The 288,358-nt window shown below is 42.4% G+C and overlaps 3 protein-coding genes and 1 pseudogene across 10 annotated transcripts; 2 read left to right on the top strand and 2 right to left on the bottom strand.

Annotated features, from left to right (window-relative positions):
* The first annotated feature begins 14,459 nt into the window (after window positions 1-14,459).
* C11H5orf63 (chromosome 11 C5orf63 homolog) lies at window positions 14,460-31,079 on the top strand. Its single transcript, XM_012735506.3, has 5 exons — window positions 14,460-14,519; window positions 15,970-16,070; window positions 26,364-26,484; window positions 30,019-30,075; window positions 30,742-31,079. The coding sequence occupies exons 3-5, from the start codon at window positions 26,371-26,373 to the stop codon at window positions 30,916-30,918; spliced, it is 348 nt and encodes a 115-aa protein (XP_012590960.1). The 5' UTR covers window positions 14,460-14,519; window positions 15,970-16,070; window positions 26,364-26,370; the 3' UTR covers window positions 30,919-31,079.
* Window positions 31,080-55,116: 24,037 nt separating this feature from the next.
* MARCHF3 (membrane associated ring-CH-type finger 3) lies at window positions 55,117-196,009 on the top strand. 8 transcript variants are annotated; one of them, XM_076008335.1, is made up of 7 exons: window positions 55,117-55,375; window positions 110,964-111,052; window positions 113,116-113,191; window positions 162,997-163,240; window positions 165,953-166,157; window positions 188,791-189,000; window positions 195,081-196,009. In XM_076008335.1, exons 4-7 carry the CDS (start codon window positions 163,053-163,055, stop codon window positions 195,237-195,239), a joined length of 762 nt encoding a protein of 253 aa, XP_075864450.1. In that variant the 5' UTR covers window positions 55,117-55,375; window positions 110,964-111,052; window positions 113,116-113,191; window positions 162,997-163,052; the 3' UTR covers window positions 195,240-196,009. The 8 variants fall into 8 exon arrangements, with proteins under 8 accessions (XP_075864450.1, XP_075864452.1, XP_075864453.1 ...); XM_076008334.1 differs by lacking the exon at window positions 55,117-55,375 and adding an exon at window positions 102,925-103,738; XM_076008337.1 differs by lacking the exon at window positions 110,964-111,052.
* LOC105854881 (small ribosomal subunit protein uS5 pseudogene) lies at window positions 67,152-75,290 on the bottom strand (annotated as a pseudogene).
* Window positions 196,010-224,464: 28,455 nt separating the features above from the next.
* On the bottom strand, window positions 224,465-287,166 carry LMNB1 (lamin B1). Its single transcript, XM_012735500.3, has 11 exons — window positions 286,530-287,166; window positions 261,962-262,118; window positions 261,176-261,301; window positions 258,303-258,473; window positions 255,896-256,021; window positions 249,312-249,532; window positions 247,948-248,173; window positions 245,242-245,346; window positions 241,610-241,729; window positions 227,900-228,007; window positions 224,465-225,267 (listed from the first exon to the last, which is right to left on the bottom strand). Exons 1-11 carry the CDS (start codon window positions 286,886-286,888, stop codon window positions 225,226-225,228), a joined length of 1,761 nt encoding a protein of 586 aa, XP_012590954.1. The 5' UTR covers window positions 286,889-287,166; the 3' UTR covers window positions 224,465-225,225.
* Window positions 287,167-288,358: the final 1,192 nt, after the last annotated feature.

The following is a 288,358-nucleotide window of genomic DNA, read 5'->3' as shown; positions in this document are numbered from 1 at the left end:
TTGCTAACAAAGATTCTCTAGATTCTACCCAGAGCTGCCAAGTGAGACTCCTTGGGCGAGGCCTACTGCTCAGCCGGCTCCAGCCTGACAACCTGACGGCGTCTAACCTCCGGACGGGGTGGCCCCTTTCCAGTGGCCTTGACAGGCAGCTTAAACGTCTTCTTAAACGTTTCCGGCGAAGAAGAGCTTATTACCTGCCAGTGTAGTCCATCTTGGTTTCGGACTCTTATAATTGTCAGCAAACATGTTCTTCTTCCTCCCTGTAATTTTACCCCCTGGTGTAAGTATTTTGCTCCCTGGTGTCGCACAGAATATGATTCATCACCATCACCTTGCGTGTTTTCCCTTTCTCCTCCCTAGACCCTTAAATCAATCCCCATTTGACTTGGTTTCTAGAATGTTTTTTCCATCCTGATTCCCTTCCCCTGGCTGATCTCCTAGTTGGAAATGTCACTCTATAAGCCTCGTGTCATCGGCCACGTCAGAGCTCTGTGGGGTGCGGCCTCCTCTGCTCGCTCTGCCAAAGAGATTGATCATGGCCGCGAGGGCTGCCTGAGCTCTCCCCCGGGGGCTTCGAGTGCATGCAGCACACACATTGTGAATGGCAGCAATCCGTCATCACTGAGGGATTTTCAAACTCTTCAAGACATTCCCTTTGTGTCTACAGGTATGTAATATACTGCTTCACAGTGAAACTGCTGAAGATAAGCTATTCTCTATTTTGTGTCTCTATCTCAGCCTTATTTCTTATGATAAAACATGTGGCATTAGGACAAACACTGGTACCGTGTAAGCCCAGCTCTGCTGTGTGACTTTAAGCAGGACACTTACTCTTCTGCGAGTCTCAGCTCTCAACCAATCGAATGAGAGTTTCAGTGCCTGCCCTCCTCACCGCAGGATGTTTAGGGAGAATTCAATGAGTTACAAATTGTGAAAGTCTTTTACAATGACTTTTAAAAATACAACATTTATGTTACTACTATTATTACTACAATGCAACCTGTAGACACTTAATAAATATTAATTGGAAATGGAAGAGATAGATAAATAGTAGAAGACTGAATAATGACAAGAAGGGAAGATCAGAGTAAAGACAAGACATAACATCAATTCAAGCTCTTGGCGCCTTAAGTCAGTGTCTGTCGCCGATGGCAACACAGAAAGAACCACAATGCTTCAAGTCCAGTGTAGTGTTTAAAGAATGCAAGGCTTGGTTTCTGGCGAGGGATCATCTCACCACAATTTCTACAGTCCATGCAGTTAATGAGGCATCTGATAGCACCTGTTCAGCATTTACCCAGGAAGAAATGTAATGGGTAAGAGGCAGGAGCCAAGAGAGAGGCAAGTCTCACATTCATCAATGCACATTGCTAGTTTTCCAGGGATAGCAAAATATTTAACTAACTGCTGGGCAGCAAATCCCATTTGACTGTTTAAGTAAGAGGTAATGATTAATATCAAGCTAAAAGTATGTGCTTTCTACATTTTATTATATAAAATACACTAATGGCATATGTATAAAATAAAATTGCATTTTCAACAAGTTTTTCATTCTCCTGGGAACTAAGCATCACAGGATATTTGCTCCTATGCATTTAGTCATCCATCCATTTGTTCAAACGAACATCTCCTAGGTGAACATTATGTGCCAGGCTTTGTCCCAGGATGCAGCGGGACTAAAAGATGAATAACTGTGTTATTCATTCTAGGTATGGGACACACACACACACACACACACACATACACACAGATTGAGCTAAATGCACTATGATGGGATAGAACACAGGCAGATGACTCAGGGTGCAGTGGGCTTACAGGTGATCTTTGAGCAGGAAATCAGTAAGAACTCAGTGGGAGATCACAGAAACCACTCTAGCAAGTTCAGGTGGAAAGGGATTTAACACAGGGAATTGGGCACTAACAAAATCGTTGAAAGGTCAGGAGGAGCAGTTTTTGCTAAACCTGGACAAATGAGTCCTAGAATAATACTACAGCCCTAGAACAATACTACAGAGCTGGACTCCCAGGGGACTGCCTTCTCTGTCATCTTCAAGAAGCTTGGGAATTATGAGGCTGTCAATGCAACCACTGGCTCCAAGAACACACCTCATTTGAAACTCTCCAAGGATCTCAACTGTTGATTCCAGTGAGATGTTACTGGGTGGGAGGAAAAGAGCTCACAGACCACCACTGCTCCTGACATTTAACTCAGTTCTGAATTTAAATTTTGTGTGAATGAATCTGGTTTGCAGAGCCCTAAATCATATCTGGAACCCTAGCTGCACAGGAGTCTTTTTTCAACCTTTGCAGTGCAGGAACACCAGGAGGAGGGTTTGAATAGCTGTGAGGGAGCCCACTTAGCTCACCTAGCTCAGCAGAAAATGTAAAGATAAAGAGATATTAGGGCAGAGAAGCAGGGAGGGCTGAAGGTGAGAGGAACAGCATGTGTCTGAACATAGCCAACACTGGAAGGACCTACACCCTGATGAGCTGTGAACACAGCCAAGGACAGCATTGTAAATGTCAAAATCATTTTGTCCATTATTGTTAACTGGCACAGTAATGCTAAAGCCAAATGCACATGAGTGTTGTGGCAGAGTAAATACAAACTCAGAGTTAAGAGACAGCAAAGCAGCAATGCTGTTCCCGCTCTGCTACTGACAATGTCCCCTGGAAGGTCACTTAACATCTCTGGCTTCATCTTTCCCATCTGTAAGATAGGGAGAGTTTCCATGATCCTCTGCTAACAGGAATTAATAAGAAATAGAAACATCGAAACTCTTATCATCTTGATGTGAGTAGTTGTACACATACTAGTTAGATATCCTATTTAACAGAGAAAAGGGAGATCCTCACGGTGTTTGCAGAGATTCACCTTATGACCAGTAAATTGTTTTCTAATAATACCGTGTTGGAATTTTGTTAGGATAATGTTAGAATAGTGGCCATTCAAATGCTCATTGATATGAAATAAAAATGACTAATTGTGGAATTCAGCTCTCCTTGGAAATGCAGACTCTCCCAGCTTTCCCGTCATGGCATGTTGCAGAAATCTGTGCCTGTGCAGCACATGCTGACTGGCGAGGTAAATACGTTAGACAGCCAGAGCTTTGCATTGTTTGCTGGGCCTTGTGCTCAGCCAAGGTGAGTGCTTGGCAAGCGGAGTCATCTTCCATTTCACAGTTTTCATGAATATGCAATTCATCTAGTCACAGTAGATGTACTTCATGCAGTTTGGAAAGCCACTTGTCATTTCCTCGCTCTCATGGCCTTCTCTGCCCCTGCTAGAGACAGAGAGATTCAGCAGCTGTTGAAGGTCAAGCTACCACTGAGTTCCCGCGTTATAGCACACAGATGGTGGAGACCATGTGGCATATAAGTCACCTGCAGGAGCACAGGTGACATTAGGTGGTGAACTAACTTGAACACCTCTCCCTCTCTTTTTCTCTACACCATGAGGAAAGAGGAGTCCAAGCAAGTTATGAACAATAATATACAACCAGGTAAGCTCTTAAAACAGTTAACAGGCAGAGAAAATACAGCACATGAAGTAACTCTTCCATTTGGTTAGATTTTCTCCTTCATCGCCTGCACATATGTGAGAGTCAGTGATGATCAGAAAGAATAGTGCCAAACCCAGAAACCACCAAAAAACCCAGAATAAGACCCTGGTGGCAAAGAAACTGAGTAGGTGTCTTCAAAGTGACCACTGAGCTCATGTTAGTGGAAGAGAAAGTAATCCTGGGTTTGGGGATTTCCCCAGATGAATGGAGCTAGAAACATGTCTCCACTTGTCACGTGCCCCCTCTTCTCCACCACTGTGGCATCAACAAGCACACGTGTTGTAGAGCTTCCACTGAAAAGGGGGCTGTCGCCATCCTGGGGACAATGGGAGACATTTTGCAGGGTGTCACATCTTACACTGCAAGAAAATGACTTTACAAGCCCTTATTAGCCCTTTCAGCCATCTCACAACTGGCAATTTCCTACTCACGAACACACACACACATATACACACGCCTGGGAAGAAAGAGAGAAAAATTTCATAGAGATGCTCTATGCCTTAGCCAATTAACCATTACAAAATAAGAAATATGATCATACCATAATTGAATTTTCACCCACAGTATAAGAGGATAATGCCAAAGTTTCCTTGTACTTATGATGAGTTTCTTCTTATATTAAATTTCTTTTATTCCACGAACTTATGCCCATTACTCCTGTCTTGTCTCTTTGACTAATGAGAATAACTGACCCCCACTTTCTTTCTAACATTCATATCTGCCAAAGTATTGTTATCCTTCAGTCTTTCTGCTTTTTCCCAGAAAGTAGCTACCACTCTTGATTTTATAAAGAACCTTTTTAAATTTATAACCATTTTAAGAGATTTCTTCTGAATCTTGGCAAACATGACTTGATACTATTTTAAAAATGAAATGTTTAAAACTTAAGAATGCTTTATGCCTATGAGGCAGTGAGCACCAATGGGTAGCTGAGTGGCTGGTTCAAGTTGAGATTTCTTTCCCTCCTGTGTTTTAATCTTCTTAATGTGTGATAGCCATATCTTCTTAATGTGTGATAGCCATCGAGGGTTTACACAGAGCTGTGAAAAGATGGTCTTGTGTTTGGGCTGTGGTCAAAATGAGGTGCCATAGGAGACTGGCACCTTTCACATTGGTGGAATAACTGTTTTTAAAGGGTTGTTGTGAGGACGAGTAAGGGCAGAGCAGGAATTATGGAAAAGCACAACGTGCAGAACTGGAGAGCCTGGCACAGGGCATAGGCCTCAGGGCAAAGGGAATTTCAGAGGCCGTTTCTAACATCCTCGGGGAGTCGAGACACGAGTGTCTTCTCCATGAAGGACCCTTCCCTCAGCTTGCGGGAGTCATGCAGCCAGGACGTGGTTCAAGGGAGAGACCAGCTGGTTCTCGAAAGGCTGAAGGAGGTTGATTATGAGGTTCACCAAGAGGACTCATCTTTCCTCAGCAGCCAGAGAACACAAATTTCCAGCACATAATGCAGGGGAGCAGATGGGCTAGCCAATTCCTTGAGGGGTGAAGTAGAGCATGATACAGTCATTCCCACCAACAATCCATGCAGGGCTCCCAAAGTGGGAGAAGACCCTAGAGCAGGCGTCCTCAAACTACGGCCCTGGGGCCACATGTGGGTGTTTTTGCCCGTTTGTTTTTTTACTTCAAAATAAAATATGTGCAGTGTGCATAGGAATTTGTTCATAGTTTTTTTAAACTATAGTCCAGCCTTCCAACGGTCTGAGGGACAGTGAACTGGCCCCCTGTTTAAAAAGTCTGAGGACCCCTGCCCTAGAGGCTTCTTGCCTAAATATCCAAACATGGCCTCATCTTGTGTTCACAGTTTCAAGATAATTGCTCTGCTTTTTGTTTTATTTTGCCTAGGCAGCCTCAGTGCTCATGAAGCACCTACAATGAGGGTGAAAGTTTCTACATATGCATGATGTGTTAGCCACAAATAATCCCTTTGCCAACTGCAAATTTTCTCATTTTCCTTGAGCTGCTTACAGAAAAAACAAAACAAAACAAAACACCCTGCTTTATTAATTATTCTAATCATTTGCCAGTTACTTAGGTTATAAAGAAGGTTTTAAGTGCTTTAAAACCGCATTTGTGTTAAATACCAATGCAAATGAGGCACAGAAATGGAGGGCAAGGATTGTGGTTCATGGAGGTGGTAGCCCACTTCAGGATATTTTGCTCTGAGGACGTTAAACTATTATTAAGATTGTCTTCCCTTCCAAGCCTCAAGGAAGGATTTAATTTTGTACAACTCTCAGACTTGATGACAAACAGCAATATCGCCGAACGCAAACATCTGGACTGACTACAGGAAATCATTTCCTTTGTTTTGAAAGTCAGGAGCCAACCTGAGTGAATGGCGTGGAAGAGCTTCAGCACCTCAGCCACCAACCAGAAATAAAATGTAAAGTTTTATTGAAGTAAGGAAGGAAACTGCTAAGATATGAAAACTGAACTTCAGACAACATTTTCCCACCATCAAAGTCATAGTCTATTTGGAATTTTTATATTTAAAAAATGGTAGGGCAAGAGATATAGCTATATCTCTTTTTGAGTTTTTTAAAAAAGTAACTCCTAAACACCTTAAAACCCAGTACTGTACCCTAAAAAGGCAGACAGCACCAAGTGAAGAGACAGATTTTTTCATAATTATATTTGAAACCCTGGTCCTAGCCCAACAAAATGGAGACAAGGTGGAAACTCCCATGCTAAAGATGATGGAATCCAGCATTTCTCCGAATATCTGAGAGCCAGGTAAGGGAGGTTTGCAGTCACAGAATTACTTTTCTTTCTCCAGCTTTCCAGTCTCTATTGAATTGTTTTCTGGAGGTTTCCTATGATTAAACCCTTTATATCAGTGACCTTCATGTACGACCCAAGTCCTTCTTAGTGATACCACTTGTCACTTGCCCCCTCTTCTCCACCACTGTGGCATCAACAAGTACACGTATTGTAGAGCTTCCACTGAAAAGGCGGCGCCTCCATCCTGGGGACAATGGGAGACACGTTGCAGGCTGTCACATCTTACACTGCAAGAAAATGACTTTACAAGCCCTTATTAGCCCTTTCAGCCATCCCACAACCGGCAATTTCCTACTGGCTATGGCCACCCCAGCCTCTTAACCTCCCACATTTTTTCTGATCCTTCTTGCCTCTCTCCTTTCACACCTGTTATGGGTTGATATATTCAAGTCCTAAACCCAAGTACCTGTGAATGTGACCTTATTTAGAAACAGGGTCTTTGCAGATGTAAGCAAGTTAAGATGAAGTTATTCCAGTGGACCTCAATCCAATATGACTGGCATCTTTATAAGAAAAGATGACACACAGAGACACGCAGGGCAATGCCATATGATGACAGAGGAGGAGTTGGCGCGATGCAGCTGCAAACCAAGGATTGCCACCAGCAGACGCCAGGAAGAGGCCAGGAAGAGGCCAGGAAAGATTCCATCTACAGCCTCATGGGGGGCGGCCTGGGCCTGCTGACACCTTGGTTTCAGACTTCTAGCCTCCAAATCTGAGAGATTAAATTTCTGTTATTTTAAGCCATTCAGTTTGTGGTAGTTTGCTTCAACAGGCCTAGAAAACCTATACAACACTCCCCTTCCCTCTCTCTCACTCCCTCTTTTTCTCAGCAGAGATCTCTTTTATTATCTTGACTCCTACCCTCAGATCCTCACCTTTGACCCACAAGCTGCTGATGAATGCATTTTCCTGAATAAGGACAGTTCCCTCTGCAAAAGAAATTCTGGTGCCAGAGGTTAAGAAAATATTTTCCCCCACGACCTACAGTGTATTTGGATTAGAAAAGCGAACAATCCAAGTGCCCAAATTAGATTTGGTGGTCTAATTTCTACAAACTGCCAGTTGCTCTTGATCAAATCAGCAGGCCCTCGCGTCCCAGGCACCGCAGCTTGGGGGTGGGGGGGGGTGGGGATGAGGATGCAGCGCTGGGCTGGGCGCAGCCTGAACCGCGCGCAGAAGGGGCCTCTAGCTCCCTCTGCCTCGGCCTGGGCTGCTCGTCTGCTCCGGCCACGCCGGCTTCTTTCATTTTCAATACACCCTCCCTCCACCCACCATGGCCCCTGCAGCTCGTGCTGCCTGGAACACTTTCTCCAGACACCTGTCCCAGCCCCTCTCTGAGATGACTCTAATCAGCTTCTTGATGGGGAAAAAAAACCCACCCCAGGTCCCCATGGCTGAACTCACTGCTGATTGGATACTTTTTGAATCCCACTGCTGATTGGATATGTAAAGCTTGTTGCTGATTGGATATATAAAGCTTGCTGCTGATTGGATACTTTTTTAATCCCACCGCTGATTGGATAACTCCTCATGCTCATAGTGGATCAGGTGTGTGTAACCCCAAGAAGTGTATACAACTGGAGGAGAACAAGGAAGCGGCCTATGAGTTTGGTGGCATGCCCCTCCTCTGAGCCCTCTGCGGAATAAAGGCTGATTCCTGATCTGTGTGCTGCTCGGTTCTTTCCTCTGTCGGAACATTGTGATCCAGGTCAACAGTGCATCCTCTGAGGGGCCCAGGGCTGCGGCACTCTCCCCCATCACATACCTTTATGGTACTGGCTGTTTTTCCTTAGTAACGTTTATTAGCTTTTAATTACAATAGAAGCGCTCTCAATTGAGCACCTCAGGGAATTATCCGATGTTTTCCAATCCCTCTGTAAAACGTATGGATGGACTGCCCAGCATGAGGAGCAGTGTGGCTCCTGCCAGGCCGCCTCCGCGCTCCTCCCACCAGCCCAGCCTGCGCTGGTTGAGAGTGCATTGTTTTTGTTCCCAAACCTGTTTATGGCAGTTGTACTTGATTACTATAATTATATAGTTTAATTAAATATCACATAAACTGATTAAATATGAGCATAAAAAGAGTTACTGTTTCTATGAAAGCTAAGTTAAATGCTTTGGAAAGACCTGAAAAAGGGCTGGGCGTGGTGGCTCATGCCTGTAATCCCAGCACTCTGGGAAGCCGAGGCGGGCAGATTGCTTGAGGTCAGGAGTTTGAAACCAGCCTGAGCGAGACCCTGTCTCTATTAAAAATAGAAAGAAATTAGGGGGGGTCTGAAAAAAAAAATAGAAAGAAATTAATTGACCAACTTAAAAAAAAAAAAAAATATATATATATATACAAAAAATTAGCAGGGCATGGTGGCTCATGCCTGTAGTCCCAGCTACTTGGGAGGCTGAGGCAGGAGGATCACTTGAGCCCAGGAGATTGAGGTTTCTGTGAGCTAGGCTGACGCCAGGGCACTCACTCTAGCCTGGGAAACAGAGTGAGACTCTGTCTAAAAATAAAAGACCTGAAAAAGCCGGGGGAAAATACTTGCTCCTAAATTAGTTGTAGGCAAGACAAGTGTAAAAGATTGAGGGGAAAAATAATAAAAAGCTAAGTGAATTCAAATTATTTAACAAGTGTCAAGTTCTTCCTCCACTTTAAAGTATCTGCAACTGGAAATTGTAGATGATATGTATATCATATATCATTTTGAGTGGGCTTTATGCAGGAAAGAATAAAGCTTCAATTACAGGACCAATCCGCAAAGAAAACATCTTGGTTCCATCAAATTTGGCAAATGGATGTTCATTTATGTGTTTTAAGTAAAAAATAAAATGTTTAAATATATATGTATATGATTTCCCACTTTAACTGTATTTTCTAATTAACTAGCTATCCGTCTTACTGTCATTTATTATTGTGATCATTTGATTAACGTTAATCTCCTCCACTTGACTGAGAATTCTATCACAAGGGGCACGTGTGTCTGGTTCAACACAAGTTCTAGTGCTTAGCTCTGGCACATAGTAGGTACTCAGTAAGTATTATTCTGAATAATTAAATAAAGATAATTTCCCTTTATTTTGTGCCATGCAGATGTAGCAGATGACATAGTAAAATATTAAGCATATTACTGAACAGTAAGAGTTAACTTCAAGTTTGTGGAAGACCGTTCGGTATGTTGGGGTACATTTGAGGACAGCAGTATCTTTTCTTGCCGATTGATAGGCTGGCTGCTCTGTTTTCTCTGAACAGGGCTCCCTGGATGGGTGTGAATCTGAACCAGGAATCATAGAAGGTGCTTTTTACTCTCCTCTCTTTATGCTGTGAGAAATCTACCCAGCATAGATCTTGGTTTAAGGCTATAAGATCCAGCCTTGGTGAGCATAACAGATGTGTTTAATCCATAAAAATGAAAAACTTTTCTCATTTCAACTCCATTTTCTGCCTTTCCAGGTAAAACAAAACTTTCCCTGAGGAAATGATGTAAATGCACTCAAACATTCTTAAAAGAGCCTACATAGCACAAAATATTGCTATGAACTGAACCATGTTTCTCTTTGTTTACATTTAAAGAGAAGCATGAATGAAATAGTGGAAAAAATAGAGACAGAAGTTAGGAAATGCTTTCCAATCCCTATATCATTGGGATCTCCCTCCAGAAACTTCAATTGCCTTGTCTGTAAAATGGGTTTGGTAAAAATATACACCCTATATTCCAGAATTATTGTGGAGAATCAAACGAAATAAACTCTCTAAAAACTCTTGAAATATTACAAAGGGCAATACAAATGTGTACTGTTTTGTTACTACAAGTTTCTCTATACCATATTTTCTCACAGCTTCAGATCCTGCCCTTCTTCTTTGTGCCGGGCAGGCTGCACACAATTCATTTCCTTTATCACAAGCACAAGCAATCTTCTGTTATTACAGGTGAAAAGAGGTTGGAAGCTACTGATTTTGGAGTAGAAAACAATGGTCTTGCTCCAGCTAACCTTCTGGGAAAATCCACAGGATACTCAACTCTCTTCTTGCCCCACAATCTTTTCAAGACAGCTAAAGAGGGAGACACAGTCAAGGTTCCTGTGAAAACTGTAATTTCATTGCCAGAATGGGTTTAAACTTTAACAGCTTTGGTATCCATTTGTAAAATGTCATTTCTGTTGGTTCCATCCTAGTAGCTCAAACAATAGAAAAATCACACTTTCTCCTCCCTCAATAAAATGTAAAAGTCTATAGTTTCTCTATAATATATGTGCAGTCAAGCTATACTAATTTATTCTACAATTACTTTTATTTTTTAGCATTTTTATTTGGCTCTAGACTGCATAATTAATTAGACTGCATAATTAATGGTGTTTACATAGAAAGGTTGTTTATGTAAATGGCCTAAGTGGATTACTGAGCAAGCCTTAAAACAAATAAACATTTTTCTCCTTTTAAAATTTTCTTCACTCTCCTCTGAATGTTTGGCACAAGAGCAGAGTTTTTAAAATGTCCCAGGGGATATAGAAATCAAGCTTCTCGTCCATTCCTCCCCTGGGGAGAGGGGTTTATGATTCTGTTTCCTGTAATGCTTGGCCTGGGGGAGTCAACAGTGACCCCACTGACCCAACACATCCCAGACTCAGAAGCCCATCTTTTCTTTGGGAGGTTGCCACTATTTTTCTCCATGCCCTTAAATATAACACAATATCTGGACTTTACAGATCATTTCCTGCAGGGCTTGCAGTACTTGGGATGAGAGACTCATCAGATAAACAAATATGTGCGCTATAAAGACCAGAAAAACACAAGGAAAGAAAACCTACCGGTTTTCTGAACACCTCTGCCATAACAATTACAACACCCAGTTGTGGCAATCACTGGGATCGTCCCTCCAAGTCAAAGTTCAGACGGAATGTTCTATGAGTGGCAGCACAGAGCCAGGTTACTGTAAAAGAGAGCTGGTGTGACAGTCACTACCTGCCAAGACATACATTGTTTTTCTAAGGCATTCTGAAGGGAGCGCATTGACATCAAAGGTTGTCTCTACTGCTGCTCTCCTAGGGGCAAAGCCAAGGGGGCAGGAGTGAAGATGCCTGGTTCCACACCCACATACCCAGCCCTTCAGAAGCCTTAGGAGGGAAGCTGGGCTCCAGGTTGTCTCTGGAAGAACAGGTATCGTGTTTCCCCATAAAATAAGCCCTAGCAGGATTTCTAAACATCACGTGTGCAAGCCCTACCCCGAAAATAAGACCTAGTGATGGGCGTGGCTACGCAGTGTGTCTGCAGAACCCATGCATTTCGTCTGGGACCAGTAAAGAAGACGAGCAGCCCTTCTCATCTGTCCCATGAGAGCTCTATTGCTCGACATGTGAGATTGGGGCCAGTGGTTCCAAGGAAATAGAGGCACAAGAAATTCAGGATGGAATTTGGGGTTTGGAGAGTTATGATGATGTTCCAGAAGAAGACAACTATATTTGAATGAATGTAGATTGTTGTACCGTACTTAAAAAAAAACAACACATCCCCTGAAAATAAACCCTAGGGTTGTCTTCTTGAGGAAAAATAAATATAAGACCCTGTCTTATTTTCGGGGAAATACAGTACTACCCTCAAGAGTTATCGCAGGAGTTGCAAACCAGACTGTACCAACAGGCTTACTCTAGAGCAGGCTTGAGCCTCAGAGCTGACCACTGAAGAGCTCAACCTAGGTGAGTTCTGAACTAACATTCCAGAATGGAGAGATCCCTGTACCAGTCCTATCAGATTCCCAGGGCAAGCCTAGAACTACAGTCCAGACATAGACTAGAAGAAGCAGGTCAAACGCCTGTGACAAGAATGTTTTGAATGAACAAGATTGCACAAAATCCAGCGCTACTTAAGACCTTGATATTCTCTAAACATTCTTACTTTCACATCACTTGAAATATATTAACATGTGTGCACATCCCACATTTAATAATCTTGCTATAAAAGGATTTTTATAGTTTTGCTTTTGAAAGTATTTGGCTAAAGTAATTAATTTAAAATATGCTATGATTTCTTGACACTCATCACTTATTTTCAGAAACTCAGTGGTGTCTCATCTAAAAACTGTTTTCCAACGTAATGAGGTTATGAATATGAAATCCATCCATTAATGAAGCTGACACAGTGTTTGATTTTGTGACCATTTAATAAATGTTTATTAATTTTGCTTTAGTTGTCCTTTTTTATTTTGTAGGCAATCATTTTCTCTGGTCAGACTCCAGATATTTTCCCAAGCAAATGTCTTATGCCCAGCACTGTGAGTTCTGCACCTCAATGCTAAACTGGTCCTCCGGCTCATGGACCACAGTGCGTCCTCAGGGGTTCTCAGACATTTCACAGCACTCTGCCCTCAACCAAAACAATAATATGGAGGTGCCAAGTCTTCTTACCAATTAAACTCAAATAATGAAAATCTGTGAATTTTTCACTCCTTAGAGAAGTTTACCCATAGCCAATGCTACAAGCCTTCATTGCTGGCCTTCGTGAATCCATTCTTCTCCTTCAGTGGATGAAATCAGGTCTCATAAATCCAATTTATTTTATGAAGCTTCATTTTCCAATGAGAAATGAGATTTGAAAGCTGGAGTTACATTTCTAGAAAACTTTTCTATCACTCCATAAAATGTAAGTTATGTATATTCCATCAAGGTATTTATAACTAGACCCAAGATTACTACTTTAAAGATATTCTATCAGCAACTAATAAAGTGCACTTTATCAATTGACTGTCTTTTTTTCTTCAGAAAGATTAAGTATTAAGAGTGTATCAACTCAAAAATAACTATAGCTAGTCTGTTGATAGTTATGAAATCCCCTTTTAGCTATCAGCAAATGCTGACGTGTTAAAGTAAGAATTTTCGAATTCTACTTTCTAAATGTGTCCTCTAATAATATCACATATTCACTATGGTTTGTTTAAGGGATTTATTCCTGACCTTGGTTTGCTTTCTATCTTTTTTTAAATCAGAGTACACATTGGCTGTATAGTGGTAAGCACCTGAATACTAGTATCAGACAGCAGGAGATGGAATTCCAACTCTGTCATTTTCTAGCTGTGAAAACTGGAGCAAGTTATTAAGCCTCCATTTCTTCATCTGCAAAAATGGTACTAATAATACTTAATAAGATTGTCCTCAGGATTAAACAGACTAATGAATGTAAAGCTTTTGGTGAGCAATCAATAAACGTTAGCTTTGAGTATTACTAGTTATTATACATCATTTACTCACTATTTACAGCACCACCATTCAAGTCACCACACCTGGAACCTGGACTACTTAGGAGTTTCCTGAGTCTACCCAAAACCCTACTCAGCGCCTTCCAAAAACGGAGGGATCCTTTCAGAATGGAAAAGCAATCAGTTCAACCCCCTTCCCACATACAAACAGTAAAACAAATGCGTCCAGTTACTCTTAGCACAAACCTGAAAAGCCGTGCGTGGCCTGTATCCTGCTAACCATCCCAGCCCGTTTCCACCTCTCTCCCCCACTGCCTCCATGCCACAGCCACACGGGGCGGTTTGGGGCGGTTTCCGTGCGTGGGTCCACTGTGCTCCCTCCAGCCCGCCCTCCCTCAGCCTGGAGGGTTCTGTCCCTGTCCGACGCCCTTCACATTCCAGTCCAAACTAGATCACACTCTTATCTTTTCACGGGGCCATATTCCTTCCCTTCAAAGTACTTAGCTGAAGAAATGCACGCTCTATTCAATAAAGGATAATTTCCTAATGTCTGCCTTTCCTACATGATTTTAAGTTTGGGGAGGGGAGGGCTGCCAGTGTCGCTCACCGTGTTCCCCGTAGTGTGGTAGTTCAGCCAGGACCCAGAGGACAGTAAATGCTACTACATTAACACATGAATACACTCGAAGGGTTAAAACGGCCTGCACTGCACCGCCTCAAAAAGTCGGCTCCCTTGCCTGAGGCTCGTTATTAAATGGCTCCCACAAGCCAGGGTCACTTTTCCGTGGCCTTTTTTTGGGGGGGCGGTTTACAGTTTGGTCTTGTTTTCTGTGTCACGCTCCTCACGCGCGGCCACCAAGGAGCGCGGCGGCGGGACCGGACCTGAGCTAAACGCAGGGCGGGCGGGCCGCGCGCGGGGCGGAAGTGCCGGCGGAAGTGCAGCACGGGGCGGAAGCGGCTGTGTCGGCGGCCCGGGGCTCAGGTGGGTGCGGGTGGCCCCGCGCCGAGGGTGGGCGCTCGTGGCTCCCGGGCCTGGAGCCGGCGCGCGGCCGGGCGAGGGAGGCCCGCGAGCCTTCCGCTGTGCCGCACGCTGCCAATGTCGATTGTCGTTGGAGGGAATTTAATTAAACCAGGAGCGATAAATCCATGAACCGCTGGGAGGGAGATTATAGATGCGCGCGCGTGTGTGTCTGTGAGAGAGAGCGAGAGAGAGAGCGCTCTGGGAAGCAAATAAATGACGGGCGGGAAAAGGAATCTTTTGTAAGAAAAAGCAGAAAACATCTCAACTTCATGCTTCTTCCAGGGATTCACAGATTCCCTGTCCCGGGTTTAATTAAATTCTATGAAGTGGTAATATAATCACACTTGGCAGCCCGCTGAGATGACTGCCTTTTACAATAAATACTTTTGAGCAGCCATGTTGACCTTTAATTGGGGTGAAAAGGTTGAAAGGTTCATCAGGAGACACTCTGAGTGCCAGGGCTCCCTGGACCAGCAGTCTGAACCTCCTCTCCGCTTTTGGGGGCAAAAGCAGCCCTCTGAATACTGAACAATGAAAGAATAAATCAGATACTGTACAATTCTCCACAAATACTTAGCCCTGTCAGTCACTCGTGACAAATATGGCTCATACAATTTTTTAATAAGTCAAAGAGTAGAAAAGTCCCCAGTAAATTGTCACTAACATGAATAGGCATGTGTCTTTCTAAGGCTGTTGGAGTGTTTCACCTGGGCGATCTTTATTCTTGCTTCTTAATAGATAGTGTTTATATAATAGTTTATATTTTAATGCCCTTTAAAAAAAAAAACCACACAGTATGGCCTAGCTTGACCCCAAGATTCTCAGCTCCTCAAGGACAGGGAAGGATCGTTATATCACAGTTCTGTGTGAAATGGCATAGCCTAGTAACCTGGGTCCTGCTCTGCTGAGGAGTTGCCTGGAACCAGAAAGGCCCTGCTGTAAAAATTGAGATTGGTGGGGCTGGTGCTTTAGACAGACAGCATCCCCTTGCTTGCTGTGGTCAGCAGTAGCCATCTGCTGAGGAAGGATCAATATTTTTTTTTTGTCTCCTTTACCATAGGAATATGTAGCCATGTGGTTTTATTTAGATGGACTGTTGGCAGTAATAGAAATGAGGATTTTCCAACTTGAGAGTTTATTGGCCTGTGTTTCTATTTTGTTCCAGATGCCTAGCTTGAAAGTACCCAGAGGCACTGTGGAGAGATGCCTTCAAAATAAGTTATATTTTTTATTATTAAAGTTTTCTTATTTCATAACTGGCACATACTCTAGCTGGCTGATGTGTTCAGTTACTCTAATGCTATGACTTGGTGTTTCAAACATAGCAGAATCTTGAGGTGATCTGGTACAAGTAGTGAGTTATTTTATGTTCCTTATTTTAAATCTAATTTTTGCCACTACTTTATTCAAGGAGTGTACATCAGAGGAAGCCAAAAGCAGCTGGAATACTTCCTGAATGTGTTTTCAGTCTTGTTTGCAATTACATTGAAGGGGAGAAACCATCTGGATCAGGTACGTGTAGCTACATGGATAGGGAGTAGGTGAACTTTCTCCATCTTTCTCCTAGTATCACATAGCAAGTTCTAGGGACAATATCATTTGGAGAAGAATTTACAAAATGAAAAGTTTTGGCCAAGTTTAGCATAGGTATGATTCTAGATCCATAACTCCGCATCCCAGTACAGCCACAGGGAATAGGAAGCATGAAAACATTGCTTTTTTTCCCAGTCCTTACCAATGTTAAAGTTTCTAGAGATGGAAGCAAACCTCAGAGTATTTACTATTTTTAGAAGTATCCATCTCCAAGCATTTCAGACCATTTCACCAGAAAGTAATATCTGTAACAGCCATTTTACTATTATAGCCTTCATCACTGTGGTATTGTGTTCTTTGTGTATCAGTCTTTCTCGTACCCAAGGTGTGAGTTCCTTAAGGGCAGGGACAATATCTTAATCACTTTTATATTTCCAGTACCTGGCACAGCACCTGGCATATTGCAGATGCTCAGTACATGCTATCGAAATGAAAAGACAGTACCCCTAAAGGGAGGCTAGATCTATAAGGAGTGTGAAAACATCACTGGGAATGCAACAAGCTAGGCAATAGAATATAAAACAAACCTAAAGGAGGTTACTAGATGCAGTTAGAAGTAATGCTTTAATAAATAGCATGGAGCAGGGAGGGATATATTTGAGAATCTGTTCGTTGGTCACCAAACTGCCTTCCAAGGAGATCTGACCTGGTCAGTTGTAAGGCCTTTGTTGTGTTGAGTGGATTATTCAAGCTGAAAGGCTCCCCTAGCCCTGTCTCCGCATTCCCTCCAGGGCTGCAGAGCTTAACTCTTCACCCAAACACCTGCACAACAGATATTTGAAGAGTATCCAATTGAAGGTATACCAAATTGTAGCTTACTTAGGGCACCAATATCTTGGTTTGGTCCTACCTTAAGGATAGAGGACCTATATATATGGTTGCTATTGTAAGTCTAAGTAGGTTGCTCAAATAATATTGAAGGAAATCCATACTTGTCTTTTCTGCTTTACTAACAACATTCCAAAGGAGTTAAAAGTTGAAAGCTTTTTGTGTTGTAATAGGATGATCATGTGTTACATGCTGCTTCCTTCTGTTGCCAATGGGATTGCTGCAGAAACCGGAATGTTACAACTGGAAACAAATGAATTTCCTCTCATTGTTCTTGTACTCTTTCACATTAATCATAAAATAGTGGGGAAATGATTTTTGGTTTAGTCAGGAGGGAAGGACATGACCTTGAATTATTTGATTTTTTTTTAACTCTTTACTTCTTAAAACACATAGTCCTTCTAGTCAGCCAAGAGAAAGGATACTATTATTTAATGGAAATTCAGTCAGCTAAGGCACTTAGGACACAAGCCTGGAAAAAGATCTAAATTGAGCTATTTCTCCAGATTCAAAAATGAAATTAATGTGAATCTTCTTAGATTTAGAGAACAGAACCTCATTTTTATGGTAAAAGAATTCTGCCATCTGAAGCTGAGACTTTCCTCATTCTCTGCATTCTTAATTAAGCCATATACAAAATGTGGTCTGTTATTTGGTATACCCTGAGGATTAATATATAAAGCTTTTTGAGATTTTTTTAGAAGAAAGGGGGATGAACTTGGAGACCCCTTCTACTTCTGAAATTCTGTGTTGGTCCCATTATATGTAAAAATATGTTATTCTTCAAAGAAAAAATATAGAGAATGGAACAAAAAAACACAGTATGAAAGACTTAGGTTAAACATTAGTTTGCTATCCATAAAGCAGGCGGAATCTCCAGAGTCACTTTCCAGTTCCAAAATAGCAAATATTCTATCAGTGATAGCTGTTAAAAATAAACAGAATAGGACTTAGAAGATGATAGAATGTCACATGACTGAGGATTGCCAGGGCCTGACCTTAAGAGTGGATGGTTCTCAACATTCAGATTGAACTCTACTTCTACAGGCCCGAAGTCCTATATCACAAGTACAGAGAAATGCTCGATTTAGCAACTCACATGTCCATAGCCATTTGCTAGAAAATGGGTAGAAATGAATGAAAACATCTTCCAAGTCTTTTGTGGTCATGAGGATAACTTTATCTCTTTGGCAGTATGAATTGGAAATGGGTGGGATATTAGTGACAAATGGAAGATATTGCCTGGTGGATAGTTTTTGAATTACAAATAGTTGTTTTTGGAAATAGGATTGTATCCTTTTTAAATGGCAAGGAAACTGGCATTACTTGCTGGATACAATAAGACTAATATGTTTTAATGAAATCGCCCTCTTTCTGGGTCAGCATTAAGTATCAGAGATAGCCACAAAGGAAATGGGTCATGCTGGTTAAGAAGGACAATGTGGAAAGGAATCTGCATAATTCCTTATGCACTTTGTTCCCATCCCTTGAACTAGAATGATTTTGCCCTCATCTTAATGCTATCTTTATGGAATGAAGGAATTTTCAAATTGATTTTTAAACTCTATTAAGTCCTCAAGTATGATATAACCCAACCATATTATTCAGGTTTTCTTGGCTTTCAGGAGCAGCTTTGCAGCCATTATGTCATAATTGGACCCAGCGTTGTTGCACACTCTGAATTCAGAATATGCTGTTCTGGCTTCAGGCCAGTTGCTGAGTCAGTGTCTTTGGGATTGAGGATAGAGGTGAGGTGCAGTGTGTGCAAACCCCATTGTGTTCACAGGGATTAGTCCAGAATCCCCTGTGGACTTCCGGGTACTAGAGGGAGTGTTTCATCAGAGTATGATACTGTTCTTGATTAGTGTCATCATTTTATTTTTCTCAGCTGAATTTTTTTCTGGAAACCCTTTACTGACATTGTCGTGTACACCAACCCCATTACCTAGTAGACTCCTCTGAAGCAGTGATCTGGAAAGTGTTATTGCTAAGGTCCAAAGATTCTAAAATAAACTCCTACTTATAGTGAAGATTCCTCTCCCCTTCCACTTCACATTTGTCTTTGCCAAGGCAAAGGTGGTAGGTGTGGAAGAGAATACCAAGAGGAAGAGGCTCTGTAATAAAAAATAATTGTTAAAATGTGTCTAATAGTAAAAAAGAAAATGCATTATTCTTCCTTTTAGGGGGAGCTTCTCCACCTCCAAGGCTTAGATAGTTGCAGGATGAGTGCCTGGCCACTCTAGTGTCACCTCCCCCATTGCCCAACTCTGTCCTTTCTGACATCAAGGCTTCTCAGGTATGATTGAAGAGTGAGAGGAGAGAGTTTGCAATGAGCATGTGCCTTTACAGTTCTATCTGGGTATATAGGTGAATTTGGGTCCTCTGTAAAGGGCTGAGAATTTTAGTTTCCTACAAGGAAAAACTACTTCAGATTCTTTGTTCAAGGCCTCATGCAGTTACAGGCTATTCCCATGGTTTGGGAACTCCTAATGTCTAATTCATTGGCAAGTCCTGTTGGCTCCGTTTCCACTCTAGTCTAGGCCACTGTGCTTTCTCACCTAGACTCCTGCAGTAGCCTCCTAACTGGGTCTCTGCTTCCACTCTTGCCCCCCAATAACCCATTCTTCATCTGGCAGTTAAAGTGATCATTTGAAAGTATATATGAGATCACATCACTTCCCTCCTCTAAATATTAGAATAAAAATTGTACTTAGAATAAAATCTCAATTCGTTAAGATAGCCCACAAGACCTATATGACCTGACCCCTACTCACCATTTGGGAGCCCCATTTCCTGCTTGTTTCCCCCCTTCCCCTGTGTTCTATGCTTAAGCCATACTATCCTTTCTGTTTCTTCCAGTAAGTCACATTTGTCCTCACCTTATGGCTTTTGCATTTACTCATTTCCTTTCCTTGAAATGCTCCTTTCAGATATTTGCACCTTTCATCCTTTACTTTCAGCTCAAACGATCCTTGCTCAGAGAATACCTTACAGAACCTGCCTTAGTTACCATCACATCACCGTGTTTTACTCTGTCCCTGTACATATCACTGTCTGATATAGTCTGACATTAAGGAGTATCTTCACTAGAATATGGGCCTCATGAGAGCAACATTCATCACATTTATCACCGAGCACCTATAGTAGCGTCTGACACTTGGAAAACGTTACATAATTGTTGAATGAATGAATGACTCTCATCCCAGACCTAGATTATCTTAACTGACCTCTAACTCTTTTCCACCTCCATTCTTCTTTTTTTTCTGCAGTCCATTCTGCATGTTCACACCAGATTAATCTAAAATGTTGATTTTATCACATCACTCATTCAAAACTCTTCATTGGTTCTCAAGACATTCACAACAAATTAGACATTGCATAACCATTATTAACAGTCCAGAAGTTGGGCAATATATGTAACCTTAATGTTTGTACCCCATAATATTCTGAAAAAAAAAAGTCCAGAAGTCCTCCACAGTGTCGTCCTCATCTGCTTCCAAACTTACTTTCCACTGTTCAACAGAAGTCTCTTTGCCCCATTTAGAGTTTCCCCCATGAAATAGCTATGATATTCCTACCTCATTCCCTTTGTGTCTAACCCCACATTTGAAATGCTTTCCCTTTTTTCTACATATCCAAATCCTAAATGATTCAAGATACTTGTTTCTCTTGTAAAACCATCTCCAGTCTTGGCCCATAGTACTTTGCTTTCCCTGTCTCTTAAAACATTTGAATTATATGACCCTGTTGTAATATCTCCTGTATGTCTAATTTCCCTGTATGTATACATGTCTTGCCTTCTGACCAGGTTTTTTAGTTCTTCGTGGGTTAGGATCATCTCTTATTTGTTTTTAATCCTTCTTTCCCTCCCTACTGTGGAACAAATGAGTGAATGACATCTTTGGTTCACTAATCACTATGAAGCCTGACATAATTTTTATTGTTTCAGTTAAGAATTCAACATCCTCCTCCTGAATCCCCTGAAATACATTTGTTATTCTTGTTACTTGTATCTAGCAAGTGGAGTTGATTATTCCATGTGAGAGCTTTATTTGAAGAGGACAAATGGCTAAATACCAAGCAGGATGAAGACAAATTTTAATGTCTTAATTTTACTGAAAACTAGAAGATGTTAAGGGAGCATGCATCTAGTTGTGGTGGATATGTAAATATGATATAATTATAATCTTATTGGATACACAAGGTCCACATTTCAAGCACTGTTTGACAGAGCAGTGTGTTGAATGCAATTTAATGTAGCACCCATTGAGTCCAAACTGTGGAATAGAGACATCTAGATACTTGGAAATTCTATGGTCATATTAATAGTTTTAAGGGAAATAAAAAGGGCTTTTTGTCTGTAGGCACTCATGTGATCATCAGTCCTTTCTGGAGACTGATTCCCTGCTGGCTTCTCTGGTCCCCCGTGTGGTGAACCTGTTGGCATTGAAATCTGGAAGTAAAAGCTGTGTGGAGGGAACGTGGAATAGGGAGCTGCTTCTTGCTCCCTGGGACTGGGGTGTGATGCAGGCATGTTCATGGTTTACTGTGTTGTGCAGTCCAGACTGCGCAGTCAGGATGAACTGAGCATGACACCATGTACAGCTGGGCCCACACGTGGGTGGTTAGCTCAGAGTATTTGTAGTCTGAGTTGGCTCCACCTCCTTAGCAGTTCCCTGAGGCCAGGTAACCTGACTGCTGGGGCTGAGGCTCTAGAAAAGCACCTGAGATCCCACCCATGCCAGTGAGTCAGGGCCCCACTCTGGGTTGGGCCTACCCCCTACTCCCTGTTCTGATCTGTAGCCTCATTCTACCCCAGCTTAGCCCCTTGGAATTGACAGTTTTCAATTTTCAGTTTCAGTTTTGTCTCTACTCAGTGCCTCTCCTTGTCACTCTTCGCTCCTCAAGGGCCAATTTCTCTCTTGCCCGTGCATCCAAGAACCCAGGTTAGGCTCCCATTTGTTTGGAAGGGCAGGAGGTTTGGACACAGCTGATTCCAAAAGCACAGAGGAGCACTGGGGAGGTGTCAGTTTTCCCTCTCCCTGGCTTAAGCCCAGTGACCCAGATGAGTCCCCTAAAAGCAACCCCACCTTATTAAATAAACTGTTGGTAATCTAAAATAATGGGTTTTGTTCCCAAAAGAGGTGTAGAGTGTGTCTCTGTTTCTGGTCATTTGGGTAAAAATAGAAACGTTATACTTAGTTGGCAATGAATGTGAAATGGAGTACTTAACTTCTCGTGTTGGGCACGTGACTAAACGGAAGACTTGAGCCTTTCTTTATGGGATACAGGTTCAGTGAGAGCTATGTAATAGTGATTGGTTAATTTCAGCTGGGCATTAAATTGACATTACACTTTTGTGAAGAAGCTCCAACATATCTGTTAATAACCAAGGTGGTACCTGGGCTAATATAGACTTTTTGATTTTGCACATGAATTAACACTGTAGTTTGCTGTGGGAGGATCATATGAGCTTGGAAATTTGGTGTGCCAAAGGATTCTTTGTATGAATAAAAATTCTGGTCAGTGAAGGTCAGTTTCTCTACTCAAGCGAGGACAATGCTGTTTCCCTGCTAATCAGACACACACAGCGTTTGAAAAATCCAGGAGCCCCACGTAGGTGATGTGCAGCCATAGCCTGGGCAGCTCCTCATGCAATAAATGAATAATCTTTAATAAAGACTAAGTCGACCCGGTTTCTTTCTGAACTGTAATCAGTTGCCTTAATGACATATCCTTCAGTGCTTCACAGGGAAAATGCTATAAAGTTAAGTTATCTACCTTATCTTGTTTCAAAGAGGGCTAAATTGGTCCAATCAGGCCTCCCCCCATGTTGTATTTGATTCTGCCATAAAGACCACTGGAGTCAGCCTCAGTTTTGTTGAAAGGCCAGCATTTCCTTTCTCTTTCTGGGTGATCCGTGCCTCTCAGGGGCACTGGACTTGAAACAGCAGGAGTCACCATCTTTATTGTTAGGCTGCAGAATTTGTTTTAAGCACATTCTAAATCTAGTCTTATGCCTTTTGGGTTTTTTTTAGTCTGTGACAAAGGTGACCCAATTGTGCTTCTTTGATATTATGAACACAGCTCTTTTTGCTCATATCACAGAGGCATATAACAAAATACAAAGGACAAAATTGTGTCTGTATGTGTAGTAAGGACACGTATTTCATGACTAAATTCAATGACATAATGTCATAATCAAAAACGTGTTGTCTTCTCACAGTCATGAGCTAACAGGCAGAGACCACCTTTCAGGATTTTTTTTATAGTGCTGAGATACTGTTCAAAAATAATAGAACTAATGAAAATGTCACATTGACAGAGTAGCCCATATTAAGATTTTACTTCAAGAAGGCATGATTTGGTGAATGTGACATTGACAGCAATGGTGTTAGGGTTTACAGAGTTAGTAAAATGTTCTAAGAAGAAGGTTATAGAGTTCCCATTGAAGTGTATCATTTTTCATTTTACTTTTTCTTTTCTAGAATTAAGTGACTCCAGGAAGTAAGGAATGTTAGCCTAATATTACCTGCCTAGAAGAGGTATAGGGAGCTTTTCTTTGTATCAGACCCTAATATAATTTTGTAATACTATGCTTTCAAAGAAATATGTTAATTTAACAATATGGTAAGATGCATGTTCCTTAGGGTATTTGAAAAATATGTAGGTAGTAAAATTGTATAATACATATGTATTTCTCAGTAAACAAATGTGCCATGTTTAAGTGATTAAAAATGTGTAAAAAAGTAGAAATGGAGAATAAAAGTGGAAAAGAGAACTAGTTATAAAGAGAATAGTTGTAGCATCACTGAAGACTTTACTTAGCTCTCTGGTTGAACAAATATTCCAGCAAATCTGGAATGAATAGCAACTCTGTTTACTATGACAGGTTTTATTTGTCTTGGGTGCAACCAAGACCACATGCTGTGTTTTGTCATGTTAGAAATTCTGAAGCAGATTTCCATTGTGAATGTGAATTCTTTTTAAAGCCTTAACACCTCAGTCTAAGCTCAGCTAGGCAAAAGCAATAAGTTTTCCTTTTCTTGCCAGCTAGCCATCAATAAATCTTAAATCCCTCTACCAAAAGCATGTAGCTGCAGTTCACTGTCTTGGTTGTAGTCTTAGGTCACTGCCATAGATGGCCTGATTCTTCTCATTTCCAGGGGATATTTTTCTGCCTTTAATAAAGCTTTTTTTTTTAAATTTTCTTTCTCCTCCATATATAGTACAACTTCTTTAACTCCACATCCTAGGAGGATGTATCACTGTCTGCATAGAGCCTTCCTATATCCAATTATGCAGAAATCTCTCCCTAGCATAAACATGGCTCTCTTCCTACCCCTCAATTTATACCCTATGTAGACAAAGCTGTGTTTAGAAGCCGTGTCTCCAACCACATTTACTTATTGGAGTTGTTGATTCTGCTGAATTTACAGAGAATGTATGTACCAGAGCTTAACATTTAGTTGAGAGTAGCACAGATTATTGTGAAATTGTTTAGATCCACTTTACATCTTGGAATAACTCTGGATAGCAGATCTTTGCAAAATTCCCATAACATTCCTTTTTTATGCATTATCAGGATGGTTTAGATAGCATGGAAATACAGATAGAAGTAGAAGAGTAAGGGCTTAAGAATGAAGGAAAGATCATTGTTTTCAGGGATCAGTATCCAATTTTCTTGTCCTGTGGTATTTATTCTAGTTTGATATGGGTTAGTGGTTTTCTTTAAAGTTATATCATTCTGTTTGAAATGAGTTTAAGGCTAATCTTACACTGAGGAGCCTGGTCGCCAGTGAAGGTTAGCACTTGATTAATACAGTCGTGCTCTGTGGAGGAGAGGAGGGTGAGATTCGAGGTGGTGGGGAAGGGAATAGAACCAGCTGCAGTGCTCCAGCCCAAAACCTGTGGACACCCTAAGGAGCACTAACCTTTAGTTATAATGAGATAAGCCCGAATAATGACGCTTGTCCACACTGAGCGTCTGATAAGAGTTAGTGGCAAGATTAAAGAAGGTGAGAAAGGCTCACTTCCGTACTTTTAATATTCAAACAAATAGTTGAGCACCTATTGTCTGCCAGGTTAATTGTACGTGATTGGAGATATAGGTGTAAACAAATACCTGTTCTTATAGAACTTATATTGTAATAGATGGAACATAAATAATTTTAGGTAGTAAAGGGCAAAAGAAAACTATAGCAAGGTATAAGGACAGAGAAAGATGGGCTGGCCAACATTGGTAAGGTATTCACCAAGGCCTCTCCAAGGAGGTGATATAAGGCCCAGGCCAAATGAGGGAAGTTACTTAAGAGTTTTTCATAAAGAGGGAAAACAAGTACAAAGATTCTGAGGAAGTAATGATCCTTGGGTATTCAAGGAACAAAAAGAGAAACTTTGCAATTACAACTTGCAAAGATAAGGGAGGGGAAAATGATAGGTGAAGTTGGAGAGCTAGAGTAAACAAACAATGATCCTAGGAATGAGTTCATCTTGGGAATATTGATAAATGACAAATCTAACAGTGCATGTGTTTTAAAAGTGAAATTATAATATTTATAGTTTTAAGAACAAAGCTAAGGGACTCAGTAGAATAACTAGGAATAACTAGAGTGTCTTCTTACGTTGAGCAAAGTAGCAAGATGAGGGAGCTCAAAGCCTAGTGTTTGGCATGCTGCTATTACCAAGCTGTTCTTACTGGAATATCTCCAGTAGAAACACTACATTTGTGTGTGAGGTTTTTGAAAGTTTTAACCATCTCCTTTTAAAATACTTCTTAAGGAGTTGAGTAGATATTGTTTTCCTGACAGGTTAACTCAGCCTGATTCTCCCCCTGTAGTTCCTCTAAGTACAGCTTTGTGTTTCCCCATCTCTTGTAATGGGAGAAGCATCTCATAAGAGATAGCTTGAACCTTCAGCAAGGGACTGTGCTGCTTACTTATTGTTTTCTTCACTGTGGCAGTGGCTAGGTGTTGTTGAATGCTTGCCGATAAGATAAGCTGTCCTTGTGACTAAAAAACGTCTCAGGAAACCTCCATATTTTAAGGGATCATTGGGATGCTGATAAAATCTGCAGGTGAAATTTAATTTTGTATTCAAATTAACAAATGCATATAGTTTACTTATAGAAACCAAATTATTAGGCATACAACTAATCCATAAATATGGATTTTTCCCCTTCTAACTTCTATTTTGTTTGGAATACAATGAATATTGAGGCATCATAGAGACTTGCCAGACTTCTGCATCTCTCTGACACTCCTGGACTCAAAGAAACAATTCTAAAGCCTTCAAATTCCATCATAAGCATGCAAATTACTGTTCATATTGTAAGGAGCAAAGCCTAGGGCACATAAGTTTGTTGGTTTATTTTTCTTTTGACAGAATTAAGATGCTCTGGTTTCAAGGAAATAGTATACAACTTGCCAAATGCTCCTTTGGACTCTTCTGGAGAAATGTATCTGCCTCTAAGACAACTCTGCCTGTGCTGACCTTATTCACAAAGGTACAGAGTGAAACAGTAAAATTATTACTTTTAAAATATAAAGTATTAAAATTGGGGGGTAAAGAAAGTTGCATGTGTAAGAAAAGGAGACAAAGTTGAAAGGAAAGACAATGGAGTAAACCTTATTCAAACCTGCTCCTTAATTTTTCTATCAGCAGAACAGTAGTAACTCTGTTTCCTACCAAGACACTTCATTATCTCATAATTATCAGAGAATAAATTAATGTATTTAATGGTTATCTGACCCCTACACTGAAAAAAAAATGGACAGTAGGTTATAACATGATGTTTACAAATGTATCATTTATATAAATACAGTCAGTTCTCAGTATTTGTGATAATTATGTTCTATAAAGTCACCTGAACACTGAATTAGCACTGAATTAGCAAATACTGAACCATTGCTTCTAGGAGAAATACAGGGTTAGCTTCCTTTGAGAAGGTTTCAGAAGGTTTCGGCTTCCTTTGAAAAGGTCACAGTGTTTTCATCAGCCAATCAAATTTATAACCTTGTTTTACATATGTTTCTGTTTAAAGATGCTTTCTTTAATATATACTATTGATTCATTAACATTAAACTCATAGCCAATGGCACCTATAGCTCACGTGTGAATGAAGCTGATCTAACACACGTATTTTCTTTCCAGCCTCCTTGTGCTTATGAATACAAGACAGCACTTCAGTACTGTTCTTGGGAGCTATTTTAAACAGTGAAAGCCCTAATAAAAAGCACAAAAATGCAAAAAAACACGGCACTACACAGACCATGTAAAGGATATTAACTTATGTTTATAGTATGAAAGCTGAAACAAGAAGGCAGAGCATCACCTTGTTCAACCTCAGCTTGGAATGATCACTTGTGGTGACTCAAATTTTTCATTACTGTGTGTGTGCACGTGTCTGTGAATGACTGCAAAAGCACATTGAGTATTGATTTGGGGGTTGCAAATAAATTTTAGCAGGTAGACAAATTCACAAATGTGGAATCCATGAATAATGAGGATTGGATTGTGCTTATTTTCTTATCTTTAACACTAGTTTTATGATATAATCTAGTTTAACTTTTTTCAGAGCTTTTTTTGCCCTGAAATTTATAATACAAACATTACTGATTTCTTTTTGCTGATTAATATAACTTTGTATGATTTATAATCAAAAAATAAATAAATTACAGGGTAATAGAAGTAACTTTTATGAATACTACTGTAATTCAAAGACAAAAGGTCTCTTTTTAATAGATTTTTCAGAGATTTCAGGTATTTTAGCAATTGCTGCAGTCAATTGCTAAATATCTGACAGTTACCTAATAACAAAGTTTAATTCGCTTTTAAAAATAAACTTGTTGAGAATATTTAATCTAAACCATTTTTCATATCCATTAAGCATATATTACACTATTGGAAATTATGAAACCAAAAATGTTATATCATCTGAAAGTCTAGGATGGGAAATGCATGTGAGAATTGGCCACAAAGATCAAATAATCCCTTAAGGCTAGTGTTGCTCACTCGGCCTAGCAGTTCTACACTGTATTGCATTTTGCGCAGTGGCTGAGATAGCCAAAAACACTTGTTAAAAAAACAGAAACAAAAAACACCAACCTTCCATTCAGCTTAATATTTGTACTGAGCGCTTGCATCTGCACCATTAGGCACATAATAAGATATTATTATCACTCCCACCTTCAGGAGTTCACAATCCAGTAAAAGAAATATTTACAAGTATAATGTCAGTACTCTATCTGTTATAAAGAATAGAAAGTACTTCCCAGAGTGACTTAAAGAAAAAAGGGATTTGGGGGTTGGTGTGGTTTCAGGAATAGCTTAATTTAGGAACTAAGCATGTTACCCATCTCTTCAGCTTCACATCCTCTGAGTTAAATCAGTCCTCATTTTGGCTCTTTTCATGGGTAACTGGAGCAGTCCCAATCCCCAGATCTCATATCTCAGACATCTCTACAGAACCTTCAACAAACGTCTCCTGGCTGTCCAATGGCTCTAACTGGCCTATTCCTGAGCCAGTTGTAGCCAAGAGGGATAAGATGTGATAATTACCTGAACCTAAGTAAGGAGTTCCACCCTTGTTGCTCAGGGATGGAATATGCCACGTGCAGAGAGAGTTCCTGTGAAGCAAAATCACAGCACTCTTGCTACAAGAAAGGGGATTGGGTGGTGGACAGCCCAACCAACAAACCTACTACAATTTAAGGACAGAGTAAATAACAGGTGCCATGGAAAATCCTAGAGAAGGGTGTTTGAATGATCCAGACCACTGGGCCTTACCCTTTTTTGGTTTCTTATTCTTTTTAAAATTATATAAACATATCAAATTTGCATATATAATTTGCAAGTTTAAACCCCAAGTTTAAAAAAACAAAAACAAAAAACCTGATCTAGGCTCTTCTAAAGTTTTTAATATAAAAGCAAATTTTTGGTACATTTGATACTTCTGCAATTTAAAATGTTCTTGTTTTGCTTTTGCTTTTATGATTCTATACTGACTTTTTGAAACTTTCTCAAAAAATTTCAGCATGATTACCTTAAAACATTACAAATTATCCACAATCTGTTTATCGCTAATGCTATTGATAACGTGATGACCCTAAATCTCCATCTCAAGGAAATTAGGGCCAGAAAGACTCTTCTGGATTCTTTTTCAAAATAAGCATGAGTTATGCTGGAGGAAGCTTCTTTTTTATATAATAGCTCATCTCTTCTGTCATATTAAAAAGCAGGTTTCATATAAGCATCTGTAATGTTGACTCTATTTTGAGCTCATGCAAGAGAACCTCCAACAAGTCCCTGTTCATGGAGTCAAGGGCTGAGAAGCCTTAAAAATCTGCCAATGATCCATAGTATTCTCAATAGACTTCTCTACTAGATGATTTAAGAGTGCAAACAATAATGGACACTAAAACTTGCCTGCTCCTCAGTGAAAATTTCATCCTGGAAACCTGTTGCTGACACTTGTAATAAGAAAACAGGCAAAACATTAGGAATATAATTAATCATCATCTGAAGTGAATAAAGATTTTTTTCCCTTTTTAGAGATGGAGCAATTACTATCTAACTTTATCCTAATAGATTTATTCCTGTGGACTGATTAGAAAAGATAGACTCACTAGGCTCAGTGCTTCCCAGTCTGAACAAACTTTGAACCATTCTGTTAGTGTCAGCCAGGTCAATTATATGAGACCACAAAGGTACTCCTGACCTAGGAACAACAAAGCCCTTAGATAGATAGACCAGTGCAAAATAGTAAGAATAGAAATTTATTTTTGTACACATTGATTGATTGATGAAGAAAAATCAAAACGAAACAACCAAAAAAATGCAGAGAGCCTCTGTACCATGAAATACTAGTTATTTATAAGATTCTATGATAGTATTTTGCTTCGTAAATAAAACTGTAATTAACCTGGTAAAAAGATGTCCTTTAATATAAGTATAATCTGCTTCTTGTGGTTTGGATTTTTTTGTTAGGCCAAATACCATTCTTTGGATTTAATGGCTTGATTTTTTTTTCTTCCTGTAGGATCCATGCCCCCTTTGTGAGGAAGCCAAGGAAGTACTCAAACCTTACAAAAACAGGGTAATATGATACAGTGTAGCTTTTATGTATACAGAATGCATATTCTATGTGGTATAAAGTATCTGCCTGGATCTTTTCTTTAGGAAAAGAGATTAAATGATTTTTCATTTAAATTTTCTTTCTATTCTTCAGAGAGAGAGTTTAGTGCTGATTTCCATAAAACTCATTACCCCTAAGTGCTTTTCTCTGAGCAGTACTGGTTTTCTTACTCTGACTCTTAATATGAGTCAGAGTTAACTAGCAGGTGCAGTATCCGTGCTTTCTTTAAACTTTATCCCTGTTCCTTTTATTTTACTTTGTAATTTCCATGGAAATGTTTTCATGTAGCAAACCATCACACCTCTCCCATTCTTACAGCACTTCTGTCCTGATTCTCAGGCAGCTTCCCAATTGGGGCATGTTTTATTTCACTGGGATCTGAGTAGTGTCCTGATGCTGAATGTTACAGGTATAACAGAAAAGAAGCAAGATCTGGAGGTGGGGAATATAATTAAAGCAATCAGGTTTGGGAAATCAGGGGCATTAGATCACTGTGGACCTAAAACAAACAAACGACAAAAACCTTTCAGCATTAGGAATGGTCTGGGGACCAATTAGTTCATCGCTGCAGTTGTTGCATTGCTCCATGCTCTCTAAATACAGAGCTTTAGTCTGTCTGTGTTTCAGTTTATTTTACAGGAGGTGGACATCACACTTCCAGAAAACTCTGCTTGGTATGAAAGGTATAAATTTGACATTCCTGTCTTTCATTTGAATGGCCAGTTTCTGATGATGCATCGAGTAAACACCTCAAAACTTGAAAAACAGCTCCTGAAACTTGAGCAGCAAAGTGCTGGAGGCTGACTAATACCCTCATGATTTTTAATCTCTCTTTCCATAAAGCATCTTTCTGAAGAAATGTCTGTGGCCTCACACTCCTTTTGTCACTTTCACAGAGCCCTAAGGATGTTCTGAACTCAGTGGTGCAAAATAAATGTTGAAGTTCCTCTTCTGATTGATGGAAGTACCAATACAGGAACTGTTTACTTATTGACATTTTATAAGATAAGAAGAGTGTATTGGCAGGGAGGGAGATGATGGAGGGAGGAAGAAATCCATTTGTCTTACCTATTCCTGTGGTATTAATGTATAAGCACTTCACATTCACTGGACAGTGCTGTGTATAGGAAGAAGGCTCTGCATTCCTACTGCTGCCCTGGAGTACTGAACCTTTTAATGAAAGAATAAATGCTCTTCCACTCAGTAGATAAAATGAAATGTGAATTGTTAATAACTGTTCACAGTCAATAAAGGGATGTTTTAGCAAATACATCTGCACAAAGCCTATTTCAGTGGGATTTAATAATACCTATTTAAAATTAGAGTTCATTTTTGTTGGGTAGAAGAGAATAATTATCCTAGGCAAAGACGCTTCATTTGAGAAAGACAAAAGAAAGACTTACACTCCCAGAAGGTATATAGGAATCTCAGTCTGCTTTACACATAGTCAGTGAATTGATTTGTAATATTTGAGGATTGTCTTTAATAGTTATTCAGTTATCATCAATTGAGTTAATCCAACTTATTATAAGACAAATAGTTTTATCAGGTTTTAACATCTTGGAAAAAATTCCCGCTTCTAAACATAACTGGACAGATATGTCATCTAAAGACAAAAATGCTCTTCATTCCATGTAAAGTATTAGAAATATAGTTTTTCCCTTTTTTATATTTAGTCAGTTTCAGCCAATATAGGAATGGATTCACTGAAAAACAAAACTGCTTTTCCTCTTAAAATCACATTCCTGCAATTCTATCTATAATGAAATTCTTTTATGAACTATTTGAATGAATTTGGATATTATAAGTCATTAGATTTTAATTTGATCAGTATGATTCAGTCTTAGAAATTATAGAATATTAGAGCTAGCTGACCTTAGATGTTGTCTAGTCACACCCCATTTTATATATGAGGAGGAATCTGAAACCAGAGAGTATCAGGGACTTAACCCAGGGTCACAGCCAGTCAGCTGGTAGTCCAGGTGTTGCCTCCCAGCCCAAATCTCCAGTACTCCTGGACCCATTTCTGGGGACTCAGTAACCTGTGTTATCTCACATATAGCCTCCCAGCCATTCTGGATCCAACACAAATTTGGAAACAACTTAAAAAGCCTTCCAAGTCTGGCACAGTAGCATGTGCGTATAGTCCCAGCTACTTAGAAGGCTGAGGCAGGATGAGTGTTTAAGCACAAGAGTGCAAGTCCAGCCTTGGCAACATAGCAAGACTCTGTCTCTTGAGGAAAAAAAAAGTATAAAGTATAAAATAACATTATAAAAAAATCTCAACAATTGAATAGCAGTGTTTATAATTTATAAATTTCTGAAACACATCTTATTTGATATTATAGATAGTAATATTTATTGAACCCTGAGATAGAATTCTAAGATGACCCAAATGACCCTCACTTTTATATAATTCCCTCCCCTTTGAGTGTGGGTGGGAATATCACTGCTGTGATTATGTTACATTATATGGCAAAAGGGAGATTATCCTGGGTTGGCCTGACCTAAGGTGAACCCTTTAAAAGCGAAGAGTTCTCTCTGGCTGGTTGCAAAGGGGAAAGTAGAGACAAGCTCTAGCTGCCCTGCAAGAAAGCAAACATCATTCTGTGAATTGCCTAGTGGGACCACATGGCAAGAAACTATGATTAGCCTTTAGGAACTGAGTAGTTCTTGGCCAAGAGCTAGCAGGAAAATGGAGACATCAGTCCTACAGCTTCAAGGAAATGAATCCTGCCAGTAATCAGTGAGCTTAGAAGAGGACCCTGAGCCCCAGATGAGAACTACATCCCTGGCCAACATCTTGATTTCAGCTCAGCGAGACTCTGATCCAAGAATTCAGCCACACCATGCCTAGACTTCTGATTTACAGAAACTGAAAGGCAATAAATGTATATTTTAAACTGCTAAATGTATGGTAACTTGTTACACACAGCAGTAGAGAATGAATACAAGTCCTTATAACACTGGAGTGGTAGGTGTGGGAGTACAAAAATGAATAAGACGCAGTCCTTGTCTTTGAGACTCTATGTTTCTTGGGGAGCAGGGAGAGCACGTGAGTAAAGCACAGCATAGTACATTGCGGGCTGGGACTGAGGCATGTGTAAAATGATGCAGCAGGTGAGGAAAGCAGTAGGAAGGCTTAACAGAAAATTAGACTTAGGCTAGGCCTTGATGGTTAAATAGAGGCAATGGAGGGGGTTGGGAGTGAGGAGGGTATTGCTTCCTGAGGGAGGGGTATACATAAAATGTGAGGCTATGGACGGGAACAGCATATTCAGAAAATGGCAGGTGGCTTTGCATGGCTAGAGTGAAGGAGAAGAGACTGAAGGAGACAAGACTGCCAAGACAGACTGGGCTCCTCCTTGTGAAGGCTTTAGCTAATGTGCTTTTGCCCCAGCTTCAGCAGCCTCCCTAGCTCCCCGCCTTCATCCAGAGTCAGTCCTCCTGGCTCCAGATTCTCTGGGGATATCCAGCCTCCCTACCCTAGCCTGTTGCGGTCTTTCTTCCAGTCCTTAAGCACGCTGAGTGCAATAGTCTCTTCTAGTAGTCCTGCAGGACACTTACACCCTTGGTTGCTATAACCTGGGTGTGCCATAGACTAGATCCTCCACTTGTGTGTCTGGGTGTCCTGTTCTCCTTCCTGCCATCCCCAGGCAGGGAAAGACTTGTGTGCTCCCTAGGTCCTAGGGTTGCTGATCCTTTTCCTGGGCTACCAGTTGGAAAAGTTCCAAGAGTTTCTTTCAGTGTCTGCTTGGCTAAGAGGGAGAGAATCCTTTGGTTCCCTTCAAAAAGCAGAGCTGGACGGAAAGCCTGGAAGTTTGTTCTTTGGAGCACATTTTTCCTGAGTATAATCACGTGATTGTAGTGTACAGGATGTACAGAGACTAGAGGTGAAATAATACTTCATCCAAACAACAAATTTCTGACATTAGAATTTCAAACAAACAAAAATCCCATATACTTATAGGATGTTCAAACTAAAGTCTTGGCTAAGGCACTAAGAAACAATAGGTGCTACATTTCAAAGAAATACTAGATCACATTGAAGAGTATTGTAACACGAAGAGAGAAGATATTTGGAGGATTTTTTTTTTTTTAAAGGAGGACGTGTTCTCACTTAATTCCTACCAAAGTGAAAGATTGGGAGTCATCTTATATCAAGAGAGAGGGCCAGGCTGGGCGCAGTAGCTCATGACTGTAATCCTAGCACTCTGAGAGGCCAAGGTGGGAGAGTCGCTTGAGGTCAGTAATTCAAGACCAGCCTGAGCAAGAGCGAGACCCCTTCTCTACAAAAAAGAATAGAAAAAGATGGAGACTCCTCTAGTCCTAGCTACTCAGGAGGTGGAGGCAGGAAGATTGCTTGAGCCTAGGAGTTTGAGGTTTCAGTGAGCTATGAGGATGCCACTGTACTCTAGCTGGGCAACAGAGCTAGACTCTGTCTCAAAGAGAGAGAGAGAGAGCCATAAGTGGGACTCATCAGAAAGCAAATGAATATCCCATTGGAAAGTGAATGAATGTCCTTGTGTAGGAATAACAGTGGTTTAACTCTCCTGGGAAACTGGGAAATCAGGCAAGTAAGGGGTTAGCAAGCAGCTTTGGCTGCAGAGTGAAGACTGCTGCTGTTGTTCCAAGTGTGTCCAGGGGAAGAGAGAGAGAGAGAGAGTGCATGTGGAATCTGGTCCTCATGGACCAGATTCATGAACCAAACATGAGAGTGGGTGATGTGAGGGCACCTTTAGTGCAGACAGGCCTCGGAAGAGGAGAAGCAGAGGGGAACATTGGGTTCCTAGGGCTGAGGGGGCTGCTCCAGTGGAGAGCACATTTGCCCAAATGAAAGGAACTGTGGGCCGAGACATCACTAGGAATAGGTGCAACTTCTCGGAACCCACAACAGCCCCTGCAAAATGTGGCCTGCTTTAAATGTTCACTAGGTCCAGAAAGCAGGAGGAAGCCAGCTTACAACTCCACCATTGAAATAAGAACATTCCCATCCCTCCCCACTTCTCTTGCCTTCTCCCATCCCAGTTGGTTAGAAGGATCAGAAGCTGCCAAGAGCAAGGAGAGAAAGACAATCCCCTACCGTGGCTTTCTACCTGCACATGACTTCACAGTAGGGAAAAGGGTAAGACTTAACTTTAAACCAAGTTCTAAGTTTTGATTGTGAAATGGGATTGAATGCACTAAACACAATTTAAAATGACCATGTGACTTTGTATTGCCCAAGAATGCCCAAAAGAACCCTGACACTGCCTGTTTTTTAATCATAAACAGAACAAGAAATTCTTCTACCAGATATATTTTATAGGGATAGTGGGAGATATAAATAAAATGATTTCTAAATGTATCCCATACCAGAGTATTGATTATATATGCCTAATGTTTACCTATACAAATTCAATAAATGTACTTATCAATTCTTAATTAAGAGAGGAACATGGTCATGTGACTAAGAATCCTGGAGCTCTTCAGGAATCTCCTTGGTCCCACCAGCTGACAAAGAAAAAGGCACACCTCTAGAAACATGGAGTCCCTTAGTGAAAGGTGCTTTGTCCCACTATTGAAAAGTGTCAGAAAATGTATATCCTTTATTAGTCATTTTTATGTGATATTTGTAGCACCAGTTTTTGAGTATGTTTATGGGGATCAGTTTGTTCTTATATAAAGACTAATTTTGATATAAGCTCATCATCTACCTCCAAAGGAAGTGATACAACCTTTTTTTCTTAAGCTAATGCTTTAAGAAGGTAGTGGAATAAACATTGAGTTTGGGACTTCATATTGCTGCTCTTAGAGTAGTGACAGTGCCTTTCTCGTCCCCATGTGTCGTAACATTATAAGGGCTTACTGGAACATATAACTTTTTAGTCAATTTATTGTAGGAAACAAGGATACCCTCAGAGTAGGGTTTTTAAAATGAAAATGCAGCAATCTCATGGGCATTTGACAAGAGGAATCACAATATGGACAGGCTTCAGGAAATGCAGTGAAACTGAGACAGGACCCTTCTCACAGTGCCCCGGCTGCTTCCTTTCCCTGTCTTGCCTAGTTCACCAGCTCCCCTGCTTACACACAGGATCTGCTTCCCCATAACTGCAGCTTGCTCATGCCTGTCATTCCTGCTGAACTTTCTGTTCAGTAATACAGTGGTCTGAGCCTCTTAGCTTCTCTATTCTGAAATCCTACAAGAGGAATTTTACTTAGCTTGTATTTTACAACCAGCCACCCAAGTGGTAAGTTGGCTGACTGAATCTATAGAAGGAGCCATCTATGGGACAGAGCCCACCTCTGGTCCAACCAACTATGAGGCCAAGATCATGTGGTGTTCAAATCAGTCACTGCCTGCTCGGCAGAGACTGGAGACTTGAGATGCACATGTGAGGGCAAGCAAGGGTCAGTAACTGGCACACATCCAAAGAGTTTAAGAGTATGTCATTCTAATATATTCAAGAGAAGTCAAGAGGGAACAGTTTAGTAAGTTCATTTATATCCTGCTCCACAGGAGTAATGAAGACATGAACCAAGGCAATAGGAGTTAGAATGAGGTATCAGGAGATATTTAGGAGTGAGGTTGACAGGACCTCATGACTGACTGGAGTGGGGAGTAGAGAGAAAGCATGGAGTCTGGGTTGACTCTGACTCTTCTTGCTTCGGCTATTGGGTAAATCCTGGTACTTACTACTCCCTGAAACAGAGTATAAGAGAAGAGGAAAGTTAGATTTTGATTGTACTTGGTGGATGGGAAAGGTGAGACATGGTAAATTTGTCATGCTTGTAGGAATCCAGGTAAAGATAAAAGTTGGAAGTATAAAACAAAGGTCCAGGCTTGAGATGCCCATTTGAGAGCCCACTGAGTATGGCTGGAACTGTGAGCACACTGCATATGAAGAGAAAAGTAGGCTATTACCAAACTCTGGAGGATACCAATCTTGACCCTTCCTTCCCATGATAGGAGTTGTCAGTGAAGGAAAATGAGAGCAAAGTGATAGAACTAGGAATGGGAGAAGCTTATCCAATGTATATTGTATGATGCCTTCATGATTTGATAGTGCCAGGCATTATTCTAAGTCCAAGGATAGAGCAACAGACAAGATAGCCATGCATGGTTCCTACTCTCAGAGGCTTGCATTCTGGAGGGAGAAGACAGACAATAAACTTATCATATCAATGGAAAATATTCATATGTTGAAAGCCAGGGGAGGAGCTTTACTCAGAGTAATTGACAATATCAAATATCAAGAAAGCTAGGATGAGAACTGAAAAGAAGACATCAGATTTGAAAATTAGAAAATCAGTGCTGCTACCATAGCCTAGAACTGAGGGTCCTCCCTTTAAAAGCTCTGTATTTCTGCTTATGTACAAGAATTTGGACTTTGAGATGATAGTCTGCCATTTTCCTCCTTTGCCAGCAAAGCAATAAACTTCTCTTTCCTTCTCAAAAAAAAAAAAAATAAATAATAATAATAATAAAGAAGAAAGAAAGAAAAGAAAGCAAGCAAGAAAACAAACGCTGCTGTAGGTGGAATAGCCCCCAGAGATATCTAGGTCCTACTTCCTGGAACCTGTGAATGTTACAAATTCTCCTCTGGAGTCCCCAGTAGGAGCAAGCCCTACTGACACCTTGACTTTAGCCAGTGAAACCAATTTCTGACTTCTGACCTACAGAACTGTAAGAGAATAAATTTGTGTGGTTTTAAGCCACCAAGTTTGTGGTAATTTGTTAAACAGCAATAGAAAATTAATCCAAATGTTGACTTGATTTTATTGAGAGCAATTTTGGTGTGGAGAGGGAAGTAGAGGTAAACTGAAAGAAAATTGCAATAGGACGATGACTGAAAAGTTCAGAAAGACAGCAGAATATCATATTTTAGAAAGTTTTCATTTGTATCTCATTTGACCCTCTAAGGAAAAGCATCTGGTGAAGAGCTGAAGAAATGATATAGTTGATTCGCTCAGTACCCAAAAATGGCAGGCAGTGTTGGGCCAGTACCAGAACAAGGCAACCCCAACCTTTTGCCTATCTTATGGCTATATTACAGGCAGCAGAATTCAGAGGCCTCAAGAGTGACCCTGACACTGCGGGGTAAGCCATAGCAACCCATTCTCATCCACAAACACACACACCAGACCAGGACTCTTGTTCATCACAGAGACAGGATACTTTGATACTGTGACGCCAAATCCTGCACCTGGCACAGATTTCTCCATTGACACAGAAGTCCATGCTGACCATGGAGGTGGAGCCAACAGAGAATGGCCTCATTTGGTCAGTCTTCAGTTTAGGCACTTAGGTTTTGCTTTTTACCTCCCCTCTTGGGGTCAAAGAAGATGGCTACCAAAACTAAACTTCTGAATTCTAAAGCTTAGAAGGGTATAAATCTTCAGGGAAAGGGGAAGATATTAAAACCATACAAAAGATGGAGAGGAGGAGCACATAGGAGTAGTGCCAGCCAGTAGACAGGAGCAATAAGAAGAATCTAGCCACATGGGCTCATGCTGAGAGTTAAGGGCATCACTTCCTTATGCTGAAATGTTATATTTTAACTGTTCCTGATGGAAAACTTTCCACCATTAGAAAAGTTAGGCCAAATATTAATTGGAACTTTTCTTAATTATTTGAGAACACCAAGAAGAGATGATACAAGTTCAAGGCAAGTTGAGCCCATGGTGTCATGGTGCTCTTCACAATGCACCATGACCTGACTCCCCTCGGAGACCCTGATGGGCTCGCTGCTGCACTGCATTGTGCAGAAGCCCTCAGTGACAATCCTGGGTCCTTGCGAAAAGGTCAACCCAGGCGTGCCCTGGCCACTAAGGCAAGAGAGGGAAACAAACTTTAGAAAATGCTTCCCTCAAAATCATGAAACTCGGTTAACTGTCAAATGGGAAAGTCCCTTATTTGGAATGACTTATTCCTAGACCAGGGAAGTGAGGTGTTGCTGCATGTTCCTTGTTATGAATTTAATGTTAGAAAATGGGTGTTGATTCACAATCTGGGTAATAAAGAGGTGTTAGAAATTGGGAAAGAACTGCCAGAGAAGTTATGTTGTAGTATTTAACTCCACCTCACCCTGTGTTTTCTTTGTAAAGTCATTCAAAGTAAGGCCATTTTCACTCTTTGAATGTCAGAGGAGATTAAGATATTCAAAAACCACAGATTGTGAGATTTAGTCCCATTGTGAATACTGACTTCTGACTTCTAGTACTAGCCCTTTTTTCTACATGACATACCTTGTCTTGCAAACTAGGGAGATTCCTGAATTTGGCAAGGATCCTGCTCTGTGAAGCATTTTCAAGTTAAGGTTTTTAGCAATGTCACATTTCCCTAAGCTAATAATAAAGGAAAGGTTGAAAGGGCAAAGGATACCACTAACAGCACAAAACAACCTATTAGCTGCCAGGCGCAGGCCAACACATTCACAGTGGTCACAGCCTTTGAGCTAGAAAAATAATCTTTTAAATCTCTTTATCATACCAAATAACTTTAATAGAAAAAATTTAGGTATTTCCCTCCTTTTGTTCTACTCATTTAAAGTGGTGTTTTCCGTTTGTATATATGTGACTACATGGAAAATACAATATTGCGTTTCTTGATACCTTTATAACCTGTACACAAAGTGAGACCCCAAAGAATGCCTTCAGAAGAAATAAAGGACACTGTTGTCATTCTAACTAAATTGTCCAGAGAAGCAAAGAAGAGTGGAATAGATGATTACAAGTACTTAGGAAGAAACATCACTTTGCCAGTCATGCAGAGCCTGTAATTATGTGCAATTCCCTACTTAGATTTTTTAGTTATGTTGAATATTGAAAAAAACTAAATGATGAGAAGGAGAAAAGAAAAAGGGGGAGGCTGGGCACTGTGGCTCATGCCTGTAATCCAAGCATTTTGGGAGGCCAAGGCAGGAGGATTGCTTGAGCCCAGGACATTGAGGTTGCTGTGAGCTGGGCTGAGGCCAGGACACTCTAGCCTGGGTGACAGACTGAGACTCTGTCTTAAAAAAAGAAAAGAAAAAGAGGGGAATTTAAACATTTAACAGAAGACATTCATTTAAATGGAGACATTGGCTCACCATAGAGGGGCATTTAAAGATTTGATAGTTTCCCTGCCTTGCTATTGTCAAATCATTTTTTTTAAACCATGTGTTTGGGATCTTTATAAATCTTCATTATTATTTTGAAGTCAAGAATGGTTCCTTCTACTCACAAAACATGACCACTTTTCATTGATTTTTTTTAATGCCCTGACTGGTTTTGTATATCTGGAAAAGATAAATCTTCAAAACTTGGAAATAAATCTTCTTTTTCCTCCCTGCCGAATCCATAACATGACCCTTTTTTGTCACTGACAGCACCATCAGATAAGTGGATGTGCCTTGCTTGGTTAGAAGGGTGCTGTAATTTTCAGCAGGAACAAGAATGTGGTTACAGACCCAGGCTAAGACATGTTCAGGACATGTTGCAAATTCTTTTTGGTTCTGTTCCAGAGGTGTCCTCTTAAGTCCCAGTTTGATGACAGAAATGCTCACTCAGGGCTGATGTCCCCTTTAAATCAAGGGTCCTACAGAGAGGAGAAAGGAGGTCTTCAAGCCTTGGGCTGTAGCAGGAGACACAAAGATGACAAACTAAATAAATGCAGGGACTTGGCCTCTTCAGATGCTTAGGGTCTGCCTCCGTCCCTCAAATGGAGATGAGTTTACACCAGAATCGGTGCTTAGAACTGGGGACGGACAGGCAATTCTGAAGATGAGGAAAACCTCTCAGAACTTCTCAGAAACATCAGAAAATGAAGTCTGGGATTCTACAACAGCACCAGGACTTTTTGTTGTTGTTCCCTTTCATCATTCATTTATAACTAAAATGTGAAACAAGTGAAAGGGAATAACAACTATAATACCTAAGTTGTATAGTATTTTCTATTTTCCTCACCTTTTATTTTTAAAAATATATTTTTATTTTATTCTTTCAACAATCCTATGATATAATAGGGCTGGTATTATTATCCTTTTTTTTGAGATTGAGAACAGTGAGGCCCAGAAAGAAGAAATGACCTTTATAAGGTCATGTAGTAAGTCAAAGATAAAGAAAGATAGCCCAAGGAATAATGAATACCCAGTTCTGCTCTTGATTAATCCAGAACATCTCCCTTCCTGGCGTTCAGCATCCCTTTCCTCCTCCCTTTGGTGGTTCTCCTTTGAACATGATCCCTCACCAACTGTGGATGGAGCTAAATCCACTTTCAGAGTTGCAGAGAATAGCTGTGCAGAGATCCCCCGAGGGACCATTTCCATCGGTTACCTGCAAAGCCGCTGTGATGGAGATCCCTTAGAGGCCGCCGCTGGGATTCTTCCCGCCCAAGACTGCTGTAATTAGCTCTGCTAACAACGGTGACCTGTGACTGAACCTGGCTTGTCTTAGTCATTGTTCACTGACAGGCACAGATAAGAGCAGTCTCGATGAGTGGTGTTCTACATGGTAGAACTGATTGGTAAACTCCCGTAAGGCACTTGTCAGGGACACTGTTCTCGAACTCTGCTAGCAGCAGGCAGTGTCACTGCACACCTTCCAAAGCCCACAAAGGAGGCTTGAACAGATCCCTGCCGGGTGTACTGCCATGCAGAGGGAGAGACTGTTTCTATTTTGACCTTGCCCAGGATTTGGCTGCCCGCCTTCTAGTGGAAAACACAGGTGTGGCCTTGCATGATAAACAAAAGGCATTCTTTGTCTTCCAGGTCCTTGAGACTCCACGGTTTCAGATCTTCCTCGTAAGAACATTTGTAAGTGAAAGTTATGATGTGTGATACAGTCAGCCTGTTTTTCAGAGCCTGTACTCCAATTAGAAACAAAACAAAACACTGCTTATGAACACCTGCTAGTGAGGACTGAGCCAAGAGGCAGTGTGGGAGTCGGATAGGAGGTGTTGCCCTGGCAGTAAATCCAAGTTGCTCACACCAAAGAAAGTGTTTCTAGGGAAGCTATCTAAGCAAGAGGTAAATACTCAGTCATTTGGAACAGGCTATAAATGACTGCTTCATCTCCAACAAAGAGAGGTCAGATTGGAAAGAGCTCACAGAATGGTAAAATGGCATTTTTCTCTTCAATCCACTTTTGATTCACAATACACATTACTTTGTTGAGAAATTTAAGAGTGTAATTAAACCCTTGTTAACAAGGTGATAAAGAACTACGATTTGGTTGCTAGGTGTTATTTCAACAATCGTTTTTACATTCTGATTCAAAATAACTTAAAAAAGGACTCAAGCCCTTAGGTGGTCTTAGCATGCTGAACAAATGTTGTGCCTCCTCACTATTTATTCCCCAGTGCCCCCAAGTTTAATGATTCTACTTAATGATTCTTCTCAAGTCTGTCTCCTTGTTTCAGTCCTCACTGCTGTTGCTGTAGTTGAAGGCTTCATCCTCTCTTGAATACTTGTTGCAGTAGCTTTGCCTCCTAAATGGCCTCCCTTGCTCACTGCCCTCACACACCATCTTCCATCCACCTCATTTCATCATCACTTCCAGTTCTCCTTCCAGATCACAAGTCTGTACCAACCACTCATAGACTCATCATTGCTCTCCACTGCCTACAAAAATGAAAACCAAACCACAGAATTTTGTGTGGCAGTAAAAGCCCTGCATGTACTCCCATCTACTGTACTCGCATGCATCCTAAACTCCATGTATTCCAGATAACTTGCCCTTGCATGAAAGCACTACCACTTGACTGTAACTTTGAGTATAGCTTCCCTCCCTCCACCTACCACATCTTACAAAAATCACCCTTTTTGATTCAATGCAAATGCCATTTCCTCCAGGAAATTTCCCACCACTTTCTACTAATCCAAATTAATTAATCAGTACTTTCCCCAAGTTTGTATAGCTCTATCTATCTACTCTATTGAGAGATATAATGTGTATTACAACTCATGCATTTAAAGTGTACAATTTAATAGTTTTTTTTTTTTTTTTTTTTTTTTTGAGACAGAGTCTCGCTTTGTTGCCCAGGCTAGAGTGAGTGCCGTGGCGTCCTAGCTCACAGCAACCTCAAACTCCTGGGCTCGAGTGATCCTTCTGCCTCAGCCTCCCGGGTAGCTGGGACTACAGGCATGCGCCACCATGCCCGGCTAATTTTTTATATATATATCAGTTGGCCAATTAATTTCTTTCTATTTATAGTAGAGACGGGGTCTCGCTCTTGCTCAGGCTGGTTTTGAACTCCTGACCTTGAGCAATCCGCCCGCCTCGGCCTCCCAAGAGCTAGGATTACAGGCGTGAGCCACAGCGCCCGGCCTTAATAGTTTTTAATACAGTCAACAGAGTTGTGCAGCTGTCCCCACAATCAATTTTAGATCACTTTCATCACTCCAGCAGGAAACCCTGTGCCCACTAGCAGTCACTCCCCATTTTCCCCATTCTTCCGTTTCCTCAACCCTAGGCAACCATTACCTATTTTCTCTCTATATAGATTTGCCTATTCGGGACATTTCATATCAATGAAATTACACAATATGTGGTTTTTTTGTTATTGGCTCCTTTCACTTAACATAATATCTTCAAGGTCCATCCATGTTATAGCATGTATCAATACTTCATTTCATTTCACTATTGAATATAGTTCATTGTATGGTTATATCACATTTTATTTACCCATTTATCAGCTGATGGACATTTGGGTTGTTTCTACTTTTTAGCCATTATGAATAATGTCTTATACCACACTTCGATTATACTTTTTGATTTAATATGTGTGACTTAGTAGTGTAGGATTTTGTTTGTTTGGTTGGTTGGTTTTGCCTATGTCTGTTTTTATCACTTGATTATAAACTCCATATGGGCAAAGATCATTATTTTCACTCTGAAATCTCCACATAGCAAGTATTCTATAAATGTTTAACAGATTGATGAATGGGCAGATATTTTAGGCCCTTACTATGTTGATTTTGAAGAAATACAAGGAATCAGAATAAAAACATTGGAGTAGACCCAGTAATAACCCAAGAGTGCACCAATAAATTTGCCCAATAAATTATAACTTTCAAAGACTGGTGGTTCTTAAGTAAACCTTAATCTCTGCACTATTTCCTGGAATTTCACACATGGTTAGGTTACTACAGTTGATTATTTCATGAGGCAGTTCCTTGCTGATAATAGCTGTGAACTCGGTGGACAGAGGCTTAGAAGACAGCAGACTTTCTCTCCTAAATGGAGAATGTTACTGTTCTTGGCTTGACTGAAGTTATTATTCTAGCCTAGAGTAGTGGTTCTCAACATTGGTTGAGCATTAGACTCCCCCGTAGAGCTTTTTCAAGGTACGAATTATCTAGATCCCACACCCAGATTATGATTCTGGTAGGTTGAGTAGAGTAGAGTATGTGAGCCCAGGTGCTCACATATTCTAAATACTCTAGAGATGTTTCTGATGCATAGCCAGGTTTGAGAATGACTATTTCAAAAGTTCCCCTGAGGTTAAGAAAAAAAAGAATTAATCTTACACAGCATGTATGAACTCTTTACTCCTGGAGAGTATTTTACTCATCCTGGGATCATGCCCATTAATACTACCTAACATTTATTAGGTACTTTTTATTTGGAAAGAGCTTTGCAGTCATCTTTTATTAGCTAGGCTTGCATGCTGGGTGACCTTGTACAAATCACATAATCCCTTTGTGTCTTAAATTTCCTCATATGTAAACTGTAGGCAGTAATACTGACCCACCCTCAAGGGGTATTGTGGAGACTAATGGGGAACTGTAAAGTACTCAGCAAACATAAAAATGTTACATGCATGCTTATTAGACAGGTATGAAGTCCTAGTCACCGCCTTTTAAAATGAAACAATTACCAAAATAAAACACTTCAACAGGCCTTCCTGCAACCTTCATCATCTTTTGTAAGACCCTTTCCTCACATCGGACTACTGTACAGCAATTCCCCTTACCACTAAGACTAGTAAGCAGGCACAGTCTGTAGTCACAAAGGGAGACAAGGCCAATGATGGCAGCAAATAAGCCCTAAAATAAACAGCCCTAAAATATAGTTTGCTACCTTCTCTCATTTATCATTTATAATGTAATTATACACTCTTCTGAAAAATATTTTTAGAAAACATTTGTGCACGTTCACATAAGTCTTTAAGCTGACGCTACTTACCCACTGTTGATATTAAGCCTACAGTTGTTTTCTAGTTTACTGATGGGTCTTACATAGCTACATTGAGCCTCCTCTCATCTTCCCCATGTGATTGAAAGAATATGTGGTCAAAATGAGACCTGGAGACCTATTTCAAGTTGAGTGTGGGTGAGAATGAGAGGCCGGGGGAAGAATCTCTAACCTGGGAACCAGGGGCAAGTCTTGTAAGGATGTTGACCCACAACTAAGGGCTCATTTGTACTAGGTTTTCACCTTCCTGGAAAAGGGAGGCAGAAAACAAATACAGTTTTTATTTTTTCCTGTTTTTCTTTGAAAGGGTCACATAATTTAAAGGGCCATCTTCATTTTAGAGATTCAAGTTCCTTTACAATTGGTTACAATGATTTCTGACTCTAAATGAGAATTAGAGTCCTGACAACCACCATAGCTAATGTGAGCCAGGAACCCTAAGCAAACATGACCTTTCTGGGGTGACTTGACCTTGTTCTTTCCTTCTGGGGCTCCTGAGGGATTGGATTGTAATCCCAAGGGCAGTTGTTATCTTTGGTTCAATCCAGAACCTGCTAACAATTAAGTTCTACTTGACAAATAGTCTTTGAGTACTAACATCGGTGGATAATACTGTGGCACTTGCTGTGGAGGGAGTGCCAAGAGTTCGTTTCTTGAGATGCTTAAAGTGTTGCTGTAACTCAGTGACCTTGGGTCCTTGAGTCAGGACAAGACCAACAACATCCCCACAGAGACTCTCAGGGTTTGGTTGGCTGACAAGCCAGTTTCCTAAAGACTCCTAGATTGGCCGTCAGCAGCTAGCAAATTGAAATGCGATTTAACTTCTTACACATTTTTTTTTTTTTTTTTTTTTGAGACAGAGTCTTACTTTGTTGCCCAGGCTAGAGTGAGTGCCGTGGCGTCAGCCTGGCTCACAGCAACCTCAAACTCTTGGGCTCAAGGGATCCTGCTGCCTCAGCCTCCTGAGTAGCTGGGACTACAGGCATGTGCCACCATCCCCGGCTAATTTTTTGTATATATATTTTTAGTTGGTCAATTAATTTATTTCTATTTTTGGTAGAGATGGGGTCTCGCTCAGGCTGGTTTCGAACTCCTGACCTTGAGCAATCCGCCCGCCTCGGCCTCCCAAAGTGCTAGGATTACAGGCGTGAGCCACCACGCCCGGCCTCACACATTTTTTTTACCTGGAATACCCATTAGACCTTGATCAGAATTCAGAAGCTTCTGTGAAAAGAGCATCATTGGTTGGGGAAATTATTTATTAAGCATTGTTTTAAAAATAAGGTTAATTTCAATATGTTTCTACAGCAATAATCTTTGAGGATCTCAGCATTTTTGCTGAACATTTTAGGGGCAGAAAGCCACACAGGCTTCATTTTCATAGTTAATGCTAATACATGCTTGCAATGGGATTCGCTTAAGTATCCTGAAGACTTTCTTCCATCAATATGGGAAGTCCCCAGAAGTGTGCATTGTGAGTTTTTCCTCAGTAAAGAGATACAAATGGTTACAATAAGTTACATGATTTCTTCTGAGTTTTTTAAAGTCTTGTTCTCCCAACGAGATGGGTGTCCCTCGGTCTTGCAGAACTAGAAGCTGAGGCATCATGAATCAGTTTTCTTACTTTCCCCAGTGAAACAGAGGCCTGTGTCCCGTTCCATTGCTCTTCTTGAAACCAAAGGAAAAGGACATGGTGTTTTTAAAACAGGGTAGAAATCAGGTACAATTTTCTGGACTAGTACTTGTTTTCCATATCTTTCAAGTGGGAGCCTTAAAATCTCAGATTAAATTTAATCATCCTTACATGCTAACTTTGCATTCTCTCTTTCAACTTCCTAAAAAACAAAATAAAAACATGCAAATAAACAAACATGGAGAAACAGCCTTTTACTCATGAATCTCCATGATTTAGGTTATAAAGGACAGTCTGGGCAAAGACAAACAAGGCGCTGGGCAAAGTCAAACAAGTGTTGAAAGACAATGAGAATGTAGTATATTGGATTTGGGATTTTAAAATGCCTCATTTTGGTGATTTCCTCTTTGTCTTCATACAGAAGGTCAACATTTATGGTAGAATCTAGAGAGAGACTTTTCTCAATGATTATGGACAGGAATTTTCCAAAAATTCTTCCACACAACCAGATAATGAGAAGCACCCTATTTAACAGATGTTAAAATTTTCAGTTTTAATTTTTATGTCACCTAAGTACACACTCACCTCCTTAGAGCATCTCTTTATTTCTTTATAGAAAGATTTAAATAAGCAATCTGGGGTGGGTGTAGTGGCTCACGCCTGTAATCCTAGCACTCTGGGAGGCTGAGGCAGGCAGATCGCTCAAGGTCAGGAGTTCGAAACCAGCCTGAGCAAGAGCGAGACCCCATCTCTACTAAAAATGGAAAGAATAATTGGTCAATTAAAAATATATAAAAAATTAGCCAGGCATGGTGGCGCATGCCTGTAGTCCCAGCTACTTCTGCCCTACTGAGGCAGAAGGATCGCTTGAGCGTAGGAATTTGAGGTTGCTATGAGCGAGGCTGATGCCATGGCACTCTAGCCTGGGCAACAAAGTGAGACTCTGTCTCAAAAAAACAAAAAATCTGTTTCCTTTCTAAATATTTTTGGATTAACTATAGTACTTCTCTCACTTATATTTTAGTCTTGATGATTAAATAGTAAAAATGCTAATTAGTAGCCTATATCTGGAGAGTAAAGGTATTTCTTGATGGGCAAAGTGTTAAACGGAGCTGGAAACCTCACAGAGCACTAAGATAAATGGGTTAGGTTGCAGAGCGAAGGGGCACAGACTAGAGACTGAATTGACCAACTCCAGAGAGAGATTCTGGCTTAGTATAAAGACTGAGCTGAGATGAGAATGTATTACAGATAGCCCCAAGACTAATGTTATCAAAATGCAGATATTTGTTATAATTATAGGACACAGCAAATAAGAAAAAACATCCTTTATTTCTCTTTTTAACCTGCAGCTGACTTTAGACATAAAATAACCTACATGTTGAAGGATTAATTTTATTTCTCTCCTTTGTACTTACTATTTCAGGAATGACATGGAGCAAAGGTAAGGGGCATACTATTATATTAGATGGGTATCCTGAGTGCACTCGTTCTTCCCATCTGTCTCGATGTGGAGACAGATGCTTCTGAATCCCTCATCTGTCACTTATTAGCCACATGACCATGGGCAAGTCTCAACTTCTAAGTGCATCAGTTGTTTTCATCCACTAAAGAAGGAATAATAATATGTATGGCATTAGAATGATATGAAGGTTGGTACAGCACATTTTAGAATAAGATAGTCAGAGAAGAGTCCAGCCCCCATTGCCCATGGGCTAAAATCCATATATTTCAGCTGGGCATTCAGCATCCTGGAAAACCTGCTCTTTTCCCCTCCCCAGTCCTTTCCCCACAACTGCCCTGCTATAATCATACATTCCCCAATACATCTTGAATTTGCCCATCTTCATGTCTCTGTGTTAGTCCTACCAGCCTTAGCATCTATTTGTCAAAATGCTACCCATCCCTCAAGGGTCTTGAATCCCACCCTCTCCAGGACTCTTAGGGAACCTTTACCTTCTCCTCTAAACCCTGGTCCTTGCTGTTAAGAGTGCTCCTGGAGGCATAATCCGAGAACCACTTATCACCCCTAGCAGACTGCAAGCATCTGCAAGGTAGAAGCCATGTAGATAGTACCCATCTCTGTACGTCACCACCACACAGACCTTGGTGCCTTGCCAAGGGTAGGTGCTGAATAGATGCATGATTGAATGAATGAATGATTTCTCACCCGGCCCCTGTTGTACTCTTGGACAAAATACTCCCTGTTTCAGTCTCAGTTGCCTCAGCTGTGAACAGAGGATAACAGCACAGATGTACTCCCCAGGTGTGCTGTGAAGAATAAACCAATGACTGAAAAGCAATTTGAAAATGTAAAATGAAAATGCTATATATAAATGTTACATAATCAAAATCATTTCCCTTGTATTATGTTTTATTTGGCTTTATATCTTCAAATCCTTTGTGGGTTTCAGAATTTCACAGATGCAATACCATCCACATTAGCACCTAGATTCTCTTGGGTAATAAATGCTTTTGTGTATTATAGCTCACGGCTACTTTTCTCTGGCATACTTACATGTGAATCTGTCATAATTTGGGATATTCATAATAACTAATGATACAATTCATTCCTAAAGGATAATCCATTTTTTCACTCTTTGGCTGGCCAGTTATTGTTCCTGTACTGCTGCCTCAAGGGAACTAACCCCCTAATCAGTCCAAAATCCAGATGATGAGCACACTGTTTAGAAGCCCAAATCTTCTGGGAGTGAAACCTGGAAAGTGATTTGAGGTTTTCAAGCACCACTTGTTTTCTATAACCCTCTTGGTCCCAAACTGTGTACCCCTCTCTTGTTTTATTATACTATATGTGCTACCAAGTCCTCACTGCAACCTGGCTTCCTAGGTCCCAGGAAAGGTGTGGATTAGGTGTGTTAGTCCTTTCCACATGAAAGCAAGACAATGCTATTTTAACATGACATTTTCTTTCTAAACATATTCAAGAAAAGAGTTGCCTATAGAAAAATAAGTTTTCATGGAATATCTCCATTTCCTATCAAAGGAAGCTTTTGACTTTTAGTGCATAGCAGGGTAATATTCCTAGATTAGTCCTCCGACTTAGAGACTCTAAGGAAAGATGGCAGCAACATCACTGATTTGTTTTGAGGATCAAGTGAGTCATTATATGTAAAAGGGTTGATATAGTACATGGCACACAGTAAGCACTCAATAAATATTAGAGGTTATTATCAGTAGAGGGCCTATTATAAACCCGACCCCATGCTAGGCTCTCATTTGAGCTTTATAATAAGCTAATGAAAAAAACCTAATCACTTCCACTCCAACCCCATTTGGCTCAGAAAAGCTAAGCAACTTATCCAAAGTCTCACAGTCAGGAGGAGAGAGAAAATTCAAGCTCCTCCACCTGTAGGGTTTCCAAAGCTCATACTCTTCATACGCTGAGAAGTCCCTCCTGTTTTTATTTTGGAGTCATGTTGGGAGTCTGTGATGGTTAATTTTATGTCTCAACTTGACTGTGCAGTGAGGTGCTCAGGTTAAATATTATTTTGGGTGTGTGTGAGGGTGTTTCTGGATGAGATTACCATTTGAATTGGTGGATTCAGTAGATTGCCCTCCCCAATGTGGGCGAGCTTTATCCAATCCACTAAGGGAATAGAGCAAAAAAGGCAGAGGAACAATGAATTCACCCTCTTTTGCTTTCTGCCTGCCTGCTTGAGCTGGGACATCAGTCCTCTGCCCTTGGACTGGGATTTACACCATCAGCTCCCCTGATTCTCAGGCCTTCGGACTAGGACTGGAATCACACCACCACCTTTCCTGAGTCTCCAGTCTGTAGACAGCAGATCATTGGATTTCTGAGACTTCATAATCAAGTAAGTCAATTCCTCATAATAAATATCTTCCTCATGATAAATAGGTCATACATATGACAATGATCATATATATATGACATATATATACATATATATGTACTCTGTTGCTCTGGAGAATCCTAAATCAGAGTCCATTTTTTCCCCTTGAGCACATGATCCTCCCTTTTTAAATGGCTAATTCCTCAGGATCATTCATTTTGTTATGAAGCTTTAAAACTAAGTCATTTTTTAAAATCTCTTCTGGTGCACTCCTGCCCAATTTGTCTAGTTCTACATCAGGCCATTATTTTCCCAGATCGTTAGAGTCTTCCATCAGGTTTGTCCTCAGTGGCATCAATTTTTAAGAAGTTCAATGTAATTTTTCTTTTGGGGAATATATGATGAAATCCCCTCCATTTCTGTTATCACATTTGAACTTAGTTGGCATTTGAACTTAGCAATATCACTCTCATATGGGGCAGTTGCTTTGTCATTCAAATGTAATGATAGCATTGTTTTGTGTGTGGTGTCATACTGACTGCAGACATTGTGGCAGAAAAAAATCTGTTACAGAAATATCTCCAAGCTGTGGTGTACAAACCAACATCATATTTTAGTTTGCTAAAAACACCTACATGATATTTTATAGTCTATACAGTATTAGTATTTCAATGTGCCTTTGCATTAGTTGTCTCTCTCATCTCTGTGAAATTGGTCAGAAGCATCCCTGCCATTTCGCAGATGGGAAAATAAGATGAGGGAGGCTAGTGACTTGCCCAAGGTCTCACAAAGAATGTATTCACAGAGTTGGTGTTAGAATCTGCAGCTTCTCTGACTGTATTTTTTTTGCTAAGATCTTTAGCTTAACCTCTTCAAATTGTGAACAATTTTCAAAGTAAATATATGTTGAGAGAGGTGGTAAGAAACAAAGACAGGGAAAAATACTATCCACTTAAGTAATATTTTCCTCCACTCTAGATGTGCACTACAACTCTTCCTATTTTGGTGACTCATTCCCATTATAGCTTCGAAAATATTTGGTAATCAAAGAAAAGGATGCTGAGGGCCCTTTCTTCTCATTTCCATTTATAAAATGAAAGGACAATAATCCAATGGGATTAAAATAAATGGAATTTGCACGTGTACAGAGGAATTATTTTCAGACCACACTATTTCCCTATCTCAACATCATTTTCTCCTTTTTGGCAGTCAGTTCTACTATAAGTGCAATGCATTTGCAGTGCTTTGTAACCATTGTTACAATGTCTCCCTTAGGCAGCTAAACACAGTGGGCCAATTCTGCCACTGCTGTTTTATAGCCAAGTAAGTAAGCGTAAACAAAGGTTAAGTGACTGCCAGAAGCACTTATCATGTATTAGAACCCATGGCTCCTACCAGTCACATCCTACTGAAATTTAGAAGGTTCTAAAATATTATCTTAGTGTCAGAGAGGAGTAACAGCACCTGAAGACAAATTTTCTTACCATCCACAAAAGGACTAGCTCTGCTTTCATGGTCCCACCTGAAACTTCTCATTCCCTATCCATTCCACAAATTTCCTCATCTCTTGGAGTGAAAGAAATTTCCTTTTGTGAAACAGGTTGGAACTAAATGAATGACTTCCACGTCCAGATTTTCATTGTTTTCTGTTTGTTTCACACAGATAGTGTAGGCACTGGTTCTTGGACTAGTAACAGATCTCATTTTCCCTTGTAGAATATGACAGTGGCCCAAACTCAAGAGATCATTAGGGGAACTGACAACCCAAGGAATATAAGTCTTGTGTCCAAGTGATAAGCTCTTGCTGAAAACTAGTTACCACAAAAGATGGCATAGAAATATGCATGTAGTTTGAATGTGTGTCTTTTCCATGTCATCTATTCTACAAGGGAAAATGAGACCTGTTACTTGTCCAAGAACCCGCAGATGATTATGTTTGCATGAAACAAACAGAAAACTTTAGAAATCAGGCCATGAAAGTCACCTGTTTAGTTCTAACTTGTTTTATCACAGGAAATTCTTTTATTTCCTTTTTTCATCATCTAATGTAAATGCTACTGTAAGTACAGTCACTAGCCAGTGTTTGGCTCCTATTATCAAGTTGATTTTTAAAATAATCAATTAGCATCTGTGGAAAACCTTCACAGGGTGTTAATATGATAAGCTCTGTTGGCAAACTTTTTCTCTAGTTATATCTTGAAGTATGGGGGGAAAATCCAAGGAAATATATTTCTTTTGTGAGAATTTCCTGATAATTCTAATCAAAGATGATGTTTCATGGCAACCTTCAAGGAAGAGGTTTGCAGAGGTTCATGAAAGCAAACAGAAGAGCACAATTTTTAAAACAGATCAAAGTGGAGTTCTGCTAGAACCAGGATGAGAGATTAGAGTCTTCTCTCTCCTTGGCCTTCTCTCCTACTTTCTGGTACCTCCAGCCCTGTCCCCACCCCATCTCTACCCCCATCTAGACCTGGGTAGACTTGGTATATATTCCATTCATGTGGTCTACATCTAATTCTTTGTGGTTCAAGGCCATTCTCCTAGGCCACTCAGCGGCATGCTAAGTAACCTCTGGAATTGAACTGGATGTTCTTCCTTACCTACACCAGTTCTTTGGCTCACTAGAAGAGTTTAATTACATGCAATTTTTGCATTGCTGACCAATTTTTCAGGGCCTGCTAAGGACTATCCAGGCCTTAGTCTTTTTGACCTTCTGACAGCCTACCTGTGGACCTTTCTCCATTGAGAAAGGGAGCCAAAGAGTGCTGAAACTCAATCCAGCCTAGAGCTCACCTAAGAGCTGCAGCCTTCCCTGCCAGAGGAACCATTTCACTCCTTTTCAGTCACAGGCCCTTTGCCTTCCTTCTCTCCAGTAACCTCATCAGAACCTTCTCATGAGAGGTCAGCTATGATGCAGGACCCTGTGAGGGTCAGATGGCTACTGAAATAACACCTGCAGCTCCCTCTCCTTTGAATAGTTACCCATAATGAAAAATTAAAACCTTTAGGACGTCTGAGATCTAAATGAGACAATAGTCTGAAGTAGGCTTGGTCTGGAACCAAGGGGTGAGTATCAGGGCACCAAGTAGCTTGACCCTTTTCCTGTCACATACTCCTTCATTCCTACTAATATGGGTTGGGTGCCCACCTACAGCAGGTGCAGTTCCAGGCACAAAGAGGCCCCTATGCACTTGGAGTTAGGCCCTCGACTTAGCCCTAGGCCTTGCTTACATTCTAGGCCACAGCCTGGAAAGCAAGAATACCCAATCCTCTGCTTTTGATTCTATATTCACAGCTCCCTATGTGTGTATGTGTGCCGGGGTAAGGGCTTAAAAATCGGCTGAAGAGACCATCCCTTGATAAGATGAGCAGTAGCTGACAAGATGACCAGAAGGGCAGGGTCCATGAGGCCATATTCCAGGGCTGTTCAGCCGCAGATGACCCCGAGAGCTCCTGCCGCCTCCTACAGAGATCTCCGAGCTCACTTTATGTCTTCATCTCAGCCAGGGACTTCGGAAAGGTACAGGGGCAGAAGCGTATAGTGGGACAGATGTGGCTCGCTCTGTGGCTTCCTGGCCAGGAAGATGTGATTATGGCCCCTCTGGAATCCTGGTGGACCCAGAAGACAGCAGCAGAAGCCACATCTGCAGAAGCCACCCTGCAGAGCAGCCCGTCCAGAGGGAAGGTCTCCAAGGTCCCCCGCCGCTGAGGGCCGAGCCTCGCGTTGGCCCCTGGCTCTGCGCAAGCGCCCGCGACGCCCCGGGTCGGGAAGAGGACACGGAGGCCCCTGTAAGGGTCCCCGCTGCCAGTGGTGTGGAGGGCAGGGGCGGGCAGGGACGTGCCCTGAACTTCGGGAGGTTGTGGAGCTGGAGTTTTGTTTCGGAGATCCCGGGCCTCGCCTCCCAGCAGCGGCTGGGTGAGCCGGCCTGGAACTCACCCTTGTGGGCCCTAAGCTTCCTCCGACGGCAGGAGCTCCTCGGGGAACCTCCAAGTGCCGCGCCTCCTGCGGGCGCCACGTACCCGCGCCGTCGACCGGGTCTCGGCCCGCGCTGCGGCTGCTTCGTACTCCACAGCGCGCCGACGTGCGGCGGCTCCGGGAGCTCCCGGCCTCTCCCAGTCAGGGGCCTTCGGGCCGCCGCTTCCCTCCGGAGGAGGAGGGTCCTGCTGCAGAGGCCCCCCAGAGCCCACGGGCAGCTACCCTACTCTGCGGCCGCCAACTTCGCCGCCGCCGGCGCGTCTCCCGGCCAGCCTTCGGCCGCAGGCGATTGGCTAGGCACCGCCCACGGCCGCTCGGGGCCCCTGTGCCACCACGATTGGCTGTCGGCTCCGCCAGTTACGGGTTGATGGACGCCCCGCCCCGCGGGGCCGGCCCGGAGCCGACTCCGCCCCCCGTTGCCGACCCCGCCCCCTCCGGAGCCTGGGCGGCTCAGCCCCGCGTTCCGCCTCATTCGCTTAGCAGGTCGGCGACTTGTCAGCGCGCTCCGGGTGCCTGCTGAGCCGGGCGGCCGCCGGGCTTGCTGCGCTGCCCCCGAGGTGCCCACTGGAGCCCATGAGCCTGGGTCCGCTGGAGCGTGAGCGGCTGCCGACCGGGGGCAAGTTGGGACTCCGGACCCGCAGCAGGGGCGGCGGTTTGCGAGCGGACTCGGCGAGGAGGGTGAGTGGCCGCGCGCACGGCTAGCGGCTCCTCTCCGCGCGGTGCGGCGGCCGGCGAGCCGGGTGCCCGCCGCGTCGGGTGCTCGTCTGCCGGTTGGTCCGAGCGAGCCGCTGTGGGAGGTCGAGGCCGGGCGGGATTCACTCCGTGCCAACATCCCGCTCCCGAACTTCTTGTTTCAGAGAATCCCGACTCGGCCGGGACGCGGCTCTGCGCACGCCCAACTTGGCGAGGTGGACGTCGCTGGGTGGCCGGGGGCGCGTCCCTGCCCCTCTGCGGAGGCCGCGCCGCGCCTGGGGCTGCCTCCGCGCCGGCGGCGTGCGGACGCTCCTGCGGAGGGCCGGCGGGGCGGCGCGCCGGGGCGGCGGGACTCGCAGGCTGAGCGGGCGCTCCGCGTTCGGGCGGGTCTTCGGCGTCCGGAGAGCCGAGCCACCCGCGGGGCGCCGTGGCCGGGCGTCAGCGCTTTGCGGGCGTTAAAGGGATTACAGCACTGCCGGACATTGAACTTTGTGAAGTGATTAGTTTTTATTGGCACTTGAATCCGTGTCCCTCCTGAGGTGCGTCCGAAGGACTTCGTTAGGACCGGGAGGGAGGCTGGGCGCGCGGGTGCCCGGAGCCCCGGAGGAGCCCAGCTGAAACTGAAGGGACTCGCCAGCGGGTCGTCGTGTTGTCTGAACACCTGTGTGTTTAAGTGACGGAGTTGTGACGGGAACTGACAACAGGATTCAAGGTTAAACCTGACACTTCGTTTGTGACTCCGTCTGGGTTAGGTTTGTTTGTTTTTGTTTTCCTCCTCTTAATGGTAAGGGGATAAAATCAACATGTTTCTCTGAGAGCAGTTACATACATGTAGTTTATGTTATATGTGGACTAAATAGAATTCAATAGGATATTTTCTTTTAGTTCTTATTTGACATGAATGAGAGCTTATTGAGGGTACTGGATAGAGACTTGGATACAGAACTTAGGAATATTTAGATCTTTGAAAATATATAAAAACATTGAGATGTGTAGATGCACATATACACACGTACACGTATATGTGTGTGTATCTATATATTAATATAAAACCGATAGGTGAATGAAATAGAAATACATGAAGGGGAAACTCAGCCTTGAACTTCCCCTGGGTCACAGACACAGACTCCTTGAGCTGTAGGGTGTCCGGTGAGTGAATGTGTAAGCATGTCTGCATCTGCCTGGTCTGTCTGGGTCAGTGTATGTCCATGAACTTTACAAGCGTTCAGTTCAGTACCACTCCGTGTAGATTCCTCGTTCCTCTTTTACAGCCCAACAGCCGCCAGTTGGCCCATCTGTTAAAACATAACATGTACACTTCAATCAGAGCACTGGGGTGGAGCGTGGGTAGGGGTAACCCTTAGCAGAAACAACATGCTACAAACAAAGCCTGACTATCCAGTTCTATTTCCATTCAATATTTGGCCTACACTTGCAATTTTGGTGAGAAAGAGAGAGGGAGTGTTTGTCTCTAGAAATGGCAAACTGTATTTTGTGAAATAATTATAGCATGGTTTGGGGAAGGCGAGTTTATAGGAGAAAAAAAATCCCTCTAGAAAAGAAATATGGTGCTTGTCACATCACCATGCAACACTGGTTTATAGCTTTGCAGGAGCATGTATATCAGTAAGTGTTTTTTTTCTTTTGCTTGTTAAGAGAATGCATTAAAACTGAATTGTTTTGGACCCCCTTCCCCCAAAAAACCTCACCTTAATAGAAGTAAACAGAGCTTTATTGCGAAGGCTAGAGTTAAGACTTAGTAATTCTAATGAAATATGCTTTTAGGAATTTATAACTTGCACATAAATTCATATTCAGCCTAATCACCAGTTGCAGTGGTTCACAATTTATAGTTTAAAAATAATAAAAAGGCTTTATCACAAAAATTCTGATGACTAAAAGGGCATGGGAGGAGTATAACAGCTTAATAAGTTCCTGCAGCCAAGTGACTGATACTTTAAAAAAACTGTAAATTCCTATAATAGCATAATTACTTTCGGTGACAAAATAAAGGCAGCATTTTTGAGAAGCATAGTTGATGTTTTTCCCAATAATTTTATGCTCATAATTACATTTTAATAATGGTGTTCATTATATGTAGGCAGAATAAACTGGAATGGTTTTTAAAAACTCATCACAAGAAATATTGTTTTCAATTTTGTGGTGTATAAACATTTTTGGGAAAATATGCAAATCCTTAATATATGAGTGCCTTTAAATTTCTGATGGACTATAAAGGCATAACAATTCTCCCACCTAGATATGATTCATCCAGATCAATTGGGTTGTTCCTTGGAAATTCAGTTCTTCGGCTGGACTAGTCCCAGGGATTTGATTTAGCCATCTGGGGTAGATCTTAGGAATCTGCATTTTAAATAAGTACTCTCCAAGTGATTTAGATACCAAGGATCCCCTCAGAATATTTTCAGAAACACTGGAATGATGTTTGTGATATAAAATGACAATTATAGTCTGTGAGTTGATTTAATGAATAATTATTGAGAAACTTCCAGGTGGCATTTACTAGGTATGTGAAATTTATAGGTAATGCATTAACTCTCTGTCTTCAACAATGGACCCCTTATGTCCTGTGTTTGAAAGTGTTATGGAATCCTCAGCTATTCCTGTTCTAGGTTGTTCCCAGTTCTAAGGAAGTCTGTCTGGGGAAGCAAGGTAATTTAAGATGCCCTCCCCAGTCTTAACCCCTCCCTGCCCACTTTGAGTTCACTGGGTTCCTGTGATGCTCTGCAGTGACTCTGCCGGTCCTTATTTATGTTGTTAGGCATTTCTTCTTGGAGGGTAGAATCCTCATCTTTCTAAGGCACCTTTGTCTCTTTAAAAACCATTCTAGAACCAAAGTGCACACCTCAGCTGGGCTAGACTTATACGAGGTCAAGGATCTCCTTGGAAAACTGTGGCTGTTCTGTTTGTTGGTCAGGGCCACCCAGAGGCCCAGGAATTCTTATTTTCTGAAAATCACGTTAGAAGTATCTTGATCTGTCTAATTAATTGTGTAAGTAGATTTTCTCATTTTTATAGAGAGATATGTTGAGAATTGTTTGCTGCCTCTTCTTTCGTTGAAATCACTGTGAATTTTGACTGATTATTGCCATTAGTGTTTTATTTATCATTTGATACTGACATTTGGATTCTGTTCTCCCATTTCAGACTGGCATAATTCTCTATAAATAAGGTTTGAAAGAGAAAGGATTTATCAGAAGTTGCCCTTTTCCTCTTTCTAATATTGAAGTACCTAAAAAACCAAATGATTTCTTTTCGAGGTCAGAAGTGCCCAAAATATGTACTTCCCTGATGGCAAAAGAATGTGGATAGAGCCAGGGCACTGAACTTGGATTGTTCCGGACCACTGGATCATCACTGGGACTTTTATGGAGCAATTTCTGTTTAAAGATGCACTTGGCAGGCATGTTGATAGGTCACTTATCTTAACAATCCTTTGAGGACAATGATTTTTTCCCACTTTGTTACAGATGAGCAAACAGCAACCACAAAAGGATGATATTTAGATCCTGTCTTTCATTTTCAAAGATGATACCAGTAAATGAGAAGTTGGCCTTGCATTTTAAATTGTTTTTATTTAGCACTGTGGTGCTGTAATAGGGTTATGCTTAGTCATTCATAGCATCTACAGGTTTTTTGGTTGTTTTTTTTTTACCATTTTCTTCAGATTTTTTTATATTAAATATAACCTTGTAACAGTTCTCTTTAGAAAGTTAACCACTTTGTATGCTAACTGATTCAATGTCCCTGACCTTAACTACCCAGCCTTGACCCAGAGAGGCAAATAATTTGCTAAAGGTAACAGAGCACAACAGCAGCAAAGCCTGGAAGTGGAATTCTTCAGACCTGTATTTTAGCCCTGTGCTGGTTTGTCTATTGTCATGTTAAGATGCTAAAAATGTTTTTACTCTGGCAAAATGGAGTTGTTTATATTTCATGTGCCCAGCTTCTGCATGATTGGATGGACTTCGAAAAATTGGAAAGCCCAATAACGTATACCACAGCTCCTGATCATACAATGGGACTGATTTGCCCAGTTAAAAACCTACAGTAGAATGCTGTTTTGCTTGGAACTAGGCCATAGGTCATTGCAAGCTTCTATGCAACAATTCTTAATTTTTTTTTTTAGCTATGGCAAACTCTGGCAACTTTCAGTTGACAAATTCCGTTCAAATTTCTGATGCATCTTTCCTTACCCTTATTCCCATGGCGAAATCCGCTTGTAAAAAATTCACTTTTTAAGTCAGTCTTCCCTCCTATTTTTACTATTTTTACTATTTCTCCTTCGAAATGCCTCCTCCAAGCTCCTACTTTCATTTTAGTTTTTGGGTCTAGTAATATCCACTAATATAGAACAGTCATTGAGCTATAGAAGTTTTACACTAGTTTCAGCTTTATGGATTTAACAATAGCAATAGTAAGAAAAAACAAAAAGGTGATGGATAATATTGAAGTCATGTTGATATGTGTAAGATATTAGGCATTCCCAGCTTATAGTGTCAGTGGGAAATTTAAAATCCAGATGAACGAAGTGACAGATGCACTCATCTGTGGCTTCCAGATATACTCCTGATACAGCTGAGAAATAGGCTGCAACAGCATCCTGCCCTACAGAAGGAAAACAATGAGAAAAGAACTGGGCAAAAAGTGAAGGGTCAGGGTAGGGGTCAGATGGGGAGTGCGGTGGGAAAGAAATACCCCCAGTAAAATGCCAGACAGAGTGGTAAGGAATTTATAGAGGTTCTGTGGTTTGGGGTTTCTTGGGGGCATTGATTCTGTTTTATATTGTCTTCACAACTCGCTTGCCCTGCTTGCTTTAAATAATTTATTATAGCAGCAGGCCTTCCCCTGGTTAGTTTCTTTTTTTATAACTTTTTCCTTCTCATCTCTAGGTCTAATCGGAGGCATGTATAATAGTGTGGCTGCCCTGGAGTACTTAGGAAAATCCATGATCAATATCACTACATTATAAACCCATGGCTATTCTATTTTGCAGTGTTGTCTTCCATGTTATATTAACTCAGTGTTATGTTTTAAATAATATTTTATTAATCTTTGCACAGTGAGACTTCTGGGCTTATTCTTCTTGGCTGGAACTATCTTTTGAGTAATCCATCATCAGACCACCATTGATCTAATGATGTATTTATTGCTCACTATTGCAGCACTGGCAAGAAACCCAGTATGGTTCTAAAAATTTGATTAAAAAGAAATCAAGTTTTTGTAAGGCGTAGCCATCCAATTATGTTAGGAGCTGCCAAATATATTTTATACTAAAATATACACACATATTTCAAGTGAGAAAAATGTGTTCTTTTTGAAAGCTTTTAAAACTTTTGTTATGAAATAATAGAATAAGAAGATGCCTCATAGTTAGAAAAGTTATGAATGTACTCTCCCACCCCAGTCAAAGGTAAAATATAGTATTTTTTTATATTATACCCCTGAGCCCTAAAATAGGTAGACTTCTCTTTTTAATAGACAATAATAAAAACAGTGGTGATAAGAACTAGTTCCTAGTCCTTAAATGATCTTCCAGGTAATCATTACAGATTAAAATGAGCTGATATTAATTAACAAATACTAACTGAGGACCTATCACAGGTAGTACCTCTTCTCTGCTTAGCTAACTCAAAATTCAGTTCAAGTATTAGCACCTTTGTGAAGCTTTTCCATGCCCCCTTTGGCCTGATGTCTTCTTCAGGCAGAACCCGTATCTCTTCTGTTCTCCCCTTAGACGGGGAGCCCCTTGAGGGCAGGGACCACATTTTTCACCTTACAGCGTCTCAATAAAGGTCATTCAAGAAATAGTTGCCAGGTGCAGTAGAGGCTAAAAAGAATAACGAGTGAACATTTACAAGGCCTTAAAGGAGTATGTGGCATAGAAATAGTCACCAGCGGTTTGAATGGTACCAATGACTGAATCCTAGTGACGGATTTTTGGCTTCAGCACCAGTCTCAGCACTTCATAGAACTATTGTCCATTCCTGCCCCATCCATCTTCAAAGTCTGTCCGTTTCATTCTTGCCTGGCCTCCTCCTCTCACTACCTTGCTGTGTGTATTCTTCGCGGATGTCCCCAATTCTCACCCTGGTCTAGGCCATCTCCCCAGGTTTCTCTTTTGTTTCCATACCCCTTGTTATACATTGAAAAGGCAGCTGACTCATAGGTCCCACTTTGAGACTTAAGATAGCCTCACTGTCTTGTCATTCGAAGTCAAAGGTGCCTTGGTTCCTTTTGTCATCCAGTGCAGGCAGACTACGAGCTGGCTTTGGCTGTGGGAGGTTTGGAGGCCTTTGAGAGCAAGACTGTGCTGGCCAGGAGGCTGCTGACATGGAAACTTGACATTTGTTGAGGGAAGCTTTTTTTTTTTAAGTAATTCCAACAGATTTTTATTTTGGAGACTAAATTTTGTAATTGTTTTCATTTACAAATCCCCTTTTCTTCAGGAAGTGCCCTCTGTATAATCATGTTTGTCACATAGTCTGGCTTAACACTAGTCCTGGGAGCGGGTTACTGAGGTCGGGTACAGATCATGCATCCAGGCGGAGTTTATGGGTCAGCTGAATGAAACATAGCTGCTCAAAGTACAATCAGGAGGATAGCCTTTCTCTGTGAGCTCTCCTGGGGTTTTAAGTGATTGCAAGAGATCAAGACCCTGATCTTCTGTGTCATCTGGGAGATTGAGCCTCCTTTAACAAAGATGCTTTCTTAGAGAATTGTGTGATTATGTCTAAAGGGTATTTAGATGTTCAAGGCCACACAGAAGATGAGCAACCTGAGATTAGGTCATGGACCCAAACACTGGTTTCTTTTGAATCTTATGCATCAGGAGCACCTGTCGCTGCAGATCCCAGGGCTGCGCTCTCCCCTTTGGATCTGGTGGTCTGAGAGGACTCAGGTGCAGTCCCAGGGGAGGGTGTAAAGGCAAACATCTATGGAACAAATTGCCTCATCTCTTTCCCTGTAATGAGTAGACATTCTCCCTGTGGTGTTTTGCTTTGACATCTTCTCAAGCCTGCTTTTCAGTGTCCTAAATACCAAATCTTCCTCTGACACTTTGCATACATGTCCTGTAAACTGAAGTTCTCAGTCAGAAAGTTTTTATCCCTTAACCGTTTAAGTTTCCCTAATTTCAATTATCTCCTTAATTCAGCCTCCACTTTCCAATGATGTTTTCCTTTCTTTGACATTCTCTTTCCCTTCTCAGGAAAGAGCTCTACTTTATAAAAGCTCTAGTATCATCAGTGTCACCATTAATTAATCTTTTCCCTGTGAGAGTAACTGAATTTTTGACTATTCTCAAAGGACTTCCTTAAAGCATTGCAGTGTGTTTTTCTGGTGGAGCATTGCATGCTCTGACAGTCTTACACAGTACAGAATTAGTCCCATAAAACCTCAGTTTCACCAAGCTTACCCATACTTGCCAGTGTCACCCCCTTACCTGCCTAATCGCTTTTACCACTCCTGCTCACTTTTCTATCATTAAGGAACAAGATCCCAAGGTTCTACTAGCAACCAATGTGTTAATTACAACTGAGGAGATGAAGCTTTCTACAAACCCCAAAACAGGTATACACAGTATAGGGAGTAGAAGGGCAGGCCTACCCTGATTTCTTTAAAATCAGGATATGTAGACTGAGTGTCTTTTGTTGACAAATTCTTAGTTTGTTGTTCTGCCTAGCCACAGCATGATTCTTTTTTGAGGCTGGGTTATTGCCTTGTAGCTAATGTCAACAGTTGTCACCTTTATTTTTCCTTTTAGGATTATTTTCCCTTTAGGATTATTATTAGTTTCATTTTTGTCTTCTTCATTTATTTTAGTAAACTTTTATTTTTGGTGTTTCAGGATTTTTTTCCTGATCTACCTAATTAAGTTACACTGTTTCTAACCTCTGCATATATTTTTCTACCACTTTCCTGCCCCTGGCAACATCTCACAGTTAGATACCATCCTCACATTGAATGAATTCCATTTTTGCTGCAGATTAGTAATGAAGACATTAGGTGGAATCCTGATAGTGACCCTTTCAAGAGCTAAGGTAACATTTACTATTCTGTTTTAATTATGGTCTCTTAGCACATTTTCACCAGTTATAATGTTCACCCCATTTTCCAAGTAATATTTCTCAAATGCTATATGAAGTTATGAAATCTGTGTGCATTACATTTTCTGCTCTCCATTATGTGCTAAATTTATAATTCTATAATTTTCTTATAGGAAAAATGCTTATTAGGCTGGAATGGTTAATTTGGTTTCGGGCCATACTGCTTTGTGCTTATTGTGAACTGTTAGACATTTATGAAATCTTTTATTTGACTTGATTCCTGATCTCCACCATGAGCTCCCTAAGCTATAATCCTGCTTAACCTCTTCGTCGCATAGTCAGTTATCATCTATGATTTTTTTGTAAAATGGATATTTTATTTTACTGGCCCCTAATATTTTTACTTTTAAAAAACTCTACCTAGCTGACAAAAGTAGCCAGTGTTATTTGTTGGTGTCTTAGTCCATTCAGGCTACTGTAACAAAATACCTTAAACTGGGTAACTTATAAACAACAAAATTTTATTGCTCACAGTTCTAAGGGCTGGGAAGTTCAAGATCAAGGCACTGGCAGATTCGGTGTCTGGTGAGGGCCTTATTCCTCACAGGTAGTACCTTTTCCCTGTAACCTCACATGGCAGAAGGGGCTAGCTAGCTCTCTGAGATCTCTTTTATAAGGGTGCTAATCCCAATCATGAAAGCGGATACTTCATGACCTAATCAGGTCTCAAAGTCCCCACCTTCTAATACTGTCACATTGAGGATTAGGTTTCCATGTATGAATTTTAGAGAGAGAGAAACATTTAGACCACAGCAGATGCTCAAGCTTTTTTCCTCCTTCCTTTTCAGGTAATTCTGCCTACTAACTGGAAATCCCAGAATTGCACCTTAAATGTTTCTCTGCCTTAGTCCTCTTGTCCCAGTGGAATGTGAAGCTGTTTTTGCTTCCTTAACATCTGGCCTGTGCTAGGATCTGTGATAGTTCTATGTGATCTCTGTTGAAACTCTTACAAGTCCTAAGTGATCACTATTGTAACTCTTTTAATTGGATACAGGCTGAGTTGGAAGCCTTATCAAACAAAAGACCAGTGAAAAGTGTGTTTCATTTAGGTCTTGGGAGAAGAGCAGATATCCCATACAGGTGAGGGTGAAAGTCAAAGTTTGGGTAAGGAAAGTCAAAATTGGTAAGGAAAGCGACAGATCATTTATACTGGCTCCCCATGCCAAAATGCTATCTTCTTATTGTAACTTCTACAGTGTTTCCTTGTGTGATTTTTCTGGGTGACTATGCCAGTGTTGTAAATTAAAATGTTATCCAAGTGAATTCTTGGAGTTCACTAAGTTAGAGTCAGAATCCTAGTTCTAGTCTTAGACCTTCTTAGAGACGAATGATGTTTCCAAATGGATATGTCTATGTGGAGGTAATGCAGTACACTTGCTAGGAGATCTTCTGTGTACAGGAAAGAAAGACTCCAGCTCAAATTGACATAAACAGTAAGGAAGTATATTATCTCACATGAGAAGTAGGGCAAGTAGCAGGAGTGGTTGATTCAGTGGCACAATGACATCATCAAGAATGCAGGTTCCTCTTATCTCACTGTCTCTGCTGTCCCCAGGGACAGGTCCTCCCTAAGACTGGTTCTTTTCTTATTTGCAAGATGGCTGTAGCAGTTTAGATGTCACTTGCAGACATGACAATTTCTAGAGCACAGAAAATTGATCCCTTCCCCCCCATTCCAAGGTCTCCTATCAAAGAATATGAAAACATTACTAACAAGATCCCATAGGATGACGTCTCATCTCGTTGATGAGGTAGAAGTGGTTGCCATGCCTGTCTCTCAATCATTTCCTAGCAAGGGGTCAACATTGTTGCCTGAGGGAGAAAGGAGGTGAACTTGAATAAAATTAGGGTTTATTAGCAAGAAAGAAGTATATGTGTATATGTTGGGGGAATAGAGTGGGCAGTAGATGTTGGCAGGAAACTGTAAACGTCTACTACGTTTTATGACTTGGAAAATAACTATGACATTCCTCTCATGACTGTGTGTTGGTGGTAGGTGCTACTGACCTGCCACACATTTCTGGACACAAAATGGCAAGGCCTAGGTAGGCAGGAAGAGAAAAGCCACAATATAGACTAATTGAGGACTCATTGAGCTGAGATCAATAATTACTCTGATTAGAACCACAATAAACCCTAATGAATTTGGATGTACTACTAATTTATGTCTGTTTGTACTCAATAAATGTATGATCTTTACTGAATAAAAAACATTAAAATAATTTGCTTATTTCTCAATAATTCTATATTTCCAGTGTATTATTTTGTAGTATAGGCCTATTTGAATGTAAATTTTTTATTAACTTTACATATCATAGCATTAACAATACAGATAATTACTGATGATTTTAACTGGCCATTATTTCTTGAGTACCTATTTATAAATTAGGACTTTTACATCTGAGAGGAGAAAGTAATTTGCTTAGGTCACATATCTAACTACTAAGTGGCTAAGCTAGGATTGGACTCAAGTTCAACCTTTTCCCCAAGGTTTCCATTTGCCTAGGAGACAGTCCCGAGACTACCATGGCCTTTGGGGCCTTAGGTGATCGGGCCCTGTCAATCTCTCGGACCTCATTACTTACTCCCCTGCTCTTGCTTAGTTTCCCAAACATACTGGCTTCCTTGTTTTTAGTCTAATAAGCCAGTCTCATTCCCACCTCTGAGCCTTTACATATGCTGTTCCCTATGCTTGGATCACACATCCAGGGTTCATATGGTGACATCCTCTCCATTCAGGCCTTTGAATGTCTCCTCTTCACAGGTACCTCCCAGTACTATCTCTTCTCATCTCTTTAGGAACCCCCAACACATACACCAATATTCTATTTCTGCTCAGTTTTTATTTCTTTTATGGCACTTGCCATAATCTTATATCGTTTGCTCGTTTGTCTATGTGTTTTTGTCTGTCTCTCCCAATAAAATATAAATGCCATGAAGGCAGAGACCATAGCTGTATTTGTAAAGTGAATGAACCAACATGTGAGTAAGTTAATGAGGGAATGGATTTTTAGAAGCTTTGGGCTCTAATAATCCAGTCAGTCTTTATCTCCTACACTAGGAATGAAGTAGGATGCCAGTTGTCATTTGAGCTGAATACATTTGTCTTTGATGTTTTTCGTATAACATTTGAAAACTAATAACACTTACTTTTTATGTTGTTTGAGGGTGAAAAAGGATATGGATATCAAAGTTCTTTGATACAGTAGTATTACCTAAGAGTTTCAAGAGAGCTTAGTACAGGTGGTCCTGACAACAATGGTTTGACTTACAATTTTTGGATTTTGTGGTGATACCATGCAACCATCTGACTTTCACTTTCAGTACAGTATTCAATAAATTACATGAGATAGTCAATCCTGTTATAATATTGGCTTTGTGTTAGATCATTTTGCTCAACAGTAGGTAAATGTAAGTGTTCTGAGCATGTTTAAGTAGGCTAGACTAAGCTGTGACATTCATTAGGTTAGGTGTGTTAAATGCATTTTGACGTATAATATTTTCAATTTATGATGGGTTTATTGGGATATAACCCTAAACCCCTTATTAGTCAAGGAGCATTTGTACAAGAAGCAACTTTGGGTAATACTCATAACTTTAGTTTGTTTTTTTATTTTTTAACAGGCTTAATTTCACTTTATTTTTCTCATATAAAAATGCTGTGTTGTAGCCACAGCTGGAGCCTGGGTCCTCTGCACGGAGACTCTGGAGCAGGTCTTGACAAGATGGTCGGTGAATTCCTGGTGGGGAGACTTGGAGAATACTGTCTCTTTCCAGAGGTCAGAAGTCAGATAGCTATAGGTCTTGGAGATGGCATCAAAGGTGGCCTTTGCAAAGTTGCCCAGGGTGGCAGTGCAGCCCCTGGCTGAAGTGTAGCAGCCATCAATACCAGCCATCAGCAGCAGCTTCTTGGACACAGGGCCGAGACGATGCCAGTTCCTCTAGGGGCAGGGGTGAGACCTACCAGCACACAGCCGCAGCGGCCTGTCACCTTGCAAGGGACAGTGTGGGGCTTGCCGATCTTGTTTCCCCAGTAGCCTCTCCGCACGGGGACGATGGAGAGTCTGGCCAGGACGATGGCCCCGGGATGGCAGCGGCTACCTCCTTGGAGCACTTAACACCTAGACTGACGTGGCCATTGTAGTCCCCGATGGCAACAAATGCCCTGAACCTGGTCTGCTGGCCGGCGCGGGTCTGCTTTTGCACTGGCATGATCTTCAAAACCTCATCTTTGAGGGATGCCCCAGGAGAAAATCAATGATCTCAGACTCCTTGATGGGCAAGGAGAAGAGATAGATGCCCTCCAGGGATTTGATCTTCACGTCCTTAACCAGGTGGCCAGCTTGGTGATGGGCATCCACTCCTTGTCCTCAGCCTTGCCTCCTCGAGCTCCACAGCCTCGGCCCGACCGCGGGCGTGACCCCCGCCCCTTACTGTGTTGCCTGGGCTAGAGTGCCATAGAGTTGGAGGTAGCTCAGAGCTACCTCCAACTCCTGGGCTCAGGTGATCCTCCTGCCTCAGCCTCCCAAGTAGCTGGGACTACAGGCATGTGCCACCATGCCCGGATAATTTTATCTATATATTTTTAGTTGTCCAGCTAATTTCTTTCTATTTTTAGTAGAAAATAGAAACAGGGTCTTGCTCTTGCTCAGGCTGGTCTCCATCACCTGAGCTCAAACCATCCTACCGCCTCGGCCTCCCAGAGAGCTAGGATTACAGGCATGAGCCACTGCCTGGCCAACTTTAGTTTTTTAAAAAAATTGATTGCAGTTTTAAGAACACTGACACTTTTACTTAGACATAAACGCTTAAAAAATTGAAGGTACTTTTGCCTATTTCTCCTTCCTATTAAAAACAGAAAAAAAAATGAGGTACTTAGACTTTTGTAAACTGAGAGAATCATAATTTCTTGATCATTTGCAATGGCAAACCCACTTAAACAAAATAAAAAAATTTTTTTGCATACAATACACATAATTTTTCATTGGAATTTAGAACAGTGGCCCCCCCCTTATCCGCTGGGCATATATTCCAAGATCCCCAGTGGAAGCCTGAAACTATAGATACCATGTTTCCCCGAAAATAAGACAGGGTCTTATATTTATTTTTCCTCAAGAAGACACCCTAGGGCTTATTTTCAGAGGATGTGTTATTCTCCCCTCAAAGCCTCAGCTTGCAGCATGCACAGGATGGCCGGGACCTGACAGGGGGAGCCGACCTTGATGGTGGGGCTGCCCTCACCTTTCTGGTCACCTCTGGAATAGTAGCTATCACGATGGGGCAGATGAGAAGGGCTGCTCGGCTTCTTTCCCACTCTGGGACGAAATGCATGGGTTGTGCAGACAAGCTGCGTAGCCACGCCCATCACTAGGTCTTATTTTCGGGGTAGGGCTTCTATGGCGCAAATGCTTAGAAATCCTGCTAGGGCTTACTTTGTGGGTAGGTCTTATTTTCAGGGAAACATGGTAGTACCAAACCTGATATATACTATGTTTTTTCCTATGCATACATACCCATGATAAAGTTTAATTGATAAATAAGCCACATAAGAGATTAACAACTATAATAAAATAGAACAATTATAACAATATATCAGCATCACTAATCTTGTGCTTTGGGGTTATTATTAAGTAAAATAAGGGTTCCTGAACACAAGCACTGTGATACCATGACAGTTGAAGCCCAAGAGGGCTTCTAAGTGACTAACAGGCAGACGGTGTGGACAGCATGGATATGCTGGACACAGGATGAGTCATGTCCTAAGCAGAATGGAGTGGGACAGCACAAGATTTCATCACGCTACTCAGAACGGCTCAAAGTTTAAAACTTATGAATTGTTTATTTTTGGAATTCTCCATTTCATATATTTTTGGACCATGGTTGGCCAAGGTTGGCCATGGGTAACTAAAACTACAGAAAGTGAAACCATGGATTAGGGGAGACTACTGTATCTACTAAAGTGATTTGTTCTTAGAACTGTGTTCTTAATTATTCTGTGGTAATTATGAAGGTGCAAATTGAAAAGTAGCTGTATGTCACATACTAATTTGGAAAGGATTGACAGAAATGAGGCAGAGTGCTTTCCTCCAAAGTCCTTTTCTCTGGCTTTCAGCTCAGGACTTCTCCACTGAAGGATATGGTTTTGTGCTTTTTCCTTTCCCTGTCATTCTGTGGGTTCTTGTGTCATTTAACTACATTGTGAGGCATTATTTTCTGAGGCTTGCAAGTGTGACTTTACCACTGAACTAAATAAATCATCATTTAACTTTGACGAGAATTTCACATTCCCCTTCTCCTTGCTCTTCTTCTCTCCACCTTTCCCCAGGTGACCTCGAAAGCTGTGATTCTCAGCACACAGCATCCGTCTAAGCCCACTTGACATTGTGTGATGGCTTTCTGCTGTTCCCACTCTCAGAAAAACCGGTTAGAGTAGCTTATTATGAAATACACTTCTGAGCTAAACTCCCATATCATTTTCCAAAAACAAACCTAAATTTAATGATGAGTAAAATATATCTATATTTGAGAGTTGTTTATTTTTAATTGACATATAATAATTGTACATATTTACAGGGTACATAGTAGTATTTTAGTACATACAGTGTATAGTTTTCAGATCAGTGTAGTCAGCATATCTATCAAATCAAACATTTATCATTTTTTGTGTTGGAAATATTCAATATCCTTTTTCTGGCTATTTGAAACTATACAATATATTATTCTTAACTATAGTCATCCCACAGTGTTATAAAACACTAGAACTTGTTACTCCTATCTAGCTGTAATTTTGTATCCTTTAACAAATCTCTCCCTATCCTCCCCTTCCCCCTATCCTCCCCTTCCCCCTACCTTTCCAGCCTCTAGTAACCTTTGTTCAGCTTTTTACTTCTGTGAGATCAACTTTTTTTTTTTTTGCTTTCAATATGAGTGAAAACATGCAGTGTTGAACTTTCTGTTCCTGGCTTATTTTATTTAACATAATGTTCTTCAGTTCCATCCATACTGCCATGAATGACAGGATTTCATTCTTTTTGTGGCTGAATATGTACCACATTTTCTTCATGCATTCATCCACTGATAGGCACTTAGGCTGATTCCATATCTTGGCTCTTGTGAATACAGCTGCAGTAAACATGGGGGAGTGTGCAGATATCTCTTCAATATATTGATTCCTTTTCCTTTGAATAAATGCCCAGTAGTGGGATTGCTGGATCATATGGCAATTCTATTTGTAGTTTTTTGAGGAACCTACATATTCTTCTCTATAGTGGCTGTATGGTTCATATTCCAATCAAAAATGTGTAAGATTTCCCTTTTTTCTACATCCTCACCAGCATTTATTACTTTTTATCTTTGAGTTAATAGCCATCCTAACTAGGGTGAGATGATATCTCATTGTGATTTTGATTTGCATTTCCCTGATGATTCGTGATTTTGAGCACTTTTTCATATATTTGTTGGTCATTTATTTATATGTCTTCTTTTGAGAAACATCTGTTCAGATCATTTGCCCATTTTTAAATCAGTTTGGGTGGGTTTTTTTGTTTGTTTGTTTGTTTGTTTTGGCTGTTGAGTTGTTTGAGTTCCTTGTATATTCTGGATATTAATCCCCTGTTGCATGAATAGTTTGCAAATATTTCCTCCCATTCTGTCAGTTTTCTGTTTACTCTGTTGATTGTTTCCTTTGCTGTGCGGAAGCTTTTTAGTTTGATATAATTCCATTTGTTTATTTTTGTTTTAATTGCCTGTGCTTTTGAGGTCTTATTCATAAAATCTTTTCCCAGACCAGTGTCATGAAGCATTTCCCCCGTGTTTTCTTCTAGTAGTTTTATCATTTTGGGTCTTACATTTAGGTCTTTAATCCATTTTTGAGTTGATTTTTGCATAGGGTGAGAGGTGGGGGTCTAGTTCCATTTTCTACATATAGATATCCAATTTTCCCAGCACAATTTATTGAAGAAATTGTCCTTCCCCTCAATGAATGTTCTTATTGCCTTTGTCAAAACTAAGTTAGCAGTAGATACATGGATTATTTCTGGGTTCTCTATTCTGTTCCATTGGTCTATGTGTGAGAGTAATTTTTAATCTAACAGACTGTTTTTATGTTTATACATCATAGACAGATCAGAAAAAAATGAAGGGAAAAGAAAGGGAAAGGATGTTCTGATGTTTGCACTGTACTTTCTTCCTGTGTTACCTGGTAGGAATCCCTTTCTTCCTCACTTTATCCTCCCTTTATAACCTGGGCAGATCTGGGTGTACACTTGTGAGCGCTGACGAGTATCCAGATGAAAATGAGATCAATAATTAAAGGACTCGATCAGTGTATCATTATTATTTAAGTTCAACAGGTGCCTGGTCTGTGTAAACTCTTGAGATCCTGCCTTTGCCAGGGTAGTTTTTTTATATACAGTGGGTTGGCCCTTTTATGGCTCAACAGAAGCTTTCCTTTTCCTTCTTTTTTTTTTTTTTTTTTTTTTTTTTTTTTTTGGTTTTCTAAGCTGTGTGGGTGAAAAACAGCACAAGGTTATAGAAAATGTATAGCAAAAGCAGTAGTAATGAGAAAGAATCCATAATGGATACACACACATTGCTGGAATATTTCTCAAATACTCTGGGGGGGCGGTGAGGCTTCTTTGGCAGAGGCAAAGCGAAACATGTACTTTTCCATGTGTGAACACTGTGATTTGAAAGGTAATTTATGATTCGCAAAAGCAGCTGCTTTCGAGCTGGTGTAACCAAAGAGTTTTGGAAGTTCACTTAAATAGGTGTATTGGAGACTCCTGACACCTGTTTTGGAGATTTGGTTGAGTGTTGGTAATTTACCTATTCACAAGTAATATACAATGAGTTATTCTTCATGCCAGTGTTGGATCCTTTGTTCATTTCTTTAGGGTTTGTGGATTCAAGCTAACAAGAAAAAATTTGAAATTTTGAACAGTCATTTGCTATGTTCCATATATACATACATAAATTTACAATGATGGCTTTCTCCTTAATTTTGAAAGTGACAGTTTTCCTTTACCTAGTAAACCAACTTTGCTTAGTTACTGTCAGACATATTTTGTCATGTTGGAAGGCTTTCTTGCTAGATATCTGTAATCTTGTGCATTGTTTCTTTCATTTTTGCCCATAGTTTTACCTAACAAACCATGGCTGTGTGTTTTTTGTACATTTCTGTCCCATTTCTGAGGATTACTTTTTGTCTGCTTTATTTTTTTTTATCATTATCAGTAAGTTATTTTCACTTCTCTAAGAATTTCCAACTGAATGACGCTGGAAGTATTGTTTTCTATCACTTTCAACAAAGGCCATTTGTTGAAACAAGATAAGTAACTAGGACATGATTCTTTCACTTTTTGCTAGTTAATTTCCAGTTTATTAGATACTGACATAATGTAGCATTTCACATGTTGCTTTGAAAAAAAGATGAAAGCTTTGTTTTTAATGGTTCATAACCATTATTATGTTTCTAAATGACAGAGCAAAAAACGATTACCACAAAACAAGGTTAAAATGGATATCTTGAACTGTAATCATTTGAAATGTTTCATGGCTACATTTTGTGCTAAATATAAAAATAATTGTGTTTCCCATGTGTGAGCATCAAAAGCCCCAGTTGGAAAATCACTTGGTATAGCAAGTAGGTCACTATTGATGGCAGAACATGAGACAGGAAATGTCGCAGCTAAGATCAGAGGCCTGTGCAATATGCCTCGCCATGCTTGCTGCATTGGTTGTCCAAAGAAGTTGAAGGACTCAACAGGGTTTAACTAACTTTAGCACAATTTGAGAGTATTATCCAGGATAGCCTTTTAATCTGTCATTTCCATTTGTTTCTAGATAATGCACTCCCCCAGTTAGGCAAAATAATTGAGCTGCTTGGGTTTGCACATTGGCAGACCTCTGAATGCCAGTTAAAATGGCAGCTTTACATTCTAAAAGTATACATGGGAAGCAGTAGTCAACTGGTACATCCATAGATTTAGCTGGTGTTTGAAATTATTAACAAAGAATAACCAACCAGTTAAAAATGAATTCTCGGCCGGGCGCGGTGGCTCACGCCTGTAATCCTAGCACTTTGGGAGGCCGAGGCGGGCGGATCGCTCAAGGTCAGGAGTTCGAAACCAGCCTGAGCGAGACCCCGTCTCTACCAAAAATAGAAAGAAATTAATTGACCAACTAAAAATATATATACAAAAAATTAGCCGGGCATGGTGGCGCATGCCTGTAGTCCCAGCTACTTGGGAGGCTGAGGCAGTAGGATCGCTGAGCCCAGGAGATTGAGGTTGCTGTGAGCCAGGCTGACGCCACGGCACTCACTCTAGCCTGGGCAACAAAGTGAGACTCTGTCTCAAAAAAAAAAAAAATGAATTCTCTTAAAATCTCATTTGTCTTCGTATTTGAAGATGTGGTAGTATTGAGGTGGGGGGAAAGTGCACTTTTAGAGAATCCAATTACCTTTTCCTTTATTTTGGGGGGCAACATTAGGAAGATTTATTATTTATATGTAGGAATTTTCACCACAGAAGATACCTAAATTTTACAAACACCTTCTATTGCATATTAATAATTTTTAAGCAAGAAGCTAGGAAAAAAAGCAGTACTCTCTTGCCTCTGCCCCAGTGAGAGATAATACCTCATTTTTGGGGCCTAGGCCAAGATAGAGCCTTGGATTCTGAGCATAGCCATCCCCTCATGCTGGATTAAGCAGCTGAACACATGCCCAGAGAGCCTGAGGTTATTTGGATGAGTAGATAGAGGCATGCCGAGATGATTGAATTTGGATCTGTCATTAGAGCCTTGTTCATTCACTTCTAGCACCAAGTCCTTCACAGAAGTGCCTTGACTGTGGATTCAGTGTAACTGAGTGGGTGGTTTCGTTGCTGAAATCTCAGAGGCCTTCCTAGGCTCACATTTTCAAAGGTCATTAATGCAGAGCAAAACACTCAACTTTGCATTAGGATTATTTCATGCAGGTTATAACTTTTAAGAGGGGAGGTGTGTGGTATGAAGGCTTAGTTGAAGAATTTATTTTTTAAAATTTATTATTTTTTACTGTGGTAAATTTTATGTTGCCTAAAATTTACCATCTTAACCATTTTTAAGTGTACAGTTCAGTGGTATTAAATACATTCATAATGTACAACCATCACCACCATCCATCTCCATAACTGTTTTCATCTTATAAAACTGAAACTCTGTATCCAGTAAACAAGAACTCCCCATCTCCCCTGCCCGCAAGCCCCTGGCAACTGCCATTCTCCTTTCTGTCTCTATGATTTTGACTTCTCTACCTCACATGAGTGGAATCATACAGTGTTTGCTTTTGTGGCTGACTTATTTCACTTAGCATTATGTCCTCAAGGTTCATCCTTGTTTCATATTTCAGAATTCCCTTCCTTTTTAAGGCCGAATAATACTTCTTAATGGAAAAAATATTTGGACAGTGTTTTTAGTCTTAAAACCAAAGCTAGTCGGAAACTAGCTTCTCCTAGTCGATCCAGCGTGCTGGGAAAGGCCAGGCGCGCAGCTCTCACAGACGCCCTCCAGAATGAAGATTCTGGCTGGGGCTGGCAGTAAGAGGCCTGCTGGCTTCCGATTGGAGAAAGCATGAGGGTATGACAGATGACGTGACAGTGGGGCCTGGGCGCCCCATTGTGTGCCCGGTTCTCAGCCATCAAGAAGCGAGCCGGCTGTGAGCTGTAGAGTTCCCTCATCTTCTGGGCCTCAGCCAGGGACCGTGTTTTGACGGAGGTTGGTGGAAACATCCTGGAGAACTCCTACGGATGTGTGAGATGCACTTTTGCTTTGAAATGAGAGTTTAGATTTTGGTTCCCCTTTCTAGTTCCATGAATGTATGAATAACTGACAAATATTTAAATCTTTGTGGGCCTTGTGGAACCCCTTGCCACCTATGAAATTGGTTACCTAATTTTAGTGACTGCTATGAGATTTCTCTTTGAAGTCCATGTAAATGACCGGATGGTCACGCCTTCCACTCTGCTTTGACCCAGTTGGAGCCTGGAGCCCTGGTCCAGGCCCTGTCTCTGACTGGAGGTAGATGTAGAAAGTCCCCAGGAGTCTCCAGGTTCCTTTCTGGGCCATATGTTCCTCTTCTGAGAAAGGAACAGAAACCTGGATCGTTTCTATGGACTCGTTCTGATGTTAGCGCCATAGTGATTCTATTCATCTTTCAAGGTCGTGTGTTTATTTTTCCTTTGTGTATGTAGAAAGATGTAAAATTGGTATCTGGTTGGTAACTTTTGTTGTAAGAGCAATACTCACCAGGACACTAGCTGGCTGTTCAAGTTGCAATTTTGGCTATTTATTTTACCTGTGTTATATGGAAGAGGTACATGTGTCTGATCACAAATTCTAAGTAAAAGTAAGCAGTAGGTTTCATACTTTAATGCAAAAAGAAGCAAGGTTTGGGGGCGGGGAGCAGAGTGCTGGTTGGTTGGGGTTGGTAGGATGTGGAGAGTCTAGTTTCACTGGCAAATAAAGAGGAGGAATCCAGTATGCAAACATGTAACAGGAACCCAGTCAGGATTCACAGGATTAACCCTGTCCCTTCGTGGGGGAGATACAACACCAGTGCTTATAAACCTGTGTGAAAAGAAGCAGCACAAATAAAATGTCATTGTTAAGAGCCGTCTTTTCACTTTCTAAAAGGCCTAATGGAAAGGGTATTATAACTTCAAATGAGATACAAATAACCCTTTATTATCTTTAGTTTCTCTGATGGTTGATAGATAATATTGGTGGAATGTCTAAAATACAGAAAACAAGCTAGGTTGGGTTACTTTTCTTGTTTTTCTTTTTGCTTACAAAACTTTTTTCTAAAGAAAGAAATACTGAATGGCATCTATGTTCCGTACTCCTCCCTTACCTCATTCACAGAGAGCTTATTATCAACTTAATTTCTTCAGGTACATTATCCTTAGCTTTTGGGAAGGACTCTACGGTTATGAGAATAGTTAATCCCTGAAAGGAATTTGAGGCTTTGGAATCTCAGAGAGTTCTCTAATAACAGGAGAGAAGCTAGTTTTCATGGAGGAAATTTGGACAGATTCTGAAGATTGTCTTTTGGTCCTGTCTTCCTTAATTTTAAAACCTACCTATGTTAGTGTAAGTTAGTACCTTAAGAGATTTTGCTTATGGGTAACCAGGTTCTGCTGCTATAGAAATGATGTCTCCTAAATGTTTATGACTGTCCTTTCAGACTCTTAAAATAGGCCTCGGTCAGTGGACAGGTTGTCTGGCTGCTGTCTGGCGTGTGACTGGGTCTCCACTGCATAGTAGTCCACACTAGACTTCCTGAGCTCCTGCTCCCAGGGGTGGCATGTGTAGACAACTATGTTCAAAGCAAATAATCCAGGTGATAAAGACTCTAAATTTAGAAAACTTTTACTTTCCACATAACAGAATATAGTTTGTTTCTTCTTCCCACACAAAACAGAGCTGTCCAGAAGAACAACTATGAAAATACATGACCCCATCACATCCCTCCCACTTGCAGCTGTTAAGGCTTCCAAATGCAGTTTGCGTGTGCTGAATAATTTTGCTTTGGGACTTCCTGATGTTACCCAGTCTTCCTTCCAACTCTGACTGGATTTAGCCAGACTCTTTCTAAGTGACCACAGGAGAAAACTCAACCCAGTAGCTTCCTTTGATTCCTCACTTGGTGGACTTTTGGCTGGAGGGTTTCTCTTGAGCCACTAGGAAGGAGACATGAGTTTGGGGATTCTCCAAGAATTCTTTGAGCAGTCAAACAACGAGCCAGTGTCCTTCTTGCATAGCATCCATTAATTTTTCATTTTTAAATTGGAAGTATCACTAGGGATTACTTAGACCAGGATTTCCAGAGTTGGGTTTGCAAGATAAACCATTGGGGGTATGGGAAGAAACTGCTAGAACTTCAATTCATTTTTTACATTAAAAAAAATAAGAAAATTTAACTTTTACTACTAAATAATACATGAATTGGCATTTGTACCCTCCCTTTTTCCTTTAGTTCAGAAGGCAGTGTGCTAAGATATACGAGGCATTCTGAAGGAGGAATGGGTTTCTCTCAAAATGCAGGGCTCGATAAGTGGTTCCCTCACTTGTCTGCAGCACGTTGCTCTGTATTCATGTGTTCAGTTACATTAATTTGAAGAATATTAATTAGTTTCAATTATACTAGCCCTCAACAAAAAGCAAGCCAAGTAGCTTAATCTCTTGTATTTTCCTAGATAGAGCTGGAACCCATTCTATTAAGTGAAGTATCCCAAGAATGGAAAAATAAGCACCACATGTACTCACCAGCAAATTGGTATTAACTGATCAGCACCTCAGTGGACATATAGGAATAACATTTATCAGGTGTTGGGCAGGTGGGAGGGGGGAGGAGGGGATGGGTATATACATACATAATAAGTGTGATGCGCATAGTCTGGGGGATGGACACGCATGAAGCTTTGACTCAAGGGGGAAGGGGGAGTAAGGGCAGTATACACATAACCTTAACATTTGTACCCCCATAATATGCTGAAAAAAATAAATAAATAAAAATTAAATTAAATTAAAAAGCTGACAAAAATAGAAATAAAAACAAAAAAGTATGATTGAAGATATCACTGTGCAAGCAAGCACAAACAGAATGAAAATGGGGGCTGACCTTTTATTCTAAAATAAGCTCTTTGTTAGTCAAGTTACATGTTAAACACAGTAACAGTCCAATCAGAACTTAAAAGTTAGCCCTAATCTCAAAATTATCAGGATGACTAATTGAAATACAGATTTATATCTATTGTTATTAAGAATAAACATATTGAAATGAAGTGTATACTTGGCTTTGAGAAATTTCCTAACTATAATATGAAGGCACCATGATTAGAGGAATATGGAAAATAACTTCTAAACTTTTTCATCAGGTTTAAATTCACCTAATAAGTTTATAAAATCTTACCAAACTAAATATGTGTTTTGGAACTAATTTTGAAGATTTTTATTTGTATGCAAAAGTTTAAAAGCCACATATCTTTAGGAAACACTTGTTCTTCCTAATACAGGACAAGATATGATAATATGTTGGAGACAATATCTAAAAATGAATTTCTTTGTCAGAACATGCTGTTGAAGGAAATTGTAAAAATTGTAGCCAAAATCTTGAAGAAACAAGTACTGTATTAGAACAAATCATGGAGGCAAAAGGCTTGGTTTACATTTGGACGATGTTAAATCTAACCTATCATGCTTGTTAGTTTCTGTTTCACTGTTGAATTATATTAATAGCTTCTTTTTTGGGGAGCCAACACTATAGGAGGTTTTCTCACAATCTTCATGAAAATGTTTTATGGAAAAAAAAACTGAGTCGTTTCTTCTTAAGAAGCAGCTGTTTTGTAGAGAAAGATTCCAGGGTAAAGTTACAAAAGATAAATTCATCCTAGTACAGCCAAGATGCTCACACCAGAGGTACACAAAATGCTGCAGGATGTTACTAATGTAGTTAATTTTATAAAAATACAAAAACAAAAACCTTTAACGTGCTATGTGGTAGAAGCCATACAATGCTATGTATTAAATTGAGGAGGACGCATGAAAATCTTTTCTCCCTCACAGAGGTTTGCTGGTTATCTTGTTGAAATATACTTAGAGTTGTCAAACTTGCAGATGTCACATTCATTTTTATTTTTATAAAAGGGAAAGTGTTCTATGTTCTATTAACCATTTCTGTGATAATAAGCAACTTCAGTAATATGCTACCTAGCAGTCATTAAAAAAAAAAAAAAAAAAAACTAAACATAATGAATTTATCTAAGATAAAGGTATCATTTTAAGAATAGGAAAATAACCAAACTATTTGAGAGAAGATTTTGAAAAACCGAGGTTGGAAATGTTTACATTGTGTGTGATTTTATTGCTTAAAACTATGGCAGACATTAAAACCAAGCTATATGTAAAATACATTGCGCTTAGAACTAGACCTCCAAATTAATATACCATAAATAATTAAAGCTACATTTTCAAACAGAATGAAGCACATTGAGTCACATTGTTCTGGATAAAAATAGTGATTATTTAGTAAGACAAAAAGGATTTGTATCATTAGATGTATTTAAAGGAAATAAATATCTTATTGTTTATTATACATTTACTCCATGCTTTTGTAATTTTGATGTTTGTTTTATGAGTACCTAATAGAGTACATTTATGTACCTCTAGTACGTGAACATAATATGCTTATGCTTAGAAGATTTTTAGTGCTGGGTTCATGATCTAATAGTTTTGGAGATTACTGCCCAAGGCTAAATGGGACAGGGAACAGTTGTATACCCCTTTGATATAATAAGAGATATGCACTGTCTTCTCAGAAAAATGACACACACACTCTGCCAAATACAATTTTGCCCAGAATTTCCGGGCAATTACATATCCATTGATGGCTGTTGTCAGGAACTCCAGTTAAACCCCTGGATGAGGACACAGATGCCATCAGAAGTTGTGCGACTTATCCAGGGTCACACGGTGACACAATCTGATCTTTCAATTAAGACTTCATGAGTGGCCGGGCATGGTGGCTCATGCCTGTAGTCCTAGCACTCTGAGAGGCCAAGGTGAGAGGATCACTTGAGGTCAGGAGTTCCAGACTAGCCTGAGAAAGGGTGAGACCCCGTCTCTACTAAAAATAGAAAAAAATAGCTGGCCGTAGTGGCACACACCTGAGTCCCAGCTCCTCGGGAGGCTGAGGCAGGAGGATCACTTGAGCCCAGGAGTTTGAGGTTGCTGTGAGCTAGGCTGATACCACAGGACTCCAGCCCAGGCAACAGAGGGAGACTCTGTCTCAAAAAATTAAATAAAAAAAATTAATAGGCCAGACACTCATACCTGTAATCCTAGCACTCTGGGAGGCCTAGTGGGAGGATTGATTGACCTCAGGAGTTCGAAACCAGCCTGAGCAAGAGCGAGACCCTGTCTCTACTAAAAATAGAAGGAAATTAATTGGCCAACTAAAAATATATAGAAAAAATTAGCTGGGCATGGTGGCACATGCCTGTAACCCAGTTACTGGGGAAGCTGAGGCAGGAGGATCGCTTGAGCCCAGGAGTGTGAGGTTGTTGTGAGCTAGGCTGATGCCACGGTACTCTAGCCCGGGCAACAGAGTGAGACTCTGTCTCGAGGAAGGAAGGAAGGAAGGGAGGGAGGGAGAGAGGGAGGGAGGGAGGGAGGGAAAGACAGACTTCATGAGCATCATGTATGTCATTCCAGGCTTTGGTCTGGTTACTAAGGATGCATACATGGGGATAGAACTCTTTTTGGTCTCCCAGGGAGTGTGTAAGTCCACTGGGGACCGCTGTGTTCAACAATCACAATATGACTTGTGTTTAGGAGAAACTTTTTTTACTTGCCCAGCATCAGCTGACACCGCCTGTGTGAGGGCATCATGCCACACTCTGTGGGTAGCACAGCGATGGCTAAGGCAGCCCCTGTAGAGATTGGGTCTCAGTTACTTGCTTCCGTGTCCAGCGCTTTTTCTGATACACCTTTTATATAGCTGAACCTCGTGGTGCTCGTCATTGGGGTTTGGCAGCTCAGTGAAGGAATGTGAGGCAGCGGACATCCTCCTTCCTGTGTCTGACCAACTCAGGCTCTCTGTTTGGGTTTGTGTGCATTAACACATACTTCTTTGCCTGTGGGATAAAGAACTGAACTCTTAGATAAATTGGCAAATGGAAGAAAACAGGGAGTAATAAAGGAGGTATGGAATTTTATAAGCTTCATGATTTCTTTCCCCACAGGCCTGAATCTGTATAATGAGATGGTAGAACAAATTCTCGCAGAGTCTGAATTTATTCCTATGAAAAAAGAAATGGTAGGAATAAGTAAATTAAAACTTATTTTCCTGCCTTGGTCAGTAATTGGTAATATTCCTGAAGGTGAACTCCATATCACCTTCAGGAGTGTGTGGAGTTTTTCCTACAAATATTGGACTCCATGTAAGGGCTAAAAATAAGCAGAGCAGCACAGGGACATGGGCAAGCATTATTGATCTGTGTCAGGCCCATTTCCACTTTAATGTTTGCAAAAGACACAGCCCAGTTTTGCAATCTACTTATGGAGAGCGGATCATTAATTGCTATACATAGATGATAAAAATAAGGTGAATTGTCAAGTAAATTTGGGTTTACATTAGGAAATAGGACTAGAATTGATCTGTTTTGGAACTAGCGAAAGGGCTCATGCATGATGTTCCTGTAGAACGAAGGAAAGAGCCACAGACCTGCATGCCTGCAGCTGCCTTGCCCAAGCTGCCCCGGTCTCCCACCCTGTTGCACACCCTGTCCCCCGGGTGGGCTGGCCCTCACTGGCTGTCCTCAGCCTGCCCCAGCCACCCCGCTGCCCTGGGAAAAAGGGTTAAAATAAACAGGGTGCCTCTCAGAACCCTTCATCCTTCTAGTGAGTTCTGGTTCCCCATTGGTGTTTACCATTTTTGTGTGCAAATGTGTGTCCATTACATTTGTGCACACCTATGTACAAATGTCATGTTTTTGTGGGATCCTCTTTTGACAGTTAATTCTCCATTTGTTTTTCTGTACATTTTTATAACTTTTTCTGTGCATTCCTGTGCTGCTAGAGTTGTTTATGCCTCTGATACTCCCAAACAATTATTTTCTGTAGTTTCCCACCCTACTCACCAACCTTCTCCCCCTAGGCCGACCGGCCGCCCTCCCTCTCCCCCCTCCCCCCCCTCCCTCCCTCCCTCCCTCCCTCCCTGGGCACCTGCTAGGTTCTGGGGCTAAGGAGATAAGACAGAATCTCTGTCCCCCAGTTACTCAGTCCATTGGGACTCATGGCTGTTGCTCTGCTCTCTTCTCTCTACCCTGTTATCGATTGCTCCCTCCAGGCAGTCTCCTGCCAGTGTGCTCCGTTGTAGTAACAGCTTGGCGCAGGGCCAGTAGAAATTAATTCCGTCCTAACTCTTCAGTAATGTTTGCTTTGTGAAAGGAACTGTCTTTGTAGAAAGGGACTCACACACCCTGAAAAATAGTTTGAAAAGGGGGTTGGATTCTGTGTATGTTAAAAATGTCAGAGGGACACTATTGGGCCCGGCCACCTTCTGAATGCTCTGCAATGATGTTGTTTCACCCGAGGACAAAGTTGTCCAGGCTCTGGCTCACTGACAGTTCTTCCTCTGATGTGATCTTCGTGCCAGTGCAGCACTGGAATGCTAAAATAACTAACCATTTTTAAATCAAGACAGAAAACAAACCAGCCCTGACTAACCGTAGTAGTTGTTTACACCAGTTTGGGGCTGGTGAAATTGCTTTCCATATCTGTGCCCATCCTTCTTTTTAGATCTTTTATATGTTTAAGTTTCTCTGCCTATCCAAGTACAACAGACATCATTTTTTTTCAGTGAAAGAGCCACCAACAGTAGTGGCAGGCAGGTACATCTTTCACAGTCACAAAACTATGCTGATTGCGTAGAAGCCAGACTTAAAACAGGTGTTGAGAAATGAACTTGAAAACTAACAAACATTTAAAATATAACCCTCCTCTCTGTTGCCCAGCCTGCTGATAACCACCGGCCAAATGGTATCAGGGCTGACATAATGTGAGGTCTTTCCCCTTCAAGGCTTTGCTGTTTGGCTGGAATTCTTAACTGGTTTCATCACTTGTGATAGGGTCAACGTCTTCCTGGCGGTTGGATGTCGTTGGTTTCCCGGCTTCATTTTCTAAATCCTTTTGTGCCATGTCATTCTTCACTAAGTCTATTCAACCTATCCTTAGTCTTATCCTGTTTCTCATCCCATATCCTCTGGAATGTGTCACTATGTGTAGTGTCCATTCTGTAGTGTTCTAAATGGCAAGCATCCAAATGATTACAGCTGTCTTCCTTGAGTCTTATATAAAGTAATCCATTCTTGCCTTTTCAGAGTGTAGTGATGCTGTGATATCACTGGCACCACCAAATTCAAATTATTCTTCATCCTCCCAGCATGTTATTTCACTGCCCAGCACTCAAGGACTCATTTGCTGAGGCCAAATTCACTATGATTTACTTGCATCCTATGGGCACCCTGGTCAGTGGCTGCTGTGTGGAGAATCAATTGTACAGGGACAAAGTGGAAGCCAGGCAGTCAGTGAAGAGGTCACCACAATAATTCGGGTGAGCTCTGATGATGGCTTAGGTAATGTGATAGCAGTAGGGTTGGAGAGAAGTATATGATTTCAAGGTGGCAGAAAAACAGGAATTGATCATACATTGGATGTGTGGGGTGGAGAATGGAAAAGAAACAAATGTGACGCACGAATTTTTGGCGTAAGCAACTGGATGCACATTGGTGCCCTGGGGGAAAAGCAGGTTTTAGAGGTGGAATCGAGAATTATGTATTGGCCATGGTAAGTTGTAGCATTTTATAGGCAACAGTAGAGTTCAGTTTTAGATCAGAATTTGAGTCAGAAGCCTTAGACTAATATATCTGAACAAAAGAAGAATCTTTCTGACCCATTATTGTAAGACTGCAACAGTAAGACTGAGTTACCAAATTCCTGCCTTCCTTGTTAAACATCACTGAAAAGCCTGTTCTACCAGTAACATGTTTATAAAGGGAAACTCAAGAATCACAAATCATCACCTCATTTGCTCAGAGGTGATTACAGATTCCTTTGTTCTGCCCTGTTTGTGATGGAGAGCTGGGTGGGGAATCAGGTGATCTCTGCTAGCGTCACTGAGTCTGCGGAGCAGAGGGGTTTCAGTAGCATCTGTTTCTCCTTGGCCCCACCTGTTACTCCTGCCAGTGGGTGGCTTGGTGCTGTTTGGTTTATCTGGAGGTGTGAGAGGTCATCTCAGGACTCTTAGCTCTGTTGCCATCTAACCCAGTGACTATGTCACTTAGCCACTCGGGCCCATGGAACTCTCCAGTATAAATCTGATCTGTCATGTTACTTTGGGCCTTAAAATTCTGTTTCTTCCAGCATCGAGAGGTAGAGTATGAAAACAGGTGTTTAAGAAAAAGAAACAAAGGCCTAGGAAACATGTTTCCAAAAGATTCTTACTGAGGCTACAGAGAGAGGGTGGTTGATGAGGGGAGGTGTGCTTAAGGAAAGGGGAATAGAGGTAGCAAAAACAAGGTTAGTTAAATGGTGGTAAGGATCTCTTTCAATTCACTGGTGAGACTTTGACTTAAGGTCATTAATATTAAAATATATGCAAAAGCCCTTTGAAAACTGTAACGTTTAGAATGACTCTAAAGTATTATTATTATTTTGCTCTGTTTCCATAATATGGCTTTGATGTGGTAGCTGATTTCTATGGTGTGGTACATTAGTAATGGGTAATTGCTCTGAGGATGAAGACAGTACCTTATTTATTGTACCTTCAGCACTAACAGTCTTAATGATAGTAGGTGTTTAGTATGTTTGTTGAACATACGAGCTATGTCCTGTGTTTGATTTGCAGAGAAGTGGACCATCTGGAAGCAAATAGCATGTTTTGAAAATAACATCTCTCTTTGAGGGGGAGTTTTGCCCCCATGGAGGCAGGTGCCAGAGTACCAGGGACCAAGTCAGCCAGGAGATATCACTGCAAGGTGCCTGGGTGGGCTGGTGAAACTGTAGGGAGGTAAGGTAAACTTGCACCTAGGAGAAGAGCAGTGAGGGTCAAGTCTCAAAGTCAGGCAGAGAGTATCCTGGGAGCACAAGAGTGTAGTCTGGAGCTTGGGGCACAGGATGCAAAGGAAGCCATCCAGGACTTTGCCCTGTAAATACTCTGCATCCCCAAGGGGCGGGCTGCCCAGGAAGTTGTGCTGGGGCTGGCTGGCTCTAATAGATGCATTGAAAGCTAGTCTGGGCATAATTGCCATACAAATGGGCATTGTATAAGAAAAAAAAAAGTCTGCCTTCTGGAAAAAGGAAGAAAATGGACACATTTTCTGCATCATCTACATTAGATAAAAACTTCTTATGCGGGCTAGCAATTTTTTATGTGTTTGTCCTGACTGAGGCCTATAGCTCACAGACCTGCCAGTATTATAGGATCAATATGAAGATGCCTGTTGTTTTGCTGACTTACGTATTACCGAGGGTTGTTCGGGAGGCAGACCTGAAAAGTGGTTACGTGTAAAGTGCAGTGTGCTGGCTCTCCTCGGGAGGGCTTGCTGAGTGGGTGAGCACTCAGCAAGCCCTGGGCGCCGCTTTGAAGTTTGGCACGCATGCTTTCCTCCTGATGTCTTGTGGCACGTGGTCATGTTTCTTCCAGTTTTGGTCACAGTTTTTTGCTTCACTCCATCACTTTGGGGGCCTCTTTAGGTAACATCGACAAATATTTTGGAGTTTTATCTTTTAACCACACATCTTTGTAGCATCTCTGTTTGTTGTAGCGTGGTCTGGGGTTGACAGGCAAGAGTGGTTTGTTTACAAGATGCTTTCCTCAGGTTGATGGCCACGGAAACATCTGTGAGCTGTCCTCCTCCTGACACGGATCCTCAGGCCTTGGTGAAGCGCCCCCTTTCACCCCATTCTTGACCTTCCCCCTGCCCCACCTCCCTGCCCGTTCTTCCCAGCATGATAAAGTACGTTTGTGGCCATCTCCACCTGGTGGCTTCTGTGTGTGGCCTCAGCTGTGGAATGCTGAATGTTTGCATAGCCTTTGTTGACAGCCAAGTCCAGGAACAAGCATGTTGGTGAGAGGCCAAATGCCCATCTCGTGGAGCTTCTCTGGTTTCACTCCTGATCCAAGCCGAGCACATTCTCCAAGTTGAAGAAAGCCAAGGAGTGGTTTGAAAAGTGACCAGGAACTCTGTGTTTTATTCTTAGCTACTAGAGCAGAATCCTAGTCCACCGTAAGTCAGCACTTTCTGTTTTCTGATCAGCAGAAGTGCCTTGTGCAACTCACTGGCTGCCACATGGGCCACTTGGTACCTCCCCAGTGCCCCTTCCCCTTGCCTGTGGCGTTTTCTCATTTACTTAGTGACTTACACAAAATAAAATAAAAAATCCACTAAGACCCAGGATTTCCCATGTTATGAGGTATATTACTTCCTGCCATCGAAGAGATTGTTTTATGATGCCAGCCAGGAGAGATTTAAGAGTAGGGCAGTATTCTTTTTTTCCTCTTAATACTTCCTCAGTTGTTCTTAGACTGCCTGTAGCCTCCAATGGGTTTGTGTAATAAAAGCGCTTCAATATTTTCTTTCTAATGATAAACAGTAAGCAGATTTATTATGATCATTTTCCAAAACAATTGGCTGTGCTTCTTTGCCATATTGAATTATAGCACAAGTGGTTAATTCCCTAAGAGTGGTAGCAGGCAAGCCTAGTAACCAGAGGTGCCAAAGGGACAGAGAGAATTATTTTCATCTAATGTAACTTCGAGGGGGGGGGATAGAGATTTGTAAAAAGGGATAATCTTATCAAAAAATGAAATATCTAGTCATCTTGAGTAAACCGGAATTTAGAAAAATAAGCTGAATAGATTGTTCTATTGTTTCTATTAGAAGCAGAATCTACAGGGGAGACTGCCCTGAGCTCCCTGGCCCTCCCACTCTGGGGTCCCGGTGCTGGTGAGAGATGGCAAGCCCACTGATTAGGGGGGAGACCTCCCTGGGAAGGGGTCCAGTGTCCCTCGGGCACCATCTGCTATCCCTTCCATCGTGGGTCTTCACCACATTCCCTTCCCTTCCTTCCTCATCAGGTGAAGGGCTTACCATATTTTTTCTTCTCCTCTTGTTCTTTTGCCCTTTCTCTGTTTCTTCTGCTTCACCAACTCACACCCTAATCTTCACCTCCACCAAGAAGTCTGTCTTGCCCGGCTTTCCCCCGTGTTCACATCATGTCTGTTACCTCTCTCTTTGCCTTAACTCATCACTGGACTCCATAATGAGCTGCTCAAGCATTGGAAAATAACATACCCAATAACCGCTTATTAAATTAAGCCATCTGATAGTTGGCAAGTTTAACTTCTAAAGCCTATTGGCCCTTTTACAACAGTAGCTGTTGGTCCTCATCTCAAATTGCAGTCAGCCCCGGGAAGTCCCATGAGGATTCTTTTTTACTTAACGTGATGATGATCATCATCATATGCATAAGTAGTTCAAAATTAACAATTACGGAAGGTTATAAATTGCAAAGTAAATTTTTCTCTTTCTCCTCCTCTCACTTTTTACTCCCCAGATAGAACCAATGCTAGTTTCTATGTGTCCTTCTAGAAGTTTGTATGCATCTGCAAACATAAATGGGACCCTATTATATATACTCTTCTGTACCCTAATTTTTAATAATTTAAATACTTTATCCTAGAGGTCTTTCTCTGTCTTCACACTTATTTTTTTTCTTCCTGGCTCTGTCATATCCCATCGCATAAATAATCAGTTATTCATTAAGCAGTTCCCTGAACATTTAGATGATTTCTGGTTTCCTTGCTAGCAACGGTAACACTGCAGTGAAGATTCTCCTATACTCAGTATCGGTAGTTTTTGCTAATACCACCCCCGGAGAGGACCAACGACCCTGGACCCACACCCCATTGGAGAGATGGGGCGCTCCAGCCCCATGGAAGCCCCCGCCAGTGTGCTCTCTTCTCCCTCTCCTTTTTTTTCTCTCACACTCAAGTCTTCATAACCCTATGCTTGACCACAAGCAATATGCTTAAACCAAGGTCCCTGCTGAAATGCCATAACGGACGGCAAGGCAGGTGGCTTCAGTCTGTCAAGCTGCAGCAAGTGTGAGTGAACCACTGGCCTGTTTGCATTGGGATCCCTTGCCCATTGCCCATCAAAATTTTTTCTTTCAAAGCTGCTTAGTGATTCCAAACTGCCAGATCCACTGACTGGTCTGTTCTCCATGCATCCCGACCATGCAACAACATTCACAGCCATTTGTTATCCCCTGCCCACTGCCTCTCTTTCCCCTGCAACTTAGGGTGCTTTGGGACTCATGCGGAAATGGAAATGCCCGAGGTGTGAAGACATTGAAATTCTGAAAACTTTAAAAAATACCCATGGCTTTCAGGCTCCAGGATGTCAACTGATGATAACTGATTTAAACAAATCTGCACTCCAAAGTGTGCAAAGCAGTCCCTAAGTCTGGAATGTCTGGAGTCTCACATCTTATTCCTCTTTCAAGGACCCAGCTTAAATTCCACCTTCCTAGAGTGTTCCAGTTTCCTCTCCCTCTTGGCCGCCGTAGCAGTGTATCTCTGCCTCTGTTTATGAGATATCACACGCTGCCTTCCATTGGAGGTGTCTGACTAGCTCTAGGAGATGCTGAAGGGCTGGGTTTGAGTTTCCCATTCTAGCTGCCCTCAGCATTTGTTTCCGTGCAGTGGATTCACAGTGAATGTCCAGCCAGTTTGTTCATTGGGAGAAGGACAGGGGAAAATAAAGCCTCGTTTTAGGTCACAGCCATTCAAAATGGAGACAGTTTGTCGTGGTCATGGCATCCAATGGAAAATTAAATAAAAATCTTTGAGTGTCCAGGATATGGATATTTTTTTGCCAAAAATAATTTCAAACAAGTAATGTATGAGAATAGAAGTCCCTTTTCTCTATGTTATGTGCGCTTAGACTAATAAAGATTAATTTGTTTTATCATAGAAACACAAACACAGGGCAGGCTTGAATTCCCAGTCTTACATAATTTCTTGACTCCAGTGATTGTGAAAGCAGTGGCACCAGGCAGTTAGAACTCCGGGCAAAGCAAGATGGGAACATGTGCAGCAACCTGTAAAATAAACAGCACCTTAGTGTCAGAATGTCAGACGCTCTCATGAAGAAGAGGCTTAAAAACAGCCAGTTGCATGCGGGCCCATTGGCCCCATTGATTTACGTATCAGTGCTTTATTTAAACTGTGTCCGAGAGTAACAGGGTGTCTGACTGTGCAGTTTGACCAGACTTAGCTTGGGAGGCCTCCAGATCTTGACGTAGGTTAATCAATCAATCAGTTGTTTTGAAGTATGCCTTTCTTACATTGAGATTTCAGGGGAAATTAAAGCAGCTTTCCAGATAAGCTCAGAAAATTTACCGAGCCCACATAGTGATTTCCCAGGCCCTCCTGGCAGTCACCGGTGCTGGGGTGTTGATGGCATCTGACGATGTTGCCTACTGGGGACCTGAAGATGGGCACATCTTTAAGGGGGTGATACTTCTACGCTGTATTCAATTCTCAATTGCCCAATAATTGATTTCTTTTAGCCTCTCACCTGAATGTTTTCAGATTCTGACCACTGGAGATACTTTGCTTGTAAGGGTTCTTATCGTCTGGATTTTGTATGATTGAAATAGGGGTTATGGACTTGGCCTCTGCACGTGGCCTTGAAACTTAGGCCTTGATTCACAAGGTATGTGTCTGTGTGCTGTCTGGCAATTGCTGCAGTCAGTATCATTTATACTAAACAGAGAAATCAGTGCAAAGACCATTTGGGTGGGAGACCTCGTCTTCCTACGGCTTGTTGTGGGACATGGTGATCTGCTTAGAATCAGGTGGGTGTCAAAAACTAAAAGAAAAATAATCAGTGGCTCGCAGACCTCTGATTTCCTTGTGTAACCTTCTGAGCTCTGTGGTAACCATATCAGCACCCTGACCTGGAACTCCAGCCAGTAACCTCCAGGAACTGGTAACGCATAGTACATGAATAGGAATTATCTGAATGATCCTGACTAAGGAAAACATTCTGCCACGGGCACAAAAGTCAATGGGCTTTTTGTATTTTACACACAATTCCACTTTAACAAAATAGTCTCCTAGGGGTGCTCTGGAAGGGGCTTGCGGCATTGTTGGAGAGCTGCCTGTGTTTCAGGCTGATCGGACGTTCTTCTCATGAATGATAGTTTGGGCAGGATGGTAAAGACCAATAAATATGATATCCTGTGGTATTGAGAGGAAGAAGTTTGTTTTATTTGCAGCTACAGATTTGGACTGCAGGTGGGCTTTTTAGAGCTGAGCTGTCAGAATGTGAGAGCAAAGAGAAGCTGGGGTGAAAACAATCGCAGGTTTTGATTGTACCGAATACCCTGGGGCAACTGTTCACTTGGCATTAACTAAGCCCACAAGATGCCTTTCCCTTATATCGTCTAGTAAATTGTTTTCCCAGAACTGCTAGTGTTTGCAGCCCAAGTGAATTGTCCAACTTTGTCTATTCCACGTGACCTGAAGAAGATCCAATTGGCAGACCCTATAGATCAATTCAGAAAGGCAGCAAGTAAATGGAAATATCTTTGAGGACTCTTATTTGCCAGGCATATATGGTCAGTTCACAAAACGAGACATTTTATTAGGCCAAGGCATACACTTGCCAAGGAAAAGCATACAGTGATAGTGGATGTAGGGAGAAGAATGCGCAGCAATGGAGAAGCTGTCGTGCCACTAGATTTCATTCTTAATAAAGGCAGGTTGGTATTATTGTAGAGTACAACTGAGGATCGGAACATGATATAATAGGAAGCTGTTCATAGTTATCATTGATATGCCTTAAGTATTGTGATTAACACATACATATTGGTAAAACATTCCTTTCGTCTACATGTGTTACAGTTTGTGGTTTGCTAGATCATGGTAGTGCTGAACACTCAACAAATCTCATTCCCTAGGCAAGGGAAGGTGTGGAAGTGAATCTGTGCCCCAACTTGTGAAGTTATGGTCCAATTTTGCACCTAGTGTTACAATGCACGGGCACTCATACACTGACAAGATCTCCGGCATCTGGGGGAGAAGGAAGAGAAACAATGTTTTTGGTAAATTTTCTTCTTTAAAAAAACTTCCTTTGCTTTCTGACAGAGAGGTCAGTGTAGAAATTTCCAAATTGTCTTACTGCTTGAGTCTCTAAATCTGCATGTGAAATTGTTCCCCTTTAGTCCTATTATTATGGACTTTTTCTTCTGAGAAGTGTGTTGGTGGCGTCAGTGCAAGTTATCTATATTTGAAAATCTCCTCTTTCATCCCTGAGAGAATATTTTTGAAGAAGCTTTTTTCTGTTTTTAACTTTTTGTGAAAGTTATACATGCATAGGTTAAGAAATAAAATAGCACGGAAGTACTTGTAATGAAAAGCCAAGGTCCTCTTCCCAGAACAACAGTCTCTCAGGTTATAGCTGCTCAGGTGGTTGCCTGCTTGATGCAGTAATAATGATGATGAAGATAATAGTAAGCTTACACCGTTGCCTTTTTGCCATTTGTTCATTACCCTTCGCCCTTCCTAAATTGATAGTTAATATTTTAATTTTTGTACTGATAATCTTTATACCTTAAAATAATAGTTATAAACCTCAATTTCTTGTCCCATCAGTCTATGTAGTATATCTTGATTCTCCCAGAGTAAACATGAAATCTGGCCCTCCTAGTTCTTTCTAGTTTTTTTCTTAACTTTTCAATTTGAACTAATTTTAGACTGAGAGACAAGTTATAAAAATAATACAGAGTGTCTGTATATCCCTCTCCTAGTTTCCCATCATGTTAATGCCTTTACCTAGAGTATAATTTCCAGGCAGTGTTTACATTTCTTTATAGATAAAGGGTCCTCTGATATTTTGCCCACAAGGACAATTATGAGTTTCTAGCACAGGGCCTGGACCTAAGCAGGGCAAGGGAGGAGAGTGAGGTGCTCTCACAGGCCCGGTGTACCCTAGGTAGACTTAACTCCACCTCTCGTCTCTGCCTGTTTTGAAGTCACTCGCAGTCCCTGCTGCAGCTGCCCGGGGAGCCTGGGGCTTAACTGGCACATGGCCAGGCAGCTCACCCCCCCTAGCAACCCCTCACTTTCCCAAAGTTTTCTCCTGCGCATCCTAGGCTCTTACATTCTCACTCTGTACCAGTCAGTGTTCTCCACAGAGGGGAAGAGAAGGGAGAGAGAGACAAAGAGACATTTGTTTTAAGGAATTGGCCCACCAATTGTGAGAGCTGGGAAGTCCAAAATCCACAGGGAAGGCAGACACGCCAGAAATCCAGGTAAGAGTTGATGTCACAGTCTTGAGTTCCCAAATCCATAGCAAAGGCCAGAAGGCTGGAAACTCAAGTAGGATTTCTATGTGTTTTTTTTTTTGTTTTTTTTTTTTTTGAGACAGAGTCTTGCTCTGTTGCCCAGACTAGAGTGAATGCCATAGTGTCAGCCTAGCTCACAGCAACCTCAAACTCCTGTGCTCAAGCAATCCTCCTGCCTCAGCCTCCCAATTAGCTGGGACTACAGGCATGCGCCACCATGCCCAGCTAATTTTTTCTATGTATATTAGTTGGCCAATTAATTTCTTTCTATTTATAGTAGAGATGGGGTCTCACTCTTGCTCAGGCTGGTTTTGAACTCCTGACCTCGAGCAATCCGCCCGCCTCGGCCTCCCAGAGTGCTAGGATTACAGGCGTGAGCCACCGTGCCCGGCCAGGATTTCTATGTTAAAGTATTTTTTATTTGATCAGAACACAACGTATGAGATCTACCCTCTTAGCAAATGTTTATGAACACCATATCTATTGTTGACTGTAGGTACAAGGAGGTAGAGCAGATCTCTAGGGCATATTCATCTTGTTTGACTGAAACTTTTTGCCCATTGATTAGTAACTCCCCGTCTTCTGTTACAGTCTTGAGGCAGAATTCTACCTTTTTCAGGAAACCTCAGTTTTTGCTCCTAGGGACCTTCAACTGATTGGATGAGGCCCACTCAACATTATGAAGGGTAATCTAATTGACTTAAAGTCAGCTAATTATAAATATTAATCACATCCACAAATACCTTCACAGCACCATTTAGACTAGTGTTTAACCAAACAATTGGCATCATAGCTTAACCTAGTTGACACATAAAACTCATCACCATAAACTATTTTATTTGCAATCCTCTTCCTGACCTCCAGAAATTTGTTGAATTGTTTCTTCTTTCCTTGATGTTCCTTTCCCATTTGGTTCACTTCTATGTCTTTCACCTTTTAGTGTCATTTTCTTACAGTCCAGGGAGACAAATGTTTGTACTCATTTCACATCTTCTACTAGAAGCCAAAGTTCATTTGTTAAAGAGAACCCAGTTGCTCATGCATTTGCCTCTCCTAAATATTGGCAAGCCAACAGAGGCCAGCAGTTATTTTGAGATTTAAAAAGAAAAAAAAAAAACCATTGCATGATTCAGCTCAAATTTATTTGCTTTACTCTAGATGGATTCACCAGTGTTGAATCTTAGGTATCAATTGCATTGTGCTTATTTAAAATTTTTTACACATTTTATTTACTTTGACCTATCTAAAGGAAATGTTTATTGTTCTATTTGTTTGTATGTGAACCCATTCAATTTGAAATATTTAAAAAAATATATAAATCTTATAAAATATATAAATCTTATAAAAATATATAGATAAATCTTAATGAGTTTAATTTTTAAAACAATAAACAAAGATCTTTGAAGGGTTTATTCATATTACCTAGAGCAATGCTTTGTCCATATTCCACATGCAAAAAAATACTTAGGTTTGGAAAAATTCTATAGCTTCGTATAATGGCCTAATTTAATATGATACTTTAGAGATTTTGAATGCTTTAATTTCTGGTATTTCATTCACTGCTCATATTTGCTATTACTTGTGAGGTAGGGAGGTAGCAAGCATTTTTAGTTTCACAGGGAAGACACTTGGGCTCTGAAACATTTAATAATTTGCCTGAGGTCATATTCCTCACAGTGTCAAGCCTGCTCCAGACTACAGGTCTTTTGACTCCTAATTCTGTGCTCTTTATTTTGCATATGTTACACCATGCTGTACATATCCTGAGGGATCTTGACAATGAGGATATTCCAAAAATCCTAGTATGGTTAGATATGCTTGCAACCGACTCACACACAGGGCATGTTCTGCGAATGATTTAAACTATCTTTTTCTTTTGTATGAAGGTAAGTTTCCTTGGATGATCAACCCACCCCACTGTGTTTCTTGATGGTTCTGTACCTTGGGACCAAATTGAGTCATGCATAAAAAAGACTTCCAATGTCAGGCTCTTTCCTAGCAAAAATGTGTTTAAGAATGAAAACCCATAATTCACCAATAGCACACGGAGCTGTTACCCTCTCCCTCCCAGACATCCCAAGAAGCATCTTTTCTAAAATTAGGTTGTGGTTTAATTAAATGGCTAGATGAAAAGTAACAATGCCTTTGTTTAAAAAAAAATCAGTATGTACAAGCTCATTTCCACAAATACATATACATTTTTCTTTTTTTGTAGAAATACCATGTGCCTTAATTTAGTATGAAATGTATATTATAAAAGCCAAAAGTAGTCCCCCAAAGCAAGGTCCCCCTATCCAGGACCATTCACTATTGTTCTGAATTAACTTTCTCCCATAAACATCTGAGGGAAAATAGGGGGACAGTTTTCTCGCCAAACACCCCGCACCTTTAGCTTCTCAATTTTTCTTTATTTTTTTTTCCAGGGCTACCGCTAAGGTGTCCCTCTGAGCCCCTCAGCCCCCACCTTTCCACTGGAGTCAGGCACACATGTCAGCTTCAGTGCCTAACTAATCTTTGCTGCAAATGTGTATCATTCAGACCAGTTTTGGGCCAGGCCTCATGTTATCCCACTTAGTTTGCCAGAGGTTTAAAGCATTAAACAATACTCCAAGCATTTCCTATTGTCACTCCTCTTCTTTCAGTGCATAGGAGCATCCTTGGGTCTGGGGCTCATAACCTTGAGTCTGTGGCTTGGCTTTCGGGGGATGTGTGAATCCCCAGAAGTGAAAGGTGGAGTTGTATGAGCATCAGTGCATTTTCTTGGGGAGCAGCTCTGTAGTTTTCCTCCGATCCTAGAAGGGACCCCATGACTCAAGAATGTCTCAGAAACACGGCTGGCTGTCAGGGGCCCTACCCTGGGAGCCCACACTCTCCCCTGCTCCTGCTGTTTTTACTGGAGGCCTGGGCTGGGCCCTGATGACTGGCAGGCCCCCATGGCCCTGGGCCTGCCCTGCGGGCTGTGGCCCCCACACCTCCCCTGTGTGCTGCCTCGGCTGGCCTGCCTGCCTGGCTCTCCGTACCCCTTTCCCCGTGCCTGTCCCGGCACAGCGGTCCTGTCCTGTTTATTTCCCATGTACCTGTACTCTGGTGTGCTTTATCCTAGAGTTTCTTTTCTGAATATAGATTGTCACCAGAGTCTTCCTCAGCTCTGTGCCCCTCGTCAGTCCGCCTGACCCATCCCAGAGCCACCGTCCTCCTTCAGGGTGGCACATTGCCTTCTCAGCGAATGGCACAACTGAGAAGGTCAGCAGCATCTGCATGCCCTGAGAAATCCTGACTTTGTCTTCCCTCCCAACTCCCTAAAATCGCCAGATCCCACATTAGCACCGTGTGCCCCGTCTGTCCTGTCTAGTTGGCTGCAGGTTTTACTGTGCTGTCTCTGTCTTCATCACTCCTCTCTTTCCCAGTCATAATGACGGTGGTTTCTGTGTTTTCCAGTTAATTTCTCAATGTTGGAATTGGGGGGAAAATAGCCAATACTGGTATCAATTTACCAGACTTCAAACTATACTACAAGGCTATAGTCATTAAAACAGCATGGTACTGGCACAAGAACAGGGACATTGACCAGTGGAATAGAACAGAGAACCCAGATATAAATCCATCCTCATATAGCCATGTAATCTTCTACAAAGCAGACAAAAAATACACTGGGGAAAAGAATCCTTATTCAACAAATGGTGCTGGGAAAACTGGATAGCCAAATGTAGAAGACTGAAACAAGACCCACATCTTTCACCTCTTACAAAAAATCAACTCACTCTGGGTAACAGACTTGAACCTTAGGTGTGAAACTATTAGAATTCTAGGGGAAAATGTTGGAAATACTCTTCTAGACATTGGCCTAGGCAAAGAATTTAAGAAGAAGACCCCAAAGGCAATCACAACAGCAACAAAAATAAACAAATGGAACCTGATCAAATCAAAAAGCTTCTGCACAGCCAAAGAAACTGTCAAGAGAGCAAACAGACAACCCACAGAATGGGAGAAAATTTTTGCAAGCTACACATCTGATAAAGGGCTGATAATTAGAATCTATTTAGAACTCAGAAAAGTCAGCAAAAAAAATCAAACAACCCTATCAAAAAATGGGCAAAGGAGATGAACAGAAACTTCTCAAAAGAAGACAGAAGAATGGCTAACAAACATATGAAAAAATGTTCAACATCTCTAATCATCAGGGAAATGCAAATCAAAACCACAATGAAATATCACTTAACTCCAATGAGAATGGCCTTCATCAAAAAGTCCCCAAACAACAAATGCTGGCATGGATGCGGAGAGAGAGGAACGCTCCTACACTGCTGGTGGGTCTGCAAACTAGTTCAACCTCTATGGAAAGCAATATGGAGATACCTCAAAGTGATACAAGTAGATCTACCATTTGATCCAGCAATCCACAACGGGGCATCTACCCAAAAGATCAAAAGTCACTTTATGAAAAAGGCACCTGCACTCGAATGTTTATAGCAGCACAATTCACAATTGCAAAGCTGTGGAAACAACCCCAGTGCCCACCAATTCATGAGTGCGGGAGCCCGGCCTGCAGTGCTTAGGGCACTGCCCTGGGGCAGGCCTGATCCAGGGTGCTGTGCTAATGCTCGATCCTGTGCCGAGGAAGTGCCCGGCCCATGGCCTCCTGGACTCGCAGGAAAACCTGGTCCTGGACGGATGGCAGATCCCTGTCCCCACACAGGGCCGGGCGCCATGGCACTGCCCATCCCTGGCCCGCCTCTTGTCTTCCCTCCCAAGCTGACTTTTTGGAGAGACCATGTGTCCCCTCATTAACTGTGAAATAAACAACATTCTTGTGAAGCCAAAGCCCACGCCGTGTGGGGTCTCCCATGTGGGGTCTTCGGGGGCTGCTGGGCGGCATCCGTGCCCCCAGCTGTGTGTCCCCACATGGTTCTGGATCCAGTGCTCCCTCAGTGGGAGTGGAAAGGGAGCAGGAGCCCATGGCCGGCTCCATGTGCCACACCTGCTCCTGCGTTTTCAGAAACAAACACAGCAGGAAGTGTTGGGGCCTGGCTGAGCACCTGTGTCAGGATTGGCTGGAAGGTCCTGGTATGTTCAGCCAGCTGAACCATTTGCCTATCATCAGAGCAATCACCCTAACGTGCACCTTGGTTGTCACCCAGCCCTGTTAGCAGTGTGACAAAGACCATTCAGAGCAAGGTGTATGTATCACACTCCACCCCCATCTCTGACTGCCTTTCCTGTGCCAAGCACTGTGCTGTACACTTCACATCTGGTGTAACTGATACGCAGAGCACTTCTGGGAGGGTGTGTTTATCCTGTGTTACAGATGAGAGAATCTAGAGTAGAGAGCTGACATGCCCCGGGTAGCACAGCCAGCCTCTGGTAGAGCAGAAAACCTTGCAACCCAGGTTTTCCAGTGCAGAAGTCCTTGCTTGACCTACCGTACCTTACTATTGTGACAGTCCAGCTGATCCCAGAACTGCACATTAGAATCATCTGGGAGACTCTGAAAATAATGGAGTCAGAACTACTTGGCAGGTGGGGTCCGGGCCACCCAGGAAAGAGTCGCAAAGCAGGTCAGCTTCGTCTCCAGCACCGATGGGACAGCCTGCCTCCCGGTCGGTCATCCTGGGGCCCTATGTGGGTCCAAGCAGACCCACCCCTGTCCTGCATGCCTTCCCTACCCCTGCCCTCAAGATAGAGCCATTCGCTGCCGCCTGTCCAGTTCGAGGATTAGCCATGGCCTAGGGAAGATGGGAGCAGGGAGAGACTGCTGTGGGAAGAGGCTAGCGAGTGTCACCATAGATGTGGCAGGTGGCAAGCCCACAGGTAGAGAAGCTGGGGAGGCAGAAGAGAGAGAACTGCTCTAGCATAGTGATGCATGAATTAGATTTGCATGAAGTAAAGATGCAGATGTTTGGACGGTAAAACCAAGTCTCATGATCTTTGGGTGGTCTTCCTAACACATTGAAGCTGGGTATTGAAAAGTCTGGGGTCACCTGAAACTTAGGCACAATCTATCAAGTTAACTTAAAAGGAAAAGAAGGTGTTAACAAAAGTAGAAAGTACTGTTTAGAAACAGCTTTAGATATTTCCCAAAAAAACTGGGCATACTCCAATATAGGGATTCTAAATACCATAGTAGTCCTGTAATGTATTCTCCTTATAAAATTAAAAAGAATATTCCTGGCAGCCTGTGAAGAACTAAATTTCATTCCAAACATAATATCTAATATTGTCCACACTTCATTACTCTGTTACTGTTGGCTTAGGTATCTGATGTGGTATTTTCTTTTGTTGTTGTTTAAAGAAAAGAGGTTGGACAATTCTCAATTTCCCTCAATGGTGGGAGGGAAGTTTTGTGCGTGCCCAAGCATAAATCTCCAAACTAAAAATGTACAAAACACCTTTAGTTACTGTGTTTAGTATTTCCCAAAGCCTTGCAGAGTACATTAATATCCAGCATCCATTTCTCAAATATATTTAAAGAAAATAAGGCTCGAGGAGGCTTTGTCTAGATTCAGTCCTTAGATGTGGAGTGGGAATGAATTCTTAAACATCTCATCTTGCTAAGTTATGCTTTTGCATGACTTCCTCCATCAAAATCTCAGAGGCTTGCAGTGGCTGAAGGCTCAAGATGCTCGTGTGCTGGTATAGTTGGTGCCTGAATGGATAAAGGTTTGGTCAGTATTTTGCATAGCCTTGGCAAAAGGGGAAGTAGTGTCTCCCTCTTAGGAGAAGTTTCATTCTTCTGAGAAGCGTTTCTTCCTCCCTGGTCAGTGACTATCTAGAGATGCTGTGGAAGCAGTGCTTGTTCCTTGCTGGAGGCTGATAGCACCCCTCAGCAGCACATGCAATGGAAGAAGGCACGTGGCGGTTGTGGATTTTCCTGCAAATTCAGCAGAGTGCTGCACACTAACAGTCAGCTTGAAGAAGGCTGACGTTGTGTGTCAGTGCTCACCAAGTGGATTCTTTGTGCAGCAGAAAGCTTAACTGGTGGCTTAAGGGAGGAAGCCACACACAACTTAATCCCTCGTTCTTGACTTTCAGTTTGGTGCCGTGGACAGCATATGTGAAATCCACAGAGAGTTGAAAAACAATTTTAGCCTCTTTTTCAACCATTTACCTCACCAAACCTTTCCCAAAGATGCTAACAATTAGAAAAACTGAAAATACTAATTTCACCTCTCCTCCATACCCTTAATCTGCAGCATTGGGCAGAAGATGGTTTTGGATGTTCCCCAGATGAAACCAAAGTTTGCAAAGTGGTGGCTCACAGGCCCACTCAGCCATAGATGTTGTGTTTTATTAATATTTGGCCTGAACTGGGTTTTTAAGAATATTTGATTAAGTTGTCAACATATAAAACTCAGAAGATTCTATATAAAAATCTGTGTTCCTGGGTTCTCTTAAAATTCTAAAGCTCTAGTCCCTCTGGGCCCACATTCTGCAGTGGTGATGATGTGGTGAGACTGTAGCCCCCCGCCTGGCCGCCCCGGTTCCCACCCGGCCCTCGCGTCACTGCCGTGACCTACTAGTCCCTGTAGGCATTTGAGTTTGGGACTTCCAACAAGGGAAGGAGCACAGAAGAGGAAAGATTTTGCTTTCCTTATAGATGTCCGTGGTATCAAGTCCCTGTCACTGTGAAATTTGATCTACTGATAAACAGGACTATCATACACAAGAGTCCTAGAATGTGAGACGTGAAATGAGCTCAATTTAATATGCAGGGTGTGGCGCAGCGGCTCATGACTGTAATCCTAGCACTCTGGGAGGCTGAGGCAGGTGGATTGCTTGAGGTCAGGAGTTCGAAACCAGCCTGAGCAAGAGCGAGACCCCGTCTCTACTATAAATAGAAAGAAATTAATTGGCCAATATATATATAAAAAATTAGCCAGGCATGGTGGTGCATGTCTGTAGTCCCAGCTACTCGGGAGGCTGAGGCAGAAGGATTGCTTAAGCCCAGGAGTTTGAGGTTGCTGTGAGCTAGGCTGATGCCACAGCACTCACTCTGGCCTGGGCAACAAAGCGAGACTCTGTCTCAAAAAAAAAAAAAAAAATTTAGTATGCAGGATTTCACTTTCATTTCTAGTAAGGAATAAAGATGATTTCAAACAAAGTTAGAAAAGTATAAGGAAAAGCACACTTACATGCAAGACAAGTAAGCTGAGTTTCTGATGCAGCCCCCTCCTCCCACGCTGCTACCTGGTTTCTTTACCTTTAGTAACCATCACCTGTCATCTCAGCATTCATTCATTTAACAGAATTTATAGAGAATGGGTGACATCAAGGGTTTAGTCTTCTAAACGTGGATCTGTACTTAGGACTTCATTTTCCTCACCTATAAAATCAGGATTGTAATAATAAACACCTCAGTGTCTGGCATACTCTGAATACTCAGCTGTTGTGAGCTTTTTATTATTTATTAAGTACCAACTGTTTGCCAAGCTTTGTGCTCAGCCTTGAAAATGAAAAAACACAAAAACATGTTGTCTGTGTCCTAAAGAGCTTCAGTCTTTGAGGAAGAAAATTCTGGGCTAGCAAGTGGAGTTAGTAACCAAAAGAAAAGCTCTTCAAAATGGCTGTTCTGTTGAAACATGAACAGGGCTGACAAGGCCACAGCCTATTCCAGCATCGTATTAAATTAAAGGAAGTTTCACATACAACACCTGCCTTTAGAAATATGCAGGTGTATGCATATCTAAATATGATGGAGGAACAAAAGTTTTCGGTAAGATTTCTCTTAGAGGAGTTTCTATCAGGTTTCTCAATCAGAGGTTCTTGGCATCTGAGGATTATCCCGTTGATACTTCAATGCGAACCCTCTTTCTAGAAAGTTGTATGCGCACAGTAGCTTGCAAATTCTAGGAATTTGGGAGCCCCAGAAACCAGTCCATGGGGCCTGCTCACAGGCCTGGTCCCGCAGGACGCGGAAGCAGCGGTTCCGGAAGAGGAGGCCAGTTAGTTACAAAGAGAGCTGCACGCACAGGGCAGTTCTGTGTGAGGACAAGGGGCTGAGTTGCACAGAGGTCAAGTGGGCAGTGAGGGGAAGATTTAAGGAAGAAAACCTTTTTTTCTTTTCTCAGATAAAGCACATATTCCTATAGCAACCAATGTAAGCTAGACTTCACATATTTGTCACGTGTTTAATTGTGGCCACTCTGACACATGTTAAGTTCTCAAATTATCTTCTCTCCTATGATCCTTTCACCGTTTGTCTAAATCTCTGTCATCTGGGTATGAACAGGAACCTCAGTATGCATGAAGCCAGACAGACCACTGCTTTTGCATAGGGTTGGTTTGGCTATTGCTCTTTGCTCCATACTCTGGTGTTTTCCTAAATTTTAACCCTGCAGTTCCCACTGTTCACGGAACTGATTCCACATGGGACCTGATTCTCGGTGACCCCCACGGGACCAGTCAATCTGGGCAGCCTCTGGCCTTGACCTCTCTGACCTTTAGGTCAGATGCAGCACTTCATCACATTTCCTCCACGACAAATCCAACTGCAAAAGTATTGGGAAATAAGGTGGATTTTACTCAGGGTTCAGGGGGCAGAATGAAAAGAAAACTCACCACACGCAGCAGCAAGATCACAAAATTCCCATTATACAACAGTGTCAACTGCAAAAGCCCTTCTCATGGAAGCCTAGCCCCTCATCTCTCCTGCTTTATCCCCAGCCCCGGTGCTCATGCTCTCGCTCTCGAATTCAGAGGCCGTAACTCCCTCATTTCTGTTATTTAACACTGCCTGGAATTAGAGAAAACCTCTATGCTGAGGGAAGATGATTTTGTTTATACCCTGCAACAAGCAATAAGCTCTCCTTAGTATTCACACTATTTGTGGTAGGTTGGGAGGAGATTTAAATAACAAATAGATCCACTCCCAACCTCAGATGTCTTTGTTCTTCACTTAATGCATTGAAGGCATCCTTGATGTTAGGACATGTAAATTCATCTCTCATTTCAGAACAGCTGCACGATGTCCTCTTGTGTATGTGCAACGTGGTGTGTTACCTTATTTTATTTCCTCTTCTTTTTTCTATTATGAGCAATGCTGTAATCAAACGTATATGTTAGGCCGGGCGTGGTGTCTCACACCTGTAATCCTAGCACTCTGGGAGGCCGAGGCGGGAGGATCCCTTGAGTTCAGGAGTTCGAGACCAGCCTGAGCAAGAGCGAGACCCTGCCTCCACTAAAAATAGGAAGAAATTAGCCAGACAACTAAAAATATATAGAAAAAAATTGTCCGGGCATGGTGGTGTCTGTAATCCCAGCTCCTCGTGAGGCTGAGGCAGGGGGATCGCTGGAGTCCAGGAGTTTGAGGTTGCTGTGAGCTAGGCTGATGCCACAGCACTCTAGTCAGAGCAACAGAGTGAGACTCTGTCTCAAAAAAAAAAAAAAAATATATATATATATATATATATGTATGTTAGTATGACTGTAGGATAAATTTCTGAAATTGGTATTTCTGTGTTATGAATATGTGCCTTGTAACATTTAGTAGATATTGCTCTCCAAAAATTTATCTTCCAACCAACTGTGTAAAAAAGACTCAGTTTTCCATAAATTACCTTGTTTTATATGTTTGTTTATTCATTTTCCACCTTGATTCAGGAATGGCTTAAGGTGGCTGGCAAGAAAATATAAATTAGAGGTAGATGAGGGGAGTGGAAAACAAAGGTAAGGATATAAAATGGATCAGTGATTAAGATTATTATGAAAATTCATTAAAATTGACTCTATGCCCTAGGCAACCTTCACGTTTGGCACTAAGATTTCCAGTAGCCAAAGCAAAGGGACACTGATCAATTGCAGAACCCATTACTGAAAACAAAGCCATGCTTTGGGGGCCTTGTAAAAAGGACATAATACAGTGTGACCTCAGCAAAGTGACCTCATGTGATCCCCACAGCACCCCTCTATCTGCCTTTTTGCCTTGGACCCAAAACTTGTCGCCCAAGAGCAGAGGTCTGCTTCAGTCACGTGCATGCTGATTAAGTGGGATGGAAAGCAGTCTGGCCAAGACTGATAAACCAACTCCCTGCCCCACAGGGCATTCAGAGCAGGCACCATCTCTCAAGCACAGACCTTCCGGTCTCCTCCATGTTTCTAGGAATTGCCTTAAGAGGATGGGACGAGAAGAGGACGGGTAGACGTACACCAGGTCGGGGAAGCACTCCTTCCTGTAGGGGCACTTCCAGGCTGGCGCACGGGCTGCCTGCCAGGCGAGCAGGCGCAGGGCCCCGTGGGTGTGCTCTTCCTGCTGCTGCAGGTCAAGGTAAGGGTTTCCGGAGCCAGAGCTGAGCCAGGGCCGCATGTGCAACTACAGATGCCAAAGAGTGGGCTCCTGAAGGAGACGAGGGCCTTTCAGCTCCTCATCCCTCAAGGGGAGATAAGCGGAAACTGAGCTAATAAGCTGTCCAGGTGTGAGGTGGCAAGGCTCAGGTGGGGGTGTGAGGAGGCCTAGACAGGAGGAAATAGAAAGGGGCTGTGTGCCCAGGTAGAGAGAGTCAGATGGCTCTGCAAGGAAGCCAGGGTGGTGCAGAGCAGAGGCCGTGGACCTGGTCTCAGAGAGCTTGACTTAGACCTGGATTTGAAACCAGAGCAAGCTAACAAGAAAAGAGGGCGACTCCCAGGGTCAGGGCCAGCAAGATGCAGAACAAAATTGAGGCATGTAAGATTTTGTCTCCAAACTCCACTGAGCTGTGGATAACTTTACCCTCACTGTTCTTCACACGATAGTATGAAGAATGGTCTTTCGTGAAACTTAGGGGGCACACAGCAGGAGGTGAACGGCTGGCCAGTGAGCCGAGTGTCATCTGTATATGCAGCCGCCCCCATCACTCACATCACCGCCTGAGCTCCGCCTCTCCCTACCCCACCCCGTATGTGGAAAAATTGTCTTCCATGAAACTGGTCCCTGGTGCCAAAAAGGTTGGAGACTGCTGCTATAGAGGACATGACATCAAGAAAGTATCATGGGCCAGGCGCGGTGGCTCACGCCTGTAATCCTAGTACTCTGGGAGGCCAGGCGGGAGGATTGCTCAAGGTCAGGAGTTCGAAACCAGCCTGAGCAAGAATGAGACCCCATCTCTACTAAAAATAGAAAGAAGTTCATTGGCCAACTAAAAATATATGGAAAAAATTAGCCGGGCGTGGTGGCACGTGCCTGTAGTCCCAGCTGCTGGGGAGGCTGAGGCAGGAGGATTGCTTGAGCCCAGGAGTGTGAAGTTGCTGTGAGCTAGGCTGACGCCACGGCACTCACTCTAGCCTGGGCAACAGAGTGAGACTCTGTCTCAAAAAAAATAAAGAATGTATCATGATGAGGGGGCAGAAAATGAACAAAAAAGGAGTTAACATGTGCTTCAGCCCCATGAATATAGAAGGATAAATATCCCCCCTTGTCATTCCCTGGGTGATAGAAGAAAGTTACCCCAAGGAGGATAAAAAGACAGTGCAAACCTTATTAAGGAGCTTTTTTTTTAAATCGTCACCCTGGGGAGCCACAAAAGAGAGGGAGAAGAGAACAGTAGGCAGCTACAAATGTAGTACTAGAAACCAAAGGAGGCACTGGGACAGGCCTACTGGGGGACATGGTGTGACGTGGGGAGAAAAACAAGCATGTTTTCTAGTTAGAGAAGATTGATCTATTTGAAGGGCTCTAACATGTCCTTCAGGTGCATCCACGTGAAGGTCAGAGTTTTAAATCATGTTGAGTTTTAGCCAGGCAGGGTGTCCGGGGTGTCAGCTGCCCCACACAGGCCCCGATCCCCGCGTGGAAGTGCGCCGGCCTCACGTCAGGGCGCAGCCGGCGCGGGAGAGCAGCTCCGCCTCCACGCCCTGCGTCAAGAGCCTTCCAGCACAGGAGGAGCTTTCCGGGCACCTGGCTTCTTATTGCATCGGCAGAATGTGGCAGATGAGGAAATACGACCCCAGCTTAGGCTGCTATTTTATCAGATTATTATACAAGTTAAAAAATAATTTGATAGATAGAACAGAGGATTTTGACTGTTCTCACCACAAAGAAATGGTCGACATTTGAGGTGATAGATTTGACATGATCATTTTTATACAATGTATACATATATCAAAACATCCCATCTGTACCCTGTAAGTACAATTATAGGGTCAAGACTATATAGGGACAGGACTTGGTCAAGACTCCCTGAAATCTGTTTTAAAATGAGTTCATCAGACGAACAGTGCCAGAACGGCCCTACTTTTGATCAATGTAATGACTTTTATTTCAAAACCTCCAGTTGAGGTTCTTAATCATTTCCTTGGTAACAGAGAGTTTTAAACAAAATGCAAAGGCAAGAGTATCATTGAAAGATTATTTTTTCTCTTTCTACCTCTGATTACCCAGAGAACAACAAGGCAAAATATGCAGGAGGAGAGCAGAGGGCTCTTTTGGTCCAAAAAACAGAATTCAGTAGTAGAACATACTGAGGAGCCTTCTCCCATCTATGGTGGTTTTCTCCAGGATTTTTCTGCCTCAGTTAGGTGTAGCCTTGAGAAGGGAAGGTGGGAGCCAGTGGCCGGGACCATCACCTGCAACAATCAGACCCTCTTGGGGCAGGGAGGAGTTCCCATCCATCTTTTCTTCATTCTGAGCTTCTCACCTTGAAAAATAGCTTTTGCTTAGTATTATGGATACATTGTATATATATTCCTCTAAGAAATCCTTCAGCTCCAAATTATATTTAGTTTTAAAATAATGTCCTTTTCTGCCATCGCCTTAGGCAATTTCTATAGTGATGAACTACAAAAATGTATATCATGTATATTCTGACTAATACAGATAACTTACTGTTCTATAATGACACAGAAGCAGTAATTGACATACAAACAGCACTACTGAACTAGGTGGCATCATTACAATGTGTTTTAGGCACAAGGTATGACATGAGAGTTGAGTATCATTCCTCTAAACTCTTTCTGCCACCTCTGCGCTCCTGCGATTGTCTGCTTTAGCTTCCAGCTTGGCAAGGAGCTCAGATGCCACGTGAATCAAGAGCAGTGTGGCCTCGGGGATGCCAGGTTTGCAGGTGCATCCCCTGAGGCTGGAAGCCATACTTGTGGTTCGATGCACCTGGCAGGAGCCTGAGAGAGGCAGAATTTCGCAGGTTGTGCCTGGACCTCTACAAACCTCAGGCTGCTGCAGAACTTGTTCACTGGGTTAGTGTGACCCAGCACACAGACGTGTGGACACAGGGAAGTCACAACTCCCATGGCAGCCTGAAGGAACTATGCAGGTCAGGTTGTAAAACAGCACCCAGAATTATTTAGAAGTGTGTTTGGAATTCATGGGGAGGTTGGTTTTGTTTTAAACTCTGCTCATTGCACTAGTAGAAAACAAAGACTGTTGATTACACTTTATTCTTCCTAACATCAGTGCTTCTCAAGGGAGATATTTGCCATATGATTCTGCAGAGAGATGTTGGTAATACGCAATTAGGTCCTGTAACCAGGTATATGGCAAAAATAACTACATAAAGAGTGTGGGAAGAAATATTAAAAATTATAACTAAAAGTAAAATGTGAGAATATGAGACTATGAGCAAAGCTATCATTTGTATTCAAGGCAAAAAGAGAGAAATTTAAAAATGACATGATATTATGTGATATAGAGAAATTGGTACATAATTTTTGATGGGCAGTGGGAGAAATGCAGTATATAAATTATGCAGAAACTAATTTTTTTTCCATCACTAGAGGATATTTGGAATTGGTATCAAAACTCTCTCCAGGCTAGGCTCAGTGGCTCCCATTTGTAGTCCCAGCTACTTGGGAAGCTGAGGTAGGAGGATCTTGAGCCCAGGAATTCAAGGCTGCAGTGAGCTATGATCATGCCACTGCACTCCAGCCTGGGCCACAGAGTGAGACCCTGTCCCTGGAAAACAAAGAAAAACAAATCTCTTAGGCCGGGCGCGGTGGCTCACGCCTGTAATCCTAGCACTTTGGGAGGCCGAGACGGGCGGATTGCTCAAGGTCAGGAGTTCGAAACCAGCCTGAGCGAGACCCCGTCTCTACCAAAAATAGAAAGAAATTAATTGGTCAACTAAAAATATATATATACAAAAAATTAGCCGGGCATGGTGGCGCATGCCTGTAGTCCCAGCTACTTGGGAGGCTGAGGCAGTAGGATTGCTGAGCCCAGGAGTGTGAGGTTGCTGTGAGCCAGGCTGACGCCACGGCACTCACTCTAGCCTGAGCAACAAAGTGAGACTCTGTCTCAAAAAAAAAACAAAAAAAAAACCAAATCTCTTCAGTATGCAGTTTTTTTTTACATCCTGTCTTAACATCTAGGTTCTAGACTTACTTCTTCCAAGATCCAAATACTTTTTTTTTTTTTCCATTCAAACAAAAGTCCAGTGAAAATAAATTTGTGCATACAGTTGTTAAACCCCCTCTTTCTCCCTCCACTTAGCTTTTGACAGCAGCTGCAGAAAATGAAACCTGCTGGGGAAGGAAGTGGATGGTGAGGCAGTCCCTGGTGGGAGGAATATGCTGATAGAGGAATGTGGCCCTCAATTAATGACTGCCATGAACACCTTTCATGTTGAACGGCACACCTGAGGCCTAGGTGAGACAAGCAGGAAGAGAAGAGAAAGATCATATCTTGTTAATTGACCTAATCTCATCTCCTCCCCCATAACTACACGGGACTTGTAACACACACAGAATTCCCTTAATTTCATCAGACTGCCTTGCCCAGAAATGAAGCACAGTAGTGATTGTGAATAGTGATTATGAAAGAAGAGATACTTTGCCCCTATCTCTTGCCATTATTTCCTCTATGAACTTACTTAGAGAAAGCTGACATGAAACTCACTTCTTGGTTTTTTGGGAGTGATTTTTGTGGGGTGTTTTTGTTGTTGATGGTGGTTTTTTTAGTTCTCTAATCTTAAGCAGTCAAACCCTTGGTTCGAAACAGAGTGCATATCCCACCCGTTGTATTCCTAGCTTTGCATTCTACATGTTGGACTCTGTGAAAGCAGCAACAGTAATGGTGGTACTGGTGTGGATAATGAAAGCTTTTGGTCTTGGAAAAGAAAAAAATGAAAAGAACTGTTTAGAATTGCATAGACAGGGAGTCTTGCAGTTTTCTCTCATATTTCTAGGTGATAGACAAATTGTTAGTTATCACATGTATAATTTATTAGTAATTGCTCTAATTTGCCTCCTAAGTTTCTAAGTTGCCAGTTCACTGAGATCAACTATTTTGTACCCATAAAATAAGAATCATATGGTAATTTAATGAAGTAGCTAGGCAGTCAGGCTGATTTCTGTGCAAATGCAGTTATTACCATTGCAATTTAGAAAAGTGGGGGAGGACTAACAGTGTCAAACTTCTCAGAAGCCTAGTGATTAGTATCACTCACTGGGATTAGAATGCTACACGCACATTTCCCTCTTGTGGACACACGGATACTGAGATAACTGACTTTCCTTTGGGTCATGTTCCAGTCTATTTAAAAGAAAATGCTTCCTTCCTCCTCGGAGCATTGTGAGGGCTGGCCGAGTGATGGTTGCAGACTCCCTCTCATGGGTGGTGTGGGCCGTGGGTGACTGGAGTCTGCCTGCGAAGTCGTAGAACAAAGTCAAAGATACAGGAAACCTGCTGCAAGGATGCTGGAGACAGGTTTGGCATAGAACTTTTGTCTTTCCTTGTTAAAGCAAATGTTCTACTACTCTGTAGACATAATTAGCTGACTTCAGTATGGCTGTAAAAACATAAGTGCAAAAATGTCTTCTTGTGGCCAGCCTGTTAGATTTCTCTCTGTTCTTGAATCTCCTCAACTTACTGACAGAAACAAATTTTCTACTTAATCTCCTTTACTGAATAGCCAAACAAGGTGAGGTCTCATTCTGCCTCCTGTGACATCAGCAAAACTGTGAACTCCCTTCTGCTTGCTGAGCTGTTTTTTGCTGATTTAAATGAGGCAGGAACATAGCTTACCATTTGGTTTTCAGGTTTAAACCTGGAAATGGCAGAAAGTAGGAAAATGAAGTTTTTAGCTGACCTTTGAGAAAATTGCAAGTAGAGATGACAGAGTAAATGTGCATTGTTCTGGACATTTTTGCCCAACTTAGCTGGCAACCATCCTGGGCCTGATAAAATTCCTTTGCAGTTCATCAGAATCTAACTTTGGCTCAATCTGTCAAAGTCACAACCACATCTCTCAAGAGTACCATTTGGCCACAGGTCAAATACATTATCACAAACACAGTGGAAGTTCCTGAATAGCACTCCTCACCCCTACCTGATGTCCACATGCATTGACCAAGATCAAATAGCAAAAAATATCAGAAAAACAAAGTAATTTAGGTAATCTCTGGTAATTTTATTGAAATCAAGATACTTTCCAAAAGTGAACAGATGTTTAGAAAAAGGCCATGACCCCAGAACCTGAAATGAGACTGTCAATGGTTAGAAATTTTAACTAAATTTGGAAAGTATACTTAGCGCCTTTTGACTTCCTCACTATATTGTCATCATAGTCATCACCAAGATCAGTCTCCTGGATTAACACTTACTTGATCAATGTTGGGCAAACACCAGAGCAGGATGGTCAGCCCGTTTATCTAAAGTAGTGCTGTGGTCTCAGGGCCGCTAGCATCATCTGGAAGCCTACTAGAAATACACATTTATCTCAATTTTAAAAAGACAGGCAGTGGGGTGGAGTTGTCCTGTGGGGTCATGGTTTACCAACCCCAGTACAAAAAAGAGAAAGGGCAGATAGATGAAAAAGATTGATAAAATGTTGAATATTCTTGAAGCTGGATGACGTGTATGTAGTGGTACCCTACACTATTTCCTCTACTTTAGTGTATGTGCAAACAAACACAAGCATATTTCTATAACTAAAACATCATGTATGATGTAAACTGAATTAGATATTTGAATCAACAAGGAGAAGGTGTGAGCATCTGTTAACAAGTTTCCAGTTGATTATTTTGAAACTATTCAATTGCTGGTTTGAAAATCAGTAGTTGGAGACCACTGCTGTATCTATAGTTCTGTTAACTTGATTATCTTAGCAGATTAGAAGAGAGGAAAGGAACTCCTATAGGGAGACAAATAGGCAATAACAACAACAACAAAAAAGGCTGCTGTGACAGCACCAGGGAGAAACAGAAAAGAATGAGATACAAATACAAGAACTTAAAAAGCTCAGTATTTGAGTCTACTTAGCCTGGAAGCAAACAGCTTCCACGTACCATCATACATTTTGAAATCATCACTGTATTACAGAACAGCACAACTTTTGATATTCATAATGATGACATAGAGGTATTCAGAGAGGATTAAATTATGTTCAGTAAATGTTATTTAAAGGTATATGGAAGTAAATACTTATGTTAAAAAATAGCATTTTAAGACTGCTCCATTCTTGAAAACTCAGAGATCTAGGAAATCTGATTAGCCAGATAAGATGGTTAAAAATCCTTAATAACTTTATAATAAGGTCTTCTAATTTTTCCACTTGACATTTTAGAACAAAAATCTACCTTGCAACTGAGGAAAAATAACAGGATATAAGCATGCTTTCTGAAATAAGCATTGGATACAGGAAACATTTGGGAGGTAAAAACTGAGATATATGATATTTTTGATAATGCATACTCTCTTCTAAACCTATAATCTTTTTGGAAATCAGTTTTATTGACATATAATTTACATATAATAAAATATTTTAAGCCCATAAGTTGAATGCTTTTGACAAATGTATACACCAGTGAACCACCATCCCAATCAATATAGAGAACATTTCCACCTCCCCGGAATTCTGTGCCCCTTTGCACACTGCCCCAGGAAACCACTGATGTGATTTCCTCACTGTCGATTAGTTTTGCCTCTAGAATTTCATATAGATAGACTCATGCTGTGTACATTCTTGTGTCCAGCTCTTTATATCTATGTGATGCATCTCTGTTGTTGCATGTTGTTAGTAGTTCATTCCATTTTATTACCGAGTGGTATTTATTATATGATTATACCACAGATAATTTACCTATTCTGTTGTTCCTGTTTGTTTGAATAAAAATGCACAAGTCTTTTTAGGGACATATGTTTTAATTTCTCTTTGGTAAATACTCAGTGCTGGGTCATATGTTCAATATATGTTTAACTTTTTAAGAAGCCCCCAAACTCTTTTCCCAATTAGTTTCACGATTTTATACTCCTACTAGCAGTGCACAAGAGTAAGCCCTGTAACTTTGATTTACAAATTAGTAGAGAGACAATGCGTCTCTCTCTCAGTGGTTTTCACCCCCACTGGCTGTCTATTTTGTCTGCTGCTTTAGGATGTTGCCATGTCTTTATGTAAAACTTCATATGGTCCTAAACCCTGTTTAAGCTTCAACCAACATTAATATTAATATACCATTAATATCACAACTAAAGTTTTAAGCACAATATATTTTATCCAAATACTGATAGCTAAAAACTGTCTCTAAAACAGCATTTATTTATGTTCCTTTCTAATAAGTAGGCAATAAATATATGATTGAGTCCATGACGATTCAATATCTTGACAGTTTTTGTGGTTTACCCTTTTGAATGTCAACTTTCTGTGGAAGTCAGTGCCTCTGTTCGTGAAAGAGGAACAGTACAGGGTAGTGATCAAGAGCTCTAGCTGAAAGAGGTGATCAGACCGGTGTGAGAACCTTGGCTTCTTTCCGTGGGCCCATTCTTTAACTTGGTTTCCTTGGAGGCCTTGGTTTCCTCACCTATAATCTGAGTAGAGGTAACAATTATCCATATCTCATATGGTTATCATGAAGACAGTGATCTCACTTATGTAAAGCCTTTGGCAATGTTTCTGGTCCATATTTATTGCTCAAGAAATAGAATCTTTTAAAAAGATAGATTCCAATACAGTTGAAGAAAGAAGTCATCATAAGAAACATGGGGTTGTGTTCTAGGATATAAATTCTCTTTTTTCGTTGACCAGAAGCACGTTCCTACGCTCCTTTGATGGAAGTCAGGAAGGCTTCCATTCCATCAGCTTCTGTCAGTAACAAGCCCCATCTTCCTCGAGCTTATTCCCTCCTCTCCCTGCTGGGCTATTAGGAGAGAGAGGACTGTGATCCTTCTTTCACCAGGATCCAGTCTTGCTCACTTGCTCAGAAGCCCCAACCCAACACTGGCTCACCATGTTACCCTCTGCCTCTGCTGTTTCAGCTCATCTCACACTGAAACATCCCGCTTCTTTCCAGAACTTGGCTTTGACCTCCCACTTCTCAGAAGACTTACAGGACTTCTGGGCTGAAGGATTAAGATGCATCTGCTATGGGGACTGCAGTCTAGACTATAGAATCTCTCCTACCTCTTTCCCTTGAGATACAACCATAGTAGAAAAATTGGACCGGACTTGTGTCTTAAAATTTCAGAAAATCATTTTGAAGTTTAATTTTCCAAAGATATATACCATAAGGAAAGGAAATTTCCCAGTCTTAGGTTTTCCATTTAAAGACCATTTTGCAAATGTTTCTCTTTGCACCTGCACTTAGAGCTTTTATGGAGTAGCCTGTATTGCATCTTGCCTAATGAGTAAATCTGGAGAAACTGAAGTCTATGGCGGCAGTGAATGAATCATAACAATAAATAAATCAATTAAGAAATGCAATATGTTTATGTATATCCAGCAGATAGAACAACCCGGGAAACTCAGGCTGAACCAGCCTTACGACATCAGACTACTCATTTGGACACCTCATTGAGGTAAATGTTGTTATCCTCACCTTTATATGTTATGCTCTTTGATCTTTGAATTTAATTCCACCTTCAGGCCAAGGATAGGTGATAGCAGAGAAGAAGAGGGGAGGAATGCAGAGGTTATGGTCTGGCAATATTGCGGTAAAGTCAAGCTAACAACCTTACTTCAAGATCTTTCTGAATTTGTCAGATACCCTATAGAGTATATCCACTGAGGGATAGATAGGCGGTCACCTCTGACCACTTGAACCAAGCAAGTTCACTCATTCCCGTTGCCAGAATTGATGAAGGTGTGAGACAGTCACATTTTTTATTAATACTGAAAATAGGGCCCTAAGAAGGAATGTTTATAACTCCTTCAGCCTCTAATGCTACCCTTTGGTCAGCTCTGTGTTACATGGAGAAGGAAGAAAGGATGGTAGGATTATCCCAATGAGCGTCAAGACTTCAACATTAAACCCCTGACATTGTGACATCCTAGTCTTTTTTGTTTTTCTGACAGAAGAGTATACACCAACTGAAGAAGAATCAAAATTCACTACTTGCTCTTTTTTAACTGCTCAAAAACTAACCAGATTTTTTTCTTGACTTACCAATTTTAAAACTAAACTTAAATTTTCACCAGCGTCCATTTCTAAAAATGCTTACTTTGTGTCTTAGATCAAATTAATCTTGTCCTAGCTCAAACTAATAAATAATTCTCTGTGACAAATATCTTTTATACCCTGTAGAAAGATGTAGGTGCTTGGTTTTTACATTTTTAAAATTTTATCTTTACATGTAACATTTCTTTTTTTAATAGTTAGCAGTAACTTTTTAAGGATTTTTTTCTCCTTCAGAACTTTGACAGTATATTTAAGATTGGTCAAATCTTCATTTTGGTTTATATGAATATTACAATTAATGCTATCTGGGTTTATCCTAAAAAAAATAGCACATATGCATATTTACTTTTTTAAAAAGAGAATTGCATTATTTTAAGTTCCTTTTTTATAACTCATCAACAATATTTTTGTAAGAAATCATAAAAATTATCTTCCAAGTAGACAGCCATCATGCTCTGCTCACATTTTATTTTATTTTATTTTATTTTATTTTATTTTATTTTATTTTATTTATTTATTTATTTTTTGAGACAGAGTCTCACTTTGTTGCCCAGGCTAGAGTGAGTGTCATGGCATCAGCCTAGCTCACAGCAACCTCAAACTCCTGGGCTCAAGCAATCCTGCTGCCTCAGCCTCCCGAGTGGCTGGGACTACAGGCATGCGCCACCATGCCTGGCTAATTTTTTCTCTATATGTTAGTTGACCAATTAATTTCTTTCTATTTATGGTAGAGACGGGGTCTTGCTCTTGCTCAGGCTGGTTTCGAACTCCTGACCTTGACCAATCCGTCTGCCTCAGCCTCCCAGAGTGCTAGGTTTACAGGCGCGAGCCACCACACCCTGCCTCTGCTCACTTTTTAAATAAGCAAAATAAAGAGGGTTAGAAAATAATAGGAAAAATCTGAGTGTCTGCTATGTGCCACATACTGGGTTAAACATTACATACATTATCTGAGTAATGAATTCAACATACTATAAACAATGATAGCTGTTATTATTATCTTAATTTTATATATTTAAGGAAACTAAAGCTTTAAAGAACATCAATTTGCCCACAATTACATTGACAGAAAGAAAATCGTTTGTTATTAAAAAAATAATAAAATGGACTCAGTAACAATGTACAGAATCACAAGTGCATATTAGTTTTATTATTGTTGCTATTATTGAAAGCATATGTTATTACACACACGCGCGTGCACGCACACATGCGCACACACGCATGCACATATACAGGTTGAGTATCCCTTGTCTGAAACACTGAGACCGGAAGTGTTTCCAATTTCAGAATTTTTCAGATTTTGGAATATTTGCATATACATAATCATATATCTTGGGGATGGGACCTAAGTCTAAATACAGAATTCATTTATATGTTTCATATATATCTTATATAATGTGAAGTTAATTTTATACAATATTTTTAATAATTTTGTGCATGAAACAAAGTTAGTATACATTGGACTGTCAGAGAGCAAAAGTGTCAAGTGTGGAATTTTCCACTTGTGGCATCATGTTGCTGCTCAAAAGTTCCAGATTTTGGAGCGTTTCTTATTTCATATTTTCATATTAGGGAGTTCAACCTATATGTATGTGTGTGTGTATACCGAGAGATATATATGCATAAACACACACATAAGGCTATTGTTACATAACCTGAGACTGGAAGGGAACAACCACGAAACATCTACTACACTCATTTTCCAAATGAAGAAAGTAAGAACCATGGAAGTGAAATGACTAGCTCACAGGGAACAGCTAGTCAAATGAATTTCAGAATATATAAATATATATATATAATCATGTGCCTCCATGAGGCACATGAGTTCTGTGAATGTTGGCTAAAACTTACTTCCCTGAGTTCTCTCATTGCAAAACTATCATGTTAATGTCGTAGATCCATACCTGTTTCTTCACATGAGTGCTGCCTCTCTAACTCTGTAGGTCAAAGAAATGTATTGCATATTTATGTTGTTTTGCAGATACCTGTTTATTTACACTGTGAATAGGTAACCATGGTAGTAGCTTCACCCTTGTTACTCTCCAGCCCGTCCATTTAATTGTGTAGTGGTATCACTGGGGTTGTGAAACAACTAGTAATATTCTTCTTTGTGTTTATATTTAGCAGTGACTGTTAATGGTGTGATTATAGGATGTAAACAAGTCCCACCCAGCCTGAGCTGAAATGACTCAGTGATTGCCTGGGGACAGGTTACCCAATGCATATTGTACCCTGAAATGAAAATATCCAGCATAAACAACTTTATTATGACTATAAATTTGGCTTCCTACTACGACCACTTTAAACCAAATTGTATATGTTTGATGAGGCATAATTTCTTATTAGATCCACAGAATACCAGGGCAGATTACATCATGATGGAATTATAATTTGAATTTTAATCAAGTTTTGTTGGTTCCCAAATGCTGGCTTATGAAATAAAGCCAATACTGTAGTTATACAAATGAATAGGGGACAACACAGGACAAAAAAGGGAACAAATTGTATTGCTTACCATAAATATTTTTATAACAGTAAGGATAACTGTTGGCATTTTTCTTGCCCTTTCCATGAACCCTCTTTCATAAGCCTTACATTGGTCGCTTCTGAAAGACAGGTGTCCGACTGCGAGTTCCAGCATCTCTGCCTAGGGATTTAACACACAGAATTCTGCCCCGTAATAATTCTTGAAATCTTATTTTGACAATGTCTATTCAGACCCTGCATAACCTCTGTGTAGATCAATGTTCCTCGTTTCTGACAAAGAGAATATGTTGAAACCTTTGCAACAGAATATTATTACTGAAGAGGGGAGGGAATTTAGTGTGAAGGACTTTGATTGTGCTTGCTATATTTCTCTTTTCTTCATCTAGCAAATATGGGATTCAGACATTTGAAATAAATGTTTACAACAAAAGATACCATTGAATATATGAAGTCATAGCTGGAATTGCCTCTGACACATCATCTTATGATCTGTACTAAGCATACCATCAGCTATATGAGAATAATATAAATAATAGAAACACTGGGTTACCTGAATAACCCTAGCCTTAATCCTAGCCACTTTTAATTAATTCTGGTGAGTTAGCTTCTAACCAGAGTATTTATTGTCTGGTCTTTTTTTCTAAATCACAATGACATATTTGAGTATATGAACAATCAGAGTTTAATAAGGGTGAAGGAGGCAGGTGCAATAAGCCAACAGAAACAAGATGATACATAATTTTGAATATTAAAACTATGGGATTTACCATACTGCCAGACAGTTCTCTCTTTTTAATGCATGGAAAATAGCAAAATATCATTGCTGTAAATGGCTTAGGGGTCTGATAATATATTGTTTTTCTAAAATATTTAAGTCATCAAAACAGTAACAGAAGGTCAGTGTCTAGTGTTGCTTTATAGCTGGAGGCAGATCAAGAAGATCTTAGATTTATATTTCAAAACATTTTCATAAGGGAAAATATTAATAAATATTAATAAAATTTTTTAAAAAAAGTATTAGAGTTTGCATAAAATAGGCCAGAATAAGATTTATACTCTCCCTCTCTAAGGGTATTGAATATCATTTCAATTTGCAAATATTGATACAACTGTCATTATTTTCACATTGCAACAATTTTGAGTTTTCTACACTTGAAACATTGTCCCAGGGGGCATTGTGACTATTAAACTAATCTTTATTCATGATTTATGCAGCCTGAACTCAAGTCTCTGGAACAAAATTAATAAATCATGTGTCAATGGAGAGAATGTAAACAATTTGATAAACAATTTCTAGGTGGATGGCACCACTTATACCAACTTTTAGTTTATAGAAATTTTCTACATAAGATATAAAAACTCATAGGACCTGCTGGAAAGTAGAAATTCACTTTCTTGTTGGATTTACTTCAAAGCGGGCTGAAACCAGGCCAGGCCAAACCATTGTATGGTCAACACAGTCTTGAATGGATAATTAGCAAGGAATATCATTTACAAAGTACTTGACTTGTTAGCACACCAAAACTCTAACTCAGCCCCTCCTGCTACAGTTTATATCCATTTGTTCCTGCTGTTTTCTCAGAGGAGCTCTTAGAGCATAACGGAATACCCTCTGTGGAACTATAACTAAGTAATAACCTAGGAGACAAAGGTACACTGGTAATTAGTTCAGGAAGTGATTCTGTCTGGAATACCAAGCAGCGGCTAGCAGTCTGTTGTTAGTCGCTGAATTGTTTTCTGTGGAGGTATGATAATCACAGCTTTAGGAACATGTAGGAATGATCACTTAAGGTGTGATGATTTTCATGTAGGCTATGATCACTTAAGGTGTGATGATTTTCTAAATAAACTCTTTTTAGGACAGTTGTATTACAGAAACAATTGCAAAGATAGTACAAGGAGTTTCCATATACCTCACACCTATCTTCCCCCATGAACATCGTATGTTGTATTTGTTAGAACTAACGAACAAATATTGATCATTGATACATTATTATTAAAGTCTATGCTTTATTCATATTTTCTTAGTTTTCACCTAATATTTTTTTTGTTGTTGTTCCAGGATCCCATCTATGACCCTATACACTTAGCTTTCACTGCCTGCTTAGGTTCCTCATGGCTGTGACAGTTTCTCAGCCTTTCCTTGGTTTTGATGACCTAAACAGTTTTGAGAAATAACTGTTCAGGTACTTTGTAGAATGTCTCTGAATTAGGATTTGTCTGATGTTTTTCTCATAAATAGACTAGGATTATGGATTTCGGGGAGAAAGACCACAGAAGTAAAGTGCTCTTTTCATCACATCATATCAAGGAAACATACTATCAACACAACTTATTACTGACATTGATCTTGGTTACTGGCTGAGGTAGTGTTTGTCTGGTTTCTTCATTGTAAAGTCGTTCTTGTTCCCCCTTTCCATACTGTAGTCTTTGGAAGGAAGTCACTATGCCCAGCCCATACTTAAGCAATGGGGAGTTGCTCTACCTCCTTGAAGTCAGAGTGTCCACATAAATTATTTGAATTTCTTCTACACAAGAGATTTGTCTCTTCTCCCCTGCTTCTTTATTTATTTGTACAATCATTTATTTGAATCAGTGTGGATTAATGGATATTTATTTTACAGTTGGGGCTATATTGTAATATTACTTCATTTATTTTGTTACTCAGATTGTTCTACCATTGCCCTTGGAGCTCATTCACTTGGATCCTATGTCCCCTTTGACAGAGCTCCATCATTGTGAGGTTGGGTTGTTTTTTTTTTTTAAATGATTATTTGATTTTAAGTTAACTGTACATTGCACATAAAAATTAGTCAAATGGTAGATGTCAACTTTTTCCCTCTGTGTGTCAGGAATCAATCAATTTCAGATGACCAACGTAGTATTTTAAAAAGCGAGTCACCTTTATTAACTAGAAGATTATTTAGTACCCATGATCTATCTTTTGCTGTATCATACTTCTCTGTCTTGAGACCCATTTTTGGATTCAAAGAGTAATTTTTTAAAGGCAGTGAAAAACAGATCAGAACTAGGGACATGCAATACAACATGAAAAATTAGATAATGAAAAACAAAAAGTACAGAATATAAAAGCAGTGGACTTTTAGAAATATAAAAAAAAACCCATTGAAAAAGGCTTATAAGGCCGGGCGCAGTGGCTCACGCCTGTAATCCTAGCTCTTGGGAGGCTGAGGCGGGCGGATTGCTCAAGGTCAGGAGTTCAAAACCAGCCTGAGCAAGAGCGAGACCCCGTCTCTACTATAAATAGAAAGAAATTAATTGGCCAACTGATATATATATAAAAAATTAGCTGGGCATGGTGGCGCATGCCTGTAGTCCCAGCTACTTGGGAGGCTGAGGCAGGAGGATCACTCGAGCCCAGGAGTTTGAGGTTGCTGTGAGCTAGGCTGACGCCACGGCACTCACTCTAGCCTGGACAACAAAGTGAGACTCTGTCTCAAAAAAAAAAAAAAAAAAGGCTTATAATTCAAGAAAAAGTAAATACACTACATCATATGTGAAACTAAGATACATCTTAATATAATCAAGAGTGTCTTGGCCAGTGAAACAACTTAGAGCATACTCAGTGGTAAACTGGAGACACCTCATTAAAGTCAGGAAGAAGACAAAGATACTCACTTGTCATCATGATCATTCAGTATTATCCTGGAAGCTGCAGCCCACCTAAGAAACAGAAATCAGAGGAAAGGAGGAGAAAGATAACCATGACTTGTATGTTATATTCGGTTTTTTTTCCACTTAAAAACAAATTATTATAGCTCACACATAATTTTGTGGGTCAGGAATTCAGACAGGGCTCAGCAGGAAGGGCTTCCCAAATATCTGGGTCTCCCCTGGGAGACCAGCTGCTGAAAGCCCGGGGCACCGAGCCCCTCCTCCCAGCGTCTCCTCCCAGCGTCTCCCCCAGCCCCTCCACCCAGCCCCTCCCCCAGCCCCTCCCCCCAGCATCTCCCCCAGCCCCTCCTCCCAGCGTCTCCTCCCAGCCCCTCCCAGCCCCTCCACCCAGCCCCTACACCCAGCCCCTCCCCCAGCCCCTCCCCCCAGCGTCTCCTCCCAGCCCCTTCCCCAGCCCCTCCCCCAGCCCCTCCCAGCCCCTCCCCCCAGCGTCTCCTCCCAGCCCCTTCCCCAGCCCCTCCCCCCAGCCCCTCCTCCAGCCCCTCCTCCCAGCGTCTCCTCCCAGCCCCTTCCCCAGCCCCTCCCCCAACCCCTCCCAGCCCCTCCCCCCAGCGTCTCCTCCCAGCCCCTTCCCCAGCCCCTCCCCCAGCCCCTCCCAGCCCCTCCCCCCAGCGTCTCCTCCCAGCCCCTTCCCCAGCCCCTCCCCCCAGCATCTCCCCCAGCCCCTCCTCCCAGCGTCTCCTCCCAGCCCCTCCCAGCCCCTCCACCCAGCCCCTACACCCAGCCCCTCCCCCAGCCCCTCCCCCCAGCGTCTCCTCCCAGCCCCTTCCCCAGCCCCTCCCCCAGCCCCTCCCAGCCCCTCCCCCCAGCGTCTCCTCCCAGCCCCTTCCCCAGCCCCTCCCCCCAGCCCCTCCTCCAGCCCCTCCTCCCAGCGTCTCCTCCCAGCCCCTCCCCCAGCCCCTCCTCCCAGCGTCTCCTCCCAGCCCCGCCCAGCCCCTCCCCCAGCCCCTCCCAGCCCCTCCCCCCAGCGTCTCCTCCCAGCCCCTTCCCCAGCCCCTCCCCCAACCCCTCCCAGCCCCTCCCTCCAGCGTCTCCTCCCAGCCCCTTCCCCAGCCCCTCCCCCAGCCCCTCCCAGCCCCTCCCCCCAGCGTCTCCTCCCAGCCCCTCCCCCCAGCCCCTCCTCCAGCCCCTCCTCCCAGCGTCTCCTCCCAGCCCCTTCCCCAGCCCCTCCCCCCAGCATCTCCCCAGCCCCTCCTCCCAGCGTCTCCTCCCAGCCCCGCCCAGCCCCTCCTCCCAGCCCCTCCACCCAGCCCCTCCCCCAGCCCCGCCACCCAACTAGAAGATTATTTAGTACCCATGATCTATCTTCTGCTGTATCATACTTCTCTGTCTTGAGACCCATTTTTGGATTCAAAGAGTAATTTTTTAAAAGCAGTGAAAAACAGATCAGAACTAGGGACATGCAATACAACATGAAAAATTAGATAATGAAAAACAAAAAGTACAGAATATAAAAGCCAGCTCCTCCACCCAGCCCCTCCCCCAGCCCCTCCCCCAGCCCCTCCTCCAGGCTGGTTTGGGCTTCCTCGCGTCATGGCAGCTTAGAAGCGCTGGGACTTCTTAAACGAAGGCACGGAGCCCAGAAGGGCCTGCGGCGGCCAGCGGGCCGAGGCCAGCCGGCGTCTTTACCCGCCGCTCCCCGGAGCGAGCGACCGGGCTGGGACAGCAGCCGGCGCCAGCGGACGTGTCTGTGTCTTGTATTTCTCTTTACCTAAAACCTGAAAGAATCAATAAACAGGGACTTACTAAATAAAACTTTGGTACAAAATAAAAATCTATATACAAAATAAACTAAAATCAGTAGCTTCGCTGTGGTGGGCAATGAATAGTTACAAAATATAATGGAAAAGATCCCATTTATAAGAGTATACAGTATTCATTATGAAATTGTTTCAGAATTGGGAAAAAGTATATAATATTTAGTAGTAAATCTATATTTAGTATATCTATTAATACTGTGTTCGTAGATGGAAAGACTAAATTTTTTCAAGATGGTGTTCTGTTTTTTTTTTTTTTTTTTTTTTTTTTTGAGACAGAGTCTCGCTTTGTTGCCCAGGCTAGAGTGAGTGCCGTGGCGTCAGCCTAGCTCACAGCAACCTCAAACTCCTGGGCTCAAGCGATCCTGCTGCCTCAGCCTCCCAGGTAGCTGGGACTACAGGCATGTGCCACCATGCCCGGCTAATTTTTTCTATATGTATTAGTTGGCCAATTAATTTCTTTCTATTTATAGTAGAGATGGGGTTTCCCTCTAGCTCAGGCTGGTTTCGAACTCCTGACCTTGAGCAGAGCAATCCACCCGCCTCAGCCTCCCAGAGTGCTAGGATTACAGGCGTGAGCCACCGCGCCCAGCCATCAAGATGGTGTTCTTTATTCTCCTTCATGTTAAATACATTTTAAATAAAATAATAGCTTTAGAATGGTAAAGCAAAAAAACTTCAGGAAGAATAGTCCATCAGAAATCATCAGTAAAATCTAGGGGGCAATAATATGGGAGTCTTCCTCTACCAGTTATTAAAATGGATTATAAAACTATAGTAATTTTAAAATGTGATGTTTTATAAGAATATACAGATTACTGAAGCAGAACCTAGGAACAGATGATAGTATGTGTAAGAATTTACTACAGATAAAAGTGACATGTCGATGAAGTTATTAATAAGATTGTTCCAATAGATAAACTATTTGGAGAAAATGAAAGTTAGCTTTTAATATCACACAATATACCAAAATAAATTATAGATGGATTGAAGGGTTTATAAAATCATAAAAGTCATAGAAAATCTAAGATTAGTATTTCTCTGCACTTAGAAGTACAGGAATAATGAAAGAGACTGCAGAGAAAATGATTTATAGGTTTAACTTCTAAAACCTGTGTGTCAAATAGACTGTAAACAAAATTAGAGGACAAATTACAGGATGTTTTTAAAGTTAAACATAAATGACAAATGGTTACTATCTTTCATGTATACACAGAATTCTTAAACATCACTGATAACAAGGCAAAAAAAATAAAACAATAGAAAACTAGGGAAAATACATGAATAAACAAATCAAAAAGACAAATACTATGGCCAAGAAACGTGATAAAGTTTTAAAGAAATATTTATTATTCAATATATATTTATTTAAATGTTTGTATCAAGAAACTCTAATTAAGAAATACCATTCTTATCCAGATGTGGTGTCATGTGCCTGTAGTCCCAGCTTCTTGGGAGACTGGGGGGATAGGGGAGGGTTGGAAGGGATTGCTTGAGCCCAGGACTTTGAGGCTGCAGTGAGCTATGATCCTGCCACTGTACTCCAGCCTGGGTGACAGAGCAAGACCTTGTCTCAAAAAAATTTTTAATTTAATTTAAAAATAAAATAAACCTTTCTTAAACTGCCAATTTGAAGAGATGTTTTAAATGATAAAACCCAGTCTTGGGAAAGATTTGGTGAAATGTGCAGTCTCATTCAGCTGCTAGTGAAAGTGAAAATTTAATAGAAAATGGAAACTTTTAACAAATGGGGCATTAGTGGAAAGAGGATTGGAATGCAGGTGAAGATCCTAGTTCACGTTTTCTAATTGTCTTGCTGTGTAAACCTGAGTGGGACGTATAAGATCTATGCATCTTCATTTTTTCATCTGTAAACAGAGAGACTTGGTTTAAAAATATAGTCAGTATAAGAGAAGATAAGAGAAGTTCTAAGATTGAAGGAAAGGTGGTTAATTTGGGAACCAGAAGAAAATTGTTTAAAAAATGCTTCAGACTAAAATCTGAGATCTATTCATTGTAGCAGTGTAGAAACCCCAGAAACAATCTCCAAAACATGTGAGAACTTAGCATAGGGTAGACAAGGCATTAAAAGTAAGTGAGAGAAGAAAGGATTATTTAATAAATGATTTAGCTCTCATTATAAAACAGAAAGGTAATTCCTCATCCATACAGATGGATAATTTTAGATGCATTAAGGGCTTGAATATGAAAAATAAAACTTTAAAATTATTAGAAGGAAATACAGGAGAATATCTTTATGACTATGAAGAAGAGATTATTTCTCAGTACACAAAAAGGACAGTTCATAAAGGAAAAGATTACATTAAGAAGTAAAACTCTTTTATGCAAAAGCCTCTATAAATAAAGATAAGAGGCAAAACCAGGAGTGGAAAAATATATTTTCAATACATAAAACATAAAATGTGTTGGTTTCCAGACTATGTAGTTGGAGAATCCTTACAAATCAGTATGAAAAAGACAAATAGCTAACAACAAAAATGGGTAGCAAAGGATACCTTCAGGTAATACACAGAGGAGGAGATTTAAGGACCGATAAATATAAGAAGAGATGCTGACCTTTACTAACGGTTAGGAGAAATGCTTACTAAAACAAAAGGTACCCTTTCTCACCCAGCATAACGGCAAAAATAAATAAGTATGACTGTCCAAATATGTGGCAGGATGAATGGAGCTTGCTGAGCATGTAGTCTGGTACACCACTTTGGGAAGCAAGTTGGAAATACCTGGGGAAATTGGAAACATGGTCTATGACCAAGCAGTTTTACCCCTAGAAATATTCCCTAAAGAAGAGCTTGCAACAGAAGCTTTTTTTTTTTTCTGGTCATGGCAAAACCTAATGTCTCTTAACAGAGAAAAGATAAATTAGTGTATGTTCATATTTTGTTTGCTTCATTGCTGTATCCCCAGCCACCAGAACAGTTCCTGGAACATTGCTGATGGACATAAATATTTGTTGAATGAATGAATATGGTGGAACAGGCACAGCAGTTGAAATGAATAAATTAAACCCACATGTATCAACATAGATTGATTTCAGAAATAGTGTTGGGTGAACAAAGTGATTCTGGAATATGCGTGTTAGGGTACAATTTTAATATATATTTAACAGTACTATATATTGTTTATAGATACCTAGTATGTAGTAAAAATATTAAAATCTGGACTGGAAAAAAACCACACAAAATGTATAAATTGCATCTGGGAAAGAAGGCAAGAATGGTGAGAACAAGAAAGAGAGAAGATGGAGAATAGGAGTAGGAACTGGGAAACAAAGAGACTTTACCTCTGTGGCCTTATTTCTTTTAATAAGAAAATTCATCTGAAGAACAAACAACAATATGTAAACTTTAAAAATAATTCTGAGTTGTAAAGACATGGGTGCTTATTTTCTCTATTTATTAAAGTTTTTAAATAAAAATATTTCATATCCATAAAATAAGGGGTTACTATATAAATGAAAGCAATAAAAAAGTGAAAATTAAAAATATGAGCAAAATGAAAATTTTATTTACTGAGTTTGAAATAAAGTAAATCTCCCAGATCATAGAACAAAAAGATAAGAAGATAGAATATACAAGAGAGGCCAGGCACAGTGGCTCATGCCTGTGATCCTAGCACTCTGGGAGGCCAAGATGGGAGGATTGCTTGAGGTCAGGAGTTTGAGACCAACCTGAGCAGCAGGGAGATCCCATCTCCACTAAAAATAGAAAACAAAATTAGCCAGGCGTGGTGGCGCATGCCTATAGTCCCCGCTACTCAAGAGGCTGAGGGAGAAGGATCGCTTGAGTCCAGGAGATGGAGGTTGCTGTGAGCTAGGCTGATGCCACAGGACTCTAACCTAGGCAACAGAACACACACAAAAAGAATATACAAGAGAAAATTTAATGGGCATAGACATCCAATCCTAAAGATCCAAAATCTGATTAGTAAGAGCTTCAGAAACAGCAGACAAAGATGGGGCAGGGACGGCAACAGGTGGAGAGAGGTAGAAGCAATTAAAGAGATAATAGAACATTTCCAATAGCTGAGGAAAGGCAAGAGCCTTCAGATTAAAAAGGCAAATCTTTATAAAATTTTGAACACAAAAGATAAAGAGAAGATGCTAACAGTATTCAGAGGGGCAAAAGTTACTTACAAAGAAATAAGAATCAGGCATTTTATTTCCATATTTACAGCAATATGACATTAAAAAATGACTTCAAAGTTCTGAGGGAAAATGTTTTAAACCTAGAAGTTATATACCATTAAGGTATTTATCAATATAAAGGCAGACTGAAGATTTTTTGAAATCTTTGGAATAAAGATTTCTGGACAAAAACATTGTTTGAGAATGTTCTCTAGCAAAGAAAGCAGGACACCCAAAAGAGACAGGAAACATCATTCAAGAAAATATTGATCTTAATCTCAAAGAACACAATTAAAATAAATCCCAGGGTATTGGCAGGTTTAGAAAACAGTATGTCTGAAATACAACATGAAGTCTGAAAGCAACAGGAAGCACGTCTTCAAGAAGAATAAGGAATTTGTGTAATTATTTGATTAGCTGTATGATTTTAGAATTAAAGTGAAATAATATGCTACTTCTGTCAATGAGTAAAAAAAGTTAATTAGAACTGTCAGGAAAAAACAAAAACCTTCATAAGAAATAGTAGTCCAACTACAAAGCAAATGCAAATGTGTCTTGATTTTGAGCAGCTGGTGGAATATACTAAAATAAAAAAGCTTTACTTTTAAAGCTTAGAGCATTCTCCTTCAAGCAACACCATTAAGGGACCCAGCCTCTGCTTCTCCCAGGGTCCAATCACACTACTTGGTGCTGAAGTGAATAATATCTATAGAATCATAATATTGATAGGTTATTTCTTAATTTTCATTTTCTAGAATTTATTTCTAGAGAATATGTTGAAGACAAGAATATAGATAATTCAGGTTATTAATATAAATCCTAAGAATGCAAAATTAATGATATGGCTGAGAGAATTTAGGTGATGAAGAAGCAATGAAAGGAAGTGAAATAGTGCCAGTTTCCTCAGTTTATACAATTGAGAGTGGTTAAGAGATACTGCCCTACCTTGATGAATTAAGAAATAAATGTTGAGGCATATTATTGAAAGTTATAAAGTGAGCAAAGAACTTAAAGGTAAAAAACGTAACAAAATTTGAGAAAAGGAGGGGATCAAAGTTTCTAATTTTGTTTTGAAAAAGAGGAAGGTAATAGATACTACTTAAAGTTGGTAAGCCAAGAGAAGAGGTAGAAGCACCACCAGCAGATCTCAAACCAAGAATTGTCACAAGAGGTTCCTGGGCCTTGGGCTGGTGTATGAACTGGAGATGTTACGCCGCCACTTATACCCTCCTTTAATGAGGAGATTTGAGTTATCATCCAAATTCACTACTTTTATAATAATTTTTGAAAAGAGGTTTTTAAAAATTTAAGGTTCCTTTGCCATGCTGATTCCCACTCCCATAAAGAGAGTCTAACCAAAGAAAATGCAAGAGCTTGCTGTCTAAGCTGTTTCTCTCGTAACTTCTATATCCCTCTTAGAGAGTAGAGGGCCTAGATTACAGTTGTGCCAAAACTCAGAAACCTACAGAGGAAACACTGAACAATGGAGAAAAATACCCAAAGAACTCAAATGGAAACATTAAAGGTCAGTACCTTATAGACGGAGCTATTGTGTACATCTAATTTACTCTTGGCTGGATGCATCAAATAGCACCTAAAATCAACAGGGAAAAGATGAGTCCCATGAACAACTCAGCAGAGAAATAAATGGGCTCAAAATGAGGTGAGAGCGTGTACAAAGGTATAATAACAAAGATGAGACTGTACACTCAAGTTCCTTGTTCAATCAAAGGAAGTTGCCGTGGTGAAAGTATGTCTCAAAATATTTCATGAAAAAAATTCTGCAAGTGGTACAATTTATATTCCACCATTTTGAACTCCATGGTAATTATAAAGGAATGATAATAATAAGACAACTTTTTACTGAGTGCCTACTATATGCCAAACACTGTGCTAAGTGTTTTACATTCATTATTTCCTTTGATCTTCTAGAGGCCAATGAGGTTAGTACTATTATTATACCCATTTAAAGATGAAGAAACTGAGTCACCAGGGGTTGAATAACTTGCTTAGACTTACGTAGCCAGTAAGAAATGGAGCATAGATTAGATCTCAAATCTGCCTGATTACAAAACTTGTGAGTTTAGAAAACATGAACACATTTTTAAGAAATAAATTAATAACTAACTGTAATCCCAACACCCAGGGAGTATTTTGATATATCTTATCCTCCTAATGTACTTTCTATGTGTAATACATTTTCTATTTCTTACCAATTTTGGAATCATACTATATATTGTTTGGTAATCCATTTTTTAAATTTAAGAATAAATGAATATTCCATATGATTCAGTATTCTTCTGCAATATCAATTATACTATATGTGTTATTAATTTGACCAACATTTGTTAATGTATAAAGCACTATTCTAGATATTTATGCTACTTAAGTGATGAAGCAAACCAAAATACTTGAATTCATGGAGCTTATATTTCATTGGGGGGAAATAACAATAAACACAGTATGTATCATGTTGGAAGATGATACGTACTATGTGAATTAAAAGATGCAGCAGGATAAGAGGGATCAGGAGAGCTGGGGGGACAGTAGGGTGATTATAGTTTTCATTGAGCAAGGCCTTGGGGGAGGTAAAACAGTAATCCAGGCAGGCAGCAGAGGGGAAAAACTGTTGTAAAATTGAGATATAATTCACATACCACAAAATTCATTCTCTTAAAATGTACAATTCAGTGGTTTTTAGTATATTTCCAAAGTTGTGCAACCTCCACCACTATCTAATTTCAAAACGTTATCATGCCTCTCCCCAACAAACAAACTCCTATACCCATTAGCAGTCACTCCCAATTACCCCTTCCCTCCAGCCCCTGACAACAATTAATCAGCATTTTGTCACTATGACTTTGCCTATTCTAGAAATTTCATGGAAATGGAATCATGCAATATTTGGCGTTTTGTGTCTGGCTTCTCTCAGTTAACATAATGCCTTCAAAGCTTATCTGTGTTGTGGCACGTATTGGTACTTTATTCCTTTATGGCTGAATAATGTGTCATTGTTGGGTACACCACATTTTGTTTATCCATTCATCAGTTGGTGGACATTTGGGTTGTGTCTCCTTTTTGGCTATTATGAACAATGTTGCCGCGAACATTCAGGTACAAGTTTTTTGTGGGAACATACATTTTCACTTCTCTAGGGTATATACTTAGGAGTAGAATTTCCAGGTCATTAACTCTATATTTAACTTGTTAAGGAACTGTTAGGTAGTTTTCAAAAGTGTCTGCACCAGAAAGAAAGCATTTTAAGCAGAAGGAACAGCTAGGGCAAAGACGTATCTAAGGCACAGCCGGAAGGCCAGTGTGGGTGGAGCAGAGAGAATCAGAGCGATCACAGGGGAAGGGCTAGAACTTGGAGGGCCCTTTAGGCCACTGTAAGGACCGTGGCTTTTATTCCAAGGGAAACCATTGGAGGGTTTTGAGCAGAGCGATGATGGACATGACTTCATTTTTGAAAGAATCAGTACAGCTGCTCTGTGAAGAACAGACTATGGGGGAAAGACGGGACAGAAGACTGGGAAGCCGTTGTCGTGATCCACGCAGGAGACGGCAGGCTTGGACCAGGAAGCAGTGGAGGTAGAGAAAGTGGTGAGATTCTAGATGTGTTTTGAAAGTAAAGCCAACTAGATTTTCTGATGAATTTGGTGGTAGTAGTGAGAGGAAGAAAATAATCAAGAATAACAACAATTTTTTGGTGGTCTGAGCAGAAGCTATCTCCTTTCCCTTTCCCTTCCCTTGTTTCTTGGTCATTTCTGTTTCCTCCCTGAAGTCCCAGAAATTTCTGTAAGGTCCAGCCACTTCGTTCTCAGATCGCCCATCCCCAGCCTAACTGTTCTCTGTCGGCGCCTTTGCCTCTCTGATCCCAGCTCCCTAGCAACATCTGCCCTCGATCATGCTGGGAACTCTGGGACTCCTTTGACAGCCAGAAGGGAAGTGAAGGAACACCAGACCACTTGCCACGCGTCTCATTCTGGGGTCTCCTGGGGTACACCACATTGGCAAGGGTGAGGTCTTGGATGAAGCAAGACAGGTAGCTTGGATCACATATAGCTTCTGTGATCTTCTTGCCATATCTTAAAAAAGGGGTCCTAGCTGGTTAGACAAAATCTGTACACACACGATGGCACTCTGTGTTGCCAGACGGGAGAGAGATGGAGAATTTCCCTTTAATAGCTGGGTTTCTAGCTCCCTGGTCCAGGACTGCAAAGATAAAAGGGTTTTTCAGTAGGTAGCTCAACCTTTCGAGGGCTCCCACTGTATGGAATGTAATCTGTCATTTTATCCTAGAAGACATTCCATAGTTCCTGTTCCATCAGAACCACTAGAAATGTTATTTATAGATACACCAGCAATTGTGGTATCCTCATATTTTTCTTGGTTTAAATGATCTGTGTGGGGCCGGGCATGGTGGCTCACGCCTGTAATCCTAGCACTCTGGGAGGCCGAGGTGGGAGGATCGCTCAAGGTTGGGAGTTTAAGACCAGCCTGAGCAAGAGTGAGACCCCGTATCTACTAAAAATAGAAAGAAATGAGCTGGACAACTACAAATATATAGAAAAAATTAGCCAGGCATGGTGGCACATGTCTGTAGTCCCAGCTACTCGGGAGGCTGAGGCAGAAGGATTGCTTGAGCCCATGAGTTTGAGGTCGCTGTGAGCTAGGCTGATGCTATGGCACTCTAGCCTGGGCAACAGAGTAAGACTCTTGTCTCAAAAAAAATAAATGATCTGTGTGTTATGATCTTTAGTGGGAAATCAGCTTAACAGGATAATTAAATCCAGTAAGGAGGATTAATTTGAGATTTCATGTCATTTATTAGCTTGCTAGCACCTTGTTTTCTTTAGCATATGTTCATGTAGGAGTTGGCATTTAGATTTGAATGCGTTTATAACTGTGCTTGCCTTCTAAGCAATGTCTTTTAAGGTATTTCCACCATTGGGATTTCCTTTTAATGAAGTTAAAATTCTACTGAAAAGAATGTTTTATGCTTATATGATAAGCTTTATTGATTACCAAGGAAGATTTTCCTTCATGATGGGGAAAATCCTCCCCCTTCTCTGCAGGCCCACTTTGTTCACCCTCCGGCTTCCACCTCTGTGAGCCAACAAAGGTGCACTCACGAGGACACATGGACACGTGCTGCCTGTCCAAGTCTGCTCTCACCATGTCGCTTTCCTCAGCTCACCCTGCCAGACGTGCACATGTAAGTCATTCTTTCCAGTGTGACGTCAGCACCAGCGTGCAGAGGTTCCGTCTGCAGTTGTTGGTCCCCAGTCGTGTGTCTCCACCTGCACACCCGAACCTTTCTGTAACTGTCAGCAGAGTCTCTGCGGCCGACCACGTCATAGGGGACGCGGGCGTGATGGAATCCACGGGACTTAAGAAATAAGCCCCCTCAGGCCTAGCCCCAGGTCCTTATTCAGAACTCCAGGTGACAGACTCCAGTGCCAGCACCTTCAGGCTGCTGTCAGCTCTTGGTTCCTCCATTCAGTTCATTCTTTCTTGCAAAATACTGCTTCTCCATGGAGTGTGGGAGTTATCAGGGGTAGTTTTCGCTGCTCCTTTGTGCGTTTCTACACAAGTCCTAGTCTGGTACATGCAGTGGATGCTCAAGAGAAATCACAGTTGACCCTTGAACAACACAGGGTTGAACTGCGCAGGTCCACTTATATGTGGATTTTTTCCAGTGAAACACGGAATGAAAATACAATATTCGAAACCTTTATACAGAGGGCCAACTTCAGGGGCCAGAGTATGTGCAGATTTTGTTGTCCTGGCGGGTGTCCTGGAGCCCATCCCCGCATGTGCCGAGGGACAGCTGCATTACCAGACCAGGGAACTCTGACTACACCGACAGAGGCTGGCGGTGGCCCCCCCGAGCGACTGCTGGGGAACGGAAGTGGGCATTCCTGGCTCTGTGTTGTTTCCCTGAGGTAGGAAGTAAGTCCTGCTTTTCCCTCCACCAAATGATGGTCTTGATGAGAAGCGTAGCAGGAAAAGGCATTTAAGCCAGGAATTGGGGACCTACCGGTCATTAATGAGGATGTCGTCTCTGACCAAGTACACAGCTGCCATGTTCAGGACGTCTGCTCTCACACTGCTGCCACCACCCGCCTCCCCCGACACACACTCCCAAACCCACGTGGGAGGCAGCCCCGTGGTGGCTGTGGCGGCTGTGGCTTCAGTGGCAGCCTGAACTGGGCATGCGACTCCTGCGCCAGGGAAAAGATGTTCCTTTGTGTTTTTTGCTTTTTTATATGAATACAGATTCAACTTTTGTTTGAGTTAATTTTTTAAATTGAAGACTTTAATTTTTTAGAGTAGTTTTAGGTTCACAGCAAAACTGAGAGGAAGCTACAGAGCTTTCTCACGGAGTCCCTGCCCCCACACATAGCCTGCCCCCAGGGGCACATTTGCTGCAGGATGACCCACGTTGACACCGCCATCACCCAGAGGCGTAGCTCACCTCAGGGCTCGTCAGCGCTGTGTGAGCTTAGGTCTTGAACAGGTGTGCGAGGGCGCGGTCCGCACACAGTGTCACGCACCGCATTTCCCTGCCCTAGAAATCCTCCAGCACCTCCTCTGCGCCCTCCCCCAGAGGTTCTTTTGTTCTTTTGCTCCTGCACCTTCCCCTGTGGAATCAAGGGTTTAACAGGTTATTTTTAGTCACTTTTATCAGGGGGAAAGGGGGAAAGTGAAGGAGCCCTGATGTCTGTCACAGCTTCCTGTAAAGAATGGGCTTTAAAAAACATCATTGGTGGAGATTAATTCCTTTGTCAATAGATGTCAGCAGCTAAGCTAGTGCCAGTGGCATATGCCTGGGGAATGAGCCCTGTGGAAAGCCGGGAGCTGAACCGTCATGGGGTGCTTGTTTTTCTGCCAAACACTGACCAAGCCTCTGCTGTTTCTTTCTTTTTTTAAAAATTGAAAAGGAAAAAGAAATGCCAACAGTGTTTGCAACTCCAAAGGGCAAACTGGATATGTTTTGACATATGTTGAAAGTGAATTATTCTGAAACCTATTCACATGTAGAATTATCTTTCTGGAATACACCAAAGTAAAAGCAGCTTCACGTCCTCAGTTCCTTCGTGTGCCAAGTGGCGGGCAGCGACTTGCCTAGCATGGACCCACCGGCTGGGTTAGTGAAAGCAGGGGTACAGGGAGTCCTCAACACCCCTTCCCCCAACACACACACACCCCTACTTGGAAAAGCCTCCTCCCCCCATGGCCTTTGGGGCCGGCCACGGCTGGGGCTTTCCCTCTTTCCTGGCTTTGGGAGGGCAGACAAAACCTGGGCTCCTACCTGGCCCAGGGAACACCAGTTGTTAGTGGAAGCTGAAAAGCCTTGGAAATCCAGAGGACTAACTCTCTGAGACATTCCAGCTCCTGAGTAGGGGGAGGCCTGCTGGCCCTCTCATCTCCTCCCCTTCTCCCAGCCCCCAGAGAGCGCCCACAGGTTCCTGTTGAAGCTTTCACACTTTTAACCATGGCCCTCAGGAATAAGTTTTACATGGTAACCCCGTTCACACATGCACAAAACTCACCCTTGCAACATACGATGGATTTTTAAAATATAGAGATGTAGAGATGGAGCCTTGCTATATTGCTCAGGCTGGTCTCGAACTCCTGACCTGAAGCATTCCTCCTGCCTCAGCCTCCCGAGTTGCTGGGATTACAGGTGTGAGCCACACCCAGCTTGTTTTTTATTTAATTCTATTCTGTTTGATTTTTTTAGTTCTGTCCAAGGCTAACTAAGTTGATTTCACTACTCACTAATGGGTCACCACCCAGAGCGTGGAAAATGCTGATGTAGATTAGCAGAAGACTAGTGTTTTCGGGCAGGAAAGACACGGCCCCTGCCCTACAGAATATGCACTTCTGCTCTGCAGTTAGCTAGTCTGTGCGTGGATGCCTCTGAGGTGGCTTTGATGGGCTGGGCACTCACAACCACCCAAGAGGTGTGGTACAATAATTACTCCCATTTTACAGAGGAGGCTTGGCTGAGGTCACCCAGCTGGAAAAGCCAGAATTCAAATGCCATCTCTCTGACTCTGAACCCCACACTTGCAATCTTGACCATGCCTACACAAAGCCCACTGGTTTGACCCATTATCTTCAGGGTCAAGTTGAACTTCTTACCTCTCCAGCTTCATTCTTCTCCTCTCCTCCCTCCCACTTTGCCCACAGCCTGAAGGAACTGCCTTCAGTTGTCTGACCCTTGAGGTCTTTGCTGTTACCTCTACCTGGAACTCTCGTCTCCTGCTTCTTTGCCTGGCTGGCACTGCCCATTATTTAGGGCTCAGCTTAAACCCCGTTTCCTCCAGGACACCTCTGAGTGCCTCTGCCCACCCCGCATAACTATGGTAAGTGTCTCCCTGTATGTTTCCAGATTACTCGGTGCTTTCTCATCCCGAGCGCCTGTGACGTTTTAGTATTTTGTTTCTATATCCAATATCCAGAGGTGTGCTGGTAAATGTTCACCAACCAGCTCTCTGGAGGAAAGAGGAAGGGTGACTGGTAACATGTGCCAGTTCCGTGGTGTAAATGCTCCCACTGTTGCCAATGCCAAGCCATCAATGTGGCTTCACCGAATGTGGAACTGGGCAGAGATCAGTGAGACAGTGCAAGCTGGCCACCGCACACCACTGTATGTCTGTCTTGTCATCTCTGATGACATTTATGTCATCTTTGTCTTGCTGACCATTGTATGTCTACTCAGTGAATAAAAAGAAGGATGGGCATGAAAAGGGGCTCGTGTTCTGCAAAATACTAAGGTAGTCAAACGTATGGCGTCCTCACAGTGAGTAAGGAAGGAATGGGAGAGGCAGGGATAAGGGCTGTGTGCAATAAAAATAATTGCCAACAATGACTCCTTCCTTATGGATTGTAAATATTTCCACACACATTGTGTTATTTGATCTTACTGGCAGAAAGGTTACAAGGACGGGTGTTATTTTGTAGATAAAGAAAACGGATCTCCTAGAGGTAAAGTGACCTACACAGGGTCACCCAGTTCACACTTGAGCTAGAACCAAGGTCTCCTGAGTTCTAGTCCCACGTTGCTGATACTTGGGTGGTTTACCGAGCTTGGAGAAGGGAGGGTGATGGTGCAGGGAAGAACGAGTTCGGTAAGGGTGTGATGGATGTCATGTGCACTTGTGACAAGGCATCTTGGGAAAGGAATACCTAATAAGTGACAGAGCTGTTGTGAGTGAGATCCCTTCCTGTTGGAAGGTGAGATATGAGTGTTTCAGAGTAGGAGTTCATAAATTGAATATGCGGGTTCAAATTTTGGTGCCACACTTTGCTGTGTGACCTTGGGCAAGTTAATCTTCTGTGCCACAGTTTCCTACTAATTTGCTATGTTGTTATTATTGCTGCTTAAACCAAATGGGGAATGGTGGAAACAGTTGTGATGTCATTTTTTTTAAGCCACAATGTGATTAAATAGTTCAAAATGCTCAGGAGGGCTTCCTTTCAGTCTCTGAGATAGCTGTTGTGGGGTTACAAAGCTCATTTTAGGTACAAAGCACTAGGCAGGAAAACTGCAATCTTAAGTCTCAGATAATGCCATGAGTCCATAAACCAGGGATGATAACATACTGCGCAGGGCTGCTTAGATTACCAACATGAACTGTTCACTGTTATTAGATATACGATACCCTCATTTGTGTCCTTATACTCCACAAGACCTGACTCTCACTTCCTTCTAAAATCTCCTCCCCAAGTCAAGTGCTGGGAGTCTGTCCCAGATGGAAGCAGCGGTGGCAGTGGGGTCAGGGTACCTGCTGGCAGCTCCACCAGCAGAGGAGCCCCACATGCTTCCATGGTGCTCTCGCCAGAGAACCAAGAAATGAATGAATGGATGGATATGGTTTCTTGGGGTCAGGCCCAAAGGCAAACACTTACTCTGCCAGAATCTTACTTTAATGTTGTTCTAGACCTAGATATAAGTCAGTCCTGCCTTATTCAGATTCTATTCCATGGGGCACTATTAACATGAATAACACATACTTTGACTTAAATTGTGATAACCCAAGCACAATTCTGAAAACTGTTTTTAACAAGTCTAAGTTTTCCCACCTGTTTTTTTTCCCCCCTATTTATTAAGCCTCCTTGTTGGGTGGATAGTGTCAAAATTTTCCTTCACAGTTTAGAGAACACAACTTTTAAAAAATAGGTTTGAACCTCTTCTAATCTTACCTGTAGTGTTAGAAAGCTTCTGAAATATAGCTAAGGACAAAAGTGCTTAGGACAGAGGCCTAAGTTTCATATGTTCAGTTCAGCACCTCTCCTTTCCTAGGATATTTAGTAATTGTTTGCCATTCTTCTGTCAAATTCTGAACATAACCTTTTTTGAGCCAGAATAAGTTGTAATGCATTAGTGGTCATTGTACCTGAATTATAGAAATCAACTCTTGTGTCTGTTCAAATGATAACTTAGACTCTACACTTTTCCTATTTTCTAAAACAGGGAAATGGAGGAAATTTTGTGAACTTGTCCTTTTATATTTTCCACCCACATTACATTCTTTAATTTTTGAAAATCAAAGCTTCCAACACCCATTTACTTAAAATAACAAACTAATAACACATAAATAATATACAGTCACACTGCAATTGTAATGGCCATCTAGCACAAAAACATTTTTCATTGTTTAACATGAAAGATTGCTTTAATTGAGGCTATTAGGAGACAAGGACAATAGGAGAGAATTTTAAGAGAAAAGGGGATAAATAGGCATGATCTGCTGTTGGATAAGAGGTAGAACTTACAAAGTCGATCTTCATTATTCATGGATTCCATATTTGTAATTCGACTACTTGCTAAACTTTATTTATAACCCCGAAGTCAATACTCAGAGCAGTTTCACAGTCATTCATGGACATGCAGAGTGGCAAAAGTGAGTCACCCTACATTCATGTTCCCAGCTGAGGTGGAACAAGGCAATGATCTGCCTTCTTATTTTAGCTGTCATACGTAAAAAGTGTTTCTTTATGGTCCATTTAGTGCTGCATTTTTTACATTTTTGTGCTTTTTGTCGGTGATCTCATTGATTAAGATAGCCCAGGGCAGCGCTGAGCCGTCTGGTGTCCTGAGTGCAGGAGGAGGGCGGAGGACGGCGGTGCCGCGGCGAGGACGCGGTGTCAGGGAAGCTGCCTTACGGTCGCGACGCCGCAGGCTGTGAGTTCAGTTTAATGAATCAACAATGTGTGTTAAATAAGGCGTCTTTAAACACAGACCCATATGAACGAGGGTACGTATTGATCATTGGCTGAAACGCTGCGGCGAGGCGGTCGGGAACCTAACCTGTGTTTGCCCAGGAGCACGGTTCCGCGTTCACCGACCGTGTGTCCGGGGCTCACAGAACGTACTCGCTGTGAGGGAAGAGAATTTCCTTTCTAGTCACGTCTTAGATGTGGGGTTCATGTACCTCTAGTCCAGAAGAATCTTTCTGGTGTTAAAAGTACAACTCATGTTTTCAAGGTGCTAGCAGTAATTTCCTCCAGTTCTTTCCAGTTACTACCGTTCTCTATTTTATTTATGTATTAAATGCTGTGCTATGCTCCAAAAAGAATGATAGTGAAGGTTGATCGATCAGCACAGATGGTACAGGAAGGGATAAGAGATAAGAAAGAAATGAAGAATGGGTAGTAGCCAGCGGAGTGTTAGGAAGTATTCTCCCATCCCAACCACTCCTAGACCTTCTGTCAGCCCTGGCCAAATTTAGGCAAACCTTCCTTTCAAATGAAAGGGCATGAAGAAAGAGATTATGTGGGTGAGATTTGATCCTAACCTTTCCATACTCAGGGGATGGAGTTGTCAATGAATAAGTAATGATAGTGTTTAAGGTGAGGATCACCTATTACAGTCAACCTTAGCATAAGGTTAGGTTTGTCGTAGAATCAATGCTAACAGGAATTTGTACATGGGCAGTTATCACCCAGTATCCAAGAAAGAGAAACCTCTGGCAACCTTTGTAAGGTTTTCTAAGAAAAAAAGCCATTTGCAGCTTTAGTGACTGCATAAATACACAGAATTCACTCCCATTCAATGAGAGGACAATCTTAGACTTCTTTCTCCACTTCCAAAATACCTGATTTTAATAGCAAAAGGAGATCACTGTATGGTTTTTCTTGTTATGTATCAGAAATAAGGAAAATCATTTATTTTGGCCTCTGCAAAGCTGAGGAAATATTACATTTGCTTCATTGTTATGTGCATGTGAAGTTATTTTCCTCAAACCAGATTCTCCTTCTCTGTAATTAGGGAGGACAGCTCCCAGAATTTTCTTGCCTACAGTCCAAAAGTGCTAGGGAAGGAAATTAAATCATTGCACAAGATGGGAAATGAATGAGTTGTGATGCCTAGAAAAATGTGTGATGACTCACAGATATGAGAAGTTGCATCCACAGCATGAGACTTAGGGGAGTACTAAGGAAAGTGATTTGGATTTAAGGTTTTTATAAAATTTATTTTCTACTTTTTCTGTATACATGTTAGCTCCTAGCTTTGAGAAAACAAAAGCAAAGTTCTATAGATTAGATCAACAGAGCTGTGAATTGTATTCTACGCCCCTCTAAGTCATTAAAATGTGGATTGAAAAATATCATAGTCCCGTGTCAATGTCAGAGATGGCCGCTACAAGTATATGTTGTAAAATTTAATCATGAAATCCAGCAACCATTACACAATATCTTGCCCAAGCGTTAAATACCAAGAATCTTCCTGTTTGAAATTTGAGTCTTATCAAAAGAACATGTACTTTCCCTTTAGCCTTTAATCCTACTCAGTGTTATTAGGAAACTTGGCAGTTTTTTTGTAACTGGAGAAATTACCTATTTTGTTAACTCTAACCTTGGGGGAACTTTTCACTTCTTTTATTCCTCTTACCCTACTCTTCCTTCTCAATCCACCCTCATCCCAAAAAGAATGACTATGGTCACCTTGCATGGTATATGCTTTTAGTCAGTATTAAATAACAATAGTGTGGTGGCAAGTCACAAAAATTGGGGTCAGAAATGAAGTTAATCAGGTTCTTCTACTAACTTTAGGGTGCTGAGAAAATTGTAAAATCCCTTTGGTTTAGTTTTCTCATTTATAAAACAGAGGCCACTATACTCACCAATTCTCATAAGGCCATGTGGCTTAAATATACACTTGCTGGCCAAGCACTTTGGATAGATAAATTCCAAACAGGAATGATAAATGATGCTTTATAAAAGTTTGGCAGATTATTGCTGCTAGCTCCTGTTTGTAATTTGTCTTCCCTAGCAAAAATATGACTCCTGTTAAGTATATGGATTTTTAATTTAAATTGGCTTATTTCTGGTTTAAAAAAAACGCCAACCACAAGTTATTTAGGCACATGGTATTTGTAAGGGAGAGAAAATAGAGAGGGTGTCCTGTCTGGGTCATTTTGTCTCTCTGCTGTTGACATCTGTGGCTGCCACACAGGGGGCCAAGGGCCACTGGAAGCTTCAGCCATGAGCCTGGTGGTGACCACTGGCGAGTGTTGGCCGCACTGCTGCACTGCTCTGAGCTTATGGCCATTTGAGAATCTTCCACTTGGTTTATTCTGACAGCGCCTGGTGTAGCTCACAGAGGCTGATTTAGTTCTCATTTATTATTGATGAAAGGCCTGAGCTGAGGGAGGGCAAGCCCCATGCTGGTGGTCCCAGCACCGATCAACAGCAAAGAGCCTGGGGCTCCGGGTCTTTCCTCTCACCCAGCTGTTCCCTGGAGCAGGCTGCCCTGCTGTGCAGAGAGCCTGCTGAATTTCCTTCCCTGGAGATCTGTAACGTCCTTTTAAAGGAAATCCTTTGGTCGCTTTTTGGATTATTTACAATGAGGGCGTGTGCTTTTTTTGAGTTTTGGTTGGGCTTGCTCTGGTTTTGTTTCTGTGTATATTGTTTATTTTCTCAGGAGGCAGTTTAATATGCTTTCCCTCTTGAGGGTTATAAAAGGTATTTGCTCCAGCATTTTTTCTAAATATAAAAATGTATTTTATTTTGGAAAATTTAGAAAATACAAAAAGCATAAACAATAACAGTAAAATAGGAATCACATTACCTGGGGAGAACCACTATTCATATATTAATATACCATCTTTCTTTCTTTGTAAATTATATTAAATATTTGAAATTATAAATATAAATACTTATATATCCTACTTTTTTCACATAGCCTTATATTGTATTTTCCAGTGCCATTAAACATTTATTATAAAAGTAATGTTAATGGCCCCACTAATATGGATATACTCTATTTATTTAACCTTTCCCCAACTGTTGGACAGTTGTCTCGTGTGCTACTAGAAAGGAATGCTGCAGAGTAAAACATCACTGCAGAGTGTGCATAAGTCCTTGTTTGCATTTTCTGATTATGTCCCTAAAATAGATTCTTTAAAGAAATGGCTCAAACATTATATCCTAAAAATAGATTCCTAAAAGGAAAAGCACAATTTATCAATTGATAAACACCACCAAGTTGTTTTTCTGTTATGTGTGAGGGCTCGACACCCAAGCTCAGAAGAGCCCCTGTCACCTCTGCCCAGCACACCCCCTGCACCCACTCTTTTAGTGTATGATCAGGGATTATGGATTACTTTCTATTAATACATGGCATGAACATCATCAAAAAGGTAATTGGGACTTTGCTTAAATTTTACTTTATGAATCTTAAAGCCATATATATGCATGTATATATATATTAAAGCTATATATACATACATATTTTTTAGATTATCAGTTCTTTGGTATTTCCCACTGTGTTAGGGTTCTCCAGATAAACACAACCACTAGGAAAAAAAAAGTATCTATATTTATATACACAGTTGGCAAGCTGAAGACCCAAGAAAGCCAATAGTGTAGTTCTAGTCCAAGAGCTGGCAGGCTGGAGACTCAAGAAGAGCCTGGGCTTCAGCTTGAGTTCAAAGGCAGGAAAAACCTGGTGTGCCAGCTTGAAGACAGTCAGACAAGAGGAATTCCCTTCTATATGGGAGAGGATCAGGCTTTTTGTTCTATCCGGACCGTCAACTGATTGCACAAGGCCCACCCTGCTTTCCTCAGTCTACCAATTTAAATGGTAAATGTCAAACTCATCCAAAAACACCCTCACAGAAACACCCAGAATGTATCTGACCAAATATCAAGGTGACACATCAAATTAACTGTCACACCTACACCACTGTGCCACCTTTGCCTGCCTATCTATCTAACCCAACCAGTTGCAACAAGTGACTATTTGAAATAGCAACAAAAATTTTATTTCTTTACCACTGCAGCTGTTTCTGGTGGTTTTGCCACTCCCCTGACTGCATATATTCAGAAACAGAATGCAGAGCTTCTGACTTGCAAACGTGGTATGTCACAGCAAACAGAAACTGGGTTACGTGCTAGTTTTAGATTCCAAAACCAGCTCATAGAATCTCAATCACCTAATAACATTTCTGAATATGGAAGTAATGATACCGTTCCAACTATAACCAGCCATTTTATTCTCAGTGTGGAAATGTGTGCATGAGTTCCAAATCAGAGCACCAGGCACACAGCTCCTACTATGCTCACACTCTGCCTCATGCAGCTCATCAGGAACCGGGGCCTGGTAGACAGACTGGGAGAAGATCTTTGAACCTGAGATGCTCTTTCAAAGTTTCCTGAATTGGTGGGAAATTGGGAATTACTTTGCCTCTGGCATATTTTGGCTCTTTATCCACTCTTTCCTTCCTTCCTCTCTCCCTTCTTCCCTCCTTCCCTTCCTTCCTCTCTCCCTCTGTCCCTTCCTTCCTCTCTCCCTCCTTCCCTTCCTTCCTCTCTCCCTCCTTCCCTTCCTTCCTCTCTCCCTCCTTCCCTTCCTTCCTCTCTCCCTCTTTCCCTTCCTTCCTCTCTCCCTCTTTCCCTTCCTTCCTCTCACCCTCTTTCCCTTCCTTCCTCTCTCCCTCCTTCCTTTCCTTCCTCTCTCCCTCCTTCTCTTCCTTCCTCTCTCCCTCCTTCCTTTCCTTCCTCTCTCCCTTCCTTTTCATCAATACTCTCCATGCCAACTTAAGGAGACTATGTACATATGAGTGAATCAGGGAAGAAATTAGAAATGCTTTGTTTTAGAGATGCTTGCAAGCCATTACTAAGTTAACAGAGTTCAGATTCATGGCCTACCTGTTAACTTTGCTAAATGACCCCTAGATCATAGTGCCTGATTTCAAGTTTGGTAATGAACATAAGGATTATCCAAAATTCATGAAAAAAATATATAGACAACTATCAAATAGCAGAGTAGATGCTAGACTGCTTAGAAGTTACGTCAGATAGAGGGTATTGTATTTCTAAGTAGGAGGTCCATGTCAGCCCTGTGATTGTGTGACTTAATAACCTGGATACAAAATTTGATATCAAGATAGTAAAGTCATTTATTCATTCAGTGAGTTAGCAAATATTTTTAAGTGCCCATTGCATGCGAGGCACTTGTGAAAAAGCAGTGGGTCCTAATGATGTTGTAAGAAAAGAATGTAGAGAGGGGCTATCAGGTGAAGGGAAGTTCTATAAAATGTGCCTTTTAATACAGTCTTCCCAGTCTTCCCAATCACTGCTTGCCATTAAAGAAGATTGCTCATGTAAAGAAACTGCATATGTTTTCGTAGTTTAAAAAATAATGCAGTTTACTGAAGCAGATTGGAGCTTTGTTCCTTGAAACTAATAAAAGAGGCTTATGGGAGTTGGAAAGAAATAAAGGGAATGACTTTACAATCCTTTGTGGATACACAAGTATCTTTAGATAGCCTTTCTACTCTTTTTAATGAAAATATCAGAAAACTTCCACAGTAACGAGTAATTCACCTAGGAACTCATCTTCATTATTTGTGTAATTTTTAATTCTCCCAGCTTTTAGTTTTATGTATATCAAAACCTACTTAAGGGCTCTAAAAAGATACTAAAGAGAATGCCATGTTTACAGCAGAAGATTCTGTTTTTGAATTTGCATAGTGATCATCGCCTGTAAATCTAAGAAATGAGTCCAATTTATGGACAGACCAGGCTAGAGAAATCAGCATGCCTCATTTGCATACATACACTCTATTACCATGGATTAGCTAGCATCGTGGATTGAATTTTCTCCCCTAGTGGACAAGACGCATATTTTATGTCACTTTTAAAGTGGAACTTAATAAAAATCATGATGCAGTGTATTCTGAGCTCTTTCAAGTGTCCAGAAGACCCAAGATCCAAGACTCATCTTAAGGAGACATAACTGATAGATGGCAAAAAGGGCTCAAATCCAGGTGTCTAATTCCAAGGCTCACATGTTCCAAATAACCTTCCCCTGCCTTGTTTTTGAAAAAGAAAATTATAACACTTTTCATTGGTAAGCTAGTGATTTCTGGCTCTTACCCTTATTAGACTGACTATTCCCACCCAATATAATGGTGCCTGTTTTCCTCCTATTGCTCTCGTATCAGAACTTTGCAGTAGGGATTATACATCAGTTTTCCCTGGGCTCTGCAATCAAGTCTAGGATGGTACAGTTTTATGGTGAATTGCTAGCATAAAGATGGCCTTGATCTAGGGCCTGTGTGTGTATTGGAAGATATGCTTTTATTTACATGGCCGAGAAGTCAGGACCTGCAAATGAGACTGGAGATACACCTGAGTGATGATATTACTTTCTAACATAGAACTGTGTGCTAGAAAGAGCAAATTGCAGGGGCCAAATTGCTTTTATTAGTTTATTTAAATTGTGCACTTCCCTTTCACCTTGGTTACAAAAGAAAGTATTTGCTCTTTTTTAGAAAGTGTGAAGTCCTCCACTGTTACAGAGTCATGGAAGATGTTTCCTGCCAGTTCCTTGGTTCAGCGGCTCTCAGTGAGTTCCAATAAAGCCGGAAAAGAACACTGCCGTCCTGGCCAGCCTCCCTGGCACAGATTCCCTAACCCGTTCCCTCCTTCTTGGATTGGCAACCCCACACTGGTGTCTACAGGGCTATTTAGGAATCTCCCTGGACTCCACTCTTCCATTATTCCTCCTTTCACTGCTTTGCTCTTCTAAACTCCATTTCAAACTAAATAGAAATGCAGATGGGCACATGAGCTTCCAGGTTTCTCAAAATACACATTCTTCATGAGTGCTTCTCTCTTGCAGTGTGTGGACAGAGCCAGCATATTCTCTTCCCATTATCACTGTGTTTTAACGTCTAACTGACAGATGCCTGTCAGTAAAAAAAGGTGATAATGGGCAGAAAATGCCCCTGCTCTTAGAGAACAATAAAGCAAGGCCGGGATTCCTGTCAGTCTCAGACACACTTGCCAGCCATTGCTAAAGAAGGCTTATATAAGCCTCTGTGGGGAATACCTATGGACCGCCTAAGTGTTTGCACCCTCATTAGTGAGAAGGAAAGGGAGCTGTGTGCAGATCCTTGCCCCAGTGGAAGCTTGCCCAGCGTGTGACCGTGTCACCATCACGGTGCTGGAGCGGGGTGTGGCCCTGCCAGGTGGCACCTGCAGGCTTCGCTGGGCAGGAATGGCTTCCTGCTGGATCACAGACAAAGACCAGGCAGTGCAGGCACCCCGACCTCGGCTAGTCAGCCTCAGGGCAGTAGCTCTGTTAAGTCCCTCCCACTGGCTTCAGGCACCTTCAGATATATCTAATAAATAGTATGAACTGGAGGTCTAATGGAGGCAAGTGACACTAAGTGATTTGGGCAGCAAGAAGCAAAAGAAGGTATGTTTTAGAATTGTTATTACTTTTCCTAAGGGATCAGTAAATGCAGAAGGCCTCTGTCTACAAGGAGTGTGGGGCCTAAGGAAAGATTTTATCAACCATACAGAGAGTCTTATATAGGAAAGCAGGTGAAGGAACAGCACCTGGCCTTCCTGCCAAGAGCTGCAAGATGGCAGAGAGCATGCTCTTAGCTTACTTTGTATCCCTTTAAATCACAAATCCAGATCTTCTCTATACTCAAGAAGGAGGATTTGTTATGGGTTAGTAGTTTTGTTTTGTTTTGTTTTAATTTCATTAAAGACAAGTGGACCTTTAAGAATAACATAAACAACAACAAACACACCTAAGTTACTCTAGGATGTAACTAAGGCCCCAATTCCTTACTCTGAAGCTCGGCAATCATAGGAAAGAATTAAGCAGTGATCATGACTTTTTTGTGTAAAATGTGTTTCAGAATAATCAGATTGCACTGGTTTATGAAGGAAAAATCTTCTTTACAAACAAGATCCAAAAAGAATTCCAGCTACTAAACGTGGGAGGGAAGTTAGAATTGGAAAAGCGTAATTGGATAGTCTCCAAATGCAATGCTTGATTCAGGCAACTGTTATCAATGGATAAAATCATTAACCTCTAGCAATGTAAATATGGAGCTTCCCTGAACCCACTAAAGGTGGGTACAGCCATGCATTATTTGCCCTCTGCTGTGATGCACCAAGAAGCACACACCGCACCACCTGTGAGCCAGCATTGCCTGGGAGTTGAACCTGAAATTAACCAGGCTGATCCATACAGTTCCAGAAAATACAGGAGATAGAGGAACAAGTTCAATGATACCATAAGAAGACAAGAAATTAAGAACTTGGATATTCAGAATTTCTTCAATAGACAATGGCATGGGGGAAAAGGGAGGGGGCTGAATGTGAGCAAGAGGGACATAAGATACGTGACATCCAAGTGTGATGTGAGCAACTTGTTTGGATCACTGAACAAACCAACCATAAAAGAGTTTTCAAGACAATGGGGAAATTTAAATATGGCCTGGGTAATAGATGGTACCAAGGGATTAAGTTGGGTATAATAAATTTGTGGTCTTATAAGAAATGTCCAGATTTTTAGAAATTCATACTGAAGGGTGTAGAGGTGAAATGACATGATTTCTGGGATTTGCTTAATCTTAATAAAAAGGAAGGATAGGTGAAACAAGTCTGGCAAGATCTTGATTAATTTTTAGATTGGGACATGAGATATATGTGGGTTTACTATAGTGTTCTATTTGTTTGACACTTCTCATAAAAATATTAAGGAAAAGAATAACAAATCTCTCTCAGGGATGGTAGCTTGAGTCTATTACCTCTAGGCAAGGTAGCTCTGGCTAGAAAAAAGTTCATTATCTGATGATTCAAAATGTTTATGTTTTTTCCTTCATTTTTTTGAACATTTCCTTTTTTTAAAATATCATAATATTTTATTTTTTTTATTTTAGCGTATTATGGGGGTACAAGTGTTAAGGTTACATATATTGCCCATGCCCCCTCCCCCCTAAAGTAAGAGCTTCAAGCGTGACCATCCCCCAGACGTTGCACATCTTACTCGTTGTGGTTGTATATACCCATCCTCTCCTCCCCCCTCCTGACACCCAATAAATGTTACTCCTATATGTCCACTTAGGAGTTGATCCTTTAATACCAATTTGCTGGTGAGTACACGTGGTGCTTGTTTTTCCATTCTTGAGATACTTCACTTAGTAGAATGGGTTCCAGCTGTATCCAGGAATATACAAGAGATGCTATATCAGCATTGTTTCTTAAAGCTGAGTAGCATTCCATGGTATACATATACCACATTTTATGAATCCACTCATGAATTGATGGGCACTTGGGTTGTTTCCACAGCTTTGCAGTTGTGAATTGTGCTGCTATAAACATTCGAGTGCAGGTGCCTTTTTCATAAAGTGACTTTTGATCATTTGGGTAGATGCTCAGTAGTGGAATTGCTGGATCAAATGGTAGATCTACTTGTATTGCTTTGAGGTATCTCCATATTGCTTTCCACAGAGGTTGAACTCATTCGCAGTCCCACCAGCAGTGTAGGAGTGTTCCTCTCTCTCGGCATCCACGCCAGCATTTATTGTTTGGGGACTTTTTGATGAAGGCCATTCTCACTGGAGTTAAGTGATATCTTATTGTGGTTTTGATTTGCATTTCCCTGATGATTAGAGATGTTGAGCATTTTTCATATGTTTGTTGGCCATTATTCTGTCTTCTTTTGAGAAGTTTCTGTTCATATCCTTTGCCCATTTTTTGATAGGGTTGTTTGATTTTTTTCTTGCTGATTTTTCTGAGTTCTAAATAGATTCTAATTATCAGCCCTTTATCAGATATGTAGCTTGCAAAAATTTTCTCCCATTCTGTGGGTTGTCTGTTTGCTCTCTTGACAGTTTCTTTGGCTATGCAGAAGCTTTTTGTTTTGATCAGGTCCCATTTGTTTATTTTTGTTGCTGTTGTGATTGCCTTTGGGGTCTTCTTCATAGATTCTTTGCCTGGGCCAATGTCTAGAAGAGTATTTCCAACATTTTCCTCTAGAATTCTAATAGTTTCACACCTAAGGTTCAAGTCTTTTACCCAGCATGAGTTGATTTTTGTGAGTATTTCCAACATTTTCCTCTAGAATTCTAATAGTTTCACACCTAAGGTTCAAATCTGTTACCCAGCATGAGTTGATTTTTGTGAGCGGTGAAAGGTATGAGTCTTGTTTCAGTCTTCTACACGTGGCTACCAGTTTTCCCAGCACCATTTATTGAATAAGGATTCTTTTCCCCAGTGTATGTTTTTGTCTGCTTTGTCGAAGATTAGTTGGCTATATGAGGATGATTGTATATCTGGGTTCTCTGTTCTGTTCCACTGGTCAATGCCCCTGTTCTTGTGCCAGTAAAAAGCTTTTTTAATGACTATAGCCTTATAGTATAACTTGAAGTGTGGTAAATTGATACCTCCTATTTTGTTTTTATTGCCTAGGATTGATTTTGCTATACGGGATCTTCTCTGGTTCCATAAGAAGTGTAAAATTATTTTTTCTATATCTGTGAAAAATGATGATGGTATTTTGATAGGGATTGCATTGACTCTGTAGGTCACTTTGGGTAGTATAGACATTTTAACAATGTTGATTCTGCCGACCCATGCGCATGGTATATTCTTCCATCTGTTTACATCCTCTGCTATTTCCTTCTTCAGTGTTTCATAGTTCTCCCTGTCTTTTACCTCCTTAGTTAAATATATTCCAAGGTACTTTATTTTCTTTGTTGCTATTTTGAAGGGAATTGAGTCTTTGATTTGGTTCTCACTTTTACTGTTGTTGGCGTATATGAATGCCTCTGATTTCTGTGTATTGATTTTGTATCCTGAGACTTTACCAAATTCATTTATCAGATCAAAGAGTCTCTTGGTTGAATCCTTGGGGTTTTCTAGGTATAATATCATGTCATCAGCAAAGAGTGAGAGTTTGATCTCTTCTGCTCCCATGTGGACACCCTTAATTCTGCTCTCTTGTCTGTTTGCTATAGCGAGGACTTCTAGCACTATGTTGAACAGAAGTGGAAATAGTGAGCAACCTTGTCTTGTTCCAGTTCTAAGTGGGAATGCTTTCCATTTTTCCCCATTCAGTATGATATTGGCTGTGGGTTTGTTATATATGGCTTGTATTATTTTTAGGTAAGCCCCATCTATGCCTATTTTGTTGAGCATTCTTATCATAAAAGGGTGTTGAATTTTGTCAGATGCTTTCTCTGCGTCTATTGAGAGGATCATATGGTCTTTATTTTTGCTTCTGTTTATATAGTGAATTACATTTATAGATTTGCATATGTTGAACCATCCCTGCATCCCTGGGATGTAGCCCATTTGGTTGTGATGAATTATTTTTTTGATAAGCACCTGGATTCAATTCACTAGGATTTTGTTGAGAATTTTTGCATCTATATTCATAAGGAATATTGGTCTGTAGTTTTCTTTTTTTGTTGCATCCTTTCCTAGTTTTGGTATCAGGGTTATGTTTGCTTCATAAAATGTGTTGGGGAGAATTCCATCCTTCTCGATGTTGTAGAATAATTTCTGCTGGATAGGCACCAGTTCTTCTTTGTAGGTGTGGTAAAATTTGGGTGTGAAACCATCTGGTCCAGGACTTTTCTTTTTAGGAAGGTTTTTTATTGCTGTTTCAATTTCAGTACTTGATATTGGTCTGTTCAGGAATTCTGTTTCTTCCTCATTGAGCATAGGGAGGCTGTGTGATTTCTAAGAAATTGTCTATTTCCTCCACATTTTCCAGTTTGTGTGCATAGAGGTTTTTGTAGTATTCATAAATTATATCTTGTATCTCCGTGGCATCAGTTGTGATTTCTCGTTTATTGTTCCTGATGGAGCTTATTAGAGATTTTTCTTTTCTGCTTTTCCTTAGTCTAGCTTATGGTGTGTCAACTTTGTTTATTTTTTAAAAGAACCAACTTTTTGTTTTATTAATCTGCGGTAGAGTTTCCCTTTTGTCAATTTCATTTAGTTCGGATTTGATCTTAATGATTTCACTTCTGCTGGGTTTGGGGTTGGTCTGTTCTCCTTTTTCCAGCTTTTCTTTGAGACGATTCATTAGGTTGTCTATTTGTGATCTTTTCGACTTTTGGATATAGGCATTTATGGAAATAAACTTTCCTCTCAGGACTACTTTAGCTGTGTCCCACAGGTTTTGGTAACTTGTGTCACCTTTGTCATTCAGTTCAAATAATCTTTTGATTTCCATCTTGATTTCCTCGTTTATGAAGTGATCATTCAGCAGAAGGTTGTTTAGTTTCCATGACTTTGTGTAGAAATGAGGACTCCTGTTAGGATCGATTTCTACATTTATTCCATTGTGGTCTGAAAAGATACATGGTATAATTTCTATTATTTTAAATTGTTTGAGACGTGCTATGTGTCCTAGGATATGGTCAATCTTAGAGAATGACCCATGAGAAGAACTTATATTCAGTGGTTCTGGGGTAGAATGTCCTGTAAATGTCAGTCAGGCCCATTTGTTCGAGGGTTCTGTTTAAGTCCATTATTTCTTTGTTGATTTTCTGTTTGGAGGATCTGTCCTGTGCTGTCAGTGGGGTGTTAAAGTCTCCAACTATTATGGTGTTGTTATTTATCCATTTGTTTAGACCCAGTAGAGTTTGCTTTATGAATATGGGTGCACCTAGGTTGGGTGCATATGTATTTAGAATTGTTATGTCTTCTTGTTGAACTGTACCCTTCACCATTATATAGTGACCTTCTTTGTCTTTTATTACTTTTGTTGATTTAAAAACTAAGTTATTTGTAATCAGCACTGCCACGCCAGCTTTCTTTTGGCTTCCGTTTGCTTGAAATATTGTTCTCCACCCCTTTACCTTTAGTCTAATTGCATCCTTGAAGGTTAGATGTGTTTCCTGAAGGCAGCAGATACTTGCCTTGTGTTTTTTTATCCATTCGGCCAGCCTATGTCTCTTGAGTGGGGAGTTCAAGACATTCACATTTATTGAGATAACTGATAGGTAGAGCAGATTTCTGTTCATTATGTTGGGTTGAACTCTGTTGCTTTGTTTTCTCTCTTGAGCCATTGTCGTATCTGGTCTTTGATCTTTAGCTTTGAGTAGATTGACATTCGTGAGTGTTTATTGTGCTGATCCGGGTAACACTGTTTTGAATACTTCTTGAAGGGCTGGTCTTGTCTTGGTGAATTCCCTCAGTCTTTGCTTATCTGAGAATGTCTTGATTTCTCCTTCATATACAAAACTTAGTTTTGCAGGGAATAAGATTCTAGGCTGGGCATTGTTTTGTTTCAGAAGAGTGAGAATGGGGCCCCAGTCTCTCCTTGCTTGTAAAGTCTCAGTAGAGAAGTCTGGTGTTATTTGAATTGGCTTTCCCTTGTATGTTACTTGCTTTTTTCGTCTTACAGCTCTTAGAAGGGCCTCTTTAGTTGATATTTTGGTCAGGCTGATGACTGCATGTCGTGACGTCTTCCTGTTTGCATTGAATCTCCCAGGGGTCCTCTGAGCTTCTTGAACTTGTATATCGAGATTTTGAGCAAGGCCTGGGAAATTTTCCTCTATTATATCTTCAAATAGCTTGTCCAACCCTTGAGTGTTTTCTTCTTTCCCTTCTGGTAACCCTATGACCCTCATATTAGGTTTCTTCACATAATCCCACATCTCTTGTAGGCTTTGCTCTTTTTCTTGTTTCTCTGCTCTATCTCTGTGACTGATTTATTTAATTGGAAGGTGTTATCTTCAATCTCTGAGATTCTTTCTTCTGTTTCATCTACCCTGTTCTTGAGACTTTCCACTGTATTTTGTAGTTCCCTGAATTGATTCTTCATTTCTAGGAGTACGGTTAAACTTTTTTTCATTGTATCTATTTCTTTAGTGAATTTTTGTTCCAGGTCCTGGAGGCTTATTGTGGTTTCTTTGTGTTGGTTATCAAGTTGTTCCTGCAGGTCATTGAATTTTCTTATGATCCACATTCGAAATTCCTCTTCTGTCATTTTGGTTGCCTGATTTTGATTGGTGTCCATTTCTAAGGGGTTGGTGCTCCTCTTTGGGGGTGTGGTTTCTATTTGGTTCTTCATATTTCCAGAGTTCCTTCAGTAATTTCTTCCCATGTCGATCAGTTGTTGTTTCTTTAGGTTTTCGTTTGGGTATTTACATGCCTTGTTTAGTTTCTGAGCTGATAGGTCATGTCTGTGGGTTAGATTCGACCACTCCCTGTATGATGAGTCAGTAGGTGCTGTGAAAAGGGTGTGCAGAATGTCCCCCCTGTTAGTAGGTGGCGCCTGCTTGGAGGAACAGGCTACGCTGTTGTTTTTGTGTCCTGTAACCAGCTCTTTTTCCTCCGGAGAGGCACTCTAGTGCCTCAGGTGGTCGGCGAGGCCCTGGAACTTCCAGGTGTGTCCTTTTCTCCCCTCTCAGTGAAGGCTGGTCTAGGATAGAGTCTGGGCGGAGCTGGGTTGGGTAAGCCTGCACTCAGGCACCACCAGTGTCATTAGCAGGGGTCAAAGTTCTGTTCTCTGCTTCCAGGAAAAGCTGTCAGGGAGGGGCTGGAATGGCTCGGCTCAGTCAGAATGTCTACGTGTGGGGGTGGGGCTGTCTGCGACTTGCAGTCTGGAGCAGGCCTCACTTCTTTCCATCCTCCCCAACTCTGGGGCTACTCCTGGGCCTCTGCCAGCAGGGCAGACCACACGCTACCAGGTCTCCCCTGGCTGTGATGCCAGCCGGGAAGTTCCCTGCGGAGGAATGCCACCTGGGCTGGGCGCACGGCCTCCCTTTGGGAGGAGCGTTGCCCTCTAGGATGCTGATCTGCCCCTTAAGGCACACACACCTCAGTAGGCTGTTCACGAATCTCCCTTCTGTGACCCAGGCAATGCGAGACCTGGGTGCACGGGATCTGGTCTGAAGGTCTGACCTCTGGGCCCCAGACTTCAAACTATATCCCCACCAGGGAGAGGCGTGCCAGTCCCAATTCACCCACAGGGAGCCCAAGCTGAGTCTATGTCTCTCAGCCTCAGGGTCTGCCCCATTCTCCTGGAATCACCAGGCCAGCAGCACCTGGGAGGGCTGGCGGGTAGGGAGCTCACAGTCTGAGTTCCTCTCAGTCAGCTGTAGGTCCCCAAAAGGGAAGGTCCCGTTCACTGGAGGTCCCTCCAGCTGGTGGCTATATTGTCTCTCTTGGCCACTGCGGATAGGGTCAGGGAGGGGAGAATGAGACAATATGACGCCCGCCACGCGGCTCAGGTCTGTGCACAGGGAAGTGCCCTGCAGGAGTTGGGAGCCTGGTGCCGTGTCCACTACTGGCTTACCGCTCACTGGCGGTGGCTGTCTCTGGGGTGGTGTCCGCAGGTCTCTCCACCCACTGGGGAGCCCACCAGCAGTCCCAGATGCAGGGAGGGGGAAAGTTAACCGTGCCACCTACCCTTGCCGCTGGTCTCCAGGCTACTCGGAAGTTCTCTGCTTCCGGTTCTCCTCCGCAACCTCCTCCTGTCGAGTCTCCCATGGTCTCAGGTACCCCTCCTTCTGACACTCGTCTGATGTGTGCGCGTCTGCTTGCTTCTTTCTTCTAATTTCTGCTAGAATCTGTCTTTTCTGCAGAGACACTCTGTCTGGCGGTGTTTCTCATCCGCCATCTTGATTATTTCCAAAGATTTCCTTTTATTTAAACAAAAAACTTTTTGTTTTTGGATTTTTGGGGTAATCACTAGAAATCAATGTCATTGCCTTATATCAGGCCATTGGAGCAGAATTTGGGAAACAAATAGTCTCCATTGTTAAGTTACTGCTGATCTTAGCTGGAATAACTTGCTTTCTTCAGCATCTGCAGGGTTGGTCTCCAGGGACTTATCTAGCTACATGTGTTTTTCACATTTATTAGTGAAATTGGAGATAGAAGAATAAAACACAGTCCCCAGAAACATTCTGTTAATTTGTGACACGCTAGAGATTTTTTAGCCCATAAAGCAAATGAATGAGCTCCATGGGAGTATAACTGTTATTTTCACCCTAGAAGGCAGTAAAGACCCACTGTATTTATTAAGCACTTAGAAAATGGAAAATGAATAGTGCTGTGAAAATAGGAAAATACACTCTCACTACTGCTATTAATAGTGTAAATTATTTGTCTGTTCTGAAGGAAAACTACCATCAGATGAAAATTTAAAAGGGTAGATCTCTATATATTATTTAGTTGTTTTGTCTTAGAAAGTCATTTAATTCAGTGTCAATATAAAGTTGTTTTTGCTTCCATCGGACAGGCTGAATCAAGTTGAGGAACCTCACCCATTATTTTTGGCAGGGCCGGGTATACAAACAAATGATCAGACAAGATACTTGGTTCAGGACCTTCCTTCTGAGTGGCCGAGGGGCATATGGGGACATTCTGGTGGGAAGACAAGCTCTCTATAAGCTGACGCTCTGGGCGTTTCTAACGGGCTTTAAACACTTGGCTTCCCTGGAGCACTGGGGAAGCACACTTGTCCTCCTAGTGGGCAGGTCCGGGTGAAGCCGACCTTCCGACAGATGGGGCTGCACAGGGGAGGCTGCTTGGTACCAAGATGCAGGGAACTGATGCAACCAGCCAGGTCAGGACGCATGTGTTGCAGCCCCGGCAGGCAGGTCCTGCCAAAGGAGTAAGAGCAGCAAGGAGCATGTGCTCCAACTAGAAAAATAATGCCTTGAGGTTCCTTTTAAGAGGTTAAGAAGTGCTTTGCATTGAGCTAAGTAGAAAGTAAGTTTCATAACCAAGAAAGAAACCCTATTCTCCAATTTTCTGGTCCACAAGAATCCAGGAAACAAATGAGATTAAGTGATAAAGGGATCTCCGTTATCTTGGTCCTTGGCTATGTGTTACTTTATTTTTGGGCTTGTTTGTATCTTGATTATTTAAAACACTAGAACCAGTTTAGGGAACTAATAAAAAAGAATCTATGGTTTCTGTTTGCATGTGTGAGTATGGAGGTTGGGAGAGGGGAGCAGTGTCTAAGGCTGAGAAAAGTCATTCCGAGGGGAGTTTCTGTGATCTTTACCTACGTTTACGCCCAACTGTCACAGTTTACGCAAGACTGTCAGTAGTTCTACCCCATGAGATCTTAGTTTGCGAAGATGGGAGGGACCCAGAAGTACTGCAGGGGAGGGTGGGTAGGAAAGGGGCCTAGGGTGGGATCCAGAAGGCCCCTGCCCTGCGTCAGGGTTGTGAGATGACCTCCTTACACTGCAGACACAAGCACTGCCCATTACCAAGAGCCTTCTCTGTGCAGGTACACACCTGCCTCAGGCCCTCAGCGTCAGGGGAGAAACTGAGGCTCCTGCTGATAAGCATCTGGGTGGTGGTTCAGAGCCAGGGTTCCCTGATCCAAAACCAGGGTGGTCTCCTCAACCCCAAGGCGCCCAGAGAGCCCCTGACGCAAAGGCTAAAGATGTAAAAAGCACGAAGGAACACCCAGAGACCCAGACAGGTTTGTGGTCTAGACCATGTATGAAAGAACAACAGGTGTTTTGAGGCCTTTGGGTAGCATGTAGCATATGAGGGGGAGTCCAGGGCTGAAGTGCAGAATCCAACAAGGTTTAGTCTTCACTCTGCCCTTGCCTTATCCTTCCTTGGCAAGCCGAGTGACCGTGGTCATTCTTGCATGTAATGGAGCAAAACGTCCTTGGGGTTCTGAGGGACTGAAAGTGAGGTAGGGGACACAGGAGGCCCAGACCGCCTGGGCCTGGTGGAATCAGAGCTTGGACACTGCCCTGTGAAGGGACAAGACTGTAGCCTCTCCATGGTCTTGGTGAATAGAGGAAGAGGAAAGATACAAGGAATCCTGGCTTATAATAAGCCAGCAGCTGGCTTATCCAGGCTTCGGGAGGCTCAGGTTACGAATTAGCACATCTGGATAGCTAACGCTGGGTTGCCTGCGCAGAGCAAGGTGAGGTAAAACTTGGAAATGAATCCCACAGCAGCTTCCTTAATGGTAGGGCTTCACTTGGATGCAGATTGAAGGTGTGTATGAGCCTAATGACAAATTAGGGACTCTCGGTGCTTAGATAAGCGTATTTAGTTCTCATCGTGGCTGCGACGCCTTTCTCTTATATTGGCAGATACGCTGGCCAGCACGCCACACCTGCCACACCCCTCCACGCACGCTGGACAGGGCGTGTGTGACTGGCACTGGGCGCACTGAGTGTCGTCTGAAGATACACTTTTATTTTTTAACCTCTGACATCCCGTAAATGTCTTGTTCTGTTTTGCCTGCTCCCCTCAGATTTTTAACTTGATGTTTAAAGGTTTCTGGTGTGCCTCCATTGTTCCCAGGCCCAGGCCCCATCTGTGCAGCCCCCGGCCCAGCTCCGTGGCTGCAGGGTGCAGGAGCCAGTTGTTATTTACAAGCGCGATTCAGTACCGCTGTGTCTGTGAACACCCAGGGTTGTTGTGGGATTTTTAATTGCCGTTTTCATCTATATAATTAAAATTAAATGAAAAAAATGGATAGCCTCCAAAATCGGAATTAATTTCATGAGTACTTCTTGAGTGGAAAAATATGTATAAATATGATAATTGTTACTTGATTTGCCTCCAGCAGAACTGTAGGATTTTACCTGGCTGAAGAGAAAATACAGTAATTTTAAATAAATTAAAAAAAAAAGATTTGTCTGATATTTCTGATACTTCTTGTGACTGAGAATCAGAATTAATAACACGGATGAGAAATAACGAATGACTCTGAATATAACTTTAAAACAGCCCTGGGAATGCGTCGTGGTCGCTCTCCCCAGATCCCACTTGCCGTGGGCTGCCCGGCTCCTGTGCCCCATGCGGCCCAGCCTTGGTGCCCACACGGTCCTCAAGGATACGCCATTACTGCCCAATCAAACCCTCATTCATGCTCAGAAACAGGCATTGCACCTGCGCACTGCTTCACTGTGCTCCGTACGTGTGACAGTGAGCACCTCATAGAAAATAATGAGACAACAAAAAGAGAAGTATTTTTAAAAATTCATTGAGCCAGCCAGCGTCTCACTCTGCAGACCCATCAGCGCCTGATGGACATGTTTATAAAGACCTGGATGTCACTTTATTTGGAATGGCAAACTCTGTGCATTACATAATGAGGTCAGTGAAGCATCCAGAAAAGAAATGTATAATTTGGTAGCGTGGGTCCGCAAGCAAGCCCTGCCATGGCTATTTAAGTTTAATGAAGCAGCTACTTTGCCACTACACACTCTTAGTGAATAGCCTCCTTGGCATGTTTTTGAAAACTTAAATGTTGCTGGTAATCATGTCCCAGCAATCTCCTTGGAGAGCTTTTGTTTCCTGTTCTCAGAAGAAATATGCCACTTTTACATGTCAGTGGTTTTGAAATTAGTCATTTGCTCTGTTTTCATTGGAAAGGAAGGTCACTGTGTGATTTCCTACCTTCTCTCATTTTCTCTGAGCATTCAGGATATTCTAAGTCAGTTCATCAGCCATACAGTCTGCTGCTGTCTGGTTCAAACATGCCTAAAAGCCAGGGAAATGTACTATCATAGCATTCCTATTCTCAGAGACTGTTCTTAGAATTCAAAGTCTAAAAATCTAACACAGAGGGGAAAGTTCCTGGACAGGCCATTACTGCTATTTTTTCCCATTTCAATCACCGGCTTGTCTTTCCTATTCATTGGTCTCATTAGAAAAGACTGCTCCTTGAGTATGCAGCTCTTCGAAGAGTGCTAAGGGACATTTTAGAGATCCTTTCAGAGCAGATTCACTCATGTAAAACTAAGGTCAGGCTTCTGAATCCTGGACCAGTGTTCATGATGTGGAACTCCACAGGAGCAGAAGGATGTCTAGCCGTTCCATAGGGCTGCAGTGCCACTCCCCCGAATCTAGGCAGCCAGTGGTTTCCCCCGAACTAGCAAGGGCAGGATGGGTAGTGAAAGGTGCCAGGTCCTTGTGGTTCTGCAATCCTGGAAAAGGTCTGGGGGATACTCTAGACCAGGGGTCCTAAAACTTTTTAAAAAGGGGGCCAGTTCACTGTCCCTCAGACCATTGGAGAGTGTGGCGCACATTCCACATATGGCACTGTGGGCCCAGGACAAGTCGGCTGCTAAGCAGGACAGGCAGCGGCAGCAAGAACACCCGGCGGGCCGGATAAATGTCCTCGGTGGGCCGCATGTGGCCTGTGGGCTGTAGTTTGAGGACCTCTGCAGTCTAGACTATTTAGTGGCCTCTACTTTTCCTTGGGAAATGTAAAGCAGGATTTGAGATGGCTGGACCCTGCACCACCAGACACTTCCTAGTAATACCTAGGAAGTTCTCAAAAACTTTTTTTTTTTTAATGTGTGTTTGGGCCAGGCACAGTGGCTTACACCCATAATCCTAGCATTTTGGGAGGCCGAGATGCAAGGATTGCTTGAAGCCAGGAAATAGAGACCAGTCTGAGCAAGAACAAGACCCTGTCTGCACAAAAAATAGAAGTGGCATGTGCCTATAGTCTTACCTAGTTGGAAGGTTGAGGCAGGAGGATCACTTGAGCCCAGGAGTTTGAGGTTGCTGTTAGCTATGATGACACAACTGCACTTTAGCTGGGGCAGCAGAGTGAGACCCTGTAAATCAATCAATCAATAAGTGAATGAATGTATTTGAATGGATGGAAGAATGAATACGTGAATTTGCTTCCTTGATTTGCTTTGTTGACCAACTCTGGTTGTGGAGGTGACTCAGGCTCCTTCTAGTACATACTGAGACCTGAGGAGCCTACATCTTCTTTTTTTTTTTAATTGTTTTTTATTGTGATAAGAACACTTAACATGTCTACCTTCTTAACAAATTTTTAGGTGCACAATACATTATTGTTGACTATAAGTACAATGTCATATAGCAGATCTCTAGAACTTATCTTGCTTAACTGAAACTTTATGCCTATTGATAAGTAACTCCTCATTGCTTTTGGGAATCATTTATATAGTTCCTTATTCTCAAAATCTCAGGAATTGGGTATTAAGGTTGAATTTGGAGATCCAGTCTTGCTCCAGACTGCCCCTCCAAGCTTGGGCCTGCTCACCCCACTGCCCAGGCAGCTCACATGAGCAGGCTAGTGCCAGCCATCACTCACATCCGTATGCGTGTGTTTCCACCTTTCAACCTTGGGGGTAGTTTTTATACCTAAACAGAGGTAACGGTGTAACAGATTTCTCTCCCTTCTCGACTGACGTCTAAGAGACTAACATTGACTTGGCATTAAAAATGCAGTGCTGATACAAGTAGGCCTGGAAAGTGACTTGGGAGTGCCTTGTGTTCATCACATGCTAGATTAATTAAGAAATGGGAGCTGCTGCAACAGAGATGGAGTATCTCCAACATCATAGCTTTTTATCGTACATCTTTATTAAGCATTTTCATGGAGTAATGAAACCTGTGTTCCAGATCTGAAGGTGATGGGGCCAGGGAAATGAGAAGAGGGCGTGCAAGGACAAGGCTCCCCGGGGCTCCCTAGGAGAGAGATGGAGTGGCACAGAGTTCATGTCAGAGTTCAGTGTGATACAAAAGGGGCAGGGTGACAGAGGTTGACCAGACATGGGGAAAGACGGTTTTTAAAAGACAGAAATGAGATGCAGCTCAGGCTAGAAAAAGAGCAGGAGTGAAAATTAATGTAGTAATAAAATTTGGACTTACCTGTGCATGGCACGTTCCAACTTACAAAGTGGAGTGCTTTCACATGTGTACCTTGTTTTAGGCCGCACAAAAAAACAGATGAGATGGCTCAAGAAGTATTAGTACCCTAATTTCAAATATGCGGGAGATCTCTGGAGAGTTTGGGAGGCTGAGTGGTGTATGCTGGTGGGCAGGGAGCCAGGGCGCAGGTGTTGGTGCTGTGCCTGCAGGAACAGAGCTCTTGCCCCACTGCAGGGTCCTCAGGGAGGTGGGGGCGGAGCTGCTGAGTTAAGGGGGCTGCAGAGGTGAGCAGAGCCCGCTCTTCTCCCCTCCCCCACGTCCTGTGGCTGCATCCTCAGAATGCCAACCATGTTCCCATGGAAATCACTTGACAGTGGCAGCCTGTTACAGAACGCAGTGATGGTTAGCTGCATCCTGATTGGGTCTCCTGCTTTTGTGAAACCTGTCTTTTGCAGGGGTCACAGTTTAACAGACAAGCCCTTTTATTTTAACAATTCTCCAATCAGGCTTTCATTTATTTTGCCACCCTCTCCATTTCACTGTCTGCCTCTCCTCCACCTACTCCCGCTCTTCCCACTGTGTGCGGCTGAGTTTGGCCAGTGCCAAATCATGTATTATTCTCAGCGGGAGAAAGAAATTGTACAAGATATTGAGCCTGGCCAACAAAGGACCTGTCCTACCAGTGTAGTTTGAGGTTTCAGGTTCATATATATACCACACCCAGCATTATGTTTTTGCCCTGAGAAATCACCTAGAGAAGAATTCCTGGGTGGACTAGGAATTACTTTCCACAAGCCCAGTGCGCTGGCATTGATAAGAAAGCAGTTGAATGGCCTGGTTAGTACTTGGATGGTAGAAAGCAGTTGAATGGTGCTTTAAATTTTGCAGAAAAGATCAGTGGAAGACCAGTGCTAGGCTGCAAACCGACAGCTCAGCTCTTTCTAGCATCCACGGCAACAGCCTGCTGTTTTCCCAGGTGGCTCTGAATGAGACAGGAAAATGCAGTGGGCCATTTGTCACTGCCCCAAGTGCAATGTATGCGTGCCAATTGGTGCATGTAGCCCCCAGGCCCACTCCTGCTTGCCCCAAGCCTGCCTCTGGGCTTGCCTTTCACTGAGATCAGGGCAGAATGTGCTCCCCTTCCTCCTCCTACACCTGATTAAGTGGTTAGATCCACTCTTCTGGGATTGGAACCAACTCAGCCATCCCTACCATGGTCAAAGGTGCTCATGCTGTATGTAATCCCTCCCACCCCATTTTTAATTCTAGGCCATGGTCTTTTAGAGCTGTTGGGATTTATCTGGCATGCCAGTCATAGTATCTTAAGGTTATTCTGATGTGTGGTATACAGCAGACATGCTGGTACGTTCTTCAGGGAGTGTTAGACTGGACTATCATTCAGTTAGGTCCTAAATTGAGTGAGGGCTTAGAGGATCTTGGCTGCAGGATTCTGCAGAGATGTCCAAAGAGAACAGGGCTTGTTCATAAGGGAAGGCAAGGTAGGAGGTGCCTTTTGTACCTTTATACTGCACTCAGGGACCAGTATCCACTGCAAATGGAATAAACCGATCAGGTATCAGATAATATCCCTTTTGCCTATGAAAAAAGAAGTGAAATGAAGTATGTTATCCAGAAGCCAATTACATATATAAAGTGAGTTTAAGGGAAATTCTGCCTCAAGAATACTTTTGAGGGCATTTTATTATGGATTTAGATCATTCATTTAGAACTACTTCCTTTGATGAGAACTTAGTGTAGAGTACAGGTACGTGAGCTTAGGGACATCACATGCCTGGGTGACAGGCAGTTCACTAAGGGCAGCCTAACTGCCGACATGCCTGGTCCCATCACACACTCTGTGCACCCCTCTCCACCTCCTGTCACTTCCATCAAGTGTGGGGAGGGAGCATTTGGCCCTCTGAGCTGGAGTTATGCAAAACCCGAAAATAGACTCTCAGAGTACACCCAGACATAATGATTCCATGCGGCAAGAAGGTCACTGTGTCTGCTTTTCCTGCCAACACAACCCTGGCTCTTAATCTATGGCTGCCTTGTGGAGCAGCAGAGCTGTGCCAGGAAGTTACGCTTTGTGACTGTGAGGCATTATGAGAATTTAAAATCACGTCAATGGGATTTTGTAAGGGCAGGCCAGCGGAGGGGAGTTATACACAGTTTTAGAAGGGGATAGTCTTTTAACATCCTTTTGTTCTTTGGCCTTAGAACTACCATTAATTCAAGAAAAAAGCTATCTGGCCCCGGCAACAAATCAACTCCACACTGATAACTCTTTCAAAAATTAAAAAGACATCTACCTAAAACAATTTACTGTGATTATCCGAATGGTAGGATTATGAGTGAGTTTTATTATTTTCTTTGTGCTTTTCTGTACTTTTGATAACATGCTATATACTTCTTGCTGTTGCAATATTTCTTTTAAAAGCAACAAATCCTGTTTAAACAGCAAAACCAAACCCTACACCAACTAACCGTCTGTCTGTTTTCCTTGAATGTTCAGTGTTACGGTCGTGAGAATGGCATGGAAGATGAGGTCTGCTGTCCACAGCCCTTTCCCCGCCACGGGTCTAAGGCTGCTGGGCAAGGGCAGACAGACGTGGAGAGGCCTCGAGCCGACCCACGGGGGGAAGGGAGGCTGCTGGCATGAGGCCGCCCAAACACTTCGGTAGCAAAGAGGGAATGGCAGTCACGTCCAATTGTCCTGGATAGTCAGGCCTCCTTGACATGTGCTTGTCGGGAGGGAAACTGGCAGCTCAAGTTTGTCTGCAAACACCGTGTTCTCGCCTAGGGAACGTCCAGTGGGCGCACAACACTCTGGAAGTTGGGAACCTGCCTTCCAGACCTACAGGGATCAAGAAAAATGTAATAAGTAGAGACAAATATCTGGGAGAAAACAACCCTTTGAGGAATTGTGGAAACCTTCGATTAGGGTTGGTGGTTGCGGGGAGGACAAGTTTTTCATTTATTTCGGCTTGAGGCCTTGACCTACCGGCTACTGATGCGAGCTCAGTCCGTCAGCCCATCCAGCCGTGTCGGGCTCAGGAGCTTGAGCTGGGCGGGCTGGCAGAAACCACACGTGGGCCGTGGAACTGTGTCTTCTCACCTTCGGACAGAATCCTCCTGCAGGTTTCTGTAAAAGCCTCTGTTTCTTATGCATCACACGCGGACTTTTTATTGGATACACTGGGGTTCCTCACTGTGGTGGGTTTGAGTGCTTTGAATGTGAGGTCACGACCAAGCCTGCACCGTGCAGATCGGAAACATAATTCCTCGAAGTTTATGTGATAGGCCACGCACCAGGGGGGTGAGGCCCTTACTATTAATGGATTATTTTTCACTGGCGACAGAGGTCTCATTCATCACTTTCTTATGTTAACCTGTGTGTTTCCCTATGATGATGCATGTGCCCCTGGATTTTGGCTACACAGACAAAAATATCAATGCTAATGTGTTTATTTTAATGATCATTAGAAAAAAAATAAGCTTATCATATTCAACATCTCATGAATAACTGTGTTTAAGACAAAGCTAACATAGGTTAAGTTTTTAAAGAAGTTAATTTTCAAGACATACTAAGTAGAAAATTGTATTACAGAGCACAAGTATGGCAAAAGTCAGAAAGCTGGTACAGTAGTTGAATGATTCATGTTTAGCAAACATTGTGCTAGAATGTGCTACTTGGCCAAATTCATTTTTTCCCTTCTTTCTCTCTTTTTTTAGTCATAATATCTCAGAATGAAGCTACGTGGAGAATAAATTGCTTACCAGAAAAAATAGTTGCAAACAGTTTTAATAATGATTCTAGTAACTTTTAAAGAGTGTCAACAAAGACGTATGGCTTCTCTGGTGGGGGGCGGGGGGGGGTATTGCTTATCTTCTTTTCCAATCCAGGCCATCATTCCTTCCTCTCTGGGAAAGGAGGGCTCCTACATGTTTATATACACTGACGTGCTTGCTGTCTCAGTCATAACCACATCCGCTGTTTCTTGTGGACTCTTTGCATATGTGTGTGTGTGTGTGTGTGTGTGTATGCACACTTGTATTAAATGGCAACAAGATAATGTGCCGTGTCTAGGCCACCCCTGTTATTTATATTAAATAATGACATGATGATGTTGATGGCCCGTAATTCTCCATTTTGATTAACCACCCTGCCCAAGTAAACTGTTTTCTGATCTCTCTTAGATGGAAATCCTGTATGAATGTGGAAACCATTAGCAGAGTAATTGCTGTCTGTTACCATGACAACCAGCCGCTGCAGTCACCTGCCCGAAGTCCTGCCAGACTGCACCAGCTCGGCTGCGCCCGTGGTGAAGACGGTGGAGGATTGTGGCAGCCTAGTGAATGGGCAGCCGCAGTATGTCATGCAAGTTTCAGCCAAGGACGGGCAGCTGCTGTCAACAGTAGTGCGGACTCTCGCCACCCAGAGGTAGTACCGCAGTTCAAATAAATGACTCTGTAATTGATCCAGAGAACTCTTTGTCAGATGGAAAATGCTAAAGGGAATGTAATTAGTGCTCAGGCCTTTGTGTTAGGGGATAGGAGGTGCTGGGAAAAACCGACTACATGAGTTCTGTCATTGCTGCTTCTATAGCAGCAGGGTGTGAGGCTAAAATTCACCTTGTTGAGTTTTTCCCATAAAGTCACACTTGCAGAGAGCCAGGAGGGGAGGATCCCGCAAGACTCGGGCCACTGGCCCTACATCTGTTATTGTGACGTCCTGCGGATCGTGCTCTTCTGTTCTCCGGGAACTGACAGAGGTGGCCCTGTTAGAATAGAATGAAGAAAGCACCTGATTTCGGGTGACTGAGCCAAGGTGATTAGATTTGTGAGCAGAACTTTTGAGGTGACCTTCCTGGCGTGCGGCTGGCTGGCATGGCCCGGGGAAGCACCGTCAGGGCTGCTTCCCAGGCGAGTCTCTTCTCACCCGGTGGGGTCTCTTCTGTCGCTCCCCCCTTGAGCCTGCACGGCCCCCAGACCTGACCTACGACACACAACCTGCTCCATGAAGTGCTGTCGTTACCGTGTCCTGTGCCTTCTGGCGGGGACCCGGGGCAAGAGCGAAGGCTATGGGCAGCTCGGAGATGCTCGTCCCGGCTGGCGCACCACCTCCTCTGTGGCGCTGCTGTCCCGTGGCAGGCAGAGCGGGGCTGCCGGTGTGACGGTGCCCCTTGGCTTCTTCGGCCTCTTTTCGGAATGGGGAAGTGGGACTTCAGACCGATGGATGTGAAATGTGTGTCAGCTCTGGACTGGCCCCCAGGGTTAGCGCTGCCTGGGTCTGCGTGCGCACCCCGCTCCGGTGCAGACACGGCCCGCAGACACACGGGCCGTGCGGGACTCCGAGCACCGAGGCCTGCGCGCAGTGGCCCTGGGACGGACGCGCAGTCTCACTCTCGTGCCTGTTGTAGACGTTGCCCGTATACCTTCTGTTTAAAATCTGTGCAGCTATTATTGCAAAGGAAAGAAATAGAAAAGGATCTAATATATAATTTTTCACTTCTCGGAGAACTAGTAACAACTGGGTAGGACTCAGAACAGGATGAGACAGGGGACGGGAGCCATCAGCAGCCGTCAGACAGCTCGTCTGATCAGGAAGAGCTGGCTGCAGTCGACATGGCTGGGACCTGAAAGCCAGTGTGTGTGTCTGTCTGTCTGTCTGTCTGTCTGCCATTTATACCAGCTCTCTCACCGTGCAGTAATGTAAACCAGAAGGTCTTGGAGTTCCATAGGCCCCATGCGAATGAAGGAGACTAGGAATCATGAGACAAAAAAGTCATCTCTTCCAACTTCTTCTCCCACCCCAAAGCACAAGCAGGTCTTTGGGGCAAGCAGGAGGGGACCCTTTCCTCTTCTGGTCCCCGCATAGCCTTTGTTCGTCCCCAAGGGAACAGCAGTGCTTCCATGGCCATTGTCCATTTGGACTAAAGATGGCATTTAGGGGAGTGCTGGGGCGTGGGCCCAGGTCACTGTCATCTTTGGGGGGACATAGGGGGAGGCAGGGGAGGGTAGGTAAAGAGTCTTAGGGCTGTCACAGATAATGACGACATATTTTTAAATCTAATACCCAGCAAAGAACAGCAAAGCAACATAAGAGGACATCGATCAGAGAGGGCTGGCTCCCAGACAGGACAGACTACCCACGAAGAACTGAGTACATCTTAGTTTGGGCTTTCCATCGGCCACTGACTTATGTGATGAGGACCAAGTTATTTGATTTTCCTTGGCCTGATGTGCTGGTCCCTATTCTAAACTTCTAATCTGGACTGTCTTTTCTCATCCTCACAGTCACCAAATGAGGAAGGCTCCATCACCATTCTTTGTGCCTATGTTAGAGATGAGGAGGCTGAAGTACAGGGAGGTGAAGTTACTTGCCCAGAGCCAGCCGGCTGGTAAGCGAAGAGCTGGGGTTGGAGCCAGCCGGCTGGGCTCCGCTGCCCTCGCACGCCGCCTTCATGGAACGTGCAGGAGTGGCGCCTCCAAACCCAAGGCAGAGCTCTGGGCTGGGGCCACCTGGGCAGGACATGCTCATTACTCGCTTTCAGTTTAGTGTCTTTGGTGTCCCAGAGAGCATCCTGTGACAGCTCAAAGCCCCATCCATCCACCACTCGGCTTTGTGCTCTGGCTCAGACTGCAGTTCTTTGTGGCAGCTTCCGGCTTGCTTGTTAGTTAACTGCCCTCCTGTCATCCTCCCACCCTACTGGAAAGAGAGGCAGAAGGAACCTCTGGGTATACAAAAGTGCCCTGGCCTGATCCCAAAGGTGCGATTTGTCATTTCAAAACAATTTCTGTTCTTAATGGTGAAGGATGGCTTTTTATTTTTTGATTAGTTCTTGGCCTGAACTACATCTATATTTAAGGCAAAAATAATATATTGCTCATTTTTACTCACTTTTGATCCTATGCCACACCTGGCTACTTTGATACTGGCCACCCCCTGTTTCTTTGTATTGTAGAAAGTAGATGGCCCACGTGCTCTGGAGTGCCCAGGAGCACCTGCCCCACTGCCAAGGTCAGGTGTAGATCTAAGGGATCTTAAAGCAGCTGCCACTGGGGAGGGCCCAAAGGACAGAAGCCAGCGGCCATCCATGTGGCAGTGGTTTCCAGCCCAGTGACCAGCAGTTGCCCCCTCCTTCTCTTGCAGCCCCTTCAATGACCGGCCGATGTGCAGGATCTGCCATGAGGGCAGCAGCCAAGAGGACTTGCTCTCTCCATGTGAATGTACGGGGACCTTGGGGACAATTCATCGGAGCTGCCTGGAGCACTGGCTGTCGTCCTCAAACACCAGCTACTGTGAACTCTGCCACTTCAGGTTTGCAGTCGAGCGCAAACCTAGGCCGTTAGTGGAGGTCAGTAAGTGGGGCACGTCCTGAAAACTTAGCTCTAATGAGCAAATGATGTCTGCTTTTATGCCCGGATCACAAACCCTGTACAGCTTCACTGAAGCACGGTAATAGCTCTGTGTGTGTGCACGCGTGCGTGTGTGCGTGTGCGTGTACACGTGCGAAAGAGAGAGAGATGCACATCACAGACACAGCGAGGACAGCTCACTCAGGATCCAGCAGTACAAGGGTGACCTCCACAGTGGTGGAGACAAGAAAGTAGAAGAAGAAATCAGTGTAAGAAAAAGGGGCAATTTAGAGACTTGATCTCCATTTTTCAATCCCTATAAAGTAGAACAAACAGATGAAACACTTTTCTCTTTGCACACCATCTGCCCAACTGGAAGCAACAGGTAAATGAGCATTTGGGTTGCACATGCCTCTGAGAGATCTTCATGAAAAACATAGCTGCAGAGTACGAGATAGACCCAGACTTCCTACGTTCTGTGACTTTGGGTAAGTCACTTCACCTCTTGGAATTACTGTAAGGATTAAAGGAGTTAATATTTATAAAACATTTAGAGGAATATAGGACACATATGCAAGTGTTTGAATACAAATACCTTTCCTGAGAAATTTTGTACAAACTTTTTTCAGCTAATCACCTAGTATTGGGATCTCTTTTCTTAAATGGTGGTGCTGTCACCCAGCCATTAAAATGACAAGACATCTTCTTTCATGTTTTAGGAGACACATGATTTTTCATTAGACCCAGGGTCTGATATTAGCCAAAAGAATTGGAAAATATTCATTAGACTATTTCTGCCCTCTCTCCTATCTTCCAACTCTACTGTCAATTAAAAATTGGGTACTAACAATAATAAATACTCTAATATATTAATATTATGAGCCAGAGCTAGCTAAAAGGGGCCATATTGTATCTATAATCCAGACCTTATTTTAGCAGCTAACTTGGTGAAACTGTGGCATTAAAACTAGTGCTAGAAAACAAGAAGCCCTTCTTGGGGAGTATCTAATAAGTGTGTTAGTGCCTAAGCACTTAAGACTTTGGAGACCTCTGTATATACATTCTCTTAGTTTTCACCTTGAAAAAATCATCAGAGCCTATAACTGGAGCCTATTTAGCTATGACTGACTTACCAAATGGCACAAAATTTATTCTACTAGCCCCAGTAGACTCTGTGCTTTTCCTAAGACTCTGGACCAAGTGACCTCTTAATTTAGCCATCTTGCCACCTGACGGCCACTTTCAGAAATTCATATTTGGAGTGCTCCCTTCGGCAATTTGGTCCTGTGCCAGATTTACTGGGATTGAACATTTCAGAACTTCTCTGCAGAGGGGGAAATATGATTAAATAATTAACAAAGAAGATGAAGATTTCTCAATCGAATGGCAAAAGTAAAAAGAAGCCCATTTCTCCTCTCCAGAAACTTTTTGGAACCCCCCCAGTTTGATATTGCAGCCCCTCCAGGGCAGCTGGCCGCTCAGAGTGAGGAAGCCTGCTATTAGATGGGCTCCATCAGCAAGTTTTTATTAGTGTCTCCTCATTAAAGACCTTTACTATTGCTTGGTAAAAATTCCAGTATGTGTGCACATAATTCACAACACAGAAGGGAGTATGAGTGCGTGCGTGCGTGTGTGTGTGTGTGCGCGCGTGCACGCGCCCTGATTTTTCTCAGATAACGTGCATGTGTCGAATCATGTAGTGAGCCCTTTCAATCTCAGAGAGAGTAATATGTCCCCACACACAGAGAGGTCTTCAAAGCCACCGCTGTTGGGTCGCAGACTGACTCCAGGATCATAGGTAACTGTCATTAAACAAGAAACAGGGCAAATGACCTTGAGGGTGTGTGAGGTGCTCTACAAGATTTAGGGCCTCCCCTACAAAACTGCACCCAAACGGTTACTGCTGGTGAAATTTTCATTGCACAAATGGAATGTGACGATTTTCGGATTTAATGATGATTGAACAAGTTGAAAGTGAAAGGCAAACCTTCCCAAGCTGGGGAGGGCTGGCCGTTTGATCATCCAATAGCGAAATGAACTTGCTGTCTGACCACAATAAAAAGAAGTTGTCTTTGGTTTCTCAGCTGGAAGACAAATGAGAACCAGGTGTGGGCAGAGTTTTAAACAAACGACATTAGTAATTGACTTTTCCACCTCAAGATAAACAAGCATCTTTTTTTAGTAAATCAGCAAAACCTGCCTATTTGGGTTAAAGATTAGGAATGTTGTTACTTTATTACTCATTTTTACTCTTTTCATTGCTTTAATCATTACTTTGTTTACCAGTTGGATCTGCCTTCTCATTAAAGCAAGAAAATTCCATACCATTTAATTTCAAAATCAATGTGACAATAACCACTCTTGTTATTAGAGGAAGCAATTTAAAAGTCATTTACAAATTTTATTTGTCAGCATCTAGAAGCTAATGTTGGTTGGAATTACTTTTAATACCTCAGACTTCCACTTTTCAGCAAACCCTCTCAGTCCTTCATTCACCATAACCCTTCGTCCCCCTTTATGTCACTGTTCCTAAGACACTTCTCCTTCATTTCCTTTTCTTCCTCTCTGCAGCCAGCAGTGGGATGTTCATTTTTAACTGGTCAGGAACCAGGGCTGTGGTATATACACAGGCTGCTATGTGAAGTCTTGTCTCTGCCCCCAGAAGGGTGAGTCTCTACTCATAATGGCCAAATCAATGGGCTGATTTTTATTAGAACCTCCAAGCTGGGCATGCCTCCCCACCTTGCCACTGACCATCTGTGTGGCCACCTGTGTGGCGTGGCTCAGTTTCTCTGAGCTTCGCTGAGGAAGAGGGTGAGCAAGGATCTCTCTAGGACATCTTGTGGCTAAAAGTTCTTGTGTAAAAAAGTACATTCTACACTTAAATGGATACATTTATGTTACCTACCATTTAGATCTCAGTAAGTTGATTGTATTCGTGTGTCTGTCTGTCTACTTACCTGACTTCCTACTTGCCTACCTACCAACTTGGCCAGTCTAAATCATTTAGTCTCTTTTACCCTAAATATTTTCTTGATGCAAAGTATGCCGGTATAACAAGAGCTAGTTCCAACCCAAGAGAGCTGTGTTGCAATCATCTAGTTTAATCAGATGTGGATGAATTTCCACTACAGTCCAGCTAATACAGATATCACAAGGTCACGTCCAATCATGCAGAGCTTGACAGGAAAGCATTGGAATCTGCATAACAAGCAGGAAGAGCAGGCATGAGACATGCATTTCCTGCCTCCACAGTTAGCACTTCTCTCATGAAGGCTGTGTATTTTGTTACTCATGATGGGAAATGCACCCAGTGGCAATTTGAAAGATGAATTATCTCCAATAATAATGACCCAATAGAACATAGTAAACAGACAGCTGCCAACCATAGAAGAATTCACTGACTGACTTGGGTGGTTTTATGGTCTCACTGTAGCTCATTTTTAGTTTTCTTCATTTCTCTCTAATTTGAACTCTGACACGATCTATTTATAATGAAGGGTAAAATACAGCAAACCAATAAAAATACCATGACTTGTTCCCCCCAAATGTGTGCCTTCACTCCAGCCTATTGCCATTACTGCATTTCCAATTGGCCAGTTTGCCAAGGAAGCCCATGTTACCACGTGCATATAGTGTGCTTGGAACATCGGCCTCTAGCGGTACAGTGTTTGCCACTAGGCCTTCCTAGGACATCTGTCTGTAACATCCAGCCTTGCCCAGAAAACTCATCAAGTTATAGAACAGCTCAACAGTGTTGAGATTAAAACGAAATAGCCAGGCCACTGGAAGTCTGGAGGAGAGGCTTTCTCGGGTCTGATCTTCCTCTGATCAGGGAGACATGGTGATTCTTCACAGGGGGAGTGATTAGGTTTCTGTATTCCTATTTCCTTTACACTGAACCAGCTGATTGATAAGAATTATGTGAGCAATTTAAAAGCTGTTCCCTGTGAGTCAGAGGTTTAGCTAAATTGAAACGGAGAATGTTTTCATGTATATCAGTTACCCAGAATAATGGGATGTAAAGCTAGGGAGATAAAGACTAAAGATTTTTTCAAACTTTCTTATTTATGAATCTTTTCTTGTTTAGTCACAGGAGTACAATGGTTTTAAAGTGTTCCCTGGATCTAGTGTGATGTCCATCTACACATCAGGGACCAGAGTTGAACTGCTATGGAGAAACCACTTTGTACTTTGGTACTTGCTGTTTAATAGATTCAAGACTTCATTTAGCATCAGACTTAGGTGTGTACATTGCTGGACTGTTATTGTAGTGGGTTTTGTTTTGATTTTTAACATTCATTTAAGTAAAAACATGAGCTTTTTGTTTTGAGTATCCACTTTCATCAGCAAACCCTGTAGCCTTGGGATAACGAGGAAATTACACCATAGGAGATACAGACTGATTCAAGGAGATGCACAGGCATGAGGACCACCACTCCATGCCTCCCAGGAAGGCAGACAGCTTCTCTCTTCATTCCAGCCCAGGGAGTCAGGTGGCCAAATCATAATCACAGCACGTGATAGGTGTGTTGTATTGGATCAATACTTTTTTTTAATTGAGTACTTTGCCTCTAGGTGGGACGTGGTCTCTCCAGTTCCCCCAGGCTTTGCCTTTAGCTTGCAGCACCCTGCCCTCTTCACCACCTTGTATCACCTGCCCGCCACTTACAGTTCGGATTCCGGGATTGGGTGATTTCTCCCACCTTTAAAAGAATTCTATAATACTATGTGGGTTTCTTTCTATCAACATCTTTCTTTCAGGGCATTATAGACTGAACCCTATTATCTCCTTCCTTATTGTCCCCACATTAGAAGTGAGCTGAAGTGGCTGCTTCAAAACAATAAAGTAAACGAGCCTCTAAGAAACAGTGCACTAGCACGGACAGTGTGAGGACATCAGTGATTGTAACGCTTGGCGCTTGAGTACGTGTTGGCCAAGCACGTTCTTGACCTCTGGGAAGGTCACTGAGGGGCCTTCCATCAGGCCACCATGCCTGCACAGAGACTCGTGGTGCTGTACTCCGTGCCAGTGGTGAAGACGCCTGTCTGATGGCCAGACCTTAGCAGGCTTTGATCCTGCAGTTGTCCAGCCTTGAATTTTCCTCCGGTTTCGGTGGCTAATTTGGCGGTCACTTCATTACTTAAAGCTCAGTTACAAAGAAGCTGTTTTAAGGTATCTATTAAATTCACAGCTTGCTTCATTAAAAATCATTTCATTAAAAAAGCAAGCCAACCAACGTGTTCACAGGGCCGTGCCAGATGGAAGTGAGCTTGCCGTGCAGTGCCTGTGCACACAGCCCACCCGCTGCTGGTGAAGGATTAATTTGGTGGGAACTCCAGCTCTGTGCATGACAAGAACTATACACCCAGGTTCCATTATCTCAACTTTACTGATCCTTACAGTGATCTTAGGTTGGAACACACATGAGAATGCATGTTCCTTCGCCTCTCCATCTGAGGACTTCTACATGCAGAGACACAAAGGTGCAAAACACCAAGAACCGTTTCACACAGCTTTTTTTTTTTTTTATCTTAAGCTATATTCTAAAAATCACAGAGGAAGACAAAGAGTAATATAACAGACAGGTGTGTATCCACTACCCAGAATGAACAAATGTTAGCATTTTGCGAGCCACATTCCTCTTAGGGGCAGAGAGAAAATGTTGTAGTCTTCACTAATTGATCCCTAGATATTCAGCTGGGTTTTCCTTAAGCACATCTGGGCCAAGAATAAGAGAAGTCAACAAAATGAGACAGATAATCTTGAAAGATTCTGGACCCTTTCAGCTAAGTCCAAATGTAGGAACCAATAGTACAGCAAATGTTGACTGCCAAAGGGTTCGCTTCTTTGAAAGGCAGACAATTAGAAGCTATTACAGGGGTGTCGGGGTGATGGTGGAGGTGAAGCTGTCCCTGGGCTGCTGGCAGGAGAGCTTTGTAAAGGGGAGTGAGAGAGGAAAAGTGAAATGTCACTGAGTGACTACAGCTGGTCATAGTCTTTCTCCTAAGTCCTGCTGAAATAACACGGCATAATTAACTCAGGAATTACCCTGTGCTAGGTACAAGGCGCCTGGGTGAACTGAGGGGAGACATAAATTGTAGAATCCCTGGTGCAGATTTCAGAAGCAGAGTTATAGAATATGCATAATACTGCCTGCTGAGGGCTCCTGCCAGCCCTCCGCAAGCCTCTTCAGTTTTAAGTGTCAACAAATGACTTTTAACTCCAAAGAACTAACACGCAGCTTTAAATGAATAATGCTGTGAAATAGTGTGAGCAATACATGATTATGGCTAAATGCTGCCTGATAATCAGTTGTAAATGAGGAAAATGGAGAAGAAGCTTCCATTAGGCACTGGGAGATCAGCGATCGTTTATTCCCTGCATAACATCCTGCTATGCCTGTGTGTGCTAAGAACTACATTTCCCAGCATAGACATGGATCTTGACTCCAACTGAATGGCATTAATTAATGTATTTTGAGTCCATCTATGTTTGTATTTAAGATGTTTACACCTCAAAGTTGTTTTCCTTCTTAACCACTTCAGTACAGCGCTCACTGGCCACGACACCTCGCCCTCCCCGGCACTCACAGTCCGCACGGTGGTCTGCGCTGCGCATTGACCACGCATCCGTTTTGCTCTTGTGTGATGAGGAAAGCTTGAAAGCACTGAAAGCTCATTTTACTTTATAGGCAGCTTTATTTGTAATGTAAGTCAGAATAGGTAACATATACGTTACATATATACGTATATACATATATACGTAACATATATGTTTTCATTATGTTATTTTTAAATGTATTTTGATAAATGAAAAATTAGAAAAGTCATATCACGGCTGTCGACTACAGTCACTGTGCGCATTCATCTGTGGCTGTCGACTACAGTCGATGCTTGTACCGAAGTGGTTAAATTATGTTTACTCATTTCCTAGGCAAGGGAAGAATATTGCATGCTATATATATACTTTATATACTCATCTTATTTCAATGTCTCAGGTCCCCATAATACCAAAGGTGTTATCCCCTTTAGTAGATAAGGAAGCTGTGACTCAGAGACATTAAGTCTCTCTTCACTGATCTGAAATAGGAAGTGGAGAAGACATAAGAACAACCCAGGTCTTTCTGGCCCCAAAGTCCACATTCTTTTCACCATACCTAGTGTCCTAGACCATTCAGGTTGCTATGACAAAATGCCGTAATCTAGGTGGCCTGTAAACAACAGAGATTTATTTTTCACAGTTGGAAAGTCCAAGATCAGGATGTCACATGGTCCAGTTCTCTGAGGCCCCTCTTAGGGTTGCACACTGCCGGCCTCCTGCCGCGTCCTCACGCGGCAAAAGGGAAAAGCAAGCTCTCCTGAGTCTCTTTTATAAGGGCACTAATCTCAATCAGGAGGGCTCCACCCTCGTGACCTAGTCACCTCCCAAAGGCCCCATCTTCTAATATTATCACCTTGGGGGTTAGGATTTCAATGTAGAAATTTGGGGGACACAAACAGTCAAACCATCACACCTGGCTTCTTCCTTTCTGCCTCTAAAGTACTCTATTTCGTTTGGTCATTGATACATATCAGTGCACACACAGCGGAGGGCTTCTTTACCAATACCCAGCCTTTCCCAGGGACTAGATGCACTTCAGTAAGGAGATGATGAAAAAAATTATGATTAAAGCCCTGGGTTCCTCTTGACATTAAATCCAGAGCTGTTAGCAGGGAGGGAAGCATGAGTAGGTGGAGCACAGAGGATTTTTAGGGCAGTGAAACTACTCTGTGTGACACTATCATGGCAGATGCATGCCATTATACATTTGTCTAAACCCACAGAAGACACAGCACCAAGAGTTAGCACTAATATGAGCTATGGACTTGGGCTGATGATGACATGTCAAGCAGGTTCATCAGTTGAAACACGTGCACCACTCTGTTGTGGGCCATGGCTAGTAGGCGAGGCTGTTTGAATGTGGGGGAGAGGGACATATGGGAACTCTCTGTACTTTCCGTTCATCTTTGCTATGAACCAAAAACTGCTCTAAAAAATAAAGACTATTAACAAAAGAATCCTGAGTTGTGCCAGATTGAATGCTGGGATAGCAGAGTGGCATTTCCTCTCTGTGTCTCTTTGTACTCTGGTCTAGTTGAGAAACAAAGCTTTTGGCTACAACTCCCTATAAGAAGCCAGAAAAATCATTCTTCATTTTCAAGGGACTTTACATGTCCTTTCTTTTTTCTTCTCATGTTGTTATTCTTTCTCTGCATTTGAGTTTTCATTTTACTGACTCATTATGTCACCAATTTCCTCCGAGAGCTCTCCTAAGGGAGAGATGTTATCAGAAAGCCTAGCAAACTCAAAATTGCTAAGAGCCTTCTCCCTCCTCTCATGACTGGTTGTGAAGGTCAGTCACTCATAATGTGGCTGTACGTACTTGTGAGATAAATTTCTTTAAAGACTATCATCAAGATAATTGAGGTTGGTAAACCGTGTTTTGCAACCCTTGAAGGAAAATACTGGTTTTTCTCTTGAATTATTTGTATCATTGCCTCAGTGCTTTGCTTCAGTTTTTTTGACAGGTGCAGCAGATTTGGAGAAAGATAAGAAAAGACCCCTGTTGAGTCTTCAGGCTTTGCCTTCCTCCTCCGTTTTCCATGGAACGTGCATTTCTTTAGTGCGCCTTCATTCTCCAAGAGATAGGAGCCCTGTGAGATTGTTCGGAATAAAACTGTTTCTTTGCAATCCATTATTACAGAGTTTTAGGAATAGATTTACACTGTGATGGATATGTAAGAAGGAAGTTATGTTGTATTTATATAACACGAAAGAGGGGGGAAAGCTTTTTAAGCTTTTAGTTTGGAATATTAAAAAGCAGGTTTAATTCTTAGATGTGCCACATAAGAAAATGTATAAAGATCTGTTTGTGAAGATTGAGGGCAGATTACAAGAAGAAAATGAAACATTTTCCACTCATTATTTTATCATTTCTTCACCTCCATTGATGCTTTTAGAAACAGAAAGTTGGAGTAAATAGCGAGGTTCCAAGTCTTTTAGGGCTCTGAGGGAAAATGGCTAATACAGCGTATATGAAGTGCTGGCATGTAGGAGCAGCAGGAAAGTTTTAAAATAGAATTTATAGGCATTTAAGGACTTATATTGGGAAAGAGTCAATAAAAGCAGAAATTGGGAGATGAAGGGAAAAATTCACCATCTTACAAAATAATGCAGCCCTCCCTAGCAATTCACCTACTTCCGGAGGCTTACTCTTCGCGCTATGTTGCTAGCAGATGAGGGGAGTAAAGGCATGAGAGATGGAAGTAATGAATGGCTCTGATATTTCTCTACACACTGGCTCATCTGCTTAAAATCTATGACTTTAATGTTGAAACCCAGAAGTTATTCATTCATCCAAATATACACATTTTCAGCTGTTTGTAAGACATGCCTGATACATATCTGAAAAATCACCCTATTAGATGAAGATGTGGCGAGGCAGAAACAAATACCTACATAGGAGAATTTATGCAAGATGGAGGGTTTCTTTAGGGAAACCTGCAGGATACTTCAGATTCTTTTTAACCAAGGGGTTTCCAAGTCTCAGATTTTTTGAACAGCTTTATTGAAATATAGTTCATACCATATAATTCACCATTTAAAGTGTGCAACTCAGTGGCATTTAGTATTTTCACAGAGTTGTATGACCATTAGCACAATTTTAGAACATTTCATCAGCCCCAAAATTAATCTTGTACACCACAGCCTTCACTCTGCAATCCTCCCTCCCTCCCCCTGGCCCCAGCCCTAGGCAGCCACTAATCTATTAATATTTTTAATCATTGTGGATTTGCCTATTCTGGACTTTTCATATAAATGGAATCCTACAGTATATGGTACTTTGCAATTGGCTTCTTTCACTTAGCATATTTGCAAGGTCCTGTCTCAGATTTTATAGCAAGTATATCTTTACCTTTCTTGCTATACTTACACTTTTTATTTCTTATTCCTTCTCAACATCTTACCACTACTACTTCTACTGTTAACTACTATAACTATTAACATTTCCTGAGGCCTTACCCTATGCCACTGTTCTAGGCACTTACTCTCCTATTTGTGGGTTTAACCATCTCCATTCTAGAAATAAGGAAACTGGCACAGAGATGTCAATGGTTTAGTCCCCTCTTTAGGTTTGGTTTTCTTCCTGTCACAGTTCATATGTTGAAACCCTGTTCATTTTTACTCTCTTATTTTATGGAAATCATTTGTACATTGATTTTTTTTATATTATCTGAATTGTTGCCATCCTTGCTCGGTAAAAGCCCTTTTCTTTCTTTAAGCTCATTAATTCAACTTGGTTGCTTTCTTGATTCTGCTGTCATATGTCATTCAAAACTATAGAGTTAGTTTTCTTTAATCTCTCATTTTATGCCATACATTGATTTTTTTATTTTTTATTTTGGGGGCGATGTTTGTCAGGGCTTAAGGAAAAATAATGATCTTCGGAAGGCAATCAAATCTGACTGTGCCTGTATTCTTAAATTTATCAACTTTCAGAAAAGTAGACTGGACCAAGGAGGGTCTTCAGACAGTTTAGGGAAACCTTCCAGAGCAGTGCTTCTTACTCTTCCTAGGTCTCAGATGTGTTTGAGAATCTGATAAAAGCTGAACTCTCTGCTTTGAAATACAAAGATACCCAGTGTTCAAATACAATTTTGGAGGGGTCACAGGTTTTCTGAAGCCCTCCACCCTAAGTCAGGTACCCCTGATCTAGAAAGATAGTTATGTAAACTACACGGGAGCACAGAGATTTTCCAAAAGTGTCTCCTCTACCCTTAAAATGTCTTAAGTATGAAAAGTAAGAGAAGCTTTCAACTTCACTGCGAATTCTCTCGTCCATGAGAAGGCCACGTAATACTTCTCTGGATACCACGACCATGGATGTGATTTGCTAGTCTTAAAGGGAGAGCCGGCGATTCGGTGATGCACATATGTAGAGGCTCTCTAGCTATTAACTTGCGTTCTTCCGTGGTTGGCTTGGTTCTGCCATGGAGACCTCTGGGGTCACATGTCTCGGGATCACTCAAGCTGACAACGTGTATGTGTCTCCCAGTTGGAGCAGAGCTTTCCCTGGACAGCAGCTGTGTTCGTCCAGCCGCTCTCCTGCTTACCCTTCTGTAAATGCCAGTCCCATGTCATTTGAGCTGTTGCCTCGTACCTCTTAAGAATGTCTTCTCTGAAGACAACTCCAGAATTTTGTAGTAAAATGGTCTACAAGCATTGAGCATAATTAAGGAGAACAATACTGTCAAAATGTTTTCATTTCCCTCCCATCATACAATACCAGGCGAGTCTTCACCTGGCAATCCGGTGTTTTGGGTACTATACCCAGTGAAGGATATCCAAAAAGTCAAGGGAGCCATAGAAATAGATGGCTTGACAGAAAGTGAGAGACTCTTTAATCTGGATGTGAGGAGGCAAATGAGGGCCATGTCTGAACTCTTGAAAGTCACGAACAGCTTAGACAATGTGAACATGGAATGCGTAACATGCTCCAAATTACTTGAGTGATGGTGGGGTCCCTTTGAAATTAGAGGACACAGAGTTTTGAACAAAAATAAAGAGGTACCACCACCGCCATGGCTTATGAACTTAAGCCACTGCCTCAAGTGGATCCTTAAAAGATTCCAAACACTTCAGTTGCTAAGAAGTGCCTAGGGTCAGTAAGGTCAGGAGAGTCGAGGGCCAGTAATAGCTGACACGAAGAAGGATTGGGGAAGGAGCTGCTATCTGTGTTTATAAGAGACTATACAGTATAAATCCATTGTTCCCAAAGGGAATAGTTTCTACTTTTGGCACCATGCATTTTGTCAATTTCTTCTAGAAAGTTCTGTTTCCTTGCTTTCCATCCTTTCTTGGTTGCTTATCACTTGTTATGTTTCTGACTTTACGTTCATCGCATATGTCACATAATTCTGCAGTATCTTCTCATATTTCAGATAGGCAATCTCCATTTGGCTGTGGTCACTTCTACCAGTGATGTTCTAAAATTGTTAGAGATGATTCCCATTTTGCTTCTATCTGAAGTTGTAAGTGAATATATCAGTATAAAATTATTTTGCCATCTAATTCTGCTATGCTGATAATCTCATCTTTGGAAAATTTCAAACCATTAGTGTGAGTCTGTATTGCATTTGTTTAAATAATATCAGAGCCAAATTATAATGTCTGAGACATAAATATAGTATTTATGGATCATTATAGCCCATTATTTGGCTTATTGACCTAAGTCTTCCAGGGAGCATCAAAAATCTCCAGGGTGTCCTTGACTATGACTTAAGCTTTAGCCAAATCACAACTGTGAATGTTAGAGTAACTGCTACACATGTGCACGTAGCCAAATGTATTGATGGGAAGAGTCCAAGTGAATGGTCTTATGTATGTGTGTTTTTCAGTTATATTCATCTGAATTCTACCCAAAGCAATCCTCTGGTTTAGAAGGATTAATTTCTTCAGCTAATATTTGTGCTTGATAAAGCATGTAGCTGTGGACAGGACAGAAGACTGTCATGTACTAATAGAGCTTACCTGCCAGGGAGAAAGGCACAGAATAAACAAGTGAATAAATAAAACGTTTCTGATAGTGTAAAAGTTGTAAAGAAATAAACAAGGTGTTATAAAGAATGACAGGGTGAGGGCATGGTGTGGTGGTTTGTGAAAGCCCATCTTCATGAAGTGACATTCATGGAGAAATGAGGAGGAGCCAACTATGGTAGAAGTGTTCCAGGCAGAGGGAACGGCCACTATGAGGGCTCCGAGGCAGAAGCTGGTTTGATATTTCTGAAACAGGAAGAAATGCTGCAGAGGATGATTGTGTGAAAGATCAAAGGAGCTAGATTTGAGCTACTTTAACTTTTCTGCTGTGGACCCTTTGGCAGTGTTGAAGCCTATGGGGTCCTTTCTCAGAATCTTATAATGTTGTTTGTGGGTTGTTTTTGTTTTTTGAAAAAAGAGACAGGGTCTTGCTCTGTTGCCCAGGCCAGAGTGCAGTGGCACAATCATAGCTCACTGTAATCTTGAACTCCTGGGCTCAAGTGATCCTCCTGCCTTAGCCTCCAGAGTAGCTGGGACTATGGGCATGCACCACCACACCCAGCTAGTTTTTTATATTTTGTAGAGATGGGGTCTTACTACATTGCCAACACTGGTCTCAAACTCCTGGACTCAAGGGATCTTCCTGCCTTGGTCTCCCAAAGTGCTAGAATTACAGGTGTGAGCACCTGTCCCAGAATTATGTTCTTAATTGCATAAGACAAAATATATAGTAATACAAAGGAAGCCAATTACACTAAAATACAGCTATCAAAATATTCAAAGGGCAAAACTGTAATATAAAATATAAGTTCTTCTTTATTAACACATTTTATAGCAGATCTAATAACTAACTTTGAAGTAGTGATATTTCAAGATACCTGCAACAGTTGTAATATGATACAAAATATTGAGATTTTATGCATGACTCAGTGGAACATTATATTTCAATTAGAGGTTGTGAATATCTTTTTTTTTTTTTTTTTTTTTTTGAGACAGAGTCTCACTTTGTTGTCCAGGCTAGAGTGAGTGCCGTGGCGTCAGCCTAGCTCACAGCAACCTCAAACTCCTGGGCTTGAGTGATCCTTCTGCCTCAGCCTCCCGAGTAGCTGGGACTACAGGCATGCGCCACCATGCCCGGCTAATTTTTTATATATATATCAGTTGGCCAATTAATTTCTTTCTATTTTTATAGTAGAGACGGGGTCTCGCTCTTGCTCAGGCTGGTTTTGAACTCCTGACCTTGAGCAATCCGCCCGCCTCGGCCTCCCAAGAGCTAGGATTACAGGCGTGAGCCACAGCGCCCGGCCTAGAGGTTGTGAATATAATGATTTTTTTTTAATCTAAAATCATAGACCCATGAATCCTCCCCATGGACTCCAGGGTATCAATACCTGGGCTAAACCATGCAGGCTTTATAGGCCATGGTAAGGTGTTGAACTGAGCGTGATGGGGAGCCACTGGGAATTTTAACCAAGAGAAGTAGTGTGATCTTGCTGCTTTGTAGAAACTGGATTCTAGGATGACAGAGATGGAAGAGTGAGAAAGTAAGGAGGCTATTACGTGGTAGCCATCTTTTGCCTTTTGGGTAAAAGACTAAGAGGGCTTGGAAAAGAGTTGTGGCTGCCAGAAAGTCCACGATGCGAACATATTCAATATATATTCTGGAAGAACTGGCAGGACTTGCTGATAGACTGGCTATAGAGGGCAGGGGGGGCGAAGAAAAGGAGAAATAGTGTGGTACTGAGGTTGTTCACAAGAGCCACCAGGTGTTGGTGTTGCCACATGCTGGTGTGGGCCACCCTGAGAGAGGCATCAGTTTATGGATGAGCCCGGGTGGTGGACGGCGACTCCAGTGTCCCATCGTGAACCTTGTAACATGACACACATGGAGAGGTGTTGAGTACGCAGCTCAGTACCAGCCCTGAGCTCAGAAGAAGGTCGGCCTGAGGGATGATGTGCATCCTCTCGAGTCGAGCCTACGCCGTGAGCAACAGTGGGAACGCGAGAGTTCCGGAGCGTCGCTCTGGTGACTGGAGAGGCTCCTTCGCACTCTCTCAAGGCCGTGGCACCCTCACTTCGGTGAGGGAAACTCTCATCTTCGGCTCCTCTAGAGAGGCGAAAGAACTGCATAAAGGTCACTCAGCATTTGGGATGACAGGACAAGGGGCAGCCAGACGCAGTGTCCCATCCCTGCCTCCAAGCCCGTTTTTTATGCCCCGCGTGTTGCTGCTTCTCCAACTTCATTCACTGCAGTAGTGAGCAAAAATCAGCATCAAGATTTCATGTAGTACAAAAGCACGCTGAAGGAAAGTGCTGAAAGAGCATTAGGCTAGAAGTTTCCCATGCTGGCTCCTCCACCGTGTAACTCTGAACAAGTAACCTCATGAGCCTTAATGTCCTAGTCCAAGATGGGAATGACAACAACACCTGGTGTCATTAAATTCAGTAGAAACATCTGGCGCGTCATCAGCACTCAGTACATATTTTTGGTTGAATTAAAGTTGTAAAAGTTTTAAATGGACATTTGGTATTATACTTTTCTCAACTATTTCAAGATGGCTTTCTTCTAGGAAAAAATATAGTAATTTTGGCTAAAACAGTACAAAGGGTCTTGACTGATTTACTGGAATTCTTATTGTATTTCATAACCTGTGGGAAAATAGACGGCAGTCCACGGGTAGCTTAGAAAAAAAGCTTGACTAGAAACTGCAGGTTTTCATCTTGTAGCAACAAAGCAACATGTAGATCTTTCTCTAGGAAACCTAAAAAAGAGGAACATATAAGATGCTATCTCTAGTCTCGAAGGCTAAAAGCAATGAATTTGACTTGCTATTTAAACACCAACAGAAAGTTTCTCCTTTCTAATCAATTTAACGAGTCTAACTAATACTGTAATCATTTCTGGTCAGGGTTGCTAGCATCTCAGACGCATATTCATTCATTTTCATTAAGCATCTACTGTGTTCCAGCACTGCTCTTAGCTCAAGACGCACAAGAATGAACAAAAATGAAGCCCTGCATCATGGAGCTTTCATTGAAGTGGGTAGCAGCAAGTGGGCAAGTAGACAACTAAAGAAACAGAGTCATTTGAGAGAGCATGGTGTGCTCCATAGAAAATAGGGCTGGGTAGTATTCACAGGTGCAAGGAGTGTTTTCAGTGTGAAAGTGCCATTTGGACTGAGCCCTAACTGATGAGAAGCCAGCCAGGGAAGAATGTGCAAAGCCTGTTCCCCAAATGGGGACAGCCTCATGTGAAAGTTGAAAATGAAGGGAAAGAGATGGTAGGAGACATGGTCAGAGTGGTAGGAGAGGATGCGGCCAGGCCTTGTCCCAGGTAGAGAGTATGGCCTTTATTCTGACCATTGGAGAACTTTGCGCAAAGCAGCAGTGGTCTGATTTCTATTTCTCCCAGTTCACCCTGACTGTTGCTTTGGGACTGGACTGTGGGGAGGCCAGAGTGGAAGCAGGCAGGGTGTTGCCTCCCAAGTAGGAGATGGCAGTGACCCAGACAGGGGTGGCAGCAGTGGCAGAGAGGCACGGGCAGACTCCGGATGCACGCCGAAGCAGTGCCAGCAGGGCCGCGCGGAGGGCTAGCTGTGTGGAAAAGGCAGCAGGGCAACAGGATGTGAGTGACGGGTGGGTGGTGTCACTCACTGACACAGAGAAGGTGGGAAATAAAGGGCTGTGAGGTGCGTGCTAGTCAGGAGTTCTGTTTTGGACAAATAACGTTTGAGTTGCCTATTAGTCACCTAAGGGACGGCAAGTGGGCTGCTGAATGCGCATGCCTAGCGCTGTGCAGCCAGGCCAGGGCTGCCTCCCTGCAGTTCTTGCTCACGGCGTGGCTGCAGGCCTGGCCCCATGGACAGCTGAAGCGGGCGTCTCCTTGGGGCCCCGGGAGTCAGAACTTCCTTCGGTCCCACTTCGGCTGTGTTATAAACTCATTGGCAGACTTTGGGGTCAGAGATGTAAAACACTGGTAGGAGTTTGTTTTCGTTCCCTGCTTTGTTTCAAGTTAACTGAAAGGCATGGTTTTCAGGTTTTACCTTCAGTTCTAAATCATGCCAGGGACCTGCCGCTTCCCTTCTGATCATAGACTGCTCCGTGATGTTTCAGCTCCCTGGACAAGTGAGACGATTAGTGTGGAATGTGTTAGCTTCCAGGATAAGACCCATCCCAAGAAAGGCAAGTGCTTGGTTAATAAGTCTGCCAAATGTCAGGTTAACAGGACACACTCAGACAGACTAGCCCCGTGAGTAAACACTGAGACCGTACCTTCTCTTTTTTTCCTTCTGGCTCCATAAATCTTTTATGGTTTCCCTTCTATCCGTTTTTTTCATTCTCATGATGGTTTCTCATTAAGGAGATTCATGGGGAAGGTTGTAATCGATCAGAGCTATTAGCCACCAGAGTATCATCTGGTTCCAGTACAGACTGACCTGCACGGTGTCCTGTCCTCCTTGGGGATTTAGGCTGATTAACTCGGAGGCTGGGAGACAGAACCTAATGTTCTATGGCACCACAGCCCTGGCCCCCACACAGTAAGGGACTTAGCATACCGACACTGTCATTCGATCCAAACCCACAGTTAGCCCACCTTGGAAGCAGCCTCAGCTGTGCATCTACAGCCAGGAGCGGCGGTGCCACGGGCGGGAGAGCGCCGCTCCTTCCCTCTGCCGCCTCTGGCCGCGGCAGCTGGCGGCCGTGGAGTTTCTGGTGTGTTTGCTTGTTATACTTATTTCCAAGAATAGGTCAACCTCATGGTTCAGGAATAAGTTAGTGATTAGAATGGGATCTCCGCAGAAAAATAGGCAGTTCGTCAGTTCATCAGCGTGAGCTCTGTCTGCTTCATGTTTTTGATGGAACTAGAGAACAAGAGGCGGGAAGGGTAGCCTGGGCTGCCCACAGAGCCCCTGGCAGCCGCACGGGTGGGCCTACCAGGTGAAAGATGCCACACAAAGTGGTTTTCTTTATCACTAACCTAGGTTTTCAAAATACAGCTAACCACCAAGTATAAACTGAGGACTGGGTTCAACTAAAGACTCTTCAAGAATGGCATTTTAGCTGCAAAAACTGTTCACAAATGACAGGATACATTAATTGGTGTCTCACACTCAGGGAACCATGGTAAATAAATATTTCTTCTTGTACTGAGAAGAACAGTTAAAGTGTGATCATCCTCCTCCCCCTCTCTGACCCCAGTTTTTACTAAGAATGTGGATAGAGCAGAGTGGTTAGAAGCACAGTCTTTGGAGCTAGACTGCATGGACCAAAGCCAAGGCCAGTCTTAGACAAGTTATTTAACTTCTCTGTGCCCCATTTTCCTATATCTATAAAGTGGTGGTGATAATAGTGATGCCTCTTTCAAAGATTATTGAGGAGTAGTAAATGAATTATTACGTGTAGCATATAAGATAGTTCTTGGCATATAGGAAGGGCCGAAGAGACAGAAGCTACTGTTATTCACTCAGCATTAGGCGCCTACCATGTGTGTACAGGCAAGCCCGAATGGGAAGATGGGCACACAAATAAGCCTGCCTTCTGCCTCTGCCTGCTTTCTATTGAAAGCTTGGCAGATGAGGGTGCAACTGCAGAATAGGAATAATACTCCATATATAATAAATAGAACTGATAAGAAAGGCAGAAGGCATAGTGGAGCTAGAAATGTAATAGAACAGTAATTGAGGAGCTCAACCTTTTGTCTATTATGAATTAAGCCAAAATGCATGATAATGTAGCTGAGATTAAACACCCAGAAATTGGACCTCATTGTGGTTTGGTAAAAGAATTAATATAGAACAGAGCAGCAGCCTAAGAAAATTTTATAGAACTACCATGATAACACCCTGGCCAGCCAACAAAACATTCAGTTACCAGATGTACCCAATAAAGCAGCAGGACTTAACCTTCTCCCACCTCGCTGAAAATTTGCAAAAACCTAGTGTACACACACACACACACACATATACACAAATGCCATTTGGTGCAAAAAAAAATATTAATATGGAAAGCAAGGAGCAGAAACGTGAGGCTGGTTTGAATCTCAGCTGTAGCACCCACTTGCTATGTGTCCTCCTGCTCCCTGGTGTCTGCATCTATGAAATGGGGATACTGTGAGCACCCACTGCACAGGATTGCTATGAGGACTCAGTGAGGTAATGCGTAAAAACCTCCAGGCTTTAGCACTGAGCCTGCCCCAGCCATTGCTCATTGCTGCTTGGGTTGCTGTGCACTAGCTGGACACCTGCCTCCCAGCTACCCTGTCTTCCCTCTCTCACTCTATGTGTTTGTCTGTTTCTCTATATATATATGTTTTATACCCACGTTTTCTATATTTTTTAATAAAAATAATCCACATTCATTCTAGAAAAACAATAAAATACATACAAAAAATTTAAACCACCCAAATTCCACCATCAAGAATAGCCACTGTTTTGCCAGGTACCCTCTGGTCTGTGTCTGTGTCCATGTAAATGTAAATTTCTATATCTGCAGAAATAGATCATTACATATACAGAATCATACTATATATTCTGTACAGAATTTTTTTCTGCTCAACAGTATATCATGTCAATAAATACAACATGCCCTTTTTCATTTGAAATTACTATATGATATTCTATTTGAGGTAAATTTCATAATTTATTTAGATAATACCATTTTGCTGGAAATTTAAGCTATCATCAGATTTTCTGTGTTGTAAACTCTGATTGTATAAATATCCTGCATCAATGTATCTGGATACTCAGTAGCTCTTACCACTGGCCAAAGGCAATTTTTTTTCTCAACACGGATGATTGCCACTGGGCTTGCTCTCAGGCTTGCATTTGTGTAAGAGATAAAAAGTAACTTGGAGTTTTGAAGAAGATACACATTTTAACATAATAGGAGCTACGTAAAGACCTCCATATTTAAGTATAACCAGAACCAGATAAAACAAAGAGTAAGCTGAGCTCCCGTCCCCCAAAAGCTTTAATAAGGTTCAGAATGCATGTTATTGGGTGATCATGGACATACAAAATGGCCTAGAAACATTTTGGGAATACAGAAGACCAAACAACAATTAGAAAACAGAGAACTAGGAGCAAGCAGTCATAGTTCCTAGTTTGTCTTCGCACATTTATTTTGCACAGGACAGAGATAAATAGTGATTCCTGGTTATGTACTTCGTGCACCTGAGTCATTTTGCTGGGTAACATCAGAGGTCACACAGATAAGTAAAGTACTAAATAGTTTTAATAAAATGTATCCAGAATTCACAAGCAAAAGCAAAGGAAGGGAAGTCTTAACTAGTGAGGGCAGGGTGTTGGTGCACATCTGCAGCAGATGTATTGAGGGCCTACCACGTTCCAGAATGGAAGGACGTCTTGTCTACTTCCAGGGAAAGTCCAAACTACAAGGAGAATTGAGTTGCTAAAATTGGGCACCATTGTTTAAGAATCTGAATGTTTGAATGTCTTGCAATTTTAATTTTCAAATATTTCACTAGTAACACATCTGAATAAGAGTAGAGATCATAACCCTCTTCTCCATCCGGCCTCTGCGTCACCTGGAACCATCATGTAACCTTGCTGAGCCTCTGCAATTGGGATAATAGCGCCGCTTCCACTCCTCACCTCATAGCAATATGCCCAGTGTTTAGGCGAGAACATGAAGAGCTCTTTGCGTTTCTTTGAAGCTTTGAGGTATCCGAGGTGGCATGATGACACATGGCAGGGTTAATCTCATTTGCACTTGGTGGTTTGGGTATTTATATTAAACATTATAATGCTATGTTTATATTTGCAAATAAGTAAGCTCCCTGTTATCTGTGTTTTAATATTTATTTATGGCTGGGCGTGGTGGCTCATACCTGTAAGCCTAGCACTCTGGGAGGCCAAGGCGGGTGGATCGCTCAAGGTCAGGAGTTCGAAACCAGCCTGAGCAAGAGCAAGACCCCGTCTCTACTATAAATAGAAAGAAATTAATTGGACAACTAATATACAGAAAAAATTAGCTGGGCATGGTGGCGCATGCCTGTAGTCCCAGCTACTCAGGAGGCTGAGGCAGGAGGATCGCTTGAGCCCAGGAGTTTGAGGTTGCTGTGAGCGAGGCAGATGCCACGGCACTCACTCTAGCCTGGGCAACAAAGTGAGACTCTGTCTCAAAAAAAAACACATTATTTATGAACATGTCCACTTGAGCTGAGATGGGCTTGCTCAGCATCTCAGCCCATTTTTAAGGTGGCGTATCCCTGGAAGGCGCTGTGCTGGGGACCGGAGCAACATGTGAGGAAGGGCGCCTCCCTGAAAACTTCCTCTGTGCCTTCTCCCTCCTGGCGCTCCTGCTCACTCCTCGAGTTTCGCCAGGCCTTACCCTGCTCTTTCCCCCACTTGCCTGCCCTCGTAGCAGCTTTTCTATTCCATCCCTCCATCCTTGAGCACGGCCTTCCCTCTTCTGTCCCAGTCAGCCACACCCGCTCCATCTCCCCCTGCTGGTCCTCCTCTCCCACCAAGGCTGTGTAGGAGTTGCAGCCCTGGCCACTCGGCTGTCCCTCCGCTGCCCACGCTGGCAGGCCAGCCCGTTACGCTGCTGGGCAGGTGTCAGCGAACAGACAATGCTAGGCCCCTGTTTGTTGGTGGGGACAAGATGAAAGACAGAGTCAGCCCGTGTCTCTCCCCACCCCAGACCGTTATCTGTGTCTGGCCCTGCTTCTTCTCTAGACTCCTTGGCCTCCGCGCTACTACGTGGTACAGTGAGGTGGGGATGTTAGGTTATCTGGAGATGTGTTGCAATATTAATCTGAAGAAAAGCCACCAGGCCTCCTCACCAGTGTGAACTGACACCGGTACGTAAGCGCTGGCTCACGCCGGCAGCCACTCCACTGTAGAATGGATTGTGGAAGACAGTAGGCGTTCAGCAGTGACCCAAGTTGGAGGACCACAGCCCTGTTTTCCTTCCTGCAGAAATTCTCATCTTTAGCCTTTCAACAAGTATGAGGCTTTCCCCATCCTTTGGGGCTTGGCTCAGTCAAGCTGGTAGCACAGTCTGAGGTGGTCCTAAGTGAGGGAGGTTCAGGGTCCCAAAAGCCAAGGAAGAGGCATTACCTGAGTTCATGGGGTCAGATGAGACTTGTTCTGTGTCAGGAGTACCCAAGACCACACTGAGGCTCAGTGATTTACTAGAAGGACTCGAAGGACTCAGAAAAACTGTTAGGCCCATGGTTATGGTTTGTTAACAGCAAAAGGGTACAGATTAAAACAGCAAAGGATAAAGTGCATGGGGAAAACGCCAGGAGAAACCCAGGACAAACTTCCAGGTGTCCTTTCCCAGTGGAGTCACACGAATATGCTTAATTTTTACAGCAATGATTTGTGACAACAGATACAGTACTGTCAAACAGGGAAGCTCACCTAAGCCTTAGTAGCCAGGATTTTTACTGGAGTCAGTCACATAGGCATGTAGTATCTGTGTGACTGACCTCAGCTACTCAGACTCCAGCCCCCCAGGGAAAGAATAGACATTCATCACAAATCTATCTGATCAGACATACAAAATGCTCTCGTTAGGCAGAATATTATCAATGCAAGGACTTAGAGCTCATCCCTCAGTAGCCTGTCAATAGCCAGTCCTGAAAACAGGCCTTTCTTGGGAATGTGTAGGGTTTGAGCAACTCAAGCCTGCTGAGTTAGCCCTTCCCTGCACACATTCCCAGTTTCAAAACCCTGGATGGCTTTGGCCATTTCACTGAACTTTTCATCACCTTCCAGAAGTAACAGCCTCTGCACCTTCTGCATAGGATCACTGTGATTCAAAATACTAGCCATTGAGCTATTTTCACGAAAAGCAGGACAGCTACAGCAAGAACACTGTCATGGTTCTTATGTTCACAGTTATTCTTCTTTGGGGGTGGGGCATGGGTATGAGCCCTTATTGCTACCTTGTTATCTCAGAACAAATCAGAGTGACTTCCCCTATATTCTGAAGGCAAAGACAACTTCAGAGCAGGGTGTCTGCACTCCACAGTGGCATTTAACCTTCTCCCTTGCTTTTCTCTGTCTCCCTTTCCCTGGCAGTGGCTCAGAAACCCTGGCCCCCAGCATGAGAAGCGGACCCTGTTTGGAGACATGGTGTGCTTCTTGTTCATAACTCCCCTGGCCACCATCTCGGGCTGGCTGTGCCTGCGGGGCGCCGTGGACCACCTGCACTTTAGTAGCCGGCTCGAAGCCGTTGGACTGATTGCACTCACTGTCGCACTCTTCACTATTTACCTCTTTTGGACACTAGTAAGTATGGCCTGTGGCCGGGGGTTCAGGTCAGTTGGAACTGGCAGCCTTCCAGCTGGAACAAGCTTTTCTTGTCTTTAGCACATCTCACCTGCCCAGTAGAACACAGACCTTCAAGTGCTGGCAGGAGTGTGTGATTTGGCTTATTACTCTGTGTGTGTGTGTGTGTGTGTGTGTGTGTGTGTGTGTGTGTGTTGCTAGGACAGGCAGATCAAATAAAGAAAAAGCCCAGTCACAGGTGCACACCTTGGCCGCTGCTGTCCCCGGCGGTCCAGGACTCCATCTGCTGTGAGGCAAGGCGTTTGCTTCCTCTCCTTGGTGTTTCTCGCCTTTGCCGGGACTGTCGTGTGCTATGAATGGCGCACTCGCGGCTGCCGCCGTCGCTGACTACACACATCAGGAGTCCTCCTGCTGGTTCTTCCTCTTACGTCCTGACACAGCCTAAAGTCTTTGTTGGGTGCAGAGCTGCACTTTGCCTGAAGATTATTCCGTGCGTTGGAATATTGACTCTGCTGCCCATAAAAGCACTAATTTATCTAGCTGAGATGCTGCCACCAAAGAAAGGCCATTTCCCAATAAGTGTTCCCACTGTCTATGAGGAAGAATTTTTAAATCTTTCTTTCTTTCATTCTTTTAACTTCAGGCAGGAAGTTGATTGCCTGGGCACCAGCTGGCAGCACCCATAAAGTGCAACGTTTGGTCTCTCTCAGCCTTCCCTCTGGGGGCCGCAGGGAAAGGCGTCACTATCCTCCAGAACATTTTCAGAAGCTGGGCCTCCTGTTTCCTGGCATTACTCTCCTGTGCCTGCTCACGTCTGATCTGAGCACGTCCCATTGTTATTCCATACGCATGCCCTGCCTCAGTGTGCCGTGCCGCTGCCCAGCCTGTGGAAGCTGTTTCTCCTAGTCATGCTTCCCTTCCTCTGCCTCCCAGACCCTGTTCGCTTCCTCTTACCCATCATGCAGCTCTTCCAGCTCTGTACGTCCCTTCCGAGGACACTGTTTGACAGTAAGGGACACGTTTCCATCTCAGTAAGAGGCGAATGACCTGAGCCTTGGTAAATAGGGAGGTTCTAATGCTAAGAACTTACCTGAGTCTTCTGGTTAATTTAGACATTCTGTTCTCAGACTAATGAAGCCCTGAGTGAAACTATGATTGCCTCCTTTAAAAGTCTATGCTTCCAAAGTGTGTTCTGATTCATTGTGGATCAAGCAATGAAGCTGATCCAGAAGCTTCTATTGTGATGGAAGAAGGGTTAGAAAAAAGAAATTAAGTAGTCTAACTAGCAACATCCCACCCTGTCAGCTTCACCACCTTGGGGAAATTCATTTCCCTCCCTTGAGCTTCAGTGTGAAAGGGCGAGGCAGCAACCCCCCCCCCCCCCCCCCCCCCCCCCCCCCCCCCCCCCGCCAAGCACCTGGTGTGGTGAGCTTGCAGAGAAAGAGCGCGAGGAAAGTACTTTGGAAAATAATGCTAAGTGTAAGTCTTGTACCATGTTTAGAGGTTTTCTAGTCTATGACCTTTCTTAGAAGAGTTCCTATGTTGAAGGAAGGGTGGAAGTGAACCTAAATGCTGGGATTTCAAAACCAATTGAAGGCCTTTTGGAAAACCTGCTTTGTAATGCATACACTTAACTAACAAGAAAGGGGGTGGGGAGTGGAGTGGAGGGACAGATGGGAGAAAAGAAAGAGGACTACCAAGAAAAAATGGATTATGACCCTGTTTCAACTCCCATCTCAGGCAAAAGAAATGGTTAGGTGGAAAATGTACCTAGACTAGGCTCTTTCAGGAGAACGATAATATACTTCATTCCAGAAACGTCTCCAAGAGGCACTGCTGCATGGTGAAAGTGCATTTGTGGAGAAGCCAAAGGCCCCATATTAAAACTCAAGATTTAGCATCCTGAAAGCTGTGTAACTTCAAATAGGATGCTTACCCTCTCAGTGTCCTTCCTGTTATACAGAAAATGGAGGACATAGTTACAATCCCTGGTCAGTGGGTAACCGGGAAGATTAGGCGGGAGAACACCTGAGGACGCAGATGCAAGCACCTGGCAGAGCGCCCGGCCTCTTGCGGTGGCCTCCCTGCTGCCGCAGCTTCCAGCCTCCCGCCCTGCGTGAAGCACACAGTGGCAGGCGGGAAAGAAGGCATTTCTCCCCTTGACGGGTGCTGCGGCGTCAGCTCAGCACTAGGTTACTGAATATAGAGTAACTCCTTCCCAGATAAACGCTGTACTGAGCAGCCCTGGCAAGAGCCGTAATTCAGAAGCTGACAGCACTTGGAAACTGCCCTGCGGCAGAAACCCATTGTAAACAAGCTGTCGGGCTTAAGGAGAACGCGCTGTGAAAATGTCTTAGATAAACAAACACGGTGTCAGTCCAGGCCTGGCTCTCGGAGGAGCAGTTCCTGGACGGGCCTCGCCAGTGCCATGGCGAGGGGCAAGCACGCACGCTGCTCACCTTCGCAGGCTCTCACGGGCTCCGCCCCAACACGAACTCGAGTCCTGACCTCTGGAACCTGCTGTTCCAGAAGCACACCTGTGACCCAGGAGGCCAGGGCCTCAGCCGTCTCCACCCAGAGAGCTCGGAGGAGAGGCGCCCCAGAACGTGTCCGTGTCACTGTCCATGGCACAAGGGATGTGAAGTCCATGGACAGACACAGAGAGCTAGCATGAGAGTAAGTCGCATTAAGCATGAAGACATTGTCTGTGATGGACTTGGGCTGGCCCCAGTTCAGAGCCGCGAGACTCGAGGCCCCTGGTGCAGGAAGTCCTGGCGCTCGCCCACCACTGCTGTGCCCAGCGCGGAGCCCAGTGAGCCAGTGACCTGCTTCCTCAAAAGCCAGCTCCCAGTCCCATGGCTTGATTGTTTACATTCTCGTTGCAAAGGGGGACTTCCAATAGAACGCTGTCCCAACAAGGCTCGCTCTGGGGCAGGTCTAGACACAGCCCCCAGGCAGCCTGAGAGTGCTCGGTGGCCAGTTCGCTCCTCTATGTCCCCTTACACAGCGCGGCCAGAGAGCAGTGAGCTGGGCTCAGTGCTGGGAAGGTCACTTGCCAAAGCCTGGCCCCATCACTATGTGTAAGTCACACCATAACTTCTGGAGAGAAAGGGCAAAATAAAAGCATGTAATCAGAAGATCTCCCAAAGCCTGCTGTGACTTCACAGCAAAGCTTCACCCAACCTCAGTCACCTCCCTGATGGGGACAGGTGGAGGCTAACGTCTCCTAACCTCCTTGTGCCATGCACGCGATCACAGTCTCTGTACAGCAGACCTGGCCCATGACAGGAGGTTAGTCAATACCCGTTAGATGAATACATGAATAAACTTCAGGAAACCCAGCCCAGAAGGGGCAGTATTTTTAGAATTGTGGCCCCTACATTCTTTCTTCTTCCTCTCTCCTTAAAAACCTCAAAATTGTTGTTATAGCATCTTTGTGGTTTATGTTTATTTTTTCTTCACTGCCTCTTTATTTCTCTGAATCACACCTCCTCTTTTATTTCTCTCCTGCTGCGTCGCGGGTTGCAGCGTCTTGGAGCAGCTCGAGAGGGAAGCGGACCTGGCCAGGCCGCGGGCCTGCGGGTCTGCCCTGCTCGGCCTGCACTTCCCTGGCAGGCGCCATCTCGTGCCCTGCCTCCCTCGGACTGCTTGCATTTGCCTGCAGACTGCAGGGATTAACCGCAATTAACATAGATTAATGTATAATAAGATCTCATCTGTTTGTCTACACATGTGGGCTGATTTTTTTAAATTTCCCAGCCAAGGAACAGGGAGACCTGCTCAGTGATGGACTCCCTGTGTCCCTGGACGCGGTGCTTCTCGGGCTGGGGTGTGCATGCAACCCCCCGGGATCTTGTTAAACACACACTCTGATTCTTTAGGTCTGGGTGGGGTCTAAAATCCCGATATTCTAACAAGCTCCCGGTGACGCAGGCTGCTGCTGGTCCACAGCCACGCCGAGACCAAAGCCTGAAAGGAAATAGCCCCATCTCTCTCTCTCTTTCTCTCAAGTTTCCCTGCATCTAAGAAGGAATGTCGTGAAATTGTCCTCTTCTTTCCCATATTTAGCACATGTAAAATAGCAAGCCAGGAAGGCTAAGATGTGTGTTCTGTGCTCTGCTAGGTGTCTTACATGCATCGTCTGGGATATCATTACTCACACTCACAAACAAGGAAACAGAAGTGTGCTGGCAGTGAACAGCCCCTCCAAGTCACACACACAGCCACTAAGTAGAGGATGCAAATTCCAGCCCAGTGTGGCTGGCCCGGACCTGTGGCCTGTGCCCACAGCCACTCTCAATGCTAACGCCAAGTGTGCACAGCTCTTCTGTGTCACGGACAAGGGGACTCGTGATCTGAAATCCAGCTTTCCTGACATGTTTCCAGATTCCAGGCTTCTTGTATTGCCACGGTTCTTCATTAGTACTTGTCTGCCTTCTACCTCCTTCCTATCCTTGGCCTTGAACATCTGGCTTCCCAACCTGCCTCTCACGTTCATAAGTAGCACCACGCAGCAGCAGGGCGGAATAGATAGAAGAGAATCCAGCTTAGACAAAACAAAACAAAACTGATCCGCTTTGGTGTGTTCGGGCGTTTTGGAGAAAAGCACATCTGTGTGAGTTTAAAAGCTTGTATTTTCATACCCAGATCTCTCTGGCACTCAGCCTGTGGCATCTGCTTCCTGGCCTCAGAAATTTGAGCAAGTGGCCTTGAATTTAATGATGTTGCCATGTAGACCAACAAGCCCATTCTGATCCGGCATGTACTCTCCTCTACTTCCAGACATTCCGAGCTCAAACCATGAGGTCAGCCCACCTTCTGACCACCGTAGACCCTTACCGGATCCACACAGCCCCCCAACCCTAGATAGTTAAATACCGCAGGCCTGGGGTGACTTGTCACTCAGCCCTTACCCAGTCCTCTTGGATGCACTCAAACTGGAGCCCACTCCCATTTTAAAGGCAGCTTATATATCTGCGGAAGTACAGACTCCAAATTTCCTGGGCAGCCCATCAATGCTTCATGCTAATCTTCTCCAAAACAAACCACAGTTTTAAGCATCTCGTTCATTATATTTACGTAGAAAGCAAACACTTTCCTGGCACAATTGACCATAGGAGTCACTGCTTGTACTGTCATGTTGTATTTAGGAGAGGCTTTGGTTTGAAGCAGGGTTGCAATCAGAAGGTGTCGGATATTTATTCACTCATTCATTTACTCAGCAAACTCTCTTGAGCAACTTCCTAAGTGCCGGCACTGTGATGGGTGCTGGACATGCAAAGATGAGCACAGGTCCTGCCGTTACGATGCTTCAAGTACAGGGGAGAGAGGCACGTGCAGTGATGCTCGGGACACTTGGTGCCACACCGAGATAGGCACGAGGCCCTGCAGGCACCCGTGGAAGCTGTGCCTCACCCAGCCAAAGGCTCAAGAAGACTCATCAGGGGAGTTTGTGCCTGTGCTGAATCTTCCTCATGGGACACTCGAAAATGCTGGAGCTAGAGGCAATTAGAAATCACCCATCAGGGCCACCAAGCAGTTGTGCCAGTTGTCACAGCACCGTGCACAGGGTATCCTATAGTGTGAATGGGGTCCTTTGAGTTGTGCAGTGTCTAACCTGCAGGAAGGTACTTGAAGTCCTAGCATCCCTCTCATTTAACAGAGAGGAACCTGGGGACCAGACAGGCATGTTACCCCGGTCGCACAGCCGGGGGAGCCTGGCACTGCAGCTACTCTGTCCCTCTGCCTCCAGCCAACCTTCTTCACAACTGATGCTTGGGGCCCAAAACACCACTAGACTGAAAATAAATCCAAACTCAGAACCCCTTTTCCTATTCATATCCTGATTTTTACCCAGTACGAGAGGAACAGAGCAAGCACCCGTGCAAGCCCTGCACATGTGTTCCTCGTGGGGTGCTCTTTGGTTGGTGCCCAATCTCCCCATGCTCAGCTGGCTGTGCCCTGGGCTCCTGCCCTGCTGTAGTGCTGCCAGCTTTTTGAAGCTATTGTAAATGACATATTATTGCTTGGTTACCTGCTTACCTGAATACCTTCTCTTATTTTTCCTCTCCCACCCCCAGGTGTCATTTAGGTACCACTGTCGATTGTACAATGAATGGCGTCGGACCAATCAGAGAGTGATTCTCCTCATTCCAAAGTCTGTCCACGTACCTTCTCACCAGCAGTCCTTGCTGGGCCTCCATTCAGTCAAGAGGAACTCAAAGGAGACGATTGTTTGATGTCCGTGTGGTTGGGTGGGTGGCTGGTAGATCCGTTGTTTGGGTCTTGGAATTTCTGCACTGGGGCCATGCACTGAGCCACTCCTAAGCCCTTCGTTAAGCCTGTGGGTCTAAGAACATCCAGAGCCGAGTTAGCACATCGCCCCGAGCAACGAGCTCCGCCAGAAGAAAGCAAATGTTGTTTTACTTCAAATCGTGGATGCTGCAATCATATGATATTTGCTAAGCTGCCAAACATGTTTATTTAGCAGATACTGTATGGAATTTTCTGAACACCTCTTTAACATATGAGGAAGGTTGTCCTGCTAAGGATGCAATTCAATTCTTCCTTTTTTATTACTATTACAAACACATATATATGTATTAAACTTAGATGATAATCAAAATCAAAAAGCCAACGTTAAAACTGGTTTCTTGGTTTGGATGGGTTTTATTTGGGTTAGTTTGTTTCCTGGTTTCTACTGTGGATTCTTTGGGCTAATTTGATAGCTTGAGTGGTCTTTTTCATCTTTCACGTCCCTTACTCAAGGAGGCAGCATAACAACTGCACAACATGTCATATTTGAAGAACGTTTTGTACTAAACTTCATTTAATTACTCAGTTTTTAAAGGGAAAAAAGGCGTGGCAGCTCTCCAAACCGTGAGCTGCTTATTTGAATATCACGCAGGAGAAAAAGGTGACGGTGAGAAGCACGCTCCTTTCAACTTGTTTGGTACTGACAGCTGATAGAAGCTATTTTCTAATAAATATCCACTGTGTAAAAGACAAACCCCACTGATTGCAATATTCTTTTTTTGATCATAAAACCTGTAAAGTTTCCCAAAGTAGGTTTTAAGAAGAAAAAAAAAGTAAGGAAAAGCAAAGAGGTTGGTGTTCTCCCATCTCATTTAGTGCATGTCTTAATTCTGCCTTCCTAATGAATTGGAGGATCATTAGACATTTCTAGGAACCCTAGACCTGTTTTGCATATTAATTAGCATTCCCATCGCTCTATTGAATTTCCAGCTTGACAGGTAGATGTGGCAAAAAAAAAAAAAAAAAAAAAGCCTGTCCTAGCAGCCCTGCACTTATTCTAAGGCCCCTTTGTCTGATTTTCAGAAAAAGGGCACCACACAGTGCCTTCCCCAGCCATGAGCCGATTCCATCACAGGCCGAAACCGACTGTCACTAAGCGTCATCGTAGGTCCGTCGAAGTGCAAAGGGGTCTGCTCCAAAGCCTGCCTTCCTGTGCGCCTGCGTGTGCACCTGCGGAGGCCCTCGGCGGGCGTGGCTTCCGAGGGGAGCCCTGGCCTACCCTGGCCCTGGGGCTCCACGGTCTGCCCACCACACATGCTGCAGGGACAGGCAGAGCCCAGCTTCGGGGGATGCTTAAAAATATGGATTTCTAGAACATGACCCGCATTCTGAGTTTCACTCCAGCATCTGCCTTATGCTCCCCAGGTGGGAGGGTGCGAAGGCAAAGGACAGGCAGAGAGTAGGCAGGGGAAAGTTCTGTCTGAAGACGGATGGGGCCGCTGCAGATGTCCCCTTTGGCAGCTCCGCAATCCACGCACAGGCTGCCCCCGGCGCTGCGTGGGGAGGGAAACAGCTGTACTGCTCCCTGCCGCAAGCTCAGATGTGCTTTATGGCTTGTGACAATAGATTTCTCCCCACCACGCTTCACTTGGACACTGCAATTCCAGTAATATGCGTCCCAGCCCTTCTGTTTACTGGGCCCTGCTCACCCCTCTGGGCTGTCATTAGCTGCACCACCATCAACCGTTTCTTAATTGACCTTTTTAAAATGCTGGACACCACTGGCTGCACGCAGCTGTCACACATTAAATTTCCTGAGCAAAGAGTCCAACTTGGTAGCTTGTGAATTGCAGCCCTGTAATATACTTGATGAATGGCGTCCGCCCAGCTTGGTCCCTGAGCTGTCAGGTGAACCAGTGACACCTATCAACCGGATGGCACAACATTCATGAGAGGACCATACCTTTCTCCTCCCTGCTTCTTCCATGACTTAAGGAAGCAGAGGATTCCCATGATCATTTCCTTTCAAGGTTGGCTGCAGAGCATTCCTGCTGTCTTGATCCATGGAATGAGATACAATGACACTAGGTCCCGCCGTTGCTGGGGCTCCCGCACTGGGAAAGGCCGGCACACTAGGGCTGTGCCGCGCTTCCCTCCGCCATAGTTGCATCCCAGCCCTAGGAAGCAAAGCGGAGTCGTTTGCATGCGGGGTGGTGGCAGGACAGCCTGGGGCCCCCTCGTGCCAAACTCTCATCTCCGCCAGCACCGGGCCGTCTGAGATTCTGAAAATTCTTGGAGGATACTTTATCCCCTTTTGGCCTCTGAATCCTGAGATTGTTCGAGGCAATAGACCCTAGGCACGCACACGGGCACCCAGCCACGAGGGCGCAGGGACAGGTGGAGGCGGAAATCACCTGCGCTCCCGTCCCAGCCGCGCCACAGGAAGGGCTGCGCGCCTGGAGGAAGGGGCGCTTCCGTCAGCCGGGCGTGCGCGCCTACTCGTCCTTGGCTTCTCTCTTGGAAAGATCAGGAACGAAGCAGAGGAAGAGCTGAGGGGCCGGGCAGGTAAAGGGCTCTGTCCGCACGCGCCTTGCCTGGCGCGATTTGGAAGTTACTCTGATTTGTCTTTCAGTGTCCTGGTCTCTGCTTTGCTCCGAGTGCCCCGGCCCTGCCGTAGGTTGTCACTTGTCACTTTCAGCTGGGTTGTGCCACAGTCATTTCATTTTCAGTGAAAGTGACTCCTCTGAGGCACAGAGGAGGCAAGGAGAAAATGGAGCGAACCCGCAGCCCAGCTGAGCCGGCTCACGGGCAAGCAGCCAGCTGCCCGCCCGCCTCAGTGTCCCCCTGGGGCTGCCCCGCCGGCCACAGGGCCTGCGCCTGCACCAGGCCTCCTCCCGGCTGAATCCCCTCAGCCTTCCCCGCACTCCGCACTGCCTGTGGAGCTGCCTGCACCAGGAAATGCCCAGGCCCAGAGAGCCTGAGGCGGAAAGACAGCTAAGACGTGGAATCAGTAAGTGCTTCCTTTCCACTGCCATTCAGAGTGTTCCTAGAAGCTGCCTGACGATCGGCCACATGGCTCGTAGTCCCTGGTGCTAGATGAGAAATGTGGAGTTGTGATTCTGACGCCTGAAGTGGGGTACGAGTTGGGCCAGCCGGTGGGGACAGGGTTCAGGATTATTTTAGGATGGGAAGGTAGGGACCACGATGGGCTTGGCTTGCTGCCGGCCTTCCCAGCCAAGCACAGAGGATGTGCTGACTGGCAGGCCAACGGCGAAGCCTGGTGCTGCTGAGGTTGGCGTCATGAGAAGTTGGCACACCGGGTAGTGATGCCTGGGCAACTGCTAACTCTCTCAGAATGTGTCTGCTCTGCAGAAATACACGGGCTACGAGCCACCTCTTTTTGGCTTCACAAAAGTCTCCGTGTCTAGGAGTTGGCTTTGGGACACTGCCTTTCCCTTGCTACTTCAGTTGTTCTGGGGTGATCCTTCCTCTGCCTCCCAGTGTGACAGGGGAGTAGAAGAGAGCCAGCTAGGGAGTCAGACGCCCTCAGTTTGAATCCTGGCTCTACAATGTGCCAGCTGCAGACTGGGGACAAGTTACCCTTCCTTTCTAAGACTTAGTATTTGCCTCTGTAAAATGGGGATAATAACTACCTAATATAGTCCTTGCAAGGTCTGCAAGACTTAGCTCCTAGGAGTTCACAAATGAATGGCAATGCCCTTCTTTTTCCCTCTTTCCACACACTGTTGCTAATTTCTGGGTTATTTTGCCCTTGCCTGGGTTTCGAAGAGCAATTTTGATAATCAATTTGAACTGTAAACATATTGTTTTAAATGCTTTTCGAAAAGAAGAGGGATTGATTTAAAATAATCAACAGATACTTATTGAGCACTGTTATTGGGAGTAAAAAGAACTGTAAGAGACCCTTTGGAGGCTGAAATTACTGACTTGATTGAGATCTTTGAATGATGTGTAGATTTTGATTTTCCTTGCATTTCCTGATACTAGAATCCAGGGCTAATTGAGAATTCATTACAGATAAAAAGACATTTTCTAGTTCTGGGTCTAGTGCTACAGAGGAAAACAAATATAGTCCATCAGTTGTCTGTATTCCCAGAAATGAGGGACTCATGAGTCACTGAGCTCATTCATCTAGTGCCTTCTTGGAGGCTTTAAATTCTGTGCACAAAGACAGCAAAAGGAGAGTTGGCTAGGGGAGCCCTACTTCGTTTTGAGACCCTCATTTTTGGAACACATTTTTCACCTTTCAGGGACATCGTTTCCCCATCAAGAACATGAATACACGGTCTCTATCAGAAGCTTTATTTGTGGACATCAGGTGCAAAGAATTAAGTTAATCACACATTTCGGTCCACTTGTTCTTCTGTATTTCACAAATACGTATACAGTATACACACTGCTGCGTTAATCCTCACAACAACCTTACCTAATGCCCGGCAGCATTCAGCGGTCTCAACGTATTTCATCTCACTGTCCACGGGCTGGTTTGGACTTAGCTGGGCAGGGCCAGGCGGCGCCTCCTCCATACGATGGAGGGCACAGGTGCTCCTCCACGTGGCGTCTCTCCACGTGGCGTCCCAGCTCGGAGAGCCCGCCTCCCCCAAGGCGCCCCCCAAGGGGAAGAGGCTCTGTCCCGCACCCCTGGGCTGGGCCGGCCCGCGCAGCACTTCCCCCGTGTCCTATTGGTCACCGCAGTCAAGGCCCCGCCTCCCGTGGGCGGGGCTGCGCGGCAGGCCGTTCTAGGCGAGACGAGCCTCCGCCCAGAGGTTGTCCATCGCGGGGCCGCCAGACGCTGCGGGCGTTGGGAGCCTCGCCATCCGGCGCTAGGACCCCTCTCAGCGGCTAGTTCTAAAGTAGTTCCCCTTTCAAGGCCGGGCGCGGTGGCTCTCGCCTGTCATCCTAGCACCCTGGGAGGCCGAGGCGGGAAGTGTGCTCGAGCTCAGCAGTTCGAGACCAGCCTGAGCAAGAGCGAGACCCCTCTCTACTGTGAGCGAGGCTGACGCCGGCACTCACTGTAGCCTGGGCAACAGAGTGAGACTCTGTCTCCAAATAAGAAAAATTTCCCTGTTCGTTGCTAATCTGCACTGTCGCCTTCCTGGTAGGCGCCCACTCTGACGTGTTGGATATATACACGGAATACGTACACGTCTTTGCAAAAACACTGTTTTGCGAGCGTGCGTCTCGCGTGCGGAGACGGCACGTGTTACGGCCCCCCTCCCCCTCCCCCCGCACCTGCGCGCTTTCACCGCCTCCCCGCCACGCGGAGCGCGCCCGCTCGCGCCGCCCGCCCGCCCGCCTCAGCCGCGCCGCCCGCCTCAGCCTCAGCCGCGCCCGCCCGCCTCAGCCTCAGCCGCGCCCGCCCGCCTCAGCCTCAGCCGCGCCCGCCCGCCTCAGCCTCAGCCGCGCCGCCCGCCTCAGCCGCGCCCGCCCGCCTCAGCCGCGAAGGGAGTGTCCCGCCTTCGTTCTGCCGCTAGTTATTCCCCTTCTGCATTCGATGTTTTATTTAGTTCCATCCCCTTTTATTCTTTTGTCTAGCCAGTGTAGATTAATGGGGTATTCCCTAATCTTTTTGAAAAAGAAATCTGGAATGTTCTTAATATTTTCTATCTCACACTCTCTTGTTGCATTGACTTTAGCCTTATCTTCATTGTTTCCTATTTCCTCCCTTCTTAGTTTTTTTTAATTCACTCTTGGTTCAGTCTTTTTTTATTTTCAGATAAATTATTTAAAGCTATGTGTTTTCTTCTGAGTACTACTTTAACTCACGCAAGTTTTGAAAATTTTCCTTAAGTTTTACTTCTAAGTGTTTTACATTTCTCGTTTCCTTCTCTAACCCAAGAGTCCTTTAGTAGTGAGTTTTCCAGCTTTCAGAAAATGAACAGAAGGGGTGCAGTGGGAGACGTTATTCTTTTGTGTATCCGTTACTACCACATTGTGATCAAAGAACTATGATCTCTATGATGCTGATTCTTTGAAATTTTGGCATTTCCTATGGCTTAATACATTGGTTGGTTGTTGCAAATATATATATATGTGCTACATATATATGTATATAAGTAACTAAGCTACAGCTTATTGGATAGTTCACATCTTCCTACTTTTGCTTTTTCTCATGCTTGATCTGTCTGTCAACTTCTGAGAGGAACATATACAATTTTCTGATTATAATTATTGATTTATTTCCCCCTTTGGTCTTGTTAGTAGTTGTTTTATGTATTTGAGGATCTATTGATAGGTTTATTCTTATTATATCTTCTTGTGACATATTGTTCTTCTTACCAAAATATATTCTGTTTGTCTGGTTTGATGTCTTAAAATTCTCTTTTGTCTGATATTAATATTAAATATTTATGTAACATCTCCTGTAGACAACATACTGTTAAATATTCTTTTAAAAATTTAATTGGGGCCAGGTGCGGTGGCTCATGCCTGGAATCCTAGCACTCTGGTAGGCCCTAGTGGGAACATCACTTGAGGCCAGGAGTTCAAGACCTGCCTGAGTAATAGCAAGTCCCCATCTCTACAAAAAAGTAGAAAAATTAGCCAGGCGTAGTGCTGCATGCCTGTGGTCCCAGTTACTTGAGAGGCTGGTTCAGGAGGATTTCGTGAGCCCAACAGTTTGAAGTTGCAGCGAGCTATGACGATGCTATGGCACTTTATCCTGGGCAATAAAGCAAGATTCTGTCTCAAAAAACCACAAATTTAATTAGAGAATCTTTATCTTTGGATTGGTGAGTTTAATCCATTTACATTTACTTTACTATTATGTTGGGTGTTAATTTTACCATTTTATTTCATGCCTCATTGTATTTTCCCTGTGATCTCATACTGTCTTGGGGACCTTGGCTGCCTTGCCTAGGGGTGTGTGTTCACGGCAGGAGGCGCTAAATCCCTGGTGGGCCGGGGGCACACGCTTAAGGTGGGAGAGCTTCGGTGTTGACATTTGGACTCAACCAGTCTCCATTCGCCAGCCTCAGCATGTGACCCTGCCTTTAGCGAACCTCCACAGAACCTCTTTCCTGGTAACTATTTTCTAAGTTTCATCTCCGTGGATTGCAATCAACTGTCCTATGAAGAGTGAAAAACAGCTGGGGAAGGGGAAGCTCCACGTGGCTGGCAGATCTGCCTGCGCGTGCGCTGCGTGCGCCGACCAAGGCGCGCAGCCTCCTCTTACCCCACCGCCCGGGCCACCAGGCTGGCACTGCTGTTTCTGTTTTCTAGGGTGTGATACTTCCATCAAGAAGCACTGCACAGGAGAGAGGAAAGGACATGACTCTCTCCCCTTCCCATACCTGCCCCCAGGTGTGACATCCTGCCCTCCTCCACCCGCACTCTCTAGCCCGTGTTCCCTGGTTTTGATATTTTTTTCTCAGATTCACAGACCATTCTCCCATTTATTCGACACTTCCATGGGTGACTGGGGAAGCGGTCCAAGAGCAGGGTCAGTTTGGCATAGTATCTGCCATCAGCACTTCTCAGAAAGTCCTTCTTGGAGCCTCAGAGTTGCTATGGGGACAGGCCATGGGAAGAGACCGGTAACCTTGGCTGTGGTGGCCCTGGCCCCATTCAGCCACTTTCCCTCTGCTTTACAGAGTGGGAATCTGAGCTAGATTTCATTCGAAAGAAAAGAGTTGGGGTGCTAAAAATGAGAGTGTTGAAATATGTTAAGTCCTTTATTTTAAAATTCCAGGTAACCTTATCAAGCTCCCTGCTTCATGGGGACTGTGTTTGCAAAGGGAATGAAGTGCTTAGTAGGAAACGCCTGCACCACGTGGGTCCGTCCAAAAGGACACCCATACAGCTCTCTGCTCTCCCCCTTCCCCAGCACCAGAAAGGAGGCAGCCGAGACTTGCCCCGGCTGCAAACAGGTGACACTTAGTTGACATACAAACTGCATTTTACTCCCAGATAGGGTTTAAAGGCTGCTGATGTTAGGAATTTTTTCAAAGTGAATCTTGAGATTTGTGAGGGAAAATGCCTGGCTGCTGCTGTGAGGATGACTCTGCAGATGCCTGTCCCACGCAGCCAGTGCCAAGGAGCAGGCAGGTGGCAGGGCCCTGCAGGGAGGCCAGCTGTATTACTTCTATGGTGAAATGGCTGGAACTGTGTTTCCGGCCCTTTAAACAGGAAGCTCAGACAGGCTTTGGGGCACTTTGCAATTCCTCTGCTAACATATAAAATGTCACTGGTTTTTCTCCATCATTGACCTTCCTTTTCACTGACCCTGCCCAGTAACCCCAGGGCTGACTGTATTTGATGCCTCCAGCTCCGCAGCTGAGGGCGCCAGTGGCTCGGCCACGTCCACAGGCTGTCACATGGGCAGGCAGGCGCCCTGCCCGCTCAGGGCTTACCCTCTGAAGGGCCCCTCAGCCGCCAGGGCTCTGGAGAGGCCAGGCAGGCCTGGAACCAGATATGGAGATGCACCAAGGGGAGTTTGGAGAAGCCATATAAGACTGTTGCTTGGGTATCGGTGGATCTATTCTGCAGCCTGTGGGACGGTCCAGGACTTTGCCATGTCTTACAGCAAAATTAGGTCTGCTGTGAGGAGAGACTCCCCAGAGGCATGCACCAATGTGTAAGGGGTGGTCCAGGACCCCACCAGGCTCTCAGAACAGTACGGCAGGGGCAGCTCTGCGGGAGCAACTTCTGCATGTCTACAGAGTCCTTGCAAGTCCTAAGCCTGAACTTCCTCCCTCAGAAGCTTGTGGTAGCTGATAAGAGGAAGAGGAAAGAATCCACATTTGTAGGTAAATTGGCTTCATCTCAGAGGAGAAGGACTAGGAATCAGACTCAGCCAAGATCTGCAAAGATCAAGGACTTTCAAACACGCACCCTGGTTGAGAGGAATTGAGATTTATTTTTTAATGTACCTGGTAGAAAATGCAGTGGCAATTGATCACGCTTGTGTGGGAGACTAGGGTCCCCTCTGTGTATATACTTTACAGGTTCATCACTATTTATGCAATACACCTGCTATAAAGAATCAGGTCTCCTTAGAGAAATGTCAGAGTCCAGGTTGGAGAAGGAAAACGTGAAAGGTGAATCTGGAACATTTTGTCGCAGCAGAAAGCAAAGGAGACTGCTGTAGTCATGTCCAAAGACACAGGATTCAACTTAAATAGGCTCCCTCTAGCTTGAGATGGAACAATACAAGCATCAGAGAGAATAACGACTGCACTGAGCAGTTACAGTTCATCTGTGTTCAGATTCCTAAGTTTATAATGACACTTTAAAAATCAAACCTCACCAGTCACCTTAGGCACATGCTAAGGAACTAAATCCTTATTCTGATAACTACTTTTAAACAAAGGTATCTTCTGTGCACTGTACCTTGGGATATAATTGAAGGAAAGTCTTTCTAGAGAAGAATTACACCTAACAAACATAGAAATAATGACAGACCCTGTATGAAATCATCCATCTACCTAATGATCATTAACAGAAGCTAAACCATTAGCTGATGGGAACTTTCGAATGGGAGAATCAGAGTATCTACACAGCAGCACTACTGACATTTTGGGTTGGACAATTCACTCAGAAGAGCTAAAAATATGTCAACAAATGTAATGTGTGGACCTTATCTGGACCCTCACTCAGACAAACCAAATGTTTAAAAAAAAGAGAGAGACTATCAGGGAAATTTGAATGCCGGATATGTGATCATATTAAGGAATTATTATTTGTTTGGAGTATAATACAGGGTATCCCAAAAGTCTACATATAAAGGAAAAATCTTATAATGAATATTTTATAAATAAACATTTAGGGGGGAGGGAGGCATGGGCAATATATATAACCTTAACTCTTGTACCCTCATAATACGCTTTTAAAAAAAAGTCCCATTGTGCAAATGCTTAAAAAAAAAAGATACATTTAGTTACAATTGCCCATTTTCCCATGTATGGTGACTTTTGAGACACCCTGATGAATGATGGTTATGCTTTTTAAAAGTTATTATCTCTTCAAGATATATTCTGGGGAGATGTTGGCCAGAGGTTACAAAGGTTCAGTTGGATAGGAGGAATAAGCTCTGGGGATCTACTGGACAGCAGGCAACTGCAACTAATAATAATGTGTACTTGAAAATTGCTAAGAGAGGCCGGGCGCGGTGGCTCCTGCCTGTAATCCTAGCACTCTGGGAGGCCGAGGCGGGAGGCTTGCTTGAGCTCAGGAGTTCAAGAGTGAGCAGCAAGAGTGAGACCCCGTCTCTACTAAAAATAGAAAAAATTAGCTGGGCATCCTGGTGTGGGCCTGTAGTCCCAGCTACTTGGGAGACTGAGGCAGGAGGATCGCTTGAGCCCAAGAGTTTGAAGTTGCAGTGAGCTAGGCTGATGCCAGAGCACTCTAGCCCAGGTGACAAAGTGAGACTCTGTCAAAAGAAAGGAAAGAAAGGAAGAAAGAAAGAAAAGGAAAGAAGGAAGAAAGGGAGGGAGTGAGAGAGGAAGGAAGGAGAGAAAAAAATAGAAAGAGAAAAAGAAGGAAGGAAAGGGAGAGACAGAGAGAAAGAAAAGAGAGAGAAGGAAAGGAAAGGAAAGAAAATTGCTAAGAGAGTAGATTTTAAATGGTCTCATCACAGGAAAAAAAGTCATGAGTACGGGAAGTGATGGATATATTAATTAGCTTAACTTAATCATTTCACAACGTATTCATATGTCAAAACATTATGTTTTACATCATAAATATACACAACTTTTGTCAATTATACCTCAATAAAGTGGGGCAGGGGAGGAGGAAAAAACACTGTGAGACATAGATTGCACATATATACATATATATATGAGCGTTAGTATATTCTGAAGAGGAAACTCAATTTGTAAACTCTAAACAAAAGCTGTGCAATATGTAGGATCTGTTTTAAAATAATCCAGTGGATGGCAGAGAGCGGAGGGTGAGACTGTGGATAAAACAACATGGGCCATATGCAAATAATCGTTGAAGCCGGTGATCAGTACATGGTGTTTATTACACTATTCGCTCCATTCTTATGTAGGTTTAAACTTTTCCATTGTGAAGTTATTTTTAAAAAAGAGAGGGAGCGAGCTGGGCGCAGCTGCCGACCCGGCTCTCTGTGGGGAGTGCACAGGCTCGGAGGCGGCTGGGGCGGGCGCGGCTGGGCTGGGGCGGGCGCGGCTGGGCTGGGGCGGGCGCGGCTGGGGCGCGAGCGCGGGCTGCAGGCCCGCCGACCTGCGGCGTGCGCCCACGGGAATGCTTTGTGTTCATAGCCACGTTAGGGCGGCACAGTGAGGACAGCGGGCTGTGCAGTGACTGTCCAGGGAAGGAGAGGGGAGGCCCAGAGGAGGCCTCAGGTTCGACGCCAAGAGTGATGCCTCCGGGCATGCACAGAAGGCCAACGGGCCTCACAGCCCCCAGTTAGCCACTTCGGTGCGCGCGGTGCGAGCGTGGGCTGCAGCCGGCCACAGGGGAACGCGCACAGCGACTGCAGCCCACGGCCGCGGGGGAACGCGCACAGCGACTGCAGCCCACGACCGCGGGGGAACGCGCACAGCGACTGCAGCCCACGGCCGCGGGGGAACGCGCACAGGGACTGCAGCCCACGACCGCGGGGGAACGCGCACAGCGACTGCAGCCCACGGCCGCGGGGGAACGCGCACAGGGACTGCAGCCCACGACCGCGGGGGAACGCGCACAGCGACTGCAGCCCACGGCCACGGGGGAACGCGCACAGCGACTGCAGCCCACGGCCGCGGGGGAACGCGCACAGCGACTGCAGCCCACGGCCGCGGGGGAACGCGCACAGGGACTGCAGCCCACGGCCGCGGGGGAACGCGCACAGGGACTGCAGCCCACGGCCGCGGGGGAACGCGCACAGGGACTGCAGCCCACGGCCGCGGGGGAACGCGCAGAGCGACTGCAGCGCACGACCGCGGGGGAACGCGCACAGGGACTGCAGCGCACGACCGCGGGGGAACGCGCACAGGGACTGCAGCCCACGGCCGCGGGGGAACGCGCACAGCGACTGCAGCCCACGGCCGCGGGGGAACGCGCACAGGGACTGCAGCCCACGGCCGCGGGGGAACGCGCACAGGGACTGCAGCCCACGGCCGCGGGGGAACGCGCACAGGGACTGCAGCCCACGGCCGCGGGGGAACGCGCACAGGGACTGCAGCCCACGGCCGCGGGGGAACGCGCACAGGGACTGCAGCCGTGATTTTCATTTGTCAAAATAAAATTGTGAACATTTAAACATAACGCAATGAAAACATGTATGTGTATGTTACCTGTTCTGATTTACGTTACAAGGAAAGCTGCCCGTGAAGTGAAGCGAGCTCTCAGTGCTTCCAGCTGTCCTCGTCACACGGGAGCAAACGCCGCGGGCCGTGCGCAGCGCAGACTCCGAGCGCGCCGTGCGTGCCGGGTGGGCGGGCGTCGCACCGGGAGCGCCGCGCCGAAGGGGTTAAAACAAACCATGTCTTGCTGAGATTGGAGGATGCCAAGGAGGTAGCCATCTGACAGTCCTACGGTGAAAGGAGGCAACCCACCGCGTTTGGAAATTTAGCAAGAGCCCTGAAGCCTCCATTCTACTTTTGTGGAGCACGCGGGTGCACTTGCTCATGCACAGACGGGTCTGGAGGCACTGGATGGGGGTTCTGGGATGACAGGGATGGTTTTCATTTCTCTTTGCATGTCACAAGGTTAATACAAGAAATACAGGAGGCACTCTGATTGCCAGGAGCAGCTGCCCGTGGGCAGGGCTGCCCTGAGCCAAGCTCCCTTCCCCAGCCCCGGGCCATCAATGTCCTGCCAGCTGTTCAGTAATGCCTGAGTGTCACCCTCACCCTGGCAGCTGCAGAGGGGCCTCTTCAAGGGCACATCCTCTGTGATCCATCCCATTGAGGACAGGGAGGGTGTGCCTTGCAGGCCACAGTGCAGAACAGAGACCTCTGTCACTCAAAGGACGCTCCACGTGCTTGCTCCAGCACCAGGCAAGGAAGAAGTGCCTGTGACAGGGTTGCTTAGGGAGAAAAGAGCAGGGCAGCCAGTGTCAGAAGCAGCAGCCACCCCAGGGAGGAGTCGGGAGAAGTGGCCGTATGCCCCTGGGGTCAGGATTAGAGCTGAGGAGAGGACACATCTGTCTCTACAACCCCCTGGTAGCTCTTCTGCACATTAAGAGGGGTCACAAGCCCAGTCAGGGACAATTTGCCATATGACACAAGTCAATGAACAGGCAGCACATATGTTCACGTTTCCTGCTCCTCCCATCTCTTCTTGCAACTGAACAGGCCCCTCCAAACCGCAGCCTTCTGGAATCCGGTCAGTTTCCTCGTTTCCCCCAGAGACAGCATCAGGGAGCATTAACCTGTTTCCCGATCATGACCACCCAAAGCCAGTCTCGTCTCGTCAGGCCAGCCACTTCCTGCGAGTCTGCTGAAGAGCACACACCGAGAAGTTAACTGCTTAAGAGCAGGGCGCCCTGTGGTGCCCTTTAAGGGGCTGATCTCATCACCGTAGCTTAGATTTCAGATGCCAAGGATGACAAAAGAAAGCTGCCTCCCTTTATTCCTAACTCAGTGTTTCCCAACCTTCCATCATGCATTTTGGGAAAGAGTTGCCAAAGACCCATAGTTAGGTCTTCTAGCAACCTGGGTGGGAAAGAGAGCGAAGGCGACCCGGTTCGGCCACGTGTTGCTGGGTGTGCCAGGGCTTGCCTGGTAACACTTAAATCCCCTTTCCCAGCTGAGGGCTTAATTTATTCGTTTAAATGAAAATCTGAAATAAAACTACAGCTCTCATCAAGAACAGGCAGGACCCTGTCACCTCGGCTCCCTGATCAGGCAGAGGGCCAGCGTCAGCGCCGGTGCGGAGCACAGGCGTGACCTGTCCACAGCGGGAGGACGGCTCCGACTCGGCAGCCGCAGCCCTGCCCGCCGGGGAGGCGCTGAGGACGGGCGACTGGCAGGAGCCGAAAGATGCTCTTAGTGTTTGGGTCTCAATGGAAAACTCCAGAGTGACGGCCACACACGTTCCAGAAATCCTCTCCACTTCCCATCTGAACTCGGCACATGGGCCACCTCCACAGTCACTGTCATCTTCAGTTTTAAACGACAGGGGCAAGGGTGCCAATGTGACCGGCCTGTCACAAGTACTTAGTGTTCACAAATGCCCTTCCCACCAGAAATGCAGAGGGACCCAACAGGGACACTGCTCCTCCACACGGTGGAACGAGGGACGTGGCCTCATGTTGAAAGCAGAGGGAAGGGGAATCACAGCACTGGACAGTGACTTGGAACAGATATGTACAATGGACACAACTTCCAAGGTAAGCTGACACTTGTCTAAAATGAAAAATCCAAGTGCACTTTCCAAAGCATCTAACTGGGAAATAGTCATTGTCCCTCATATAACATTCAGTTGTCAAAAGGAAAAACGCAGACCTTGCCATTCATCAAATTTAGTGCTGCTTTTCCACATCTCTAACTGGGTGTAGGCCGGGAAGGGGGTGGATCACGATTCCCTCAGGTTAAGAGTCTCTCTTGAGGCTGACACACAAAGCCTACCTTTGGTACCTTTGGTAGGCCCCCAAACCCAAAATTACCACGGCACTTCCATGTTCTCGATTAATCCCACCAGGGCAGGAGGAGCCGTGTCAGAGAACCTCAGGGGAACTCCAAATTCCCCGCGCTTGGCTGGGTCAGGCACCTGACCGGCCGCAGAGGCTCCGTTTCCACGTTAGCTTTCTGTCGGACCTGGTCTCTCGAGTTAGGTACCTGTGAGTTCCACTTCAGGACCCCTGGGGCCGCGGGACTGTGGTGCCCTGCCGACTGTTTCCGCCGGTGACCTTATTCTGGCCTCCCCGCCACGGCCCTGTCTGCAGTGGAGCGAGGCTGGAGTGGGACTGGTGCATCCAGAGCAGGGCAAAGTGGGCCTTCAGGACCGCCAGCTGTGTCCTTAGCTAATGCTCTCAGAGGTGCTGGGATTTTAACAGGCCCAGATGATCCTAACAGGGAGTCAAAGAATTGGGACCTCCTCGAGTCCCCCCAGCCCTTGGTGCCTCAGCATCACACCTGTCGGCCGCGGAGGCGAGAACTGTCATCTTTGGAACTTTGTCTCCTATTAGACAAATCTCCCCTAGCGGCTATTGCCGTGAGAGACCGGTGGCCCTGAAGTCTGTCATGTGTGGTGTCTTCCTTTTATAACGGTACTTCCCACAGTTGTGCTTTTACGTATTTGTGTGGATAATCCGACTGACGCCTGGCTCCTGAGCTGAGCTACAAGCTCCGTCAGGTCAGGACGAGATTTTGACTCAGCACTGTTGCTGGCGCACTTAGTAAGTGACTGATAAATGTTTGCTGAATTACTATTTATTCATGATATGAGTAAAATGTGGTCGTTTCAGTATTCTCAGTGGTTTTCCTTGTTTAACCACTTAGCTGGCTAAACCCAAAACGTTGACTCTGACCGATAGATACTATTTTTCACTTGTAGGCTTATATAAACCAACAGTAATTAACAACCCTGTCATTTTATCACAGTCTCACCGTACTCTCCCCCAATCAAAAATTTTTAGTTAATCCATTTTAAATTCCTATTTATTTACAGTCACCATATTTATATGATCTTTTTACATGATCAAATTTAATTCTCCCTTCAATGCTTTGTAATAGGATTTTTAGTCCCAATTTACAGACAAGGAAACTGAGATGCAGGAATGTTGGTTTTTTTCAAGCTCACATCACTAAGTGACAGCAACTTAGTGTCATTAACTACTGCTCCTCTCAGAGGTTTTCTACTCACAGAGCTAGTTCTAAGGCAAAATAATGCTATTCTTTCTATATGAAACCTATGTATGGAGAAGGCCCATCTGTGTGGGAAAGTACAAATTTGGGACAACTCATGACTACTACACTTGGTATGTTTTAATAAATGGTCAATTCCATTATTAAATAAAACAATTTTTTAAACTTTCTAATCAGAGCTGAATGACCAGTTCCAATAATTCCTGTTATTCTGGCCGTCCCCTACCCCGCATTAGGGTAAGTTGGATGTACTTGCACACCCTCTGGGGCACTTTCAATAATCCCCAGATAAAATATTAACATATTGCTTCACTGGGACCCAAACTGCTTTCAACTCCTTGCTCTAACCACCTCTGTTTAGCTTACCTAAGACTATCTCCCAAAGGAGACTTTTAAATCAGAACACTTAATTGCCTCCCTGATGTCAGGGAAAGTACATGCTGAAACACAGCCAGCTTGGGAAACATCAGTGCACCAGGGCTGTGGCTTTCTGTCTTATCTGAGAGCTTAGAATGCAATAGTGGGAGCAAGAAAGATTGAGCAAGAGCTTGGGCCGTGGAAAACGGAATCTCTTTCCTGTTCCTAAGTTCATCTTCGGGGACTGACGGGTGCAAATCAGATAATAAACATGAAAGCATTTTCTAAACCATGCCATGCAAACATTTATTACATTTGCCATTAATTAGAAAAAAACATTAGAAACAACAAATTTAAAACAGGGATTGGGGGATTACCTGACAGTAGGAATTGTTCCCATTCATTTTGACAATGAATAGCACTGTTTTCATTAGTAAACTGGCTACGTAAGTTAATTCCTAACAGTTCCTAGGAGAGCAGAATAGGCATAGTTGTCAAAGATAATAGAACTGTCTGATCAGACTGAGTTCTTCAAGAAAATAACCGGCTCACTCATCTTGGTATTCCTGCTGCCTTGCTAGGCAGAGCCTGGGAAAACTGAACTCCCCAAGCGAATGGTTATTGAGGGAATGAATGAGTGAATAAATGACATCCTCTCTGCCCATTATCCCATCTGCAAAACAAGAATAACCCTAATGTGGTACTGTGAGCTTTAGGTAAGGTCACGTTTGATTGACATGCACCCCTGAGCAGAGTGCCTGGCCTCATGAATATTCAATAAATGACTGCCCCTTTTTCTTTCTCCCTCCTTCCTCTTGGTGGGTCTCATGCCGCCTTTCTGCTCCCCTACGTGAGAATGAAAGTTTCCACGTGTGAGGAAGAGAGCAACATGTGGCCGTCTGTGCTCCCCACACAAGGTCAGAGCAGCACTGCATTCCAGAATCCCGCCCCTGCCGGTCTCCCAGTGCTCCCCAGCTGCATGACACAACTCAGGCCCTGCTCCAGGCCCCCTTCGGGATTTCTGGTATAAGGTCATCCTGAGTCAGGCAATGTATCCACCTCTGGAGCCCAAACCCTTCTCTCCACACAACAGGACCCCTCCCAGAAGGATTATAATAATAAGCATTACTTTTCCTGGTGACCCATGGCAGCATCTCTCAGGGTGGAGACCAGGCTCACCATTTCTTTATTTCTTTCTTATGACATACTATGAATGTTTTCAGCATTTCCTTTTTTTTGCAAGGCTCAAATTTCCTAACAATTTTTCTTTTAGCAAGACAACACCTAAAACAGAAATCCGATTGGGTAGCTGGGAAAATAGTTCATAGGAGAATTTTGTCCCCAGAAAGAGCTTGTGGTCAGTCCCTTCTTGATGGCTGCGGTTGAAAGAGGCAGAGTAACAAAGGCATGAAAGCAGGAAGTGAGAGGAAGGCTGGCCATGACCCCATCCTTTGAAAGACAATGAACTAAACTGTCAAGGTCTGAGCCAAAAAGTAGTGCTTGCTAAAGGGCAGTGTGAGCTGGGAGGATCCCTGGCTCAAATGTGGACAAAAGAGAGAAAATGAGAAGAGAAAAGCAAGTGACCTGGGACTCAACTTGGGAAACCAGATAAGAAAAGTCATCTGAAGATCTCTCTCAACCACTGTGCTAGAAAGCTGGTCCTCTGCCAGGACGAAACTTACTTGCACCATGAGGCCTGTGCGTCCCTTTGGTCACAGTGGACACCTCAACTAGCATTTGTGGCTAAACTTCAGTCGTGGGATTCGGGACTGTAAGGGAGGGGGCTGTGGAAATACCCACGTGATTTCAACAGACAAACGGGACAGCTTGAGAGCGACCAGATCAAGTCAGAAAACACTGAAGAAACCAAACGCCGGCAAAGGCACCACCTACCACAACTGCGCGGTGAGGCCTGCCCCACAGACAGCTCCACGGAGGAACACAGAAACCAGCAGATGCTATAGCGGCAGAGGATGAGGCCCACCAGCTGTAGTCCAAGTGGGTCACGAAATTAAGTTTAAAAGGCAACTGAGAATTTATTTCAAATCAAGGAAATTGAGACCAGTACTTAAGAAAATGGCATACAAATGCAGAGAAGTCTTTAAGTGCCGCAGACTGCAGCTCATTTGGAGTGCTACACAGCCATGAAAATGGAACAGGAAGCAGCACACTCGGCTGGCATTTTAAACCAAGAGTTCCAATTCAGATGAGTGTAGCAAGTCTCTCATAATAAATCTCGGCGAATGTGTTTTATTGTTAAAAAGTAATTAAGCTACTGAATAGGCTGTCTTCTTAAACTGACAGGTGTATTTTGTCTCTGGAGAAACGTTAGCAGAGGACAAGACATGCTGTGCTGTTAAAAGTGAAAGAAAATGCATTTGTGGAAGTGAGGGGTAGGAGGCAGAAAGTGGGTGATTCCACTGGTCTGACACAAGCCTCCAGGGCAAACTGGCTACTGGTCTACTTCTGTGACCCTCCAAAATAGCACAGCGGCATCCACTCCCAGTACTCTTCCCATCCCAGACTGCTAATGTGAAGCTCCCCTTCCCAAAATGAAATATTACTTTTATAAGTTTTGCATGTATTTTGCCTACTCTCTTCATTCTTCGCAAGTTGGCTCCAAATGTCCCTTCAGTAAGGCAGCCAAACAGAAGAAACAAAGAATCCTAATATTACCTCCTTCAGTACTTTTTGGGATTTTTCTTTGGATAAGTAGGGAAGGACAGTTAGTCCCAATTTCAGAATTCTGGGGTTTGCCATGTAACTATCTTGGATACCAGAACCTGGTTTCAGAGACTCAAAAGTTTGGGCCCTAGGAAACCTTCCCCTCTGGGGCACCTCCTACAATTCATATCCATGTTGCTACTTCATGCAGTAAAACCAAATAGAAAGAAAATCTGCATTTTGTTTAGAAGCCAATGATACAGAAGGTATGATTATTAAAGATTTTTTTCAATTTCTCTCATTATATAACATGTGTTTTGATAAAAAAGGAAGGGGCATTCAAATACATTTCTTTATAATTTAAGATGCGATGAAAAGGATGGTGAGAGACTGAAACTAAGAGGAACATGATTTAGGATAAACATATCTCTTAGAAATACACATATACATAGATACATACATGTATGCCCATGGACTAAACATGGAAAACCCTACACTTCCACCATAATATTGATGAAATAGAACTAAATGTTTGTTTTAACCAAACTTAAAGGACAAGAAATGCCCAGTTGCCACACACACACAAATTTCACAATCTGGGATACAAGCCTTAGGTGCTGGGAGTTGGGGACAGAAAATCGGGCTTTGGGTCCATGCACGGAGGAGGACCTAGACCCGAGACTGGTGCACACAGCACAGAACCCTCAAGTGCTCCCGCGCCGTGCCTCCACCGCAGGAACGCCACCGCGGCCAGCGCAGAAACAAACTCCTGCCCGGGCTCTGGGGCAGCAGGAGGAATACCTGAGAAAAAAAGAGAATACCTGTGCACAAGTGTGGCACTAGATTTATACTCCACAGAGTGAGAAAATGACCCCAAATGGTCTAAACATATCTGGCACATTGAAGTCCCAAATTCCTGCGTAGCAATACCATCGAAACCTGGGACACGGGCCATTCACAAAATAAACAGCCCATGCTGAAGACGCACTCATAATCCACAAAGAAGGAAACCACCATTAGGGAGAGGCAACAGATGCAGCTACCAGAAAAGTCAGCAGCCCCAAGAACTCAAAAAAATAGAATAATAAGTATTATTTCAATGATTGGTTAAAAGAATAGAAATTATAATGAAAAATGAGTATTAAAAAACAGGCAAATTTCAATAAGAATCAAAGACAACTTCAGAAATAAAAAGGCAATGAAATCAGAAACTCAATGGCTAGGATAAACAACAGATCAGACAGGGCTGAGAACAGAATTAGTGAGATAAATACAAAGAAGCTCCTGAGAATATACAGCAGAGAAATCTGAAACATATACAACAGGGAATGTTCACTGTAAGTCTAAACGAAATCACCAAAGGAAAGAACAGATGGGAATGAGATAATATTCAACAAAATAAGAACATCCAGAATTTTCTTAGTGAAGAACACAGCTGAGACCTCAACAAAGAGGAACAAAAATAAACCTGTTATCTGAACATAGAGGTGCAATGGCACCTTTTGTTACAACAGGGGGGCCTGTTCATTGTCTGCGTATCTTGCCCTTCCCGGATAAACTTTGCTTCATGTTTAAAAATAAATAAAAATGAACATCGTGGCGAAACTAGAATATCAAAAACAAAACAAAGTGAGAAAAGGAACTCATGCTTGTTACAAAACAGTCAAATAACCCAAAATTGCACTCCCACGCTGCATGCCGACCCCCGCGGACGCAACACACGGGCAGCAGCGTGTCCTGACTCTCCGGCTCTCCCATACTCTCGGGAATGGGTGCAGCTCAGTTTCAGAAAACCTCAATGTAGTCCAAAGTTTGTCAGTCTAAACAGACTCAACGACCTCCTGCTGCATCCCCAGCGGTACTAAGCTCCCGATCTTAATTGAGTCCTGGATTTTTACTCAAAATTCCACTCGTGTATATACTATTCTACTGTATTACAACTGTCAATTTTCTTAATGCCCAACTAACTAAAATGTTGATTACCTAATTTATCCAGTAATAAAACATCTAGAGTACATTGTGATGACAAGAACCCCATCTTGTGGCAAAATGTTTCACGACCCAGTTTGGCTATATACTGTACTGCCATTCTCACTCAGAAGATAAATATGTTGAGAAATTATCATTTTATCTGCTTTACTAGACAGAATTTCTAACCCAGCATTTATCTCATGTCTGCGACAGCACCAAAGCTTGCAGTAAATCTGTGGAGCACAGTAATTCTGGGGCTTTGTGAGTTATTTTCAAGTGAAAGCTGGTAATCTTTGCACAGCTTACTGCAAGAATATTTTAAGAGAAAAGCAAACACTGACTCCAGGTTACCTTCTGAAATATTATTATCTGTTCATTCTAGGGAGGGTTCAGATGTTCTACTTTCTGTAAGATGAATTCATTTGGCTAAAACAATCACAAGTGCAAAACTCCCCAAACCCACAACAAATGGGACCTAATTATCACCATACATAACAAAGCCACCCCACACACCACACTTATATTTTATATCCTTTCATATGTTACTCCTCTGAAACGTGGCTTTTAATCAATTTCTCTTCCCTTACTATTTTAAAAGGCAGTAAAACTAGATTCTAAAATATGCTCTCCATTTTTTCCTTTACTAGGAACGAAGACTGTCCCTTTTTGGTTTTCCTAGAGAGATTCTGAAAGGCCTTATTTTTAATAAGCCAAAAAATGTAATAAAGCACTGAGCATGTTGTCTGGCTAAAAAACATTAGCCGTTATTATTGTTTTTATTATTATTATTACTGTTATTGTTAATGACAATAGAGTACTGAAAGACCCCAAATACCTTATTTATGTTTATCTCCTTGAACTGTCACAGCCTTAAAGAAGGGGCAATCAAGATGGCAGATGAGAAACACCGCCAGAAAGAGTGTCTCTGCAGAAAAGACAGATTCTAGCAGAAATTAGAAGAAAGAAGCAAGAAGACGAGCATACAGCGGACAAGGGCCGGAAAGAGGGGTACCTGAGACCACGGGAGGAGGCTGCGGAGGAGAACTGGAAGCTGAGACCGCCGGAGCAGCCCGGAGACCAGCGGGAAGGGTAGGTGGATTTGCCATTCCCCTCCCCTGCATCTGGGACTGCTGGTGGGCTCCCCAGCAGGAGGAGAGACCTGCGGACACCAGCCAAGAGACGGCCGCCGCCAGCTGGCCGTGAGACTGTAGCAGACGTAGCACCAGACTCCTGTTAGGGACCGACCTTCCACAGCCCCACCGGACAGAAAAGCAGAGACATCGAGGATGTAATTACACAAGAAGAGGTTTATTTTCTGGCTAGCCAGGGTCCAAGCCCCAGAGCACCAACGCAGTGGTCACTCTTGCAGGCAAGGACCCCGACTGGGGTTGCAGCGTGCCTTTTATCCCTATGGTGCACACGCTATGCAGTGGCTGATCACGCGTGGATCATGCATTGACCTTTAACATGATTGGTTGGCTGGCAGCCCCACTATACAGGGGTCCGAACAATGCAAAGTTGGCGCAATCAAGCAAGCAAGCAACGGTTTCCATGGCAAGCAAGCAACAGTTTCCAGAAGCCGGATGTTAGTTCCGGCTTCACTGGGGTGTGGGCCTTGCAGGTGTGCAATGTCTCGACCCCGGCTTCGCTGGGGTGTGGGTCTTGCAGGTATGCAATGTCTCGACCCCTCACACTCCCAACTCCCTCCCGGCACCTCCGTGTGCACAGATCCAAGCAGCGAGGCAGGCGCCATATTGCCTCCTCCTCCCCTCCCCCGACCCTACCCATGGCTGCCCAGAGAGACAATACAGCCACCAGCCAGAGGCACCTCCAGGGAAGGGACCTTCCCTTTTGGGACCCTACAGCTAAGGGGAACTCAGACTGTGAGCTCCCTACCCGCCAGCCCTTCCAGGTGCTGCTGGCACGGTGTTCCCAGGAGAATGGGGCAGACCCTGAGGCTGAGAGACAGACCCAGCTTGGGCTCCCCGTGGATGAATTGGGACCAGCACTCCTCTCCCTGGTGGGGATACAGTTTGAACTCTGGGGCCCAGAGGTCAGATCTGAGGACCAGATCCCATGCACCCAGGTCTCACATTGCCCAGGGCACAGAAGGGATATACGGGAACAGCCTACTGAGGTGTGTGTGCCTTGAGGGGCAGATCAGCATCCTAGAGGGCAACCCTCCTCCCAAAGGGAGGCTGTGCGCCCAAGCCCAGGTGGCGTTCCTGTGTAGGGAACCTCCCCACCGGCATCACAGTCCGGGGAGGCCCGCTAGTGGGAGGTCTGGCCAGCTGGCAGAGGCCTAGAAGTAGCCGAGTTGGGGACGGTGAAAAGAACCAAGGCCCGCTCCAGACTGCCGGTCTCAGACAGCCCCACCCCACACACAGATTTTCTGGCTAAGCAGGGCCATTCTAGCCCCTCCCTGACAGCTTTTCCTGGAAGCAGACAACAGAACTTTGACCCCTGCTAAAGACACTGGTGGTGCCTGAGGGCAGGCTTACCCAACCCAGCTCCACCCAGACTCTCTTGTAGAGCAGCCCTCACTGAGGGGAAGAAAAGGACACACCTGGAAGTCCCAGGGCCCCACCGACCACCTGAGGCACTAGAGTGCCTCTCTACAGGAACAAAAGCTGATATGATAAGAGGACACAAAAACATTAGTGTAGCCTATTCCTCCGAGCAAGCACCACCTACTGACAGGGAGGGCATCCTGCACACCCTTTTCACAGCACCTACTGACTCATTATACAGGGAGTGGTCAAATCTAACCCACGGACATCACCCAGAAACTAAACAAGGCATGTGAATACCCAAACCAAAACCTAAAGGAAAGAAACAATAACTGATTCACATGAGAAGAAAGTAGCGAAGGAACTCCAGAAATATGAAGAACCAAACATAAAACACACCCCTAAAGAGGAACACCAGGCCCCTAGAAACAGACACCAACCAAAATCAGGCAACCAAAAGGACAGAAGAGGAATCTCCACTGTGGATCATAAGAAAATTCAACGACCTGCAAGAACAACTCAATAACCAACACAAAGAAACCACAAGAAGCCTCCAGGACCTGGAACAAAAGTTCACTAAAGGAATCGACATAATGAGGAAAAGTTTAACCGAACTCCTGGAAATGAAGAATGAATTCAGGGAACTACAAAATACAGTGGAAGGTCTAAAGAACAGGGTAGATCAAACAGAAGAAAGAATTTTAGAGATTGAAGATAACACCTTCCAATTAAATAAATCAGTCACAGAGAAGAAACAAGAGAAAAGAGCAAAGCCTACAAGAGATGTGGGATTATGTGAGGAAACCTAATATGAGGGTCATAGGGTTACCACAAGGGGAAGAAGAAAACACTCAAGGGTTGAACAAGCTATTTGAAGATATAATAGAGGAAAATTTCCCAGGCCTTGCTAAAAATCTCGATATACAAGTTCAAGAAGTTCAGAGGACCCCTGAGAGATTCAATGCAAACAGGAAGACGTCATGAGATGCAGTCATTAGACTGACCAAAATATCAACTTAAGAGTAGCCCTAATAAGAGCTATAAGACAAAAGAAGCAAGTAACATACAAGGGAAAGCCAATTCGAATAACACCAGACATCTCTACTGAGACTTTACAAGCAAGGAGAGACTGGGGCCCCATTCTCACTCTTCTGAAACAAAACAATACCCAGCCTAGAATCTGATTCCATGCAAAACTAAGCTTCGTATATGAAGGAGAAATCAAGACATTCTCAGATAAGCAAAGTCTCAGAGAATTCACCAAGACAAGACCAGCCCTACAAGAAGTACTCAAAACAGTGATATGCACGGAACACCATAATAAAAACTCACGAATATAAAAACAACCAAAACTCAAAGATTAAAGGCCAGATATTACAATGGCTCAAGAGAGAAATCAAAGCAACAACATCCAACCCAACAGAATGAACAGTAATCTACCTTACCTATCAGTTCTCTCAATAAATGTAAACGTCTTAAACTCTCCACTCAAGAGACATAGGCTGGCTGAATGGATAAGAAAATACAGGCAAAGTATATGCTGTCTTCAGGAAACACATCTATATGTTAGTCTATATGCAAGGATGCATACAGACTAAAATAAAAGGGTGGAGATCAGTATTCCAAGCAAGTGGAAGCCCAAAGAAGGCTGGCGTGGCAGTTCTAATTTCAGACAACTTAGTTTTTTTTTTTTTTTTGAGACAGAGTCTCACTTTGTTGCCCAGGCTAGAGTGAGTGCCGTGGCGTCAGCCTGGCTCACAGCAACCTCAATCTCCTGGGCTCAGCGATCCTACTGCCTCAGCCTCCCGAGTAGCTGGGACTACAGGCATGCGCCACCATGCCCGGCTAATGTTTTTTTGTATATATATATATTTTAGTTGGTCAATTAATTTCTTTCTATTTTTGGTAGAGACGGGGTCTCGCTCAGGCTGGTTTCAAACTCCTGACCTTGAGCGATCCGCCCGCCTCAGCCTCCCAAAGTGCTAGGATTACAGGCGTGAGCCACCGCGCCCGGCTAACTTAGTTTTTAAACCAACAAAAGTAGTGAAAGACAAAGAGGGTCATTATATAATGGTGAAGGGCACACTTCAACAAGAAGAGATAACAATTTTAAATATATATGCACTCAACGTAGGTGCACTCAGATTCATAAAGCAAACCTTACTGGATCTAAGCAAATGGATTAATACCAACTCCATAATCACCGGAGATTTCAACACCCTACTGACGGCACAAGACAGATCCTCCAAACAGAAAATTAATAAAGAAATAATGGACTTAAACAAAACTCTGGAACAACTGGGTCTGACTGACATTTACAGGACATTCTACCCAAAGCCAGTGAATATACGTTTTCATCAGCTCACGGCACATTCTCTAAGATTGACCATACCCTAGGACACAAACTAAACCTCAAGAAATTTAAAAAAATAGAAATATACCATGTATCTTCTCAGATCGCAGTGGAATAAAACAAGAAATCAACCCTAACAGAAACTCACACTTCTACACAAAAACGTGGAAATTAAACAACCTCCTACTAAATGATTACTTCATAAATGAAGAAATCAAGATGGGAAAAAAAAAATTCTATGAACAAAATGACAATAGAGAGACAACTTACCAAATCCTCTGGGACATAGCTAAAGCAGTTCTGAGAGGAAAGTATATCTCCATAAATGCCTATAACCAAAAGTCAAAAAGATCACAAATAGACAATCTAATGAAATGACTCAAAGAGCTGGAAAAAGAACAGACCAGCCCCAAATCCAGCAGAAGAAGTGAAATCAATAAGATCAAATCAAAACTAAATGAAATTGAAAACAGGGAAGCTATTCAGGAGATTAATAAAACAAAAAGTTGGTTCGTTGAAAAAATAAAATTGACATGCCATTGGCTAAGCTAATGAAAAGCAGAAGAGAGAAATCTCTAATAAGCTCCATCAGGAATAAAAACGGAGATATCACAACTGATCCCAAAGAGATATAAGATATAATTTATGAATACTACAAAAATCTTTATGCACACAAAGTGGAAAATGGGGAGGAAATGGACAAATTTCTAGAAACACACAGCCTCCCTAGGCTCAACCAGGAAGAAATACATTTCCTGAATAGACCAATCTCAAGAGCTGAAATAGAAACAGCAATTAAAAATCTCCCTAAAAAGAAAAGTCCCAGTCCAGATGGTTTCACACCCGAATTTTACCACACTTACAAAGAAGAACTAGTACCAATCTTGCAGAAACTATTCCACAACATCGAGAAGAACGGAAACCTCCCCGACACCTTTTATGAAGCGAATATTACTCTGATACCAAAACCAGGAAAGGATGCAACAAAAAAAGAAAACTACAGACCAATATCCCTAATGAATATAGATGCAAAAATTTTCAACAAAATCTTAGCTAACGGAATCCGGACGCTTATCAAAAAAATAATCCATCACGACCAAGTGAGCTTCATCCCAGGAATGCAGGGATGGTTCAACATACGTAAATTTATAAATGCAATACACCACATAAACAGAAGCAAAAACAAAGCCCACATGATTCTGTCAATAGATGCAGAAAAAGCTTTTGACAAAATTCAACACCCTTTCATGATACTTAAGAAAATAGGCATAGAAGGAACATACCTAAAAATGATACAAGCCACATATGACAGACCCATAGCCAACATCATACTGAATGGGGAAAAACTGAAATCATTCCCACTTAGAACTGGAACCAGACAAGGCTGCCCACTATCTCCACTTCTATTCAACACAGTGCTGGAAGTCTTGGCTACAGAAATCACACAGGAAAGTGGAATTAAAGGTATCCAAATAGGAGCAGAAGAGATCAAACTTTCACTGTCTGCTGATGATATGATATTATATCTAGAAAACCCCAAAGATTCAACCAAGAAACTCCTGGAACTGAGAAATGAATTTAGTAAAGTTTCAGGATACAAAATCAATACACAGAAATCAGAGGCATTTGTATACACCAACAACAATCAAATGGAGAACCAAATCAAAGACTCAATTCCCTTCACAATAGCAACAAAGAAATTAAAGTACCTAGGAATATACTTAACCAAGGAGGTAAAAGACCTCTACAGGGAGAACTATGAAACACTAAGGAAATAGCAGAGGATGTAAAGAGATGGAAATCCATACCATGCTCATGGATGGGCAGACTCAACATCATCAAAATGTCCATACTACCCAAACTGATCTACAGATTCAATGTAATACCTATTAAAATCTCAGCAGCATTCTTCACAGATATAGAAAAAATAATTTTACGCTTCGTATGGAACCAAACAAGACCCCGAATATCAAAAGCAATTCTAGACAACAAAAACAAAATGGAAGGTATTAATATGCCAGATATCAAACTATACTACAAAGCTGTAGTAATTAAATCAATATGGTATTGGCACAAAAATAGGAATATTGACCAGTGGAAGAGATCTGAGAATCCTGATATAAAACCATCCTCATATAGCCATCTAATCTTTGACAAAGCAGACAAAAACACATGCTGGGGAAAAGAATCCCTTTTCAATAAATGGTGCTGGGAAAACTGGATAGCCACTTGTAGAAGGCTAAAGCAGGACCCACACCTTTCACCTCTCACAAAAACCAACTCACGCTGGATAACAGACTTAAACCTAAGGTATGACACTATTAGAATTCTAGAGGAAATTGTTGGAAACACTCTCCTAGACATTGGCCTAGGCAAAGAGTTTAAGAAGAACTCTCCAAAGGCAATCACAGCAGCAACAAAAATAAATAAATGGGATATGATCAAACTAAAAAGCTTCTGCACAGCCAAAGAAATAGTCATGAAAGTAAACAGACAACCTACAGAATGGGAGAAAATTTTTGCATCCTATGCATCTGATAAGGGGCTGATACCTAGAATATACTTAGAACTCATGAAAATCAGCAAGAAAAAAATCAAATAACCCTAGTAAAAAGTGGGCAAAGGACTTGAACAGAAACTTTTCTAAAGACAGAAGAATGGCCAACAAACATATGAAAAAATGCTCAACATCTCTAATCATCAGGGAAATGCAAATCAAAACCACAATGAGATATCACTTAACCCCAGTGAGAATGGCCGTTATCGAAAAGTCTCCAAACAATAAATGCTGACATGGATGCGGAGAGAGAACACTCCTACACTGCTGGTGGGACTACAAACTAGTCCAACCTCTGTGGAAAGCAATATGGAGATACCTTAAAGCGATACAAGTGGATCTACCATTTGATCCAGCAATCCCATTGCTGAGCATCTACCCAAAAGATCCAATGACACTCTACAAAAAAGACACCTGCACGCGAATGTTTATAGCAACAGAATTCATAATTGCAAGGCTGTCGAAACAGCCCAAGTGCCCATCAATCCAAGAATAGATTAATAAAATGTGGTATATGTATACCATGGATTACTATTCAGCTTTAAGAAACAACAGTGATATAGCACATCTTATATTTTCCTGGTTAGAGCTGGAACCCATACTACTAAGTGAAGTATCCCAAGAATGGAAAAACAAGTACCACATATACTTACCAGCAAACTGGTATTAACTGAGCAGCACCTAAGTGGACACATAGGTACTACAGTAATAGGGTATTGGGCAGGGGGGAGGGGGGAGGGGGCGGGTATATACATACATAATGAGTGAGATGTGCACCATCTGGGGGATGGTCATGTTGGAAACTCAGACTTGTGGGGGGAGGGGGGGAAAGGGCACTTATTAAAACCTTAAAATTTGTACCCCCATAATATGCCGAAATAAAAAAAAATATTTACAGAAAAAAAAGCCTTAAAGAAAAATCCAGTTCAAACAAGGCAAATTATTTTTTATCAAAAACAAAACAGAAACAATACTTTTCTGCTCAAAATCTGTTCTTGAAGGGTTTAAAAAGGACAGCAGATTAATATTAAAACAGCTTTTTATTTGTTAATGGCACATAAGAAATTTAAGCAAGTTACACTATCTTAAAAAACACAAACTAATGCATTTTAATAGCGAAACCCTTCCCTCCCCCAGCTCCCCTCCCCTCACACTGTCCTCATGAATTAAGAATCTAAGAGAAGTAACCATAAAACAAAGTTTTGTGGAATCCTTCATCCAGAGTGCTTACATGATGATTAGGTTAACATTGCCTTCTTACAAAATTTCTTTTCCATTTAAAAAAAATTTGTAACCTTGATTGCTTATTACAAAAACATTCAGTACAAAAGTTCAATATATTGAAAAATGCCCCCCCACAGCACCATTATATATAGCAGAGAATAATCAAGAGCAGATTGCTAATCTAGATGGAGCAATCTTCAAATTACACCGAGACACACAGTGGTTTATTTACCCTCCCCACCCTTCTCATAAGAAATTGAAAAAGAAAAAAAAAAACCTCACATACAAAAAAATGTCAAAAAATTGAGGAATCCTTTCCAAACAGTACACAGTTAGTTCAGTGTCAATAATTCACATCTTGCAACAAAGTTTATGGATATGATTTCTTTTAAAAAACTTTCAGTGTCAAAAGGAAATTAAGGCCATCAAATTCGCAGCTTTAAAATTCACATAAAGGAAATATAAAAATATTCTGTGCTTCTTAGAAGGCTCTGCACTGTATATAGGTAAGGATTACCATACTTCTTTACTTCGAGGAAGACAGTTGATTTGAGAAGTTTACATAATTGCACAACTTCTATTGGATGCTCTTGAGGTTCCCTAATGAGGAAAACAGAGAAAAAATTAGTGCTAAAAAAACAGATCAGTTTTCTAAAATGAGATGAAATCTTTAACAATAGGGACACTACAAATCCGTATTACCTAACTTCGAATGGGCCCTTATCATTTCTCACTTATCCTTTATAACATTCTGTTATGGACTTCTTTCCTATAATATTTCAACAAATTCCAGAACAGTGATTCTCAACTCTGGCTGCACATTCAGAACCTGAGGAGTTTAAAAAAACACAAAAATTCTGTTCTAGATCCCTACATCAATTAAATGAGAATTTCTCATTTAACTGGGGAAGGGTATCTATCTATATATAATTTTAAAGTAATTCTAATATGTGGTTAAAGCTGAAAACCACCCTTTAGTAACCTCCTTTGATAATTTAGGAAACAGGAGGTCAGTGAACTTCATTTGAATAACCACATCAGAGAATACGGCTTGCTGGATACTGAACTTCCATTATCTGGAGGCATTTGCACTGGATTTGTCCTCAAATGTGAACTCTTCTAGCCGTATCTTTATCATTCATTAATTCCTTAAAACCTCATAATATGGCTTGTGACTCACCACTGATTGAACTCAAACTAGTTTCTTGGAGGGCACCAAAAATTTCTCATCAATTCAAAAGGCCATTGGATTCATCCTCAAGTATGAAGTCAAAATAGCTGTTCTGCCCCCCTTCCATCTTCCTTCTGTTGAACCTTGATATCATTATTTTCTAAGATCACACAGCTAAAAACCTCACACACATCTTTGACATCTTTTTTCTTCTCTTACCCTCAAGTTAGTCATTAAGGCTTAATAAATCTCCATTTATATACTCCCTCAGTGTCTCTGCAATCTCTTTCTAGAATTAATCCCCAATTCAGTTTGTGTAGTGATATCCTAAAATATGTGTCTGAATTTTCCTTTGCTCCAAATTGTGCAGAAGCTACTACATGTCTAGGCATTCTGGTCAATTTAATACCAATCTTTCAACTTCATTATCTCTCACATAAACCCTACAAGAACAGCTGGATGTTAGTGCTAAAGTCTTGACACATTCTCTGTAGTGACTTTTAAAGATCACCATAAATTCTTTGCCACTCCTCCCCACAAAAGATGGAGGCTACTCTCACCTTGAATCTGGGCTGGCCTTATTACTTACCCTAAGTGAATGTGGTAAGACAGGACACTGTGCCAGTTCTGGGTTGGCCTTTAAGAGACCCAGTGCTCTCCACTTAGCCTCTTAGCCAAACTGCCATGTTGTAATAAAGCTAAAACTAACCTACTAAATTATGATAAGCCACATGGAAAGAGACCTGGAGGATATTCCAGCCCCAGCCAAACTCCCAGCTAAACGTAACTGAGTTCTGTCTCCACCAATTGAGTTCTATCTTTACCACGCAGAGCAGAAGAACTGCCCAGCTGAGCTAAGTTAAACCACAGAATCATGGGAAGTAAGAAATCACTGTTTTAAGCTTCTAAGTTGTCAGGTAGTCTGTAAATGTAGCAATAGATAATTCAAACACCCTCAAAACACCATCATCTGACTTCTAATACCCAAATAACTTCCCATCCTTCAAAATACTGAACAAGCATCACTTCCAAGAGTTCTCAACTACTCTGGTGGCCTGGAGAGCCTTCTCCAGTGTCTGACCTGTTAAACTCATGTTCTGAGCCACTTGTGTGGCATCTTGAGATATCCTTTTATACCATTATTTTACTTTTAGTCATTATGATGCTTCCCATTAACTGGAGTCAATGGATCTTGTGTTTATTTCTTGTTAAAGCCAAGTATAAAATATCTGTTCTTAAATATTGCTCCAAAATGTATGAGAAAACATCCAGGTAAAAAATTCATTCTACCTCATATAACCCTTCTCAACCCTAGGGGCTAAACACATAAAAGAATGTTTATTAGAGTAGGAGTGGGACTAATGAAGCAAAGCAAGTTTAAAGTTATAAATCTGGAAACATGGAGACAAAGTCTTATCAGGATAAGGGAAGGGATTGTGATTAATGATCAGACTCAAACAGCCTGAGAATATAAATTGAGGGCTCATTAGTTATTAATAACTCCAATTTAATTATAATTAAAATTAAATTTGGAGTTTCTTTATTTCAAGGGCTCTCAAAAGTCCAAGCATCAGCTAAAATCTATCCTGCAATTAGGTAATGATTAGGAACTTAATATAGCAAGAATTTCATTTCATATTGAAGTTGATTACTTTGTCTTTTTTCTTAGTTTATATGTAGATACTTGCTCTAATTTGGTGATCTAAACTTTTTAATCACAGAACCCTACAGAGTAAAATAAGTTTTGGGGCATGCAATCTAATCCATATATACTTATTTATTAGTATATACATGTCCTACCATAACATATTACATACATTAGAAAACAAAAGACAAAACTGGAATCTGATAGAATGATAAAAAAAAAATTTAAAAAGAAGGGCTAAGACATTATTCCAGTACTTTAAAGTATTACCTTGCATATCCCTTTAGGAAGTACAAACCCTAGTTAGTAGATAACTGCTCTGGTTCATCAAGTAATGGCAGGGGGAAGGGGGGGAACCATACTATTGGTTTTTCATGTAATTCTATTAAAATGAATATATTAAAATAAAGTAATACCTGCTGGTGGAAAAGTTCTTCTTCAACAACCACTCCAGCTGCTTCTTCCTCCTCCTCTTCCTCTTCAAGTATGGTTGTTTTAAAGACTGTACTTCTTTGAGCAACCTCCTAAAAACAACAGCAGTTTAATTTTAAGTTAAAAACCACACTTAAAATCACAAAGCCTAAAGGTGAGAGGACTCTTTGCTTAAGAACCAGCATTCCTGTTTATTATTTAAAAAGAAAAAAAAAGTCATTCCATCAGTAACTTTTGTTAGTGAACTGGAATTTCTGTATAATTAGTAGCAGTTCTTAGACCTTTCAATATTCCCTGCAGGAAAGCTACTGGTGTCCAATTTGAAATACCTGCTGAGAAGTTTCCACTGCTTTTTAATCCCTTTCTGTTACTAACAATTCTGCAAATGATTTGGCATACTAAATTCTTTATACAACGCAACATGAATTCAGCTTAAACGTCTTAGCTGCTAGCAAAGAGAAGGTGTTAAATAAATGCTTAAGAAAATGAAGCTGAAAGCCAATGTTGTGACGTCAGGGACTATGGTGGCAAAGAGCTACCTGATGAGTGAGATGGAAAGGACAAGCTCCTTTCATTCTTTCAGCAACTGGTTCCTCTTGAATGAAATGGAATCAAGACAGATGAGACCTATTTACTGAAATAGCATATTAGTGAGGTTCCAACGTATTCTGTACAGAAATAGATCTCCTATCATTCAGTAGAGGTCTTACAGAAAGAAACTATTTCCATTTCCCATCAAAAGGCTCAAGTACAGATTACTTTCCTGTAGAAAATTCTGACTTGGCACAAATGCAGTGGCGTTTTTGTTAAGCACAAGGCTAACCTGATGATATGGCAGCAAGTAAATGAGTGTGTCCTCCAGAGTGCTGCAGAGCGTGTAATTTTATTCTATACCCTGTCCTAAGGTCACTCAACAAAGATAACTTCACAGAGGAAGACACTAAAATTACCTCAGTGGAAGCTTATCTAACAGCCCAGCTAGTTTAAAATGGCAGAGAAGAAAACCAAAACCCAGTGCCATAGAAATGAGACTTCAATTTGAAATCTGCCCAAGGCTATATCTTGTAAATGAAGTAAGGCAATAGAATAGTATTTTGTAGGGATTTGATTACTATTGCAGGACCAGGAAAGATGGGCTACTTCGAGTCTTTCAATTAGCCAGAAACTTCAATTCTGTGGAATCAGTCTATATTTACAAATGCAAACAGCCATTTCACAAATATCAGTCTGTTTTAACCAAATTAGTAATAATACAAAAGCATATTAATTCCTTAGATCATTTACAATGCTCTGAACCAAGATACCGACTAGGTCTAGGAGACAGCAGCATATGAAACAGGAAAAAAAAAGTCAAAAAGCTTTAAGTGTACCCAGTTTTTCTCAACTCATCTTAAAATGAAAAACAAGTCAAAGAAAATTTTCTAGTACAGAATTCGCAGATTCCAGCTTCTTGCAGCGCATGGCAGTGCATTTATCTCACACGCAAACACTGGCTCTTAGGCTCATGATGTAACTTAAGACAGTCAGCTTCTCATTGAGAAGTTTGGTAAACAGCAACTTGCTCAAATTCATTAATTATGAATTACTTCAACAGAACTACTTCTAATGTAGGCCTATTGTTAAGTGCTTTTCATTTGAAAGCATTTAAAAACCAATTAATCTAATGCAGAAAGCCTGTATAGAAAATGACAGCATTTAAACAAAGTCTAAAAATCTAGATAGAAAAGTAATAAAACAAACAACAATTTAGAATCAAAAAGTTATTGGGAAAGTTTAGACCCAGGAAAATGTTAATCAAGATGCTAACAGAGAAATGTTTTTACCCCACCCTGCAACCAAATCCCCTTAGCAAGGTACCCAACCGTAATTAAGTATCCTGAAAGGTACACATCAATGTTCTCACATAACAGGTTTTACTCACTCTACATAAAACGCATCGTTGGCCTGCCCCTGCTCAAAGGCTTGGGAGTACACTGAAGCCAGCTGGCACCTGCTTACTGTGCTCACCTCTGCCCCACTCGGTGTCAGTCACACCATGCTGGAGGCCTGAAATCAGCCACAGGTGGGGTATTACACCACAGAAATCAGCAAATGCTATAAACCAGGGTGACTTTTTATTGATGGAGAGTCAATTATTCATACATTCTATATTACATCTATATATACATAAATAACCATTTGCATGAACAACAGTTTCAGTTATATCTATATTCTAGAAGGTTTGAAGGAACTGCTTTATTTTTTATTTCCCTCATAGAAAAACATCTTATTTCGCCATGGCGATATCTGCTGTTTTTAATCACCCAGCACCTATCTCTTCCCTCATGCCTAGGCTAAGAGCTCCCAGTTTCCCCCGGCCCCCCATCCCCCACGGAGCACATATGTGTCACAAGGAGCCCAGTGCAATCTAGCTGTGGAGAGGGGAGGGTCAAGGATCAAGCTCTAACTCCATCCTCCCGACACAAAGAACTGGTTTGAGGTGGGCACGTGACCACAGCTGGTATAATAAGAACAAAGCCCAAGCAGGATGTGGACTTCACAGGGGAAGATGTCCTTTCCCACGAAAGCGAACAGGAATGACGTAGCTCCCTCTGGGAGCAGCTGGCCGCTATCTTGCGTTCCCAAGGTAGGCGACCCAGAGAGTAGAGACAACAGACGGGATTCTTCAGGGACACCGTCTAAGCCACTGGATAAAGTCTACTTTCTAATTTTTTTTTTTTTTTTGAGACAGAGTCTCCCTTTGTTGTCCAGGCTAGAGTGAGTGCCATGGCGTCAGCCTAGCTCACAGCAACCTCAAACTCCTGGGCTCAGGCAATCCTTCTGCCTCAGCCTCCCGAGTAGCTGGAACTACAGGCATGCGCCACCATGCCCGGCTAATTTGTTTCTATATATATATTAGTTGGCCAATTAATTTCTTGCTATTTATAGTAGAAATGGGGTCTCACTCTTGCTCAGGCTGATTTCAAACTCCTGAGCTCAAGCAATCCTCCCACCTCGGCCTCCCAGAGTGCTAGGATTACAGGTGTGAGCCACTGCGCCCGGCCTACTTTCTATATTTTTGACTACATGAACCCAAAGAATTTCCATTTCTTCTAAGCCAGCTTAATTGGGTTTTCCGACAATTACAATGCCCCAGTAAGAAGGCTACGTAAAAAATTTAACTGACTTCAGCCAATTGTCTAAACTCTTACTGAGAAGTGGTCTTCATGGTAGAGTTTATGGATTATTGCTAATATGGTCTGGTACCTACCAATAAGCAAACATGGTCTTACACAATTAAATGAATAAAAGCCAAAGGTATTTGTCTAATGATTACAGAAATAAGAACCATATTCACAATACTTCCTCTCCTCATTTCTGATAAGTGACTTAAAACAAAGCCTAGCAAGAAGGCAAAAGTTTGTTAAAATAGACAAACCACCCAACCAAATAATCTAATATTCAGTGTTTGAATTGTGAAGGAAGCTAAGCTCAGTTATGTCACCAGTAAGACTGTCTTAAGACATCCCATGTCACAATATCTACTTTGTTTATAGCATCTTATTCTGTGTGCCTTTAAACCTGCTGCTGCATTCCAAATACATTCCTGTAAGATTGTTTCTTACTTGGAACACATTTTCACACAAGAGAAAACGGTGACTATATTCCATGGCTCACAAAAAAGCCTCTTTAATCTGCCACATATTCTTTATAACAGTGCTTTTCAATCTGAGATCACCAATCTTTTTTTTTTTTTCTTGAGACAAAGTCTCACTGTTGCCTGAGCTGGAGTACCGTGGAGTCAGCCTAGCTCACAGCAACCTCAAATTCCTGGGCTCAAGCAATCCTGCTGCCTCAGCCTCCAAGTAGCTGGTACTACAGGCATGCACCACCATGCCTGGCTAATTTTTCTATTTTAGTAGAGAGGAGGTCTCCACTCTTCCTAAGGTTGGTCTCAAACTCCTGAGCTCAAGCAACCCTCCCGCCTTGGCCTCCCAGAGTGCTAAGATTACAGGCACGAGCCATTGTGCTCAGCCAGAGACCACTAACGTTAACAATGTTTTAGAGAGGTGAAGAGGACAGACAACCACACGCAAGTCATCCACGCCTGCTCTGGAGCAGCTTCGCAAGACTGCAAAGACACGCCGGGATACGCAAATCGTGGACAATAATCCAAGGTGAACTGAAATTCTTCCACTAAACCCCGAGTGGGAAAAACTGCAGGGAGGGAGCACCTGCACGGCGGGCTGGCAGGAGGAGGCTCCTCCTTGCAGGGAGCCTACCCTGCCCACCCCCACTCCTGCTGGCACGCTGATCTCTCCTGGGCCAAGCTGGGGAGTGCAGGAAGGGTCTGGACCCAGCAGCCGCTCCGCAGCTCCCCAGCCTTGCGCCGCCCCGCCCGGCGGCCCGCAAGGGTTTCTCGGGCTCCCGCTGCCCTAGGCCAGGCCTGCTCCGCCTCTGGAGAAGGCAGCCATTCGCGCCCCAGCGCTCGCTGAAGCAGGCGCAGGAGCTGAGCCTGCAGGTGCTGGACTCAGTGGCCGCCTCCCCGCACCCCAGAAACGAGTGCCGAATTGGGCGTTCCACCTCAGGACTCTTTCAGGTCCAGGAAGTGGGGACTCCACCTTAAAGGAGGCTTGGCCTTTGGTTACCGTTGAAGCTTCCGTTGAAGCTTTGACTGGCGCTGGGTAGACAGAAGGCAGTTCCCCACACATAAACCACTGGGTCTATGCGAGCAGGGGAATTAGGGAGGGCAGGGGTCGTTTGAAGTCAGCCTGCCAAACCCAACCCAGCCTTCCGCCGAACAGGGTGCACGCGGCATCAGCACTGCCTAAGCGTGCCACCGCCACCCCATAGCTTGGAAACGCCGTGGAGGCCTGCCCTGGTAGTGAGCTCAGTCTACCCTCTGCCCTATCCTGGCAGGTGGCCTCGGAAGCTGAATTTAAAAGGGTGGAAAGGCGAGAGTGGTGTTTTGTTCAGCTGCTATCTCATAAGCTAGAACCTGGGTGGTTTCTTGCTGCATTTAACTGTTTGCCATCTGTGCCCAGAGAGCAGAGCCTATCGTAGCAAGGCGGAGTAGCGAACAGGCTGCTATTCCTGAGGACTGGAGGAACCCTTGGGAGTGGCAAGACATTCACTTAACACTGAAATACTGGTATATCCTACTTAGAGGCTTAGAGCACAATACAAAGATCTTGGGATACATTGATAACTGACTCCATTCCACAAACCACAGAGATCAAAAGAAAGAATAAACTCAGTGCTTAATACAGTGCCCCCGATTTCAACCTAGTGGTGGAAACTGGTCTCCATCTCACTAGAGTGAACGATCCCTTGGGTGTCTAAGCAAGGGACCCAAACCCACTAACCTCTGTGGACAGAGATGAAGGCATCAGGTCAAAGATAATCCAACAGGCTCAAACTCCTCTTAGACGATACAGGACCAGAACATATACTCCCTAGCTCTTCCAAGGATCATTCCTTTGGAACTCAAGAACACAGCCCATAATTGAGTTCCAACATCTCTAGTCCTCAACAAAGTATCCAGATGAGGAAGAACCAGCGAAAGACATCAGGAATCATGAAGGATCAGAGAGAAAAGTCACCTCCAAAAGAAAATACTCATTCCCCACCAACTGACACCAACATGCATGATATGATTAAACTAACAGAGAAAGAATTCTGGATATGGATTGTTAGAAATCTCAATGGAATTGAAGAGAAAATAGAATCCCAACATAGAGAAACCACAAGAACAATCCAGGAAATGAATGAAAAATTCTCCAAAGATACTGAAGTAATTCAGAGAAACCAAGCAGAAATTCTGGCAATGAAGGATACATTCAAGGAACTCCATAATACAGTGGAAGCCTCAAAAACAGGATAGATCATGTTGAGGAAAGAATCTCAGAGCTTGAAGATTATACCTACACGCTAAACAAATTAGAGGAAGAAAGGATACACAGAAACAAGAGACAAGATCAAAGCTTACAGGAAGTATGGGATTATGTAAAAAAGTCAAATGTCAGATTGATCGGGATTCCAGAAGGGAAAGAGGAACATTCACAAGGGTTGGAAAACTTAATTTTACGGCACACTGGAGGAAAATATGCCAGGCCTAGCTAGAAATCTGGATATCCAAATTCAAGAAGTGCACAGAACTCCTGGGAGACCCAATGTGAATAGGCAATTGCCTCGTAATGTGGTTATTAAGCTGACCAAAGTAAATGTGAAAGAAGCAATCCTACGTACAGCAAGGTGAAAATAACAAATAACCTATAAAGGAAAGCCTATCAGACTAACCACAGACTTCTCATCTGAAACCTTACAAGCCAGGGAGTGGGTGCCTATCCTTAATCTTCTAAATCAGAACAAAGCCCAACCTAGAATTCTTTATGCGGCAAAATTAAGTTTCATTTATGAGAGTGAAATAAAATCCTTCTCAGACAAGCAATCGCTGAAGGAATATGCAAAGACCAGACCAGCCCTACAGGAAATTCTCAGACCTGCCTTCCATGGTGAACAGGGCAATAGACACTCCTCAAAATAAAATCCTCAAAGAATTAAAGTCTAGACCTTGAACTTCACGATGCCTCAAGGTCTAAGACAAAGTAACTGGACTTCACCCATCAATATGAATGGAAATCTTACTCCAATTTCAATCCTCTCAATGAACGTAAATGGTTTAAACTGTCCTCTGAAGAGACATAGGCTGGCAGAGTGGATAAAATTCCACAAGTCTAGTATTTCCTGTAACAGGTAACATCTAAACCATAAAGATGCCTCCTGGCTGAAGATCAAGGGATGGAAAACTATCATCCAGGCAAATAGAAGTCAAAAGAAAGCAGGGGTTGCTATATTATTCGCAGACAACATTAGATTTAAATTAGCTAAAGTTAAAAAGGATAAAGACGGCCACTTTATAATGGTGAAAGGGAAGATCCAACAAGAAGATCTAACAATTCTTAATATTTATGCTCCCAATGCAGGAGTACCCACTTACATAAAGCAAACCTTGTCTGAGCTAAATACCACTTTAAACAATACTGCCATAGTAGCAGGGGACTTCAATACACCACTAAATGAACGGGATAGATCCTCCAAACAGAAACTAAGTAAAGAAAATAAGGGACCTGAACAAAGCTATTGACCAAAAAGGTCTAACAGATATATACAGAACACTCCACCCAAATAAAGTTGAATTTACATTCTTCTCAGCAGCCCATGGATCCTTCTCCAAAACTGATCACATACTAGGCCACAAAACAGATCTCAAAAAATTCAAGAAAATAAAAATAATACCATGTATCTTTTTTGACCATAGGGGTATAAAATTGGAGTTTAATTCTAACAGAAATACACACCACATTACTAAGTCATGGAAACTAAACAATCTACTGTTGAATAACTATTGGGTCAAGGAGGAAATTCAGAGGTAAATCAAGAATATCTTCGAACAAAACAACAATGGAGCCACATCCCAAAACCTGTGGGATACAGCAAAAGCACATCTGAGAGGAAAACTACTAGCAATAAATGCTCACATTCAAAAAACAGAAAGATTAGACACCGACAACCTAAATGAATAGACTGAAGGAATTGGAAAAAGAAGAGCAAACCAATTCCAATCCTAGCAGAAGAAAAGAGATATCTAAGATCGAAGCTCAACTAAATGAAATGGAGAACAAGAGAATTATATGGAAGATCAACAAAACCAGAAGCTGGTTTTTCGAAAAGATCAACAAAACTGATGACCCTCTGGCTAGGCTGACAAGAACTCAAAGGGAAAGGACTCTAATAAACTCAATAAGAAATGAAAAGGGAAAGATCAAAAGAGACTCCACAGAAATACAAAACATTATGTTTGACTACTATAGAAATCTATATGCCCAAAAACTACAGAATGATGATGAAATGGACAGATTCCTGGACTCATACAACCTCCCTAAGTTCACCCAGGAGGTAACTGAGTTCTTGAACAGACCAATCACAAGCTCAGAAATTGAAGCAGGAATTAAACACCTCCCCAAACAGAAAAGTCCCAGGACAGATGGCTACACTTTAGAGTTCTACCAAACATACAAAGATGAACTCACACCTATTCTACAGAAACTATTCCACACCATTGAGAAGGATGGTATCCTTCCTAACTCATTCTACGAAGCCAGTATCACCTTGATACCAAAGCCAGGAAAGGACACACAAAAAAAGAAAATTACAGACCAATATCCCTCATGAACACAGACGCAAAAATCCTAAATAAAATTTTAGCAAATAGAATTCAGCAGCACATCAAAAAAATAATTCAGGCCGGGCGCTGTGGCTCACGCCTGTAATCCTAGCTCTTGGGAGGCCGAGGCGGGCGGATTGCTCAAGGTCAGGAGTTCAAAACCAGCCTGAGCAAGAGCGAGACCCCGTCTCTACTATAAATAGAAAGAAATTAATTGGCCAACTGATATATATATAAAAAAATTAGCCGGGCATGGTGGCGCATGCCTGTAGTCCCAGCTACTCGGGAGGCTGAGGCAGAAGGATCACTCAAGCCCAGGAGTTTGAGGTTGCTGTGAGCTAGGCTGACGCCACGGCACTCACTCTAGCCTGGACAACAAAGCGAGACTCTGTCTCAAAAAAAAAAAAAAAAAAAAAAAAAAAAAAATTTAAAAAAAAAAAATAAATAAAAAAATAATTCATCATGAAAAAGTGGGATTTATTCCTGATAGCAAGGCTGGTTCAACAGATGCAAGTCTGTAAATGCAATTCACTTTATAAATAAAAACAAGAACAAAGACCATATGATTCTGTCAATAGATGCAGAAAAAGCATTTGACAAAGTCCAACATACCTTTATGATAAAAACTCTTAACAAAATAGGCATAGGCGGCCCATATCTTAAATTTATGAAATCCATTTATGACAAACCAACTGCTAATATCATTCTAAATGGGGAAAAATTAAAATCATTCCCTCTTCGAACCGGAACTAGACAAGGATGCCCACTTTCTCCCCTCCTATTCAACATAGTGCTCGAAGTCCTAGCTATAGGAATCAAGGAAGAGAGGGGTATTAAGGGCATCCAAGTCGGAGCAGATGAAATCAAACTCTCACTCTTCGCCAATGATATGATATTATATCTAGAAAACCCCATGGACTCATCCAAGAGACTCCTAGATTTGATAAATGAATTTGGTAAAGTTTCAGGGTATAAAATTAATATACACAAATCAGAAGCATTCATATATGCCAAGAACCATCAAGCAGAAACTCAAATTAAAAACGCAATACCCTTTACTATAGCCCCAAAGAAAATTAAATACCTAGGAGTATACTTAACGAGAGATATGAAAGATTTATACAAGGAGAACTACGAAACTACGAAAAAGAAATTGCAGATGACTTAAACAGATGGAAAAATCTACCATGTTCATGGCTTGGCAGAATCAATATTGTTAAAATGTCAATAGTACCTAAGGTGATCTACAGAATCAATGCAATCCCCATAAAATACCACCAGCATTCTTTACAGATCTAGAAAAAATAGTTCTTAGCTTTGTATGGAACCAGAGAAAACCACGGATAGCCAAAGCAATCTTAAGTAAAAAGAACAAACTGGGAAGCATCAGTCTTCCTGACCTCAAGCTGTACTATAAAGCAATAATAGTTAAATCTGCCTGGTAATGGCACAAGAACAGAAGCATTGGTATCTGGAATAGATCTGAGATACCAGAGATGAAACCATCTGTATACAGTAACCTAATCTTTGATAAAACAGAAAAAAATATACCATGGGGAAAAGATTCTCTGTTCAATAAATGGTGCTGGGAAAACTGGTTAGTAACATGCAGAAGAGCAAATCAAGATCCCAACCTCTCACCTCTCACAAAACTTCACTCAAGATGGATAACAGATTCTAAGGCACGAAACTTTAAGAATCCTAGAAGAAGATGTTGGGAAAACCCTATCAGACATTGGTCGAGGCAAAGAATTCATGAGGAAACCCCCAAGGCAATCACCACTGCATCAAAAATAAATAAATGAGACCTGACCAAATTAAAAAGTTTCTGCACTGCCAAGGAAACGATCATTAGAGTAAATAGACAACCTACAGAGTGGGAGAAAATATTTGCTCTCTACACTTCTGAAAAAGGTATAATAACAAGAATCTATCTAGAACTTAAAAGAATAAACAAGAAAAAAAATCAACCCCATCAAGAAATGGACAATGGAAATGAACAGAAACTTCTCCAAACAAGACAGAATAATGGCCTGCAAACATATAAAAAAATGTTCCACATCTCTAATCATTAGAGAAATGCAAATCAAAACCACAATGAGATATCACCTAACCCCAGTAAGAATGGCCTGTATCAAGAAATTCCAAAACAACAAATGCTGGCAAGGATGTGGTGAGACAGGAACACTCTTACACTGCTGGTGGTACTGCAAATTAGTGCAACCTTTGTGGAAAAGAATTTGGAGATACCTCAAACAGCTAGAAATAGAAATACCATTCGATCCAACAATAGCATTGTTGGGCAACTACCCAAAAGAACACAAGTCACTCTATTATAAAGACATCTGCACCCAAATGTTTATGGCAGCACAATTCGCTATTGCACAGTCATGGAAACTACCCAAGAGCCCGTCAAATCATGAGTGGATAACTAAAATGTGGTATATGCTCACAGTGTAATATTACTCAATCCTAAGAAACGACAGTGAGCTAGCACCATTTATGCTATCCTGCATTAAGCTTAAGCCCATAATACAAAGCGAGACGACACAAGATCTGGAAAATGGGCTACACATCTACTCACCATCAAATTGGTACTGACTGACTAAAACTAGGGTGCTCAAAATACGGTAGTGTTCAACAGGGATTCAGCGGGGGAGACCCACATCTTAAGCATTGTCGGGGGGAAAGGATTACCTCTATCCCTTTTTAGGGAGAGGAAAAGATATACACTGTAACCACGTCTTAAAAAAAAAAATCTGTTATCGGGAGGTGGGCAGGTGGAAGGGGGGAAGTGGGGAAGGGTATGTACTTACACGGTGAGTGCTGTGCACACCACCTTGAGGCTGGACACACTTGAAGCTCTGGCATAGCATGGTGGGGGAGAGGCAAGATATGTAACCATAACAATAAATGTACCCCCATAATATGAGGTAATATAAATAAATGGGAACTTCCTGCCAATAAAAAAAACAAAAACAGGCTGGGCGCTGTGGCTCACGCCTGTAATCCTAGCTCTTGGGAGGCCGAGGCGGGCGGATTGCTCAAGGTCAGGAGTTCAAAACCAGCCTGAGCAAGAGCGAGACCCCGTCTCTACTATAAATAGAAAGAAATTAATTGGCCAACTGATATATATATAAAAAATTAGCCGGGCATGGTGGCGCATGCCTGTAGTCCCAGCTACTCGGGAGGCTGAGGCAGAAGGATCACTCAAGCCCAGGAGTTTGAGGTTGCTGTGAGCTAGGCTGATGCCACGGCACTCACTCTAGCCTGGACAACAAAGCGAGACTCTGTCTCAAAAAAAAAAAAAAAAACAAAAACAAAAAAAACAACAAAAAACAATGTTTTAGAAGAGCTATGTATTCTGCCAATTTCTGACATCAGGAGGGACTATCAGCATAGGAGTTGGAATTAATTCCAGCACTAACATGGCAGCACCCATGACAGCTGGGTAGGATTCCAAAGTGCTGAGGACAAGAAGTGAGCAAGAGCTTCAGCACACAATACAGGAGGAAGAGCGAGCACCTTAAGTCTGGAAGGTATTTGTAAACTGTCCCCTACCCTGAGAACCTAGCAGGTATTTGGAAGTCAATTCCCCAGATGCACCAAAAAATCGTACACAATTGTACTAGGGTCTACAGTGAAAACATCAGATGCTGCTTCATTTTCAATCTCCATCTGAGACCAAGGGCACTCCTCATTCAGCAGACAATGAATTCCTTATGGAGAGCAGTCTAAACACCAGATGTTTACAGGAGGGATGGATGGAAAGATGGCCAGGACTTTTTATGCCAACACCTCAGACTTCCATAACAAATGCTGTTATTACTTTATTTCTCTGAACTTAAGTGAAGGTCCATGTCTGATTAAAAAGAAAAAATTACCCAGCAAATGCTTACTGCCTGTTATGTGCCAGGCACAATCCCAGCAACATCCAGAACAGAGCCCTGCCCTCAGTGTGCTGCCTCTAGTAAGCAGGGACACCTGACAAGCACTGTGTGGCTAAGAGGTCTGCCGCTGGCACGATGGGAGTAGAGAAGGATCCTCAAAGGGGACACTGTGATTTGTGCTGCTGACCACTCCCCTCCTTCGCATACACTTGCCACTCTTGGTCTTCCTGATACCACACTCACTGTTTTCCTCCTACCTCACTGGCTGCGCCTCTTACCTTCTTTGCTGTAACTTATTCCCAATGTCAACATTTTCTAGGGCTCAATTTTGAACTCTCTTCTCTACTGATAAACTCTTTCTAGTCAGCCAGTCCCGTAACTTTAAATACCATCTATGCCATGAAGCCTCCCAAACGACTCTAGGCTTCAAGTAAATATCCCAACAGCCTTCTAGCCATCTTCATTCACTTAGATACCTAACTGGCACCTCAAACTTAACATGGCCAGAGACGTCTCTTGATTCCTTTCCAACCCTCCTCCCCATCAAGCCTGTCATTCCTCCTGCAGCTTCCTCAGTAACTGGCCATTCAGCGTCCCAAGCAAACAAGCCAGGGGTCAACGATTGCCATCTCTCTTCCATCCCTCACATTCACCCTTTACATACATCCTACTAAGTCGACCTCCAAAATGTATCTTCAGCCAGTTCACTTCTCTTCTATCTAGAGAACCATCTCAGTCTAAGTCACCTTCCTTGGTTGCTTTATCTCTGCCTGTTTTTGTTCCCTACAATCCACATAGCAACCTGATTTTTCTTTACTCTGCTCATTCACCGAGAAAGCTCCATTAACATGATTATGGCAATAGCAACAAAGAAGGGACTCAAATTCTACACAGAGGCTCAGTGATGTTCTGTATGGCAGCTAGATAAGCTGGTTGACGAGGGAAAGCCAGGGATGAAACCACGCTTTACTAGTTTCCAAGCATGCTTCAGCTGCTTGATTGGGAAGTAGTATTTCTAAGGCTATTAGGGTGTGTGGTGTCTTTACATGGCAGTGGGGGGAGGTAAAGTTCTTAGACAAGAGTTCTTAAGACTGACATGTTGAAAACACACACCAAGCAGATGTACTCTCCACAATCTTCAAACTCAGTTTCATGAACTCTGAGAGTTAGAAAAGTGAATAACATAAGCATTTACTGGATAACTATGCCAGATACTGTTTCAAGTGTTTCCCAAGGATTGCCTTATTAATATTATCTCATTTACACTGTCTCACTAATATCTATTTTTAAATGAGAAAACTAAGATACAGAGATGAGTAACTTGTCCAAAGTCACAAAGCCAGTCAGTGTGCAGTGGAGAAAGAAACTGGACACAATCAGACTCTGGAGTGCGTGCTAATAATCAGTACTCTATGATACACTCCTATTTACTCCTAAAATTTAAAGATAGCTTTAGTTCCATTTACTTAGCAGCCTTGGTCTGATTTAAACAGTCAGATACTTCATATTTCAATTTGATTTTTGAAAAGAAATCATGCTTTCATGGTGAACTTTCAGGAGAAACTGACATTGTGGTGGTACTGATACAATGGCCATACCTCTCCCTGAGAATTTCTTAAGATAACCTTCACATCTTCACCAGTGCCCCAAGAGTTCTGGTTCTTCCAGATGAGGTCGGTGGGAGGACTGGCTGTGACACCAGCATTTGCAGCCCAAATCTGGAAAAAAGAAAGAACATCAGTACACCCAGAACCCAGCTCTCTCGCATGCCAATGACGACAAAAAGATGAGACTTAAACACTGGATTCCAAAAGTCTGAGAACGAGGCCCTAGCTTCAGAGTGTTACATTAATTAGCTGTGTGTCCAAGAGAACTCACAACGCTCAGCTTCCCCATCTGACAAATGAAGATGATGAGGCACAGGGCCCTGAAGTGAAGGTGCCACACTCACATCCTAGCTCTCCTACACACCAGCTGACCTTGAGCAAGTTACCTTACTTTCATCACCAATGAATAGGGCAGAAATGGTGCCTATCATAGGTGGGACTGTGGTGAAGAGCAAGTGATCACCCACATGCAGGGGCTGGCTCACTCAGTGAGCAGCAGCCCCAGAATCCTGTTACTCCTTCCCTGTCGGAGCATTCTGATCCCTCCACACACTCCCCCAGCTGCCCACAGCAGGAATTGAGGAGATCTTCCGTAGCGCACAAGAGTATCCTTCTGTAGGATACTCTTATGGAAACTGGTATGTCTCCAACCACAGACTATGTCAAAATATCTCAGAATGTCTGCAATTATGCTCCAAAAACAATGCCAGAAATGGCTAAATCACCCACTGTTCAAGGGAAAATATAACTGCTACTGAAATAGAATAAAGGTAATAATTACATTTTCTTTCTCAGACTGGAAATTCTGCCTTATTTTTTATGTATCTATTGGCAGAAAAGAATGGGTAGAGTGGAGAAAACTTAGCAGTCTGAAAACCTAGGTTTGAATCCTGGACAAGCCACTACACCTCTACGAGCACCAGTGTCTGCAGCTATAGAGATACCACCAGCCATGATCTTTTAAAAGGATCATATGAAAATAGATGTAGATAGCGAAGTTTGTAATCCACAAATTGTTACCCAATATAAAGGACTTTATGACTGCAAAAGGCAGGCTGAAGATGGCAAAGGCAGTATATTTAAAACGGAGAGAATAATTTATGAATTATTGATGAGGAGAGAGCCCTTACTTTTTAGATGCTCACTTGAAGCTTCCAGATCTTCAAGCAGCATTACAAATGGAAAGGGGTATTTACTGGGATGGAACTGAAAAAAGAACCGGATCTGGGCCAACTTTCAGGTTATGTGAAATGCTAGTGTTTTCCTAATTTCAAGCAATACTTCTCACTAGTCTATATGGAATCATATTGTTGGTTTAGTGTTAACAATAATCATCATAAAATGTCAATAACCTTACTAGGTAATTTAACCTAAAACAAATATGGCAATTTAACCTTATGGCTGTCTTGTTCAATACAGCAACACTATGTGGTTTTTGAACACTTGAAATGTGGCCAGTCCAAATCAAGATGGATTGCAAATTTAAAATACACACTAGATTTCAAAAACTTAATTAGAAAAAAAGAATGTAAAATACCTAACAATTTGTTTATATTGATTATATGTTGAATATACATTAATTAATTACATTTGGAATATACTGGGTTAAATAAAATATAGTTCCAAAATTAATTTCACATCTTCCTTTTTTACTTTCTTTTAACGTAGTTATGAGAAAATTTAAAATTACATGTGATTCTCAAACGGCTGTTCTAGAGGTTTAAACTGATCTTTGCTTTTGCCTCTGCAATTTTACAGAAAGATCACTTATCAGTACTGTCTTCCACAGAGCTTCTTATCACATTTAATGCTAGCTACTGAAGAACAAAAATGCATACATAAAAAAAAAAAAAAAAATGCATACATTATTTTATATGATAATTCAGTTTTCCACTAGACCTATGGAATGTAGCTATTTAGTCCCTCAGGTAGTATACCCAGAGGAAAAAGTAGATGATTGGCATAATGGCTCCGTATCACTTAAGCACACTCAAATCTGAATCTTCTGAATTAAAACATCAGATTCTTTTTACTGCATTATGCAGCTTCCAGAAGACATACAATAGGACTGAGCAATTTCCTGACTATAATAATTACTAAAGAGAAGGGATAGTGTAGACAAGATAGCTGATCCACTTTTTACTCGTTATTACAAAATTAGCATCTGATATTTTTTCACAAAGTGATGATGTCAAGCTCTCTAAATACACTTTTTAAAGAGAAGTACTAACTTGCAGTCTGAGCCTTTGATTGTACACATTATGTAAGGTTTGTATAAATCATAAAATTATAAACACATTTAAAACGTGCTTAATATTTTTAAAAGAAGAATCCATAAAAGGAAACAGTTACCTCTATATTCTTTAGGGATGAAAATAGTAACTTCTTTAAAATCTATATCAAAATTAATATATTGTATTGTTTGCTAAATCTACTTACTAAGTAAAAGGAAAGAACTCTTGTTTGCTCAATGGAGCATATACTTCTCTAAAAAGTGAGCTATAAGATTTCAGCAACTATTAAAAATGTGATATTTCATCCAGGTGAGGTGGCTCACGCCTATAATCCTAGCACTCTGGGAGGCCGAGGCGGGAGGACTGCTTGAGCTCAGGAGTTCGAAACCAGCCTGAGCAAGAGCAAGACCCCCATCTCTACTATAAATAGAAAGAAATTAATTGGCCAACTAATATATATAGAAAAAAAGGCCGGGCGCGGTGGCTCACGCCTGTAATCCTAGCTCTCTGGGAGGCCGAGGCGGGCGGATTGCTCGAGGTCAGGAGTTCGAAACCAGCCTGAGCAAGAGCGAGACCCCGTCTCTACTATAAATAGAAAGAAATTAATTGACCAACTAATATATATACAAAAAATTAGCCGGGCATGGTGGCACATGCCTGTAGTCCCAGCTACTTGGGAGGCTGAGGCAGGAGGATTGCTTGAGCCCAGGAGTTTGAGGTTGCTGTGAGCTAGGCTGATGCCACGGCACTCACACTAGCCTGGGCAACAAAGTGAGACGCTGTCTCAAAAAAAAAATGTGGTATTTCAAAACACACCAAAACAGAGCCATTTCCTGAATCTAGAACCTTAGATACTATGCAAAACCACATGTTACACTTCCTAAATTATGAGGTTTCAAAGTAGTGATTCTTTATAAGTGTGCCTATCATTGAAGGACTTTTGCTCAAAAGATAGGCCCCCTACCCCAGCCCCAAAGATAGCTGAGCTAGGTGAGGTGGGTCTTGGATACCAAAATACTACCCAGATGATTCTGAAGCCCACCCAAGGCTGGAGGTTACTGTTTAAGGCGTATGCCAGTATTAACTTCTTAATAGTTCTTTGTGTCAAGCAGTATCTCTTGAATGACAGTGGGCTATAATATCACTCAACAGACAGCTATTTTATAACTATTGGAATAGATAAGATAAAAAGAATTCAAAATCAATTCTTTCACTATTCTCAACAGGACATAATTTTAAAAATCTTTAATAGCAATTATAATGCCCTAATAATGTCAAAAATGTTTTAATGCCCATTTCTAAAATGCTTCTCTTTAAGCCAAAAAGTTTTCTGAATTTTATCTGCTAGTTAAGACAATGAGGTTAAATTAAATGACTAAATTCACTTACCGTAACAGTCTGGCCTGCCTTCAGCACATATCTTGAGGTATATTTGTAACTGACTGATGTGTCTCCTATTTTTCTGATCATCTCCCAGCCTCCCATTGGTTGATCCTATTCATAGAACAAAATAAACAAAGTTACTTCAATTATAAAGATAGTCATGGAATAATGGAAGGAGACCATACAGGCAGATAAACAAGACTATTTTATGGTGATGTTCTCATGATTCCTATTTTAAAAAGAAAACAGGATTTTGTCATTTGGCAAAACAATGAGGGAGTTAATCAGTAAGGTACTAATTTTAACCACTTCGGGACCAGCGACGACTATAGTCAACGGTCACAAATAAAACTGAACGGCCCGGGGTCGGCTGTAGCCCACGGCCACAGAGGAACGCGCACAGCGACTTCAGCCGACAGCCGTGTTATGACTTTTCTAATTTTTCATTTATCAAAATAAAATTGTGAACATTTAAAAATAAGGTAATGAAAACATACAGGTATATGTTACCTATTCTGATTTACATTACAAGTAAAGCCGCCAGCCTGTGAAGTGAAACAAGCTTTCAGTGCTTCAAACTGTTCTCGTCACAGGAGAGCAAACCCCGCGGGTGGGCGGGGCGTCCCGCCTTGCGTGCCGGGTGGGCGGGGCGTCCCGCCTTGCGTGCCGGGTGGGCGGGGCGTCCCGCCTTGGGTGCCGGGTGGGCGGGGCGTCCCGCCTTGCGTGCCTTGCCGGGCGTCGCGCCAGGAGCGGCACACCGAAGGGGTTAAAGAGGACAAAACTGGAAGGAATGAGCATGAACCAAATTAAATGGTCATATTCACTGCCAGATCAGGCGGGTCTTTCAAATTTATAACATGACTGTCACAATCACAATCATAAACATCTACCATTTGATTACTTCACACTTTTAAAATACAGACACATAAACTTAGAAACAGAAGGAAGAAACTCTGTTTCCTTCTGCATCTGTCCACTTCTGCCCACATTTAGCTCTCTAACACCTTAAGGCATAAGGGGCTCAAAAATGGGTCAATGCTGCAATGAGCCAGTCCCATGAACAGCTATGAACTGAAGCCCCAAAGCTGCCCAGAGCAGCCTGACATCTAAAGAAGGGTGCAGGGTATTAAACTTACCTACACTAATTTATATCCATCTTGAACTCAAAGACAAGAAAAAACGAGGCTTAGAGTCAGCTCCAAATCACTTTATACCTGGCTGCTCTACCTTCTGAGAAACAGCAGAATTACAACAGTGGAGCAACACAGGCTACTCTGTTCTTTGGCTTTTAAACTTGTGGCCAAGAGACCTTAGAGCCTATTCTCCCTAGTATCAAAATTGCTAGTGCTCCTTTACTCATTCAAATTATGTATTTACTCGCGTGCAAGATAGTCTTACACACACACACAAAAACAAAACAAAACAAAAAAATGCCAACAAAAAACCCTGTCTCACGATGCTGCCCAGGCTAGCCTTGAACTCCTGGGCTCAAGGGATCCTTCCAACTCAGCCTTCCAAGTAGCTGGGAGTACAGGCTCACACCACCATGCCCAGCTACATGCAAGACAGTTTTAGTAACCTTAGTGGGAAAAGGAGCGATTGTCACAAAAAATTTTTGGCAGACTCTGAAAATATGCTTTAGGAAATGACATCCATCCTACTGCCCCTTAGTACACCTCTAGACCGTGCCTTCCTCTACCATCATCTCATACCCTTTCCTAGCCTCCAGCTCCAAGATGCTGAGCCGGGGAGGACCATCCCTGCTAAGCTCCTGCAAGCCCCCACCCTACACTTCAGAAATCTCAGCTATGAGTATTTTGTTTACTCTTGAACAGATTATTTCAAGATAGGGCTTCATATCATTCTTGACATAAGTTAAGTCATTAGTATTCATTCATTTGGAGAGAAAAATACTCCCTTAATATACTGAGTCTGGGCTCATATTTCCTTCTTTCGTAAAGCTTTTATTAAGCTAATAGTTATATTAGCTTTTATTAAGCTAATAGTTATAAAAGAATATCCACCATTTTCATCCAACTCCAACTTTTTCACAAAGCTAGCTAGAGCAGGTAGTAGTAATAATTCATCCTTGGAAAGACCAGTGCGACAAAATGAACATGTCTGAAAAAAAGCTCTGGCTCTGGAAAGCATTATTGAAGAAAATCGGTTTTTTTTTTTTTGAGACAGAGTCTCGCTTTGTTGCCCAGGCTAGAGTGAGTGCCGTGGCATCAGCCTAGCTCACAGCAACCTCGAACTCCTGGGCTCAAGTGATCCTTCTGCCTCAGCCTCCCGAGTAGCTGGGACTACAGGCATGCGAGACCGTGCCCGGCTAATTTTTTCTATATATATTAGTTGGCCAATTAGTTTCTTTCTATTTATAGTAGAGACGGGGGTCTCGCTCTTGCTCAGGCTGGTCTCGAACTCCTGACCTGGAGCAATTCTCCCGCCTCAGCCTCCCAGAGTGCTGGGATTACAGGCGTGAGCCACCGCGCCTGGCCAAAGAAAATCTTTAAACCATGAAGGGCACCACCTCGTCCTCCTCCTCCTGTTTTTACTTATTTTATGAATTTAAGAAAACAAGAGGATGAAAACCCTTATTCCATGAAGACTTACTGAAATCCAAACAAAAGCTGAGGAGCTATTACAATGGCAAGATATAGCCTAGCAATCTGCAAACTTTGCTGGAAAAAATGTTTTTTTGGTTTTTTTAACCTGTTCAGAAGTGTTCTTCAAGCGGATAAATTTCCCATCGACATCTATCTCTTCGATGCAAACATTCCCAGTGGCTGAGGCGGAGTGGGAGATGCTGACGCTGCTACTCGCTTCCGATTCTTCCACGTCCACTCGCTTCCGCTTCCCTCTGGCGGTGCGCACACTGCGGCTGGAGGACGCTCGGGAGACCGTCACGCGCGAAGACGGGCTTGGAGAGAGCTTCAGCCTGCGTGGGGAAAGCAAGACATCCAATTCATGAGACACATAAGCCCTTCTTCTTTTTTTTTTTTGAGACAGAGTCTCACTCTGTTGCCGGGGCTAGAGTGCCGTGGCGTCAGCCTAGCTCACAGCAACCTCGAACTCCTGGGCTCAAGCGATCCTCCTGCCTCAGCCTCCCGAGTAGCTGGGACTACAGGCATGCGCCACCACGCCCGGCTAATTTTTCTATAAATATTTTTAGTTGTCCACCTAATTTCTTTCTATCTTTTTAGTAGAGATGGGGTCTTCACTCTTGCACAGGCTGGTGTTAAACTCCTGAGCTCAGACTATCCACCCACCTTGGCCTCCCAGAATGCTAGGATTACAGGCGTGAGCCACTGTGCCTATATATGCTCTTCTTAATTTAAAAAAATAGTACTAACCTGCACATGCACTTCTAAAGCAAAACATAACTTATAGATTTCTTAGACAAAGCCAATATACATCTTAACTAACATAAACTTATTTATGCTAGGGTGCCCACCATCAATTTAAAAAATAATAATAATACTTTGAATGTCTTACTTAGGAGAAGTAGTAATATATCCATAATGCAAGAAGTTTGGAAAACAGGGGTATGGGATCATCCTATCTACCACCAACTGACCATACATTTGGTGTACTTTTCTCTCTTTTCATACCTGGTATTTTCTTATGATCACAATGTATGTAATATTAAAACTAATCATTTTTTTACCCTATATTAGTCAGTTTCCCTTTGGAACTTTTTTCTGTGAACAGGTATCAAAAGGACACACTAACCAGATTTGAAATATAAAGTTCCTGTCAGCAAATTTGGTATTTTGCAACATATTAAATCACCAAAACATTTAAAATTCTGAAAAGAAAGATTCCATCTGGACAAATTGCAGCAATTAATAATAATAACAATCAATAACAGTAAACTAAGGCTGCTTGAGGGACATTTTCTGTTTGAGGTAGAAATATGATCTATTACCACCTCTATACTTAGGTATTAAAAGAAACCAAAGAGAAAATATTTAAAGTTGCCTTAATGGTTTAAAAAATGTCTCTAATTTTCTTTTAATAAAAAGGGTGAGAAGCAAAAACAGACCATAAGGTAAGGTGACCCTTAAGTCCCTTACCTTTCTTCTTCGCCTTCTAAGAGTTTCCTATAAGCACTGATTTCCATGTCCAGGGCCAGCTTCACATCAAGAAGTTGCTCATAATCATTCAGCTGTTGCTGCATCTGATCCCTTATTTCTGCCATCTCTCTCTCTTTGTCAGTCAGCATGCGACGAGAGTTGTCTCTTTCTTTAGCAAGCAAGTCCTCCAACTCTTGAATCCTTTCCAAACATGCTCTAGACTTTTAAGATTCAAGGAAAACACGTTTACCTTCTAAGAACATTCCAACATTACCACAAGGCAGCTATTTTAAACCCTTTCTTGAACTGAAAAAACAAATAAAACCCTATGGAATCTCTAATTCATTAGAATTCAAAGATTTTAAGAAATTAAAACCCTAAAATCCTCAAATACAAAATACAGACCTCAGGAAAATATTAACTAACCAAAGACTAAGAAAAGAAATATTCTCCAAATATAAGTTTTGTAAATGTACATATAATTTTTCTGTATTTGGCCAAATAAATTTAAGCTGTGGTTTTGGTTAAAAGTCTGGCTCCCCTACAAGGCAGGCCTTTACTTCAACAAGTATAAGTTAACTAAAGTAAAGAACTTAAAAAGATATAAAAACTCAATGACAAAAGAAACCAAAGAGTAGATGAAATTATGCTTTAGAGAAATGTTGAAGAATATTCAGAAACCAAAGAAAAGGGACTCTGGTACTATGTGATGAAACCGACACAGTGTTCCTTTAGCATTGCTGCCCTATCGCATGTTCAAGTAGCATACAAAGGACATACAATATAGGATGACTTGTAAAATATTATTGTAAATATAGAAACTTTACATTTGGTATAAAAAATTTAGAAATCACACATCCTACACCAGAAAGTTCTTCTTAGAAACCTTGTAGCTCACTGGGTAATTATTCTTCTATGGTTTTCCATGACAGAATTCATCTCAGTGGCCTCAGAGAATGACAAGAGTAATCAACTCAAAAAGCCTGATGGATAGCTTAGGCCCTCAGAATCTCAAGTAGGTGCATCAGATCAGGAGAGAAAGAGCACCTACTGTGCAAAAATTAAATCTGGAAGGCTAGAGATAAAAAAGAACTACACAGCATGCATAAACATTACATTCTTGTTGGTAAATTTATTTCTCAGAAGGGTATAGGTTCAAAATTTTGAAACTGCTTTAGACATAACACTGGGGCTGAACAAGTAAGTAAATGCATGGTAGAAACCAGGTTTCTCACCCTCAGAGAGAAAAGTTATAGATAAGCCAGAAAGGAAGCCAAAAATGAATCCTGTGGTACTAGATCTGAGACAGAGACATCTGTGTAAACTCATGTTTAGCTTACTATAAGGACATATGTTGGGCAGAACAACAATTATAATGTGTGTATAAATGGGTTGGCACACATACACATATTACCTAGTTCTGTCCATGAGAGGACACAGAAGCAGTGCCACCCAAATACCAAGGAACACACTCAGTGCCCAGATCTGAATTTCTGTATGTCATTCTCCAATAAAAAGAACCAAGGCTCCTTGAAGAAATGGATGATTCTAGGGCTGGGGCAGGGAAAATACAAGATGAGGCTAGAGCATCTTATAGTACCAGAGGGCAATAAAGTATGCAAAAAACAAAGGGACACAATAGCCAACCTCACAGAATTCCCAACGGCCAAAGGTGAACCTGAGCCAATGAAATAAATAATGCAGTACTGGATTACAGCCCAAAGTATAAAGTAAGTGCCCCTGAGTCAATACTGATATAAAAAAATAAACGGAAAAGAAAAGGCAAATCTTTACAGAAGAATTCCATTTAATAAATATAAATCATCTTCCAGGATGCAGAGCCCTTGAGTTAGCTTCCCAAGAACAGAATACGAAAAGGGAAAAATAGTAACTCTGTTGACAGTAAAGAAACCTGGCGGGCTGGGTGCAGCGGCTCATGCCTGTAATCCTAGCACTCTGGGAGGCCGAGGCGGGCACATCATTTGACCTCAGGAGTTCCAGACCAGCCTAAGCAAGAGTGATACCCTGCCCTCTACTAAAAATAGAAAGAAATTAGCTGGCCAACTAAAAATATATAGAAAAAAATTAGCCGGGCATGGTGGCACATGCCTGTAGTCACAGCTACTCAGGAGGCAGAGGCAGAAGGATCGCTTGAGCCCAGGAGTTTGAGGTTGCTGGGAACTAAGCTAACGCCATGGCACTCGACCCGGGCAACGGAGTGAGACTCTGTCTCAAAAAAAAAGAAACCTGGCAAACACTACATTAACCAGACCTCACCAGTGATGTCATATGCACATCATGTATATGCAATTTCTGATGTGCTGTGACAAGACAGGCACTTCAAACCCATAACCCAAGTCTAATCATGTGATAAGCACCACACAAATCCAGACTGATGACAGCCTAAAAGATACATGGACAATCCTACTCAAGACTCAAGGTGATGAAAAACAGCAAAAGCCTGAGAAACTGTCACAGACCAGAAGGAGAGGCACACGGTGCCCTGAAACATAACAAGGATAATATAAAAACTGGTGAAATCCAAATAGCCTGAAGTCTCCTTAATAAGTAATATACCGATGTCAATTTCTTGGTTTTGACAAATGTACCATGGTAACATATGATGCTAACAATGGGGGAAACTGAGGGAGAGATTAATGAGAATTGTCTGTACTACCTTGCCAACTTTTTCATAAACCAAAAATTATGCCAAAATAAAAAGGTTATTTTAAAAATACTCAATTGTGAGTCACTCTGAACCTATTCTGGCCCAGGAGGGTGCCTAATTCGCAAAAGAAAAAACTTTTTTTTTTTTTTTTTGAGACAGAGTCTCACTTTGTTGCCCAGGCTAGAGTGAGTGCCGTGGCGTCAGCCTGGCTCACAGCAACCTCAATCTCCCGGGCTCAGGGATCCTCCTGCCTCAGCCTCCCGAGTAGCTGGGACTACAGACATGCACCACCATGCCCGGCTAATTTTTTGTATATATATTTTTAGTTGGTCAATTAATTTATTTCTATTTTTGGTAGAGACGGGGTCTCGCTCAGGCTGGTTTCGAACTCCTGACCTTGAGCAATCCGCCCTCCTCGGCCTCCCAAAGTGCTAGGATTACAGGCGTGAGCCACCACGCTCCGCAAAAAACATTTTTTTAAATAAAGAAAAAAATAATTGATCAATCAATTAATTCCAGAGTAGTGTATGACATTCTATATTCCTCTTAAGATGGGTATTATTAAGTTAGTTCCTGCGCCTGAGATAACTTGTACTTAACTGCATTTACAAAACGCATGCTATAAATGGAGAAATCCATTTTTCTCCCCATGCTTCCTTTTTTCCCAAAGGAAAAAAAGTACATTCAAAACGCCTCCTCTTCAATTTCCTGAAGAGACTCTTGGCAAGCTGTAATTAGCCTCACTAAACCAGCTTCCACATTTGGAAAATGAAGAGATCGAACCAGATTATCTCTAAAATTATGAATTCTAATGGTCTTGGTTTTTAATTTTATTTTTTATAGTATATAACATACTGTATGGGTTTATTGTGGTTTCGCTACAATAAAAGTTTCCAGAGTTTGGGTGTTAGAAAAAAAACTTAGAGGTGGCTGGGCGCAGTGGCTCACGCCTGCCTGTAATCTTAGCACTCTGGGAAGCCGAGGTGAGCAGATCGCTCAAGGTCAGGAGTTCGAAACCAGCCTGAGCAAGAGCGAGACCCCGTCTCTACTATAAAGAGAAAGAAATTAATTGGCCAACTAATATATATAGAAAAAAAAATTAGCCGGGCATGGTGGCACATGCCTGTAGTCCCAGCTACTCAGGAGGCTGAGGCAGTAGGATCGCCTGAGCCCAGGAGTTTGAGGTTGCTGTGAGCTAGGCTGATGCCATGGCACTCACTCTAGCCTGGGCAACAAAGTGAGACTCTGTCTCAAAAAAAATAAAATAAACAAATAAATTTAAAAAACTTAGAGGTGCTCTTAAAGTGCCACACTGTAGACTCTTCTCTAAGGCAAGCAGATTGTGACCAACCAATTAATCTGGCCAAAGTCAAAACTCTAAAAATGCTATAAGAAATTTATAAAATTCCAAAACATAGTACTGATACCATCTATATATTATGACATATACCTTCTAAAATCAGTATTTTAAAAGCTATGTCATTTTCAAATAAAATTGAAGAAGCACTTCACTAATATGAGTCATATAACCAAAAGGAAATTCTTATGGCCCAACAGTTTCTTATGAAACTGTCATGACTCAACAACAAACACTATTAAGACACAATAGGAAAATACTAAGAGATAACATTTTTAAATGATTTTTTTAAAGCTAAAACTTATCGACAGATAAAAATATTCCTTGAAATACATTTTTTATCATAAAACCTACTATCAGTAACAAATAGAAGAAAGGATTCCCCCCAGACAGAGAAATTCATACCTGTTTGGCTGAAGGGTGCTTCCCACCCATTTGCTAAGGACTTGGCTCCTGGAAATGCCTAGTGCCCTGCCTAACATCACATAAAAACCACTAACCTGATAACACAAGACAGACACTAGTAAAAAGAAGAAAAAAAAAAAAAAAAAAACCACTAACCTGAGGTTAACAAAAAACTGCAAAAATGGGAATAAAATCAACAGGCAAAAAGGGAAAAGGCCCTGACCCCGGGTCAGAAGACTATGTTTATGGCATATAGCTACCACGTTTCATGATATAGCTAACCAAGTTTCAGAGCCCGCTGCTGTTTAATCACAGACAAGTCTCAGTCTTTTCATCTGTAAAATGAAGATCAACCTCAAGAGAACTGTACCACAGATAATCAAGGGGATTAAGCAGCAGCCCAACATAAAAAGGAAGAAGAAAGTAAAATTAATGTAGAAATGCTACCTAGAATACAATTTACTAAACAGAGAAAAATAGTAAATGTCAGCTCAGCATAAGAACAGAGAGGCCTATTTTTGGAAAGGTACCTGGTTAAGACAGTGATATAGCCTAAGCATTTCTGTCTGCCTATAAATCCTAACCCTCAAGGTGATGATATTAAGAGGCAGGGCCTTTTGGGTGGTGATTAGATCACTAAGGTGGAGCCCTTGTGACTGAGATTGGTGCCCTTATAAAATAAGGCCAAGGTAGCTCATCTACCATTCAAGCATGTGAGGACACAGCAAGAAGGTGCCATCTGTAACTAGGAAAATGGGCCCTCACCAGGTGGATGCCTGATCTGCCAGCAACTTGATCTTGGACTTCCCAACCTCCAGAAGTATAAGAAATGAATTTCTGAAATTTCTGTTGTTCATAAGCTACCAAGTCTGTAGTATTAATATTTTGTTATAGGAGCCCAAAAGGACTAAGACAAATGGAACAAGGAAAAAAAGATCATCTGTTAAATTCCTAAAAGAAAATCTTCTTTGAAGAGAGTGAAATATAAAGGGAAAACTAAGAACCAGGAGATAAACCCATTTATCAGCCTGCAACCCCTGGGCAAGTTATTAGACTCAGCTAGATCTGTGGTTACACTGAATACACTCAAAGGTCTTTCCAGCTTTACATGAAAACAGCAAAATACTATCAGGATAAAACAGGTCTAAAATAATTTTAAAATTTATGTTGTAAGAAACAAATAACATGGTAGACAATGTAAAACCTTCCATGTTAACTAAATTTTTTTATATTTTTGTGATTTATTTTCTAAATTCCTGCAATAAATGTCTTCAGTTTTATAATCAGAAAAATATTTTACTAAAAATGATAAAAAGAGAAAACAAAAAGGAAGGAAGAAAGAAAAACTTAAGAGTAAAATAAAGCTTTTTATGTAGAAAATTCAAAACAGTAAGATTTTCTCCCTTAAGAAAAACAGAAGCTGAAGTTACTTCCGAAGTAATTAAGGTGAATAGTAAATTACCAAATCATTCTGAATGATGTGAATACTCTGTATCTATCGGTGTCACCCTAGGTTGAAGCTAATCCAACGCAGCGCCCATGCCTGCTAAAGCTGCACCGAAAGAAAACAACCATGTCCTGGTAGGCAGAGCCAGTCAACACAGCCAGCAACCATGCTGTCTGTCACTTAGGTGTACCAATTAATGAATTAGTCACTAAATTCGTATCAAATATGCAGATTAATGCTACTTCCCAAGATCTTAATTATTAAGTACTGTAAGCACTAAGAGAATTTATCTAGAAACACAAAGCATTCACTACCCACAAAGAATTTTACATGTTTTCCTTCATTTTGGTGTCCAATATTATAAAAAAGGAATAGCACTTTGTAGAGAGGATAGTAGGTCACAAAACCTGGGTCCTAGGGTAAATAAATCCAGTGAATAAACCAGCAGGCTGCTTCCTCAAGGTCAAGTCCCTTAGCTCTGTATAATCTATTAATTAGGAATAATATTATATATTATCAAATAGTATCAACTCAATGGATGCTCATGCAATGCAAAATGAAAAAATCTGGAAAAGCACCGTAAAAACCATAGAGCATAATACCATCATCCATGACAAACAGAAGAGTGACATCAGGTAGACCAAAGCAGGTAGACTACCATGGTGGAGGTGGCCCTCAACTTTAACTTCTTAGGGAAAGATGCTTACCTCTTTCTGTAGATTAGAAAGCTGAGATGAAAGGCTCTCAATTCTCATACGACTTTCCATCAGTTCTTCCCTGGCACTGTTGACAGTAGAAGTATTCATCTCTGAGGACAGTCTAGCATTCTCAAGCTAAAAGAAGCAGCAAACCAGTCAGTCTTATCTAGTTAATTAGAACTAACAAATAAGGAAGCATGAGTCACCTCAAGGTATTTCGAACCTAAGCCCTGCTGGTAACTGGCTGATGAAACACAGGAAAAGCATCATGAAGTTTGCTGACATGGTTTGAATGACCTTAAGTCTACCTGACTTCAAGACTCACTTTCTAAAATGAGCTGTAGTAATGCTAATACAGCTGGGTCTTTACCTGAAGTTTACTACTTTGATTTTTCATCCATTAATCCTTTGATATCTAGGAGAACATTCCTAATCTAATAAGATTAGGCAACAAAACAAATAGCAACTTGACTATTCCTACAAACATCCCAATTCCTAACCCACCAAATCCAATAAAGTATACATAGCAATACATAGAAAATACTAATTTATAAATTATTTCAAACCAGATAGAAACACTTCTTTTCAGAAGCAAAAATAGCCCCTCAGGTAAAAGCAATACCCTGTTTCTCCAAATGCCCCTAACACTCTACTGCGTGTGTCTCAAGCACATGTTTCTGTGGCCCCACCCTGGCTCCCTTTGAGGCCAATGTGACTGACATCCTTACTTCAGCTCCTTCAGTGTCTAGCCCAGGGGTCCTCAAACTTTTTAAATAGGGGGCCAGTTCACTGTCCCTCAGACCGTTGCAGAGTGCGCACTGTGGCCCCCGGACAAGTCAGCTGCTAAGCGGGACAGGCAACAGCAGCAAAAACACCAAAAGAGCCAGATAAATGTGCTAGGTGGCAGTTTGAGGACGCCTGCTCAATGCTTAGCATTGAATACATGTTGGATAAATGAAGGTACTGTTTATAAGATCTCTCTCACTTGCACTGCTTCACAAAATGGACAAAAAGCATTATGAGTAGTTTAATGCCATGAAATAGAAATTATTTTCAATAGGCCAGGCACGGTGGCTCACACCTGTAATCCTAGCACTCTGGGAGGCCGAGGCGGGAGGATTGCTCAAGGTCAGGAGTTTGAAATCAGCCTGAGCAAGAGCGAGACCCTGTCTCTCCTATAAAAATAGAAAGAAATTAATTGGCCAACTAATCTATATAGAAAAAAATTATCTGGGCATGGTGGCACATGCCTGTAGTCCCAGCTACTCTGGAGGCTGAGGCAGGAGGATTGCTTGAGCCCAGGAGTTTGAAGTTGCTGTGAGCTAGGCTGACGCCACGGCACTCACTCTAGCCTGGGCAACAAAGCAAGACTCTGTCTCAAAAAAAGGAAAAAGGAAAGGAAAGGGGAAAGGAGAAGGGAAAGGGGAAGGGAGAAAAGGGAAAGGAAAGGGGGAAAAGGAAGGGGAAAAGGGAAGGGGAAGGGGAAGGGGAGGGAAGGAAAGGGGAAGGGGAAGGGGAAAGGGGAGGGGAGGGGGGGAAGGGGAAGGGGAAGGGGAAGGGAAAGGGAAAGGGAAAGGGAAAGGGAAAGGGAAAGGGAAAGGGAAAGGGAAAGGGAAAGGGGAAAGGGGAGAAGGGGAGAAGGGGAGAAGGGAAGGGGAGAATGGAAGGGGAGGGGAGAATGGAAGGGGAGGGGAGAGGGGAGGGGAGGGGAAGGGGAGGGGGAAAGGGAAATTATTTTCAATAACTCCATGACCCTAATCTTCTAGGTCTTTACTAGTTAACTCTTTTTAATCAAATCATACAACATTTAACAAATAGGGTAAAAATCATTTACCAGGAAAATCCTTACTAACTGGTGGTTTTATGTATTTTTGCATGGTTTGCTAAAGTAAGTAGGAAGTTTCTACAATATTTTTTTAAATGAATAATAGTTAACAGAGGAAGAAATACAAAGACTTTCCATTTGGCTCTTGTGCCAAAAGAGCCCAAATTTGGTGGTCACAATCCATGTACAACGATGACGTGCAAGTCAGAACTTGATGTAGTCTGACATTTGTTTACTACCAAATGCACGTGTAGGACAGCATCATCAGTACATTTGTTACTGGAAGAAAAGTACTTCCGAAGGCTTGGGTTTGACTACTATGACATGACATGAATAATCGATGGAACAAAAAGATAAGTCCTTACCTCTAATAAAATTGAAAAAAGCCTACTTTTTTCTAATAATTTTTTGTAACATCTAGTTTATAAAAAACTGCACTTTCAAGAAAAATCCATTTTCTATATATTCATGAAGGCTAGGGGAATCATTTAAGACAATGAGAATAAGACAAACATAAAGTCACATTCTTCATGGTGACTGTGAAGGACTGATTGTAAATGTTCAAACAAATCCTCTGAAGAGAGTGCTCACTTTGGCATGGTAAGTCTGCTCCAGCTCTTCCTTGTACAGCCTCACTTGAGCATCATGTTGCTCTCTCATCTCATGAAGGGCTTGAGCCAGCTTGTATTCATACTCAATCTGACGCCCAGAATCCACCTCTACCAAGCGCGTTTCGTGCTTCCTTCTGGTCTCATTAATCTCCTAGGGGGAAAAAAAAAGACAGAGAAGACATAAAGCCAAGTTACTTACCATGGCGGCACGGTGCAAGTCTGAGTGATATCAGGGCCATGTGAAGTTTTACACATGAACTCATGTTTGTCCTAGGGTAGGCATGTGAATAGATACTTTTTTACCTCTTAGTTTTCATTTGATAAGATTTTTGAGATGGAACTAATGAAAGAAATGATAGGAATTTTCTTTCTTCTCAGGAACCTAGCTATTTCTCTGAAGGCAAGGAATGGCCTGGATGATTTACTAAAGTACCATGCAATCATGGATAACTACAGACAGCTAAGTATACTAAACGCCAAACAGTAATTATTTTTCTAAATTGTTTCATTGATAATCTTAAGGACATCTCTGAAAAGAATGCACATGGGAAGTTAAAGTGAACACTCAGAACAAATTCAAGTGAAGATTTATGTATCATAAAACTATTTTCTTATAGTAATAGGTGGAGCAAGCTAATTTTCATGACTTCTTTTAAAAGCTAGTATTAAGCTATCAATATCATTTGATACAAGATCTTGTTAACAATATTACTTGACTAACTCAAGTACATGTGATAAATTCACTATTAAAGAATAGAAATAGTAGTCATGATCCTTCACTCTGTTTTAAGAAACTGTCTATATAAAACTAGAATGGAGAATCTGGCTAAGAACAAACTTCTAGCTATGAAAATACAACAGATCCGTCTTTAATGACAATAACTGAAGAAGCCACAAGAGGGAGACATAACTCACTGAAGTTGCTGTTTACGCATTTTACTGCATGCATTTTTCTAGGTATTTCCTCATTTATCTCTTAACCACTGCACAAGATGCACTTGCCAGAATCAGGAAACTCAGAAAACCAGGGTTAAAATTCCAATTCTGCTATCAACTTCCCAAAGCTCACATCTATTTCATAAAGCAAATTGATACTTAAATCGCAGAAACATGCAAATGAAAGGTTTAGTTCAACAAAGATAGAGCTCCTAATGGTTTGCCCTTTGTCTACCTCCCTTCCTCTGCTTTTTCTCCCTCCTTTTTCTTTTCCTTTTAACTCTTCATAATAAGAAAGTTAGATTTGTTTATATCCTCAATGTGAAAAAAACAAAACAAAAACCTATGAGGAATATTTTAAAATACACTCTCAAAGAGGCAAAAACCCAAAATTCAAAGATGCTACCCAAACACTCTAAAAATATTATTTTTTACTGATGCCATTTTTCATTTATTATTTTATACAGAACCAGTGACCTTATGAAGAAAAAAATACCCTACTCCTAGTTATCTACACACAACATCAAAATTAAATGATAAATCAGGAATTTTAATAAAACAAAACAAAATATAAGTCAATCTCATATTAAAATCTTTTATAAAAGCAATATTTAATAACAATTATAAGACAGCACCTCAGTATAGTATAAAAAGAGCTTTCACATATTTCACTTTGATCCTCACCATTCCTTGAAGGAAAAATAGCAGTATGAGTTATTTCATTTTAAAAAAGAAATTGACTGAAGAGAGTTGTCTGAGGTGATAGCTTATCTAAGTCACTATGCACCAACAGTACCTATTTTAAGTACTGTTGTTATAATGATCAGATTTCTATCCAATTATTTTCCTCCAATTAAAAAACATTTTAACTGATAAAATGAATTCCTATTTTAAAATCATTGATACTGTTTTCAAAATTATCCTACTCATGAGAACATTAAGCACAACATTAACAGTACTTTCTTTATCCTGGATTAATTCCAACCCTGTACAATTTTTACAAAATACACTTGCCCCTTTCTTCAACCTTATTACTTCCTCTGTTTGGCAACAGTTGTGCCCCTGCCCTTTGAGACTACAGCAGTTAAGGCTTATAAGTGCTATTTAAAAATTTACATATGTACTTATAAATGCTAAGAAGCCAGACATCCAGATGGCCCCAAATGACTGCTATCTCCTGATATTCACTCTCTACTATAATCTACTCCCACAATTTATCAGGTTGGTCTGTATGACCAATGGGAGAAAGCAGAAGTGATGGTATATAACCTCTGTGATGAGGTTACAGAAAATTATGTGGCTACTGTCTTGGTTGTGTTCCCTGTTTCTCTCTCTCTCTCTCATCACCTGCTCTTGGAGAAACTATATCATAAACAGCCCTATAAAGAAGACCATGCGGTGAGGAACTGACACCTCTTGCCAACAGCCCCTGGAATGAGCTCAGAAGCTGTTCCTCTAGCCCAGGTTAAAAGCTAGACTACAACTTCATGAGACCTGGACACATCCTGTTAAGCAGTTCTCAGATTCCTGACCATCAGAAACTTAGCAATAATAAAGGTCTGTGATATTAGGCTGCTAAATTTTAGAGTAATTTGTTGCACAGCAATAGATAACTAATAAAAATGCTAAAACATATTGACAGTAATTAGCTGCTGTGACCAAGCCTTTGTAAGTCAGATGAAATGAAATCATATATGTTTACAATAAGAACTTGAGTTCTTAGATAGGTTTTTTTTAGCAGCAGTACCTTGAATAATCTACCTACAAAATGTCTCCCCATCCCCAAACCTTACAGTCTCATCCTCAAACTTTTGTGGGAAAGAAATCACAAATAAAAATAATTACATATATAGCTATCATAAAGCCTTTTTTTAGAACCCCTCCACTCCTTTAAAAAGTAAAATTATATATAGTTACCTCTTCATACATGTTTTTACGAAACTCCAAGTCCTCAGTAAGGCTCTGACAACGGTTCTCCAAATCCACTTTAAGTAAAGTTTCATCAGCTAACTGTTTTTTAGCAGCAGCTAAGGAGGCTTCCAACTATTACAAGGAAAAAGAATTGTGATAAAAATTACACAGCAATCATTTAGTAATAAATTTCAGATACCTACAAATCAAATGAAGTATTACAATTCCTATGCACTTATCAATGTTTTACTTGGTTTGAAAGTTAATCACAAAGCTAGCTGTTCATTTGCCAGTCCCACCCACAGAGTGCCATACCCAATCACCTATCAAGTTGGTAATTGGCAGCAGGGAAGAGAACAGACCTATGACTCACACTTCAAAAATCAAGCCAATTATTTTAGCTAGCCACTTTCATTTTTTCCTGTGTGCAGAGCAGTGTTATGACATCTCTTTTCCTACCTATTTCTAATGAAATAGGCTTCAAGAGCAAGAGACAGAATAAGCATATATACAAAAAGGAAGAAGAAGGGCAGTACCCAAATCTGCATGATCCAACTAGAACAACTGAGTGGATGATGCCTTGCATGTTAGATTCCCTAAGACTTCTCTTCAGGTAAGCCATCAAAAAAGAATTAAATAAATAAAATTTCAAAGATAAAAAACAAAATAAATTTTATTTTATTTTATTTATTTATTTTAAGACAACAAATTTTGTATCAATCCAACTATGGCTTAAGACAGATGGGGCAATTAACCTACCAAAATATGGCTCAGGAACAGAGTTTACCTTACCTGGGCAATCTGATCCTTCAGATCCTCCAAATCTCCCTCTAAACTTTTTTTGTCACCAAGTGCAGTGGCAAGAGCTGCATCTTTAGAATTTAATGCTGCTTCATATTCTCGAAGCTTGATCTGGGCTCCATTAAGATCAGATTCTTTCTTAGCATAACTGTAACACATTTGAAAAAGCACAAGGCATCAAATTATATGCTTGACTTGAGGCCTTCTCTCACCCCGCTTAAGGGAGAAACAAAAGAAGCAGTTTAAATAATGGCTGCCCATAAGGTACTAAAATTAGAGGAACAATTCAGGACTCAGATTTAGAGTTTTGGGTGGATAACAACATTCTCTTTCAATGTCACATGATTACTAATGACTCTAGGCCAGAGGTCCTAAAACTACACGGGCCACATGTGGCCCACCAAGGACATTTATCCAGCCCACCGGGTGTTCTTGCCACCGATGCCTGTCCTGCTTAGCAGCCAACTGGTCCCAAGCCCACAGTGCGCATGTGTGGAATGTGCACCACACTCTCCAACGGCCCTCCAATGGTCTGAGGGACAGTGAGCTGACCCCCATGTTTAAAAAGTTTGAGGACCCCTGCTCTAGGCCAAAGAAGTCCATGTAAGGTCCAACATACCAGAATTGTCTATGAGTGAGAGTACATGTCCTCTTTGTTTTATAAAGAGGCATACTAAGAAATGTGAACTAAAATGCTCAACCCCTACCGGCTGACTGAATAGACCCCCTCGTGGCCAGAGGAATATTCAAGGGCAAAGTTGCCTGCCAGGAGGAGGGAGGTCAGACATGCCTTATCATGCCCTCCTCCCTTTTTGGAGACTTCCTTTGTAACCCATTAACAGGCCTAAGGGTATGCAAGACAAACCTCCAGGCCCTCAATTTGCAACAAAATGGTGGCTTATCTCTGGTAAACAGTTTATGTTAAAACATTCCAGTCTTTAGACAAAGCTTCAGGTCTTTAGCCAATTACAATCTAAAGAATCTTTAAACCCTCCTATAACCTGTAAGCCCCTGCTTCGAGATGGCCCTCCTTTTTAGGCCAAACCAATGTATGCCTCCCACACCATTGATTGATGGCTTTACCCATAACCCTTGTCTCTAAAATGTATAAAAACCAAACTGTAACCCAGCCACAGCGAGCCCACTTGCTCAAGGCTTCTTGAGAGTGGCTCCGGGTCATGGTCCTCAAATTTGGCTCAGAATAAACTTCTTTGAAATATTTCAGGGCTTGGATTTTTTCCGTCCACAGAAAAAATATTTTTTATAATCCTAGCACTCTGGGAGGCTGAGGCGGGAGGATTGCTTGAGGTCAGGAGTTCAAGACCAGCCTGAAGCAAGAGGGAAACCCTGCCTCTACCAAAAAAAAAAAACAGAGACAGAGACAGAGACAGAGAGAGAGAGAGAGAGAGAGAGAGAGAGAGAGAGAGAGAGAGAGAGAGAGAGAGAGAGAGAGAGAAGAAATGGAAATGCATTATTTTTAAATATTAATATAATGCATATGATAAACCAAGATGCACATAAGACTTAAATCAAGATATAAAATGAGATTAAATAAGAATGAAAAGTTATTTAGAAAAGTAACTATATAATTTAATAATGTAACATACTAAAAACTCTTTTGGTATTAATAAGAACAAAATGATCCCAATCATGCAAGCACCTTCCATTTCTTATATAAGAGGTGATTTTAGATTTTCCCAACAACAAATAAGGGCCTCTTGAATATTCTGCAGAAAAATTAATTATTTCGGTTTATATAATTAACTATAAAAAAACAGATTCAAATTGAGGTTTCTTTTTCTCTAAATATCACTTTTATTAAATGGAGTTTTACATTAAAAAAATTAAAGTTCCTTTAGATATATTTTGTCCAACAATTATGTTTTAAAGGACATTATTTTTCTCATCAAAATAATTCTGTTAACATCAGTTACATTGAAAAAAGCGTTAATAATATCAAAATTCTTAATATTTGTCTTTAATTAGAACTGCTATTGTAGAAGAGTACTTCTGATGTTTGAGGGTGAGCTAAAGGAGGAATCATTAGTTAATAAAAATTTTTAAATAATCTCATAATATTAACATAAAATGAAGAAATAAACTGGCCAAATAAGCAACTATAAAGAGAAGATTTAATAGTATTCACTTTTTATTCATTTTAGTATCATAAATCAACTATATACAGAAAATCTCAGCAGTCATATCACAATAATTGTTTTCTTAAATCCTGTATTTTTTAAAACCACAAGATGGCAGGCTTTAACTGAAGATTAGTCTAAAGGGGGGGGAATCAACTGCTTAAAAAAAAAGACTTCCACATAGTCATAATTTACAGCCAAAATGCCTAGTTCATAAAGTGCTGAGTCTCCACAGGAACAGAACTGATGCTTGTGAAGGATCCCATATTTCATCCCACTATGAAATAACCAGAGTTAGGCTAACTAGGATTTAAAATAAAATCAGGCCTGGCGCGGTGGCTCACACCTGTAATCCCAGCACTCTGGGAGGTTGAGGCGGGAGGATCGCTCAAGGTCAGGAGTTCAAAACCAGCCTGAGCAAGAGCGAGACCCTGTCTCTACTATAAATAGAAAGAAATTAATTGGCCAACTAAAAATATATAGAGAAAAAATTAGCCGGGCATGGTGGCGCATGCCTGTAGTCCCAGCTACTCTGGAGGCTGAGGCAGGAAGATCGCTTGAGCCCAGGAGTGTGAGGTTGCTGTGAGCTAGGCTGACGCCACGGCACTCTAGCCCGGGCAACACAGTGAGACTCTGTTTAAAATAAAATAAAATCATATTTTATACAGTATTACACAATACTTACAAAAGCTACTGACTCAAAATTACTTCACAATTACAAAACATTCTACTGCGACATTAATTTTTAAATCTCACATCATAATATGGCCCTTCTCAATCTGATGCCTCCTGACAGGAGAATAAACCTGTGCCTTCCAGGGACCAAACGGTCCACCAAGAATGCCAAGAATGCCACTGCATAAAATATGCCAATTTTACAGTAAGCTATTGTACACAGTAGCCTGTGAAGCTGGCATATTTTATACGGTTATCACTCTTGAGTGTTTGACTTCACTGATTTGCACAAAGCTCAAAACGCAGAATGTTACACCACATATACCAAGTGAAAGATGCTGTATATCTTGTGGAGTACAGAAAATACAAGAAGCCAAAAATTAATCTAAGACAATACACCTAGATGACTAGAACACGGTTCATTTCTTCCACAAAAATCAAGACCAGAAAAGCTAAGGAATGGTGGACTAAAGGGGATGAGAGCAGAATGTACATATTTATTTGTGGTACCTTGAGCCATCTAATAGTACCAGTTGAAATTTTATGGGAGCTTTAATTGCAATCATAATTAATACTGATACTATTTTGTGTCAAGTTCTTAGTCACATAAAACACTGTTATTCTATGAAAATATAAATTGCTCCATTATAAATTCTTTCTTAAAGCTGTAACTTTCACATTATTGAACAAATCAGAAGCTCTAAATGTGCTTAAAGTTGCAAAGAAAAGCTAACCTATGTGTCCAGGCTCAAAAAAAAAGCAACAGCAAATTCTCATTTACTGACTTTTAAATATCACTTAGCTTTTTCACCCTCTACTAGAGAAGTATGTAAAAAAGGTCCATAATCTCATTTCCCAGAAAGCCACTACTGACAGGTTTTTGAAACATGTACATGTTAGAAAGTTCTAATAATCCAGAAAAGTAAAAAAATGATGTTAAACATCCTCTCTCCAAAAGAAATTAATGAAATTAATCTTTTCTTAGGCTTCCATCTGGAAAACATCATGCATATACCAACACACACACACACACACACACACACACACACGTATATGCAGGGAGTATTTTTGAAAGGCACACAAGAAAGGACGAGAGTGATTCCCACCAAAGACTTGAGCAGCAGCCTAACCGACGACATCTTTGTATTAAGGAACTACCCCCAACCACAACTCCTGAAAGAGATCTGCTTATATTCAATTAGACTGGAGGTGAACATCTGACTCTGTGGAAGCCAATCGCATTTGTCTGACCAGCAACCAATCAGATTTCCTCTCACTCAAAATCTGAACTATGGAAATCAACTTTAATCAGATGATAGTGGAGACTAAAGCTAATAAGTTATGAGAAGGCAGGAGGACATGGTAAGTAAAAACCAAAATAAGCAGATAACCCAATGAAAGACCACATGACCCCAAAAGAACTGCTGGCTTAAGATTTTATTATTTAATAAGTACAAATCTAACAAAACCCTTCAATAGCTTCACATTTCCTATAACAGTGCTTCTAAAAAGCATGTTTTGTTTTGTGTTTATGTGGAGCTGCTATGATTGAAGAGCAAGTATAGGGCCTAGTATCTCACCAATCCTCATCCCAACAGCCCTAGTTTTCTGCAAAACAGTTTGAAAACTTCTGAACATCGAGAAACAAGCAAGATCTTTGGCATGCTTGCCCATCTAGAAAGCCCTTCAGGTTTAATGCCTGAAGAGCTTCTGGGCCTTGGACCTCACTCTCCTCGACTCTATGCCATCTGTTCTAATTTCTAACTCCATCTAACTCCTAGTTCACTCTATCATTCAAATCTAAGACCAAATGGCATCCCTCCTCTGTAAAGCTTTCCTGCTTTGTTTCTCCTAGCAGAAAAAGTCATTTACCTTCCTTGGGTTCCATTAGCACTTTGAGCATCATTCTACAGTGCATAAAGGTTTCTTTTTTTCACAATTTAAGATTTCATGTGTCTCCTACTCTGAACTGTGAGCAAAATCAGCTTACCTTCATTTTCTCAGTGCCTGGCAATGTCTGATACAGAGTGGGGGCTCAAAAATTTTTTTCTGGCCGGGCGCTGTGGCTCATGCCTGTAATCCTAGCTCTTGGGAGGCCGAGGCGGGCGGATTGCTCAAGGTCAGGAGTTCAAAACCAGCCTGAGCAAGAGCGAGACCCCGTCTCTACTATAAATAGAAAGAAATTAATTGGCCAACTGATATATATATAAAAAATTAGCCGGGCATGGTGGCGCATGCCTGTAGTCCCAGCTACCCGGGAGGCTGAGGCAGAAGGATCACTCGAGCCCAGGAGTTTGAGGTTGCTGTGAGCTAGGCTGATGCCATGGCACTCACTCTAGCCTGGGCAACAAAGCGAGACTCTGTCTCAAAAAAAAAAAAAAAATTTTTTTCTGTTAAAATATGACAGAAAGAAGCACACCACAGCGGCCAAGCTAAATACTAAGTTTAGAGCAGTATTTAAATGTTTCCTTTTGCATTACAATCCATCAGCAGATGAGTAAAGTGGTAAAATTCTGGTTATACAGAGAACCAAGCTTTTTTCCCCAAGACCCAAACAGTCCATCTAGACCTGCCCTGTAGTGCCTATGCAAGCCACCGTGCCTTCGCACGCAGGGCAGCAGGTGCAGTACTGGGCACCGAGGAGAACTTAAGTATCAGCCAACATCATCAGTGCAGAGGACTTTATGGTCTCTCCTCATTCAAGGCAGTGAACACACTTTGGCTTTTTTATCCCAAACAAGTATATAGTAACATGTACAGCACATTTATACACAGGTACAGCAGAGAGTGTGTAGACACAGGGGAAGGGACTCAGCCTAGGTCCTTAGTTTTTGAGACCTATTTATAATCTGGCAAACACTACTGAGTACCATGTGCTGCCAGAGACAGAAAGATAAATAAGACAGGGTCCCCAGCTAAGAGCATTATCAGAATTTTTCCTTCCTTTTTCTGGACCTTCAGTACTTTTTCACTGCTCACGTCACCACACTTTTGCGTGTAGCTGTCTGGGTAGCATAAAGGTTTATCTTGCAGACGCTGAAGTAAAATGATGAAGAGGGACTGGGGTGGGGGTACCTGCAATGGAGTTTAGGGCAGACAGTTCTTGCAGCCGTGCTTGCACCCTAAGCCCTCCAGCTCCACCAACAAAATGTTCTCTGTTCACACATTTCTCCTCTTCTTCCTTTAACCCCCAGTATTAACAGGGAAAAAGTCAATGCTTCATAAAGTAGCAATACAGGAAACTGAATACTACCTCTGCCCCTTGCACAGACATACTTACATCACACTGCTCATTTAATAAAAATCCCTGCATTTGTGGATATGCTTAGCTACTCAAGACACCTGGTCACCTCTTTGAGGGCAAAGCTGGTGACTTATTCCTGTGTCTTCTACACAAAAAATCATATATATAATGACTATTTTGGTAAATGTTAAAAGAAACCCCCACACACGCCCCTCAAAAAACATCTCTGCTTTTTTCATCCTATGTAAAATATACTATCTTTTCTGGGAAGAAAAAGATAACTGTGACACTTCTGTAATGTCTAAAATACACATTCCTAGATGTCCTCCCTATCTCCCCACCAATTTCCTAGGCCAGACAAGCCATGAAAAAATTCTTAAGATTACGCCCAAGTCTCCAGTGAAGGGCCATAAACCAATGAGCCTTACATGCCACATGAGCTGCCAAGGACACACGGTGACCATGCAGTGAGTTAACGTTTTGAACATAATCTTGTCATAATTTTCTAACTGTATTATTATTTTTCATTAATATGATGTGTGAATTCCAAGTGTAATTATTAGCACATGGTCAAAGTGTAGAAACCTGCAGAAGTGACATCACAAAACATACATATATGAATTTGCTGAGCTATCACCGAAGCACAGAGTGACATCTGACAATGCCCTGGAACAGGGAGCAATATGTATAGAAACTCAAAGTTACTAGAAGCTATCACTTAAGGTATTAGTACACATTTTACTTTGACTCTATTTCCTGACTGGAGTGTTTAGTGTTATGGACCTGCATGATTAAACTATTTCTACCTCCAGATAAAGAGACCTTCCTATGTCTTCATTTAAATTCAACATATGATTCTAATGCTAGAAATATACACACTACTGAAAATAAAGTATAAAACATACCCATTTACTTTAGATGTTTTACAGAAGAATCAAACTCCAATTGCAGCCAGAAAAAAAGTAGTTTTATAAATGTAGTTGGCACTCTATCCTAAGAATTTCCTCCCTTAATAAGCAAAGTTAGCTTTCACTTCAAGTTAAGTTTGAATTTCACCAGTCATATCAAGTAACCACATCTAACTATCTTACCATTAAAAAAAAAAAAATCAACTAGAAAGGATACATTTATATGCCTGTTAACATTCTACAGTAGTTACTCAAGACCTACAGACATAGCTTTGGTGACATACTATGGTTGTACTTTCCCAGTAAAACATAGTACTGTCTGGGACACACACCTACCCTCTCCTGAGGCCTACAGGACTAACCTAAATGCAATTGGTTAACACTTTCTGAATAACTCCTGAAAACCCTCTACCACCAGCAATACCACATACTCCACTGTTTTAACCACCGTGGTTTTTCAACCTACCACCAATTTGACCTTGATCTGATGATCTTAATCACTTCAACCCTGGTTTCTGCACTGCACTATTTGGCTCTGGAACTCAGTGTCTGAACTTGGCCTCAGCACTACTGTTTGTTAGGATCACTCAGTCTCCCACCTTCACCCCAGGTATCCTTCTTATGGCTAGGTGTACCCTACTCCAGACTAGTCCTATCAATAAGAAAGTGGAGATTAGAAAAGTGCACCCAATTACAGAATCACGGAAAAAATGAATGCTCAATGGACCTCTTAGGGAAGTGCATCATAACTAGGTAATAACTGTAAAGCATATCTTCCCCAAAGTCATACCACATACATAACATGCAGAAAGCCATTAAGGGCCTAGTATGTGTACAATAACAATAACTACTTAAAAATGAATTAGTAAGCATACTATAACCTCAAGCACTTGAAAAATAAGATTGACCACTTAACAGGGAACAAAGAATTAGTGTAAAACAAATCAATAAGTAAACTTACAGGGAAAAATACTTAGAACATAATCTGAAGTTTATTACAGAACTGTTTTAATTATTAATAGTTAGGTAATGGTAAATTATTGCCCTTCTACTAACATTTTCTTGGTCAGTTTGTGTCAGCACCAATCACTACATTTCACTTCAGGACCACTCCTATTTAGAAAACAAATAAATTACAGGGAATGAAAGGAGAAAGCCATTTAGCTTTTCACCTGCAGTCAAGATAACATAACAGATATCATTCTATATAAAACTGTTATTTCTTGCAAATCAAAACCACAATGAGGGCCAGGCACGGTGGCTCACGCCTGTAATCCTAGCACTCTGGGAGGCCGAGGCAGGCTGATTGTTCGAGGTCAGGAGTTCGAAACCAGCCTAAGCAAAAGTGAGACCCCCGTCTCTACTATAAAGAGAAAGAAATTAATTGGCCAACTAATATTTATATAGAAAAAGTTAGCCGGGCATGGCGGCGCATGCCTGTAGTCCCAGCTACTCGGGAGGCTGAGGCAGCAGGATCGCTTGAGCCCAGGAGTTTGAGGTTGCTGTGAGCTAGGCTGATGCCACAGCACTCACTCTAGCCTGGGCAACAAAGTAAGACTCTGTCTCAAAAAAAAAAAAAAAACACAATGAGATATCGCTTAACTCCAGTGAGAACAGCCTTTATCAAAAAGTCCCCAAACAACAAATGCCGGCGCGGATGCGGAGAGAGAGGAACACTCCTACACTGCTGGTGGGACTGCAAACTAGTTCAACCTCTGTGGAAAGCAATATGGAGACACCTCAAAGCGATACTAGTAGATCTACCATTTGATCCAGCAATTCCACTACTGGGCATCTACCCAAAAGATCAAAAGTCACTTTATGAAAAAGACACCTGCACTCAAATGTTTATAGCAGCACAATTCACAACTGCAAAGCTGTGGAAACAACCCAAGTGCCCATCAATTCATGAGTGGATTCATAAAATGTGGTATATGTATACCATGGAATACTACTCAGCTTTAAGAAACAATGGTGATATAGCATCTCTTGTATATTCCTGGATAGAGCTGGAACCCATTCTACTAAGTGAAGTATCTCAAGAATGGAAAACCCAGCACCACATGTACTCACCAGCAAATTGGTATTAATGGATCAACACCTAAGTGGACATATAGGAGTAACATTTATCGGGTGTCGAGAGGGTGGGAGGGAGGAGGAGGGGATGGGTATATACAACGAATAAGATGTGCAACATTTGGGGGATGGACACGCTTGAAGCTCTTACTCGAGGGGAGAGGGGGGCATGCGCAATATATGTATCCGTAACACTTATACCCCTATAATACGCTAAAATAAAAAAAAATAAAACTGTTATTTCTAATCGTATCCACAAAATAACAATTTTTGTATCCTTCAAAACAGACCCACTCTACACAGAGAGCCAGGCCAAGTAGGCCCAGCTGTTCAAGCTACATTCATGCTTTCACAGGCATAAGGTTCTTCCCAACAGCCGCCTGGTAGCAGCTGAGCACCACTCACACTAGTGCAGTTATTCAAGTGAGTATCAGTTGCTGGGATCTCTTCACACCAGAGCTCAGAATCAACATGCCCTTTATTATCTAGCCACAGTCTGGACTTTTGGAGGATAAATAGACTTTATTTTGAATTTAAAGTAAAAGTTATTAATAAGCCCACATAAAAACCTTGTCCTAAAACTAAATAATCTTATTTCATAATAGGCTCAAATTGCATATTAAATATGCATTTGCTCCAAGATTCATTCATCATCTTCAACACTGTCCTCAAATTATCTTCCCTTCCACAGGGAAAGGAATGTGATCCACAGTATTACTCCTGTGGAAAATTAATGAACTTCCCCAAAGTTAAAATAAATGTAATTAATACACAAAAACTCCAGAAACTCTTATGATCACAAGTTCTATTAACAAGGGTCTTCTCTGGCATACACAAAAAGCCTAAGATGCTTCTGCACAAACTCAAAAGCTGCAAAGGATAGTTTCTAGCAACAATAAAATCCTGCTACTGATTGAAGAAACTGATGTGTCAACAAATCAGCAATAACCTAATCGGACTCAGGCACAGCTTAACTGGAATCAGAGTAAAATTAGGAAAAATACTAAATGAAATTTGAAACTGGACCACGGAACCATTTCTTTGAACAAAGGAAGTTCAACATGATATATATAAATAGGCACAAGAATATAGAATAGACTCTTACAGATTTAAGTCCTAATAAAAATAACTTATATATGTAACCCTTAACACTTGTACACCCATAATACGCTAAAATAAAATATAAATAAATAAAAAAATAACTTAAATTCCTTTTTTAAAAAAAGCCAACAAGTACTTTGTCACTTACCTATTATGTGCCAGGCACTGATCTGGGTGATTGGAAACCAGCAATGAACAAGTGCCTGCCCTTATGAAGGTACCTTTTAATGGGGAAAGTCACACAATAAACAAATACACATATGTCAGGGATAATCTGTACTTTGAAGAAAAATAAATCAGAATAAGGAGTATAGAAAGGGAAGGGAGAGATGATGATTTTATGTAGTATGGTCAGGTAGAGACTGATTGTATGCCTGTTATTACCACCAACAGTCATTTTTTCACACCAGAAAATCACTTTCCAAACCTACATTTTATTCAGCAATACCAATACTGGTGTCACTTGTTATTTCACTGCTCCTGTTATTTCACTGCTCCTTATCATGTGTAAGACTCCTACAAAAAGGGAGGGAAAATGGCCTCCTACAAAAATGATAACTAAGTCAAAAATTACCTCGGGGAGCCTATAGAGTGCTAGGAAATGTGTGGATACAACAGGAAGCAAAATCAGACACTAGCCCTGTCTGTCCACAAAGAGATTCCACTTTAATAAGGGAATCATGCAATCATACAAAACTGTCTCAACAAATTAAACTTGTCAGAAACATTCTTTGGGGAAAAATAAAGTACACAGTACTTCAAGAATATATGAGGTGACTTCTGGGAAAAATGACACATTAAACACATGACTGCATTATTACCCCTTCCAGAAACCCAACTAAAAACAGCAAAGGCACAAATTCTCATTGAAAAAAACTGAAGAGGAAGTGATGAAATTTTGGAAGCTGGAAAGCAGATGGTGAAAACTAACCTAGACCTAGCCAACGCAAGAGTGCTAAATCCTAAACCAGACATAGAGATATCTGAAAAGCAACCTAATTTATACCATAGCCACCACTGGCAGCAAGAGATATGCTGGTACCCTGAAGTAGGAGGACTGGTTAAAAATCTATTTAAGAAGCAAAACAGACCCCTCATCCACTCCATGCTTCTGGGCCAAGGGCCCTCATCCACCATAGCAGAAGACAAAAGGTTTTCTCCAAGGACGTGGTAGTCACCCAGAGCAGTTCCATAATGTGTGTATGTGTGGGGGGGGGGGGGCAAAAAAAAAAAGAGGAATTCATTGAACTCCGATAGAATGTTGATGTTTCCACCCCTCGCAACCTCCCTCAGCTTATAGCACATTACTGCTACAACAAAGTTTTGTCAAGAAGCCCCACCCATACCTAGAGATTCACAACAGATTTTGAGAACCCCACTTAATAAGAAGGTGTTAAGACTGTTATGGCTAATTTGGGCTATCCTGGTTCCCATGCATTTCTATATGAATTTTAGAGTCAGTTTGTCAATTTCTACAAAAAAAGCAGCTGTGATTTTGATGGAGATTGGGTTGAATCTATAGGTGAATTTGGGAAGAACTGTCATCTTAACAATATTAAGTCTCCTAATCCATGAACATGGGATGCTTTTCCATTTATATAGGTCCTCTTTAATTTCTTTCAACAATGTTTTACAGTTTTCAGTGTGTAAGTCTTATACTTCATCTGTAAAATGTATTCCTAAGTATTTTATTCTTTTTAGTGCTATCATAAATGATTTTTTTTTAAATTTCATTTTTGGATTGTTCAATGCTAGAAATATAATTGATTTTCTTATATTGCTCTTTTATCATGCAACCTTGCTGAACTTGTTTATTAGCTCTGAGATTTTTGTTTTTAAAAGATTCCTTAAGATTTTCTACATATGAGATCGTGTCATCTGCAAAGACAGACTTTTACTTCTTCCTTTCCGATATGAACACCTTTTATTTCCTTTTCTTGCCCAGTCGCTCTGGCTAGAAGAACTTCCGATACATTGTTGAATAAACGTGCTGAGAGTAGACATCTTCGTCTTGTAACCGATCTTAGGGGGAAAACTTTTAATCTTTACCACTTAAGTATGATATAAACTGGGTTTTTCATAGATACTCTTTGGCAAAAGTTCCCTTTTATCCCAAGTTTGAATATTTTTACCATGAAAGGGAGGTATACTTGGTCAAACGCTTTTTCTGCATCTACTGAGATGATCATATGGTTTCTGTCCTTCATTTTAATTTTCTTTTCTTTGAAAGAAAGGGTCTCACTCTGTTGCCCAGGCTCAAGTGCAGTAACATGGTCACAACTTACTGTAACCTCAAACTCCTGGACTCAAGTGATCCTCTTGCCTCAGCCTCCCAAGTAGCTAAGACTATAGGTGCAAGCCACTATGCCCGGATGTCTTTTTATTTTTCTTAAAGACAGGGTCTTACTGTGTTGCCCAGGCTGGTCTCGAACTTCTGGCTACAGGTGATATTTCTGCCTCAGCTTCCCAAAGTGCTGGGATTGCAGGCATGAGCCACCACACCTGGCCACTTCACTCTATTTATATGGTATATTACATTGATTGACTTTCACAGACTAAGCCAATGTTGCATTCCTAGGATAAATTCCATGATATGATGGTATATAATCCTATTTATGTTTGTGGATTTAGTATGGTAGCATTTTGTTGGAAATTTGGGGGCCTATATTCATAAGAGATATTAGTCTGTGAAATTTTTCTGAAACAGTGTTCCAATATCCATCTCCAGTTCACTGGAGGCAGCTGTTTCTAAAGCAACAGCAATGGCAGCTTCCTGATTTGTAGCTATATACTATTTTTTTAAAATTCAGTGGTTCTAGTGGTGGCCTCAGATATAAAAGTTCCCAAAGTTCAGTTCTACAATGTTCTAGGCATCGTTCCTGCTCCTCTAGCCCTTCTAATAATTTTTTCTAAGCACCTACATCCTAAATTATTTCCCTTAAAATGTCTAGCTTTCCATTCCCTGCACTAACACAAAGACCTAAACAAACAGAAAAGGAAATTAACTTAAAACAAAGAGGGACTATGAAGGAAATAAAGACTTCCGAAAAAACAAGGGAAAGGACTGCATCCATGAAATTTAAATAAGAACAGAATGCTATAAAGAGACATTAAGAGAAGTTATTATTATAGAAATGTAAAATATGATAGCAAAAATTAGAAGGTAAAATTAAAAACATCTTTTAGTAGATGAAAAGTATTTTTTTTGAAAAAGTAAAAAAACCAAAGGATCAAAGCAAAAGGCCCAGCATTTGAATAACCGGAGTGTGAGGAAGTAATAAAAGGAGAAAATCATCAGTAAAATAATTCAAGAAAATTTCCAAGAACTGAAGGACATAAATTTCCAGACCAAAGAAATCCAACAAAATGATCAACACAATGGATGAAAAGGGATTCACATCAAGGAACATTCTTGTGAAACTTTAGAACTGGACCAAAAGAAAATCCTACAAACTTTTAAATTTTTCAGTTACTAGTACTTCTCCAGTAACAATGAAAGCTAGAAAACTATAGAACTACCTTCAAATTCCTTAGGAGGATCTTTTATGAGATAGAATTCTATACCCCAGAACATAAGGCTCCAAAAGGTAATTTTCTTTAATAAGACAAATAGAAAATCTAATGATTTTAAATAACTTGATGTTTTAACAATTGGCATAGAGTCCTTCTATACAACTATACAAAACTAAGTGGGGGAAAAATGCTATTTTTATAGGTGATCAAAAGGTGGAATAAGGAAAAAAAACTAATCATATTAATAGAATACTACTGATTTCTGCTGGTTTATATTGTTTATATTATATAAATTTAAGTTTATATTATACAAGTATTTCTGCTTTAACATATTAATACATGTTTCTGAAAACTCTTGCACTCTGCACATATTAAAAATAACAGTGCGACAAAAAAAATTTTTTAAAAATACCTGCTGCTTTGCTTCAGGAAACAAAATAAATAAATAAATGTGCAAATGCGAGAAACAATGTTAGAATAGATCACTCAAAACCTGCACAGCTTTGATACCAGAGCACCAGCAGTAACATAAATAGTAATTAGTACCTCAGAAGATAACTTGGACAGGCCAGGCAGTTTAGTGTGGATAGAGCTGCATCAAGAGATGCTTTTAACTGCATAAAAACCAGTAGAAATGGTGGTTTGCAGGAATTAAGTCAACAGAGATAGAAGCAGAGATCTGAACACAAGAATAAGACTAGCTAACAGAGCAAAGCTAGGCATGTACCTCTCTTGGGGAGAGAAGCCTGGGTACAGGCATTTACTTCTAATTGTCTTAAAATAAAGTTGAAAGCAGAGCTGAGGGCTTTCTTTCTTCCCCTTCTGAAGATTATTACTGTACTCTTGCTATTCTGGCTCCCCTTTACTAGGATTTACTAGGAAAAGGTACATATAAATCAATACAACTTCCAATTATAACATCATTTCTCTATTTACCAGTTACATATGAGCTCACTGGAATTACAGAAGCATTTGTAGCAGAATGCACTGAATTAATACTTTAAATACCAAAAACTAATCTAAACTAAAATGTAATGTATGACTACTAAAAGCATAAGGAGGGAAAAAATATGTATTATGAAGACAACAAGGCAAAGTCAACAATGTCCCACTGTCATCTAGATATGGAGATAAACACCAAAGGAGCACTGAAAATAGTTGAAGGTAATCTTTGTCAAGAGAAGTCTTGGAGAACTCCTCAGTCCTTAAATCATGCATACAAACACACATATGTTGCTAGACAGTCATAGGTTGTGTTTTTCTTCAAGGCACAGATTAGAAAAATCGGAATCAGAGAAGTCAGAGAAGATTTCCCCAAGGAAATGAACACTGAGTGGAGACCTGAGGGATATGTACAAGTCAATGCACGGATGAGAGAAATCCAAAGGAAATCCCACATGCCAAGGCCCATATTAGGAGGAGCATAGTAAAGGACTGAATAAAGGGTTTCACAGTTAGAGAAGAATAAGCAAGTTCAAGTATGGTATGAGATAAAACTGCAGTCAAGACAGGCCAGCCTATGTAGAAAAGAACTTTAGGTAGGTTGACCTGAGCAAATATGTCCTAATTTGTCCAGGACAATTTCCATTTATGCCGGTTGTCCCTGAATAATTATTAATAACTCCCTCTTCACACACAAAAGTATCCCAATTTGGATGGTAAATTATATGTTCATCCTACTATTAGGTAGTATTAAGGATTTTAGTCTTTATCCTAGAAGCTACTAAAGTGTTTTAAGCAAAGGGTGTGAAATGATTACATTTTTAGTACGGAATCTTAGAAGGACAAGTATTCTGGTCCCCCAGCCAACGTTTCGTTTTAACAACATGGAGTAAGAATCAACTTTAAATCAACCTTTAAGAATGTCTCCTCGTTACTGTGAACATTCTTGAACAAGTGTTTTAAATTCATGATCTCTTTCCTCTCACTGCCCCTCATTTATGGCCAGTGGCTTTGCTCCACTACTTTTCACTAACATAAGGCTCTCCTCACAGTCAACAATCATCTCCCGGGCAAAGACAATGGTTACTTTTTAGGTTTTATCAAACTGAAAAATAATCTCCTTGGTCCATGGCTCAACCATTACTTATCTACCTCTCCATTACTTATCATCTCCAGTATGGGTTTTCCTTCCTCTACCTAGTCCTCATATGTAGACATTTTCCATGTCTCTGAGTACTCCAAATTGCCAGCTGACATCTCCACCTAAAAGTCCAACACATACACTACTAACCCTGAGTAGGGTCCTCCAAACCTATTCCTTACCCACCCATCTCTGTTAAGAAGCAACACTGTCTACCCAGGTACGCATGCTTGGAAGCAAACCTTAGACTTCTTATTCTCCCCAAACCCTATGCTCAGTATTCTAAATATACCCTCTCTCCTTTCTCATTACCCACCTCAGTTCAAGGGCTGCCACATTACTCCCCAGGCATCCTTACTCCGAGTTATTACCTCTACTCTTGTTTCCCTCCAGAGCACAGCCAGACTGATCATGTCACTTTCTGCCTGAAATTCCTGAGGATCCTCATTACCTAGAATGTATTCCTCTCTTACCCCATATATATGGCTCTAGTATTATGAATTATTTGACATTCAGCACAATTCCCTCTCCTAACATTTTCCGTTTAGAAGTCAAGTCCTACTTACCTCCCAATACATGGCTCAGACACCATCACCTCCCCAATGCCCCTGGGAGGTCTTTCAAAATTTCCCAAGGCTCCTCGCCTGCCTTAGGTGGCAGTCTGCATCTTCAAAGTACCATGTGGATACTGCTATCACAGCACTTAATACATTTTATTAGTGTGCTACATTTATAGTATCACAATACTATAGTGTTGGTTTTCTGTCTTCCCCACTAGACTGTAAGCAACTTGACATGGGAACTTAGTATTTCATCTCTCCCCAACATCTGGTTCAAAGCCTGTCATAAAGTACCTGTTCCACAAAAATACATTTAGAATAAAAATGAAAGAACATTTCTGTCATGAACAGTCAAAATTTTGAGGTTTTAATTTCTTTTAAATTATTAAGTCATGGAGTAAGGTAGTCCTTTTAAGAAGGAGCAAAAGATAAAGGTCTCTTTCAATAATTCATCTTCACACTTTCATTAGCAAATGAAGCCCTCAGTATTTCAAACAGCTGTTTCAATTACTGCACCCTGCTGACAAATCCTAAATTACCTCCCTGGAGGCTATGAAATATAAATGTGAAAAACACACATCTAGTACCATTTCAAAAAGTAGCACCCAAAGGGATCTGAAAATCAACTGTCCTGTGTAAGACTTCAAGTCCCAAGCACAGATGACAGTGCTTTGTGAGCCTGCTTCCTGTGGTAAATCAGAATGTGCCTGCAGAACAACGCTACTGTTCAAAATCAGTTGCTTAAATCAGATGATTCAAGACATCATTTAGCAGTGAAAGTGTTAATTCTATTATCATCAATAAATCCAAATCAAGTGAAGACAAAAAAAATAAATTTAAAAAGGACCCAGTAGATTAGCTAAGGAAAGCCCCATTTATCACCTAGGTCTACACCAAAATTATCAGCAGAAACCTAAGATTATGACCAGAGTGCAGAATCTTTTCACTCCTTTATGCTAATGAGCATAACAATAAAACTAGATCTAGAACTAGAACTAGATCTAGAACGAGAAAGAAGCTGGGTGCGGTGGCCATACCTGTAATCCTAGCACTCAGGGAGGCAGTGGCAGGAGGATCTCTTGATTTCAGGAGTTTGAGACCAGCCTGAGTAAGAGCTAGATCCCATCTCTACTAAAAACAGAAAAAATTAGCCAGGCATGGTGGCACGCTGGTAGTCCCAGCTATGGGACAGGGCGGGTGCTACTGAGGCAGAAGGATCCCTTGAACTCAGGACTTTGAGGTTGCTGTGAGCTAGGCTGAGGCCACAGCACTCTAGCCCAGGCAACAAAGAAAGACTCTGTCTCAAAAAAAAAAAGACTAGAAAGAACCTCCAGAAATTAATATTAAATTTCTCCAAACAGGAAATGGATACTCATCCACTGGCTGGTAGTATCAAAAATTGGTACAGGCCAGGCACAGTGGCTCATACCTGTAATCCTAGCACTCTGGGAGGCTGAGGTAGGTGGATTGCTTAAGGTCAGGAGTTCAAAACCAGCCTGAGCAAAAGCAAGACCCCATCTCTCCTGGGCTCAAGTGATTCTCCTGCCTCACCTGCCCAAGTAGCTCGGACTAAAGGAAAGGAGTGCCACACCACACCCAGGTAATTTTTTTTTTAATAGAGACGGGGTCTCACTATGCTCCCCAGGCTGATCTCAAACTCCTGGCCTCAAGAAATCCTCCCACCTTAGCCTCCCAAAGTGCTGGGATTACAGGCATGACACACTGTGCACAGCCATATAGCTCTTACATTAAGGCCAGGGGTTGTATATTATCAACTTGCTTCAACCAGGGCACAACCAGAACATTTAAAAAATGACAAAGTAATACATAAGAATGATTAAGGTTTTTGTTGTTCAATTGATCATCCTATGTATAAAGAAAACTCCCTAAAGCAGATTAGCACTTTTTATTATTTTAGGTCTGAAAACCAAACAACATGAATGTTAAAACAACCCTACAAATATCATTTAACCTTATAGGCATTTCCTAAATTTCATTCTACGAATGACCAAAATATGTAGAAAGCCAACAGAATAAATATATAGTAAGTTCAAACACATAGTAAACCCCCATCCCCAAAGAAAAGAGAGCTTAGACTTAGGTATCAGTATGCTATGTAATTTGAGCAAATGACAAGCTAGAAAAGTCTTGAGTTTCATCTTTCATAACTCTTCCTAAGATTCAGAAAACTACTACTTACTCTTTATCCCAATTATACAGATAAGGAAACACAGACTTAAAGACTTAAAAAGTATCTGCTCAGTCACAAGAATGAAGTTGCAACTTGTCATGCAGTGTTTTGCTTAATATCACTCCATCTCAGGCTAATATACTTGTTGATGTGCTGCTGCACATCAGTGTCTTTGTGCAGTTTATTTTTTTTTCTTTTGGTAAAGAAAGGGTCTCACTATGTTGCCCAGGCTGGTCTTAAACTCTCAAGTGATCCCTCTGGCCTTTGCCTCCCGAAGCACTGGGATTACAGGCATGAGCCACTGTGCCAGCCTATATGCATTTTTTAATGAAAACACACATTAGCAATTTCCTTACTAGGCCAGTGTAGTGGCTCATGCTTGAGGCCAGGAGTTAGAGACCAGCCTAGGCAATATAGAAAGACCCCCACTTCTACAAAAAAAATGTTTTTAATTAGCCAAGCATAGTGGCACATACCCTGTAGTCCAAGGTGGAGGCAGGAGGATCACTTGGCCTCAGGAGTTCAGGCTACAATGAGTTTTGACCACACCACTGCACTCCAGCCTAGGCAAGAGCAAGAATCAGAAGTTTCCTTACTGTGCAGTGATAAATCAAGATCAGAGGAATTCTGTTTTCCCCAAAAGAATATAATATGTAGGCTTAATTCCTAAACCTCAAATCCATTCTCCTCAAAATGGCAATGCTTGGAGATGGAGGTAGAAAGTCTACAAATCTTCAGCCCCAAATGTACCATGAAAAAATACAATCAACATTACACTTAATATTCTATTTGGTGAAAAAAGCCTTTTATTTTCATAAAGTAAGTTATTTTTGGCCCATCATGGTGGCTCATGCCTATAATCCTAGCACACTGGGAGGCCAACTGGGAGGACCACTTGAGGTAAGGCGTTCGAGACCAGTCTGAAAAAGAGCAAGACCCCATCTCTAAGAAAAATTAGCCAGGTGTGGTGGTACATGCCCAGGAGTTTGAGGTTGCAGTGAACTATGATCATGCCACTGCACTCTAGTCCAGGAGACACAGCAAGACCCTGTCTCAGGGAAAAAAAAGTTATTTTAAAAGAAGTACCACTTGTTTTAAAAGTTAAGAAATCTTGCTTAAATAACAAAACTTTTATATAATATCTCAAAGATTAATTTGAAAACACTGGCCTTGAGGCCTAATATCTATTATGCATTAAACTGTATTTCCTGGAACATCCTTTTTAATTTTTTTTTAAATAAAGGCACAGTAAATTCACTTGCTCAGCATATCTACCAATCCTAAATTATCTATTATATTAGTTACATATTAGTAAACCCCTATCACCACTTTCCTAATTAACTCATAGGTCTCAGAAAGAGAAACTTTAGGGTTAATTTGGCAGCTTTTCAAGCTTTAATATCTATCATAAGCCAAATGAATAAAAGACAACTTCTAGAATCTGGTAAGTCAAGTGGAACTTCTTAGAACTCAGTTTAAAAATATAAATTCACAATCTTTTATCTGCACTTCCAAGTTCTAACACCTAAAATTTTCATCACCTTGTTTGGTGGCAAAACCTGACCTGAATGGATATAAGGCTATATTTAGTATGTCTGTCTTTCTCCACTTACTATGACTATTAATACCTTTCCCTGCAGAAATGTTTCATGATGGAGGGCTACCCCAGACCCCACTGAGGGTATCATGTACAGTATGTGCATGGCATTACCTTCTTAAAATTGCAACTGCTTTTACTTCCAAAGCACATCTGGCCACCAGAGTTTTACATAAAAGATTGATGAACATACTTAACTTTCTGTTATGTATAGCTTTCCCACATAGTTAATAGTAAAATTCTGAAATAAGTCAATGTTTATTTTTTGTTTAAAGCACTAACTGAAGGCACTCATCATCATTCTTAGAAACTGTTTCCCAAAAAAAGCTTCCAGTAAAATATAATTATACTTGGACTCAATCAGAGTAACTGTATCTTAGATATGAGATCTGCTTTCCTGTAGATCCAGAGACCACCTGCATGGAAGCCGTGGACAAATTCTCTCCAGTAGGACCAAGTGTCTCCATGAATTCTTCTGTCTTTGAAGTATCTATCTAACGTGCTGTACAACCAAAAGAAACCAAGTAATTTTGGAATCTACAATTCTCTGAAGACTGATTTTTTTAATCTAAATCCACCTAAATGATGATTATACCTAATTAAAAACATTCAGGCTCCAAATAAAGAATACAGAAAATTATTTTTAAATAAATACAAAAGCTAAATGGACCCAAACAGACAGTAAAACATTTCTTCCTTTTAATCTTCAAAATTATACCCCAGTTATTGCTAAAAAATAACTAATTTGCAACATGATAGGTTACTAAGCACAGGCATTAGCCTTCCCACCAAACTCTAATAAAAAGGCAGTAAAGTAAACATGGAATAAATCCCTAGCACCAAAGTCAACAGAAAAGGGATCGATAGCAGATATTTCAACAAATTTCTAGAAGACGAAATTACATATCACGGAGTATGCATACAGGGGCTGCAGGGAAAAGTGAGGCAGGCCTAATATGAAGGGACGAACTGATGGAACAGCTTTGTACTTGGCCCTCCTCAGCTCCCCTTAGCTAAACTGCAGGGTCACCAGCAAGCTGGCTAATAGCACACCCCGAGCAAATGTAAAAAGGTCCTAATTTGTTCTCCCATTCAGAAGAAAGAGGGAGGAGCTACCTGAACGACAGCAGCAGCAATACTCCACCAATACCTAGTCCTTCATTTGCAAATGTAGACAAAGATCACTGGACAAAAATCAGCATTAAGAAAAAGAGCACACAAAACGAAAGGAAAAAGTGACCAGGGAGGGAAAATAGATACTCTAATTAACAGAAGGGAATTTTAAAGAGAAAACTCAAAGCTTTCAGGAAGGGGGAGGGGACAATTAACAACAAAAGAAAATAACTGGCATTTTTAGACAGACATTAAAAACCCTGGATGGCCGGGCGCGGTGGCTCATGCCTGTAATCCTAGCTCTCTGGGAGGCCGAGGTGGGCGGATTGCTCGAGGTCAGGAGTTCGAAACCAGCCTGAGCAAGAGCGAGACCCGTCTCTACTATAAATAGAAAGAAATTAATTGGCCAAATAATATATATAGAAAAAATTAGCCGGGCATGGTGGCCCATGCCTGTAGTCCCAGCCACTTGGGAGGCTGAGGCAGAAGGATTGCTTGAGCCCAGGAGTTTGAGGTTGCTGTGGGCTAGGCTGACGCCACGGCACTCATTCTAGCCTAGGCAACAAAGCGAGACTCTGTCTCCAAAAAAAAAAAAAAAAACCCTGGATGCCAGGAGACAATAGAGCAAAATATTTTCCAAGTTCTGGAAAAAATGTTAAATTATTTATTAATAGTATTCTATATCTAGCGCTATCAATTAGGCATGATAAAAAGTTGTTTTCAGGCACAGGACTCAGAAAATTTATCTCCTGCCATCCTTTCTGAATAAATGACTTAAGAATGTTCTCCAACAAAATGAAAGAAGAAATCAAGGAAAAGGAAAATATGTGATCCAAGAGGAAACTGTCTTAGGTAAATATCAGGATATCAAGGCAAAGCATAACTTAAGAGCAGAGAATTCCAGGAAAGAAAGTAGACTCAGGTCACAGATAGTATGATTAGATATCTTCAAAAAGTTTACAGATTTGCTGAAGGCAAATTTTTCTTACAAGAAAAATAAAATGCTATTTAGAGACAAACTGTACAAGAAAAGTCATGACCCAAATACAAAGCAAACTAAAATGTTTTCAGCAATTGATAGTATGTTAGAAAAGAGAATACATCTAGTCCTGATAATAGGAATACACACACATAATAGCACAAAACCTAAGAAAAATATAATCCCAAAATACTACTTGATACCTCAGAATATTATCAATAGTCAACTCCTCAGGCCCTCCTTAATTACACACTATCCCTTCCCCATGCTTTGTTTTTATTCCTCGAGCATCAATTATTGCTTAAATTATATCACCTATATTATTTCACTGATTCTAATACACACATTCTTCTCACTTTTTAATCCTGCTGAAACCAGCATGCATTTTACAAGCCATACACTTACAAGTACTGTCCGCCAGGTGGCAGCCTTGTTACTTTGTGAAAAACCTTCAGTGACTAACTCCTAGAAAAATATAAAAAGCATCAGCATCAAAATGCTTCAGACCAGACAAAAGATATTTATTTGCTTCTTGGTATATATACCTCAGAAACATAAAATAGTAATTTTTTTTAACATTTGTATCCTCTAAACACAGAACAGTGATACTTAATCTGTGTTACATTTTAACATCTTTGAAATTAGCAGGGGTCCAAGAGAAATGGATCCTACACAGTTGGCCCTGGTGTTTTTCTCTTCTAAATGGTACACATAATTGTAAGTCTTAGGCTGGGCATTGTGCTCACGCCTGTAATCCCGGCACTCTGGGAGGTGGAGGAAGGAGGATGGCTCAACGCCAGGAGTTTGAGACCACCGTGAGCAAGAGCAAGACCCCATCTCTACTAAAAAAAAATTAGAAAGAAATTAGCTGGACAACTAAAAAAAAAACCATATATATATATATATTAGCCGGGCATGGTGGCACATGCCTGTAGTCTCAGCTACTCAGTGACCCAATGGCACTCTAGCCCGGGCTAGACAGTGTCTAAAAAAAAAAAAAAAAAATTAGTAAGTCTTACAAGCAACAGCATCTAAGATTTGAAGAAATTCAGTAGCAAAAATTTGGAGAAAGATGTAGTGTGAGTGATTGACCCTTCATTTCAAAAGATGATCCCAAGAGTTGGTAAATCCAAGAAATAGAAACATAGCATAATGTTATTTTTGAGTTATAGAACTAAACATCCAAGAAAATAAAAATAAGGGATAATTAGACTGTCTCCTGGAAAGCAGAAGTACAGTTTCAATTTTTCACTATAAGCCATCCTATAAGTGTTTTTATTTTTACCCCGTCCACATACTTTTCTATCAACCGTTTTTAAAGTACTTGATAGGAAGGAGAAATAGAAATACATACACACACGCACAAGTCACACAGAGACTGCGACAGAGACTGACACACAGACGCAGACAGAAGAGCTCAGGGGAAATCAGAGTCAAAGCCAGAAAACGGCACCTCCAGCAATTCCGTTGGCAGCGGCGACAGACACCGTGCCTCCAGGACCCAGACTTCGCAAGTCTCTAAAGCCTGAGCTCAACGCTGGCTGCCTGCCGGTGACAATTAAGCGCTACTGCTCGCAGGTCTACACGGGGCCAGCAAGGCGTGCAAGTCTGTGCTGCTGCCCGAGGAGCGGCGGCGCCCGCGGGTGACCATCCCCGCGGCTCCCCTCGCGCACACTCAGCGCGTGCTTCCGTCGGCACGGGGACAGGCGTGGGGACTAAGCCCGGCCTCCCCCGAACCCGACGACGCTGAGGGACGGCAACGGCCGGGCGGGACCGCGGCCGGGGGACCCGCGAGTCCGGCCGCGGCGCGCGAGCACCCAGGGGCCGTGCGCGTCCCCAGAAAAAGCCAGCCTCGGAAACGCGGGACGGCCCCGCGCGCCCCGCCCCGCAGGCGCGGAGCCCGGCGAACGTCACCGGGCCAGGACGGAGCGCGCCAAACAGGGACCCAACCCGGAGACGCGGCCGCTCCGCGCCGGCCCCTCCTCCCGCGCAGGGCCCATTCATTCTCCAGGCGGGCGGGCGGCCCGGCCCGGCCCCGCACCGCACACCCGCCGGCCGCTTTGTCTCGCGCCGGCCGGAAGCCGGGGCGCGCACTCGAGCGCGCGCCCGAGCCCGCACCCCGCACCTGGGGCCCGCGGGCCGCCCCGCCGCCTCCCCGCGGGAGAGCCCTCCTCGGCCCCGCGTCGGGCCCCGCGGTCCGAGGCCGGCGCTCCTTCCTGGCGGCCCCGGGCGCGCGCCCGGCCCGGCCCGTGGGTACCCGGACAGGCGCGGCATCGCGGCCCCGCCACGAACCCGAATCTCCCCTTCCGGGGGCGGAAACCTGCTGCCCCGAGCGCGAGGGCGCCGCGGCGGGGCAGAGCCCGGAGCCCGCGCCCACTCACCTGAGCAGCAGCTGGTCGTGCTCGGCCTTGCACTTGCCCAGCTCGATCTGCAGCTTGGCGCGCTCGCGGGCCGTGTCGTCCAGCGCGCGGCGCGCGTCGGCCAGCTCGGTCTCGTAGAGCGCCTTGAGGCCGGTGAGCTCGCGGCCGCGCACCTCCTCGCGCTCCGTCACCTGCAGCTGCAGCGCGCTGTTCTCCGTCTCCAGGCTGCGCACCTTGTCGATGTACACCGCCAGCCGGTCGTTGAGCTCGCGCAGCTCCTCCTTCTCCTGCAGCCGCGACAGCCGCGTGGGGCTCAGCGGCGTGGAGGGGCCGCCCGCGCGGCTGCCGGCCCGCGGCGGCACGGGGGTCGCGGTCGCCATGGCGCGCGGCAGGGCGATCGGCGGAGCGGGCGGCGCACGGGACGAAGCCGGACGGCGGAGGGAGAAGCACCTGGCTGGCGGGCGGCACAAAGGGCAAAGGCGGAGGACTGCGAATCAGTCAGTCGGCCGTAAGATGCCCTCTGCAAGCCAGCACGCACGCACGCGCGGGAAGATGCGGAGCGAGGGCGACCGAGAGGCCGAGCGGGAGCGCGCCGCCGCCGAGTCTCCTGCCCTCAGCACTTTGTTCGCTCGCAGGCTGCGCGGGGCGGCGGGGCGGCGCGAGGGCGGGCGGGAGGCGAGCCGCGGGGGCGGGGGCGGCGCGGGCCGCGGCGCCGCGCTCCCAACATGGCGGAGCCCGCACGTGACCGCCCCCGGCCAATGAGGAGCGGGCCGCGCGCTCCTGCGGCTCCGGGGCCGGGCCTCCAAATTCAAAATCGAGCCCTCGGACAACCGTCGGCTCGGCGCGCCTGCTGGGCGTGGCCGGGTCGGGACGGAGGGCGGCGGGGAGGGGCGGCCGGCACTGCAGTCCCCGCGGCCCTGGGCCCGGCGCGCTCCGAGGCCTCCCGCCGCCCCGCAGGGACCCCTGGAGGGGCCGGGCCTGCGAGTGGCGGGAAGGAGCCCGGGGGTTTCCGGGGCGGGTCCGCGCCGCCGCCCACACTCGGCGGCCCAGGGAAATTCAAAAGTAAACGTCCCTGCCGGACTCTGGCGGAACTCGCCGGGGCCGGGCGGCCGCGGTGCTGTAACCTATCCCTGCGCCGCGGGAGGGCCCGGGGGACTGGCCGCCGCGGCGTTACCTAATGGACGCTCGGGCCGAGGTTCGGCGTTAGTTCGTGCCGGTTCCGAGCGCAAGTCTTTATTTTTCCCGCGAATGGAAAACGGAGTATCCTGTAGCCTCCTCCCAGTCAAATTGAGATCTTGTGTCTTGAAACCGACGGAGTTATCACAGAATAAACCAGCAGCCCTGATTTTAAATCATGCTCATGGACTGTCCCAATCCGTTTGTTTCTTAACAATTTAAGGGTTTGTAAAATCAAAAACAGCTCACAAACGATTAACATGTGACTGAGTAAATGGCATAAACTGTTGTCATACTTAATTAAAATTAGATGCATAAAAATTGTGAAAATTTAAGTTGAAATACGTTTTCGACTTAAAAAGGGGCCCCAAGTTGTCATTTGGCAGGTATTAATATTTCAGATAGTCCATTAATCCCCTGGAAATGTTTTTTACTTTTAGGCTAGCGTTTATTGTGACTTAATATGTACCCTGCGTTGAGATTTTCATGGACTATCCATCAGTCTTCACAGCGACAGGACTGTGTTTGAACCAGGGTTCTAATTGACTTGAGAGTCTGGCCCTTAACTATAACCTTAACTGGACGGCCACCTCACAACCTATTAGGAATGTATCTGTAATTAAAGGTTACCTTAACAATGGCAGCAGTGGAGATCAGGATGTTCTTTAACTATT

This window comes from Microcebus murinus, chromosome 11 (assembly GCF_040939455.1).
Source record: "Microcebus murinus isolate Inina chromosome 11, M.murinus_Inina_mat1.0, whole genome shotgun sequence".
NCBI classification, from domain to species: Eukaryota; Metazoa; Chordata; class Mammalia; order Primates; family Cheirogaleidae; genus Microcebus; species Microcebus murinus.
Note: the sequence above shows the minus strand (reverse complement) of the source record. Positions and strands in the feature narration are given on the sequence as shown.

What these genes read in the sequence shown, in the direction of transcription:
- C11H5orf63 (XM_012735506.3), top strand. Translation starts at nt 26,371, where the DNA reads ATGCTCTGGTTTCAAGGAAATAGTATACAACTTGCCAAATGCTCCTTT. An exon ending in TGCTGACCTTATTCACAAAG is followed by an intron (nt 26,485 to 30,018) that starts GTACAGAGTGAA and finishes TTCTTCCTGTAG; the next exon opens with GATCCATGCCCCCTTTGTGA. An exon ending in TCAAACCTTACAAAAACAGG is followed by an intron (nt 30,076 to 30,741) that starts GTAATATGATAC and finishes TCTGTGTTTCAG; the next exon opens with TTTATTTTACAGGAGGTGGA.
- MARCHF3 (XM_012735502.2), top strand. Translation starts at nt 163,053, where the DNA reads ATGACAACCAGCCGCTGCAGTCACCTGCCCGAAGTCCTGCCAGACTGC. An exon ending in CGGACTCTCGCCACCCAGAG is followed by an intron (nt 163,241 to 165,952) that starts GTAGTACCGCAG and finishes CTTCTCTTGCAG; the next exon opens with CCCCTTCAATGACCGGCCGA. An exon ending in AACCTAGGCCGTTAGTGGAG is followed by an intron (nt 166,158 to 188,790) that starts GTCAGTAAGTGG and finishes TTTCCCTGGCAG; the next exon opens with TGGCTCAGAAACCCTGGCCC.
- LMNB1 (XM_012735500.3), bottom strand. Translation starts at nt 286,888, where the DNA reads ATGGCGACCGCGACCCCCGTGCCGCCGCGGGCCGGCAGCCGCGCGGGC. An exon ending in TGAAGGATCAGATTGCCCAG is followed by an intron (nt 261,302 to 261,961) that starts GTAAGGTAAACT and finishes TCCTTGTAATAG; the next exon opens with TTGGAAGCCTCCTTAGCTGC. An exon ending in AGGCAGGCCAGACTGTTACG is followed by an intron (nt 241,730 to 245,241) that starts GTAAGTGAATTT and finishes TCTTTTTTCCAG; the next exon opens with ATTTGGGCTGCAAATGCTGG.